Here is a 288,106-nt window from a genome sequence, read left to right as displayed (position 1 = left end):
GTGTGATCAGCAAAACCACCAAACTGACCTCTGATTGGGATTCTCTGGTACCATTAGGTCAAATGAGCAACAGGAAATAATTTGTCCCAGGCTTCTTTCATAAGAAACTAAAACTAATTCAGTTATCCCTAAAATCATTTTCAGAAGAGTTTGTCTCTAAACTGATTATGATAGTGAGAGTTATAGGAACAAACAGGGTTGATATGAAGCTTGAAAACTACTCTGGAGATGTTTATTACAACCGCCAAATATGTTTGTTAGCAGCATATCTATCAAACTTATTTTAACCATATTTTTATAAAATGAGGAAATTAGGCTGTTACCTTGAACTTAAGGTTGAATTAAAAGATTTCTCCACAATGCAAGTTGGGTATTATTTTTTTCTTCCACTGTAAACCTTGATAACTATTAAATAACGACGACGGCTAAAACGATTTGTTACAGGTTAGATAATGGCCCGGATTAACTAAGGTTTTGGTTAGCAAACAGACCAGAAATAGTGCATGAGCTAATGGAGAATTTTAACATAACAGGTTGGCATAGGTTAGCTACAGGTATAGTTACAATTTAACAGCTCTTTGGTTAGGTTAGCTAACCATCCAGTCAATCAGAAATAATTATTCAATTTGGTAACAATTTTTTTTTGTGTTTTGCTTTGAGGCTGGTTAACAATATAGTGTTCAGGTTCAGGTTAGCTAACCTTAGCTAAACCTGGTACAGATTAACTAACAGTCGATTCTAGCAGCTCAAAGATTGTGCAGTTTAGAATCACATCTTAATTGTAGTGGGTTTTTTTTACTGTTCTGTGAGCAGCAAATACGATGGTCAGGTTAATTGAAAAGTTCAGTTTAACAGCCCTAACTGCTCAATTTGTTGGCTGAAAGTTCGATTTAGTCCTTAAAATCCATTGTGATTCAACCATAAAACACAAGGTAGGTTCCCAGCTAAAATGAACTGAGTTACATTGAACTAGCTTCGTGGAATTTAAAGTAAGTCCTTTTTTGTAATGGCACAGTATGTTACGTTTGTTAAAGTCTTACCTTTCAAGTAAGACAGGTCTGGGCTTTTACATTTAATTACATTTATTTACAGTAGTTGGGACAAAAAAATGCAGACAGTAACATATAAAGTGAAAGAAGACATTATACATAGTTTAAAGGATATAAAATCATAATCTAAATATTAAGCATGAAAGGATTTAAAAAATATTCATTCTTTACAGAATCCGAAGTCCAAATGGAAAAGTAACTGTATTCATGCACTGTCAGGATTCGCAGAATGACACCAGGGATCACCAGAGGGATGTGACAATGTGATAGTAAATTATTTTTCACTTCCTCTTATCTTTCATGTTTTTTCTTGTCTGTTCGCCTGTTTTCCAGCTCAGAGTGCTGATCGGAGGCATTTGTTGAGGTTGAGATGGTGACCGGGACTGGGGCCCGAGACCTCTGGCTCTGGCCCCTCTCTCTTGCTCTCTTTACTCTTTGATTCATGTTTTTCTGACTTTTTCATGAGTCAGCTGTGTGTGTGTGTGTGTGTGTGTGTGTGTGTGTGTGTGTGTGTGTGTGTGTGTGTGTGTGTGTGTGTGTGTGTGTGTGTGTGTGTGTGTGTGTGTGTGTGTGTGTGTGTGTGTGTGTGTGTGTGTGTGTGTGTGTGTGTGTGTGTGTGTGTGTGTGTGTGTGTGTGTGTGTGTGTGTGTGTGTGTCATTATGCAACAATTAAAGATAACACATTTGGCGTCCTTCACACAATGTTTTAATGAACTCCTCTTGCATTTAATCAGGCAGTTTCACGGCATCGTAAATGTGTGACCACGTCACAGAAGTCAAAACAAATTATATTAGACAGTCTCAAGCTACTTAATAAACATACTGTACATGTAGGTGATATCATCAGCACGTCAGCCACTCTGTCTCCCTCTTTCAACATCGCACTGGAGTTCTTGGTTAGTTTCAAGATCAGTCACTCAGCAACAGAAAATGCCTTTGCAAATTCAGCGCAAACATTGCTAGCGAGCAGATAATATAATGCTGAAACCGATTGGCTGTGTATGATGTAAATAAACACAGACTGCAAAGAAAAGTAAGCACTTAAATGTGCTCAAAGAAATCTGCATCGCTTTAAGCATTTGAATCACAAGCTTAATATGAACTGTTAATGGTCACCCTCACTGAATTTATTTAATTGTATGTTTTGTCTTTTCAGTGGAAAAAGATAATGGCTGTAAGGTTGCAGGTTGAACTCTCCCACCCGTGAGCAAGGCAGTAAAAACCTCGGATCGTGTCCGTTTCTTGACGGCATGCTTCCTGCTATTGTTCTGTTTGCTGGCAGTTTGACCTTTGACCCTCTCTCTGGTCAGTCTCACCTCTGCCTCTGTCATCTGTTCGTAAAGTCAAAGTAAATAAAAACAGGAAAAGAAACTCAGAGAAGCAGACGAGGACTTGTGTCAGCTGACGAGGAAATCCATCCAAATTGCTCCGCTCCGCTGGGACAACCAGGAGGGGAAATCCGCCCCAAACTTCCTGTCAGGAAGAGAGAGGTTTTCTCACAATCTCTCTCTTTCCCTCTTTCTTCTCAAACAGACCTCATAGTAAGCGGCCAGAATATTCAAATATTACCTGCGATTGCATCTACGCAATACATTTATCCATCAATATGGTGGTGACAAGACAGAAACGGTTGCTAAAACAAACTGAAAATGAATCTCAATTTAGTAGAAACACCACAATGACCTAGCAATTTCAACTTTAAACAAGGGTTATAATAAATCCAAATAATATTTGACAACTCCAATCAAACCCTTCTAGAGTAAGCACAAGAATGCCCAAATAAAAAATGTTTTATTTTACAAAAATGACAACAAACAACAAATCTAGTAGTTTTAGAAACTATTTAAAGTGATACACCAGAGTGATTAGAGTTATTTTAAGACGATGTTTCATCTGGCAGTTTTAGGTTAATTCTCTCAATCAAACATTCTCCGATGTCAATTTGTTTTTTGTTTGTATATTATATTTTGTATCACTATTTAAAGTAAAGTAACTCTACTGTAATGCTGCTGCAAAGCTGAGAGTTTACAGGGTACTTCCATAGTTTTTGTAAAATTGGGGTTAAAACAGCTTTGAATAATTTACTAAAGCTGTAGAGAAACACTTGATGCCTTAAATAATCTGAAAGCAAGGCAATCCTCATTTAACAATAAATGTATTAGTGTTTTATAATGAAGTCAGACTGGAGTAGAATGAGTGTTACTTTTAAAGCAAGTAATATTCTAATACTTGCACTAATACAAATGTAAAAAATAATAATGACTAACATTAGCCAGCAGACATGGATAACAGGCACATCAACAGACAAGAAGCACTCTTCCCCCGGTGAGTAAAACAATATTTCTTTATATTAGCAATTCATTTCATTTTTTTATTTATTGATTTTATTTTACTGCTTTTACTCAGCTAATGTCTAATGGAGCTTTCTAGCTTAGTATAGGTAAAAGCAGGCTTAATAAGCAGTAGAATTCTTTTTACATGTAAGATCTTCTCAAACTGCATGTTTCTAAAGTATCTTAAATTGACTTACTTACTTTTACATGTAATGGAGTATTTTTTCGTCTATGGTATTTTTACTTTTTCTGAAGTAAAGGGTCTTTAACCACGTCTGATCCTCTAAAAGTACTGTAGTCAATGGAGACGGTGTGTGTCCCTACATTTTGCTGCTGTTACTATTGCTGATCTAAAACAAGTGCTACTGTTACTCCTGCTACTTTACCACTACTGTTAATGCTACTTCTAGTAGTAGTACTAAGGCTGGTAGAGGAGATGACCTCTGCTGGGAGGTTCCTACTTTGCCAGTTTCTGTTGTTGTAGGGTTTTTTTCTTTCTCTTCCTGGATTAGAGAGGAAAAGACGTGACGCCGGCCTCTTTTTCTGCCCTCTGCCACACCGGACTCTGAGCAGAGAGTTAACCGTAGTTAGTTGAAACGTGTTTACTTGTTCCTGAATTACAATGATTGTGGCATTCAGACTGATTATCTGATAATGTCAATAGGGGCTGGATCCACCTTTTAGTTTTTTTATTTCACATATTTCAACTGAGTTTTTACATCCATTATCAGCAGGTTGCTTTCAGTTTTCCTACGTGTTAAATTAGAAGTGTATTGTTTTCTAATAGTTTTGTTTTTCCTGCACAGAGGATGTGGTTATCAGTGTGTTTTTCCTGTAGCTTGTAAAGCAGGTTGTGTTTGAGGGTCAGTGTAGATGTAAGAGGGGAGAACTAATGTGAAGATCCAACGTAGCCTGAAAAAGTTCTCTACTTTTTCTACTGATTTTTTTTTACTACGCACTGAGGAGGACGCTGGGTCGGTGGATTTATTTTTCCACCCTGGATTTGACACATTGAGCCATGCTGCTGTTGCTGCTGATGATCTGTCTTCAAACTTCACTGCAACAAGAACCGGTAACACACCTCCAGCTCCGTAACACTGAGACACTGTATCACCTGTTCCTTCTCATTTTTGGTCAGATAATAAATGAAAATGTGTGGACCTTATGGACTCAGCCAAAGCATTTGCATAAGTTACAAATATTAGAGGAACATTTAATAGCACATTACTGCTAATGTCACTCGTACTTTCCTGAAAAAATCGTAACATCAAACAACCTTATAAAGTACTCCAGCTATTCATCATTGTACTCACAAACAGAAAAGTCGTACAAAAAGCTGCAGCAGATCTTCCTTGTTAATATTTTAAACACCTACTGCAGATCTACAGAAAATATAACCTACTCCATTCAAATCCATAAAGTTTTGGGGGAAGAAATTATATATTAATTAAGCCAATCAGTCAGATCTTTGATAAATATCAGACTTTGTGTGATGATTTATTTTAAATAACACACATTTGCATTGATTTGCTGAATATCCCGTGATATTTGATTACATCTTGGCTTCTAATTTGCTTTTTTCTTACATGTTCATAAAAAGAAAGTAACAAAAAAAGCAGCAAAATCTAGAAAGGCCTTTTTCAGCATGCTAAAATGTCACATTGACAATGCTAAAATGCCGATGCTGCTCTGCAGGTAATAATTATCATTGTAGATTATTAGAATCAGACCAGCAGGTATTGGGTCAGAAAACACATTTTTGTATGTAAATCTGTATATGATAGTGGCGCTTAATGAAAAGTCAGAGATTTAGATAGTGTACAACTTTTAACAAAATATATAAATTTCTTCTAATTTGCAAACTATTTTAACCTTACATTTACTGTGTTAGGATGACTTTTTAGACTTCCATGCTTGTTTCATGGCTGCTTTTTCATACACTTTTTACTCATTATTGTCATTTTTCACACTGCGTACCAAACATATTTACACTACAAAAAAGCATTTACATCCCAGGTATGTAAAACTTACACATTACACAAAAAATAATCAAAATGACAACAAAGAAAATACCACATTAAAACAATTAAGAACATTACAAAACAACAAGGAAGAAAAGGAAAGCAAAAAGAGGAGGAAGAAGAACACACATGATGCTATTGTATCACTGCAGGTTGTTCTGTGTTGGGTAGAGGGTCTGGCCAAGCAGGTGTAAAGATGAATCAGCTCTGAATGTACTGCTGGAAAGAAGACAAGGTTGTATTGTAATTTGCAGAGAGTTTTTCCAGCTTTGCATAATCTTTTAAAAGATTGAACCCATCATTGCTTGATATTTGGTTCTGTCTTTGCAGTTTACTAAATTAGTTTTCTTTGCTACAATTGTTGCAAGAAAGGATGGAATTTGTTTTAACAGTTTGTTTTAAACAGTTACTAACCTGTTTACCAGTTTGATTTGATTTGATTATTTTTCTATTGTATTAACCTTGTGTGAATCTGTACTGTTTTTCTTTCTCACTCTGTTAATGCTTACACTACTGAATTTCCCCTCAGGGATTAATAAAAGTATATCTTATCTTATCTAAGATGCTTTTCACGATCTCTCAATTGCAAGACTTTATGTTCAAGTTACAGCTGAATCAATTTATATGCAGTATACATTTTCTAATCACATAGTTATTCAAACATTTTTCCAGTTAGTTGAACCACACCACACTATTTCTAAATATCTTGGTTACTGCAGATGTGCATGTAGGATGCAAGACCCCTTGGTTTGGAATCACTTAAACTCTAAATAAAAACAACCATTTGTATATCTGTAAATCAATTTTGTATTGTCATATACACAAAGCTAGTGTAGTGGTTGGTCCAGGCTCCACCAACAGTGAAACATACGATATATTTTAGACATAAACAGAAAAAGACAAACTGTATATATGGCAAGAGAATGCAGGAATAAGTCAACTATGCACATTTAAAATAGAATAATATATACAGAAAGTAATATTAAATACTTGATGTATGTTCTCTGCTCCCTCAGACGCCTCCTCCTGGGCGCTGTGATGTCTCTCAGAGGGAGGACATCAGCACCTCCTGCACCTCCTGCGCCGCTGTCTCCACCAGCAGCTGCCCCCACGGCTTCAGCAAAGTGGGGACCATAAACTGCAGGTACACACACCACACACACACACACACACACACACACACACACACACACACACACACACACACACACACACACACACACACACACACACACACACACACACACACACACACACACTCACACACACACTCACACACACACCGGTCTTTAGAGCAAGGCAAGAAGGTAACAGTCAGAGGTGGGAGAAATATTCAGATGTTATACTTGTGTAAAAGTACCAGAGTGTAGGAATACTGTTACAAGTAACAGTCCTGCATTCAAAATGTTACTCAAGTACAAAGTAGAAAACTATTAGTATCAAAATATACTTAAAGTACTAAAAGTAAAACTTGGTCCATTTCAGAATAATATCTCTGATATGTTTTATAATTATTGATCATTAAAGTGTTCTCAGAGCTGGTAAAGGTGCAGCTAGTTTGAATGGCTTTGTATACTGCAGGGTAGCTGCTGAATTTACTCCAGGTGAACTAAAGTCTGATTTAAGGGTTAATTATATTTCACATCATTAATCCAAATCTGTAACTAAAGGTATTAAATAAAAATACAACATTTACCTCTGAATTGTAATGTGGTAGAAGTACAAAGTTGCAAATTATTGAAATACTCAAGTAAAGTACAAGTACCTCAAAATTATAGATAAGTACAGTACTTTAGTAAATGTAGTTAACAATACACACACAGACCTTAGTGTCAAAATGACTAAATATTGTCACTTCATTTCATGATTGTTTTGGGGCAAAAGTAGCTTTAAAGGAAGATTATGGACAGAGGCAGCGGTGAGGTAGGTTGGGATATGTCAAAAATATGGTTAAGTAGGTAGGTAAAGTGCAAGAGTAAAATGAATTGATAAAAAATATAGGGGATGAAAATGGAGTTTAGGTGAAACTTAAATTGCCAAGGGATTTGATAAAAACAGAGCCATATTTCATCATTTTCACCTGTCTTACATTCACAACACATTACCATCAATCAAGGGTGGGAGTAACAAATGATAATTAATCAAATAATGATTCATTAATTATTAATGAATAAAAACCCCATTAATTTAATAGTGGGATCACCTTGATGGATTTCAAATGACGTTTCACAAGTCTTCATTACTAAAATCATTTATCTTGAGTTTTTAAACCACTGTTGATGCCTATGTATTCATTGGAGCTGAATTATTGTTTATTACAATTGTAGACCTTTGAGTTTTGTTTACTCAAATGTTTTTATAAATAAAATAGATTATTGAGCCAACTCAAAACCCAACATTTTAATCTGGGTATTTGTTTCATTTTATTTAGTTATTCAGTCCTACGTCTATCAACTTTTGATGGAATTACGTGTCTTCTTTCATCACATGTTGCTGTCTTCGAACTGGGATAGGGATTAGTAATTCCTTTATTTTTGTTTGTGTAGCACTTTTTCTCAAGTGCTAAATAAATAAAGATTGATTGATAGATAGATCGAGTTATAGTTGTAGTAATATTTAGACCTGGTGATCTCTGTGTGCTGCAGTTATGTGGTGGAGATCGGGGGCAGGGAGCGGCTGCTGGATGGATGTCAGCACAACTGTGTGAAAGCATACATGCAGCCACGATGCTGCCCACAGCACTGGGGACCCCTATGTCTATGTAAGACATACACAAACACACACACACACACACACACACACACACACACACACACACACACACACACACACACACACACACACACACACACACACACACACACACACACACTCATAAGAACACCTTTCCGGGAATGTAAAAATGTAACAAAATTAAGTTTCATTGGAAAAGATCTCCGGAGATATTTGATAAAATACAGGCCTACCTGCTTGGAAGTTTATTCTCTGTCACATTAATAGTTTAAATCGTATTAGGTTGTTGAAGACAGGAGTCAAAGGACATTATTTGTAGGGCTGCCCCGATAAGTCGACTATTCGTTATTCGTCGGAAAAAATATTGGTCGACTAATTTAAAAAAAAGAAGAAGAAAGGGTCCATCTACGCGCTGCATGTGCTATGACGCATCAGCCGGAAACCCCCTCAGACTTCATTCAGAGCTGTGCCTGGTCATTAAGTTAATTTGTTGGGCAGGATATCCAAAGTGTGTGATCCTTCTGAGCTAGTAACGCTCAATTTAAGCTTTCATTTCAGGATCAGGGCGTAATGTCAGGAGGGATTTTTGCCGACCAGCATATTTGTCGCTGTATCCATTTCCTGTGCAGTATTTATTGGGTTGTTATATTCAGATATGAATTATAGAAACTAGAACTCAATGCTCAGTGTGTGTGCTCGCTGCTTGCTCACACTCACAGTAAGAATCCTTACCGGAGCTTCTGCTGTTTGTACCGCAGAAGGGCGGACCGCTCCGTCCGTGCGGTGTGCTGGACTCTCATGCGCTTTCTACATGTACTGTTAATTTATATTTCAACGGTTAATTATTATAGTTGTATTTTCTATTTCATCTGAAGCACGACGTACCATCCTGTTATAATAAGGTTCTTTATCAGCCTTTGAAACTGAAACCATTTTGTTTTCATAAGTCATTATCATATTACGTGAGACGATTAGTCGACTAATCGCCTGAATTGACGACTATTAGTCGACTAGAAAAATCTTTAGTCGAGGGCAGCCCAAATAATTTGCATCCAAATTGTAATGGAATATTAATATAAATTAGCATTACACACATTGAAAGCAATTTCTTTGATTTACGCATTACTTTCATTATTGTTTCCCACTTGTTGTGGACAACCTGAGCTTTGACTTGATCAGAGGTTTTTGGATTTCAATTCTGGTTATATATGCATAACTTTATTGTGTCAGTGTCTTCCTCCTTGCTTAAATGCCCTCAAACAAATCAATAGGACAAATGACAACCAAGATATCATCACACATGAGCTGCAAACCGAAGCAAAATGTAGTCTATTAATGGTAATTTCACATGTCTCCCATTCTGTCTTTCGGCCTGTTTGTTTGTCTGTCTCTCTTTCTCTCTCTCTCTCTCTCTCTCTCTCTCTCTCTCTCTCTCTCTCTCTCTCTCTCTCTCTCTCTCTCTCTCTCTCTCTCTCTCTCTCTCTCTCTCTCTCTGTAGCTTGTCCCAGATGGTCGGGGAAGACCTGTAACTACCATGGAACCTGTCTGGACGGAGACGTGGGAAACGGGACATGCGTCTGTGATGTAAGTATCCTGTCTGACTGTTTGTCTGTGTCTATCCTACCTGTTTGTCGATGAGTTTAGAGATCCAATTAATCATGGTCTATCACCATGATTAATTGCACTTTCTTTTGGATAAAAGTGTCAGCTTAATGTAATTAAAAGCCTACATCCAAACAGGAGTTATGGATGATTTTTTTATTTGAAGTGTGTTTTTGTTTATTTTAGATTATTGATTTCTTGGTAATATTATAGAACAATAATTAAAACGTTGTTTCTCTCTTTAGGAAGGCTTCTCTGGTTTTGCCTGCCAAGAGTGTAAGAGTCCAAACTACTATGGAGAAAATTGTGATAAAAGTAAGCTCTCTCACTTCTCTCTCGTAAACAAAAAAACGTAGTCAAAAAAACGGTCAAGCATCTGCAAGAATGTCCCCATTGTTTGAACATCTGTAATCTGTGTGTGTGTGTGTGTGTGTGTGTGTGTGTGTGTGTGTGTGTGTGTGTGTGTGTGTGTGTGTGTGTGTGTGTGTGTGTGTGTGTGTGTACAGAGTGTGACTGTGAACATGGAGTGTGTAATGAAGGTCCAGAGGGTGATGGGCAGTGTTTCTGTCAGCCGCCCTACACTGGGAAGCGCTGCGACCAAGGTAAGAGCATGCCGTGTAGGATTATACTGTATGAGATAACAAACTGCTGCATTTCAAACTTAAAAGAAAACACTTTATGTTAAAATGTTCACTATAATAATGCTAGTCAAAAGAAATGCGGGAAAACTGAAAATCACATTTGTATACATTGGCATAATTACTTACTGATAAATGTTGTTTTTGTTTACTTAAACAATCACTGCCAGGTACTGCCTTACCTCTGATTGTTATCAATCGTGTCCATAAATGAGAGTATGTTTTTTTAATTATTCATTTTTTTGAATTACTTTATTTTGTCTTGATAACAATCAGAAGAGGTTGTTTCCGTTTTCTCTCTTGATCAGCAGGTGTTGCTTTCAGAAAGGGACATACACAGGTTTTTTGATAGTTGAGCAGGACACATACAGAATGTTTTTTTTTAAAGAAAGAAAGAATTATAAGCAATCTTTCAACAACCTTATCCAAAATAAAACCATTATTTAAATCAGGAACTGTCTGGTCAAACATTAGCTAAACAAAATGAGAAGCATTCTAGTCAGTACCAAAATAATATTCAAGTTCTTACCACGTGACAAGTGTCTGATGTTTAATTATTGCCCCCATTGAGCTGCTGTTGTGTTTCCTGTTGTCGCAGTGAGTTCCAGGTGCAGTACTTGCAGTCCGTACTCGTACTGTAAAGGTGAAGGAGACGCCGCCGACTGCGATTGTTTGCCCGGACACAGGAGGATGCTACAGGGAAGATGCGCAAGTAAACACACCATTTTTATTTAAAGCTGTCGTTATTTTGGTCCATAAATCCAATTTCTCGTACTAATATTAGCATGTGTACAGTAAGTGAGAGTTAATTTGAATATTAATATTGAGTATTTAATGTGTGTTTATCTTTGAGAATAGCAAGCTGACTGACTTTTTCACTGAAACCATCCTCAGCACAAATTTTTCCCTATAGTGTTACAGATTTGATAATATTTATCTGTTTATTTGTCATCCATCCAACAATTTATTTTGCTGTTCATTAAACTTCACAGTATCACAGCGATGCTACAGAAGTTACAGACACATTTTAATGTACGGTAGTTAAAATCAGAAAATTCCCCATTTATTTTGGATTCTTTCACAAATGTTTTGTGAATGTTTAAGGTTTGAGAATGATCTGATCTGAGTTCTGATCTTTGTGTCCAGCTATTTGCTCTCTGAGGGACTGTGACGTCAATGCCCAGTGCTCCTCACAGGGGTCAAAGGTCAGCTGCGCCTGTAAGCCGGACTACCTGGGCAATGGCAAGATCTGTGTACCCAGAAACCCTTGCTCCGAGAACAACGGAGGTTGTCCCACCAACTCCACCATCTGTGTCTTCAAAGGACCCAACAAGGTTAGGACGCCTCCAAAGCCAGGACTAGAATCAGAGATTATACCGGTTTCCTCTCCATCACTGGTATCATGTCCAGGCAGGACATTCATTTGTAATACCGTCGTTACAGCGATACACACACACACACACACACACACACACACACACACACACACACACACACACACACACACACACACACACACACACACACACACACACACGTTTTGTTAATCTTTCTTAGAAGCATTACTCGTTAAGCATTACTCGTTGCTGGTTATTCAAAAATAAAATAAAAAACCCAGACCAGGCAGTAACCATGCTCTCTCTTAGTCTGAAATGCAGAAACCTGGTCATAATCAGGCTACCATAGTGAGGCAGGTAGATTTTGTTTGGTTCTAAAACTTTGTGTAAAGTAGTAATCAGATGAAATTAAGGTCCACAAATGCATTTTACGGATAAAAGAAAAAGGACTCACAAATGCTTAATCAATAGTTGTAAATGTTAGAAAGATATTCACTAAATGCTTGTCATGTAATGGTTAATGACTTCAGTGTTTTCACACACATTTTCTTTTTACTTGTGGAATTTGTTATATATTTGCAGATCTTTGCATTTTTTTTGTTTACACACCTTTTTTTTATATTTGTGCAAGGTGATTTACATTTTTCCCACAATTATCTACTCTCTTAAATAATATTCAGTCAAATGTTTCACAGGTGAACAAACTTGAAACAATGAAAAACTAAAAGACTAAAAAATATGTTTCCCCCTTAATTTTTTTTTTCTGCTTGTATTGAGTTTGCTCAGCACTACATTATATCCTACATTCCTGGTCAGCACTGTTGGAAGAAGTGGAACAAATTTAGATACTTGAAATACCGTGAGGATTAGTACAGCAGTATAGTACTGCATAATACTATATTATCATTTCAGCTTACTTACCTAAAATACTAGCCTCTGAAATGTAGCGGAGTAAAAGTATAAATGAGCATTAAACGGAAATATTAAAAAAAGTACAAATGCATTAAAAAGTACAGTACTTGAGTAAATGTACTTAGTTACGTCCCACCACTGCTGGTCAGGTTACTCCTCCCAAAATACATAGGACTAACCTTATTGTCATCCCTTTTTGGAGCCAAAAAACACATGCCTAACATTGCAAAAGGGTTTGTGTTCCCTTTTAATTTTGTAATACCATGATACTATACTGTCACCACAAAAGACAAAATATATAGCGTGAATATTCCCAATCAGTAATGAAACCAGAGCTATATCCTGAAACTCACTCCCTCTGTCTCTCTCTGTCTCTCAGTCCAGCTGTGAGTGTATGTTCGGCATGTCGCCTGTAGGAGGAAACGCTGAGTTTGGTTGTCAGCTGGTCTCTGCCTGCTCAGCCAACACCTGTGACCCCACTGCTGTCTGTCAAACTGAAGTGGATGGACAACCAAAGTAAGACTAAAAACACTTTGTCTGTAGGCCTTTTACTCTGGAGATAGAGCTAGATCAGGGTCCAGACACCACACTAAAATCTCAGCCAGGTTCTTTTCCTGTTTTGGTCCGTCATAATGTTGACATTTGAATTCAAAATCAACATTTGAATGCTGGTTATTATTATTTTTGGCAAGTCTATCAATTCTGTTTCAATTCTGTTGTTTGTAGTTTGAGTTAGAAATTAGGCTTCACCTACATTATTAGTAAACATTTTTTTTGTACAATAGGATTTCGGTTGTTGCTGTGTAGGATTGTTTTTGACTTGTTTAATCTAAACTGTTTTAACTGCTACTGTGTAAAGGGAATACTGCGAGCGTTTGCAAACCAAATGTTATTGCACTTTAGTACTTTTAAAATCAAAGTGCGCAATACACAACTTTTGAATTATTATAACATTAATAACATTATTGTATTTTGCGCATAACAACGCGTTTAAACGCAGAAAATCATGCGATTAATCGCGAGTAAAGATTTTAATCGTTGCCCAGCACTATAAAATACATTTATATAACAACAAGAACAGAAAATCTATTAAGGCTAATAACCCCCTACACTATTACAGTATTTATTATAATTAAGTAAAAGAAAGAAAGATCATATTGTGTTTCTGCATTTACTTGCAGACCATCAAGACGTTTTTACTCCCTCACCAGCAATGACTGTGGGAAGAAGTTGATAAACTGTCAGTTTGGAAGCAACAAAAGTTTATTTAATATCACAAAAAAACCATTAAAATGACGATTCAAATCCAAGATTTTGTAAAAAAAAGAATAAATAAAGACATATTAAAATCTTCATTTGAAACCTCAATTGAATCTCTGAATGTAAAAAAAGCTTGTTGTCAGTTTGTGTGTATTCTTGTGTCATCAATATGTATCCGCCCCATCTTTCCAAGGTGTGTGTGTGATGCGGATCAGATTGGCGACGGAAGGCGTTGCTATGGTAACCTGATGGAGCGACTGATAGAGCTGGACAGGACTGGGAGTCAGAGAGAAAATCTGACCGGAGCTGTCGCCATGTTCGGTAAAGGAAATACAAATTTACTGTAAAAAAAAACATGGCTAACGTCACTAACATAGCTAACGTCGCTAATGTCGCTAATGTAGGTACTTGGATTTCAGACTTATAACAAGTTTGGACTGAGGGCTGGTACTTTGAGAGGTGCCGGTTAAACATGTTTTAGTCGTTCCAATTGTTACTTAAATTGCGTGTGCTTTAATCAGGAGGCTATAATGTGAGACCACAGAATTATATCTTTAACATTATTGCGAAATAATTGCCAGTTTCCCTTCTTGGGTCTACTTGTTGGATTTCTTTCTATGACTATGACCTTTGGTATGTATGTTTGTCTTTTAGAAAAGGGCTGTTCGTCGCAGCTGAGTCACGGTGGACCCTTCACAGCTTTCATCCCACTGCTGAAAACACCTCTGACTGTAGGTCGCCTGTCTCTTTGTCTGTCTTGTCTTTATACCTCTAATTCTAAAAAAATCTAAATCACATAAAATCACCCTTATTTTGCAAGTTTACAATATCTCTTACCAAAACGCAAGGGAATTCAATATGCTCTATATACCAACACAAATAAACAATGAACTTTTCTTTGACCTGTTAAAATCTGTCATTGCTGAACGGCTCATACATCCCCTGTTAGATCGTGTCACAGCTCCATGAGTTGAAACACTCTGTTATCAATGATTTGGTCAAATCCCTCCCACAGTACCTGAAGAAAAAGAAATCAGACACAGGCCTCCTGTTGCCCAAAAAACATGCTGTAGAAGTGACCGAAAAACACACTGAATACAAAGGCTGCAAAGAGAGCCTGCACATGAATCAGAAGGAGTGATTTATAAAGGGGTCTGTCAATTTCTGAGCAACCCATTTCTGATGTTAAAAAACCCACGACTCCCTTTGATGCCGCTTCATGATTTTGTACCTGAGAATCATGGAGGCTTTAGAGGGAAATGCTTTTTGGTTGCATTATTCTAATTTCATTTGGATTGCAGCCTAATTATTACCTCAAACCTTTACACATTGCACATTTGACCGCAATAGCTGGAGAAAAAGATCTACTAATTAATAACAAATGATTGATCTTCGATGTCTCGACAGGGCGTTAACGAGGAGCTGGTGTGTATGAACCACCTGATCCTGGGTCAGCACCTCTACAAGGAGCTGCAGGGATGGGACTTCAACATGTTAAGAGGAGCCAAGCTGAGGAGCAAAGACAACAAGGTAACACTTTCTCATCCAACCGCACACCTGCTATAACAACTTTTCAAACTAAATGTTATTGACAAAACTGCATGTCAATATGGATGGCTGCTTCTGGTTGGTTTGTTGTTGTATGGCATTACTTTAAGGCTATAATGACTTCTAAATTTATTATTTGAACAGATTAAAGGGCCCCTTCTATGCTTTCAGGTTCATATTTGTTTGTTGTGCCTCTATTGACACATGTTTCTGTGCTTTAATGTTGAACAGCTTTTCCTATTTTTGAAAATTAAATTAATAAGCAGGTAATCGTGGTTTGCTTTGAGTCTGTTAACATATAGATTTATATACTGCAAATATCTTTTCATGTTTTCAAATCAAAAATCTTTTTATTGGGTTTCGACAATGCATAGGTGTTATTTAGGAATGGAAAGCACAATATATGCAAATGCAAATGAGTCAGTGGTTTGTGCTGAAACAATAGCCCAAACAAAGGCTTTTCAGCTTCATGTTCATGCCCCCACAACAGTGCATGTACAGTATATATTCTTGTGTAAACATGCCCATTCGTGAAATTGGAGGGTGTCACCCAACGTGTGAATTACATTAAAGACTCATGTTCTTTGGTCCATGGTTTAATAGCCTTTTAATAGTTGCTGGAACTTCAGGAATGTTTTCCGCCTCTCAGTTGTCACCTTTGTTATTCACATATTGTTGACAGCATACGCAGTGATTTTATCCCTGTCTGGTTTATGCAGAAGTTCATCCTGATGGACAACCCCAGCAAACTGTACACCATCATCCAGGAAGACCTGCCAGCAGCCAACGGGATCATACACATCATCGACCAGCCAATCTCTAACACTCTCTCTGACTGGTCCCTTCGTGATGAAAAGGTGAGGTTAAGAATAAAAATAGTCCCTGAAATAAGGAAAAAAAAACACTGAGATTAACCAGAAAATGTTTGAATCAAACAAAGAACAGAAAATTACACAAAAGTAATTTGGGAATTTCTGGCTCTCAGTATTTTTGTTTCATTAAAACGTTATCAATTAACCTGTCCAGTTAATTACAAAGCCGTATATGAAAGTGACTGTCAGTTTTTTGATCTTCCTCTCGTTTCCAGTTTGCTGATAAGACGATCGGAGAGATTTTGACAAAGGATGACAAATACAACCGCTTCCTGTCTCTGGTTGATGTGAGTATTTTGCTCTGGCCAATCACATTACACACATGATTTTATTAAAAACAATCCATCAAACTTTCTAAGTCAGTAGACAAAGTCCTGATTCTCCTTTCCCAAAGAGCGATCGTCCACTTATCTAAAATAACCATAACCTGACAGAGCAGTATTGTAACAAATAAAGATGGTTGTGTGGGATCACTCTGGTAAATCAGCAGTCACTGAGTCATTGGATCAAATGGGATAGGATGTGTTTGTGTTTGTTTTTAGAACTGTGGGTCACCACCACCCTTGCGGGGTCCGGGACCTCTCACCGTGTTCGTCCCTTCAAACGGCGCTGTGGACAAATCCAGAGACGGCAGCATCTTGTACATGCTGAACTCAGTAGGTGTACTTAAGTATTGATTTAGTGTAGTGAAAAACAAACATTGTGCAGACAGAATTCCAATACTTAACTTCCAAAAACCATTGGTGTGATGTAGATCTTAAAGACTGGCTAGGCAATATTTAGTTTAATGTTAAACAGGCTCAGTATTTTCCTAGCATAATGTCAACATCCACCCCAGCTATCAATGGCTCTCCCTTTAGCCATCATTATACTTTATGTGAGGATTATCAGGGAATTTTAATTACATTCTGCTGTTTTTCCAGGCCAAACATAAACTGCAGGAACTTCTCAGGCACCATGTTTTCTCCAGGGCCGGGGTAAGACAAACCCCACCCAACACTTCAGTCCTTTCTGTGTCTGTCCTCCTTTCTGCCTTTCATTTTTGCTTTCCTTTCAAATATGGCCAATAAAGAATGCCTTTTGTTTCAAGGGTTCGGTGTAAAACAAGACATCTTCTTAACAGATCTACACATTTTATTCTTAAAATTAAGAAAAATTGTTCTTTCCTGATAGCAATTCTTAACAGAAAACGAACCCTTTAGATTCAATGTCCACATGATCTCTCCTTTGAACCACCCTCTGGAAAAAAAGCAGCTTCACTCTGCCTAACCCTAACCCTAGGAACAGCTCAATTGTCATTCTTGTTTGTTCTGTCAAGAAAAATAAAATAAATTCAGGTTAAATGATTGTTTTGTCTGTAGCTGACAGTCGACGAGTTGGCTACTCTCCCTCAGATTCAGACGATGGCCAACCAGATTGTCACCATCACTGTGTCGGAAGACGTAAGTTTCTCTGAATGGTTCTAATCAGTCTCTCATAACGTGCATTGATTCCAGACTAATTTCCATTAACACAAGGCCCCCTTTCCCTTTTCCCCCACCAGGGTGCGATCCTTCTGGGTGAGAAGGGCGTCCGTCTAGTGAGCACCAATATCGTGGCGTCCAACGGGATCATCCATTTGATTGACGGGCTTCTCTTCCCTCCCTCCATCCTCCCCATCCTGCCTCACCGCTGTGATGTCACTGAGAACAAGATCACTGTGGTAAGCATCACAACAAAGCAACACTGAGTCTAAAATGTACATTGTATATCCGATGTACGGTGGCCAACAGGTGCAAACGCGCTATACTGGCCCAAACCTTTCCATTAGGAGAAACGCACTGCAGCTCAAGAAACAACACAGAAATGAAAAGAAAACACATGCAAATGAAGAAACCTCTTCACAAACTTAACACATGCACAGTGTTTACTAAAAGACTTGTATCAACTAAACGCTGCAAACACAAAAGGCTGCGAGAAGCTCAAAAACACAACAGAAACGACGACACTAAAAAGTGATGCACATATGCAGCTGGGTCTAATGGGCTTGGGGATTAAAAAGTTGCCCAAGTAACAACAGCTTGTATTTGCAGTGTTTTATTTATGAAGCACTTTCAGTAAACGCTGATTACGTGTTGTCAAGTTGGTGAGAATGTTTCTATATTTGCATGTGTTTTGGCTAATTTTAGTTTTTCATTGTTTGTCAAGCTGCAGCACGTTTCTTCTAATGGAAATGTTTTGGGCTGGTTTGCACCTGTCGGCCATCATAAGTATATGACACTGATCAATGCATCTGTTGGATGGATAAAAAAGAAGAAAGGGACTTTTTTAAATGTGCACAGCTGATTGTAACTCGGTGCGATTACCTTTTCTAGCAGTGAGAAAAGTAAATATGGGCAAAATGACTTGACCAGCATCACCACATTTATAGTGTTCATGCAGAAGGAAAGGCCATGTTGATAGAAAATGAAAGGTGTCAGTAATGCTAACAGTAGAAGCTTTGTATTTATTTTTCTCTGGTTGTGTGTTTCCAGGGTCCATGTGTTCACTGCAGTTACCTCTATGGGACCGACTGTCCAGAAGGCTCTACTGAATTGGTAAAAACACATAATTATTACTCCTCAGAAACCCCTTGTCGCATAATAAAGAGAAAAACTGTTTATGTCAGTTTGTGCAAACTCTTTGTTTAAAAGCATGGTGAGTTTGACAACTATAAGGTGAGAAGTATGGAGGAGCTGTCAGTAAAATTGTGTTGATGTAAACAATTACACTTGTGATGTGACCCTAAACCTTCAGAATGAAAGGGCAGAATGTTAGAAAGTGTTATGCTGATGTTATATGTAATATCTAACCACTGAATGATAGCATTAATTATAATAAGGTCAGAAACGTGTGGACGTGTATGTGTGAGGGTGCTGAGGTGCAAAAAGTAAAGCAACTAAGGTAACGCAGCATACTCAACCAAACCGGGTGCCTGTAGGAAAGAGCAGAAAGAGACAGAGGAGCAGACCCAGGTGCCCTGAATTACTGCTATCAAGGCTGGACACAGCCACACAAATCACTAGAACAGTTCTCTGCAAAACTACCCTTACGCATCAACACAAAATCATCAGGTAATTTAGCTTCTCTAAGCGTGGTGGAAGGCTTCTGCTCGTTTACACAAGTGGCCACACGCTGAGGGATAGCACCTTTAAACTGTTCCAATACAATCAGTTCACAAAGACGTCAAAACTGGCAACCTTTGCTGCCGCGCACCACCACTGAAAATGAGAAGTCAAATCACGGATAAACTCAACATTTGTCTGTTTATCGCCCTTGACCCAACTTCTGACGATATGCTTCAGGAACCAGTTCGTATGATTTTATTCTAGCATAGTCCAAAGCATCTTCGTCACAAATAGCTGAATATGCCCCCTGTGCTCGCCCAGTGAGTACACACTGAAGCAACAGCACTCTGTCTGAATCGGACCAGCTTCTTGCTCAGCTACGCGTTCAAATAGAGTGAAAAATATATCAGGGTCACGCTCATTAAACCTTGCTAATAACCGCAAGTTAGAAATAACATCTCCACTACCTGACGCAGAACCATCAGAACCAGCCCCCACCGTAGAAAGCTGGCCCTCTCCAATCAGCCGTAGTCTAGCTCACCGAGTTCCACCTCCCATTTCATTTTCTCACTGTTATGTCGAATCTTTTCCACCACCACCAAATGCTTCTCTACCTCATGCTGCCAAAACCTCAACTTCTCCTGCTCAAACTGCATGGCCAAAAGCTCTTAAGAAACGTCAAGCCAGCTGTCTGAACCACTACCCGGCATGACCCCTGCTGCACCAGACTCACTCTTCTGCACCCTGCTCAAACAAAGATGACAACTATAATCTCATCTTTCCGCTTGCTCCCTACAACAGCAATATTGTAATACTCAACAAACGCCAACAAGGAAGCCATAATCTATTACCTATAACCCATCAGAAAGCAACGTTTTAAACTGCCAACACGCATGGGCAAAAGACAACCCCAACAGAGTATTTCCCCCTAACTGCCTAACCAAAATCTTACTAATCTCACCCCTAGTTTTCATGTGACTTGCAGCGGTTCATTACACACTGTAACCCAGCAGAGTTGTGGAGCAACCTGCAAGCAGGCAACACCATATCACGAGGACGTGCCCCCGAGACTGCTGTCCGAAAACAGCTGACACTAACTACGCCACAACACTATGAAAACAACAAACAGACGCAACCCAAAGGGGAAACGCCACTTAAGCCTAGTGGGGAAATTCCTGTACAAAAGCGTATTAAATAGCAACACTTCCCTTCTGATTGGCACACAATACCTTACACTGAGGCTTCCTGAAACACCAACAGACATGATGTGTCCCCCAATAGCAGCGCCAAGTCAGCACACAGCCGGGCCACATCAACTAATCAGCTGCTCAACAACACCATGTGCTATGAGGCGCTACACAAACTTTTAACCAGACTTTCCACAAAATAACCCGTAGGACGAGCCCCCATTTGTTATAACAAAGGAGAGACACACCATATCAATGGTTAATAAAGGATGTTTAAGTAACACAAATTAAAGAAGTGCAAAATAACTAAAGCATGAGGTGGACGTCAGTGGTATCAGTAGTGTTAATGCAGGTGAGGGTTGTGTGGGTGTGGATGTGTATGTCTGTGGGTGCTGAGGTGCACAAAGTAAAGCAACTAAGGTAATGCTGCATACTCAACCAATCCGGGTGCCTGTAGGAAAGAGCAGAGAGGCTTTAAGTAGCTGCAGGGCACTGGACCCAGGTGCCCTGAGTTAATGCAATCAAGGCTGGACACAGCACAGCCACACCCTCTCCAGATGAACCCACAGGGGCATCACAGATGTAATACTATAACACCTTTCTCTGAGGAGAGCATACATTAGATAGAAGATAGAATAGATAGAATCGGAGGATGAAACCCTCTCTATTAGTCACATACATGCACACAGCAGAGCACACACAGTGAAATTGGTCCTCTGCATTTAACCCATCCTAGTACTAGGAGCAGTGGGCAGCTATCGTGCAGCGCCCGGGCAGCAATGGGGAGGGGGGGATTGGAGGTGTCCGGTGCCTTGCTCAAGGGCACCACAGCAGGGCCCAGGAGGTGAACTGGGACCTCTCCAAGTAGCAGTCCACTTTCCATATTTCAGAGCAGAGCCATAGCAATACAAAGAGGAAGTAAACCTGTTTGTTTTCAGTGTGTTAAGTACATAACATGGGAATGTAAACTGTTTTCTCACACAATATGTAATTCTGTGCTTTAATTATCCCAACTTTTTATAATTTGATTTACTCGCTTTTGTTCTGATTTCCAGATCCTTATTCCAGAAATGTTACTTAAAATGTCATCAAAATCTTGCCTTTGTTGCAGCAATTTTGCACATATTTATTATAAGAATTCTCAATCTATCGAAACCTGGCTGGTAGAACACCTGGGGGGGATCATAAAACCATCAAATCTGTGTGTCTGTCTCCAGGACTCTCATCAGACCGGCTGTAATTACATCGAGTCTCCCCTCAACCCCAAACTCAATTCAGGATGTGCTAAATACTGCAACGCCACCAAAACGGTCAGTTTTTATTTCCAGCTTTCAATAGCTGATAGATTCAGTAGTTTTGATGAAATGGTGGAATTACCCTTCATCTATGTCTATTGTGTGTGTGTGTGTGTGTGTGTGTGTGTGTGTGTGTGTGTGTGTGTGTGTGTGTGTGTGTGTGTGTGTGTGTGTGTGTGTGTGTGTGTGTGTGTGTGTGTGTGTGTGTGTGTGTGTGTGTGTGTGTGTGTGTGTGTGTGTTTGTTTCATAGGTAGCACAGTGTTGTAAAGGTTTTTATGGCCCGGACTGTAAAGCATGTATTGGAGGATTCGAGCACCCTTGCTATGACAAAGGAACGGTGAGCATTAAACTCTCAGGCAAACTCTGACTCTGGAGCCACGTGTCTCTACTGATGATTCATCATTTTCTTATTTTTTACCACATGCAGTGTTTTGACGGTATCCAAGGCAACGGGTCGTGCAGCTGTCAGTCAGGCTTCAAAGGTGTCGCCTGTCACATCTGTGCAGATCCGTCAAAGCACGGAGATAAATGTGACGAAGGTAACAGCTCCTCCTCACTTTGAGAGAGTTCATATATTCATACACACGTCTATAACTGTAGTTTGCTCATTTTTATCTGCGATATATTATATACTGTATATGTACTGCGAAATGAAGAACATTGAGTACAAATTGTCTCATAATAATTGTATTGCCCTCTAACCCCCTAGCAGGATGATTTTAGGACTTCAGTATTTATTAAATCCTGCAAGGGGCCATGGATGTGGAGTCTTGGTACAAAAATACTTGTTGTATCTTTCAAATGTGGAACATTTCACAGTTGAATTGTTTGCAGAAAGTTCTTGTTTTGTTCTGTTGTGGAATAAGGCCATATAAGGGCACTATTTCATGGAAAAATAAACACCTAGATAACAAGCGGAACAGTAAATATAGTGCACTATTCTATTAATAGGGAGTCTTCAGTTTGGCACTATCTCATTGAAGCCGTTCCTCTTCTGTAACTTTCCAGCTATCCGTCTTCCCTGTGTTTCTCTGCTTAGCATAACCTGAAAGAGAGGCAGGTAGGGGCTATGGATTGCGTAGTAAACTTGCGGGTCTGATTAAAAAATACAAATTCACAATGCAGAAATATGCAGTGGTGTAAAGTAATTAAGTAGATTTACACAAGTACAGTACTTAAGTACACTTTTGAGGGACTTGGTACTCTACAATTTTACCCCTCTACAATTCAGAGGTGAGTGGTGTACGTTTACTCAACTACATTTATTTAATACCGTCAGACTTTTTGCGGAATTGCCTTAATTAATGTGAAATATAAACAACTACTTAAATAAGATTTTGTTTAATTCACAACCCTGCAGTAATTAAAATAAGTTGCACCCTTACCAGCTTTGACCAATCCGCATAATGAGAACTTTTACTTTTGTTACTTTGAGAATATTTTGATGCTAAAACTTCTGTAATTTATCTTGATTAACATTTTGTAAGGCTTGTAACAGTGTATTCCTAAACTGTGGTAGTTCTTCTTTTACCTAAGTACACGATCTGAGTACTTCTTCCACCTCTGAAAATAGGTAGGGAAATATATTCATACCTGCTGGACTGTCTGTGTAAAACACTGTTTAGTGTTTGGTTTCTTAGTTCGTCTTTTGCTGATTGGAATATAACTAGTTTTGCAGATATTGAAATTATAAACCAAAGTATTGTTCAACTAAAATTATGAGCAGGGATGTAGCAGCAGAAGTATCATTTTTTCAGTTGATATGTACCAAAATGAATGGCATTAGATTAATGTTGTGACACATTTCCAGCGGTGGAATGTAACAAAGTACATTGAAGTCTTGTACTTTTTTGACATACTTGCACTTTACCCGAGTATTTCCATTTCGTTCTAAATATAATTTTACTCCACTACATTTTTGAGTTAAATGTTGTAATTTATACTCATTTAACTCAAAGTTACTAGAGCTACTTTTCACATAAATAACACGTGACGTGATGCACGACTGTTATTTATAATATACACAGTATTTAAATAGGTAACACATATCCTCCATTTTTGAACAGCTTTGATGTTAATCTATTGTTTCTAGCGGTGGTGTGTTTTACCTAGAGTGACATCATCCCACTATTAACCCGAAATGATCACACGGTTTGTGTTTTTGCGTGTCCCTAGAGTGTCACTGTGTCCACGGTGCGTGTGATAACCGCCCGGGCAGTGCTGGTGTGTGTCGGAGAGGATCCTGCCTGGAGGGATATTCAGGAGAGAACTGTGACAGGAGGGCCACGCCCTGCAACTCTGACGGCCTGCATGAACACTGCCACATCCACGCATACTGCACACACACGGGACTGCAGACCAAGTGAGATACCAGGGTTCATTTTGGAAACTGATTTTAATTTGTTGTTAAACTCTCAATGAGAAAGTGAGTATCAGTGTGAGTCACATTTAAGTATTTTATTTTTAATCCTCAAAAGGTAAAAATGTTAGTCTCGTCTGTATTTTTGAACCAAAATTGAGATATCTGAACAGCTATAGGCTTGATTGCCATGACATTTTGCAGAGAGAGTCAGCGGAGGCTAGAGGATGAATCCTACTGACCTTTTGTCTAGTGCCACCAAGAGGTTCATATTTTGTTCAACACTTATGTCCTCTAGACGAATATTTAATATAGCGGGAGGGTAAACAAATCTGAGTTCCATTACATTCATCTGTACTTTGTCAAAAAACATTTTACACATCTAGCATTTACATTTTACTGAAAGATGGCAGAAAATCAGATGAATATACTCCTTATATATGCAATATAGTGCAGCTATCAAGCTACAACATGTGGCAGGGGTCAACATCAAACATCATCGAGACAGATATCGCAGTGTGAAGGGCATGCATCATCTCAATGCTTCTCAGTGCAAAGATGCTTGCAGGGAAACGTGTCCATCACAGAGTAAAACAATGGGGTGCTGCTTTCAATTTGAACAGAGAGAGACCTGGGTGTGACTCTGGATGATGAACAGTTGTTCTCACCAATCACGGCAGTAGGAGCTTCCGCAGATTCAGATTTGTATGTGTGTGTGCAACGCCCCACCTGTTGCAGTCATTTGCGATGGGAGTGGGAGATGTGTTTGAGAGGCAAGTTTGCTACATTTCACAAGCTCTCATTACTTTTTCGTCCAATAAATAAAAAAAACGATATCACAAAATGTAAAAAAAAAGGTATATTCTTATACCTATTACTGACCTAAACCAGCTTACATGCCTTGCTAACTCATAGTTAAACACACTTTATTGAAATTGGAAAAAAACTAAATTAAACTCAACAATCATCGACGGTTTGCTCGAAATCTTTTATTTCTCGGAGTTAGATGTAAAATGTGTTGGCCCCACACAGTTTTCACCGCTCTGTCTCACTGTTACTCCTTTGGTGGCAGACTATTAAATGAGCAAATAAAATGACAAATGGAACAAAAGGAACATCTACAGAAACAAACAAGTAGATTCTATAATCAGGCGAACAACCATCGTCCCTCTCCTGTTACTTCAGCAGCTGCTGAGTTTGTCCATCAGTAATCTGTGTGTGTGTGTTGCACCAGGTGTTGGTGTCAGAATGGATATGAGGGTGACGGTCACTCCTGTTCTCCCATCAACCCCTGCCTGCAGAGCACCAGAGGAGGCTGCGACACCAACGTAAGACTTAAGGCCTGTGTGTGTGTGTTGAAATACCTATTTTAACGTCTCTTCTTCTACACCACCGTATCCTAGATAACAAAGTTAGTCTAAAAGAAGTAAAGATGTGTCGCCAGTGCATTTTTTAAATCAAATTAATTGAGCTATTATTTCCACATTCCCTGCGCCAACTTGTACTTTTTGTAGAATAAGGAGTTGAGAGTTCACTGATGAACTCTGGTGAGTGGCCATGAAATATTTGATCATATTTGTAAATGTATAATACAAACACTCCCTCTCCCCATCTCCCTCCTGCTCAACAGGCCGGGTGTGTGTATGCAAGTCCAGGTAATGCATCATGTGTGTGTGCTGAGGGGTGGACGGGTGATGGCAGAGTGTGTGTGGAGATCAACAACTGTCAGCTGGAGAGTCGAGGAGGCTGCAGCCCCAACGCCGACTGCAGCCACATCGGACCTGGACAGGTCAGTTACTAACGGTTACAGACCGATCATAAGCTTCCGGTAATAGGAATTCTTAATTAGAGAGCCTCTTTTTTGTGTGTCTTTGTGGAATTGTTGTGTCTCTTTGAATCATCATTTTAACTGATGCATCAGTGTTTTCTGTAATATCTTAATTTTTTCTCTCACACCTCTACAGACCACTTCAGCCTTATCATTTTCTCCTGTTTTATTATTTATAGACATGTCTTTGAGTTAAATGATTTTATTTTTTTATTTTAATTGTATCCTATAAACTACTGACCATTTTTGGTTGGGAATTTGAAAATTCAACAAACACTGGAATGGCTGCCATACATGGAGAGACAAAGATTTAAGAAAAGTGGTCTCTTAATTTTTCCCGGAGCTGTACTTTATCAAATGTAATGTTCCATGTCATTCATGTATCACTACACTATTGCCCACCTCAAGATTATTATTTTATTGTCACATCGACTATTGTCTGTATGAAGAAGTTAATACAGCTGTTTGACTGTATTTAAGAAGAGTGTCAGGAAGAACTGTCTGTTTTTCTGTCTGCAGAGTGAGTGTGTTTGTAGCACTGGCTACATGGGGAACGGTATCAAGTGTGACCTCATTAACCCGTGCCTCAGGAAAAACGGAGGCTGCCATGACCTGGTAAGGAAGCACACACACACACACACACACACACACACACACACACACACACACACACACACACACACACACACACACACACACACACACACACACACACACACACACACACACGCACACACGCACTGGAATCAGTGTCAGCAGTGAAAAAATAATTGCTTATCCGGTTAGAATTTAAGGAGTAGGTTTTTAAATGTGGGTCATGCGCATTTTTAAAACAAAAATATGAAATCCCAGAAACACGTTAAATCAATATCCCAAATGAAGTGTTATGTGTATTAAATACCTTCAGATTAGCCCTGTAAAAAAAGTTTGTATTTCCTCCTATGCTTCCTCTCGATAACTGGCTCATTTAATTTGTTCACATGTAAACAGCCACCTCGGCCTTTGTGCATCATCCATGTTAACAAAAACAATACCTGTTTATATCTTGCTAAACAAAGCATACACGCCACATATTCATTTGTGCTCATTGTGTTGTTACTGCGGCTTTTCCACTGCACACTGCCAGGCAAAGTGTGAGCTCTCTACAGGGGGAACACACACCTGTACCTGTGTTGATGGATATACTGGAGATGGAACCGTCTGCTACGGGACGATACTGGATGTGAGTATACACACACGTTCCTCTAAATGCTACAAAAAACTCTAAAGGATTTTTATCTGCTGTTTTGTCACTGCTTTTCACTTTTCCATATACACACATACTCATACACTTTTCAAAATCAGATTTCTTTTTTTTTTTTACCTTTAATTATTATTTCATTATTGTCTATTAGTTTTCCATCAGTATTAAATTCATATTATATGTTGTGTATTTGTTTTGCTTTTTTTATACCATTGTAATTTATTTATTTTCACCCACTTTTAAATCTCTCACTATACTAAAGTCACTGGTTGCCCAAAAGAAAGTTTTTAATAAAGAGAAATTTGAAGCCGCTACCGAAATAACTGTGTTTTTGTGTTTGTAGGAGATTGAAATGAACCCAAAGATGTACCGTTTCAACCAACTGATTCAGGTGTGTGCTCTTTAGTTCCTAACTTGTTCAAGTTTTTGTTTTAGAAATTACTACCTTTAACATGCTAAGTATGTATACTATTTTCCCCGTATGGAATTCATAAAGTAATAAAGTGTTGTCTCAATTTAAATGTAGAAACAACCTGCTGACTTGGCAAAGAAATTAACCAAAACCATTAAACCTAGGCAGTATGCTCTTCACCCAATATGCATTTTTGTGTGTGTTATTAGAGATACAGGCACTCCTCTAAGGACCTGAGTGGGAACATCACACTGTTGGTTCCATCCAGGGAAATTTTGGTTAACATGACTTCCGCTCAGACACTTTCCTTGACCAGTCGACACCGCCTGCCTCACTTCATACGGTCAGTTGCTTCACACACTGATCACATACTTGTAACAGATACCCCTTTCCCACCAAAGCGGTTCTAAAACCAATCCGGAGCTAGTAGTCGATTAAGAACCAGTTCTTCCTGTTTCCACTGCAGCGGGGCTGGCTCTCGGTCCTGTGAACCGGTTCGTATTTGGAACCACTGAATTGCTCATCAAGAACCAAGCACCGAATACGCCAGGCTAACGTCGGACCCTGGGGCAATATTAACCTGAGCAATAACAGTTCATGGCGAGTACGGGGAAGAGAATAACGTTGTGACAAGCTGTAGCGCTGAGCAAAGTGACAAGAACGCGACCACACTCTTAAAAACACACATATATGAAGTCAGGCAAAGTGTGATGCTGTTTATTTTTATCCTACTTTTAATGGTCACCTGTTCACTATTACTGACCATTTTCAAGAGCAGCACACTGCTTCAGCGGCAGACCTTTTCCTGTGTGTTTCTTATTACAGCAGCTATCAGGTGGAATCAATGCATGGGCTAAAATCATATCAAAAAATACGATGATTATATGTAACCACGTAGGTGTCAACCACATTAGGTTCACTTTACTGTTTCAATTTCCTGAGTGTGTGGAGGGGCTTATGATGCCTGCCCCTCGGTCTCACTTTTGATAAATAGATCAGAATCGGGAAATGAGCAGAATTCTTGCGATACAATCAAGGTTTGATGTCCAGTAAAAAGACTCAACGGTAGATTGCTGTTGGGGTGTAGAGTTTTTCTCTGATTCCAGTCTTACCTAATAAACGTAACGGCTGTTTAAAAAAGACTCAATCAGCCTGTAGATTGTTTCCCTAAAAGCCTCACTTTACAAAGCATTTCTGTATTCCTTCGGGTCATGATCTCCCTTCACAATAAAAGCCCTAGACATTTACTCTGCATCACTGCTTCCTAGAGCATTTGGCTAAGAGTCACCTCAACCATACAGCGACGTAACACCTTAAAAAAGAGCCTTTGCATATTGCGACGTAGAGAAGCTGTTTCTTCTGAATTGTGATGACCTCCATACTTGATCTGGAACCACCATGAGGAAGAAACTGCGGGTTTTGATCCTGTTCTCAATGTGAATATTTTACCACACTGTATTTTAAGCCACAATCTCCCAGGGGCAGTTCTGTTAATGTTTTATTCTTTTCTCTTTTCTTGATTGCAGGGCCCACATCCTACTTGGGATTTACTCTTTAGAAGATCTGGAAAAACGGGTGGGCAGCAGGCTTCCAACCATGAATCCCCCCACCTTCTGGGAGATCAGCAACAGCAGCGGGGTAAGAATGTGTTTCTGCACGAGCTGAATACAAGCCCCCCAGTACAGCCCCTCGAATGAGACAAAAAGAATGCCCCATATTAAACAGAAATAAATAAAGGGGGAGTGGTTGAAAGGTTGTAGGATGGGAGCGATGAAGGGATGAATATAAGGGACAAGTGGAGGGTGGGTCATGAGATCTGAGACAAACCAAGTCGGATGTGTTGACCAGTATAACTAAGCAGTGATTAGAAGGGTGGTTGAGGTGTGGCCGTTCTCCTGAACCTAAGTTAAGAAATAAACTTAATCAAAAATATAAACAGACATCCAAATATCCTGTTTATTATGTAATGTATAATACACAGAATGATCCACAGTTATCCTCAGTAAATATTTCACATTCTTTGTACTTCTTTATTTAACATGTCAGATAAATGCCTCTTCATAGTTCAGCTTCAATCACACTCGACTCAGCAGATCAGACATTAATTACATACACTTTGAACGTTTCTGGCACTCTGACACATAGCTGAGAGTTAAATAGAAACACATATATTTACACAATATTTGTATGTAACTGTTGCTGTTTTTTCTTCCAGGTGATTACTATTGGAAATGCCTTCATCGTCAAAGCCAACCTGCCTGCAATCAATGGCTACATCCACACCATTAACCAGGTGAGAGTCTTGAGAGCTAGCAGGCCGAGTAGTACATGAGACCAAAACACTTCCATTAGGAGAAACGCGCTGGAGTTAAAAAAAGATGCAAATAAAGCAAACGATAAACGAAATGCTGCAAATTCATAATGCCGCATGAAGCTCAAAACACAACAGAAACAGGGACACAAATGATCATTGTGAAGTACATGCTGATTGCACAATATAGCTATAGAATCAGAATCAAGTTTATTGCCAGGTACGTTTACACATACAAGGAATTTGTCTGGTGTTGGGAACATAAAACATCTTAGAAGCAGGTCTCCTGGGGAGATGAAGGCTTTATCTACAGCTCAAATAATCCCCAGATGACCTCATATGCTTCATTGCGTATTTGCGACTTTATTGCACATGATTTGCTTCCTGGTTGTGTTGGTGGCACCGATAGTAGACTGCCTGCACACGTGGCAAGATGAGAAGGAGGGACCCAGTTTTTGGTGGCAGAATAGCTTTGGGTTATCAGGTTGTATTTGGCACAGTAGCGCCAACAGTAACTCTTAGAAACTCCAGGGGGGAAACGTTTTATAATACCAGTCTCACAGCACCCATCAGGAGGCAAAGGTTGTGTAAGTCAGTAATAAGAAGAAGATCATTTGAGGGTATAATATCCGTGCTTTCATTTCTTAAAAAAATATACAATAAGCAGTTACCTCGTTTTCTTTGTATTTAATTATTTGTTGGATTGTGTTCAGATTCTGGCTCCCAGCCCCTCAGACCTCCCCCCCGAGCCGCCCACCCTGATGGCCTTCCTGAACTCCTCCTCCACTTTCACTCTGTTCAGACAGTATGCTGTGGTAAGGAAAACAAAAACTGTAATTTTTGTTTTTTGTTTTTTAGTGTGTTTTAATATTTGTGTGTGTGTGTGTGTGTGTGTGTGTGTGTGTGTGTGTGTGTGTGTGTGTGTGTGTGTGTTTGTGTGTGTGTGTTTTCTCACAGATGTACAATCTGTCAGAAGAGCTGAGTGAGTTTTCTTTCACCCTCCTGCTGCCCACAGATGATGCCGTCAGGCAGCACCTCAGCGCGACTAACTCCTCGCTCATGGTAGGTCCAGATATTACGAGCCTCCACTATGGTCAAAATAACACAAAAATAGGCGACAGCATAAATATCCTAACATCTATATCTGACCTGTGTCTCCTTTGAGGAAAACTATTTTTTGATTTATGATGGTGAACACTATCTCCTCATCTGAATACATAATGTCAGCAGTTCAACTTGTTTTTTGAGTTGTAGAGTAGCTAGCTGCTAGCTGCAGCCATGTTACCAGAGATATATGAACACTTACATGAATCCTCTTTCTCATATGAAAATCAATATACAGCATTTGTGTTATCACCGTATCTATTGCACAGTTTCTTTGAAAACAAATGCAGTGTTTCTTGTGTTGTTCATAGTTCTGTGATGACAGAAATGGGTCCAACATTAGCACTATAAAAGCACGTAGAAAAACTAATATTTACAATAAGATAAAACTGTGTTAATCCCCGTAGGGAAGTTTAGGTTTCAGAGCAGGAACAGCAATAAATTCACACCAGGAGAATAAGAATAAAATGTAAAAATGTAAGTAACAGATTGGTGGGATCTTCTTTAACTTGTCTTTTCTGTCTCTCTGTTTCTGTATCTCTGTATTTGTCCAGGAATCTGATGTATTTAAGTACCATGTGATTCTCAATGAGCTGCTCTTCCCTGACCATCTGCATGACGGTTTATTAAAAAGTACCCTGATGGGCAGCGACTACCAGGTCCAGTTCCACTTAGACAAGAACAACCAGGTAACAAATGCTTAACGAGAACAAGCATTCATGTGATCAAACTTCCAGAAGCTTTCCTCACACCAGAGGGTCAAAACTAATCTAATAGTATAAAGAACACAGTGCTGCTTTTGCATTCCTGTCAGATTTGAGCTTGGTTTACATCCAAGCAGCGAAATAAATGCTGTTCATTTCTATGAAAATCAAACCATCCATCATACTCAAATGTATTCTCTGCAAATTAATCTCTGCCAGACTGATAGATACCTGGAAAAAATAAAATCAATCTAAAAACTGTGGGATGATAAGTATTTATGATTCATAGTTTATTTCCTAATTAATGCAAACATACATTAGTGTTTTTGTACATCTTAAATCAGCAATCCGACCTTTGTCTTCCAGACGGTTGTGAACGACGTTCCCCTTGATGGAATGTTTAATGAGACGCAGAATGGCATCATCTTCGTCCTCCCTCAGGTCCTCAAAGTCCACCGCAACAGATGCAGCAAGAAGGTCTACCTGCAGAACAACGTAAGACTGAGGGAGTGATGGATGAATGAATTCATGACTGGAAAAGAGAATGGAATGATAGACAGAATGATGGATGTAGGATGAATAAATGAAAGGATGGGTGGGTGGCTGGTTCCATTAAAAAGTGAAAAAAGAGCTGGGTGAAGGTGAATAAAGATCAGAGGCTGAGGTGATAAACCAAAAAGTTGCTCTCATTGCTCTGAAACAGCCAATCACAGTGAAGTAAGGCTCCAAGGCTAACAAAGAATACACTATGAATGAGAGCAACACCAGCCTCGCAAAATTACTTTCCGGTGAAAAAAAGGCGTTAGATTGAAGCGGAAAACAATAGTTTCTTAATGTCTTAAAGCTGCTGAGTCGTTTATTACATCTCCAACAACATATAAATCCTGAGTTACGGTTTCTTTACTTCCTCTAAGAAAAAGAAGAGTAAAAGAAACATCTAATTCAGAAGTCACTCATGTAGCCAAATTCAGGGTTAGCCTGCTGCCTGCCACTCGTCCACTGGCAGCCCCCACCGGACATTTGATCCCCTATTTATTTAAATCAAACCATAAATCTCAATAACATTGTTTAATTGACTGCCTGTCTGAAGGTCTTAATTGGGCTCCTCGTAGATTAAAGAAAAGGGCGTTTTTATGAATAATTTGATGTGATTGCCGAAAACTTCAGAATCTGTACCGCCAGTCAAATAACAGCGAACGTTTTCACCCAAAAGGGGGCGTGGCCTTGCGTAGAGGGAAAGTACCCGGATGCGTTGCTCTCGTTTATCTGCAGGAAATCATAATGTTACAAAAACAGTAGAGCGCTGCAGTTCAAACACTACCACTTCTCTGCAGCCAGAGGGCAGTGTGTGGGACTTTTAGTTGATTTATTAGGAACGATACACAGAAAGAAGCATGGTTAGCCAAGAGGATATTTTTCATCTTTATTCCCTGGGCAGATGTTTCGAGTTATGTTCTGCTGCCTTATAATGGCTGATGGGAAATAATAAGATATATTTAAGTGAAGCTTTGATAATAAAGCAGTTATGGACTACAGATAATGTGCAGTAGTAATCCCCTCTCTCACTTTTTCTTCAGGGAAGATGCACCGACTGTGAAGGACCACCTCGATGCCTCTTCACCTACAAACCAGTAAGAAATACAATACCAATACCATAAACACCTGCAGCTGCAGCTTCATGAAGAAACACAATCAATCTACTTCCTCCAAAAGGCCCTTCCGAGTCTCGTAACGTCATCGCGGGGATGGATTTTCACTACATGATTTTCATGGCAACAATTATTTGGGATAATGATATTACAAAGATATCTTTAGAAAATGAAAAATAGTTATAATAATTTTACTTTCAGTCAGATTATTCTTTAACTTTGTTTATTTAGTGTTTTTATTTTTTTTGTCTTGGCAAATTAATTATACTTAATGTAGAGTAGAGGGTGGTGGAGACACTAATAATAACTGTAAAAAAAGTTTACAAAATCAACAATTAAACAATTGTTAATCGGGAATAGAAATGATCAGCATTCGCTGATTCGCTACTTGGATGTAAATCAAGCTAAAATCTGATAAGAATCCAAAAGCAGCCCTTAATGTAATAGTTTTTATTGTTTGAGGATACCAAGGAAACTATTACCACATTGACAAAACCATGATGAACTAATGCTATTGTGAGTGGATTTTTACTTTTAGTTTTATTTTTTAAATTATTTGTATTAATATAAGTATGCATATTTAATTATTTGTATTATAATAACTTACACCAGTTGCTCTGTGACTTTCAGCTTCTCCCTTCTGGACGGAGGTTTATAGTCCCCAGGTTTTCACCAAAGCCTGATTCCAGCAACTATTTCTTAGATAAACAAGTTTTATCAACATTGCACAGATGCTTAATTGTTTGTCAAGATTATTAATTTATGTACGGTGGCCGACAGGTGTAAACGCACTACAACAGCCTGAAAAACGTATATTATGAGAAACGCCGTGGATGTATTAAGAGAGCTGGATACAGCGTCGGAGGCAGGACCTCGTTCATTCCCAGTTGCTCAGTGGCGCATGAAGACAAAAAGGCCTGTCGCTGTTGAGCGCAAAACTTAACAAAGGACCCGTCATGCCTGCCTGTCCAGAGCAAAAGTACCTGTACGTGCTTTCATAAAGCATGCGCACTGGAGTTTACCTCAAGCTTCCGGACTCCCTCTCTCGGCTCAGTCAGATGAATGGAGAGAAAATAATTCTGGATTCGGTTTTTAGCACATTTTACAACTTTTAGACCCTAAAGATTAAAATAAAGGCTATAATAGTGTTCGTACTGGGTGGTTGATTGAGCTTGAAATTATCTGCTTATTACAGACGTCTCTTTCCCAACGCAAGTCAAAGGGAAAACTTATTTTTTTGGGAACAATGATGTCACGGACTGACACAGAAGTCGTAGTACCACCGTTTTGCCACTACGGAAATCTCAGCACCTACTTCCTGTGGGCTTGAGAAACTTGCTGCAACTTAAAAAACAGTGCAAATATTATAACACAACGGTGCCAAAACAAATGCAAATCAAGAAACATCCTCACCAACTCGACTAAACATGCGCAGCGTTTACTAAAAGCACTGCATAAATGAAACACTGCAAGAAGCTCAAAACACAACGGAAACGGGGATTATAAAAAGGGATGCACTTAGCTGGGACCAGAGTGTTGGTGACGTTCAAGAACTAAAAAGTTGGCGTGTTCCCACCATACTTACAGCAAACCAAGTCTACCCACTGGTACAAAAATAAACCTGAACCTGAAAGCAAGTTTTACATTCTCACATTTACAGAGTGAGGGTTGAGAAGAAATTATGAGGTTTAACCGTGCTGTGTTTTGCAGGTGTAAATGGTATTATTTGCACCACACTGGGGAAGAGAAACATCTGTTTCCTGTGTTTTGTGACAGCTCTCATTTTGTTTTTCAAATTTATTCCACGGCAGATCAAAGAGCAGTTTCCTGTCAACATGCGACCCAACTGTAGATACAGGAAGCGAGTCGGATCCAAGAGGAAGTCGGTGCCAGGCTGTGTCATCAAATGTCTTCGGGCAACCACGGTCTGGTGACACTAGTTTCACAGCTATGACTAATACCAGTATTATTTGCATATTGAGAACTAGCTCTGGTTTTGAAGTCATTGTTATCAACTTCTGCAGACCTCTTATCTGTAGTTCTATTATTGGAACTACATTGTTTTGGTGTGATTTGCCCAGTGGTGGAGATTTCAGCTATAGAGATGTCTGCCTTCTCTTGAAACTATTAGAACTAGATTTTACTCAGCTTGTGATGCATAAAAAAAATCGGAAAAACTCAACAGCAATTTTTCTTTCCAGAAATCATGACCCGGTTACTCCAGATAATCCACATAGCTTATAGTGGGCAGTTTCATGTATAGGAACAACTTTCTATATTCTCAACTACACTTACAGAAAAACAAGAGCCTGTATTTATGATATATTGTTTTACTTTTATATTTTGTTTGGTTATATTTCATTTTAGTTCATTTAAGTTTTTTAGCTTTTACTGACCGCTGCAGATGGTCAAAAGTGTTATTTAACTGAAAATAGACAGCCCTACAGTTGGTTAAATCAAATGTTTAATTTAGTAAGTCTTGAGGGGCAGGGTACTTTTGTAATGCAGTGCTTAAAACTCCTCTTCATTGGTATCATTGTTTTAGAACTTTGTGCTCTTCTCCAGCACTGTTACGGTAAAAAATAAACAACAATAAATAAAATAATAAAATAATATTAATATTGATGGCCTGTCCTGCAGGATCTCTCCTGTTGCCCCGGTTACTACGGCCATGAGTGCTTCAAATGCCCCGGAGGTGTTGGCAGCTGGTGCTCCAATCACGGGGAGTGTCAGGACAGTAACCAGGGCAACGGGGAGTGCCGTTGCTTCGAGGGTTTTCACGGTACCGCGTGCGAGGACTGTGAGCCTGGACGATACGGAGTCAACTGCACCTCCAGTGAGACACACACACACACACACACACACACACACACACACACACACACACACACACACACACACACACACACACACACACACACACACACACACACACAAAACCTAACATAACATGCACCCCTGCAGATAGTCTCGGCATACCTATGATATTGGCACATTTAATATATGCTTAGATTTGACTCTCTGAATTCAAATATAAATAATTTGTGTCAATTTTGTCGAAGCGAATATGGTTGCTGATTTTTTATACATCGTTGACTGATGCCTGTGTGTGTTACAGAATGCATATGTGACCGTGGCAAGTGTGAGGACGGTCTGGCAGGAAGTGGAAGGTGTGTGTGTTATAAAGGTTGGAAAGGTGCTTCCTGCTCTATAGGTAAGACACACAAACCTGCACTCACACACATTTTGAAATTATGATCATAGTCAACATTCTTCCTTACCTGTTATCACCTGAAATCTGTGTGTGTGTGTGTGTGTGTGTGTGTGTGTGTGTGTGTGTGTGTGTGTGTGTGTGTGTGGGTGTGTGTTTGTGTGTGTGTGTCAGAGATCAAGGATGATGCCTGTGGAGGAGTGTGTGACGAGAATGCCAAGTAAGTCCTCTTGTTGGTTTGACTGCAGCTGGTTTGTGTGTGTGTGTGTGTGTGTGTGTGTGTGTGTGTGTGTGTGTGTGTGTGTGTGTGTGTGTGTGTGTGTGTGTGTGTGTGTGTGTGTGTGTGTGTGTGTGTGTGTGTGTGTGTGTGTGTGTGTGTGTGTGTGTGCGTGCGTGTGTGTAATATGTAATATGTATCCAGAACAAATAGGTTTGGAAAGCAGTACATTTATCCAGAATACACCTGGCTGCCTAAGATAATTGACTTTCCACCACATTTTTAGAAAACTCACGCTATAGCTACCACAGAAACTATGCAACATAAAAAGAAGCTCAATCATTGGCTGCTGTGTGATTATTTGACCCTAGTCCACTTTCTTTAAGGCAGGGTAGATAATAAAAAGTAAAAATATAAAAACAAAAACTAGCCAAAACACATTCAAATGAAAAAATGTATTCACCAACTTCACAACTCACGCAAAGCATTTAGAAGACATTCACCAACCTGGCAAAACATGTGCAGGATTTATGAAACAGCATAAATGAAACGCTACAAATAAAAATTGCTGCAAGAAGCTCAAAACTCAACAGAAACGGGGACACTTAAAAGTGTTGCACACAGCTGGGACCGGAGTGCTTGTTGACATTTTGGGATTATAAAATTGGCCATCTGTCGTTGCTGGCAGATTGAGTCTTTTTCATAATTGTAAGCGTTTGGCAGTATATTTGAAAGGACAAGGTTAGCTACATTAGCTAGTTAACAGTAGATCAGTAATCACATCTGATTTGATCTGATCTGAGTTAAGTTAAGTACATTTTAGGTATGTTTCTAGTGACTGTTACAGTTTATAATACAATGCCTTTATAATCCCCAAACGTCAACAAGCACTCCGGGCCCAGCTGTGTGCAACACTTTGTAGTGTCCCTGTTTCTGTTGTGTTTTGAGATCTTGCAGCGATTTTTAATTTGGTCATTGTTTAATTTTGCTTATGCAGTACTTTTAGTAAATGTTGCACATGTTAAGTCAAGTAAGTGAATGTTTTATAAGTGATGCACATGAGGTGTCACGTTGGTGAAGCGTGTTTCTCCAAATGGAAGTGTTTTGGCCCGTTGTAACTACTAATGTCTTTGACTGGAGTCTCAAAGATGGACACACACCCATCATTGACAAAAAAAAACAACAAGCTGTGTGGCATAACTATAATAATAATAATAATAATAAATCTAAAAAAATAATTATTGAACAATGTCCTCTCCTGCAGCTGTATAACAGGTCCACAGGGAACAGCTGCTGCGTGTGTGTGTGTGGCTGGATATGAAGGCAACGGAACTTACTGCAAAGGTAAAGACACACACACACACACACACACACACACACACACACACACACACACACACACACACACACACACACACACACACACACACACACACACAATTTACAAATATCCAATCTAATTACTTTATGTGTGTGTGTGTGTGTGTGTGTGTGTGTGTGTGTGTGTGTGTGTGTGTGTGTGTGTGTGTGTGTGTGTGTGTGTGTGTGTGTGTGTGTGTGTGTGTGTGTGTGTGTGTGTGTGTGTGTCTCAGAGCTGGATTTGTGCAGCAGGTCTAACGGCGGTTGTTCAGAGTTTGCCAGGTGCACGAAGGTCTCCGCAGGAGAGAGGATTTGTTCCTGTAAACAGGGTTACACCGGAGACGGGGTCATCTGCCTGGGTATGTAGTCCTGATGGGTATGTAGGCCTGCACGATTAAGGTCAATAGTGTTGATCATCATAGAGTGGTGCAGTGATGATGATCCTATAAGCAGTGGCATTTCCCCGTTGGATCTCAGAATATTGCAGAAAATAAGCTATGTTGCAAACATACGTTTAAGATATTTACACGTTTCTTCAGCTGGATGATTTCCACATATCAAGACCACTTTGTCATTTTTATCGCAAAAAGCTATCAGCTATAGGCTATGAACAATCTATATCAGGGGTGTCCAAACTACGCCCAGGTGACAAATGCGGCCTGTGGTCCATTTTGAATCGGCCCTCTGAAAGTATAACGGAATATGGCCCGCACATGAAACTTAAATATATATGCAAACAAATATAACACAGCAGTATTCATGTGTTAATGAGCCCACTTTTAAAATAAATTCTATCACTTAAAGTTGAAAAGCTTTTCTTACAAATCTAAATTGAGAAAAAAAAGCCCAATAACTTATTTGCATAACCAGCTTGAAATATACCTTTCATATTTCCCCGTATTATAAGCACTCCGAGGCTTTAGTTTTAAGGCTGCCAACTAAATAAATGAAATGCTATGGAGAGTTCAGATGTAGGGTGTTTTTATTCTTAAAGCATATTCAAGTATAAAGCATAATTTACCTACATTTGATACATTTTGCTAACTTAAAACTTTTTAGATGTATGAGGCAATATTCCTCTGTGAGGGGCCCAGCCCCCCTGTTTTTCTGTATGTGGCCTTCAGTGAAATAAGTTTGGACACCCCTGATCTATATAATAGATTAATGACTGTGTATCAACACCACTAAGCTAAAGGCTGACTAAATGACATTTAGTAGTTTATGTAGTCACTTGTTAGCAAGTAACTGCCATTTTTATGACACATGGAAGCTTTGGACATTCACAGATGGGGTATATCGTAACATATTTTATGTCCAAGAACTAAACATGAAAATCTCTTCAGCTTGTTTTAACCACAGACCTTATTTCAGGCATCTAATGAAAAGTGTGTATGTTGATATCTGAAATAAACAACAGCAATGTTTTCACTTATATGTTGTGCTCCTTTTGTGCAAATGTGGTAATTAGGGCTGCAAGATTTTGGTCAAAAACTGACATTGCACTATAAAAAATGTTGTTACAATAAATTCAAATAAATTAAAAACACCCTGAAATTGGTGGACTCTATTCGTGAATTGAATGTGTCAATTTAATACACTCTAAGAGCAAAATGAAATGGCTAGATACACAACTTTCTCCTTAATATTATTGCCCTAACCTCTGACCCCAGACCCCTCACCTGAATTTCCTGACATCCTAACAAACTGGAAATGGAACTGAAATATTCCCATATATGGAGCCCCCAGAGGGTCACAGTGGGAATTGTTGTTTTTGAACTAATTTTGTATTCCCTCGCAAAAAAAGTTTGATCTGTTTTGTAAATGTCTCCTTAATACTCATTTCCAACGTGGTGTGTGTTCACAGAGATTGACGGCTGTCTGGTCAACAATGGAGGCTGCCACAAGTCAGCAGAGTGCAGCAGAACAGGACCCAACATTGTAAGACAACACTGTACTGCAGGGGGGGGGACAGTCAGACAGTGAATACTTTCCAGCGGCGGCTGCCGTGAGCTAACTGCAGACTAAACGCCGGTGGACGAGCAGCACTGCAGCGGGCGGTAAATGCCGCTGAACCACATAAACAATGAATCACGGCACTCTGGAGAGAAGTATAAAGTTTGAGAAGTAGTTCTTTAATTCAATCTGGCTTCGTATGACAAAAGCAACACGATTATCGACCCGACGCAGTCCCCGACTGTTGTAGTGGAGCACATAAGTGGAACAATCGTTCAAATAGTGATACAAGCACCAAACTTGGTGCAAATACTCCATAGACATTACTCTTTTGAAAAAGTACGCGGGCCACTTGAAATTCAAGATGGCCACCCATTTTCCAAGATGGCCGCCATACAGACATGTAATAGAGCAGCAGATAACTGGAACAATCGTTCAAATAGTGATACAAGCACTAACCTTGTTACACATACTCCTTAGACATTACTCTTTTGAAAAAGTACTTGAAATTCAAGATGGCTGCCCATTTTCCAAGATGGCCACCATGCAGACTTGTAAATTGGGATATTTGACACATAATCTCACCACTTTGATCAACTTGGATGATCTTGGTGTCTAAAAGTATAGGGAATTAGAACTTTTCTTACGATCACACTTGCAGCTACACTTGCAGGTAAGACCATATCGGTAGCATTTGCACCTTCCATGGCATTCTGAATGGCATCCACAGGTGTTGGCAGCTGTTGGCCACTCTCTGCAATAGGTGGAAGTGTTGTCCAGAAGACCTTCCATGTATCTCCACTCTTTGTCCATCCCCAGTCAGCAGGACTCTGTGTCTCTGGTTGGCGCCATATGCAGCCTGCTTGATAGGCAGCATGCTTGACATGCTGAAGTAGTGCTGCACGATTTGGAGGAATGGCTTCATAAGGCCTCTGTTTCCGAGCAAACATTTCCAGTCTGGCATCATCTACACATGCAACTGTACTGGACCTGTCATACATTGTCACCACAAACTTCTCGAGGACCTCCAGATCATCATCACCTACTGTTGGTGGGTACTGTCTTAGCTTGGCAAAGACATCCGATGCCTCAGCACACACATCGCAGGTTTGCCGTGCAGACTTTTTCCCTTTGCTGCGGAAGCCTGAAACAACATCGCAACCAGTGAAGGCATGAAAGAAGAGTATTCCTTTGCTTTTTTCCAGTCCGATAGAGGTGTAAAGGTCATGTATAAGAAACCACCTCAGGTTGCATCCTTGGCCAAAGGACACTCACAACTGCAGCAAACCAATCCGTTGAAGGAGAGGCAGAACACTGATTGCTATGATCAGGACATCCATGTCACTGGCCTTAACCATCAGGACCTCGCTCCCCTCCTCCACTGCATGCCTGGCATGCACAAAGATGCGTGTGTCTGCTTCCTCGTGACTACATGGTGCTATCCCATCCAAGCTGATTGTGTCATTGCAGGCAACATCTTCATCTTTGGTCTCGATGACCAAGTAAGGTGTAAACATATGTGCAATCTTGTCAGCCAGGAACCTGAACAGCTCAGTTTTGTTATCACTGTCTCGTAGGAAGTTCCCCCAGTTTGAAGGGATTTTGCCCTTGCTTGTTACTCTGTGTTTTACCCCACGTCCACGCTTTGACCTGGTTTCAGCCTTGAGACTTGATGACTGGTAGACATCAAACACGATGTCTGCTCTCTTGTACTTGGTGGTGTATGCCTGTACTTTGGGGAGCACATCCAACATTGCATATTCTTCAAAAGTCTTTGAGGTTTGTGGTGGCAGGGTGTTCACCAGTGCTGAACCATCAATGATGATTGCATCAGCCTTTGGTTCCACATCAGGTATTGTAACATGGCTCTCAAGAATAGCTGCAAGCTGGGACTGGCTTCCCACCATTACTCAAGGCAGCAGGGAACTGTTGATTTTCATTGCGAAAGAACTCTTGCAGGTCACTTTCTCTGCTCTGGCATGAGATGAACAGCTTGGAGAAGAGCTGGCAGTCCTCCTTCGGCACTTTATGCTTTGAAGCATCAGCAGAAAGCTGGTTCCTGTCTGAATAAGTGTACCCTGTTTTGTTGATTGGGTCATAGAAGGTGGCCACTTCCTCATTTTGCAGGCCCTCCATGAACTGCTGGAAACAAGTTCTGCCCCTCTCATAATGTGTGCTGAGAAGTGCAGCTCCAGCTCAGGTATTTCAGCCAACAGTATGTCCTTCAGTCTGGTGGCGTTTACATCCGGTGTCTCCATGCCCAGCTGTTCTAGAGGCCTTTTGTACAGGTTGACCATATCTGCAAGTCTGAATATTGCAGGTCTCTCTGAACTTAATTTGGTCTCCACTATGTAGGTTACTAGTTCTGAAAATGCCAGTGGGTGGACATCCCACTGCTGGCTCTCCTCACTCTTTTCAACATTTCTCAGGTAGGCTCTCTCTCTGTACAGGGATGTCAAACATGCAGCATGATACTTGAGCTCCTGTGCTATGACATCTCCACCACTCAGTTCTTTCAGGAGTCTTCCATCATTTAGAGTTTTAGCACAGTCATTGAGCCTTTTGTTAAGCTTCATGGTCATGGCATGTCTCAGTTCTGATGCTGGCCCTTTTTGTTCACAAAAGAAGCACTCAGACCCTCACGGCTGGTTCTTCGAAGTTTGTTTTGCCCTTCTTCTGATTGAGCACTTTGAGGTCAAAGCCTTCTTTCTCTTGCCCTGTCGAGTGTGGTGTTCTTGAAAAGATATCGGCAGCTCTGGTGGTACTGTGTCATGTTCCTCCTCAGTGTTTTTTCTATTCCACCACCCTCATCCAGTCTGGTTGGATCCAGAACAATGGGCATCTCATTGAGGGCATGGAACAGTGGGTTATTGGTCGCAACCATGGTGTAGCCATCTTGTTCAGATGCATTACTTTTAGGTGGGGATTTTAGATCCTCATTATCTTTGTCCTCTTGGCAAATACAACATTTGCCCCAGTCAGTTTTCCATTTAGATGATCCTGGAGCTGAACAACTTGCCATCTTGTTCGGTAATGAATGAATTAATGCAGTAAGGCCGAGGGTTTATCCTTTTACCACCTTTAGAGTCTGAAATACTTAATCACACACGGAGACCCTCACCTGGTTTAACCCGTGAGCCCACATAGTGGATTATATAAGGCCAGAATAAGGCAAAAGATAGCTTTTGAGAGGTTTAAGGGTCCCAGATTTGGATTCTACATGGTAAAAAATGTATATATTGATGTCAGAGTCATCCATATTGGCCAGGTCTGTGCATATTTATTACTGCTTAAGGTGGCCATCTTGAAAATGGGCGGCCATCTTGAATTTCAAGTGGCCCGCGTACTTTTTGAAAACAGTAATGTCTAAGGAGTATCTGTGCCAATTTTGGTGCTTGTATCACCATTTGAACGATTCCTCTGAAAATATGACGTTATCTGCTCCACTATTGTTGTTGTGAGCGGTGTTAGGGAGAAAATCAGTGACGTAAACGGTGATGTCATGACGCAGCACCAGTAATGTAGCTGTCAAAATACAAATGTGTAGGTATAGCCTACATTATGTAAGTGTTGTAAGAGCATTATTACCGGACATTTTGACCTGCAGGTTTTGAATGTACCTGGTACATTTTACCAGCTAAAAAATGGTAATTACCGGCTAACGGAAACACTGGTATACCTATATTTCTAGTCCGATGGGATTTCCCTTACATAAAATGCATCTTGGTAGCTTCTCCTCCTCTTTACTCCATTTCTAGACGTTTTCTTATGTTCCACAAATGACTTTACTTTTAAGAGACTGGTTTGGGACCTTTACATTTTGTAAAGAGCCCAAACCATTGAAGAACCATCTAATATTACGAATAAAATACTTAAGTAGCAAAAGCCAAACACTTAGAGATGAAATGCTTCCTCCTCTATTATTAGATGTGTTGTTGAGCTGACCAACAGATGGTTGAAGTGATTGATTATTTTCATTTACTGATGTTTTTTTCTGTCTTCTTTTTTTCTCCAGACGGCCTGTAACTGCAAGATGGGCTTTCAAGGATCTGGGAGGTTTTGTTACCCTGTCAACCCCTGCAAAACTGTACGTCAGTGTCATGTTGCTGATTCTTCTGCTTTAGTCTGTCCTGTTTAAAGAGGAAATGTTGTGCCTCTACTGTGACCTGTCTCCATGCATTAATGTTCAAAAAGCTCTTTATTTTTCTCATACTCATTCTCATGCTGCAGCACCTTTTTTCCCCCTCTGTCTGAAACCAGAGCCTAGTCTGCTTTGATTGGTTAGCTTGCTGGCTCTGTTGTAATAAGTCGACCTTTTAGAGATCTCCCGCTCATAAGGCAATAACCTACAATGTGTTGGAGAGCTAGCCAATAGAAGCACGAGTGTTACATAGTGAAGTCACCATGTTCAGGAAGTAAACAAAGTATTCCCAATGGAGGCGATTCAGGCAGGGGGGGTAGTGTGTGGAAAAGAAACTCCCTCTGGAGGTAACACAGGGATCTTAGCCTCTGCAGACCAATGACAACGGGAAACCCTAAAAGATGATATGGCGTCTTTAAATCCTGTTTAATTGCATCCAAACAAACCAAACAAAGTGTTGATGGTAAATGTGGTCAATTAACCAGTAAATCAATCAAATTTTATCTATAGCACTTTTCATCCATAAAAGATTGTGCAAGTCAAATGACATCGCTGGGTGCAGGAAGAACAGATTTTGCAGCTGCAAACTTTGCACTCAATTTGACTCGACTGAGGAATAAATTGCTCAAATCAACTAATTTATCATCAACCCTAACTGGATATCGACATACACAGCTGGGTATTTCCATTAATTATTTTAATAATTTATTACTGACAGTGAGTTGCAACCCCTTTAATTATTAAGCAAAATATAAGTGTATTAATGTGTTGTCTACAGACGGTAATAATAGACATGTACAAATTATAATTCCAGATATTATCCCGACTGTTTGAATATAATGGTCTTCATATATAGGTTTGTGCACATCACACATAATTACGGACAGTGCAACTTAAAGGTCTTATCTTGCTTTTGGGTTTTTCCTTCCCTATAGTGTGTTATTTTTGTGCATGTAAATGGTCTGCAAAGGCTAAAATCCCAATGTTCCCTCCAGAGGGAGTTCCTTCCACACAATCCCCCCCTGTCTGAAACGCCTCAGTTGGACTCCTTTGTTTAGTTCTGTTACATAATGACGACATCACGATGTAACATTCATGCTTCTATTGGCTAGCTCTCCAACACATTATACTGTACGTGATACGGGGCGAGACATCTCTAACAGGTTGACCTATCACAACAGAGCCGGCCAGCTAACCAATCAGAGCACACTGGGCTCTGGTTTCAGACAGAGGGTGAAAAGTGGTGCTGCAGCACAGGCAGTATGAGAAAAAATAAAAAGCTTTAGAGCATAAAGTGCAGGTAACAAAGATAGAAACAATACAAGTCCCATATTCCAAACACAATTTAGAAACCAAAAATACATGTATAAACGTGATCTGTGTTCTGCTTTGTCATGGTTAGAGATGGGTCATAAAAGAAAAGCTTGCTCATGCATTAGTTAGCTAAGAGCCAGCAATATGTTAAGATGTTTGCTCCAGATTCAGACAAATCAGAAATATATACAACTCTAGAAAAAAATTAAGAGACATCTTCAGCATTATCAGTTTCTCCGGTTTTATTTTTCATAGGTTCTTTTTTTAGTTAAATGTTGTTTCTTTGTTGTGTTGTATTCTATAAACTGCTGACAACATTTTTCTGTGTTGGAATGCAACAGACACTGGAATGGCTGCCATACTGGTAGAGATCAAGATTTAAGAACAATTTGGACTGGTCTCGTCATTTTTTCTGGGGCTGTATGTTTTTATCTAAAATTGAAATAGTGTCAGGGCAATGAATGTTGGCCTGTATTATCAATTGATGACACATTTTGTGTGTGTGCAGGACAATGGCGGCTGCAGCAGGCATGCTCGCTGTGAGTATTTGGGTCAGGGTCAGAGGAACTGCTCGTGCCTCCGAAGCCACGTGGGTGATGGCTTCGACTGCCGGGGAACCACCAACACTGTGAGTCACATGACCTCTGACTTCCTTCTCACCTCTGACCTACCACCACCTCGCCTTCCCCCTCATATAAATTGTATCTTATCTTTATTGCAGGAGCTGTCCCGACAGTCAGAAAACAACTTCTTCCGCCAAATGTTATTAGTGAGTCATGTTGACATCCACACAGTAAATCAAGCTTTGTCTCCAGCTATTCGTTAGATGCTGTTAACTAAAAACAGATGATTTGTAACATACACTACTGCAGGACACACAGAAGAGGGAACTCCAATAAACTGTATTTTCATGCAGTTAGAGCAACCCTATTTATTAAGACGTGAAAAAGGCTTCTGATTCGTCATCACGTGATTACACTTTGTTTTCTTTTGTCTCTCAGTTATCAGGTGTTCGTGGTCTTTATGGTAATGGCCCATTCACTGTCTTCGTCCCTGCAGAGGAAACCAACAAATACTTCTCTGTGTGTACAACATCTGCTGTTTGCATCTTATCTAATGTTACAACAATAATATTACCAATCTTATTTTTGAGCAATGTTACATTTTTAGCTCCTTTATCCTTCGAAAACAAGTTTATGGAAAATGTATGTTTGTATTTATGTTTTTTATTAAGGTTGCTGCTGCAAGTTATATACGTCATCAATGTGTGTGTGTGTGTGTGTGTGTGTGTGTGTGTGTGTGTGTGTGTGTGTGTGTGTGTGTGTGTGTTTGTGTGCGTGTGTGCGTGTGCGCGTGTGTGCGTGTGCGCACGCGTGTGTATGTGTGTTTGCATGTGTGTAGTTTGAGGAATGGAACCAGTTTGGACGACTCCCTGACCTGGTTCGTTACCACGTCGTTTCCTGTGAGACTTTGACCTTGAGTGACCTGAAAACCAGTAAGCTAGCCGTCTCTACATCGGGACACACACTTTACTTCAGCCTGCAGGAGGTAAAACATACTAACACACACTCACACACTCACACACTCACAAACACATACACACACACACATACTTGACTCTTCTTAGTTTGTACCCGTCTGACTCCTCCGTCTCCACACCTGTCTCTCTCTCCTGCAGGGCTCAGTGATGGTAAACAACAGATCGAGGATCATAAAGAGTGATTACACCACATCGAACGGAGTCATTCACCACATCGACACCGTGTTGACGCCCTACAAGCTGCAGGACAAACCCAGAATCCAGTCTGCTGAGGTGTACTGAGTTTAATTGAAAATAATAAATTATTTATTTATTAGAATCAGGCAGTGACCTCTCTCTTTCTCTCTCTGTTTAGATGAACTTCACCACAGCCGCGGCGTTTTATGGCTACAGACGTTTTTACAAACTTGTGGAGGTGAAAAAAAAGAAAGAATAAAAAACATGCTGCACTCTCTGGTTTGATATCTCCAACACTGCCTCCTCCTCACTCTGAAATCCGCCTCTTAATTTACCCACACGTAACATACACATCTTTATTCTGTTATTAAACTTCTTTACTTCCTTCATCTCTTTCTATCACTACTTATCCTCCTACACAGCATTTCTATCATTATCCCGCCTCGTCAATTCTCAGAATTTCTTTATGACATTTTCCATTTTTTTTCCCAATCTTGCATGGATCAAACCAAATATATTTAAGTCCTTTACTTGGATAGTTTGTGCAAACATATCAACCTATAGCATTGTAATTAATATTTCCAATAGTTTCAATAGAATGCTTAATTAAAAAAAAAATCTTTTTATTGAAAAATCAAGAGTAGTGACAATGACCTATCAGCAAGGTTACATAAGATGTTTCACTCTTTTTTTCTTTTTTAAAACAAACAAAACAAAACACCCCCCTCCCACCCAACCCCGACTGGACCCAAACAACAATAATAATGACAAAAAAAAAGGTTTTAGTAACAGCTATTTATTGATAACTACTCCTAAATAAAGTTAAAATACAAACAAATGAATAGGATCACCATGAGAGAAAGCATGACTTCAGAGCTCTGCATGTCAGGCCAAGTATGTTATAGCGTGGGCCCAAGCCACACGATTCCATTACTGACTACTTATAACTTGGTCAGTCAGTGTGCCGGGGAGTTCTCGAAGATGACAAAAGAGGTTCCCAGACTGACCGAAATTTGTCTGAGCCCCTTATTGCAAATGTTATCTTCAAATGTAAAATAGCATTACATCTTTCAGCCATTGTGCTGCAGTGGGTGGGATATTTGATTTCCAATCAAGTAATATTTGTCTCCGCGTAAGCAAAGAAACGAATGCCGTGATGTAGAGTTGCTTCTTAGTCATGCTTGTGTCTTCATTTGGTACACCAAATAATGCAATCATTGCACAAGGTTGTAAAGTAACTCCAAGGACATTAGACAGTACATCAAATATGGCTGACCAATATCCTGATAGCCTATGGCAAGACCAAAACATATGTGTCAGGTCTGCCACACAGACATGACATCTAGAATGCTTAATTTTTAAGGGTTAGATGGACATCGTAATGAAATCCAACCTACCTCTTAGCATCAAAGTAAAATGTCCTTCATTGGCCCTCACAAACATACTCTTTGTCCCACATGTGGCTTGTTGGCACCTGGTCACCTTAACTCCTCCTTCTAAAACAATTTTTACCTCTACAAACATTTTTCTGCCAGTTTGAGTGCTGATAGTAATCTTTATGGTCCACTCTTTTTGCAGGATGCGGGGTTACTCCCTGTTCTCGAGATGTCCATCCACCAGCCGTACACCATGTTCTGGCCCACAGATGAGGCCCTGAACTCACTGTCAACTGAAAGACAGCACTGGCTCTCCAGCCCCGAACACCAAGAGCAAGTGGCTGCCCTGGTGAAGGCTCACATCATCCGCAACTCCAAGGTAGGAAGAAGGCAGTAGGAGGAAGGCCTTTGCCTGGGGTGTAATAGTGTAGTTGCCTGGGTCTCTAGACCTTTCAAACCATCCACTCTCTCAAGTTGACTGGGAACATATTTAACAAGTCTGTCCAACATAAGGCAAAGGGTGGAGGGAAGCAAATCAAAAACAAAGCATAATTCTTTTTACTGCATATAGCTTTACAGTGTCGTTAGTCCCGCCCTGTGCCTTAAATCATTAAGTCTATAAAATGTCAGGTTTCATTTGAAATCGCATACGTAGTGCATTCCAACAGCACAGCACTGATTTTCAGGTGGAATTTCTGAGCTCTCCACACTCTACAGGCCGACAACACTTTGGCAGCCACGCCCTGAGGCATATGCCACTTCTATTTTACTCAGACCGGGACCATAATTTACAAAGTAAACATCATGCAGAATTATTTAGACAATAAACTCATGTTAGAAATGTATGAGATATTTATTTGAGCGAGAATAGGTCAAATTCTTTCATAGAATTCTATACAACCGGACTTCTTTTTTCAAAGAAGTGAAGTCTTCTCTACTGCTGGATATTGGAGGGAACTCAAATTTCAGGCATGAGCTTCAATTTCCAGACTAGGTAGTTGCCCACTGCTTAAAACATATTTGAAATATTCATCAGATATTAAAATAGTTGAGCTTCTTGAAATGAGAATTGAGGAGCTATGTGACTGTCATTTGGATCTGTACAAACAGATCAATATGAGTTTTCTTTATGTTTGTGTGTGTAGGTGCTGGGTGTCAGTCAGCCGGATACATTCTCTGCATTTCGCACCATGCACGGATCCACAATCAAGTACAACTGTGACAAGTCCCTGGTGGTGAGAAATATTCTATTCTGTTGTTTCTGGCTCTGAGCTGGACTGGTTTTTTTTAAGTTGTTGCTTGTGTGTGTGTGTTCAGGGGGCAGTGTGGATTAATGGGAATGCAGCCAGGGTAGTGGAGCGCTACCTGACCTTCAAAGAGGGCTTGGCCTACGGCATCGACCAGCTACTGGAACCACCGGGTCTGGGAGCGCTCTGCGACAGCATGGAAAACAAAACCACCTATGTTAGTTTCTGATAACCCTTTTAACTAAAATGCTTTTACTGCTTTAAAACTCACAATAAAATTGTTAATTGTGCAGAAATGAAAATGATAACCAATACTAGATCATTTATTTTTAACTTCCCTGAGGAGGTTTTGATTTTCATTGCACTCCTGGGCAATATATCACTATATAAGTGATGACAAAATGTTTTGTTGTTAAACTAAATATAGGCTGGTATATAGTAAAGATGAATTTAGCTGTTCAATAATTCACCCTTATCCACTTATTTGAAATGTCATCACTGATAATTACTTAACCAGAATCCCACTGTGTAAATATTTGGTGAAAACATCAATGGCCGAGCCTACAATATCGTCAAAATATCGATATCAAGCCATTTAGTAAAAATTGTTGTGAATTTTCACACGTTGCCAAGCTTCTAGAGCAGGTACCAAGCCCTAATATGACTGCATAACCATAAGTATTATTACTAGTACTACTGTTTCAAGTATGACTCCTCTAGTGCAGTACTACAATGGTACAAGTTCAAAAGGTTCAAAGGGCTTTATGCACAGCTAAAGTGTAGATATGCAATGAAAAACTGGAGTCACAGGCTCCTCCAACAATGCAACACAAATATATATATATATATATATATATATATATATATATATATATATATATATATATATATATAAGAAATAAAACAAAATAAAAAACTATAATAATTAAAAACAAAAAAGTGCAAGAAAGATGTTGCAAGACAAACATGCAAGTAATGCCAGAGAAGTGAACAACAGGTAGAAGAGAATAAGAGGAGCTAAAAATAGAATGTAAAATGAAATGCTGTACAGTGAAATAAAATACTGCTTATGTAATAATAGATACATATGTGAGATGCAAACAGATGAATGCCTCTGTCCTTGTTTTGGAAGTTGTACTGAACCCTCTTTTGTTTGAAATGTCTCAGGGGCGATGTGGACGCTGCCTCTTCCCTCCAACCTGCCCGTTCAGCCACAAGGAAACAGTAAGACATGCTTGACAATCTGAACCCATAAGCAAGACAAATAAAAAATTGCCTTTCAGTATGTAGCACTTTAAATATCTGGTCTATGGAAAGCGAATGTACTGGGATTCTTGCTGTTTTTATTTTCTATTCAATTTGCAATACCTTAAAGACATGTAATGTAATGTTCTGTTGTACAATACATAAGCTTTGTCGAGATAAATGTTGGTCCTGCCTTCCTCCAGGGAAAAAGGGAACGTTGTACAAACCTGAGAGGTAGCTCAAGGTATGGATACCCACCTTGGTATAACCTGGACAATTCATTCAGTCGCATGGGCTGTAAGAGAGTTTGTGAGGTTTCTTCGTGGGTCCAAAAGTGCTGCAAAAACCACTACAGCCGAGACTGTCAAGGTAGGAAGACTATTTGGGATGATGTTCCTGTAGTGAGACATTTATATTATCCAGCCTTCAGAAGTCTGCAAAAAGTTTTGCGTGCTCTTAAGGCTACAGTATTCACTCTTAGAGGCCATTTGTGGAGCCCCCTTCTAGTTTAGCACTGCAGACATGAAGTCATTCGTAATGTCGTTTTTTATAGCCTAACAAAGGCTTTGTCCTTCACTACATTCATGCTTGGAAATGTGAAGACTCTCCAGCTGAACAATAAGTGTCATAAACGTGTGTTTGCTGCAGAGTTTAATTTCTGCTATAATTAAAAAACCAATTGAACAATCCCAGTGTCTTTATTTTCGAGAATATGCTAACTTCTTGGTCGCCCTACAAAAAAACGTTATCCCCTGCACCACTTTGTTCTGACCTGAAATTGTGATGTGATTGGGTATAGGTCTCAAAATGTCTGCTTTCAGAAACAACACCTCTGGTTGTTGTGGTGTTTTGTTATGAACATCTTCTCTATACATGCAGAATTCCTAATTCTTTAAAGTAACTGTTAAGCAAACATCTCTGATAAAGTGAGGTCTACTATACTTATGCAGAGCACTTTGAATTTAATTATTCAACTAATTAATTATTATTAATTAAATAAACTTACCTGGCCTTACCTTTGTAATATCATGGAATATAAGCAACTTAAGTGAAATGAAAAGACTACCCTGAATTTGAACTTCAGCAAAGTACCAAATTAAAGGAACTAAGTAATTGTCCATCATAGGGTAATCTGGTGTTTGTCAAATCAAAATGTGATCCAAAGGACTTGGCTTTAGGCACATTTTCTATCTGTTGTTTGTCCTCTCTGTGTTTTTTGACTCATTCCCGGTGTGTTTTAGTTTGTCCAGGTGGCCTGGAGGCTCCTTGTGGTAACCATGGTGACTGCGACGATGGTATGCGTGGTTCAGGAAGATGCAAGTGCCATGAAGGTTTTGTTGGAACAGCCTGCGAACTGTGTGTCACCGACCACTATGGCCCCAACTGCACAGGTAGACCAAAAGCAGGAAACAGATTTGATTTAATATTCAAATGTAAGATTAAAATTGTGACTTCTGTTACTTCAGAATAAAGTACAGAAAAGTAAAGAAAAGATATTACATATATTTCATTTTTTAGCATCATGTATTAAAAGGTTGATAAATATATATATATTCTATGAAATTCACAACTTGTCTTTATCCTTTTCCTTTGTGATTAGCAACACCTGAATTTAAATTACTCACATAGACGTTTGTCGTGTTTATTTTCTGTTGTTTTCACCAGTGAAAATGACAAATATAACCAGCTGCAGATTGTATCATCAGTAAACATGTTTTCTATAACTGGAGGATCTTTAAGGCGACTTAAATTTCAACAAGTTTAACAACTGAATATTAGACTACCGCTGTGTATTAGGGGAAACTGCTTTGCAAGATGACCGTTCCTAAAAAGGAGTAAATAACCTTTTCGCTGATCTCTAATTATAGTTCTGGTGGTGTTCTAACGTACCTTCTTTTCCGTCATATCCTGATGGGTAGTTACCCTTTTTGGGAGATGAGTGTTAACTACAATGTAGCTATGGTGTAGCTTTTTTATTAATGCAACACTGTGGAGATCGTATTGAAACGCAGGAGACGTTCATTACAGTTGAGCACACGAATGCGTGTCTCGTTTAATCACACAGTAAAAGTTAACAAAACAAGATGGCGCTGTCCTGTAAACCAACAAGCATGGGGCTCCACGTCATCGTAAACACAGATTAATTAAAGGGACCACGATCCCTTTTTACAGTCGTACTTTCAAGCATAAACCAACGGTCATACTTACAGGCATGAAACAACAGTGTGTAGAACCACCCTTAAGAAGGAGGTGAATTCTGTATATTACATTCACTACACACGTCCCCCCAGAATTCACCATATAAGAAGAAAAACAAAAAAACAGTCATCGGTGAGTGCCGTACAGGAGGCAGAGGAGGCACTACTGCGGCAGGTGTCTCACCATGACACGGGTGTGGGGCATGCAGTGTGGGGGTTTTGGGAGGGAGGGGAGCAGGGGGTGGGGGCAGACCTGGAGGTCGCCCGCGTCTTGGAGGCTTGGCCAATTCAATGGGCCTAGCCACATCCAAATGAGCGGGTTTGAGGCGGTCAACAGAGAGTCGCTCCGGTTTGCCACCCATGTCCACCACAAAATGTTTATCCCCTGTCTCCAACACACGGAATGGACCTTCGTAGGGCGGGCGTAGCGGTCCCCTGTGGGCATCGTGGCGAATGAAAACATAATCAGCCGTCTGAGCACCATGTATGTTGAGTTGTTGGAGGAGCACGCGACATAAGATTTTCATTGCCAACATATACGTTGTATATGCTGTGCATATGACCAATAAAGCCTTGAAACCTTGAAACCTTGAAACCTTGAAGGCCAGCGGGGATGTGTGACTGAGGGAGGCCGTGACGGGAAGTAGGGATAGGAGCGAAAAGCCTCGCATTGTCCAGTAGCGTGGCTCGCTGGAGAGTTGCAGACCAAGGGGCAGTGGTGCTAGGGACAAAACCCCCTGGAACCCGCAGCGGCTGGCCATAAACAAGCTCTGCGGATGAGGACTGTAGGTCCTCCTTTGGTGCAGTTCTGATGCCCAGCATTACCCACGGGAGTTTGTCGACCCAGTTGCAGTCTTTGAGGCTGGCACGAAGAGCAGCCTTCATCGACCTATGAAATCGCTCACAGAGTCCGTTCGCCTGCGGGTGATATGCAGTAGTGCGGTGGAGTTTCACTCCTAGGCTCTGGGCAACAGCGTTCCACAGCTCAGACGTAAACTGCGCGCCCCGGTCAGAGGATATGTCTGATGGAGTGCCGAAACGGGCAACCCAGGTGCCGATAAATGCACGTGTCATCTCAACAGATGCCAGCGATGTCAGTGGCACAGCCTCAGGCCAACGGGTGGTCCTGTCAACCATGGTCAACAGGTAGGTGAAACCCTGAGAGGAGGGCAGAGGGCCGACCAGATCAATGTTAACATGGTCAAACCGTCTCTCTGGCACTGGGAACAACTCTAACGGAGCTTTAGTGTGGCGGTGTACTTTGGCCCGTTGGCACTCAACACAGGTGTTAGCCCAGTCCCGAACGTCCTTCTTGAGGCCGTGCCAAACAAATTTTGCCGCAACCAGCCTCTGTGACGCTTTAGAACCAGGGTGGGAGAGACCATGGACGGCATCAAAAACTTGTCGTCGCCAAGCCATGGGAATGATTGGCCGAGGGGAGCCTGTGGAGACGTCACACAGGAGCGTGGTGCTGGTATCGCCAAAAACCACATCCTCCATCATCAGCCCAGTAGTTGAGCTCTTAAGGTGTTGCACGTCTGGGTCTGTGGTCTGGTCCGCTGCCATTCGGCTGTAATCCAAACCAAGATGGACTGCCCCTGCCACAGCCCGTGACAGGCAGTCAGCCACCTGGTTGTCCTTACCTGCAACGTGCTGTAAATCCGTGGTGAACTCGGAAATGTAGCACAGATGACGTTGCTGGCGGGCGGACCACGGCTCAGCCACCTTGGCCATGGCGAAAGTCAGCGGCTTGTGGTCGACAAAAGCGGTGAAGTGTCGCCCTTCCAGCAGGGAACGAAAGTGTCTGATGGCGAGGTAGAGGCCAAGCAGCTCCCGGTCGAAGGTGCTGTACTTCCGTTCACTGGGGCGCAACTGACGGCTGAAGAAAGCAAGCGGCTGCCAGGCCCCGCCTACCCACTGCTCGTAGACGGCACCGACAGCGTAGTCTGAGGCATCCGAGGTGATGGCGATGGAGGCTGAGGGAGAAGGATGTGCCAGCATGGCGGCGTTCGCCAGGGCTGTCTTTGCGTCAGCAAAAGCTTTGACCCTGCTATCAGTCCAGTCTACACCGTGCTTGGGCTTACCTTTCAAGGCCTCGTGCAAGGGCCGCATGAACTGGGCGGCTCGAGGAATGAACCGGTGGTAAAAATTCACCATGCCCAGGAACTCCTGCAGGGCCTTGACAGTGAGCGGGCGTGGAAACTGTGTCACCGCCTCCACCTTTGATGGGAGAGGGACTGCACCATCCTTGGTGACTCTGTGTCCCAGGAAATCGATGGTGGAGAGACCGAATTGGCACTTGGCGGGGTTAACAATTAGCCCATGTTGGCTGAGGCGCTCAAAACGTGTTCTGAGGTGCGCCAGATGCTGAGCTTTGGATGTGCTTGCTACCAGGATGTCGTCCAAGTACACAAAAAGAAAAGGCAGGTCTCGTAGGACAGAGTCCATGAGGCGTTGAAAAGATTGAGCAGCATTTTTAAGGCCGAACGGCATTCTCAAAAACTCAAACAGGCCAAATGGCGTGATAACTGCTGTTTTGGGAATGTCCAGTGAGTGTACCGGCACCTGATGATAACCCCGGACGAGGTCAACCTTGGAAAAAATCACCATACCAGCCAGGTGTGATGAAAAATCCTGTATGTTCGGGACTGGGTATCGGTCAGGTGTCGTTGCCTCATTAAGCCGCCGGTAGTTGCCACACGGGCGCCAGCCGCCACCGGGTTTGGGGACGATGTGGAGGGGTGACGCCCACGGGCTGTCGGATCGGCGGACTATGCCCAGGCGCTCCATGTTAGCAAACTCAGCCTTTGCAACGGCAAGCTTGGTCGGGTTGAGGCGCCGAGCACGGGCGTAAACGGGTGGACCAGTAGTGGCGAGATGGTGCTCCACACCATGCTTCACGGCAGACGCCGAGAAAGTGGGCTGAGTGAGGACCGGGAAACCAGCCAGTAGACGTTGGAAGTCATCTGAGGATGAGAGCATGCTAGACAGTTGTATGGAGTCAGCCCCGCTGAGCGTGCACGTATATGAACAAAACGTGACAGCGTCAATCAAACGGCGGTTCTTGACATCCACTAACAGTCCGTGTGCACACATAAAATCGGCACCAAGGAGGGGAAAAGCAATGTTGGCTGTAACAAAATCCCAGCCAAACCGATGCCCTCCGAAACACAACTCAACATATCTCTTTCCATATGTGCGGATGGGGGTCCCATTAGCAGCTTCCATAGGGGGGCCATGGCTGTCGGTCGCAATGTCCAAACGGGATGCAGGCAGGACGCTCCTCTGTGCTCCCGTGTTGCATAGGAAACGTCGTCCGGAGATGCTGTCACGGATGAAAAGCAGCCTGCCTACACGGCCAACGCTCATGGCCACTACTGAGCGCCGGCCCTGGCGTTTCCCGACCCGCCGACGAGAAGATGTTGCAGTAATAGGTGCGGAATTCTCCTGTGGCACAGGAACGACGTGCGCAGGAAGGAGCGCCGCCATGACACAGTGCCCTTGACTCGCCAGGAAAAATTCATCAGCCTCTTCAGCCAGTCTCCGACAATCAGTGATTGTGGTGTTTGCTAATGCAGCTCTGACTTGGGAAGGCAGCTGACGCAGAAAAAGTTGCATGAAAAGAAAATCGGGTCTGTGCTCACCTAGGAGATCCAGCATACGGTCCATGAGCTCAGACGGTTTGCTGTCACCCAGTCCCTGAAGGGAGAAAAGCCTGCTGGCTCTCTCAGCATCTGACAGTTCAAAAGTTTTCAACAGGTGGGCTTTAAGTGTTGCATACTTTTCAGCTGCGGGAGGATTTTTAAGGAGGCTCACCACTCTGGATGCTGTTGAATTTCCAAGAGCTGAGACAACGTAGTAGTAACGTGTAGTATCAACGGTGATTTCACGCAACGCGAACTGCGCTTCAGTCTGGGCAAACCATGCTGACGCAGATGATTCCCAGATTTCGGGGAGTTTGAGGGTAACAGCGTTCACCGTCATTTTCGTGTCGTGTCGTTTTGTGTCTCTGGATACGTCCAGCAAACAAACGTCGGGGTCACCAGTGTGGAGATCGTATTGAAACGCAGGAGACGTTCATTACAGTTGAGCACACGAATGCGTGTCTCGTTTAATCACACAGTAAAAGTTATAACAAAACAAGATGGCGCTGTCCTGTAAACCAACAAGCATGGGGCTCCACGTCATCGTAAACACAGATTAATTAAAGGGACCACGATCCCTTTTTACAGTCGTACTTTCAAGCATAAACCAACTGTCATACTTACAGGCATGAAACAACAGTGTGTAGAACCACACTTAAGAAGGAGGTGAATTCTGTATATTACATTCACTACAACACTTTTATTAAGCGCTGCGCATGTTTTGTCAAGTTGGTGCATGTTTTCTAAATGCTGCGCATGAGTGATCAAGTCGACGAAGATATTTCTTCATTTTCATTTTGTAAGATTTGTGTTTTTATATTTAAATGTAATTTATATTTCGTTTTTGAAACTGCAGCGCGTCTCTCCGAATGGTAATATTTTGGGCTGTTGTAGCGCGTTTGCACCTTTCGGCCACTGTACGTAAGCCTTCCATTGAGTTGCATCAGGTCCGTCGTGGGGATGAGCCTGCCTCTCTCTCTGCAACCGGATTTGATTTCACCTCGCTACAAAATCGACTTTTAAAAATATATTTTCCATTTACAATCTGTGAGTAAAATCCAGTGAGGTAGGCAAAGTTGACCTCTGAGTCCTCGACTATAGAGCAAGTTGCCCTCATGGCATGGGTCTAATCAATCAATATCCATGACCTGTCCTTCCCTCGCCCACTGCAGAGGAGATTCGTTATATGCTGGATCAAATAGCTAACCACCTCATGGGAACTTTAACACTCCATTATTAATACAGCTTTAGGACCACAATGAGCAACTTTTCTTTGTCCTCATTTAATGTGTTTTGTTTGCCTCAATCCCTCCCGCCACCCCCCAAAGAAAATTACCTTCCCCCCCATCAGTGCTTCTTCCGTCTATCACCATAGTAACACTCACACAGCTGGAAGTGCTTCCTGCAGCTCGGCTGTTTTCACTCAGCAGGAAACAGATGCGGATCATCTTCTGTTTTAAAGATTTTCTTTTCATGATCTCTTCAATGTTGATCATCACAGGAAAAGAGCCGGTCAGAGCTGTGGTGAACTCAAAGTGCTTCGATGCTGCAAGTGAGGAACTAAACCTGTTGCTGAATTAAACCCAATCTGATCCAGAATGAGAACGCATTTGTACTGCTGAATGTTTCATGAAGTTTAAGCTCATCACAAGGCTAGGTGCACTACATAGGAGTTACAAATCTTAACTAATTTCTAAAAAGTCCACACACACAACAGATTTAACAGCTGTTTTATATTTCAGTCATAAGTACATATAAACAACTACTACATTTAAGAAATACAAAGAAATCATACAATCAAGTGCAATAAAATGAACTATTGTGATCAAAGGTTACTTCAGAAAACATGGAGTCGCACTGTATGGTCAACTGGTTGAACTCGTGTTCTGTGTTTTGCACCTAGGAAAAGAACACCTGTATGGGAGCGCTGTCAGTTTGCTCTCATAGGCTATCAGGGGTTTCTGCCCAGAATTATTCATCGCTGTTTCTTCTCAGTACATCTCAAATGATGCATTCACCATCTGTGAACGTTTGCTAGGTTCTCACAGACTTAAATTTCATAATCAGAGGGCATGGTATATGTGTGGAAAACTGCGTACAGGCAAGTTATGTCACAAGTAGAAGCGAAGCGATGTAATGGGCCAGTGGGGAACGCATCCTCCATGTGGGGAGTATAAACACAAATACTAAGTGTGTTTATACGAGTGGTCCTGACAATATAACCGAGGCGCACAAGATTTATATTGCAGTCTCCCTGATATTTTATCATAAATTGGGTTAGATTTTTTCTATTTTTCTAACCCTTGTATTATGTTGAAAAAAAATTACATTGATTATGTTGCGGGTCATTTTGACCCATACTGTGTAAATGCACTCAAAACAGTGAAGAAAACAGGTTAAACCAATAACAACTTTATTTTAGATTACATAAACATTTAGAAAAGTGACATACAATACATTTTTAATTCCAACACTATATTTAAGAACTATTTAGTCTAATCCTCTTGTCCTCCTCCCGGCTCAAAATGATAATTCTTCCCTCCTTCTTTCCTCCTGCCATGCTCTCTCCTTCCTTCTTCTCATCCTGTTTTCCTTCTCTCTGTTCATCCTCCTCTATTCCCTTCTTTTCTCCCTTCCTTCCTCCCTTCATTCTTTCCTCCTTCCTTCCTTCTTCTCTTCCTTCCTTGCTTTCTCCATTCTTTCCTTCCTACCTTCTTTCCTTCCTCCCTTCCTCCTTCCTTGACCAAAGAAAGCACAAGGGCTACGTTTTTCCCTCTTCATGAACACATTTCTTTTTAACTTTGACTTCAACTTTAACTTCATCCCAGCGAACTTCAACTTTTCAATGTTCTCCACATTTTTCTTCAACATTTTCAATGTTCTCCACATGATGGACAGAATGTTACTGTGTGCTTTCTGCAGATGTAATTCTTGCATTTCACACAAGAGGTACTTGTTTTACTGTCCTCTCGGGAGGGACAGACCTGGCATCTTTTCCTTTTCTTTCCACCTGTGTCCACTGGATGTTGGTTGGGTGAGGTTGGGTTGGGTGAGGCTGCAGGTTGGTCGGGTGACCTGAGCTTGACCTTTTCAATGACAGCTGCAGCTGCTGGGGATCGAGCTGGCCTGGCTCGCGTCTGGATCTTGGGAGTGATAAGTGCTTTGCCGAGTTCTTCCAGGAAAAGCCGACGTCTGTACAATTTGCCGGCATTCCATTTCTGGTTGATTGCAGTCCACAGGACATAGGCATTGTAAGCAGACACGTCCACAATGTTGTAGAAAATCACCAAAGGCCAACGGGCTGTCTTGCGCTGGCAGCTGTATGTTGCTGTGACTTTGTCCAGATTGTCAACTCCTCCTTTGGTGGAGTTATAATCCAGGATCATTTGTGGCTTCATGTCTTCTCTTGTGCTCAGAGATGCATCTGTGTGCATTGTACTCATTACAAGAACATTCTTGTTTCTCTTTGGGCAGTATGAAACAACTGTTGCTTTCTCAGTGAAAGCAAATATTGAGGAATGCAGAGGTCTGCCCTGCATCTTCAGAATTTCAGTGGGAAGTTCTGGCTTATTTCTTCTGACTGTTCCAAACATGGTCAGCTTTCTCTTCTGAAGTTCATCTCCAAGGCGGTAGGATGTAAAGAAGTTGTCACATGTGATGTTATGACCTTGCAGCCCTTCACTCATTTCCAGCACCACACGCATCCCCTGATTCTTCTCAGATGTTCCTCCAGGTAGCTTTCCAGTGTATACTTGCATATTCCATGCATAGCTGGATTTTGCATCACAGGCTGCCCATATTTTGATGCCATACTTGGCGGGCTTGTTGGGCATGTACTGTCGGAAAGGACAGCACCCCCTGAATGGAACAAGGCGCTCATCTACAGTAACATGGGGACCAGGATTGTACAACAAAGGTAAAATTTCAACCCATTTATCCCACACATCTCTGATCGCAGCTAGTTTGTCTCTTTCACGTCGACCAGCTCTGGTGTCGTGGTTGTCAAAGCGGATCACACGAGATATCATGTGGAATGTCTCCAGAGACATTGTTGCACGAAAGATTGGCCTTCCATTCTCTTCATTCCATAGACTTGCAGTTGCTTCTCCCTTTGACCTGTACACTCCAGCTAATAACAGAACTCCAATGTAAGCATGCAAGTCAGTCTGATCCAGTGGCTTCCATTTCTCTTGAAACACACGTCTCCCCTCCAAGTTGGTCATTTCCAGTATAATCCTCTCTATTGAGGATATGAAGAGCTGAAATGCTGATTGAATCTCATCAACTCGTGTGACAGCAAATCTTGTAGGACCGGGAGTCATTTTGATCACATTGGAAGATGACAGTCTGCCTCGGCTTGGGTGTGGTGATGTTGACCATTTTATATTACCGTCCTTAGATGCCCATGTCCCCTCTGTGGATGATGATTGCTGCATTCCTTGGTTTTCATCTGTTGGAGGAACAACGGCAGACTCGTCCTCTGAATCCTCCTCATCGTAGGAAAATTGACAATCTGGATCAGCAATAACATTGTCCTCTGTCTCTGAAAGATCCTCTGGTTCTGAAATATCTTCCTCTACATCACTATCCCAGTTCAAAATCTGTGATAAAGCCTCCTCAGCTGCCGTCCTTCTGGAGCTCATTTTTGGTGAGTTTGTCAAAAAGATGACATGAGAACAGTGACAAGGACAAGTGTGAGAAAGTTCCCTCTCTTCACACACCTGGCTCTGGGTCTCAGAGGCAATCAAAATACAAACAATTGTACATCAAAGTAAAAAGTACATCAAAGAGACATGTTTATTTTGGATCTGAACAGCTATTTACCCACATTAAAGGGTCTGGGTCAAAATGACCCGCAACATCATCTTTGTATACAAACTCTGCACAGACATTCCACTACACATCAGAGTGTCCAGATTTTACACACCAGTTCATGACCCTAGATGATGAAAAGTCACCAAATTTCATCAAGAAAAAGAAAGGATAACCAGTACTTTGGTCAACACAAAAACTGAAATGGGTCAAATTGACCCTTAACATAATACAAGGGCTAATTGGAATGACTGGTTTAGATTACATCTGTAAACCTCTTATTTATAGGACCATTTTAGCAGATCATCTTTTCAAACTAGCCTCAACACAGCACCGCTAATCAGTCCTAAATCTGCCCATGGATCCTCTAGTGTGGGGTTTAGCAGAGAGTTGTCTGAAATGATCAGGCGGGTCGAGTCATGTCTGTCCTCTCTTTCAGCCTGCAGCTGCGGGCTGCAGGGACGGTGTGATGCAGGCATTCAGGGGTCTGGACAGTGCGTCTGTAACCCGGGCTGGAAGGGGGATCACTGCGAGATCAATATTGGTGAGTTTCCTTAAAGAATGTGAGGGCTTTTATGCCATTAAATAAAGGGAGTCCAGGATGTTTAAAGCTAAGTCTTCTGGTTTAAAAAATATTGTCTTACTATCAAAACGACCACGAAAAAAACTAACTAACAGGTCTGTCTCTGAATACTTTAAAAACTTCCCAAGTCTTCAAATGACCCTTTAACTTCTTTAGTAATACAACGTTTTTTGTTTGAAACCCATCCAAAATATTAATTTTAAGACTTTTTTTAAGTTTAGGTGTAGTGCAACTTTTTTTTGACACTCTCTTCAACTTTTAGTTGTGAAATAAACTGCCATCCTTTTTTCAAAATCTGACAGCATCTCGCACACAGGTGACGTCACAGCAACTGGATACCTTCTTTAAGGTTTACCTCCCCCAATTTCATCTTTTATATTTAAGTTTAATCAGCCAACTAGTTTGCGTGTATTGTGATTGAGATATACATGCAAATTTAATATTTTAATATAGGAGTAGGATGTGAATATTTGCACTATCCAGGTGTTGCTTATTATTTAGGTACATTGCTTTTTTTTGTTGCAAATTTCACAATAATTTCAATATTATTGATATAGCCCAATTACCCCAAATTACACATTTGTCTCAAGGGCTTTTCAGTGTGTATAGCATACAGCAGGCTTTTTCATTAACCCTTTGCAGCATACAAGGAAAAACTCCCACATAATTCTTAAAAATGAACGGGGTAAAACGAGTAGAAACATCAGAGAGAACAGAGTTGGATGGACAGATGTGCAATAGATATTGTGTGTTCGGATTAAAAATGAAATACAACAAAGACATTCTAAATGATAAAAGGTTTATGTGAATGTATCTAAAAATGAATATCAAGGAGGAAGCCAATAGTCTTCCAGAATCTGCCATACAAATATTACCATTGGCATCAGGCAGGACTGTGCCGGTATACATTTTAATTTCCTTCTCTGATGAATTTCTGTGTCCAGGCTCCATCCCAGAAGAGTGCCTGCAGTGCCACGCTCAGGCTGACTGTGTGTCAGGTGTTGGTTGTCAGTGTAAATCCGGGTTTCAAGGGAACGGCACCGTCTGCGATCCAGAGCCACGTGAGTGTACTGCAGCTGGACTTTTTTACAGCCAGCTTTTTGTCAGCATGATGAAAGTATTTTTAGTGGCAACAAAATAAGATATATCAATCTATCCAGAGCATGGTGATGGTGTCATACCATACAGATTACAAATCTCTTTGAAGCCTCCAAAGAAACTGAAAACAGAGCTCTGACCTTCAAGACTTGAAAACATTTCTTCATTGTTGGCTGAAGGTTTGCTGCAGGATGTTAGATCACCGTGACCCAGCTGGGACTCAAACAACTTGAGACTTTTTTCTCAATCAGAGGAAAAGTATCTGTCATTATGGAGTTACAGTGATTACTTTCAGCTTTAATTGGAGGGTGTTTACATCCACCTTGTATCAACTGTGTAATTTATCTTTATCATACACAGTACATTTTAGGGGAACAAGAGTGGTGGTCAAGCTTGAAGTGGTAACGGACAAATTTACATCTCCCTGCCCATAACATTTCCAAATTCTATAATTGTTATATGTCGCATAATTGTTAAATCTGCTTCTAGCAACAAATGTGACTGCTTATTCTGACAACCGTCGAAAAAGTGAGAAATACATTCAAAAATATGACATTGGATAAGTGTGTCGCCAGGTCGTTGTGTCCCTGGGCAATACACATCACCCCAAATTGCTCCTGTAGGGATTGTCCACAGTAATGCGTGTCTGTAAGGTGCTTTGGATGAAAGCGTCTAACAAGTAACATGTACATAGTAATTCATTCCTGATGCTACAGTCCACGGCTTATCTGCCAACAGCACAGGGCCTCTTGCTCAGCTACTGGGGATAATAACAGCAAAGAGTGCATAGATACTGTTACTGTCCCGGGTAACTGGGGATAGCAACCGGGGGAAACAAAAGACCCAACCCCTCTTGTTTTTGGTTGCGCAATGGTTGACGCATTTCTTTTGAGCATCGATTGCAGACAAAATTGCAGTATATAATTGTTGCATAAATCCATAGCCATTACATTTTGGAATCAACATTTACTACATGATACGTAGTAAGCAAAAAACTAACTTCTATTTTAAATATATAAATACAATTAACACTTGAAATGATGAAGACACTTGCATATATATGACTAATTCACTCAAACAACTCATGTGTTCATTAATATGTTTATTAGAAGCAGTATATAGATTGAGTTTGGCGTGTAGGCTCGGGCTTCATCACTCCACAGGTTTACATAGAACATTGAGTGATGATTAGATAACTATCCCCCAAGCCTACAGGTGGAAGCTGGGGAAGAAGCTGGGGTGGTGGTGGGGCAGACGAGCATCGTCAAAGTGAACGCAGCAGCTGCAGCAGCAGCAGCTGCAGCAGCGAGGTGAACGCATTAGCAGCGTGGAAACAGCAGCAGCAGCAGCAGCAGCAGCTGCAGCAGCGAGGTGAACGCATTAGCAGCGTGGAAACAGCAGTAGTAGTAGCAGCAGCAGCAGCAGCAGCAGCAGCGAGGTGAACGCATTAGCAGCGTGGAAGCAGCAGCAGCAGCAGCAGCAGCAGCAGCAGCAGCTGCAGCGAGGTGAAGGCATTAGCAGTGTGGAAGCAGCAGCTGCAGCAGCGAGGTGAACGCATTAGCAGTGTGGAAACAGCAGCAGCAGCAGCAGCAGCAGCAGCAGTAGCAGCAGCAGCAGCTGCAGCAGCGAGGTGAAGGCATTAGCAGTGTGGAAGCAGCAGCTGCAGCAGCGAGGTGAACGCATTAGCAGCGTGGAAACAGCAGCAGCAGCGAGGTGAACGCATTAGCAGTGTGGAAGCAGCAGTAGCAGCAGCAGCTGCAGCAGCGAGGTGAACGCATTAGCAGTGTGGAAGCAGCAGTAGCAGCAGCAGTGAGGTGAACGCATTAGCAGCGTGGAAGCAGCAGCAGTAGCAGCAGCAGCTGCATTACTGAGGCAGAGGTAGGCAGATCCAACAGCTTAAATAGAGCGCCAGATTCAGAGACTATGTTTGGTTGGTTGCAAGAGTGACAAGGGGCGTTATGTGCGAATGTATCATTGGTGCTGAAGTTGACTGAACTAGCTCACATGTTTCGTCCCATTTAGTACAACATGTAAACTATGCCGTGCTTTTTTCCCCTTTGCACAACCTTTGCATAATTTCTTTCCTTTTTTTTAACAAAATAACTGACAGACAGGAAGATCGTGGTCGGAAAATGACAAGAATAGATTTAAAACTAAGTGAAAATCCCACCTTTTCATAAAATGTATTCAGCTTTGAATTGAAATCAAACATCAAATCTGATATGAAAATATCTTTAAAAACCTATATACGTCTGTCTCTTTCTTTCATCTATATTGTGCCTCACCTAATTATGAAATGTAAAGAAATACATGGCAAAATATATATCCATTTTAATTGTGTACCTGATGGATGTATGCTCTCATTGTGTGAAGGAGAGAGCTGTGTAAATAACATCCTTTATTCCGACATGGATCCATATTTTTAAAAATCACTCCTCAGCTCCAAACCTCTGTGCTGAGTACAACGGAGGCTGTCACCAGAGCGCCGACTGTAACCAGACAGGGCTGATTGTCAATTGCACCTGCAACAGCGGTTACCAAGGAGACGGCTACTCCTGTGAGCCCATCAACAGGTGGGTGTGGCCCATCATCTCCTCCTAATCAAATGCGTCTTTCTCCTCTTCCTTAGCAAAGGAGACTTTGTATACTGTGACACAGCTAGAGAGGGGACATCATGCAGCGGTCTGTTTGTATTTCAGGTGTATTGAAGAGAACGGAGGCTGCAGTGACTTTGCCTCCTGCAAGTTCACTGGTCCAGTGAGTTCATTTTTCTTTTTTTTTCCCAACACACAAAACTTTATTTATCTTCCTAACCCAACCTACCTTGATCCGAATACTTAAATGGCCATAAGCACTTGGGGTGTCCTGTCATAGTGAATTATTTGACAATTCAATCAAAGGAACAAATATCAGAGTTGAAAAAATGTGGTTCTGAAACAAAGGATCACTTCTAGTTGGCTGAATGGGGGGGAAATTAGTGTCTACCTTTACATAGAATTGCTTGATTTTTCCAAATAACACATAATGTATAGCCTTTTTTGATAAAAACAATAGCCTATTGGTAATACTGTTTTTGAATCCTCTCAGTGTGCCTGATCCAAATGTACGTGTGCAAACTAGTTGGAAATCTTACGAGCACATTTGTTTATTCAACGTGCTGACTCAGTAATCTGGTTCCTTCAGATCGAGCGTCAGTGCGAGTGCCTGCCAGGGTACGTGGGTAATGGAGTCCAGTGTTTAGAGAAGGTGGTGTCCCCTGTTGACCGCTGCCTGGAAGAAAACGGTGACTGCGACCCCGTGGCCACCTGCAAGGACCTGCATTACCATGGTAACACATCTTTACTGAGATTACAGTGATTACTACTGTTATGACACACATTTACTGATTGCTATTAGAATTATTAATGCTAACCGACTATTATCACAATAGTAGCATATCTGTATTAACTTATGTTGTGGCAAAAATGCACTTTTCTTTTTTTTGCAATGGTCCATAATGCTTTTTTATTACTATGGTAACACATCTATAATGGTTATTATTACAATTTATTTATAGGTTTATTCGACACAATGATTATTAAAAATGGTAACACATCTAGGCTTAGTTTTATTATAACTTAACTTATCCGTTATAAATATAGATAATTTACATTTAATAATACAAAAGTAATGTAAGCATTTTGTGAAACCCTGCAAGTTCTTGGTAACATCATTACTGACCTCAGTAACCATAGTTACACATCAGTCACGCTGATTTTGTTACACGTCCATAACACTGTAATACCAAAGTGTTGTGTGACCATGGTAACACGTCTGAAATTAGCCAGTAGCTGTTATAATGCCTTCACTGAGCATCAGCCATGTTGGCCTCACAGTCCTACTCCATTACAGTTGCCATGGTAACTGTTTATTCTGCAGCAGCTGACCTTGAATTAGCTCGTCAATGCTGTGAGCTTGTAAGGGCTTGTTAAGGTCATGAGCTCGTTACAGCGTGCTAAACATAAGCCGTTATTACCCCAGGACAATCCTTCCAGGGTGTGGTTCTGATGCTGCATTCTCAAGTACATACAGTGGTATGCAAAAGTTTGGGCACCCCTCTGAGATTTCATGACAATTTGCTTTTCCTTTATAATAGAAGATCACAGCAACAACATTTGTTTTCCTACAAAGATGTAGACGTTTTAGTGTTTTCCAGACCAAAATTCTTAGGGTAGCATTACATAGTTTTATTATAATAAAATAAAATGCAAAAAATGGGATGTGCAAAAGTTTGGGCACCCTTATAAATAGCATTCATTTCAACACCTGTACGGATTTATAGCTGACAGGTTGCTGCACAAAATTGCTTTGATTAGCTCATTAGACCTTCAATTACAAAGACAGGTGGAACCAATCATGAAAAAGGCTATTTAACATAGGTAATAGCTGGCTGTGCCTGGCCTAGGTTCTTTCTTAGGGAGTGGCAAGATGGGGACCTCAAAACAACTCTCCACTGACCTGAAAGCTAAGATAATCCAACATTATAAATTAGGAGAAGGGTACAAAAAATTATCTGACAGGTTTAAACTGTCTGTCTCCACAGTCAGAAACGTAGTTGTGAAATGGAAGGCCACAGGAACAGTCCGTGTGAAGGAAAGATGTGGTAGGCCGACAAAAATAGGGGAAAGGCACAGGCGAAGGATGGTGAAAATGGTCACAGAGAAGCCACAGACCACCTCCAGAGAACTACAACAACATCTGGCTGCTGATGGTGTAGTTGTTCACCGTTCCACAATCCAGCGTACTTTGCACCAGGAAGAGCTCATTGGAAGGGTGATGTGCAAAAAGCCTTTCCTGAGTGTTAATCACAAGAAGAGTCGCATGAGGTATGCAAAAGCACATCTGGACAAGCCAGAAGCATTTTGGAACAAAATACTGTGGTCAGATGAGACCAAGATTGAGTTATTTGGTCATAACATGAACAGGTATGCATGGCGAAAAAAACACACTGCATTCAATGAAAAGAACTTGTTGCCCACTGTAAAATTTGGTGGAGGATCTATCATGTTATGGGGCTGTGTGGCTAGCACAGGTACTGGAAAACTTGTTAAAGTTGAGGGCCACATGAATTCCTTACAGTACCAGGAGATTCTTGACAAGAATGTTCTAGAGTCAGTCACAAAGTTGAAGCTACGCCGGGGTTGGATTTTTCAGCAGGACAATGATCCTAAGCACCGATCAAAATCCACCAAGGAATTCATGCAGAAGCACAGGTACAATGTTCTGGAATGGCCATCCCAGTCCCCAGACCTTAACATCATTGAAAATGTATGGATTTATTTGAAGAAGGCTGTCCATGCACGGAGGCCAAGAAACCTGACTGAACTGGAGACGTTTTGTGTGGAAGAATGGGCCAAAATACCACCTGCCAGGCTTAAGGGACTTGTCTGTGGCTACAGGAGGCGTCTACAGGCCGTTATTGCAGCAAAAGGAGGCAATACTAAATATTAATGGAATTATTTCTTAGGGGTGCCCAAATTTATGCACATGCCTATTTTTGTTTGAATGCACATAAACATGTTTCTGTTTGACCAATAAAAGTTATTTCACTACTGAGATGTTTCTGTTACCATAAGGTATAACATATGTTAAAATGAAGTTGCTGCTTCAAAAGCTCAGCAAGTGACAAACTGATGCAGTGGTTTTCCTAAGGGGTGCCCAAACTTTTGCATACCACTGTACATATGGCAGTTTGGTGCTAGCTTCTTAACACAAAGCTAACTGACAGCCAATCACAGAGGAGGTTTAACCTTAGCTCTGGATTTCACTACAGACTTTGTAATTGTCTGTAATTTATCTAATTACTAATATTTAAGATCAGTCAGTGCAGAAACGTTTTTATTTACTTTTTAACATTTGACAGAAAATGTGCTTGATTTCCGCCTCGATTGGATGTTCATTTTTCATTAAATATTCACAAGAACAGGCAACACTGTTGTTGTCTGAGGCAAAGGTAAAGGCAGCACGGCTATTGTTTTTCAGCCAACACAGCCGGAGTGTTCCACCTGCGCTCTCCAGACGGGAAGTACAAGATGAACTTCAGTCAGGCCGACGCCGCATGCAGGGCCGAGGCAGCCGTGCTGGCCAGCTTCAAACAGCTGGGAGACGCACAGCAGGTAAACCCACCTACTAAAGGCGTTTCCATGGAGACACCAGGCCCATCAATATACCATGTATAAACATACAGTAGATTTGTAAGGACAATTGTTTCAGATAAGGACCGCTGTGCAGTTTCTCTTTCCTAAATAGCTGTATGAATGCAAATACCATCTTACTAGAAGAAACCTTACTCAATGTTCAGCTGTTTTAAGGACATTTTTGTTAATTGCTGTTGTCCCGATGAACAACAGTTTTATTATTATATTAGCATTAACTGATTTTTGCAGAAGTTTCAATCATATGGATATATTAAAATAACCTCTTCTATTTTTTTCACTGAAACTTAATTCATTTTAGGACTTTTAACCACACAGAATAATAATAATAATAATAACCAATAACTAATCAAATTTTAACAAATGCTCGTAAATGTGAGGACGGAAAAAAGAAGGACATTTTTTTTAAAAACAGATCAATATGAAAAAAGTGTTTGAAAAGCAGCAGCATTCCTGAAAGTTGAATATTTTAATTTGCTAAAGAAATCCATATTTAGATACGTGTTTTTGTTTTTGCAAGACATGTTACAGTCTCCTTCAACCAGAAGGTCGCAGAGGGCATTTGATATTTCTCAAAAAGAAAGTTCAGAGCAATTCATATCCTGGCCTGAGAAGTCGAAACTTAACTAGCATTGACTGCAGAGACAACGGATACTCTGGGTGTATACCTAGTAGCTTTGCTTGGAGAGGAAGTTCTCTACTCCATATTTCTCTTTTTACTGTATATACAGTAGTTACTATTTAAAAGCCTCTTTGATCAGCTGTGAAATGCATGATCACAAGCTGAAAAGAGGGCTGTTTTTTTTAGGAACACTTGACTCTTTAGAGATGCAGTGAGCGGTTCTCACTGGACAGCAACACAAACAAACATACCATATAATAAACACAACACCAATATCCCATTGAAGTGGCATACTAGCCCACCTCCTGTTAGATATGTTATCGTAGATGTTGCTTTAACTTTCAGCAGTGCATGCCGGTACTTGTGATGCACCATTTATCCCGCAGTTGTCGTTCTTCTTCTCTGACAGCTGGGGATGCATCTGTGTGTGGCCGGCTGGATGGAGGGGGCGAAGGTGGGATACCCGACCCGATTCCCCTCGGTCAGGTGTGGAGACAACCACGTGGGCCTGGTTATCTATAAAGAACCTGTGGACCAGTCTAGCATGTACGACGCCTACTGCTATAGGCTCAAAGGTACTGTGGCAGCACAGTCTCTGCGTTCAGAGGCAGATGTTCTTTTAATCACCCCAGATTTCAGCTTCTGAACAGCGTATGCATTTTTAATTTGTTTTTGTTTACTCACAAAACTCCCTGTGGATATTGGTGATGACTCAGACACAAACTTATAATTCAGGAGGAATATTTTCATTATTTATCTTATCTTTATACGACTGATCTTACTCTTTGTCTTTAAGGGTTGTATGTGAAAAGAAAGTAATATTCAGATAAATACATGGTTAGATTTGGTTGATTTACTTTATTTTAATATAATTATAAAATGCAACATCTCTGATATTGCAGGGTCACAGGAATAATATCCATCATTTCATGAAATAAGAACTATAAACTCTAATGTAAGCAGAATTAAATCATGAAACAGAAACAAAATGTGCAAATCGTCACACTGGAGAATTTGGAACCACAAAATGTTTTTGGTTTAGAATTGTTGCTTATTAATAAGTCTCTGTGCCTTAACAAATGGATAGGTTGACTAATAGTTTCAGCACCAATTGCAATCATTTAAAATGTAAGGCTTCCTCTGCTGAAATACAAGTGTGTGTGTGTGTGTGTGTGTGTGTGTGTGTGTGTGTGTGTGTGTGTGTGTGTGTGTGTGTGTGTGTGTGTGTGTGTGTGTGTGTGTGTGTGTGTGTGTGTGTGTGTGTGTGTGTGTGTGTGTGTGTGTGTGTGTGTGTGTGTGTGTGTGTGTGTGTGTGTGTGTGTGTGTGTGTGTGTGTGTGTGTGTGTGTGTGTGTGTGTGTGTGTGTGTGTTTCACCAGATGTTTCGTGTGTGTGTCCCGCCGGCTACATTGGAAACGGAGACTTCTGTAACGGCGTCCTGACCAGCGTGCTGGCCTCCTACAGCAACTTCTCCATCTTTTACAAGGTAAGTGTGAGCGTAAAAAGATAATTCTGCTCTATTTAAACTTCAGTGTTTCAGTGTTATGCTTGCATGATCGGCAGCCTCATTCATATCTCACCATCAGTGATTCATGCGCCAGCTGTTTAGAGCTTTCAAGCTGACTGAAAACATCCCATCATATTCAGGCAGGTGTGTTTTAGTGATGCTACTGTAGCGGCCTCTATGAGCATCATTCACCATGATCTGTGGTCAAAATCCAAACTCTCATCTCTGTGGTCCTTGTTGGTCCAGTAGTGTTGTATGGAGCAAAAACACATTATCATCTAAATGCATACAAGTACAGTTTGACGTGTTTTCACAGTTTGTTCATTTTATGAATGATTGAATGGATTTAAAGTTTTGACAACAAATAACTTCACTTTCCTCTCTTTCTTACTCTCTGTGTAGTTGTTGTTGGACTATAGCGGCTGGTCTACGAAGGGCAAACAGCTCGTTGACTTTATGTCCCACAGGAAGTCGGAGGTCACGCTGTTCGTACCTCATAATGCTGGCTTTGCCCCAAACCAGGTGATGTACCCTTCACTAATTAATTTATATCTAACTGTGTATCAAAATGTAATGATGGATACAAATTAACATTGGATCAAGAGAGCACAGTCGTTTTTAAAAATGTGTTTGTGTATGTGTAGACTCTTTCTGGTAGAGATCTTGAGTATCACATCTCAGCCAATCACAGCAGACGACCATTTAAGGATCTGAAGCCCCAAGAAGTCATTCTGTCCAGGCTTGGGTTCAATCTGAATCTTACCTATGGAAAAAATGAGGTGAGAAACACACACACATGCACACACACACACACACACACACACACACACACACACAACACACACACACACACACAGTCAATGATTATCGATGTCATTTTCTTTTACTTAGTACTGCAGAAATAATTCACATAACAACACAATATGATAATAAGATAATAGAGCTTCACAAAAAATATATATAAGAAGCAAATAACATTGTGATTCATGACAGGTTGAACGTAATACAGTTCAATATTATCCCTCTAAACATTAGAGCACTTTTGATGTTTGTCAATGTTTTTTCCAAAAGAAACTGGCTCCACAATGTATTTTAATAATACATTGTGGAGCCAGTTTCTTTGGTTCTGCTTAGTTTTGGATTGAGCTTTAAATGTATATTGTTCCCAGAGATGTTTTATTAACAGCTGTTTATTCATTTGTCTCTGGTTTTATAATGATTTCCCCTCAGAGCTTTAAGCTGGTGAACAAGCGGCTGCTGTTGGACTGGGACATTCTTGCTGTAAATGGGATAATCCACGTCATCGAGGCCCCATTGACAGCGCCCCCTGCACCTGTAAGTTAAAATGGTTTATCCCAAAGCTGTCAATTCTGCAGCAAGGATTTTTATTGGCGTAGATTCACCAGGGTAAATAATAAAAATGAGTCATAAAACGGACAACAAACAAAGCTTCATTGAAATGTCTCCCCCTGCCAACAAGAAGATAAAATGTTCAAAACTAAAATGAATGAAGTAACTATTTAATAAAATAATAAGAGTTGGAGAAAAAAAGGTGTGAAGAACAGTACGTAAAGTGCTGTAGTGGCCAATTACGCATATACAAATGTTCAAAGGCCCCTTAGTCCGTGGATGAATTAGAGTATTGACTTGCATGCAAGGAAAAAACCCAGATACCTTCATCGCTCCATTTAAGTGCTTTATTCCTTGGTTTTCAATGAATCCTTTTGTCCACCCACTGCCGACTTGGGACTTTTGCACAGCACAAAGAAAATTGATAGAAACTAAAATACAACTGGGGATGCGTGCGGTCAAACACTTTTTCACTTGCACCTTCCAAACTTACATTCATACTTCTTTCCATACTTTTTGATCTGTCACGCTGGCAACGCCATTTATAACTGAGACTGCCGAGCATGCGCACTACGGTCTGCTATGATTAGTTACTATAAATAACAAAAACATAAACTTAGGGCAGTCCATAAACAAAGCAAAACGTTACTAAAACTGTATAATTTAATTAGGTTTATTAAAGTTAACTTAAAGGAATATGCGATGTGTTCATCAAGTCATAAATAATTACAATAAATAAACTGCCCAAATGGTTCGAACAAGAAAATTGTTGTGAGCGTGGCCTCCAGAAGATGCCATGACAACCAACCGTTCCTCATGCTAATAGAATTTTCCGCTTGTTGTTGCTAGGAAACAGCTTACAGCTGTGGGAAGAGAGCAGATGGCTGTGTTTGGTTTTCAGGAAATGAAGATTTGATCACCTGAGTTGCAATTAACACCTCAACTGGGTGGGAATCATCAAGATGATGAAGACTCAATCCCAAAAGGACTGAAGCTATAATCCAAATATTGATGTTGTTCTCCCAAAGTGACTTAATGTTCAGAGCTCATCTCCTTCACACACTTACTTTGACAAGTTCCATAGAGTGGTACATAGATGGTGTACTGTGTTCGGCCAACTGGAAAGTTAGCCACGGCAGGGTTCCCTCCACAAAAATCTATTGGAATTTTTGTATTCCATTTCAGATTAGAGCTGAAATTATCTAATATTACTGACATGTTTAGAATCAGGTTAATCTCCACATATAAACACCACTCAAGCCTAATAGGGCCTCTCTAATGCAGCCAAAATCACAATAAGGTTTCATTCATTCTCTTTCTTCTGTTTCTGTTGTTGGACAGGGAGAAAGTTAGGAATACACTTTTCTTTTGCTACGGCTCATAAATACTATGTGTACAGTCAAATCTGTATTTATACCACAACAGGTTTGTTTCATAAAAACTCAATTGTTGTGTGAACTGCCTGAACTACTAACTTGCAAACTGTCAGACTTTGACTGCGGTTGAATTGTCAGTTTAGCTTAGGAAGGTTTCTAACGGAGTGGAATGAGCCGGAAGTATCCAAGTGGCAGCCATGATAAGAGCTGTTGGAATTCTCTAGATGATAGGAAAGGAGCTGTGAAACGTCCGCTGGTGCCTCATAAAGATCTGGGATAATGTAAGTGCAGAGGAATTCTCAAAGCAACGCAGTCTCTTTTCCTTCGTCCTTTTGAATTCTCGTAACCACTATTCGTTAACCCCGTGATGTTTCAGATGTCAGGGAATAGTGGTGAGGAAAAGACGATAGGAGCTGATTTTTGTACAATTGCGGTCGCAACCTTTGTCTGACATGTGAAGTGTTGGTGGCCATATTTCTTTCATGCACATCCTGTCAACATATTCTTCTTCCTGTGATACAAAAACAAAATGGCGGCCAGGAAAATGTGCATTGTTGAAGAATAAAACTTTATTTAGTAACACTTGTAATGTGTGTGTTTATCACATCTGTCTTCTCCAGATTTCCCCCCGAGGCCACACCCACTCGAGTGGTACTGTGTCGGCCATCTTGGTGTCGTTGTTGCTGATGTGTGTGTTGGCTGGACTCGGTTACTACGTCTTCAAACACAAGACGGACGCTTTCCGCTTCCACTACTTCCGAGTGAGACACACACACACACACACACACACACACACACATTAGTGTTTTAGAATTCTTGACACAATTCTAAGAATATTTTATGTTTTTTTCATGTAAGATCTTTGCATAATTTTTTTCTATTTCTTTTTATTTTGAAGCACATTCACTTTAAGCTTGTGAAATGTGCTATTTCAATAAACCTGATGTACTGTTCAAAGCTTTCAGAAGTTACAGAAAACATCAAATGGTTACGAAAAAATCATTATGAATTGTTAGGATTTTAATCCAAGAATCGTTTCAACGAGAAATATTTTAGAAGGCCATGTGGCACTGATTTTTGTGCAACACACAAACAGGAGAGAATGTTTAAAAATAAGGAACAACACTTCACCACCTTTAACTTGGTTACTGTAAATATGTTTACATATAAATACTGTATGAATGCAGCAGATCAGATTATGATGTTTCAGAACTCCTGCATGGGAAAATATTCTGTAAGTGGACTTCTTGGTATTTTACTTGATTACGCAACTATAGTATATCCTACAAAATTCATGAATGTCATAGCATAGTATGTGATAAAATGCACATTAAGGCATTAAAATGTTTCTAAAAAGTCATAAAAAACATCAAAAGGCCATGGTACATCGAAAAATGTAAAAAGGAAAAAATTCTGTAAACATTAAAATCAATCAGATATTTGCTGCGTAAAGCTGACAGTCGTTTGTTTCCTCTGCGACAGAACGAGGATGAGGACGGTGCTCCAGGCGGCAGGATGAAGCCCACGCTAGTCTCGATCCCGAACCCACTGTACAGCGGCTCCAGAGCTTTCAGCGAGCCGTTCGGGGTGAGTCTACAAAACAGAAACTCAGTAACTTAGTAAGCACTTGGTCATTTGACAGAGGGAGGGGTTCTCCAGGATACAGTACAGCTTTCTCTTTCGTCCTCCCCTGCGACACCTCCTCCCGATTGTCCAGTTTTACTCCAACAACAGAGCTTGCCTTCCTCACAAGCTTCAGCGGCATCCCTTTTGTTGGTTATTCCCCCCCCTGGCCACTACAGACTGGTAGAACATCTGCAGCAGCCTCGTGCACACGTTGAAGGACCTGAGCCTCCACAGCTTGCTCTGTCCCTTCCTGAAGAGAGCATCAGTGTTGTCACTCGAGTCCAGTTTACTGTGGAGGTGCCCTCCCAGGGACTTTCGACTCACGGGCTGCCAGCTAGAGAGCTTTAGAGAGATGAATGCGCTTCAATGGCCTGAAACATTTCCATGCACCTGTTGTCAAGTTGCTGAGGATGTTTATTCTTTTGCGTGTGTTTCGGCACATTTGTGTTTTTATATTTGCATATTTTTTAAACTGCAGCGCGTTTCTCATAATGGAAGTTATTTGGGCCGTTGTAGCGCATTTGCCCCTGTCGACCACCATATCAAACGTGATGAGAATCAATAAATGTAGACCACTTTTCTGACCTCTACTGAATACTCGGCTATAAATATTAACTTAACCACCAGAAACAGGACAGCCCATGATTTTCGTGATGTTTCTGGTTCGATGATTTTCTCTTCCTTCATGCAGGACGCCGGACAGTCGGAGCCAGCAGAACTTGAAGAACCTCCACAGATTTTGGACCTGGACTCATAAAAGTAGAGTTATCTGTTTACAAATCGCACATAACCTGTTGCCTTTATCAAGCTTTTCCTCGAATCATCTGTATCCAAATAAGAAATAAAAGATCTCTGTTTACTTTATCCAGATACTCTTTCTTTTTTTATTAGCAATGGATCGAGTGATTCTCTGTACCGTAAACGTTTTTGGTAAACTGTTCCAAATTCTGCAGTTCAATGGCACGTTTTAGCTCCTTTTAGCTTCAGTTTTATATTTTCTTTAGGGATCAGATAAACCAAATGTGCAGTACCTTTTCAGCACCACACAACAGACAGAAGTTAGAGCAGGGGTCTCCAACCTTTTCCCCTCTGAGAGCTACCTCTAAAGAAAAAAAATTACGGAGAGCTACTTATGTTTTATATCATGTGTAACATTTATTCACATGTATCTAAATCCCTAAATAAGGTTTCGTTTGGCACAAGCATATACGGAACATACATCCAACACTCACTATTTGTGTAAGAACATTAATACTCAAATTAAACTCAAAGTATGCATGTCAAAACATTTCTTTCTCTTTTCAACAACATGTTTTTTTTGCATGAACATTTTCAAAATATTGGCAGCCAATACTCACACTCAAAATACAGAAATGTAACTAAATATGTATCAGTATGCATGTCTATGCATTTCTTTCTTTTCAGCTATCACTGATAAACTCACATTTTTTGCATAACATTTACAAAACACTGACCTCTAATGCTCACACTTTGTGTGAAACATAGCCCAAATTGAACTCATCAGCATATGCATTTCTTTATCTGTGCAAACTATAAAACACATTAAACTCACATTTTTTGCATAACATTTACAAAACACTGACACTTTGTCAAAACATAACTCACACCTTTGAAATCACATAGGCTACTATTGATGTTGAACAATTATAACTTCTTAACTTTGTCCACATCACACTTTCAGTCATTTATTCACTAGCCTACATATTCAGTCAAGCACCTTTAGTAAGTGAGATACCTAACACTGCATGGGGCCAACAAGAGAGCTGTATGCTGGAATATACCCACTTAGGTCCACTCTTATGGGGTCTTTCAAATGTTCATCTGTCAGTCTTGTTCTGAACTTAGATTTGATGACATTCATGTCAGAAAAAGAAGATTCACAGAGGTATGTAGACCCAAACAAAGCAGCTGTCTTCAGAGCTGCTTGACACAGATTCTTATAGTTTTCTGGCTCAACCAAGCTCCAGAAATGTTCAGCATGCTGTTGAGATTTCAGCTGTATGTCGTTTTGGAGGTTTAAAAGTTCCATTTCCATTTCCACAGGATCGATACAGAAAAGGTCTGCCATCTGCCCAGAAATCTGACTAATGTCCACATTCATGAATGGGTTGGCAATTAATGTCACACAGGGCTCAAGTCTCTCAAAGTCTCTGAACCTGTCTGCAAACTCCTGGCCAAGCTTGATCAAGAGGTCACAGTACTTCTCTGTGTTCAAAGCATCAGCTACCCCTGCATGGGTTTCCAAAACCTTTGTGACAGAGGGGAAATGCTGGAATCTTTTGGCCTTCAACTGCTGGATGAAAAAGGCCAGTTTTGCGCTGAACGCGTTAACAGCACTGATCATGTTGCAGACGTCTTTCTCTTTACCTTGCAACTGTACGTTCAAGTTATTCATTTTCTCAGTTACATCTGTCAAAAACGCAAGATCAAGGACCCACACTGCATCAGATAACAAGGTGGTGTCCTCCCCCCTCTCTTCCAAGAAAATCTTGATTTCACCCAGCAAGGAAAAGAAACGTTGCAGTACTTTACCCTTACTGAGCCATCTGATGTCAGTGTGGAGCAGGAGATCTCCATAGGCCACAGTGCATTCCTCCAGGAATTGCTTGAAGGTCCTGTGTTGCTTAGCCTTTGCTCTGATGGAGTTGGGCTCCATGACATGTTCAAATCCCGTGACCTTCGCGCATCAAGCCTGTTGGTGAATTATGCAATGGTAGACCAGAAATGGCGGAAACTCCGGGTCTGCTTTGCATCGGGCAATAAATCCAGAGTGACGACCTGTCATCGCTGGTGCTCCGTCAGTGGTTATTGACACCAGCTTTTCAATAGGGATCTTCTGTTCCGTGAAGTAGTTCTTCACAGCATTGTAAATATCGACTCCCCTTGTTGTAGTTTTCAATGAAAGTAAAGTCAAAAACTCTTCATGCGCAGTGAAATCATCAAAAACCATGCGGATGAAAACAGCCAGCTGGGCTGTATCGCTCGCGTCAACAGATTCATCCAGCTGAATAGAAAACCATTTACACCTGTTAATGTCAGTTTCCAACTGTCTTCCCGCATCCACAGCCAGTGCAGACACTCTCCTTGCCATTGTATTTGCACCAAGTTGTACATCAGCAAAAGCAGACAATATTTCTGTCTTACATTTATGGTCCTTGAATAACGTTTCAGCCACCGCGTTCATGGCCTCCTTTACAACACTGCCCTCAGTGAAGGCCTTTTTGCGTTTTGTCAGGATGTGCGCCACTTTAAACGAAGCCTCCGTACAAGCAGTAGCCTTCTGTGCTGGTCTGGTAAAAACAGACTGCTGTCGTTGTAGCTGTATTTTCAGGTCCTTTATCTTTTCTTTTCGTAGATTGCTACCAGCGGGAAAGTTCCGTGAGAAGGGGCTGTGGACTGTGGTGAAATGGCGCTCCACATTGCATTTTTTACCGACCGCCACGCTTACTCCGCAGATCAAACAAACACACTTGTCCTTTACACTTGTGAAACAAAAGTCTATTTCCCAATTCTCGTGAAAAAAGTATGTTTTCCGCCTCTTGTTGCATTCAGCAGCCATGGTCAAGCTAATGCCGCGTTCGGTGTTTGCCGTGTTTACATCGGAGGTCGGAGGTCTGAGGTCGGAACTGGGAGTGACGTCACATTCGAGGTCGGAAAGTCGGAAAAGATGGACGCGCCTTGTTTACAGATTTAGCAATTACCTCGGGTTAGCACTTGTTAGCAATACCGGTTGATAACAGCGCTCTGTGTCATATTTTGTGAAAACAAATATCGTAGCAACATATCTTCAGATAGAAGATGAGCGGTACTTTATGTACAGGTGACAAATGAAATTGGCATATTATGAAAATGTGTGTTTAAATCTTATATATACAGTCTATGGTTTAAATGTAAACTATTTGGCGAGCTACTTTGAAGGGGGCGGCGAGCGACTGGTAGCTCGCGAGCGACGTGTTGGAGACAGCTGAGTTAGAGGCTACCTGGTGAAAACTCAAGTAGCTTAAAGACGAAGTATAGTATGACAAAAAAATTAATTAAGAGACAGTTTAGTGAATCATAGTATGCCACATAATATACGAAACTATTTTATTTATGCCATACAAAGGTAAAATAAAAAGTCTTATTAAGTGATGTCATTAAAAAAGTGATAAAACAAGTCATGAGGTTTTGGTTTAGTATGACATAATAAAAGCCAATAAATGGCTAACTAACTTGTATTTATACAGCTTTTTTGTAGTCTACTTCAAATCTACATTTGCATGTGCAACATTATTGTTTTTATATATGCATCGTTTTTGAAACTGCAGTGCGTTTCTCTGAATGGAAATGTTTAAGCCATTGTAACGCATTTTCACATTTCAGCCACCAGATTCAGACCACCTTAAAGATTAAAATAAAAATATAAAATAAAAACATTTAAAAAATAACCATGCAGTGACCAGATGTTTTAGTCTTTTTTGTAAAACTTCAATATATTTCATGATCAGTATTTACAGACTTGCATCTTTATTTGTTTCAAAAAACATTTAATTAATCCCTTATCTTTGATCTTGAACAAACACAGTTAAAACTAAAATTGCTTCACCCACACATCACACCTACAGGAGCTTTTATTACATCCCATTCCAAATTCTTAGGCCTTAATATGGACCACCCCAGCCATAACAGCTTCCTCTCAGGCTGGGAAGGATTTCTGCAAGATGTTGAAATGTGTCTGTGGGAGTCTTTGCCAGTTCATCCAGAAGAGCATTTGTTAGGTCAGACCCTGATGTTGGACGAGAGAGCCTGACTCCCACTCTCCGTTGTAGTTTATCACAAATGTGTTCAATGGGGTTAAGGTCAGGACTGGAAAAGTACTACCTAATTCAGCCCATTTACAATTTATCATCTACAGTTTAAATGTTCATGTTCGAATATGCGAGTGCTTCAAGCCCCATCTTTGTTTTAAGAAGAAATAAGTTTAGATCTATTTATTGTTGTCGTTATTTCTTGTGTGTTAAATATTTTGGGAGGATAACGCTTAATGGATTGTCGATTAAAGATTTGTTTTATTGACTCCGCAATTGATACTATCCCTGTGGCAACATGACATGTGAGTGAATGACCATTATGTTTCTAGACTATGGTAGTAACACTTAGTTCTGGTTCCACTGGGGATTGAACCCAGGACCTTCTGCGTATAAAGCAGATGTGATTACTATTACACTATGGAACCACTGTGACATTTCATGTCTAATCTGATCCCGACATATATGTGGTTCATTTGTAAAAAAATATTCAACAGTTTCAGGGTTTGATTACAAAATCCTTTTTATTTAGCAAAAGTTGTTTGCTGCTGCATCAATATTCTCCAATTCGAATTGACTTCAAGGGAGGGACTGGGTAAGGACAAGAACATGGTTTTCCTATGTTTCTGGCACAATCCTGAATTATTTTACAAAAATAAGTCCTCAGCCAGGTAAAAATAATACATGATTTTGTAGTAATATCCCTGAAACTGACTGTGGGGATAACATAGAACTTTGGTTCCACTGGGGATTGAACCCAGGACCTTCTGCGTGTAAAGCAGACGTGATGACTACTACACTATGGAACCTCTGTGGCTCATGTATTTCTAATATACGATGTAGTTCAGGAGATAAAACAGTCCTGCATTTGTTGCTTTCATGGAGTATTGGCTCATGCTTGTTTTTAGAAAGTGTTATGGGTTTCAGCAAAGTTCAGCAAAAGAACACCATCCCAGAAGCAGAACTAGGTTTAAGTTGGTGGAAAGGGGGCAACAGTGAATCAGAAGAAAGCAACAATCAACTCTTTGAGTGTGTGACAGACTGTGAGCAAAGATACAGCGCTATGGAGGAGAAGATAGAAGTTTCAGAGCATCAACACAAGCAGCAGCTTGACAATAAAGTGGCATGGTATGAGGCAGAGAAAGGAAAGCTCTCAGACGAGAGGAATCAGGCGACATCTGACAGCCAGAACACTGATAGTCCCCTGCAGTGTGACGCAGAGCCCACAAAACCGATGATGAGAAAAGGGGAGACCATGAAAGTGCTGATGAGAAAACGGGAAGAACTCCTTCAGTGCGTGACAGTGTTGAAGAATAAAAGCAGTAGAAAATGGAAGCTGCAGAGCGTCAACACAAGCAGCAGATGGACGACACAATGGCACACCAGCAGGAGTTCTCAGACCAGAACAACCAGGCCAACCTGGAGACTTTAAACCTGCTGCAGAGAAGAGAGGAAGAACTCCTGAATCCGAGGATAAGTTCACCAAGAACCTGGCCGAGTAACACCACAGCTGGGAGGCCGAGAAAAAACAGATGGAGACGAAACTGAAAGAGGTGTTTCAGGAAAAGAACGACCTGGCCAAGGAAAACCTGAGCTGGGAGACTGAGTTTAAACAGGTGGAGGCTAATCTAAAAGAGGTGGAGAAGGAAAAAATCACAATGGCTGTGAGACGGATGTCAAGCAGCTGAAAGACCAGCTTGGCTGCCCTCACTAGTAGTATTTTAAGGGTAATCATATAAATTCTACGATGTGTGGGAACTTTGATTAGGAAATGTGTTAATGCAGAGCTTCCATAGTGTAGTGGTTATCACGTCTGCTTTACACGCTGAAGGTCCTGGGTTCAATCCACAGTGGTACCAGAAGTCTGTTTTGTTGTTACCTGGCGGAGGTCTTATCTCAAGTAAAAGGAATCAAGATTGTGAATTAAACCTCAAACTCTTGAATATTTGTACAAAAGAAACTGTGGTCAGAACCAAATGTACTGTATCTTATAACTGAAGAAGTTGTGGTGACCACACAGATGCATGCAGGCTTTACAATTAATAGCTTTTATTGATGCATGTTAATGTTTTTCTTATCAGGTTTATAATTCTGTTCTGGATCTGTTAGGGTTATTGTTAATGATCAAAATAAACTAGGAATAAGAGGCGTGCAATAATGTGAAACCGGACGGTCATGCTGTTGAAACCTCATAATCAGAATCAGAATTGGTTTTATTACCAAGTAGGTTTACACATACAAGGAATTTGCTTGAAATGAGAATACATAGCAAAACAAAATAAAACAAAATAGGACAGTTACGACATCTAATTAAAAAAAACAATTTGAAGACTAATACAACAAATTAACAATATTTACATATGACAAATACTATATACTGTATTTAAAGTGGAGAGCTGTGACGATTTAAAAGAGGTAGTGTGGAGAAGAAATGTGCAACGTGAGGTGTGAGATAGGAGCTGTTTGAAAGTGTCATGGGGGTTGGTGTCAGTACTGTCCTCCTGGTCTTCAAAGCGACAGTAATACAGATTCAGCCGGTCAGCCATGCGTCGGTCGGTCATGGAGTGTGAGTTTATGATTTGTATAGTTAGTGACCTTTCTCACTTACAGTCGTTTAACATCTCTTACCGCCTTGCTAACCTGTACTTGGACTCTAACGTTAGAAGTATACCCCACTGAATAAAATATTTCAGAGTGTTTCCTCCCAGCCTCTTCCCTCCACGTGGTGTATTTGAACGATCCTCCATGATGATGATCTCTGGGTCACACGAGGACAGGAGAAAGCATCAAAAAATAGACTGAAGAATAGTTTTTACCCTCTATCTCACACACAGACACACACACAGACACACACACACACACACACACACACACACACACACACACACACACACACACACACACACACACACACACACACACACACACACACACACACACACACACACACACACACACACACACACTCAGCTGTATATCATACCACCCACTTCCCACCTGCTGCTAACTTGCTGTTTTTATGTATCTTTTATTATCTTTTTCTCTTGCGGCTGGTCACTGAAACGTAAATGTGTGTTTTAAGCCAGACATTTATTTAGTTTACAGTTGTTTAGAACATATCTTATCACTACACAATGGAGAGGTATTACAAAGTGATAACTTAACATCCAAGCCAATAACACTTGTTCGATCCAAAAGTCTATCACGTCAGAATGTCCTTAGGCAAGACACTTGGGTTCCATCGCTCCTTTGAAATGTAGGGTATTAAAGTGTATGTAAGTCGCTTTGGAAAAAATCGTCAGATAAATAAGATGTAATGTAATGGTAATACATAAGTATACATTACATAGAATTAATTGTTTATTGTTTAGTTTTTCACAGCGTAATAACATTCATAGAATTTCCCTGGCAATGCTTTCGAAGACTTACTCCGATCAGCCACAACATTATTCCCAGTGAAGAACATTGATTATCTCATTACAATGGCACCTGTCAGTGGGTGGGATATGTTAGGCAGCAAGTGAACACTTTGTCCTCAAAGTTGATGTGTTGGAAGCTGGAAAAATGGGCAAGCGTAAGGATGTGAGTGACTTTGACAAGGGCCAAATTGTGATGTCTAGACGACTCAGTCAGAGCATCTCCAAAACTGCAGCTCTTGTGGGGTGTCCCCGGTCTGCAGAGTTCAGTACCTACCAAAAGTGGTCCAAAGAAGAAAAACTGGTGAACCGGTGACCGGGTAATGGGTAACCAAGGCTCACTGACGCGCATGGGGAGGGAAGGCTGGTCCGTGTTGTCAGATCCAACAGAAAAGCTACTGTAGCTCAACATTTTTAAAACAGTTAATGCTGGTCCTGCCAGAAAGGTGTCAGAACACACAGAGCATCGCAGTTTGTTGCGTATGGGTCTGCATAGCCGCAGACCGGTCAGGGTGCCCATGCTGACCCCTTCATGGAGACGGTATTCCCTAATGGCAGTGGCCTCTTTCAGCCCTGCCACACTGCAGAAATGGTTCAGGAATGGTTTGAGCAACACAAGTTCAAGGTGCTGCTATGGCCAGACACCACAGCACACCTTCAGAGGTCTAGTGGAGTCCATGCCTCGCCGGGGAAGGGCGTTTTTGGCAGCAAAAGAGGGACCTACACAATATTAGGCAGGTGGTCATAATGTTATGGCTGATCGGTGTATTCTTAGTTTTGACATCCCTATTTTACAATAGAAAACTATACCAAAGCTCATGGTAACTGTTGTTGCAACACTTTGCTACGTAAAGATCAACCGCAGCGTGGCACAAAAGAAGGTTACAATATTTCATGAAAATACATCAAACAGCTGTACCGTAAGACTCTACAGAGGGGGGTGAAAACTGCACAGCACATCACCAGGGCGGAGCTGCCATCCGGAGGACCTCTACTCCCAGCTGCTCGGAAGAAAGCCCACAGGATTATACAAGACCCACATCCCCCCAGCAACAAACTCTTTTGTCTGCTGCCGTCTGACAGGCGGTACTGCAGCATCAGGTCTAAAACCACCAGACTCAGGGACAGTTTCATTCCATAGGCCATAAGATTATTAAACACCTGAGCTCTGTAAAGTGCCTCCATAAAGCATTCATCTGTATCTTGCAATTTATTCATCTATCACCATAATAAACAGTGTTTGATTTCATTTTACTGTACAATATTACATTTTAAATTCTGTTCTTGTATATATCACATTCCATTTACGAGAATACAGACTCTTCTCGAACTATTTTTATTTCTATTTGATCTGTATTTACAACATTGTTTTGCAATTTCTTTATTTCTATTCTGTTATATCTTTCACTATTTTATGGTTTCATTTGCTTTATGTTGTATATATATTAATGTTGCATTATTGGAGGAGCCTGGGACTGCAGTTTTTCATTGCCATATCTACACTGGAGCTACTGTGTACATGACAATAAAGCCATGAATAGCTGGTTAGATATTGTAGCCTAAAACAATGTGATGGACCCACTGACACTGAAATCCCTGGAGTTGTGGCTAGAGAGAGATTAATCATCATAATCTTGATTTTTGTTTCCTGTTTTATTTTTTTGAGTCTTGTCTGGGGACACTTAACTGTCTTTGTGTTGTGGTTGTTTGCCCCACCTTGATTCTTCCATCTGCGAGTAATCACCCCAACGACTTTGTGTTTCTACATGCCCTCTCGATTTTTCCTCGTTGTGAAATTCTGGTTTGTTCCTCGTTTAATTCAATTGTTTTATATTAACATGACTGCTCCCCTAAGTTTTGCGTTTGTATGATCTTTACTATAATAAAGCTCAAATGTTTACCATTGTACTGCTTTTGGGTTCTTTACCCCCGACCCTTGACCTTAATTTATTGTCAAAGTAATCATTGGTTTTAGTCCTATGGTCAGGAGCTCGATGGTTGTTAATGATGCTCATCATGGCAGGAAAAGGACAAACTGTTCTCAGGCTAACAGATTATCTGAGACATCTATTCAGACAGCTGTTAAAGGCAAAAACAAATTATAATCTGATCCTGCTGCCACCTCAATAAAACATAACATTGTGTCATGCTTTGTAGGCTTTTCCTTCACGTCGTTGCAGAACAGATTTTTTTGCTTCAATTTTCACTCTGACAGTATTTGATGTGTCATTGTCTCCGCATCTGTTCTTTGCAGCCAGTTGATTATTAAAACACTGATTTCTGTGAAAGCAGCCATGTTGTTTTATGACGGAAGGAGCCAGTTTGTTTGTTCCCCTTCCTTCTCCTGTTTGAATCTCCAGACACAAAGAGATTGTTTTTATTCTGCCGCTGCATCTGCCGCTGGCTCAAAATGAAAAACCCTGAACACTTCCTCTCTCTGTAGACCTTTTCTGCTGCCGACATTTAAGACACTCAAAGACAGCCCTGACCTCCTCCCTCTGCTCTCAGTCACTTTATTGGTTTAGCTCTTCAGCAGAATGCCAGAGCTCACGAGGAACATGAAGCAGTGTGATTATACATTCAAACCATATTGAGATTTTAGCGATGAGGTAACCTTTTCCAAAATGGAGAGCGAGTTGTGGAGGTTGCTCTTCCGGCTGTTTCTCTGCAGAGCTCCCTTCCCTCCCCCAAACACACAAAGAGCTGAGCGGCTGCAGAGCGGAGCAGCTTGGAAATGTTTTCCACAAGAAGCGTCACTGTGGGGGACAAAGGGGGGAGTGTGTGGGGGGAATTGGAGACTCTCCACTCAACTGCTGCTTACCTCAATAAAAAACGATTTGTTGGTTCACCTCCGACATCCTGTCTGATGAAACATCCCCATCAGAACGGATGAAACCCCTAAGAGAAAAAGCACCAGGCTCTAACACCAATAGGTTGTAGTGGCCAAACAGTGGAATTACATTCCATTACTTTACATTTAGCTAACACCTTCACCCAAGCGACTTACATCAACATATACTCAAACAGCATTGGGGTCCATCGGGAGCATTTTGGGGTTCAGTATCTTGCCAAAGGACACTTCGAGGTATTGACAGCAGGGCCTGGACATCGGACCACAGATTATCCGATAGCCATTGCGCCCAAAAGACTTTCATTGGGAAAGCAGGGTTGGTAAATCCGGGGATGATTATTTTTGAAGTAAATCAACTTTCCAGAGCAAGCACTTGAATAGCCCTTGTATTAATCATAAGGTCCCAGAAGTTTTAAGATGCACCAATGGTCAAATTCAGAGTTGTTTCCTCCTTTGTTTATTTGACTTGAGTGTGTGGGAAAGAATCTCCCTCTGGAGGCAACACAGGAATTTAAGCCTTTGAGAACTATTTACATGCACAAAACCCTAGATAACACAAAACAGGAAAGGAAAACCCCCAAAAAGTATAATAGGGCCTCTTTAAAGAATGATAGCTAGTTTCTGTGGAGAGAAAGCGAAATACCCAGTTTACAGTACACCTGGTTTTAAAACAAGCATCTTGGCCAATCGCATGACAAGTTATAATTTTATCACTCAGACCACTTGCCAAGATGGTATATGACTCATTGACCAAACTTAGACCAAAAATGTTTCATCGTGTAAATTCTAATACATCCCGATTGGATTGAGATCTTAAATTCTCAACAAGGCCATAGGGATAAATTATGAGAATTATGATATACATTACATTGCATTTATATCATATTATGAGAGCTCCAAACATCTTTGGTTTGTCTTGAACACACAATGACTTAGGCTCATTCTGTATTGGTTTGGTTTCTTCTTGTCTTTACCAGTATGTTGTAAAACTGCGCCTCTGTTTCACAAAGGAATCAAAAACCAGCAGCATGGTCACAAGGTTGTCTCTTCCCCCTGAGAGAACATTTGCATTAATGGCAAGGTTAAGAAATGTTCCATTTTATGCAAATGCCTGCAAACAGAAAGCACAAAGCATTAACTCTTTGGAGGCACATAGGTAAGCAGCGGTCTTAGTGGAGCCGCATCTTATTTTCTAAACCTCTCCAGGAATGCATTCTGCTAACTCCACTGAAAATTACTCTAACACATATTTCCCTGGTGTGAACTGCCCTGAGGGAACCCATGTATTGATGAACTTACAGTTTGCAGTGCAAACTGTAATAAAAAGTATTTATTGAATACATACTGCATAAGCACAAATAGTCCAAGAAACTTGAGTCAGGAATAAATACCTTGCTTGCAAGGAATTAAAACCTCTTTTAGTATCTTCACTTACATTTTTCACTAGAGGAACCAGGGACTACATTTAGTTCCTTTGCCATTGTTCCTGATTCCTGATGGTTCAGGAACAAACATCCCTTATTAGTCACACACAGACTTTAACAGCTGCTTAAACATGGTACTCATAAGTCTAGGCAATACGATGATATTTAACACCATAACATTACATTTAAAGGTCACCTATTGTGCAAAATCCACTTTTTCATGTGTTTTATACATGCATATGTGTCCCCTCTGACACAAGAGATTTGGAAAGTGTCAGGAAAAACATTCTCTCTCCATTTGTCCTGATCCCTCTAGCTGATTGGATTTAGTTTTGTGATCTCACAATGTTTTTTTGGGTCGTGAAACCATTAGCCAATAACCAACAAAGGTAACACCCGCCCACCTTATCACCTGAGTCTCCTTCTAGAGCGGCATCGTGTTTTTTTAAACCACACATTTGGCGGAGGGGCGTGGACAGCAGCAGCTCATTAGCATTGACACAGAATCAGCACTTTTGTTACAGGGCTGAAACAATCAAAGTCAAAGTCAGCTTTATTGTCAATCCTTCCGTTTGTTTGTACAGACAGAGAGATCGAAATATTGTTGCCCACAATCCTGAGGATTTAAAAATACAAATATATAGTAAATCCGTTTTGTCTCTTTAAAACGGATGTGGATGAATATATTACAGTAAAACATTTGGATTAGTGCAAAAACTGTCCATAGCAGCGTAGAAAGTGTCTGGTGCTGGATGTTTGTGTGTTTTTTAGTCAGGTGGAGCTCGACCACAGGCTGTGGAACTTTCTCCCTGAAGGCAGGAGGATGAAGAGGCAGTTGAAGCGATGGGAGAGGTCACCCACAATGCTGAGTGCTCTGACCAACCACGGTTGAGTTATCTGCAAACTTGACCAGGTGGTTGTAGCTGTAGGTAGGTGTGAAGTTGTGGGTCAGCAGGGTAAAGAGCAGGGGGCTGACTACGCATCCTTGGCCCATACTCAGCATGATTGTGTCCGATGAGGAGTTTATGGCATGCTATAATGCATGATCTGTTTGGTATTTCAGCCAAACACTTCACAGACATGTTTTCTATACATCTGAGACCTATAATATATTGTTGAAAAAGAGTATAATAGGGAACCTTTAAAGGTTTAAAAGCAACGTAATGTCTTTTTTCTGCATCACGACAGAAACTACAGTGGAAATAAAATATGTTCACATCTCTGGGAATTGATTAACCAGCTACAAACAGGCCACAGCATGCGTATAATGAGTGCCATCTGTTGCCAACACCAAGAGAAAGCCGAGGCTCTACCTGAAGCCTGCTCGGTTTGATTCGTCTCCTGACGTGTCACTTCCTTCAGTGGGTTGGAAGGAACCATTCTTTTAAGGATATTGATGAAAAATATGGATCCAGATGAGCAATTTTCCTGTCGTCAAACAAACACAAACTTCACCTTTTTAAGTAGAACTTTAGAGCGTTGAGGAGGGAATAGACTTTGACATGGGCTTTTAGTCTATTATTAGCCCACCGGGCTAATGTATGTCACAGACATTATGCTTGCAACAGACACGCATAAATCAGTGCAGACAATTGGCTCAGTGTCAGAGAAAAATAAAATGTCTTAGTAAATTTAATCTTAAAATAAATGAAAACGAGCTAATAGTGCTCCAGATATTATAACATACCCAGGAAAAAGTGGGTACAAGTTGTACAACTGGTATATAAACTCCTTCGAGGTTACTCTTTCCACTCAAAAATCCAAGATGACAGCAACTTTTCCAGATGGCCCCAATGATAGCTTGTTAATGTCCTGTTTTCAATATAAACACTTTCTCTTGACCTGTATAAATGATCTAGACATTATTAAATTAGACATTTAGATTCAATCACACAAGTAGAAACGGAATTCTGACATCAGGAATTAGATGCTTCTTTTTACCATATCTATTCCATACGATCGAAATAATCTGCCAATGGAAAACTGGGTATCCTAACATGCATGGTAGTGAAGTTGGTGGCGGTACAGAATTCTGGTGTGTAGTGCAGAGGTAGTACTGGTGACATCTTGGTGTTCAGTGTCGGGTAACTCATTTTGCTAATATAGAAGACAATTTTAATTTAAGTGTGATTACGTATGCCAAATGATTTCTAATAGGACCTACATTTTAACATGTGCTTAAAACTACACAAAAATGCTTTAAAGAAGTTACTGAATTGTACATTTTACTTTCCCATAGTGAAAAAACATGTAATTCAATTCCAAAGTCACTAAATTGATCCAGTGTTTGAAATGATGTAGTAAAATTCAGTTTATTCATCTTGAAATGGCAGCCATCCTGGAAAACGGTTGCCATTTTGAAAATTCCAGTGGCCAATGGTTTTTTTTAAACAAATGGCCCCAGAGGGGTGGACATCGAAAGTTTGGAGCTTGTATACACATTTGAGAGATTATTCCAGCTATCTGCAGCCCTATAAAGCTCATGTTAGATAGCAGGACATTTAGCTGAGCAGATGATTTGTTTATTTTGATTTGTTGTGCAGAATCTACGTGACATCATGGACATTTTGACATATCTTCTTATAGTGTCTCTGTCTCGTTAAAAAAACTATAACAGCACTGAATCAAAGGTTGAAATCAGGCAGCTGAACATCTTGATTGGCGTAACATGCTGCTCCCCATCCACACTGAAATGTCACTTATTTCCTCTTTGGCTTTGATATCTCGTTCTACACCTGCTCCACCTCCCACAGCAGACAGATGATGCCAGAAGGCTGAGCCCGGAGCACGGCTCTGACACCACAGCAGCTTTTATTACTATTTCAAATTAATATTACAGGGTCACACAATCCACTAAAGAGAAGTGTGTACTTCTTGTCTAGCGTTGTCATACATTACTTATGAATGAGGAGTCACTTGGTCCAACAACAACTCCTCATTAATTTAGTCACATCAATTTAGACTCCTCATTAAGAGTTGGTCACGTGAAAAATATAAGGCTTTTCAATTAAATATACACATTTTTGTCATTACATTCAGATAAAAAAAATGAAAACAAATCCACTAAAACCTTATTCAAAGAAGTGTGTCTTACTTGTACAATGTAGTAATGCAATGCTGCACTGATTTGGAGTCAATGGGTCACATTACATGGAAAATCTAGTGTGATTCAAATCTTCATTCTGAAAAAAATATACTATCAAAGAGATATGAGACTTTTAAACAATGATACGGAATCCATAAAAAAAACCTGAATCTTCAATAAAAAAAGCTGAGTATTCCATAAATCAGATAAAACCCACTAAAATCCAATTGAAAAGAGGTGTCTTACTCCTACAGTGTAGTTATATAATTCATTAAGTTGAAGATATTGAGTCACATAACATGGAAGCAGTTTAAAATAATTTTGCTTTTCAATGGAAAATAAACTTAATTTTAAGATGAGATAGTCTTGATAAAGCCCTAAAATTCAATTAAAATATATTTGTTTAATTTTGTTTTTATACCTGGTATGCATTGGGAGTCAATGTGTCAAAGGTCTTTAAGCTATCAAAAAGAAATCAAATGATTTTAGTAAATCAATCCCTGACCTTTCAAAAATGTTGTGCTACATAAGACACATTTATCATGTTTTAGCATGATTTTCCCTTAAATGGACAAGTTAACAAGGAGGTATTCAAAAGAAATTGTTAAGGAACATAAACAATCTGACTACACGCTGATAAGAAAAGTAATTACATTTATTCAATTAAATAACTCAGAAACTGAAAGATAGGCACGGTATGAACAATGTTGTAGTTGGGGGGAAAGAAAACACATTTATTTTCAGATCAGTTTTATTGAATAAAAACAGTTTTCAAAGAGCATGTAAGAAATACATTATGATACAAGTGTTGCACAAACAAGACTAACAGAAAGAAGGGAATTGTCAGTGGGAATGAACAAGACTCGTACGGACATATCGGTGGGGGGAGATGAGAGACTCTTCCAGAACATAATATTTACCAGAAGAGCAGATTGTTAATTTGTGAATAATGCATGAACTTCAAACCAGCAAACTCAGATTTCCAATTTAAACCTGATTGCAACAGTCCACGTGTTCTGACCTGGTACATGTACTTTTGGTGGTTTAAGAATTCAATATTTTATATTTCATCTTCTTTTTTTTAAAGAAATAGGAATTGACATTACAAATCCTAAATCAATGTCTCCTGGCTGGCTTCTTCCAGAACTTTAATTCATAGTAAATGAATGGTCTTAAGATAAAGGCTAGTGATTGGAGTAAGATTACAGTTGTCTGTATGGTAACGTTCCCAATTCTCATGGTGTGTGGTAAAGTCCAAGCATTGGAAAGACATATTTTTAGGAGACTTCACAGGAGTTTTTCACAAATGTTTACATGAAAATGGATGGTTTGGCATGCTTGTCCCAACCTGCAGGGGGCAGCAGTGCCATCAGCTCCTTAATGAATACTTCACAGGAAGTCACTGCTCCTAATTGCTCCAATTATAACCACAAAAACAGAAACATGAGGACATTCTTGTGCCTGTCATTTAACTCAGCACCAATGTTGCGAAGTTAGCACCTGTAGAGAAAACCAGTGTGGGTGTTCTCGCCATCGACTCACACGGATGAGTTATGATGAGTTTTGAAAACCAAAGTGCAGCTCAAGTTGACAGATATCACCACACTCATATTTTATTGGGCAAAACAAATGTCTTTCATCAGGGCTCCAAAATGTGTTGCCTTTGAAATAAAGACATTTATTCAGATAATGCAATCAAACTTATGGAGGGGGGCTTGGCCACACCATGGAATGTTGGAGGGAAAAAGCTAAGTAAATATTATTTGTACTTTTTTTTTAATAAAACATGGAATTCAGAGGTCCAGCCCAATAAAGAGAACACTTTTGCAATTAAAGAATCATTAAACAGAATAGCTTTAAATGTTTTGGTAATTCAAATATTTAACGAGGCCAATGTCCTTTTCCATGTTCCTGTAATCAAATCACCAAACAGTTTAAAATACTTAACCAAAAAGGAACACTTTGTGAAGGACTGAAGTTCAAACAAATCATTCAGCTATCAATCTCTGTATGGGTCGCAGGTTTGATTCCCTGCTGTACTCGCTCTCAGAGCCTCCTGATTTCCAGTGGAGACAACAAAAATACAAAAAAGGAAGACAAACTAAACGGTTTTTCCCCTCCTTTAGTTCAGTTGTTTTGCTGTGACCAACCAACCACCACGTCTGCTCATCTGAAGACTTTTGAGTCCCGCCCTGCTCATACACCAGTTCATCCTGGCGTCCAATAAAATTTAGACAGCACTGTTTTAGGTGCTACAAGTAAAAAATACTTCCCAACAAACGGCACTATACATGAAACAGTTATAAATACTCTTCAAAACAACTTCTAGCACCCAATGCCCTTTTAAAGGGCGGAAAATTCACTTTTGACCTTATAGTCACAGTGGATGCTGCATCCCAAAAATAACATCGACAACATTGGAGCGCAGGTGGTCAACTCAAAGCAGAGTGATGGTTGGTTGAAATAGGTTAGCGTAAACTAAAGTAGACCATAAATATGTACCAGCATTCGGTCAACAGTAACTTCCCAGCATGCTGAGAAATCATTACCTAACTTCAAATGCTTTGTAATCCCAAGTGTCACTGTCAGGAACCAGGGTTTCAACAGACAGACTGATTTCTCTACCTCCAAAAACTCAGCAGAGACAACAAAAACGCATGTAAGACGTCTGCTATGAACACTGAGGCTCAGCCAGGTACAGGCTAATGCTGTAATACACTAACATCTGCTAAAGAAAACAATGTTTGTTGATTTGGGGTGAATTGTCATTTATTCTGGTATCTGAAGTCTCTTAGCACATGGTTGAGTGGTTGGATTTGAATCACAGGAGATAAGTTGACCTGTAGGAGCTTCTGTGCTTTTCTGCGGGCATCAGCCACAGAGCGAGATTCATCCACCTTTATCACTTTCCACCTCAAACTGTTTTTGTTCTTCCAACCGTTTCTCTGACGGGTCGGATGGTTTAGTTCCTTGGGGCCACGACCATCTTGATGGAAGCCATTGCTCCTCCATCCATTGCTGGTCATCGCTGTGTGAGTCTCTGGGAATGCCCGTCCGTTTGTGTAGAAGACCGGTGCAGAATCTCCAATAAGGGCACCATCCAATCGGATTGGGCAGGACAGGCTCTTCTGGCTGAACAAGGCCACAGCTTTGGTGGGAGCCCCACCACCATTCTGTGAAGGCTGCAAAGGTATTCCTGAAAGCGCTGGAAGGGACTGTTGCTGTAAAAAAGCAACAGAGGGTGCCTCAGAGGATGAGTCCCAGGAAGTGTGTATCTGGAGTCTCGCTGTATGAAAGTGAGACAGGCCCTCAATGTTGGTCAATCTCAGACAGGGTCGCATCTGCAGCTCCTGCGATATCTCTACAGTCCGACTGGATGTCCTGCTACAGATGATGGCCCGATGGTCCACTCGCAGATCTGGAGGACGAACCCCTTGAATCTTGGGGTTGTCAGAGATGTTCCATGAAGGGTGCACCTCTCTCTTCTTGGCAACAGGCTTTTTTCCTCGTCTCTTGGCGGTGGGTCTGATATTTCGGTTGGATGTTTTTAACATTTCTTGAGTCAGGGGTTGGTTTGTGCTGGAGCGGTAGCCGTATACGTCCTTGCTACGAAGCACAGTGGGCTTATGGCCCTCCTCAGCAAGCTCCTGCAGGAAGGTTACCAGCTCCTCACTGCTTGAGAGGTCACGGGACATCGGACTGAGGATCTTCAGAGCATCCAATAGGACATTGTGCCCAGCTGAAGAGATTCTGGTCCAGGAATGAACCGCCCTCCGTTCTTCATTGGCAAATGCCAATGGCCTGCCAACGGCGGGACCTCGGGCCGCGTCAGCCATGTGTCTATTCCTGCCAGAAGTACAATAAGAATTTGGTTAAACGGACTCAAAAAAAGGAAAAGCAAGAAGGTCTTGGTGTTTTCTACAGTATGGAAAAGGCTTCCAACCCTACATTCTCCCAGGTTTGGCTAGCCGGGGGGAAAGGTCTGAACTGATTCTACCTATGACAGAGATATAAATTGGTGCCTTAACAAATAAGCCACCTCAGCATCCCAGGAGCACTTTTCTGAATGAAGTGAATCAAGGGCAGAAACACGGTCCATGAAAGTTCACTTTAAACTATCCAGGATAAATTCTACATGTTGTTAGGTTTTTTAAATTGTGTCAAATGATAATTGTAAGGCACATGAGACATAGTTGGAGTTTTGCCATTGCTGCGCTTTAACATTCAGAAATAGAACGTTGACTTTTGCTTGGGTTACCTTAAACTCAGAACAACCATAGCTGCCCAGTTTGACAAAGCTCTTGCTAACAAGCCGGTATGCATTCTTTTGCATTTAAGAAACTTCAACGCCTCTCTGTTCAGACACATCCTATTCAATTTTCTTTTTGTCTTCCTTTCTAAAAAAAAAAAGGGCTACACGGTCCTCCAGAGACAACATGTACGAGCAACAGAAAACATTTACTAATCCGGTTGTTGTTTGCATGTATTCTGAGAGCCTTATCTTCATATCCAAACTATTTATGGTTCGACTGCTGTGACCTTCTAACCTCTGACTAAGCACTTGATACATTTGGTCAAGAAACTGAAGTGGGTTCTGCCGCTAAGTTCACCGCAAGATGTTAATGATACGCGTCACATGATTTTTTTTATTCAACATGAACGTATACTGTGGGCGTGAACCAAAAGGCTAGGGATTTTGTTGTTGTTGCTCGATTAGTGCTCGGGTGGAAGCTGCGTTAAGGAGACACATTACAAAGCCAGCAAATATAAAGAAAAAGCAACGGTCCAAATCTTCTGAGAGAACGACCCCGGCTGGCTTGTTACCAGTGGGACCATCTCCCACTTCATACACTTTATCTAAACAAGCCTCGTTAGCAACCATGGCAAACAGTACCTCTGGGACAGGACAAATAACACCCTAAGATCCTATTTGGAAATGAAAAAGAGGAAGAAATCCTTAACATGGTAGTTGAACGAGTCTCTAGGCATAGAAAATTGCCAAATATTATTTTAAAAAATGTGAAGCACCAAAATAACACAATAGACTAGGGGTGTATTGATTCTGAACAAGGCTGAAATTGTCCCCAAAAAAATCCGGTCAAGTGTTCTGTGCGGTCCCAAATGACCAAATATTCCACACAAAAAAACTGCGGCAAAAGTCAGCCAAAGTCCAAGACAAAAAACACTATATACTAGGGGTGTAACGGGATACGTATTCGTACCTAAAATATTCGGTATGGGCCCTTTGGTTAGGTACACGCGTGTACCGAAGTGTACCGAACGAATAATGGCCCGCTCAATCGAAATCAGTCGGAAGTCGCAACGGCTCATTTCCAGATAGACGTCGATTTGTGAAAAAAACTTGGGTTCAGGTGTTTTTTCTGATTTCAAATAAACAAAATCTTGGCTTTCAGAATATGAAACTTTTATTGCCAAATTCCCACAATAAATACATTTTTGAAGCTTGAAAGGGAAGATGACAAGCACCTTTCAACTAGCACTCTGCTGCTACTAAGTGCCGCTATAACTTGCTGCTACACCCCGTTACCAAGCAACACTTATTGTTTAAGTGATCAGGATCAGCTGCTGCTGACGGAGAACACGCAGCTGTGCCCGATCAGCTCCGCCGCTGTACGGACCGGTGAGGGTAGCAAAACACACACTTCAAGTTAGACCATATGTAGCTATTTTATCTACCTGTCCAACAAAATGAACTAGTTATGAATTTATTCTCTGTTGTCTGTCGGGTCACTCATTACTGGATTAGTGAGCTGCATGACCGAGAGTTATTTAACAGTAACGGTGCACTACATTACACCCGACTGCCACTGGAACATGCAAAGCCACGTGCTGCAAACTCCCCCCATTTACGAACAGCACCCAAGCATACAACTGGCAGAGGTACTGAAGGAGGTAGTGTTAACTTTTCAAAAAACAAATATGAAAATACAATGAATGTACAAGCTTACAAGCAAGTCCTAATGTCAAGCTGCTTATGTGAATAGCACAGTACAGTTCATTTTTGAAATGCTGCACCTTAATTTTACTATATTTTGTATTTATTTGAGAGAATTTTCAGTTTAATAATAAAATAAAATTGAAACCCAAAAAAGTATGTGTGTATCATTTTTTCTGCTGTACCGAAAACGTACCGAACCGTGACCGAAAAACCGAGGTACGTACCGAACCGAAATGTTTGTGAACTGTTACACCTCTACTATATACACTCCTCTTATTCTTATTTCTGGACAACCAGTACCTTTATTGGAGTGACAGCTATCAAATGGGGAGATAAGGGGGAGGACACGCAGCGAATGGTCCGAGGCTGATCCGAACCTGGGTCCTCCGCTTGGGGACCTAGACCAGTACACACAGCTCTACCAACTGAGCTATACGGTGGCCCAATATGTACTCCTCTTTTGAGTAATATTTTCCAATAACTGCAATGCTCAAATGTTTCAGGGAAGTTAGTGAGCCATGTATACTTACAGGTCAAACAAACTAGTCCCTTGTCGTGTGGATAAATACCAGAAAGCCATCAACATATTTGTAAAAGAGACCTACAATCTATCTTGATTCTCCCATTAATTAACAAGTGAGCCCAGGGGAGCTAATTAGCTTCCTGTTAGAAAAAGACAAACGGTTTCACAATTTTGGTACTTCTGCAGTTTGCAAATATTATTTTGCATAAGTACGTTAATTTTTTTACACTGTGAGGTTTGGCATAGATCCTTGCGGTGAAAAGAGCTAGTTGGATGACGTTGTCTATGGTTACCCCCCGTGCTAGCTTGCATCACTTCATACAGCTGTCATCAGTTAAACAAGGTCAAAGTTCAAATCATTTTGAGATTGACAGTTTGAGCAGTGTGTGATGCTAAGCAAAGCTCTTTCCATAGAAACACAACGGCAGCGTAACCCTCAAAGATCCACATCTTGGCTACATGGCAGAATGGGAAGAACCTGGAGATGTTGCCCTGGTGAACACCACAATATAAAAATGTAAATCAACTACAATCTCACTGTTGTGGAAGACATTAATGATGAGGGACAGCTAGCTAACAAACATATTTTTCCCAAAAGCATAGTTCGATTTGCGACATATGTCAAAAATGTAAGCACTAGTTACATGAGTAAGTACATACTGTATGAAGTGTACAAAAATTGAAATCTAGACACGCAAGAGTCTGCAGCTACATGGCCACAGCATTGGTCTGCAGCTGTCTGTAATAGCTGTTTTTATAATTTTCCAACACACACACATGATATAATAACATAAGTTGTGTTCTGTTTACCTTTAATTAAAACTGCAGAGAAGGAATGAGATCGTATCCCATCAGGTAAAAAACAGCTCAGTGGAACCCCCAAAAACATCAAAGTATTTGTTTATTAATTTTATAGATCAAATAGCGCATAAGACAGCATGGCCCGCATAAAGAACGCAGGCCAAGGAGATCTATGGCGAGTCTGCAGTTGAAAATGCCCAATAACAGCCCATGAATCAGAGGCAGCAACGCACAAAGTATCTTTGCTTCTGCTACAGATACAGACAGACTGCTTATCTGCAGACAGACGAGGGATAACACTGTTTTGTAATGATACATTTCAAGGACATTCTAGCAAATTATTTGAAAACTATGGCCTAAGAATGGACATAGATAATCTAATATATTAGTCTAGCCCAGCTCAGTACTGTACAAAGAATCTCACCGCTAATGGGCTTTCACGAGACGTTATTTCTCCCGAGATGAAATATTTCTCCTGTAAATTGAAAGATATCAAATAATTCTGTGTCACTCGATATTCATGTCTTTAGATTGACTTTACCTGTAAAAGTGATGCGCGATAATTTCGCTTTGCGTCCAGTGTGAACACATTTTTATAAATTGATAGTAGAATTTTAAGTTCAGGTACCACCCAGGAGTAAGGGAAGACAATTCTGTCAAGGTTAAACTTCTCTGCATACTACCAAACTCAAGACTTTTTCCATTACCTTCTTTCTTAATCATTAAATTGTACAAAATTAAAGTTGAACTTGATTATTAAAAATAAATAGAATCACAGTTTTAACTGTTTACAGGGGTAGGGTTGGATGGATATGCGGGATACGGAGCTAGCCATGTCGCATTTCACTTATTTTTTCAGCCACTACTACACCTGTTTGTGCTGTGTATACTGCGTTGGTTTTTAGTGCTTTCCGTTTCATCTTTCCCTCAATGATATAGTGGGCTGTCACTGTTAGATAATGGTGTGGGGATAAACTGAAAAATGTTTGGTTTAGGGCATTGGTTATCCCCCTGCAAATAAAGATTTGACATAATAACAGTGACAGTAACTGTATGTAACCTCATCAAATATGTTTTACTTTGTCAAACTGTTTTTGTACAATGCATACCTAAATGAAGGGGATTCAAGAGCTGACCAATGCTGTTACCGCTTTGTGACATTCCTCACTTTTGTCTTTGTTCAGATTCCCCTTCATTGCCAAGGAGAACGGTGTGTCGCAAGCCTCACGGCTAGGTTTACCTGCTTTTTCTAGCGGTTGTAGCGGGGGGCTACCGGTGCTGCTGCTGACACTAGGGCTCGGAAAGCTCAAGATGTCAAACACTTTACAGTCATTCAGATCGATGCTGTGTTGCCTTAAATATTTGCTAAGATCGGATGCGCAACCACCCGTGCAGTAAATTAGCTTTATACATTTATTGCATTTTGCGTTGTCGCCATTCTCTTTACTGATGTGTAGCCATACTTCGATCTTTGACTAAGCTCCATTTTTCAAGCTGACATAGCATGCACTGTCACTATCTCGCACCTAAACAACTGGACACCCTATTACATTGATGCCTGCACTAAAGGACCTTTCACATGAGCAGCTGCTTACAGGCACTGTTAGGGCAACTTGGATGGTTGCCTTCAGAGAGGGAAACATGTCTGAATCAAGAAGGTTGTGCACAGACAATATATCTTCAGGTGAATATCCAGCCTCTGTTTACCGGGTAAGAAAGTTTCTGGCCACAAGAACCTCCTCTGTTTTCAGGTCAATGCTGTAGTGTTTTGCAAGTTCATTCAAGTGTGATTCACACAAGAAGGTCTCACATTTAGGACTGCATGCCTGGATGCCTTTTAGAAGCCCTGCATCTACACTGCAAAATCTTTGCTCAAGCTCGCCAACCATCCTATCCACACACGGAAAAGTAACTCTCTTTTCAATGTGTCTGAGTTGTTCAGTTCAGTGCGTGAACCTGCAGTTGCCTCCAGCACAAAATCCTCCATTCTCCTGTTTATGCCTTGTCTTAGCACCTGGTTCTGGGATACTGTGGGTGTGACACAGGGCTTTGGTTCTCTCATATAGCTCTGTGGCAAATGCATCTGTGCGTTTGCCCTTAAGTGTGTCACACACTGCTTGTTTGCAGATCAAAGCTTCTGCCAGGTCTAAAGTCCCTTTCTGAAGGAGCTTGTGAAGTCATTCGGTTACAGACAGTGTGACCGAAACATCAGTAGTGCGTAGACTGCTGAGAACTTATAGAGCTTTGCTCTGAGACCAACAGCGATGGGGGATCGAATGGCAGAAAGGCACTCCAAAATGGCAGGCAATGTCTCAGATCAAGAACTGCATTGATCGATCGCAACTGACATGCCCAGCGAGTGTTTGAAAGTTGCACAAGCTCAGTTGTTGTCAACCCAAGCCTTGTCAGAGCCTCCATGAGCGTATGATGATTCACTAGGGAGGTGCTGAAGAAAGAGTACACACACTCCAACAAGCCGAAAAGCTCCGCAGCCTCTGGGATGTCCTTGCAAGTATGGCACAACACCAGGTTAAGTTCATGAGCGTAACAATGCACATAAATAGCTTCAGGATGGAGCCTTCTAAAATGTGCTTGTACACCTCCAGTGGACCCACTCATGACGGCTGCACCATCATATGTTTGTGCTACACACTTAAGCTCTGCAAGACCATTGTTTTGGATCTGCTGCTGCAGCTCCTTTGCAATGGACTGGGCATCAAATGATTTTATGTCTGCAAGTGCTAGGAAACGTTCTTTCACTGCCCCGCCGTCTGACACATACCTGACACAAACAGCTAACTGCTCTGATTTTTCATCCCTTGCCTCATCTGCCATGATGGCATAGATTTTGGACTTTGTCGTTTCAGACACAATGACACTAGTAACTTCCTGGGCACAACAATCAATCATCTCATTCTGGGAGGTTGCTGAGGTTGCTGAGGTATACTGAGCATTTGATGGGGGATTATGTTTTTGAAGAAAAGGATCAAATTCCTTCAAAAGCTCCATGCACGCAAGAAAATTCCCTCGGTTTGTGCTGTCTTTTCCTTCATCATGGCCACGAAATGCGAGTCCCTGTCTCCCTAACTTAGAAGTGACTGCAACAATTTACTTGAGATACTATCTCACTCACATTTGCAGATGCTATCATCTGTGCAACGTTCCATGCAACAACACTGTCCTTATGTGTTTGTGCCATTTCATGCTTGCCAAAGATGACTAAAACGTTCTTCCAGTTCTTCCACTACTGACCAAACTATCATGTTTGATGTTTTTGCCAAACACTCTACATGGGAAGCAGAGAGCGGTATTCTGGTTGACTAAATATTCTAACCAGTTGTGCTTTTCAAACCAGCTGTGGTGAAATGCTCGCTTCTGCGTACCAAAACGATCTTGTGGGTAGCTCTTCAGCTTTACCTGTCTGGGCCCTGTGTCTTTGTCAGCTAAATCAAACCCTGTAGTGGAGTGAGTTGCTGCAGCTGCTTCATCATCTTCTCTCTCTTGATCTGGTTGCTCTCCTCTTCTCTCTGTAGTAACCTGATCTTCCTCTGCCTCTGGATCCCGTTGCTCTCGCTGACTTGACCTTGCCTGTTGATCATTTTCTCCCTCAGCATCTCCTTCTGCCTGAACCTTCAAGATACACAATGAATTTAATTAATAACAAGGGTTGGTTCGGTTGGTTTTATCCGATACTGGTGCCTACTCGGCATTTTTGAAATGGTTCCGGTGCCGAAACGGTTCTCGAACCGGTACTTGAAAAAACAAAAACGCACACATGTTGTCAAAAAACAATACCCTTTTATTTCCAGGGCCAAATTGAACACAGCATTAACTTAAATCTTTAACAATATAAATACAAGTAACATATAGTAATAAATAAACCAATATAGAGAGTAGGGATGGGCATTCGATTAATTTGTCTTAATCGATCGTCGGGAGAATTAACGATCGATTTTCGATTAATCATTCATATTTTTATATTAAAATTCACTATTTATAGGCTATATTAAAAATGCAGTGAACACACCAAAAACACAGCGTGTTTTCCTCATTGATAGATGTATTACAAGATGGACAACTCTTGTCGCAGTTCAACCGGATCCGTTCAATGGTTGAACTTGAAAATATGCGCTGCTGTGCTCTTGAGCAGCGGAGCTTGCAGCTAGAAGCCGGTGCTCATTAACACAACTGACCCTTGTTTTCCCCAAAAATAATAATATAAAAACCCAATCATGTTAAACAATAACTTAACCAAAAATATATTATACTTTTAGTCTGACAGGTTTTGCAAAATTGTAACTCAAAACTATCCAAAAACTGTGTTGAGAAAGAGGGTGAGAGAGAGATTAGCCAACCTAACAATGAATTAGGCTAATTAACAAAGCTTCATAAAAATAACCAGTAACTCACATACAACTTCAGCACCAGTCTACTGATTTTTGTTGAGCCGACCTGGCAGGCTTTCTGTGAGCAGGACCGAGTTCATTTGCCAGTCATCACTGATGTAGTGGCAGGTGATCGTGATGTAGCACTCAGCTGTTAAAGTGGTCCAGCAGTCTGTGGTTAGAGCAACTCTTTCAGCTGTGCTCAGTTCTTCTAACAGCTCCTGCTTCCGTTCTTCGTGGTGAGTTTCTATCAGTCTGGTGATGGTACGTCGTGACGGAATGTGATATGCTGGTTCTAATAAGTTTATCAGTTTTCGAAAACCTTCGCCCTCAACAATACTTAAGTGCAGCATATCCATCTCAATGAACTTGCAGATCCCTTGGGTAATTTTCTCTGCTCGTTGTGCATCGCAGCTCCTCCGTGCTAACATGGAGTTGATGCTAGGTTGAGACCGAGAGCAGGATGCACCGCCACTAACCAGGGTCGGATGCGCGTTTTTCAAGTGGTACATCATTTGAGTCGTGGACGAGTTGTTCTTATACACAGCTTCGCAGTGTTGGCTGTGAGTCATTTTTTAAATCAAAATGGTCCCACGCCACACTTCGCCGTGACCTCTCCATGATTACTGTCAGTGCCCGATCCGTTCTCCTCCGACTGCACATGCGCGTAATGACGTACGCGGAAACTCAACGTTTTCCTGCCCGATTTGTACCACGCATGTCTACATTTTACGGTACGTGACGGCAGCCAGTTAGTTTACCTAACTGGAAATAGCTGGTAGTTTACAGAAACTGTCTGTAGAGTTTATTGCTTGATATTGGCGATCGGAAACAGTTTGTTATTTTCGCGCATGTGCAGCCGGGGGGAACAGATCGGGCACTGACAATTACTTTTGAAATACACGGAAACTCGCAGGTATCTGAGGAGGCCTGTGGCGTTTTTTTTCAAACATTGCCCTCGTGTGGTAAACGTTTGATTGCTGCCACATAGCGAATTCATTGCATTCCTTCAAGACTCACACTATGCAACAGAACCTGCATTAATTTTATCGACAACAAATGAATGCCATCGACAAAATTCTTAATGATCAATTAATCGATCGTCGATTAATCATGCCCATCTCTAATAGAGAGTCCCAGCCTGGGACTCTCTATTTGTCCGACACTGGCTGCTGCCGTTGAAGTGCTTGGCCTTTCGTCACGTAATTTATCAAACACGGTGCATTGATCGGCTTTTAAATAAACTCCATGCACCGTCAGATGTTTCATTACATTAGAAGTGATACCTCCCTTGCATGCTATTGCTTTAAAACATGTGTTGCATGTCGCAGAATCTGCATCCTTGGATGTGAAATGAAGCCAAACCTTGGAGCGTTTTACTTTCGGCATCTTTATTGATCCTCTCACTCAGTTCTGATCAACAAGTGTGCTGAGTAGCGGCACTGACGTCAGGTTCAACAACCTCAAGTTGACGCCGGAACACCAGGGGGCAGTATAAAAAAGAAGTCTGGCACCGAAATGTTCGGTCTTATTCGGTCTCGTTACTACCATTTATGTCGGAACCGGTGCCCTATTGGCACCGCGTTTCGGTGCCCAACCCTATTAATAACTGATCACCATAGAGGCTAATGCCATGACTTTCACTCAGAACAGAATAATAGTTTGCTCCCAAATATTTTGAAGTCGCATAGATTACGTTTTGGGCACATATGTGATATATATAATTGTGTGTCTGTGTGTATATAACTTAGCTTTCTCCACTTTCTAATCATTACTCTCAAATAAAAGCTCAAGTTAAATCAGTCTTATATGGTGTACCTTGACGGAAATATTTCATATTCAAATTGAGTTCCATAAAATTCCAAGACTGTCTGCATCACAATGACTATTCTGTGAAATCCTTTAAGACTCTGTAGTTTGTAAGCCAGGTTTTTATTTGTCAAGTTTGGAGCATTTCATTAATTATGTGGGACTTTCTGCTGTTAGCTGGGGGCTGGAGCTAACTATTTGTTACTACCAGCAGTGATGAATACTTACTTTCCTGAAAAACGTTATGTCCATTCTTCAGCCATCCATTCATGCTATTCTCCTAGCTGTGTTCTATTCGGCTCTGTGTGCAAGTTAATGGCTGCTGCTGGTACGAGCGCAAGCAAGGTCGCAGGGAAAACGTGGACTGGATTTTCAGTAATGTGGCCGTTCTGAACAAGTGGAATGGATTGGATAACAGCGCACGAAAGGGGCTCTCTACTGTAGACTACGAAGTGAAGGGAAACTGAAAGATTTATGATCACATTTAAGTCCTTAGTGAGAGGTTATATGATTATGTATTTAAACTGATATGCTGGCCGCTTTATATTGAATTTGTCAGCATTTTTTTTATAATTCAACACCAAACTATTTAGGGGGGGCTCAAGAATATTTTAGGGGGGCTTCAGCCCCCCTAAAACAGGCCTAACGACGCCACTGATATATCATATGAATAATCATTATATATCATAAACGTGCAGCGATTAGTCGGCTAGTCGCCTGAATTGATGACTAATAGTCGACTACAAAAATCTTTAATGGAGGGCAGCCATGGTAAATAATAAAGCAATCAATACAATCTGGATTATTTGTAAACTGCCTCCTTTTGATCCCATTGTAGTAGCCAACATCGGATGAATTCAGACCCATGAAGTAACGCAAATAAAACACAAGTCATCCCACGGTCAAGCCCGGGTAATAAAGGCCCAAATTCATTTAGCGGTTGGCATGGCTAGCCAGGAAGACACAAAACGTATTTCACAGTTTAATGTACTGAACCAATGTTATACCTAAGACTAGCTAGCTAGCCAACTGACCAAGATGACATCCGCTGCTTTATTTTACCCTGGCTCTTTGTTTACTCAATAAGATCTTTGAAATTACAGGTCAATAAAGCTAACCTACACACAAACCCCTATATTTTACTGTCACTACATTTTGAAAAATATATATAAAAACTGCTAAATAGTAACAGACTAGCCAATAATAGGGCTAGCTGGAATAATTGCGTTAACCTACGTAGTTAGCTCTTGAGCTCCCCCTACACGCGCCAATAACACTCAAGTTGAATACACACCAGAACACTTGAAATGGAAGACGCTCTTTTGCAACTTCAGTGGTTTGATAAAAGACGTCGCCATTTTTCACAAGGACTTGTGAACTGGAAGCGACAACCCTTGCTCAATAAACACTCTCCCTGTAATCTTTCCTGTGTCTAGGCAGCTAGTTGTGGAGGCTCTCTCTCACCCCTCTGGCCACTGCCCCTCAACTCGCAGGATATTATCCGTCTCATATACGGGAACGGAAACATGAAGGATACCTATGTTCATGAAAGTAATGAATAAAATAGCGGAATTACCTTTTAACTGCGCTTTTTCGGCATCCTCCTGTCTCTGCTGTGCCGTCTCTCCACGGTAAAATGGCTGCAACAACAGCGGTGTGGATGTTAGACCAGGGAAGAGAGGCGGAGGCAGCCGGGGAGAGAGGCGAGGGGGGCGGGCTCTGTTAACCCCCTCGAGGAAATGGACACAAGTGACTGAACATTTTCTTTTTTCTTTAACTGAGAATAAATTATATCTGAGACAAAATCCACAGAAAAATCCAATACAAGTGTGAACATTCGTTTTTTCCATATCAAAGTGTTCTTGAAAGTACCCATTGGGTCCTAGAAAACCTAACGTAATACGTGACGTCATCTATTCGCATCTGCAACAAACCTAGCAACCCAGTTTCCTTTATTATTACCAGTAATGGAATGTAAATACGTACATTAGTAATTAAATACATTTGTATGTAGAATTTTGTATGCCTCTTTATACCTTTACTCCACACTTTTTACTCCTTTTATTTAAAAATATTCATTACCAAGTGTACTTAGGTTACTTTGTTGATTGAAATTATTAATACGCAATATAAATCAACTAAAGGGAATTTGCATATGAAATTATGCAGCATAAAGTCTACTCAACAACAGCGTTGCAATATTATTTGGGCTACAGAGATACAGTATTTGCACATCATGAGGCATACTTTGAAATTATTTTTTTATTTAGTTTTAGTGCATTGCAGTTTTGTTTTATGGGTGTGAAAAAGCACTTCGTGTTTAACTAGCAAATGCAGCATATTACTTAACTACAACGCTACAAAATTCGACACCCTTACGTCTGTGTTGGGATCCCTACTGGAAAATTGGGTGTCACTTTGTCACCTTGTTAGAAAGCCATTTTAATGCATTTTTATTAGTATAACTAAAGATGCTCTTTAGCTAAATGTGTCGCATTTCAAGTGATGTCAATGGTGTGATATGGTAGACACTTCCTGTTTCCAAAGTAGGCTTGGTCTAATGTAATTTTACATCTTATTAATTTTGCTAACATTTGATATTTACACAGTTAAGAAAAATACTAAATTTCAGGGAAACCTGTTATATACAGTGGTATGCAAAAGTTTGGGCACCCCTCTGAGATTTCATGACAATTTGCTTTTCCTTTAGAAGATCACAGCAACAACATTTGTTTTCCTACAAAGATGTAGACGTTTTAGTGTTTTCCAGACCAAAATTCTTAGGGTAGCATTACATAGTTTTATTATAATAAAATAAAATGCAAAAAATGGGATGTGCCAAAGTTTGGGCACCCTTATAAATAGCATTCATTTCAACACCTGTACGGATTTATAGCTGACAGGTTGCTGCACAAAATTGCTTTGATTAGCTCATTAGACCTTCAATTACAAAGACAGGTGGAACCAATCATGAAAAAGGCTATTTAACATAGGTAATAGCTGGCTGTGCCTGGCCTAGGTTCTTTCTTAGGGAGTGGCAAGATGGGAACCTCAAAACAACTCTCCACTGACCTGAAAGCTAAGATAATCCAACATTATAAATTAGGAGAAGGGTACAAAAAATTATCTGACAGGTTTAAACTGTCTGTCTCCACAGTCAGAAACGTAGTTGTGAAATGGAAGGCCACAGGAACAGTCCGTGTGAAGGAAAGATGTGGTAGGCCGACAAAAATAGGGGAAAGGCACAGGCGAAGGATGGTGAAAATGGTCACAGAGAAGCCACAGACCACCTCCAGAGAACTACAACAACATCTGGCTGCTGATGGTGTAGTTGTTCACCGTTCCACAATCCAGCGTACTTTGCACCAGGAAGAGCTCATTGGAAGGGTGATGTGCAAAAAGCCTTTCCTGAGTGTTAATCACAAGAAGAGTCGCATGAGGTATGCAAAAGCACATCTGGACAAGCCAGAAGCATTTTGGAACAAAATACTGTGGTCAGATGAGACCAAGATTGAGTTATTTGGTCATAACATGAACAGGTATGCATGGCGAAAAAAACACACTGCATTCAATGAAAAGAACTTGTTGCCCACTGTAAAATTTGGTGGAGGATCTATCATGTTATGGGGCTGTGTGGCTAGCACAGGTACTGGAAAACTTGTTAAAGTTGAGGGCCACATGAATTCCTTACAGTACCAGGAGATTCTTGACAAGAATGTTCTAGAGTCAGTCACAAAGTTGAAGCTACGCCGGGGTTGGATTTTTCAGCAGGACAATGATCCTAAGCACCGATCAAAATCCACCAAGGAATTCATGCAGAAGCACAGGTACAATGTTCTGGAATGGCCATCCCAGTCCCCAGACCTTAACATCATTGAAAATGTATGGATTTATTTGAAGAAGGCTGTCCATGCACGGAGGCCAAGAAACCTGACTGAACTGGAGACGTTTTGTGTGGAAGAATGGGCCAAAATACCACCTGCCAGGCTTAAGGGACTTGTCTGTGGCTACAGGAGGCGTCTACAGGCCGTTATTGCAGCAAAAGGAGGCAATACTAAATATTAATGGAATTATTTCTTAGGGGTGCCCAAATTTATGCACATGCCTATTTTTGTTTGAATGCACATAAACATGTTTCTGTTTGACCAATAAAAGTTATTTCACTACTGAGATGTTTCTGTTACCATAAGGTATAACATATGTTAAAATGAAGTTGCTGCTTCAAAAGCTCAGCAAGTGACAAACTGATGCAGTGGTTTTCCTAAGGGGTGCCCAAACTTTTGCATACCACTGTATGGCAATCACAAAATGACTAATGACTTTAATTCATTTAGAGGTCATATTTAGCCATTTGTTAGCGACCATCTTTTTAAGTAACATAAAGAATTCAGAAGTTCCTAAAGGGGTACTGATGTGTTTTATGTGGTTTCATGTTTTTATACCAAAAATTGAAATCTCTTAAGCTTGAGAGAGACAATAAAAGAAAATCAACCTCTTCTTTATTTTGGTTTAAAATTGGACCATTTCACAAAAGGAGAACTGAGGATGTGTAAATAACATTAAAAAAATTCCATATATCTTTTTTTTTTTTTGTAGTTGCAATTAATATGAATTCATTGTAATGGAGGTACAAACGATTTGTGATAATGCTAACTTGCCAGATATATGTTGGCAAAAGTATGTATACGTGATTGAACCTCAAAATCGCAGGTATTACGCGGCTTAGTTGAATACTCAGATCTGATTGGTCAAAAGTCAGTTTAAGGACTTGTTAATGGAAAAGAAACTGTGAACAGACTTCGATAGTTACACTAAACATTGGTGAGTGCAGCCGTTCATTTTAAATTAAGTTGTTGTTTCTGCAGTTCCAGCCGTTGGTACTCCGTGTAATAAAATCATTTCAATTAATATCGGGAGTCAAGTCATCAGTTTGTGTAGTATGTGGCCTTGTAATAAGCTGGATAATGTGCAGCGAGGCGGTCACCCCAACAGGGTGATCACGGAGCCCGACGCAAAGCTTAACAATCAAAAAATGATAATGTACCACATCGGATTTCTTTGATTGACTTTTCTTAACTGACTTCACTTTCCATAGAATGTATGCATTATGATAAAAAAACACATCATAAATAAGATTAATACATAACAACAAAGCCAACACAGACTTTCTTTCTTCATTTTCCTCCAGTCATTGAGTACATCCATCAGTCCATTTGTCAGTATTCGCCTTTGCGAGCTCGTCTGCAGAACGTCCAGTGATGTTCTACTGTGTTCTCATTAGCCCGTTCACTCATGTGATGAACACGTGTGTTGCGTATTGTGAAACCCTGGAAAATATTAAGGCAGGCAAACTGAGTCATATCACTGCAATTATCAATTAGTCATTATTTAAGAAAATACTATGGTTTAAACCTTCTTGTTTTTCATAAACAAACTATAATCTTGGCCACTAAACTTAAAAAAAACTTGATCCAATTTATCGGTGTCAATGTCAGTAGTTAATGTGGACCTGACTTTTCTAGCAGGCAGACGCATGACACATGAAAGAAAATATATAAGCCTCTTACAGCTTTGGAGATGAAGTCGAGCAGGTGGACACGCAGGCTGACTTCCTGTTGGTGGTCACATGGTCCGAAGGTGAAGGACACTTGGTAGTCTCTGGTATCCATCATGTGTTTGTTCCACTTTGTGAAACTGCATGAGATAGACTCTAACATTGCATGGACCTAATAATAAAAGAGGGACATACTTTAAATTCTTTTATATATACTTATCATTATATTGAAACCCTAATTAATTCAATTTGAATATGTTGAAATACATATTTATTTTCTTTGAAGTATTGTTGTGCAGTATTTTTTAACCATGTCAATTAGGCAGTGAAATATCAGAACTCATTACCATAGGATTTGCCAAAAATGGCAATAATAAGTATTTGCATACCACTTTAAGAACATTCAATAATAACGGAAACTAAACAAAACATCATTTTAGTTTCTCATTAAGCAAAACCATGCCAAAATACTGTACTTCACTTTTTATACAGTGAGATACAAATCAACTAGTTTAGAAAATATTATTTTGTTTCACAATATAAATACATTTTCGCAGTACATACTGTATTTTGGGGAACAAAATCAAGTATCAATCAAATCAAGTATCTACTGCCAAAATAAAAATTACAGGAAGTACTACAGTAGGTAACATTTGAGTGAAACATTGTCAATAGAAACATTTGAACAGAGGGCAAGAGATGTACATTTTCACTAACCCCCCCTGTTTCCACTGACCTTGGTGGTGGTGGTGAGCTGCGTGATGATGACTGCGACCGGGTTGGAATACTTGGACAGCTTTTTGGTGCTGGAAAGCTCCACAACCTCCTCGAAGGTGTCTGTGGGGTAGGGAAGCAGGGGTTTGGGGTCTCCCACGCATTGGATCAGGGGCTCGATCTGATAGAAGTCAGCCTCCTTCCTGAGCAGATCGGTCTCCTTGAAGTCGCACGGCAGCGTCAGCTCTGACGTCCGCAGGAAGTTGAGGATATAGCTGAAGCAGCAGAAACATACGGATATGTGTACAATGCTGAGCTGGAGGGAGAGCTGCTGTACGCCCCAAGAGCAAGGGGAAACCTCCTGGAAATGACTTAGCATTTTACCACTTCAGGTCCCCTCGAATCGAAGTCAATGTTTTTTTGTTATCTGTTAGTGTGTTAGAAGCCTAGAATAAAGCTTAACAGCTGCGCACCCCCCCCCCCCCCCCTTTACATCACTGCTAATAAGTGACTAAATAAACGACTAAACATTCATCATAACATGCATTTTTACTAATGGCCAGCAGGGGGCAACTCCATTGGTTCCAAAAAAGATTCTGGTTGCATAGAAGTCTGAGAAAATGAACCTACTTCTTACTTTATTGAATACCTAATTAAACATTTTCAAAGCAAGATTATCGTTGCAGTCACTAGTTTAACGTGTTTTTCAATACAGCGTGATGTTTATTTCGTAAAATATGGTCCAATTCAGAGTAGTGATGAGACTATTTTATTACTGGACTCTAGTTTAGCGTAGGATTAAGATGTGTTCCCCAGGAGTATTAGATGTATGTTTATATAGCAAATGCCTGATTTAAGGTTAAAGGAGAAATTAATAGAGGATTACTCAATTCTGAGTGAATTCCTTAACAACTGATTGATGATTGATGGCTCGTTACCACGATCATAACATAGTTTGTCTAATACATAACACGTTTGCATTATTACTGCAAGTGAAAATGTGATTCATTTCATGAGCTATCTGCAGATTTTACTGTTCAAAAAATAAAATTCCACCCCAAACATGTTAATTAACACAAACTCACACTCACCGAAACAGCGGGCCGTCACGGTCGATGAAGTAGTTTCCCCGTACATCCCTTACCGTGGGGAGGTCTCCTCCGAACATGGCTCCCAGCGTGGAGTCTGGGTAGCGCTGTAGCGTTGACAGTGACGTGCTGTACAAGCAACCGCCCACATTCAGAGTCACTGGCTCCCCCATCTGGACAAAGCAGGGACAGCAGTCACTGACAATGTTTGAAGATACACCAAGAACATATTTGTGCTGTAGGGAGTTTAAACTTGGCTAAACGGAGCCTCAGCCCCTGTGAGAGGAAGGACTCGGGAGAAAATTCCCCAAAATATTGCATTGAGCCCATCTCAATGCTGGGCGTTTGTTCAAGTGGGTGAACCTTTTTTTTATTTGTATCATTTTTGAAACTGCAGCCTGTGTTTTTGACCATTACAACACTTGCACCTGGCTGCCACTGTACTGACGGCTACCTTAACAATTAACATTAACAAAATCAGAGCCGTTAAAACAGAAAAATCCAATAACAAATCACTAAATGGGTATTTTGAATTAGAGTTAAGTGGCCTGCTGTTAACACATCTTTACCCAATATCAGCACATTATATGGTTGGTATGGATACAGAAATTGTTATCTGCACATCCCTAATTTCAAATAAATCTAAACCCAATTTTTACTTTAAAATCAAGTTTAAACTATTTGAAGGTCCATTGCTTAACTGGTCGCAAGCACGTGCGTGCACACACACACACACACACACACACACACACACACACACACACACACACACACACACACACACACACACACACACACACACACACACACACACACACACACACACACACACACACACACACACAATGTGACCCAGGTCTCCATTCTCCATCTGCAGCCCTGTGCTGGCTGACTGTTGTTTTTCTTCCAGGTCAGAATTTTGATAAGATCAGTTCCAGCAACACCTGTAACAAAGAGGACCACAACATCGTTGCCATGGAGATATACGATCAGCTGATTCTGTGTTGCCACAGTCCAAACCTCATCTGAATGCGTCTGGTGTTTCCAGAAACCCCTCAGTGAGGTAGGAGCTCTGGACTGTGCTTCTTAATTCAAACCCAGATGTATAAACAGTTGATTTAAGGTTTCCCTTTTCCTGTAGTGTGTTGTATAGGTTTTGTGCATGTTAATGGTCTGCAAAGACTGAACTCCCAAAGTTCCCTCCAGAAGGAGTTTCTCTCCCATACATATACTATATATATATAAATATTTATTATTATTGAAAGTAAATATAATTGTGTATGGATCTTTGAAAAAGCGGGGCAGAATAGCATTGCAATTAACCGACATTGGAATGCATTACTGGCAGGGGATTGTATGAGATAGTATAAACAATGCACCTGTGTTAAAGTGCTGTAGTTAATACATTTTGAGGAACTTGTACTCTATTAATATTTCCATTTCATGCTATATTTGACTTTTACTTATTTATATGATAATGTTTTATTTTATCATCTCTATCTTCACTTTTGCTGTAAAAATGTAAATTTCCCCTCTGTGGGACGAATTAAGGTATTCTGATACTGATTAAGATAAGGATAAGATAAGATAAACTTAATTGATCCGAAATTGAGAAATGTATTTGTTATAGCAGCACAGAAAACAAGGCATTGCACATAATTAGAAATGAAAAAGAGTAGAAAATAAATAATTATAAAATATTAACATCTGAAAATGGAAATAAAACAGAACTAAAAAGTAGAAAATATTTAAGTTGATCGTGAAGATAAAAACCTGTAAACTATCTGACAAGTTAAACACTATTGAAGGGCCCATGTGCAGCTAAGATGATATAAAAGAGCATTATTTACATGAAGTGTGCAAAGAATTACTTATATATTAATTATAAACGTACAATGTACAGTGTGAAGTTATCCAAGTCCAGGTAACAAAAGGAAACTATGGAGCTGTTAAGCTGTGGGTGGAGCCGGACATATAATATTAATAAAAGCTCTTCCTTTACCAGCTTTACCAGAGGTGTTGGGGCCTTTTGCAGGATTCTGGCCCGTTCATGATCCGCCCATGCTCATCAGTACCACAATATTATGTTTTCAATGTGTTCAGTTTCCAGGAAGTAACGTTGGTTTGGTGCTGCTGCGTACTGCATCATACTGTAAATCTCACTACTTTCCCACACATTAAGTAAAAACATAAAGGAGCATATTAAAAACATTTTAAAGTGTTGATTTCCTGCTGTGTGTTATTATTATCCTAACACTCTCTCTCCGTTTGATTGAAGCTGCCGTTACCGTTAAATACCGTTAGCTCGCTTGCTAATTAGCTTCATTTGTATATATAAAAAAATTACATTGTGGTCTTACCGATAACTGCGCCATCTCTGCTTTAATGCGACACACAGTTAGAGGTAAAATCCCTCATCCATCAGTCACCCACGAGCTACAGGTTTGTCCAGTTAGACACCGAAAGTGTGAGTTCTTCCGGTAAGATCTATCAAAATAAGACCTTGGAAAATAAGAGTCATTACTAAACACATTTTCGTATTTACAAAGCCATACTTCATAAACAACTATTGTATTTACCATCGTTTTTAAGAACAAGGATTATACTGTAGGCTAGGTAGAAAAATGGTAGCCTATACATAATATGTCAATCCATATGCAGGTGGAATAAGCTACAGCACTGCATTCAACTAGACAGATTTTTAAAGCATTATTGAATATGTAGGCTAACTTTAGGGCACCATGATGAGAAAGCTTGAATCTCAATACGTTTCCCTGATTAAATAAAAGGTTATCTGTCATGTCTATCTATAAAGATCGTAATAGGCCCATACTAGCCCCCTGATACTTTATTCTCTACTATAGTTTTTTCAACATATATTGTACACTGAGAAATCAATACTTTTGTTAATAATTTAGTTAAAGTTTGCATGCAATGATTTAACTTGCAAAAGAGTATTTTAATGTCTATTGCTGCTTTTGGTCAGTGCATATATTGAAAGATTTAGAAAGGATTTTATGAGATCAAGTCTGTCCATCTATGACGCTATCACTTGTAGTAAATACCTCCCACCACACGAGGTCACAATCGGTGTGTCGGTCAACAGAAACACGGAAACTAGTTCAATGTTTATCAACGGCTACATCCTGTTGGCCATAGCTTGTTTTCCATCTGATCTGCAGCTGTTCATGGTTTAAAACGATCTTTATTTTATCCCCACAGTTTTGTAGATTTACTCTCATTTTGCTGTACATGTCGCCCTGACAGTTCGGGAGAGTTTTACTCTGAAACATCTGTGGGTTGTTCTGGCGGGCTCCAGAGTTAGACAGTAACCGTTGGCCTGCTGCGAACAGCGATGACCGCAGACAGAGTTTCTCTTCCTGCGTGTTTCCACAGTTGACTCAAACCGGAGTGTGTGTTTTCAGAATGGCGAGTGAAACCAACGAAACCAACGCAGTGAATGGAGAGGAGACTGTTCCCTCTTCCGAGACAAACGAGCATGACTATGCTCACGACTCTGCTGACGGTAACCTAACTTCGACGGAGGCGCCCTCCTCAGGTGCACCAGCGGGTAACGAGGGAGTAAGTGCAGAGGAGAGCTTCACGACAGCAGCCGAACCCGAGTCTAGCTCCCTTGGGCAACATACTCTGCCGATGGAGCTCCCCGAACCGGCTGTTGGTGCGGAGGTTGACTGCCCCGGTGGAAATGTTGTGGAGGCGTTTCCTCCAGCGAACACCGAAGAGGTGCCCCATAAGACAGACCCATGTCTACTGGCTTCTACCGCACCCCCCTCTATTCGAGTCGGCCGCAGGAGACCAAAGAGGCCGGAGGACAAGGACTGCTCCGCCTGCCATTCTGAGTTCGAGCGGCAGGGCCGCAGCTTCAACCGAAGGGCGGTGTACACCTTCTCCACCCCGGAGACTGTGCAGTGGGCATTTCCGGGTGCCTCTGTGCACGAAAAGTCCTTCGTGTGTGAGACCTGCGCCCAGGTCATCAGGAGCAGTTGTAAACGCAGGCAGAGTGGGAAGCGGACTCTGTGGGTGAAGCCGCCTCAGACAAAACAGGTATGGTTCTAATAATATCTGGTCATACTGATAACAGCGGTATCTCCCATCATACATTCTGCAATGCATTGAGACGAAGCCCCTCCCACTTCGGAAGTCCACCTTTAAATGTATATGGCAGTCAACAGTAAATAATGTTCTTGTGTGAATTATGCCATTAATACCACATTTGCAGTTTAACATTCAAAAGCCAATTTTGTAAGTCTAGAATGTTGCAGTTTGTCGTTGGCCCCATACGTGTGTGAGAAACAACTTGTAAACCATTGATGAGGTCTTGTCCATACATATGAGGACATGAGTATGAATTTTTGATGTTTGGTGTTTTCTTTTTTGCTCCTTGGTGTTGGTCACTGCAGTCAGAGGTGAGGGACAAGAAGAAGAAAGGCCGCAGGATGGGTAAGAAGAGCAAAGCGGCGCTACTGGTGAGCAAGTCCTGCTACAAGGCTGCCTTCAAAATGCTCTGGTCTGCCAAAGGTGCCCGGAAGCCAATGATGGATTTCTGGAGCAAACAGCTGAAAGACGAGGTGAGGAGTGGGACTACTAAAACCGTCCATTAGAACAAACATATTCTGCTTTAGCTCTCCAGAAGAAAAATACATAATCATGTCATGATGTGTTTCCTGGTGGCGGTGCAGATGAAGGCGCTGACACGGCAGACGGATAATCCTTTCCATCAAAAAGTGACGAGCAGGAAGCCACTGTCATCCTTCCCTTGGCGGCGTTGTCTGAACTGGGCCCAGGAAAAGGCTCCCCTCGTCACCTCCTGCCTGACCTCACTGTTTCCGGACATCAACAGCCTCTCCAAGAGCAGCAAGTAAGTCTAAGAAGTGACACGCTGATTCATAACAGTACAAATATATGTATTAAAATCTCATTGTTTGGACAGCGATCTAATGAACACTTGTTCTGTTTGTTTGTCTGACAGCCAGATGTCGGAGGAACAGGCCCAGACACTGCTGGAGCGACGGACTGTGGTGGCACTCTCCCTCCCACTCTTCACCAGGAACATCTGGAAGAACAACTACATGCAGGCGGCTCTGGGGGCCGAGCTCCGCCTGCAGGGCTGCTCCGGCTCCGCTCTTGATGCCCTGAACATGATGGGACTATGTCAGAACAAAGACACCGTCAGGTTACTGCTGCACCGGCTCCGAAACGGCAAGAAATCGGTGAGTGTTATGGTGATTGTTGCACAAACTCTTATTCCATGTCACAATCAATTAAATAAATAAATAAATAAATAAGGGAGCAACAAGAAACCCACGTGTCTCATGTTAAAGGGGCCCTATTTTGCTTTTGGGGGTTTTCCCTTTCCTCTTGTGTGTCATATAGGTTTTTATGCATGTAAACGGTCTGCAAAGGCTAAAAACCCAAAGTTCCCTTCCGAAGGAGTTACAACCGATTGTACGTGATAGGCTAAGGGGCGGGACAGACCAATAATCATATCTCTGTTAGGCTGAAAGGCAATACATGACCCATCCATTGCAAAAATGAGATTTCAGACGGGTTCTATTTATAGGTCAGTGTCCGAGTGAATTGTAATATATTTTAAAAGATGTGTATATTATTTATTTTTAAAATCTTTTTGCAATCAATTACTTCTGGTAAAAAATGTAAATAAAAGCTTGCATTAAGATTATTTTTTGTTGGGAAGTACTGGAGTTATTTTTTTAACTTTGTGCTGTGTTCCTGTCAGCCAACACAGAACGGACGACAGAGGATAAAGACGAAACTAGAGCAGATAAAGGGAGAACATATGATGGATGAGGAGGAGGAAGATGACATTGAGGAGGAGGAGGAGGAAGAAGAAGAGGAGGAGAATGAGGAAGAAGAAGAAGACGACGAGGAAGATGATGATGATGATGATGACGAGGAGGAGGAGGAACAAGAGGAAGAAATAGAGATGGCGGTTCAGGAAGTGGAAGTTGAAGAAGTGCAAGTGGGAGTCCAAGAGGATGAAGAAGAGGAGGAGCAAGCAGTGGAGGAAAAGGTAGAGTTGGAAAAGAAGCGGAGGAAGAAGAAGGCGAAGAAGCAGAGAAAGGAGGAGAAGAGGAAGGAGAGGGGGAAACGTAGGGGGAAAGACAGGGAAATGGAGGAAGAGTCGGATGATGAAGAGTCGGAGCAGAAGAAGAGGAGGGTGGTGGTGGTGAGGCTCGGTTTGCTGAAGGGACACTCAGAAGTCGGACGATCCGACCTATCAGCTCCCTGAGACTCTGCAGGCTGCGCCCAATAACTAAAAAGGCTCCACCTCTAAGCAGAGAGCAGGACAGAAAAGTCCCTCCCTCTCCTCTGGGGGGGTTTTGAAAGGAATTATAGGAGGGCCGAAACTATGGAGAGAAACGAGTGAGAGCTTTACTTTATATTGTTATTTTGATGTTAAATCAATTTAAAGCATAAAGGAGTTCATTTGATCTCAGAAAAGCCCCTGAAAAAAAAAAACTGCTCCACTGAAAATAAGCAGAGCCCCAGCTGATTGATCGCAAGATAATCTGCTGCTGGTTTAATGTCTCGGGTTAGCTGGATCTGAAAATCAACAGACTTTCTAATTATCATGGTAGCGAAACTCCAAAACACAATTCCTCGTTAACATTTTGCGCTCCTGGTCTCCTAATTTACTAGAAAATAAATGTTTCATTTTTCATTTTCAAATCTTGGAAAGGTTTCTGGACAGAGCTACACAATTTGGCACTAAATGTTGGGACATATGACGAATTACTAGGTCCACTGGGTAACAACTGGAAAAACTTACAAGAAGATTTCATAATTTCAGAAGAAACAGCCTCATAAAATGAAACCACAATTCAAAACAATAATAGGGCTGCAACTAACAATTATTTTTCTAGACCAATCATTATCCTAAACTTAAATGTCTTGTCCTGCCCTGAATCCAAAGATATTTACTTTGAAATGAAATAAAATAAGGAAGAATATCCATATTTGAGATGCTGAAAAAAGCATGTTTGCCTTGTTTGAAGCACGCTCAGGCTCATGTTCATTAGATCTCACAATCAAAGATAGTTGTATGATTACAGAGGCTGCCACGAAAGATTACTTTTTATTACACATTTATTCTGCTGGTGGTTTTCTAGATTAATAATTTTTTGAAGTCCAAGGTTGTTGGATGTCTTGTTTTGTGATTTCAAAACCCAATTTACTTTAATATGACATAAAACAGCAACAGGAAATCTGACATATTTCCTGGAAAATGTGCTCAATTGCTGATCAGAAGAAGGTGGCTATTATGTTTCTGTTATATTACCATAAAAACAGCGCTGGCTAACAAATGGTGTCCGGTTAATAGATGAGCACAGAACGACTTAAAAATGATGTTAATAAAAAACAAAGGGTTAGGGTTAGACATTTGTCAGGAATTAAATAACTAACATTTTCCTTTTACACTTCATATTATAGCCTTTAATTTTCGCATAATTGTAAAGAAAGGACTGTAATTAGGTTATAGTTAAATTAAAAACTGGGGAATTTCAAATTAATTTCCAGGGAATCGTAATGAATTAAGGGACCCGTAAAGTTAAATATATGGTTTTCTGCAGAGTTCCCTGAATAATTCCACCTTTAATGAAAAAGGCGCAGCTGGACTTTTTTCTCCTGGTTAAAATCTGATTGAATTAAAGTTTCTGTAACTCGAGACACTGTTTTATAGTTTGATTTTAAACAAAGGGGTTTGGTTTTTGAGTTTCTTAGAGCTTCTAAAAAACATGTATTGTTTATGTTTGAGTTGAAGAGGACTGATGAATGTGTTTTCTGACTGTTCAGTGAGTCTGATGGAGGACTTCTTGTAAGTTTGTTAATAAAAAATGATAAAGGCTTCGCTTGTCTTGTCCCTCTGAATTGTTGCTGCATTTTCGCTGCTTTCATTAAAAAGATATTATTTTATTTATTTTATTATTTAATTAGTATTATTTGTGTGTGTGTGTGTGTGTGTGTGTGTGTGTGTGTGTGTGTGTGTGTGTGTGTGTGTGTGTGTGTGTGTGTGTGTGTGTGTGTGTGTGTGTGTGTGTGTGTGTGTGTGTGTGTCGGTAACATTGCTTGGAGAAAACATGGTTATAATGTATATTATTACTGTTTATTTTTATTTATAATTTAAAAAATCCCAATTTGGGATCAATAAGTTATATCTGATCTAAACTTATCTAATCCAATAATTATTTATATAAATAGGAGAAGCACTGATTTGGAGTCATCAAAACGAAAGTCTGAATGAGTTCATTCCACTTTTGAGTCTTATTTTCTGTATTTTTTATCATGTCAGTTATAACAAATGTGTGCATAGTAAATGCATGACATCTGTGAACAATGTGACGTTGCTAAAAATAAACTCTATCGAAAATGCTTTGTTAGCTTAAAGATGAATGCATTAAAAACAGAAAGAGTGAAGCAGCATGAGGGGTTCAAAGGTTTTTAATTCTGTAACAGATTTACAGCAACAAAAACATCCAGCTGCTTCAGCTACAATAAATATTCCTCCTCCAGCACTGAGGCTGGCTCATTCCTCACTTGTATTTTTTAGAGACAAACTTGAGTCAGTGTGAAGAAGTTCACTTAATAGACTGACTGTGACAGGTTCTGGTGGTTAGAACTATAATGGAGTTTAATAACAACAGAACTACAAGTGAAGAACGTTTTCATCAGTCTGCAAGTCTACATTTTGAAAGCTTGCAGGATCAAATTCAGCAGTTTTGTTGTTACAAAACTTCCTCTGAAACACAGAAAACCCTTACAGGATATAGCAACTTTTATTCTGAAGGAGAGGAAGTGGAGAGAGCAGCCAGAGCCACACAGAGGTCAGTCAAATGGTCGTCTGTTAGTCGCTCACTAATTTGACTGACTTCTGTGTGTCCGCTGCAGGTGCAGATAGAGAATTGTGCGCTTCATTGACCAACATCTGGCGAAAAAAAAACAAACAATCTGGAGCATTTTTAAAAGGGGACCGTTTGGTTGTATTTACACATGGTTCAAACGATTTACCAGGGGATGTTCCCATCGCCTGTGTGAACAAGACAAAGAGGGTTCAGGTGGGTTTGTCTTCTGTGTGTGCTTCAGACATTGAGGGTCTTTTTGACAGAGAAGATGATGTCTTTGATCTGCGGCAGGCTGTTGTCCTCCAGGATCTTGGCGTACGGCATGGGGATGTCAACGCCCGTCACCCTGGTGGCTGGAGAGTCCAGGAAGTTGAAGGCGGGACCTAAAACACACATAGGAGGTTAAAATATTTATTTTATCCTATGCCCTTAAATGTTCTCCATTCTCACTGTTGATGTTTCACATCATCAGGGGAGGGCGCTGTAGGATTAAAAAAATGTGTGTCCTCAGCATCATTTGAAAAAGGACTTGCTGCCACATTTTAACAGCTCACACTATGCTGTGTTGTTACCTTAACAATTAAGAAGACAAAAAAACAGATGGGGAATCGCAAATCCTGCTTTGGATCTCAATCTTTTTTCAATTTAGTATTAAATTATGAGACATCTAACATACTTAAAATATTTAAAGGGCTAGGATAAATACATTTCATCTATCCATCTGTTACCTTCCATGATCCTGGCGCAGATCTCAGCCCCGACCCCGAACTGAGGCCAGCCTCCCTCCACCGTCACTAGGTGGTTAGTCTTCATCACGCTGGTCTCGATACACTCCACATCCAGAGGGCGGATTGACCGCAGGTTGATCACCTGACACAAAGACAGACAGGAAATAGTTATCAGGCCACTGCGCAAAGCTCACCTGTGTCAGATAACAGATGTGTTTCCTTCTTTTACCTCACACTCGATTCCCTCCTTGGCGAGGACGGCAGCAGCATCCAGGCAGTGACTGACATACCGAGAGTGAGTGACCAGAGTGATACTAGTGCCTGGAACACAGAAAGAACGAGAACAAGAGTGAGGATTTAGAAACACAGCCGTGACAGATCTCTCACGACCAGCTCACATCTAACTTACTTATAAATGTGTTTTATAAATCAGTATCTTTACATTTTTAAGCAACCATCATATGATATTGATGATGAAGTCTTCAGGCAAAGAAAAGAAGGCTCATGCCAATTGTCGTTAAAAAGAGAACACTAAAGATTGGGTCAACATTTTCAAACCTTGAAGTGACCATAGAGTAGTATAGTATTTAAACATGTTGTGAACAATCTAAAACAAATGTATTCAACATTTGGAATAAAAAAACTATTTTAGGGAAATGTGAAAGTGCAGGGTAGATAAACAAAAAAAAGGACATTTAGGCAAGGATTAATGTTTATCAAGAACTTAAACTTTGGTATAGAGAACTTTAACATAATCAAATTAGCTATTGTGGAATTATCATTGATTTATAACTTTGCATTAGTTTGAAGGATTAACTTTGTTACCAACACTGAATGCTAATCCATGATCTGAGAGTGTTTATGTTACCAAAGTGTGTTTTACTATGTGTGTCGTCCCAAGGAACAACACCTCATGCTAAAGCTAATGGTGATCCTAATAAAGAGACATTGATTCTGATCTACGAGCTGGAGATATTTGTTATATGTGCAGTGAATGCATCGAGCTTCCTGTCTTCACAGTGAGGTTGCCAGGTTTGGTTTACCACCGTGTGTGCACCGAGTCTCACCCTGTCTCTCAACCTTCGCTTTGCCGATAGGAATGGTGAAATCTTTGGACTGCGACTCCTCTGACATCTCGAAGGGAACGCCGTACATCAGCTCATTCTCCAAGAACACAACTGCACCACACACACACACACACACATTGAGTTCAGTAAAAAATGAACCCCCGTTACATACTTCAAATCAGTGGCTCTGTTTTCTCACCAGGGTTGTCGTCTCTGATGGCAGACTTCAGGAGGCCTTTGGCATCTTCTGCGCTCCAGGGACTCACCACCTTCAGACCTGGACAGTGGCCATACCTGCAGGACGATAAAAACAACCACACTGACTACTAGTTCGAAGATGAATTCCTAATCTACACATTTGAATGCTAAATACAAATTTGAACGCTCCCTGCCTTTTTTCAAATTCCCACGTCAATTAATTCAGTTTGAAGCTGGTATTTCTGGACGGTTGCAGTAAAGGATCTGGCTTCAACATCAATATTAGTATTAATTACGCTATATTTGAACAATATATTATAGGGCCATATCTATACTTAGGAACAATACTTAAGTAAATGTACTTTGTTATATTTCAGTACTGGGTGTAAGTGAACGCACCATGCAGCAAAGCACTGCGAGTGCTGTGCAGCAACGCCGGCTGACGCTCCGTTGGGTCCTCTGAAGACAATGGGCACCGACTGCAGGCCGGCTGACATGTAGTACGTCTTGGCCGCGGAGTTGATGACCTGGTCGATGGCTTGCATCGAGAAGTTGAAGGTCATGAACTCACAGATTGGTCTCAGGCCAGCCTGCAGGGAGGTTAAATATCAGTAAAGAAAACAAAAAGTAGAAATAGTTAAATAACAAGGTGTGTCATTTCAAGAGTTCCTGAAGATAATCAGGCATGTTGTTGTTGGTTACCTTTTATTAAAATGTACACTATTTCAAATGTAATCATTTATCATATTTTGCATTTCATTGGTTTTATGAAGTATTTATCTCTTGCTGTGATCATAAAATTATCTACTACAGGTTCACTCCTGAACTGTAAGCAAGCTGATATATATATCTTTTTTAGGCAACTTAAATTTATTTTGCTGCTGTCCTCATTCGCAGCAGTAACATTACTTCACTTTTGTGCTCAGAAAATTCAAGGTCAAAATCTGACCTCTGACTTTGACTATAGATTAGAAGCCCACACATCCCCACTTCCTCTTCCACACTTCTGCTATCACCATTATCTATTTAACAAGGGCAAGTTCACTACGTTCTGCGCATCACAAGACGGTTGTGTTTAGAGTAAAGAAATACAAACCAGCCTGAGAGTTTTATTCCCTACACCAAAATGATAATATGAGGAGCCGGAGCTCTAGTGCTGACACAGCACTGTGGTAGTAGGTGTTCTTTTCCAGACTAAATAGGTAATAACAAGATTTTGGCGTAATGTATTCACAAAACAAGACGTAAAGTAACATTTTGCAGTTGTGAGGTACCATTAAAAGGGTAAGTTAAGTTCTAATTGTTGTAAATACACCTTGTGTTATAATGCTATTGTACTGTCAGGGAGTTGTGTGTGTTAAGTGAAGTGTTTCCATGAATAAAAAACAAAAGGAAACTCACAAAAGCAGCTCCTACTGCGATTCCGGCAAACCCCATCTGCGAGATCGAGAGAGAGAGAGAGGTTAGCCAGCTGAGAAATGTCTCTATGAAAGACTGTTTAATTTACTCCAAAAGCTGAATCAATTTAGTGCCCAACGGAGAACATTTGTGAAGGGTGAATGTTAAAGAGTCTCACCTCTGTGATCGGAGTGTCGATGATACGTTTGTCTCCGTACTTCTTCCACAAACCCCTGCTCACCTACACACACAAACATAGTATTTGCCTTAATCAAAATGATGAACATAAATACAGCAGCAAGATCATAGTTGAAATAAAGATTCATTGTCTGTTAAAGAAAGTCATCTGATATGTCCAAAACATAGTAAAAAATACAAGTTTAAATTAACTTTATTATTAACCTTCAAAACTTTCAAGAGACCTTCTTTATAAAGCTTGTCCGCTTATGATTACTACTGTGCATCCGCTTACCTTGTAGGCTCCGTCATACTGCGCCACCTCCTCACCCAACAGGAACACTCGCTCGTCCCTCTCCAGCTCCTCGTCCATCGCCTGGTTCAGCGCATCACGGACCATCATCTGAAATCAAATAAACAACAACAGCGCCATCAGCCAGAGGACTGCGTTTATTCTTGTGTTTCTCAAATGCCAAGACATCCTGTAAGTGAGACCTGTGCTGTTTTTCAAATATGCAATATTTATTTACACATTTCTACAAGATGCATTTAATCCCTCTGAAAAGAAAATTATTTAGAAATGCAAGAAAAGTAGTAGATGCTACCTCCAATTTTGTCTTTTAAACCACTACTGCAACACTTGTTGTTTTTATATTACATTTTAAGTGTATAGTTTTTATAAAGAAAATTGATAAGAGCTTAACAACTTGCCTCAGACAGAAATAGTATTATTTTTATTATAAAGCTACACAAATGTGAGGAATTGCAGGTATTTTTCATTTTCATATCACTGTGAGCTGCACATACAGTGGGGCAAAAAAGTATTTAGTCAGCCACCAATTGTGCAAGTTCTCCCATTTAAAAAGATGAGAGAGGCCTGTAATTTTTATCTTAGGTATACCTCAACTATGAGAGACAAAATGAGAAAAGAAAATCCAGGAAATCACATTGTAGGATTTTTAATGAATTAATTGGTAAATTCCTCGGTAAAATAAGTATTTGGTCACCTACAAACAAGCAAGATTTCTGGCTCTCACTGACCTGTAACTTCTTCTTTAAGAGGCTCCTCTGTCCTCCACTCGTTACCTGTATTAATGGCACCTTTTTGAACTCGTTATCAGTATAAAAGACACCTGTCCACAACCTCAAACAGTCATACTCCAAACTCCACTATGGCCAAGACCAAAGAGCTGCCAAAGGAGACCAGAGACAAAATTGTAGACCTGCACCAGGCTGGGAAAACTGAATCTGCAATAGGTAAGCAGCTTGGTGTGAAGAAATCAACTGTGGGAGCAATTATTAGAAAATGGAAGACATACAAGACCACTGCTAATCTCTCTCGATCTGGGGCTCCACGCAAGATCTCACCCCGTGGGGTCAAAATGATCACAAGAACGGTGAGCAAAAATCCCAGAACCACACGGGGGGACCTAGTGAATGACCTGCAGAGAGCTGGGACCAAAGTAACAGAGGCTACCATCAGTAACACACTACGCCGCCAGGGACTTAAATCCTGCAGTTCCAGACGTGTCCCCCTGCTTAAGCCAGTACATGTCCAGGCCCGTCTGAAGTTTGCTAGAGGGCATTTGATGATCCAGAAGAGGATTGGGAGAATGTCATATGGTCAGATGAAACCAAAATAGAACTTTTTGGTAAAAACTCAACTCGTCGTGTTTGGAGGAGAAAGAATGCAGAGTTGCATCCAAAGAACACCATACCTACTGTGAAGCATGGGGGTGGAAACATCATGCTTTGGGGCTGTTTTTCTGCAAAGGGACCAGGACGACTGATCCGTGTAAAGGAAAGAATGAATGGGGCCATGTATCGTGAGATTTTGAGTGAAAACCTCCTTCCATCAGCAAGGGCACTGAAGATGAAGCGTGGCTGGGTCTTTCAGCATGACAATGATCCCAAACACACCGCCAGGGCAACGAAGGAGTGGCTTCGTAAGAAGCATTTCAAGGTCCTGGAGTGGTCTAGTCAGCCTCCAGATCTCAACCCCATAGAAAATCTTTGGAGGGAGTTGAAAGTCCGTGTTGCCCAGCGACAGCCCCAAAACATCACTGCTTTAGAGGAGATCTGCATGGAGGAATGGGCCAAAATACCAGCAACAGTGTGTGAAAACCTTGTGAAGACTTACAGAAAACGTTTGAACTCTGTCATTGCCAACAAAGGGTATATAACAAAGTATTGAGATGAACTTTTGTTATTGACCAAATACTTATTTTCCACAATAATGTGAAATTAATTCATTAAAAATCCTACAATGTGACTTTCTGGATTTTTTTTCTCCTTTTGTCTCTCATAGTTGAGGTATACCTATGATGAAAATTACAGGCCTCTCTCATCTTTTTAAATGGGAGAACTAGCACAATTGGTGGCTGACTGATAAGGAATATTTATTCTTTTGTAGTGTGTACCCTCATGTTGAAACCAAATTTAACACATTACAATTACAACATAAATTAAAACCATCAAAAAGACTCTAAAGTTTATGATTTCCAGAGTTACTTAAGATAAAACTTTATTGATCACCATAAGACAAACATATTTGTTGCCGCAGCAGCACAATGACACATTTAAAGATGAACAGGGAGAGTAAAAGAAAGAAATAAGGAGAGAATTAAATTAGTATAAGAATGTTGTAAAAAAATATATTATATTAAAAGAGCCTATGGATAAAAAATTGCAAGGTCAAAGTCTGTAAACTAGATTTATATTTAATTTATGATACTTCATGTTTTTCTGTATTTAGATAGATGTAAGATATCTAGAATAGGGTGCAAAGTCAGAACCTATTTACATATTATAAAACTGTGAATGATTCTAGTTTTGGATATGATGTGCTGTATAGATTAAGGTGAGAAGTAGCGATATAATATAAGATATAGCATATTACAGCAATATGACATAAGATAGGAAATACAAAAGTTTAAAATAGGAAAACAACATTATATGGGTAAACTATAGTCAAATGTAGTATAAAACAATATAGTTTTGATGGGTATATTTTATATCAAATATTTTAAAATTATATTGCGTATAGATGATGAATTCATGTTGAAAGCTACATTTTAACCTTACTGTTAACATTTATCTTTTAATAAACTGATGGAAACATGTTTGACATGATGTGACATCTCAGCTCAGTGACCGGACAACGGCAGAAACCATTAACATTGATGGAGAGGTGGAACATGGTCCGACTTTGTTACCACTGACAATGACAACAGTCAGCTGTGATTTGTCATTAAGATTCTGCCTTTAAAACAAATGAAAACTGACAACAGCTGGGGTATTAGCTGTAGCTACAGTTAGCATGCTAGCTGCTAACACTGACCTGTACAGCGGCCGGGGCGCTTTTGTGGAACCCCCGCTGCCCCAGAGCCAAAACTGCATTCTGGAGAAGAGAAAACAAAGAGATGCCATTACTTACACAAACTAATAACATACGCAGAACAGTATTTGCGTAGTTATTTCATACCTTTCCTGAGCGGAGAAAGCACCTCACTGAAGCCGCCATGTTGAACCTGTCCTCTGTCGGAGACAAGGCGGGGACTCTACGTAGGTCAGGAGGTTTTGGCCAATCAGAACTGCAGGTTACGTGTTGGGAGGGATTTGCAATAACAAGAATCCAATCACAGCGGGTAAGCAGAGAAGGAGGCGGGGGAATCTTCGAGAGTCGAAAAAAAAACAAAAAACATCCAAGGACACGGTGCTGTCATGATGTATGGAAGACCAATCGTGATACAATAATAATTTAAAAAAAGATATTCAGCTTTGGAAAAAATTGAACGACCAATGCAGAACTGGCACATGCACAGTCCCTAGTGTGTTTTTTTTTTACAGATAAATACATTTATGTTTGCACACAATATTGATATATTGAGAATCAAAATATTAGGTCAGAGATTGAGGCCTCCGGCAAGGCCCTGTACGATTATCCTCCCTCTCACCTGGTTATTTGCTGCAGCGGAAACATCTAAAGCCTTGGAGAAAGAACATACAATTGCACACATACAGAGTTATGAGCTATTTTCAGGCATAAAGACATTAGATAGACTCAGGGCCGGCCTGTGTCATAGGCAGTATAGGGTAAGTGCACATTCATCCATGGTGGGCGCACCAAAAAAGGGGGAAGAAAACTTTATTAAAAATAACTGTTTATTATTTTTACATAAATGTTTTTACTAGTACTATTAATAATAATTAGATAACAACAACAGCACTAGGCATACAGTACATTGCATACAGTGCCCCCCCCCCTTTGCTTTTTCTGTGAGTGTGTGTGTTCCTGTGAGTGTGTGTGTGTGTGTGTGTGTGTGTGTGTGTGTGTGTGTGTGTGTGTGTGTGTGTGTGTGTGTGTGTGTGTGTGTCAAGAGCGCATTTTGTGTGAGTGGTCGAGAGGAAGGTGGAGAAAGAGTTCTCCCCTGTCAGACTGAGAGGCTCTGACAACCAGTAGCGTGTTGTGGGGAACATTTTTGAGCATAACCAGCCGCTTAATGCACAGTGCAGATTCGGTAATGAATAAAAAATAAGTATTCATTCACAAACTAAATCAGGAGACCTATAAAGTTTTACGTTCACCTCAAAGTATCCGTAGGCTATGTGTATGAAACACATGACTTCAAAAACAGTGATGTGCAGAGACATTGCATGCGATAGTCCACCTTCTCTTCCCTTCCCGTCCCTCTCTACACACACGGCAAGTGCAGCTGCAGTCCTCATCTCTGTAAATAGCTCAGTCAATAGTCCAAAAGTAAAAAAGTATTGAAAAAAGATAAACAATCTCATCTATTCAGGTGTTCGGGCCCTATATGGTTGCTATCTGCGGTGCTGATTTTCTGTGTGTAAACAACTGCAATAAAACCACTACTTCAGACTGACGAAAACCTGTAGCTAAATCCAGGCAAGCAATGCACAATAACCAACAGAACCATATCAAAAATTTCACACATAGCTACACGGGCAGGTCAGGCAACAGTTATGCCACAGAGAGAGAAGGGGGAGAGCATTTCACTCACCCTGATTGAAGAGGAAGGCCATTCTCATGTCTTTCATGGTGGCGAGGTAGTCAATAATAATGTAAGAACTTCCCAGCGGCCTTTAGGTCCTCCACAACAACAGAGACAATTGATATGTTGGCTAGGTTGACAAATCTTTCCTGTCCACACTGTTAGGGAATATTTTGTGTGAGCTTGTAACTTTTTGCTCAGGCCTGTGACCTCTTCACACACGTGACCATTGGTCTCCTCACAGCTGCTTGTTTACTGCTTGTTTTCAAGTTAGCCAGTTGTGTCCTTCCTCTCTGTCCTGCTCTTCTTAGATTGGTTTATTGTTTGGAGCTGTGCCCAGATGCTTCATTAGACACCTTATGTGTGACCGGGATGTCAGGTTAAGTTTTGACGTATTGTCCTAGATTGTTTAGTCTGCTGCTCTGAGAATATTTATTACCCATTTGGAACTAGTTAAAACCCTCTTCCTATCCCTGAGACCTTCAGAATTGGTTTGGGAACCGCTGTGGCAACTTGTGTCTACAGTAAATGTCTTGTCAATTCTCCGGCCGCAACTCTGAATAAATCCAACAGTGTTTTGCCATCAAGTTCCTGCTCTCCCGCATCTCTCTGAGTTTCGTCTCCATTGCTTCAGAAGTTTCCACCACAAATTGGCATTGTCGGCAGGATACCAACACATCATCAGAGCTGGTAAGTGTGATTTCAAACTCTTGCTTTTGAATATTGCCTTGCCAGTATCTGTGATTGACGGTATCCTAAAATTACCTGTATAGAATTGCTTTGTTTGATTTTGGCTACTAGACATTTGAGGCTTTCTAACGCCTAGGAGGTCGGTGTTTGGGGACTCTGTCCTGGCCGAGTTCCTCTGGGTGTGCTGCGGGGGGCACACGTGCCTTTCACACACAAACAGCTCCTGTTCAAATAAACCTTAATAAACAGAATAAGATTAAGAGAAACTTCTGGTTGCAAAGACAGTTTATTAAATTAATGTTTATAAATCCCAAATGATCATGGTTTCAGCGGTCAGCACAAACAGTTTATGAGAAACAGCTTGAGATATCCACATATATCGCCTCGCTAGACACTGCTCCAACTTTCAATTACGGAGGTGTGGGCAGACACTGTACCGACTCTGAAATACCTGGAAAGTGTCAATGCGAGGGAGTGCACAGCCTGGGCCCAAACTCTTACTCACTCCACCACCCCTGTGGCAGAGGGGTCTAAAGGCACAGCCTGACTGTTTCCCGGCTCCTACTTGCTGGAGGGTCAGGCAGCTTGGGAGTGCAGCAATAAAATTATAGGGTAATTGGTTATTGGTGTGAGGTGGCATGCAAGTTTCTGAAATCAGGTGTGCTTCATCGTTGATTATGAACTTGATCACTATTGGATAGAGCTGGTCCGAGGAACAATATTACTAACTGTGTGGTGCTGGATAGAAAGAGGACTGTGGGGTGGTAAAAGTCTGCCTCTCCTGATCAGGGGGATATAGCACTCATTGGCGTGTAGGTTAATATGGGTCGCAAGAGGATAAGCTAGTTATTGCTCTTGGACGCTCTTCTGGGACCGATCTTACTTGTATACAAGGAGTGTGAACAATTGGTGGTTTCGCACTTGGAGACCATCCCTGCCCCCTCTGAAACCCCTTACATTTGAAATTGAGCTGAGTGAACTTGCTGACGCTCTGTGGTTTATTGAGAGTTCATGTTGTTTGTCTGATTGTTTGTATTGGGGGTCTATGTTGGTTTGTCTAACCGCCGTCTCGTGCATGACTTTTAACCATTAATAATAAATCACTCCAGATGTAAGAAGAAAATAAGATTATATTGCTCTTAGAATCAGTTTTAAGATGTTAGGGTTGACTTTAAGGCCTTGTGAGGCCTCATCCTAAGTTGTGTTTGTGACCTTTTGTAAAGCCCTATGCCCCGTCCTGCACCCTGAGGACCTCAGAGACATCAGTGCTGGTTGTGGTACGACCTGCCTGAGGAGACCAGGGTTGCAAAATCTGTCATATGTCCTAGATCAATTTTATATTGTTTTATTTTTCATTTGTTCTTAGTCTATATATTGTATGGTAATAATGATAGACTTTATGTATTGAACACATTCCAAATCAAAGCTGATAAGACAGAACTAGATTCTTTCAGAATAGGAATCAGTGTAGAAACATTTTGTCCTGTTGCTGCAAAATGAAAACTTTGTTGATTATCTGTTCCAACTGGCCACTGGAATCAGATAATTAATATTAGTTAAAGTTCAATTAGTTTAATTTTTAGTTGCTGCTGTATCGAAATTTTAGTAAAATGATGTGTTACTAAATACTACTGCACTTGCTAATGTTGCTACTTGCTAACGGCGGTGATGACTGTACGAAGTTGATGCGATTTGATTGGTGTGAAGCCAAAGGGCTGGTGGCTTCCCTTGGCATGGCCCAGAGCTATATAGATACTAAGACAGGGCTATTCAACTTCATTAGCAAGTGGGCCAAATAGGAAAATCACAGGGGGTTTGTGGGCCACACAATACTTTGTCAAGTAACTCTTGCTTACAGTAGTGTTAATAGATACTAATACATTAAATTTACTACAACACGTGCATCCCTTTTTTTCACTTTAATTGTATCACCATAAATCATTGCAGAAAGCAACCAGTCTATAAAAAAGAAGTAGGAAAGCTATGGTTACAAGGCTCAACACAAAAGTGCACAATGTTGCATCTTTACAACTAAGGAGACATGAGGTTCCATGTCCACTAATGCAGTGTTTCCCAACCACTGTGCCGCGGCACACTAGTGTGCCGTGACAAATCATCAGGTGTGCCGTGGAAAATTATCCAATTTCACCTGATTGGTTCTAAGTGAGCGGCATGTAGTGACAGCAAAACAATTCGATGCTCTTCCAATAGAGGGCAGTGTATCAGAGCGATATGTCGTGACGGTAATGCTAGTTGTTGCTGGTTTGGTTGCCAACGGTCTTAAAAAATACAAAGAAGAAGAGTGATATGTCCCGCAGCAGCCGGAAGTTCATAGCCATGCTTCGAGTGAGACAGTGCAGGTGATAACTATGGATAAATATTTGAAAAGAAAAAGTACTCAATCTGACCTGGGTCCTGAAGAAAATTCCGACCCAGATGAAAGCCCTAGCACGAATACTGGTCAGAAGAAAACAAAAAAGGTGAGCCCAAGACAGTACAGTGAAAGTTATCTTGCCTTTGGATTTACCTTTACCGGGGAACCAAGTGCTCCAACTCTGCTATGCCTGGTGTGCGGGGAAAAGTTGTCCAACAGTGCCATGGTTCCAAGTAAACTCAAACGCCATTTAGAGACAAAACACCCGTCACTTCAAAACAAGAATACAGACTATTTTGTTAAACTGCGTGAACAGACTGGGAAACAGGCAGCGTTATTGAGGAAAACCACCAAGACGGGTGAAAAAGCTCTTAAAGCTAGCTACCAAGTTGCTGAACTCATCGCCAAATCAAAACAACCACACACCGTGGCAGAGACATTAATAATGCCTGCATGCAAAATTATCTTGCAAGAGATGCTCGGCCCTGGCGCCGTTAAAGAATTAGCCCAAGTCCCTCTTTCAAATAATACAATTTCCAGACGTATTCAAGACATGTCTGCAGACATTGAAAAGATAGTTTTGGAAAAGTTGCGCATCAGTGCTAAATTTGCATTACAACTTGATGAATCTACGGATATCAGTGGACATGCGCAACTTATGGCAAATGTGCGCTTTGTAGACGGAGACACCATCAGAGAACAGTTTCTGTTTTGCAAGGAATTGCCAGAAAGAACAACAGGAGAAGAAATTTTTCGAGTTGTGTCAGAGTACATTGAACAAGGAGGACTGAAGTGGCAAGACTGCGTAAGTGTGTGCACCGATGGAGCAGCTGCCATGGTCGGGCGCACCAAAGGATTTGTTAACAGGGTGAAAGAACAACATCCAGATGTCATCGCGACGCATTGTTTTCTGCACCGGGAAGCACTCGTTGCCAAAACATTGCCAGAAGACCTAGTTCCTGTACTGGGAGATGTTGTGCGCATGATAAATTTTGTGAAAATGAGACCTGTGAAAAGCCGCATGTTCGCATCATTGTGTGAGGAAATGGGAGCGGAGCATAAAGTGTTATTGCTGCACACGGAGGTCCGGTGGCTGTCCCGTGGCAAAATTTTAGCTCGTGTGTATGAGCTGCGGGAGGAACTTAAAGTGTTTTTGACAAATGAGAAGTATGATGACGCTAAGTTGCTCTCAAGTGATGAGTGGTGTGCAAGACTAGCATATCTGGCAGATATATTTCAACATCTGAATGACCTGAACACACGAATGCAAGGCCGAAATGAAAACCTGCTCACAAGTACAGATAAAATACAGGGATTTCGTTCAAAGGTGCTGCTCTGGAAACAACATGTGGAAAGTGCCAATCTTGAAATGTTCCAAAACACACAGAAATGGCAACAGTGCTGCACTGTGTGAGACAATAGGTAAACATCTGGAAAGTCTTGAGCAGAGGTTGTCATTTTATTTCCCTTCACTTTCCACTGATTGCCTTGACTGGGTGAGGAACCCATATAGCTCAACTGCAGTTGGAAGGGACATGACATTGCAGGAGCAGGAAGAAATAACTGAACTGAGACAGAATCGTGGTCTAAAGCTGAGCTTTGCTGATCTACCTTTGGACAGTTTTTGGCTGACTGCTGCCAAGGAGTTTCCTATTCTGGGAAACAAAGCAATTTCAGCTCTTCTCCCTTTCTCCACCACCTATCTGTGTGAGCTGGGCTTTTCAAGCATGACTACTTTAAAGACGAAGAAAAGAGAGAGACTCAGAGCTGTTGAGGAAGATCTTCGTGTTTGCCTTTCTTCAATTCCTGCAAGAATATCAGATTTGTGTTCAACTAAACAAGCCCAGGTTTCACATTGAGTAAGTAAAATGAGACTACATTTTCATTATATTTCATTATATAAACTTTTTGTGACATTTTTATTTGGTGGTGTGCCGTGGGATTTTTCTAACGTGAAATATGTGCCATGGCTCAAAAAAGGTTGGGAAACACTGCACTAATGTACAAAACCAGATGAACATAATCAAACGGTATTCATCACATTAACAGTAAGTAGCCCTGTTTATAATATCCTCAACACTTCCAAGCATACATAAGGTGCTTTGAAAACAACACAAATCCATAAAATGTAATGCTGAATGCAAATAGAACATAGGAAAACAATAGCCATCAGACTCACACTAACATTCACGTCTTGGAAACATTTTTACAGTTTGCAAAACAGTGAGTAGGCTTGTTTGAAGGACCACAACATGAATGACCATAAAAACAGATCTGCATACCGCAGACTTCTGTCATGTTTAGCCTGTTTGAGTCAGTGAGAGAAATTACACTGCCTTGATTTAGCTATTTCAGCATAGTTTGGCTCATAAGTGGTAAGAGCAATCCTGAGACAATCATGCAACTTCTCATTGGTCATGGAGCAACGTGCTCTTGTTTTGATGGCATTCATTTGAGAAAAGCTAGACTCACAAGTATAGGTAGATCCAAACATTGTCAGTATAAACAAGGCCACCTTCCTCATTGTGGGGTACTGATACTGGCTAACATGGTTTGACCAAAAGTCTACCACACCCTCAGACTGCAGGAGCTGTTTTAAAGCAAAGGAAGACTGCACATCAACCAGCTCCATCTGAAAGAGGCTCTCATCAATGCAAGACAGTACCTCTTTTACTTTTACACAAAAAGTTATGTTGGTTGTTACAACCAATTTGCAAGCATTGCCCGCTAGTTAACTTGCGCGACTTCGCCAGCTGTGAGGGTAAGAGTTCGGTAATGAATCGTTAGCGACTTTTATATTAATTATGCTGTGTAACTGACAAGCAGGATTTGGATTGATTATCGGGGGGATTTACTATTTGTACTGTTCTGTGATAACTTGAACGGTGAAGTTAGGGAAAGGGATTTCAACTCATGAACGAAGCGTGTATATACAGGGTGCGATTTGTAGGGGGGGATGGTGAGGATTTCCCCCCCTCTGGTTTTCCTATCCCTACCTCTGCTAAATTATTTTTATCTCCGGTGGGGACAAGGATTTCCCCCCCTTGATAGCGATGAATGCAACTTAACTGCTAGACTACTTAAACTCTTGAAATCTAACGATCTTCAGTGTCTTTACATCAGAGTAGGCTATTCAGCAGCCTTCTGGCAGACTGCGCATATTTCGGAACGTCATCGAAAACAAAAACATTGTAACATTTTAGTGCGGGAACTTTGCAGGAAAAACAGCGCTGATGCAAACATGAAACGCGTTCAGAGCAGCATATCGTCCTACTTTACGGGACCAAATAATAAAACAACGAAATTAACACCTGAGAGTGATAGCGCAAGAAATTCGCTGGAGGTTGGCGTTCATGTAGGCCTGCAGGACGATTCCCAGCCACTTGATGAAAGAAACGCCGATGTTGCTAGCGACTCTGAAACGCATGTGGTAGGAGGGTGTATTGAGCCGGGGCGCTTTGCTAAATGGAGAGAGGGTCGTGAGTGGCTAGCTGTCAGCACAGACGGGTCAGTCAAGTGCCAAGCTTGTTCCGACGTCAGGGATTTAGGCCCACACACACAGGAAAGGCTTCATATAGACTCTGCCTTCATTAAAGGCATAAAAGCCAAAACGGCAAAAAAATTAAATGACAAAATCAGCAAGCACGGAAAATGTCAAAGCCATATCAAATGTATTGAAATTGTACAAAAAAGACAAGACGCCGCAATTGAAAAGGCAAATGAGAACAGTGCAGCTCTGTGGCGAAAGCATCATGAGCATAGTTTAAAAACCACAGAGTACTGCATTCGCACAGCTTACATGATCTGCTACACTGACCTGTCATTCAAAATGCAGCCTCACCTGGTTGAACTGCAACAACTCAACGATGTTAACCTCGCTAACATGCTGCATTCTGACAAGGCATGTCGGAATATGCTGATGTTTATTGCAGAGAAAATGACAGTGCGTCTGGTGGACTTCCTTAAAAGCTCACCCGACAAGTTCAGCATTCTCATTGATGAGAGCACAACAGTTTCAAATAAAACATGTCTGATCATTTACATTAGAATTCCATTTGAAGGGGAGTGTTGCAATTTCTTCTTCCAACTTGCTGAGTTGCAGTCGTGCACTGGATCGGCGATCCGTGACACTGTGCTTCAGTGCCTTGAGAAGCAGGGTATCTCAAAAGACATGTTGCGCTCCCGACTAATTGGGTTTGCGACGGATGGGGCCGCCGCTATGTTGGGCCGATACAAGGGGGTCGCCACACTCCTACGTGAGGAGATTAACCCCAACCTGATTGTCATTCACTGCATGAATCACAAACTAGAACTTGCCGTCCATGACACTGTCAAACAAATTACAGATGCAAGTCATTTCCAGATGTTCACTGACTCCCTGTACGCTTTCTTCTCTCAAAGTCCAAAGAACATGCGAGAGCTAGAGCTTGTCGCTTCCAATTTGGAGATGCAAGCTCGCAGGATAGGAAGGGTGTTTGACGTGCGCTGGCTATCCTCGTCTTGCACATCTGTGACGGCTCTTTGGCAAAGCTATCCAGCCCTGGTCAAACTCTTCGCGTCACTGGCCGAAGACACATCACGATCAACCAAAGACAGGGCCAAATGTAAGGGAATGCATGCTAAGATGACTCAGTGGCTTTTCGTGGTGGAGATGGCATTCGTAAAAGACGCGCTCGAAACGATGCAGGCCCTGTCCCTCTTTCTTCAGAGACGAGATGCCACAGCAATCACCGCTACTGCTGAGGTGGGCGTTGCCGTGCGGACACTGAGGGCTATGAGGAATGCCGATGGAGTGAACATACGATGTCTGAAGGAGGAATTGGGCAGTAAGCAAACATTTAAGGGGGTTAATGTGTCTCAGCCGAGTGACGGAGAACAGCGGAAGGCAGAGACCTTTCGTGAGCGTTTTTTCATCTCCTTGGCCGATAACATCCAGAGCAGGCTCGATGACAACGGCATTTTTTCTGCGGCGGCTGCGCTGAACCCCTCAAATTGGCCCTCCGATGAAGATGAACGGTTGCTTTATGGGGATGACAAACTTCTGACCATTCATAAAAGCCTTGCTATAGCAGACACAAATATGCCCACACTCCTCAAAGAATTTCATGAACTGAAATGCAATGGTGTCACTGGGGAGACTTTGAAAAAAGTGCTCATCGCTGTCTCCACGCTCCCTGTGTCAACGGCTGAGTGCGAGCGTGGCTTTAGTGCGATGAACCACATCCTCACGGAAGAACGAAACAGAATGCACGTCTCCACTTTGAATGGCCTACTGTTCATTGGTGTCAATGGTCCAGAGGTGGCATCCTTTCCTGCGCACACATTTGCAGAATTGTGGATAAAAGAGGGCCGAAATGCTGCAGACAATGCCCCGACAGGAAAACCGAAAAAGCCACCACAAATTCGTCACCAGAGCCGACTGTTTACCTAGTCTAGTTTTCCAGACCTGTCCCTGAATTGTTGACAGCACGTTTTGCTATTTTAGTGAATTATTTAGTGAATTTAGTGTTTTTTCTCCCTATGCAAGTTAAAAGTCCAATGTTCTTGTCTATGAATAAAAAATAAAAAACATCCCCCCCTCTGTTTTTTTGTCAAATCGCACCCTGACTATATGCATTTTTTTAGGCAAAAAAAACAAAGCAATATCCTTTCAGATGGCCATGCTTGTCTATTGTCCGTAACACATGGCTTTTGCATTCGTTTTTGAGGCTTGCGTTGGCAGCGTCTGCCTGTGTCATATTGTGAATATCACCAGTTAACATGGGTGGGGTTTATTTCATCCATGTTAAACGGTGATTTGTAAACAGCTGCTGACAAGAGCTGACAAGAGTTATATCATTCAAGCAGAGCATTGTTTGAGCCGGTCGGTGGCGTAATGAGTGACATTCATGGCTGCGATATAGATTTTCAGATTTACGGGTTCAAATCCCGTCGGTGGAGTTGGAATATTGTATATATATTTTCAGTTTCTTGGCCAGCATACTTTGTCTTGTTGTCTGTAGGTGATCTCCACATGCACATTTACATGAAGTGATGCTTACGTTTTTTCGCCGAGTTTTTAAAAAATATTGTCTGGTCACACTTCAGACCCACAAGTAAGGTGAAAATAACGAAACCTGGCAACCACATATGATTCGGCTCGTATAGCGTCATTTGACGCTCAAGGAGTGGAAAACGTAAACAAACGCCACCAGTTGAACCGGAATCCAGTTAAACTGAAACACCGGCCCTGGATAGAATACTAAGAAACAAGGAAATACATTTAGTAATTTATTGGTATTTTAGGAGGAAGGGAAGGAGGGAAGGGAAAAATTTGTTCTTGTTCAGTTATCAAACCATTTTTCACTTGTTTTACACAACCTGTTTGGGTAGTTGTGGCAGTGTTTGAGTGAAAATAATGAAAAATGTCCATCATAGTTTCAAAAAGTCCAAAGATACATCTCTAAATGTCTTATATTTCAATCCTAAAAACAGTGTATAAAAAGTATATGTATATGTAGGATATTGATTGTTTAATCTGCACAAAACACAAATGATTGCATTCTGCAGGTTTTGTCCAATATTGTGGGTTTATTTTCTTTTTCTGTTTTTTTGATGTGTTCTATTTTGTTTTTTTGTGGAACTGTGTCATGCACATCAGAGCCATCACAGTGAAGTGCAACCCTCTCTGTAGCTCTCTCCACGACGACACAGACACAGGTCGGTTCTTTGGAACGGGCGTTTATTGTTTTTGCTTCCACCTTTGGTCCCGCCACTCATGCCTTGTTAACGCCGTGAGAATTATACAGTACTATTCTGCCCCCGTTATAAGTGACTTTACAACTCCGCAGATAGCTAAACAGGTCTGAATACTGAATAAAAGTCGGAACCAAAGATGTGCAGTCTCCAGTGTTTTACTTCCATCCAGCAATCAGATTTACTTTGTGAAACTGTAATACAGGAAATACAATTCTAAATATATGTCTTAAACATGTACAAAATACAAACTTCGATGTATAAATCTAGCATGTAGCTGCTAACTGAGAAGATGAATGTACAGTAGCTAACCTGTCAAGGCATTTACATGAAGCTAAAGTAAATATTTCCTAAAACGTTTTTCTATTAACCATCTAACTAACATAAAGTACATTATTACTTACAGATGATGGTTTCTTGGACATTCAGAACAGGTAAGTATGGAAAGAGAAACTTGTGGTAACAAAGCAGAGTAAAATGTCTTCCTTTCACGACGTGTGGTTTTCTCCAACTAATCTGAACTCAAAATGGCGTAACCGCGACAACCCTGGGCAGAACACATCTCTTGAATGGCCACTAGATGGCGCTGTTTACACAGACAAAGATAGGACTACTAGCTCAGCATGACACTCCCCGTCTGGTATTACTAAATACCACTATTAATAACTCATAATCAAACACATTATGCATAACTGAACACTCCAATTTACTGCTCCGAAGACATGAGGAGGATGACTTCAGAGATGGGCCTCAAGAAAGTCCTGATGTTTCCATGTTTAAGCGATCAGGAGGGAGGTCAGCCATCTTCTGCTCAGTGGCCTTCCCTCGAAGCTTCTGGCAGGTGATGCATTTGCGGATGACCTTGTTGATGCACCTTTTTGCGCCGATGATCCAGTACCCAGCACTCCTGATCGAACCTTCCGTGAACATACGGCCCTGATGTTTGACACGTTCGTGGAAGTGTCTCACAAGCAAGACGGCGACATGACTTTTCCCGTGGTAACAAAGCAGAGTAAAATGTCTTCCTTTCACGACGTGTGGTTTTCTCCAACTAATCTGAACTCAAAATGGCGTAACCACGACAACCCTGGGCAGAACACATCTCTTGAATGGCCACTAGATGGCGCTGTTTACACAGACAAAGATAGGGCTACTAGCTCAGACATGACAAGCTCTCCATTTCTCGTGCAATGTGCTGAGAATATGTGACAAAACCAGTTGGGGAAACCTGTTAAACATTGAGAAGTCTGCAAACTACATCAGATGCACACAGCTGTAAGACAGACCAGAGCTCAGAGACAAACATAACATTTAAATGAGAGTTTATCATCAGACTTCATATTCCTAAAGGTAAGACAACCATCTCTTTCTGCATATTTTTATTATTCCTCTGCCTCGTAAAACAATCAGCAGGGCTTTTGAAGGAAAACTTAAAAACAACCTAAAGAGACCTACTTTTTTGAAAAATAAGACACACATCACTGATTCTTGGGAATTTGGATAAAACAGGTTTTAATTTTGAAAATAAACAGTTAGTTAAATTACAAAATCTAAAGGTATATCATTATAGACCAAGGTCTTAGCTCTTCAGCAATGTACCGGTGCAACCTCCTCATTTTGTATTTTTTTTTTAAAATAGGCGTTTTTCCAATTATTACTTTGCTTTTGTCAACACCGTCAGACACAATAAAAAGCTATTTTGTATTTATTTATTTGGTCTAATATGTATTTAGAGTTTTTAAAATCATTATCTGGTAATGTGTTTAGTACACATATATGCTGTTAAATGTGAATATTCAGTTTTGTTAATTTTCTATACTGTTTCACATGTACTCCTCTAAAAGATCAACATCATACAACGTTTACTTTAAGCCTTAATAGGAAAAATAATGTGTTTTCATTAAACAAACATATTGTTGTATTAAACAAGACTATTACTTTAATAACTCACCAGCACTGAAGAAATATATCGTAAGCATATTCATTTAAAACAAATAAATCTCCCTCTGACGGTGGTGACCTTAGAACTGACGGTGGTGACACTAATCTGACGGTGGTGACAGTGGCCTCATTACAACATATTATTCCAAAATGTATTACACTCAAGTCAATAGATTCTTGCTTAACACATTTATTTAACTATTAGGTCCATAAAGTAACAATCCTGAGAACTGTGATAAACATTTTTCCAGGAATATAAGGTAGGCTTCAATTAAACCAATATCTTTTTTAAAAGTACCCCATCCCCATATCATCAAATATCAAATCATCATAGTAAAATCATTTATCATCATTTAGATGATTTAGTAATAGGCTATCATTAATAAAAGTTCCCCTTAATAATCATCATAAATAAAAAAGAATCATTACCAGTGGCAATAAGATAGAAAGCATCACTGACCTCATATTTAACTGTCAGGCAGTGCCCCCAACTCATAAAATAATATAGATCATATTCTTCTGTAAACTAAACTATAAACTATTTGATGTGAAGAACAGATACATTAATAACTACATGTTATAGTCTCTTTTCCATAAACTGAGATGTTTGAAAATACAGAAATACTACAGAACACATCTGGCACAAAAATAACAATAATTCATTTGTGAACTCCTGTGAGAATTCCCTGACTATTTTACAGTCACTCCACCTCTCATTTAGCTTTAGGAACTATACATTTTATATGTTTCTCCTCTATGAAGTCCATGACTTCAGCAGAAAGGTTGTATAACTCCCTCGTCCTGCTTGCACGACCTGGTGATGATGGTTCCACAAGTTTGACCAGAATATGGTCATATGGTATGAAGCACTTATCCGCTCCGCCTCCTTTTGGATGGAACTGTGTGTTGGGCCCATGAGGGTGGAGAAACTCCACTTCCACATCTTGATGATGAGCGTCCACAGTGACAGCCTTTGCCAACCACCAATTCTGGTCATAAATGACCGCAAGCCAATCTCCGCAATGAACTACATCAGCAGATTGATCTGTCACAGTCCCCTCAGGACCACTCTTGGTCAGTGGTTCTTGCTCCATTTCCTCCTGCTCACTTTCCCCCCATTCCATTTCCTCCATCAACATGGCCAAAGGACCTTTTCTCTTTCGCATTGGTACAGGACCATCATCCTCAACCTGTACCCTGGATGTGTTGTCGGTCAGCTGGAATAGTGTTGGGCTGAAACACTCACACATCTGTGGCTCAGTGCAGAAACAGGACAGTGATCTGCAATGGATCTCAGAGTTTCGGTGTGTTGGTGTGACCTGATGGAGTTTCCTTGTTCCAGGTACAGGTTTTAGTGGTTGAGAAAGGAGTGCATCGTATGGCTGCACGTCAGCTTCAGCAATTAAGTAGAGCTTAGTGCTGCAAAGACTTCTGCCAACCATCTCATGAAAGAAATTCCCATTGACAATGTCATGCCCCCGCAGTATAAGGCTGTCTGCAGTCCGTTTCACAGTTCCTCCAATGCCGTCTGGGGCTCCCTTCCCATGTGAGGTGGGGAAGAAGTTCCAGGTTTGTCTCTTGAAACCTAGAGTTGGAGGGACACTGCAGAGGAGAGAAAAGTTCTTTTTGTTTTTGTACTGCTTGCTGGGGCCATCTGACCAAAAGTGAATGGTGTCAACCTTTGGAAACTTTAAACGAACATCTTTTAGGACTGGTTCCATGTGAGCCCAAATGGCAGACGCATCTTGTCGCTTTGATTCTGATACTGTGCAAAAGCCTGTTTTCTGTTCTTTTGTGTAGTACATGCCAGTGTGCAGGTTGAGCTGTGGGAGGTTCTGACCAAAATGGCATGACTGTACCTCAGAACTATACTTGCATTTCCATGCCTCAGAAAAGTCCACATGCACAATTACTGTGCTCTCATTGCACTTCTCAATCATGCTCCTGTACTCTCTGGTCTGGTTCTGAACTGAGCAGACGTGTGTTGTTGTTTCTGTCTTCAGTTTGTCTTCATAAAGTTGGATAAGCTCTCCCAGCGTGCCATTGTGCATCACAAGTCTTGTGTTGAAGTGGAGCCCATCTGCTGTCTGATCTTTAACTCTTTCCCATTGCTGCCATTCAACATTGGTCTGGTCTTGCTGTTGTGTGGGAAGAGTATGTTTGTGGAGACACCGGGTGCAGGAGCGCCGAAGACATGCCTCACTTATCTGTGAACAGCAGACAAGTTCAAAACTATCCTCCAGTTTCCTAGAATTGACAACACCATTTTCTCTTAGGACTTCAAGCATCAGCTTAGCATTTTCATGGAACTGACATTGGCATGTCTTACGATCCGATGGTCTTGGTGCTGTGACATAGAATGGACGTAAGGCACAGAAGGATGAATAGCTGAGCTTCACTCCTGGTTCCTTCTTGGTGAACTCCTTGTGGAGGTTCAATACTGTATCCGTCAAGATCATTCTCTGATGCTTTATTTTTTTGCGTGTGATTGTGTCCTGTTTGTCAGTTGTCATTCGTGCTGCATTATGGAAGAAATCCTGAACCTTCTGAGTAATTGTTTGAATGTATGCAGGTTTTTTGTCAGTAAGCCTCCTCTGCCGCAGTGTGTTATATGTTACGCCGAATTGCCTTGTCTGGTGAATTAGTCGATATTTTTTCAGAACCTTGCCTGACAGAGTCAAGTTATTTTTCTTGTGGGCAGACTTGTTTTGTTTCAATTCATGAATGAGTGCGTTGTGGAACAGAAGAGTTTTCTTGATGGCAGGGTTTTTGAGTTGGCTTCCCCGCAGCAGCTGCTCTGTTTTCTTTCTTGGTGATTCTTGTGTTTTTTTATTCTTAGCTTGTTCTCGTACCCAACGCTTTCTAATTTTGTTCCTATCCTTTGTTACCTCCTGAAGTTTATTTCTCATAGCTTTCAGCTCTCTAGAGTATCTTGCTCTTGTTTTCTTTCTTTCCCTTTCTCCTGCTATAGCCTGCCTACACCGAGCTGGCTCGTGTATGGCCTGATCCACTGGACTGTCTGGGGGAGTTTCTGGGTGATCTGAGCCCTTTCTCTTACGTTCTCCTGATACTTGTTGTCTACGTTTCCAAGCCTTTCTCTGACTTCTCTTTTCCCTTTCATTCAATTCATTGATATTTTTGAGCTTCCCTTCCACAACCCTCTTCTTCCATCTTTGCCTTTCCGTTCTGAGGTATTCATCCTTTAACTCTGCCTCACTGTGTATTTTTTCTCTCCGCTTCTTCTGATATTCCCTGTTTCTTCTCCTTCTCTCCTCAACTGATAGCTGCTGTCTAGCCATAACTTCCTAAAATACAAAGTCAAAGTTGAGAGTAATGACTATGAAATTGTAGGGAATTACAGTGCATGTTAGATTTGGTTAAATGTTGTCATGCCATGACATAGTAGTCATTGGAGGTGCATAGCCTACAAGGGGAATTGTATACTATATGCTATGTAGGTAGGTAGTAGGTGCACTATGTGCACCCTAAATGATGTAAGCAAAATAAACATGGCATAATAGTGAATTGAGAGAGATGGAAGGCACACTTCATCCCCTAGGGTCGGACAATAGGCTGACGGTATAGTTCATCAATTGTACTAGCATGCAGTGTAGGCTTGTATGGAAGAAATATTGGTGGTATTACAGAAATAATGGAAGTAATGAAACATTACAGGTCATATTGGTATTTATTGTGATCAACAATTATATTCTAGCCTCCTTTGAGGACCATTTGGGGGATTTTGTCACCACCGTCAGACTATATGTCACCACCGTCAGACAGAAAATCTGACGGTGGTGACATCTGACGGTGGTGACAAAAACCTACTCTTTCACATGATATGCCTGAGTTGTTCACATTAGCCATCTTGTTTACCCTCTATTGCTAGCTATCTCAGACCCCTTCTTGAAAAGTATACATTCATGTCATAATCTAATATAATATTATTCATAAAAAAGAAACGGTGGTGACATGTTATGGTTGTGACAGTAGCAGTGTCAAAAAATATGAACAAGTTTAAGAGAAAATGATAAACTTACAGGAGCTTGGGTGATCTTGGAGCATGCAGTAGAGGTCAAGGTTTGACAATGGGGTCCTCAGAAATGTAGTTGACCTTGTAGTTGCCAGATTTTATTGCTTTATATAAATATCTGACGTGACGAATATGTGGGACACATTTTGAGCTACCACAAAATAATAGTAAATATTGTTCTAAACTCACTGTTTGTAGTTTTTTATAGATATTACAATGTACTCTTTCATGTGGTAAAGATATTATTCAATTCAATTATTACTTTTATTTTTTTTAATCAAGTTGAAATTATTATCTCCTATCCGAGGACAACTGATTTTGTAGGCAATGCGCCAGCATACAATCTTTAAATTAATACAAATTAAATACAAACCTATGAAAGAACCTTACAAATGTGCAAAGGGCCCCCTGATTATAACCTTGATTCTTTCTATTCATGAAAATGTTATTAATTTTCAACAGAATTAGCACCTTTCCTAGTGGGACATGTTTTTGCCAAAGTTTCAAGAATCAGTGACATACATGTAAAAAGCTGTGTTATGTGTTATTCTCATTCTGTAGAAAAGGCTATGGACTTTTAGGTTTACAAGTGGTTTTCCCTGTTTATTTAATGCACTTCCTGAGTTCAGCCTTATGACTGTTATTTTGACATGGTAGTTTCAGGATGTGACATCACGTATTCCTGTATCATTGTTAGTGCAGATGACATGATTCAGAGTTACCTGACTTCAGAAAGTTTCCTTCATCCAAAGTAATCCTGGTGTTTGTGTGCATAAATGACCAACGTAAGTGACCAAATATTGCAGTTTTGGTTGAGTCAAGTGAATATTGATGCATATTTTGGTGTATTTTGTATTATCCTGTAGTTATTTGTAGGGCTGAAACGATTACTCGAGTAACTCGAATAACTCGATTACTAAAATTCCTCGAGGCAAATTCTCTGCCTCGAGGCTTCGTTTCCATATAACTAGCTCAATATAACGGCGGCGCTCTGTTTCTCTAGGACAGTGTTTCTCAAACTTTTTCAGACCAACGACCACTTAACCAATAAAAAAATACTCACGGACCACCTAACTCCCCCAATATACCAAAACAAGATTCAAGATTCAAGAAGCTTTATTAATCCCGAGGGAAATTGAGGTGCAACAGTTCAATACAAAGAAGGAAGGATAAATATACACTCAATATACACCAAATATAATTAAATATAAACTAGAATAAATACAATAGGCCTGCTTACTACTCCAACAGTATATTACAAATTACAGCCTAATAATAACAGCTTTATGTGACCTTCTCTATATCGCTCGTTCACACATTAAATCAACAATACAAATACAACTACGGATTCTACAAGCATTTCGTTCACATGCGATTTAAACGGTAAATGCTGATAGATTTTACACATCATATGAAACATAGACTACATTTATTACTGAGTTTATGTCCGAGCGAACAGAGAGATTCGCAAAATGCACCGCATTTAGTACGACACAAACTTCTGCTGTGTATTTTCAAAAATAAAATACAGTAAAACTATGGTTGCAGGCCCAAGTTTAACAAGAATTTAACAATAAACACAAGGTAATTATTTACACTGTTACATTTACAAATAGCATTATTTACTCACTCATACACTGCGTGTCTCTGTTGCTACCTAATGGGAGGAATGGTGCTGCTTGTGCTGAGACATCAGTGAAACAATGTCTGGATCCAAACTGGAGAGTTTGAGTCTCATATCACAGTCCACATTGATCCTGTTACGCTGCTTTGTTTTCAGACCAACAAGTATAGAAAAACCAACTTCACAGTTGTAGGTGGTTGGAAACGGCATCAACAGTTTCAGAGCAGCATCAGCCAGCTCTGGGTGCTCAGGCTGGACGTGGACCCAAAAGTCCGTCAAGCTTTTCTCTCTGAAAGTCGTCCTCAGTGTCCCATCAGATGCGATGTCCACAAGGCTGTCAACCTGTCTTGATCGGAGCTTGGAACTGACGTGTTCGATGTGCGTTTTGTCCCCAAATGGATTCCTGATCCACTCATAGCCTGCATCTAGTTCTGGGAAATATCTTCCCAGCTGAAAGTGAAGGCCTTGCAAATGTTCCTTGAAGGCTGCAACTGTGCCGCCGTCCAGCTCTTCATCTGCAGCGAGGAGAAAATCCACAAGCGTGGGAAAACAGTCAAACTCCTGGCGATCCAGACGGACACACCACAATTCCATCTTGAGACGTGCGGCTTTAATTTTGTCCTGCACATTGAAGGCGGTGACGGCTTTTCCCTGCAGCGCTAAGTTCAAAGCATTGAGTGCGCTAAAGACATCGGCCAGGTATGCCAATTTTGAGAGCCACTGGAAATCATGCAGTTTGTCATACAGTTCATCAGTATGATGCAAGAATAACATCACCTCATCGCGCAGTTCAAATAGACGGGTGAGAACTTTCCCACGCGACAGCCAGCGAACTTCAGTATGGAAAAGCAGTTTTGTGTGTTCACTTCCCATTTCATCACAAAGAGCTTTAAAAAGACCTGTGTTCAGTGCTTTGGTTTTTATTGTATTAACAATTTTCACAGACTCGTCCAGTACTGATTTGAGGCATGATGGCATTTTTTTCACAGCCAGCTGTTCTCTGTGAATGCAACAGTGTGTTGCTGTGGCGCAAGGTGCAACTGCGCGTACGCGCGCTGCCAGTCCCTTGTGTTTCCCAGTCATTGCAGTTGCACCATCTGTGCAAATACCAACACATCGTGTCCAGTCGATATTATTCTGCAGGATGAAATCGTTGACTGAGTCAAAAATGGCTTCCCCTGTGGTGTTGGTCGGCAGGGAACGACAAAACAGAAATTCATCCTGCACACCGCCATCATAAATGTACCTTACAAAACACAGCAGATTTGCCTCATTCACGATATCAGTTGACTCGTCCAGTTGCAGTGTGAAAAACTGGCTTTGGCGTAAACGTGTGATCAGCTGATCTTTCACATTTTCGGCCATGGCTGTTATTCGCCGCTGGACAGTATCATTGGAGAGGGGGACCCTGTTAATTTCGTCGCTTGCTTTCTCCCCAAACAATACATTAGCCATAACCTTGGCAGCTGGTTTGACTAAATTCTCACCTATCGAATGAGGTTTCCCTGTTTTTGCGATGAGAAAGGATACCCTGTATGATGCCTCTGTAGCCTTCGCATTTTCCCCCGTCGCAAAAAAATGTGAGGGCGCCTTCGTCATGTGTTTTTTAAGTTCATCAGGTTTTCTCTCAAACAATGCTAAAGGTTTCCCGATGTAATCCTTGTGTTTGCTCTCAAAATGACGCTTGAGCTTGGCGGGTTTCATAGCCTCGTTAGCCAACGACTCGTAGCACAAAACACAGTGTGGATTGGGATCCTCTTCATCTCCAGTCCAGAAAAATCCGAATTTTATGTAGTCGCTGTGATATTTTCTCTTCACTTTAGCGCTGGACTTTCCGCGATCAAGCCGAGTTTCACAGCTTTCAGCCGGGTGGTGGTTGGACGGCGAACCGCTCTCCTGGGACTCAGTAACGCACACAAAATCACTTGTCGCTGCGGCTGAACCACTTGTAGTTGCTGTAACAATAGGATTGTTTAATTAAGTACAGTTGTACGGGGGACGGATTTCTATGTGACACCGCACTCGCGGACCAGTTCAGTAATGTACAAGGCGGAGTCAGCGGTAAAGACAGCCAAGCACCTGATGCTGAAGGCTGCAGCAGCAAGACAGGATCCGTATTTGGCCATGTTAGATCATCGCAACACACCGAGCCAGGGCCTCAACACAAGCCCGGCACAGAGACTCCTGAGCAGGAGGACCAGGACCCTGCTTCCAACAAAGGACACTCTGCTGAAGCCAGAGGTAACACACAACGAACAGGGACTGAAACACAACAGACAGAGACAGGAAAAGTACTACAACCGCACAGCAAAAGACATGGACGCTCTGAAAAGAGGGGACAGTGTGAGAGTACAGCCAGGTGACACACACAGGAGCTGGAGACCAGCGAGAGTGGTCCAGCAGATGAGCCATAGATCATATGAGGTGCAGTTAGAGTCAGGAGGGGTTGTGAGACGAAATCGTCGTCACCTCAGACATAATCACACCGTGCTCACACCAACACGAAACGCACCCACACCAACAGTGACTGAGGCGGCCGTACGGCCAGATGGCCCAGTACAGAACCAAGACAAGTTCACCAGGTCAGGTCGACAAGTTGTCATGCCACACTACCTGACGGACTATGTTCAGTGATTGGAGTATGGACAATGAAGAAAAAAAAGAAAAAAAAAAAAAAGAAATGAAAATGATGTTTTGAACTGATACCTTAGGAAAGAGACTAACTTTAAAAAAGAAAAAGAAAGATGTAACAATAGGATTGTTTAATTAAGTACAGTTGTACGGGGGACGGATTTCTATGTGACACCGCACTCGCGGACCAGTTCAGTAATGTACAAGGCAGAGAGTGGATGCCTGGATGTAATAAAGTTCAAGTAAGCAAGACTGCTTTAATCGTCCATTATGTATAGTCCGGTAGAGGCAGAACATAAATGAAACAGTTGCTGGATCTCCTGCATCAGGACGATGCACCTTGACTGTCACGTCAGATTTGTCATTTAATTTTCTTTTAACTGACCCTGTCTTTAGCCATCGATCCATCTTGTCAGTTGACAGCTCAAATTGAGCAAATCATTTATGACGTAAGATCGTAACCTACGTAGCTACGTAGGTTACGATCTTATGTAGCTACGCTACATCTACGCTACATTCTATACTAGTCATTTTAAGACAGTTTGAGAAACACTTTAAACTTTTAATATATTAATTTCAAATGTGACATTTTACCAAAATACTCACGGACCACTAGGGGTCGCTCACTGACCACCAGTGTTCCGCGGACCGATCTTTGAGAAACCCTAATCCTAACCCTACCCTACGATTTACGTAAGATTAACGTCTTACGTAAATCGTTAAAATCTTACGTCATAAATTATTTGCGCGGTCAATTTGAGCTGTCAACTGACAAGATGGATCGATGGCTAAAGACAGGGTCAGTTAAAAGAAAATTAAATGACAAATCTGACGTGACAGTCAATGTGCATCGTCCTGATGCAGGAGATCCAGCAACTACAAGTGGTTCAGCCGCAGCGACAAGTGATTTTGTGTGCGTTACTGAGTCCCAGGAGAGCGGTTCGCCGTCCAACCACCACCCGGCTGAAAGCTGTGAAACTCGGCTTGATCGCGGAAAGTCCAGCACTAAAGTGAAGAGAAAATATCACAGCGACTACATAAAATTCGGATTTTTCTGGACTGGAGATGAAGAGGATCCCAATCCACACTGTGTTTTGTGCTACGAGTTGTTGGCTAACGAGGCTATGAAACCCGCCAAGCTCAAGCGTCATTTTGAGAGCAAACACAAGGATTACATCGGGAAACCTTTAGCATTGTTTGAGAGAAAACCTGATGAACTTAAAAAACACATGACGAAGGCGCCCTCACATTTTTTTGCGACGGGGGAAAATGCGAAGGCTACAGAGGCATCATACAGGGTATCCCTTCTCATCGCAAAAACAGGGAAACCTCATTCGATAACAATGTTCAGGTTTTTGTGTGTGATGATGGACAAAATGACATGGAATTCACATACAGCACACGTACACACAACTACTGTATATAACAATCTAAATGAATATTGCAGTTTTGAGCAAACAATAAATGTGTTATGTTGTGTTAGTCCCTGTCCTATTATCATAAACAGTATATTGTATTATCAGAGTATATGTACTGATGAATTATGTGTAAGCAGTATTATCACATCAATATAAAGCTTGATTTACACAGTTTTTAAAACAATAATCTGATACTCATAAGAACATTGTAATAATGTCCTTTTCAAACGTGCTATTAAAACACCAAAAAAATGTTGACTATAAAAGTAATTCTAATTTATTTTCCAGCTCTGTGACTGTCCTACTCCAAAATGCTTCGCCTGCTGCTCCACCTGACTGCTGTCCTCCACCTTTGTAGCTTTGGCTCCGCAGAGCTTTGCCAGGGAAACACTCGGTAAATATATTTGCTTCATATTCAGAAGAAAATGTGATGAAAAACTTTAAATAAGTAAGTTAAATCATTTCCCCCCATGACCAAAGCAAAGAAAGAACGATTTGTTTGAATGAATTCACTTGACATTTCACCATTTAGTACACATTTCTCTGTCTGGGAAAGGGTTAAATTCCCTCAGCAGAACTAAAGACTGTGCCCTGTTATTATTTGAATGTTTATTTGAAGTGTTAATTCACCCCTCAGGATAATTGAACATCTTTGAAGGTCATCATGCCATGGTATTTGTCCTGGATGCCTATGAATGTATAAGCACGGATTATACAGTGGAGGAAATAAGTATTTTATCCCCTGCCAATTTAGTTACTTTACCCACGTACAAAGAAATGAACAGTCTGTCATTTTTATGGTAGGTTTATTTTCACAGTGAGAGACAGAATATAAAAAAAACAAAATCCAGAAATGTACATTAAAAAAAAGATATAAATTAATCTGCATTTAATCGGGGGAAATAAGTATTTGATCCCCTTGCAAAACATGCCTTAGTTCTTGGTGGAGAAAGCCTTGTTGGACAGCACAGAGGGCAGATGTTTCTTGTAGTTGGTCACCAGGTTTGCTCACATCTCAGGAGGGATTTTGGTCCTTTGCTCTCTGCAGATTCTCTCAAAATCTTAACGTTTGGAGGCTGATGCTTGGCCACTGGAAGCTTCAGCTCCCTCCACAGATTTTCTATGGGATGGAGGTCGGCAGACTGGGTAGGCCCCTCCATCAGCTTAATGGGCTTCTTCTTAAGCCACTCCTGCCTTGGCCGTATGTTTTGGGTCATTGTCGTGCTGGAAGACCTATTCATGTCCCATTTTCAGTGTCCTGGCTGAGGGAAGGAGGTTATTAGCCCACATTTTTATGGTACATGGCCCCCTCCATCATCCCCTCGATGCGGTGAATCGCCCTATCACCTTAGCAGAGAAAACCCCCAAAGCATAATGTTTCCACCTCCATGCTTGATGCTGGGGATGGTGTTCTTGGGGTCATAGGCAGCATTTCTCTTCCTCCAAACACGACATGTCGAGTTGATGCCAAAGATCTTGATTTTGGTGTCATCTGACCACACCACCTTCTCATAAGACTTCTCTGAATCATTCAGAGGATCACTGGCAGACTTCAGACGGCCTGAACATGTGCCTTCTTGAGCAGGAACGCTGCAGGATTTTAATCCATTAACTGCGTTACCAATAGTTTTCTTGGTGACTGTGGTCCAAGCTGCCTTCAGATCATTAAAGGGGTCATATCCTGCTACTTTTTCAGGTTCATATGTGACCCGCTCTATCGAAATCGGTCAGAAGTCGCAACGGCTCATTTCCAGATGGACGTGGATTTGTGAAAAAAACTTGTTTTCAGGGTTCAGGTGTTTTGTCTTGTTGAGATATGTGCATTATGTACTCAGTTCTATATGTGATGTAATGCTGTACGTAGTATATATATATATGTGTATGCCACATGGTGGCGCTAAGATACAGACTATAAAAGGGTGAACTGCGTTATGCTAGTTCAGTAGTTGGTGAAGTAGCTCTGACCGTGAGACTGATGTGTCAGAGCAGCCTGAATAAATACGCCAAGAACGGCTAAAGATAATTCACTCTCCGTGTGTGCATTTCTCCGAATGCAACGTTAGCTGTGCAACAGTAGTGCACCACAGCTCAACATGTCTGATTTTAAATAAATAAAGTATTGGCTTTCAGAATATGAAACTTTTATTGCCAAATTCACATAATACATTTTTGAAACTTGTAAAGGGAAGATGACAAGCACCTGTCAACTCGCACTCTGCTACTAGCCTACACAGCGCCGCTATAACTTGCTGCTACACCCCGTTGCCAAGTAACGCTTATTGTTTAGGTGTCCTTTGATAAGCAGGCAGCCATACCATTAGCCAGGGGCGGTTTGTGTATTCGAGGGATTTGGGCGACGCACTACCAACGGGAAAAAGAGGGAATCTTTTTTCTAACACAGCAGCAGTCGTAATCAGTGTGCTAGACGTTAGATCTGTCAAAAACGTCATTGTCCAATCAGACTAAAGTCGTGCTTCACGTGGTCCCGCCCCTTTAGGGGCGATTTCAGTCAGGTTGAAAATCGCCTTTATCATTATCAGGAAAATGATTAAGGCGAGATTTTTTTCAGGAGCTGCCACTGCAATTAGCTATAAATACCTAGATCATATCGATATGGACATGAACGCAGTGAAGTATAATCTGACACGAGAGAGAGGGATCACTGATCAGGATCAGCTGCTGCTGACGGAGAACACGCAACTCCGCCCGATCACCTGCAGCTCCGCCGCGGTACGGACCAGTGAGCGGAGCAAACCACACACTTCAAGTTAGACCATATACATGTAGCTATTTTATCTACCTCTGCAACAAAATGAACTTGTTATGAATACATTTATTTACGGACGGGCTGTAAATACCTCAAAATTGACTGCAAACTTTGAAGGCCTTTTTCTCAAAATCATGACTCTGTGTCAGTCATTATATAATGTGACATCTTTTGCTTAATATTTGGAGTAAAAAAAACAATCCGGATATCATTAGAAAGCTATGAATTTCCTCTTTCTAACAGTGTATATAACTCAAAATATGTTTTCTTTGCAAAAGCGCATTCCGCTCTGATTGGTTAGCTGGCGACTCTGCTGTGATTGGTCAACTGTTTAGAGATGTGTCAAAAATGTCCCACCCCTGAAAAAGAATGTGAAAAAATGTGATTGCTTGTTGTGCAGTACCAGTTTATTACAAATAAATAATGATGGATTATCAGTAATTATTTCAAGACATTGGATTCACCTTCTTTTGCGTTTTTATGACCTTGAACACAACTTTTGATCACAAACAGCAAATACTGTTTATAGCTATGGCTCTGTAAAGTGAAGCAGTTTTCTTGCTCTTTCTTGGCTGCTAGTTCAGTGAGTTTTGGTCGAACAGTGATGAGAATCTCTGTGGAATCTCAGGCTTCATATGATATGTGGTTTGTGCAGATAGCATGAAGTAAATAAATCGCCATAGCTTACTATGCCATGTAGTGTTAGCTCTTTTTCGTTCAGTGCTGATTTAGACGCTTGGTGTTGGAATTATGCTTCGTTTTGGTAAAAATGGTTAATATGGTCTGTTAGCTGAGGTTCTTCCCGTTAGGTGGGTATGCTACATTAATAGGTTGTTAAATGTTAACATGCCCTGAGACAATGTTTCTTACAAGTTGCTGCGTCAGGGCTTAAGAGGTTAACGTGTTGTGAAAAACCGTCGCTGTATTTCTGCTCAATTTAGGTAAAGTTAGTGGCCATACAGCCTGAAAGCTTGGTAGTGTAGCGTTGATAGCGTTAGCTTGCACTTGCAGGCTAGCAGTGTGCTTGTGGCTCAACTCCCACAACAGCTCCTCAATTCAGTGAAATGTCAAGAACACAACCATAACTTGGGTTTTCGCTCCGGGGGAACGGTGGTAAAAAATAAATGCAAGCCACTTGTTCTTCACATTTTCTTCCTTAGGTATTACAAAGAAAGTTTTGGTTCGCAGCTTCTTCTCCTCATGGTTCCTCCGCTCGGGTGGGCTTTACCTTAGTGGTGTTAAAGCTCTAGCAACTCGCGCTGCTATTAGCTAGAGTTCAGTTCCGTATCTCGTTGACGTCAGTGTGATACGCAACTGACCCAGGAAGTTAAGAAAGTAATCCCATCAAGGCATTTAAGGCAGGGGGGGGGCTTATGGGAGAGAATCTCCATGTAGACTGAACTTTGGCATTTTTGCTTTTGCAGACCTATTACATTCACTCAAACATAAATAACAAACTACAGGAAAGGGAAACCTCAAAAAACATAATATGGCCCTTTTAACAAGCCCCTCCTGTGTAGTTTTTGGCTGACCCCTCACCTTTCTCATGATCATTGATGCCCCAAGAGGTGAGATCTCAGATGGTGGAGCCCCAGATTGAGGGCGATTGAGGGTCATTTTGTGCTTCTTCCATCTTCTAATAATCAAACCAGTTGTCTCTTTCTCACCAAGCTGCCTGCTGCTGGTCTTGTCTTCTATTCCAGCCTTGTGCTGGTCTACAGTCTTGTCCCTGATGTCCTTAGACATTAGTTCCACCATGATCACAAGATGTCTTTGGTTTTCCCATTGTGGGCAGAGCGGTTGTAATCTGATGTATTGACTGTGGACAGTTGTCTTTTATCCAGGTGGTAACAAGTTGACATCAGAAGTACTTTCTTAAAGCGAGAGGACTTATTTAACCGGTCCTTGGGAGCCAGAATTCTTGTTGGTTGCAAGGGGATCAAAAACGTATTTCCCCCAATTAAATGCAAATCAATTTATATATATTTTTTAATGTACATTTCTGGATTTATTTTTTTAATATTCTGTCTCTCACTGTTAAAATAAACCTACCATAAAAATGACAGATTATTCATTTCTTTGTAAGTGGGTAAACTAACTTAACTGGAAGAGGATCAAATACTTGTTTCCTCCACTGTATGTGTTTATGCTGACAATGCTATTTTATTCTCATTTGTCTGTCCTTACCTTCTCCAGATGCCACCTGTGCACTGTGACTGGCCCCACTGTCGTCGACATCCAGGGCCGAGTGGATTCTGTCCAGGATCTGTGTGCTTACTCTCTGATGGAGTCCGAGACAAACCCAGGTGTCCAGGTTCAGGCATCTTTCCATGAGCGACGCCGTAGAGACGTTAGCTTTTTGAACCGTGTGATCCTGTATGTGCAAGATCCAGGTGTTCATATTTATCTGGAACAAGGCGGGGAAGTGAAGGTGAAACATAGTAAAGGTTTCACTTTGAGTTCTGGATAATGGAAACCACATTTATCACTGTTTTGACTGTTTTAAAAAAGCCAAACCATGCGTCAATAATTGTCATAGTGAAGATAATGAGTTGACATCCTAGACAAGATAGTGAGTTGCACCTAAACCAACTACAAGATAAAAATCTTAATTTAATATTCATGCATGAGTAATAATATTGAAATGGCTAATATAGTAGAATAGTCAGATGAGAAATGTTCTCTTTGAATGATTCTTTAAGTACATTTTACTGATTATATATATTTAGCTGAAGTTTGAAAAAAATGCAGGACTTTTACTTGTATCACAGTATTTTTACAATGTGATAATCCAGTTAATATAGTCTATATACAACAACTCCTGCCTTCCTGCAGACAAAAAGTGGGCCTGTACTGATAAGTCCCGTGCAATATATCAATATAACAATGATATTTGTATAGATATACAAGATACTTATTGCTATTGAAATAACAATAAGGTCGTCTCTTCCTGCTTTTGAAGGCTGCATTACATTAAAGGAATGTCATTTTCGGAATGTAGAAAACCATTCCAGCTGATTTACTATTTACATTACATCGGCTTAGTCACTAAAAAACCATTAATGATAATATGTATGTCACTTTGTAAAGGAAATTTGGTAAAAAAGTTGTGGTATGTAATTTTCTTCATATTGTCTAGCCATTGTGCTGATAGATTGATTCATGGTTGAAGTAACCGCTCCTTCTGTCGCAGCTGAACAAGCAAACACTGACACTGGATGCCACGGCTACAGTGGTTCACGGCATGGAGCTCTCTAAGGATGAGAGTGGGGTGACCGCCAAGACGTCCCACCTGAACCACAACTTGACCGTCTTCTTTGATGGCTACACTGCACTAATGCACATTGAAGGTAGAGAACCATGCCTCCTGTCAATAACCTTTAATCAGCATAAAAAAACAAGTTTGTTCACATTTTCACACAGCTAATTTGCACGTACAACCTTTCATGGATGTGATAATACGAGTTCTTCACTTTGTGAACATTCATGGGGGTGACATTTAAAACAGCAAAATCAGGTTCTGGCTCTAAAGTCTCTGCTTGCAACAACCAGTTTGAATTCTAGAAACAATGAATGAAACAAGTTCACGAGGAAAATCTGTTCAATGCTTTTTTCCACATGCTGCACTAATCGACTTTCTTTGGGTTAAAAATGATAAGAACTATTTGGAACAATGTAAGTAGTATGCCTCAACAATACATATATTATTATTAAGTCAAAAAGTATTTTTGGGCCAAAATGACATCACTGACTGACACCGAAGTTGTGGTACCACTGATTGGTCACTATGAACATTTGCTTCAATGGCCGGGGCACTTCCTGGGGGCTTGGTAACAATACATTTTAAAATTTAAAAAAAGACACCTCCTAGGACCTGGCGTACACATACGTGGACATCACATTTTTGGTCATATGACCACAGTCGTTAATTCTGCTGAACTGTCGCCTCATGGCCAAGTATGTGGACACTTACACTGTCATCTGGTGGTGTCAGAAGAGTACAACACACTACGGTAAGAATTAAAAATGGCGGCAAACACAAGGGATAATTCAAGTGGCAGCTCCAAACACAAACCTCGACAAGGTAAGAAGTCCTATCATATTTCAAGGCTTTTTCTGATTTAGATATTTATCAAAGCATTGTACGTTTGTCATGACATGCAAATTTGACAAAAAATGTGTGAAAATAACAATTTGGTATGCTGCTAAACATGATGTACACGTATGTGTACATTGGGACTTAGGTTGGTCAAAAATGCTAATATGTTAGCAAAAATGTGCACGAGTAAAATAGCTTATAGCTAACTCTGGTGCAGCTAAAAAGCTGTACATTGTCCCAATGAAATAAATAACAATTAAATAACTAAATACATACATAAATACATAAATTAGTTGGGTTAAAAATGTTAATATGCTAGTAAAAATGTGCCTTGCTATAGCTAATAGCTAGAGTTGTTTATAGCTATCTCTGGTGCAGTTGAAAAGCTGTCCCAGTGAAATAAATAACAAAGAAATACATACATATATAAATGACATTGGTTTGTATTTGATTTTTTCATGTTTTTATTTCCAGAGCGTTTTTCTGTGCAAACAGCATTGGAGCAATTTTGGCTAAATGATGGAGACAACTCAGATTTGGAAGACTTGTCTGACAACGATGATCCCATCCTGGATGCCAATTACCAACCCCGAACACAGGAGCGAAGCAGCAGTGAGGATGAGGATGACAGTAGTGATGATGAGGACCCCATTCCTCAGCCCACTGAGCACAGCAGAGGACGTAAACGTCTCCGTGGTGCAAATAATGGTTAGCCAAGACCCAGTGGATATTTGTTTATTTTAGGCAGGGCCTAAGGGCTAGGTGAAGGATAGGAAGCAAAATGCTTATTTACAACACTTGTTGACAGGTTCAGGGACAGGGACAGATACAGGTTCATCCCTGCAAGTCTCAGAATCGACCTGAATGCGCATCTATTGATGAGCAGATGATTCCTTTCACAGGAGCCTGTCCATGCAGACAATATCTGCCAATGAAGCCAAACCCAGTTGGCATCAAGAACTTCGTTTGTGCTACAGCAGATGGCATTGTGCTGGACTTTGATCTGTATCAAGGTACAGGTGCACTGCTTGAGCAGGTCGAAGAAGAGGTGGGCCTGGGGTTGGGAGGCTTAGTCTTGGCTCGTCTGTGTCAAACTCTGCATCGTGGCACAAAAGTGTATTGTGACCGGTTCTTCACAAGCATCCGAGGTGTGGAACAAATGATGAAGAAGGAGATGTACATTACTGGTACAATAATGAAGAACAGACTCGCTGGCGCGAAGGAGAAGCTACCCTCTGACAAAACCATGAAAAACACAGGAAGAGGTACCTCATCAGAACTTTCCACTGAAGACGGAAAGTTGTGTGTAGTGAAGTGGTATGACAACAAACCAGTATTGATGATGTCTGGTGTTCATGGCACAGAGCCTGAAGACACCTGCCAGCGCTGGGACAAGAAATTGAAACAGTATGTGACTGTCTCGCGACCAAGCATTGTCCGTGAGTACAACCTCAGGATGAGGGGAGTTGATTTGAGCGATAGAATGAGTAGTTACTATCGCATGAGCGCCCGTACTAAGAAGTGGACGATGCGGATGCTAATGCACTTCACAGATCTGGCTTTAGGTAACAGCTGGCTACTCTACCGCAAAGACCTCGCAATATGTGCTGCACCAAAGAAGAGCATCATGCAGTTCCTTGAGTTCCGTACAGAAATTGCTACGACCCTCTTGGCCCAGCATCACGGTCAAGGAAGCCATGCAGACCTCTCTGAACAGTCAGAGGAAGAAGACAACTCAAATCAAGGGAACAAACGTCCTGTGACGGCAGTGCCCCATGTCTCGGTCCGCAGGAGGGCGAATGCCCATCTCCCAGAGATGATCAGCCTGAAGAATGCGGCGCGCTGCAGGGTAGCAGGCTGCACTGGAAGAACCCGAGTGCGTTGTGTGACCTGCAAAGTGTTCTTGTGCTTGCAAGGCGATCGCAACTGTTACACAGCCTTTCACACATAGACACACATACACTGCAGCACAACACACACACACACACACACACACACACACACACACACACACACACACACACACACACACACACACACACACACACACACACACACACACACACACACACACACACACACACACACACACACACACACACACACACACACACACACACACACACACACACACACACACACACTGCTGCAATGCAAAATTTCACATAACACATACTGTAACTGTGACTCTCCAAAGGGGGCAAAAATGTTTTGTTTTTCTTCATTTTGTTGTGTTTTTTCACAATGATGTTCAAAACACAAACAATAGTTGAAAGTTGAAAAAACTGCTGTGTTCAAGGTTGAAATAAAATAGTTTTTCACTCTATTACAAAAAGGTGACTTTAATGTGTTTTATGGAAATTCAGACCCAGTGTCCACATATGTGGACATCATTTTTCTCTAAAAGTACATCATGTCAAAAGATGATACTTAGTTTTTATACTTATCAGGTTCCAATAAGCCCAAATAGCAAAGAGAAATAAAAAATGCATATAAAAAAACAGCTCGGGTCTTAGGAGGTTAACTAGCACAAGCATACACACACTTTTTAAAAAACATTTTTTTAAATGCAGCAGGTGGACACCTGGTTTATTAATACTGTCTATGCTTTTAATTCAGTTATAAAATAAAAACATCTGTAAACTATACTATTCTGTAGGCCTATCATACTGTAATATTGTATAAAGAACTAGTCATATCAATGGGATACATTTTGAAAATAACCCTCCTAACCTTGCTCACATGTACCCTCAAAAGAGTGCATGTATTAGCGAGGAATGCTTTTCTTTAGTGTGCTTTAATTATATCTTTATCTTGAAACTAATCAGGGCCGACTGGATCTTCTAGAATTGTGACGGGATTATGTGGCAACTCCAGCAGTTTCAGGATATCGGAGCTCACTGATATCAGTGAAACCAAGTAAGGCCTGCTACTGCTGGTGTCAAATTTCCCATTTAATGTGGGTTCCTTGTATAAAACGTCAGCGTGTTTTTTCTGTTTGTCACCCTCCTAGCTGTGATGCGAAGTACGAAGACACCGCTGACAGCACGTTCAACCGCATCGCAATGACTGAACAGTGAGCAAGACTAACACACACACTGATGAAACTCTTCTGTCATAAACAGAAGTCTGTGACTCACAAGGAGTGGTTGTCCACTATATATACAGTGGGGCAAAAAAGTATTTAGTCAGCCACCAATTGTGCAAGTTCTCCCATTTAAAAAGATGAGTGGCCTGTAATTTTTATCATAGGTATACCTCAACTATGAGAGACAAAATGAGAAAAAAAATCCAGAAAGTCACATTGTAGGATTTTTAAAGAATTTATTTTCAATTATTGTGGAAAATAAGTATTTGGTCAATAACAAAAGTTCATCTCAATACTTTGTTATATACCCTTTGTTGGCAATGACAGAGGTCAAACGTTTTCTGTAAGTCTTCACAAGGTTTCCACACACTGTTGCTGGTATTTTGGCCCATTCCTCCATGCAGATCTCCTCTAAAGCAGTGATGTTTTGGGGCTGTCGCTGGGCAACACGGACTTTCAACTCCCTCCAAAGATTTTCTATGGGGTTGAGATCTGGAGACTGGCTAGGCCACTCCAGGACCTTGAAATGCTTCTTACAAAGCCACTCCTTCGTTGCCCTGGCGGTGTGTTTGGGATCATTGTCATGCTGAAAGACCCAGCCACGCTTCATCTTCAGTGCCCTTGCTGATGGAAGGAGGTTTTCACTCAAAATCTCACCATACATGGCCCCATTCATTCTTTCCTTTCCACGGATCAGTCGTCCTGGTCCCTTTGCAGAAAAACAGCCCCAAAGCATGATGTTTCCACCCCCTGCTTCACAGTAGGTATGGTGTTCTTTGGATGCAACTCTGCATTCTTTCTCCTCCAAACACGACGAGTTGAGTTTTTACCAAAAAGTTCTATTTTGGTTTCATCTGACCATATGACATTCTCCCAATCCTCTTCTGGATCATCCAAATGCCCTCTAGCAAACTTCAGACGGGCCTGGACATGTACTGGCTTAAGCAGGGGGACACGTCTGGAACTGCAGGATTTAAGTCCCTGGCAGCGTAGTGTGTTACTGATGGTAGCCTCTGTTACTTTGGTCCCAGCTCTCTGCAGGTCATTCACTAGGTCCCCCCGTGTGGTTCTGGGATTTTTGCTCACCGTTCTTGTGATCATTTTGACCCCACGGGGTGAGATCTTGCGTGGAGCCCCAGATCGAGGGAGATTAGCAGTGGTCTTGTATGTCTTCCATTTTCTAATAATTGCTCCCACAGTTGATTTCTTCACACCAAGCTGCTTACCTATTGCAGATTCAGTTTTCCCAGCCTGGTGCAGGTCTACAATTGTGTCTCTGGTCTCCTTTGACAGCTCTTTGGTCTTGGCCATAGAGGAGTTTGGAGTATGACTGTTTGAGGTTGTGGACAGGTGTCTTTTATACTGATAACGAGTTCAAAAATGTGCCATTAATACAGGTAACGAGTGGAGAACAGAGGAGCCTCTTAAAGAAGAAGTTACAGGTCTGTGAGAGCCAGAAATCTTGCTTGTTTGTAGGTGACCAAATACTTATTTTACCGAGGAATTTACCAATTAATTCATTAAAAATCCTACAATGTGATTTCCTGGATTTTATTTCTCATTCTGTCTCTCATAGTTGAGGTATACCTATGATAAAATTACAGGCCTCTCATCTTTTTAAATGGGAGAACTTGCACAATTGGTGGCTGACTAAATACTTTTTTGCCCCACTACACACACACACACACACACACACACACACACACACACACACACACACACACACACACACACACACACACACACACACACACACACACACACACACACACACACACACTATCTGAAGTTGAGAAAAGGGGGCCCAGATCCTAAGCAGAAAGTATTTACGATATATATTACTCACATTTCCAGAATTGGAGAATATTCATACAATACATTAAAAGCTACACCTATAACACCTGGCACTAACCAAATACCCTTAAAATAATCTAACCATAAACAGTGGTCCCAAAACCTTAATTTAATCAGTTAAAATAGGTAAGATATAATAAGAAGACACTTTACAAGGTAAAATAACAGCACAAATGAAATGCATTATGTAAAGACGCTTTGAGGGGTTGCCAAGACTGGAAAAGTGCTATATAATTGTACATGCCTGATGTTAAAGGTCCCCTATTATGCAAAATGCACTTTTTGCTGTCTTTTATACATAAATATGTGTCCCCTGTGTGAAAGGAGACTCAAAAAGTGTCAGAAAATACAACCCTCTCTCTTTTCCTCCTCACACACATCTCTTAAAACGGAGGTACAAACGAGCTGATCCAGATTTGCTGCCGATATGATGTCATAACGGAAATGTGGGCTGGCTTTACATTGAACTCAAATTTAAAGCGACAGTCACAGAATCAGCACTTCAGGAACAGGGCTGAAATAGAGGAGGATGAGGCATGCTACAATGGGTGATCTGTTTGCTATTTTGAGCAAAACACTTCACAGAGAAGTTTTGTATAGATATTGCCCTACAATATATTGTTAAAATATAGCATAATAGGAAACTTTTAAGGTCAAAGTTAAAAGCTCAATATACAAAGATTTAGCTAATCTACCTTTTTTTAAAGACATTAAATTAACACAAATCCAACAATAACATTTAAAAAAAAGTGCTGGGCAGCAAGCCATGATCATGTGGCACTGGCACCCAGTACATATTTCTTTCAAAAGGAAAAGCTGTAAAACAATGAATACATGTTTATGAGCGTCACTAAAATGATTACTCTTAGTTTAATCTTAATTTGATCCTATGAAGTCCAATAAAATGTAAAAACTCCGGAGAAGCTGATACTAAGTATATGATGATGATTATTATTATTACTTTTATTATTATAATATGTTTTATCCGTTTATTGTTTGTGTTATTATTCAGTTGCCAGTAGAAAATTAATTGACTCAATCAGAACACTATGTGACTGCGTAACACGTTTTAAATTACATTTCCTTACATTTAGCTAATGCTTTTATTTAAAGCCACTTACAGAGAGCAAAATCCAGAAACAATCCTGCAAGCAAGCCGAACCATTTAAAGAGCTTCATATCGAATGAGAAGGTTTCTGTATGACATTGCATACATTTCAGTACCGTAGACATACTTACAGGAGCAATTTGGGGTTAAGTATCTTGCCATTGACCCTCGCACATGTTGAATGCACTAAACATTTTCCCTGCTGACTGGTCTCTATTTTCCCTCCCCCTCTCACTGCAACAGCTGTAATCTCCTGAAGGAGGCGCCCTTCAGGGAATGCCACAGCCACGTCGACCCAGAGCCCTACTTCACCGCCTGCAACGACACTTTGAGCAAATATCCCGCTGGAGACGGCCTCAACTGTCAGTTCTTTGAGGCCTACGCCAAAGCCTGCAGCCTGTACAGCAAAGATGCTATCGATGGCTGGAGGTCAAACGTCAACTGCTGTAAGAGGGTCTTTACATTTACTTTTTTAATTGAGAGAGCAGGAAGGGAATGGAGCAAAGGTCCGTCGACTATTCAAACCTGGGCCCCAAATATCCTCAGTGTTAGTGTCATGGGCTATGTTTCCATTCAGTTTAAACACTCCCAAAAACCCCAGGACACAGATGATTCGTTTCCATGAAGTTTACTGGGAATCTTGTGAAACTGTAAACACAGAACAATGAGATACGATCAAGCTAACCAAACAGCAAGCAACGGTAAACTAACTTAGTCTAGCAACACAATTAGCGTCTTAGCCGTCTGAATATACTCGCAAACTCAAAATACTTGACGACGTAATGTTATAACAGGCATTAATACTTACAGACTTTGCCTTAGCAAAGAGAGAGAAAGAATAGCCTTTAACTGAGGAGCTGATGGCTGGATGTGCTCATGCAACTGTATCTGATCGCGGCATGGCAAATGTACTTCCTGTCTCCCAGCATGCACTGCTTATATATTGCCATGGTTGCAAAATAAACACATCGCATTAAACTATGATAGCAGAGTAACAAACACATTTCTAAAGGCATAACAGTTATGCAAAGTTAGCTGATTAAAAGCTCAGGTTGTAAACAGCGGGTCTGCAGAGTTACTGTACGGGGTCCCCAACTCATTTGAGGTATTGTTTTTTATATTTTTTTGACAATTAAATATCTTTCCCAGCTGCAAAAATAGTTAAAGCGAGCAAATTAAAATATTCATTCATTAGATCACGCCCACTCAAAACAGGAAGATCATTTCTTACCATTGGCGATGCTTTTCGCCGTCGTCTTTTGAGCCTTTTTGTTTTGGGTATGTTGGTTAATTTCTGTGATCTTAGTGAAATCATCAACGAAAAGCAAAATGTATAATAAAACAAATATATTTGTTAGCTGTTTAAATACTAATGTTGGTACACTGGAAAAACTGAAACATTGACTTTAACTAAATGTATTATGTCAACAAATGTCTCATAATCGTATTAGGTTAGCTGAAAGAAGTCATATTAAATCAAACCAAATATTGTTTATTTAAACTTAGTATTATCGCTTTCATCTAACCTAATACAGTTAATCTAACGTGTTAACCATTTCATATTATTATTATTATTCATTGTCATTAGAGATCTAGTATTTTTGTGTTTGGCACGTTCATTTCTGTAACGCTGAAACACTAATTCATTTGCTCCTATTTATATTGTTTTTATCACTGTCAATTTGTACATGATCTGAAAAAAACCCATGAATCTTTTCCAATCACGCAAGGTAGCTCACCTGTGCCAAATCACTGTGTGCCATGTGATTATCTTTATTGCAACGTATTATGTGCACCATTTGAAGATATCTTTATATATGACACTTTAGTCCACTTAAAATCGATCTAAGAATGAAAAGTCTGAATTGATTTGTGACGGGGTTCTCTATTATCCCTCCACAAACATTGGCGTAGTCGAAAACTTGAGCTCAAATGATTTATTTACAAAGTTAAAAATATATATATACTGGTTTGAAAACAATGTTGAAAAATAATAAATCTGAGTTGTCTAAAATGGCCTCCATAACCTGGAGCTGTGGCCTTCTCTGAGGCAAAATCAGGCTCCTCATTCAGTGCCAAGACAGTCCCTTATATACACATAGCCCCTCCAGCAGGCTTGTAACTCAATTAGTCAACAATTACTACTGAACAGTGCATTATCTGCTTGTTGACTTCCTTATAAATCATAAAATATATGCCATATTTTCCTACTCTAACCTCCTAAATAAACAGGTTAATTATCACTGAGATTCACAATCAAACATCATTATTAAACTGAAAAGAAAGGATAATTGCATACATCGGTAAATCATATTTAAAAAACGGAAGTGATGCTCCATCTTTTCAGAATAGTCCCTCATTGGGGAGACGGCGAAAACTGCTGTTCGCTTCCTGTCTTTGTAAGTATAGCGTAACATAGTGTGAATGTATGTCTATATAACTGTTGACGAACAAGCGTGCACTCATGGTCCCGCTACAGAAACGGGATGTTTAGTGGAGTTGTAGACATGATTTACTGATTAACGAAAGGGAGCAGGAAAGGTTTGGTGTGTGTGTGTGTGTGTGTGTGTGTGTGTGTGTGTGTGTGTGTGTGTGTGTGTGTGTGTGTGTGTGTGTGTGTGTGTGTGTGTGTGTGTGTGTGTGTGTGTGTGTGTGTGTGTGTGTGTGTGTGTGTGTGTGTGTGAGAAAAAAGAGCTATTACATCTACCTAACAAATCCAAAATCTATGCAATGCACTATAATCATTCAAAAAGTAGGCATACTGTATAAATAGGGGCTTCATTTAAAACAACAAGTCCATATCAAAACTCCAAAGTTCAAAGGTTGTCTGGTTAGCTTCTGTCCCCAGACACAAAAATGGACAGCACTCTGTTTGTTTTAAAAACCACCAGAAAACTGCACCTGCAACTCTTTCTCTTTTAAAAGGTCTTCTATTATGCTATATCTTAACAATATATTGTAGGGCCATATCCATACAAAACATGTCTGTGAAGTGCTCAAAATACCAAATAGATCACCTATTGTAGCGTGCCTCATACAACCTCTATTTCAGCCCTGTTCCTGAATGGGACATTGCCAGGAGTTCATTGTAAAGCCAGCCCACATTTCCGATATGACTTCATAACCGAAACAAATCTAGATCAGCTCATTTGTAGAAATGTGTGTGAGGAGAAAAAAGAGAGAGGGTTGTATTTTCGGACACTTTGTGATTCTACTTACACACCGGGGACACACATTTATGTATAAAAGACAGAAAAAAGTGCATTTTGCAAAATAGGGGACCTTTAAATCAAGGTTGAAGACTTCTCTTTCAGTCGCTGCCTATTTAACTTTTATTGTTTTTTTTGTGAAGCACTTTAATTGCCTTGCTGTTGAAATGCGCTCTCCTTGCCCTTTGTGTTTCTTTTCAGCCGCAGAGCCTCAGGCCTTCTGTCAGGGCCGGTTCTGTAGCTCTCATGAGTTCTGCGGAGAAACAAGCAGTGGAACCCGTTGCTTCTGCCGTGCAGTATTTGCCTCAACAGTCACATCAGAAAAACCTTTCGGTGAGAAGGCTCTTACAAACAACCTCACAATAATCCTCTATGCTGTGTCCTACCGAAGCAAAGTATGTTCATAGATGACTTAAAAGGAGACATTTCCTCTGAGTCAAATGTTTCCCCATTGCCCAGCCTGTTAGTGGCAGGTCCTTCGTCTTTTGCAAACAACTTTTCTAAGACCCAATGTAAAACATCATGGGGCAGAGTACAGGTGTGAAGGAGAGTTCATAAAGTCTTACGACAGAGAGTGCGGTGCCTAGAGAATCTGAACGCGCTTATACTTTGTGGCGTAAATATGGGCCAACGGGATGTTATTGCAGGAGAACAACTATAATCATCCACAGAATTCTGAACAGTCACCATCAGATGATTTATGAAAAACAACTGTAATTTTAAGGATTTTTTTCCGATTAATTTTTTCCTTTTCTTTCTGAATGGATGGTCAAGTGTATCCTATGCTAAATGAAAATAACTAAGGAAGCATTGAAGCACCTTTCCTTTCATCTAGAGAATCCAAACAGCTGTTATCATGGCTAACACCTAGTTACTTCAAATCATTTCACTCATTTAGCATCCTAAACAACAAACACAATTTCAACGCATACCTTTAATGGGAAAAGTACAGTGTCTCAAAAAAGTGAGTACACCCCTCACATTTTTGTAAATATTGTATTATATCTTTTAATGGAACAACACTGAAGATATGACACTTTGATACAATGTAAAGTAGTCAGTGTACAGCTTGTATAACAGTGTACCTTTGCTGTGCCCTCAAAATAACTCAACACACAGCCATTAATGTCTAAACCGCTGGCAACAAAAGTGAGTACACCCCAAAGTGAAAATGGCCAAATTGTGCCCAAAGTGTCGATATTTTGTGTGGCCACCATTATTTTCCAGAACTGCCTTAACTCTCTTGGGCATAGAGTTCACTAGAGCTTCACAAGCTGCCACTGGAATCCTCTTCCACTCTTCCATGACGACATCACGGAGCTTGTGGATGTTAGAGACCTTGCGCTCCTCCAGCTTCCGTTTGAGGATACCCCACAGATGCCCCACAGACTGACCCCCCACCCCTTTAACCTCTGCAGCAATGCTGGCAGCAGTCATACGTCTATTTTCAAGAGACACCCTCTGGATATGACGCTGAGCACGTGCACTCAACTTCTTTGGTCGACCATGGCGCGGTCTGTTCTGAGTGGAGCCTGTCCTGTTAAACCGCTGTATGGTCTTAGCCACCGTGCTGCAGCTCAGTTTCAGGGTGTTGGCCATCTTCTTATAGCCTAGGCCAGGGGTGCCCAACCAGTCGATCGCGGGCTACCAGTCGATCGCGGGCTGAGTTCCATTCGATCGCGAGAAAATGTTGTGTGTAGGCTATCCTCCTACTGTTGTGTAAAATAGGCCTACATTAAAACTTCCAACTTAAAACATCTTAAATAGGCACAATGAACTGCTGATCGCGTGAAGCAGTGTGTAGATTTGTACAGCTGTAGTAAGATAGATCAGGCATAATCAAAGAAAAAATCTCACGCGCTTCTTTCTATCTGCGCGCGCATGGTATGGTTGCTAGGTTCTAACTAAGGACTCAAAAGGGCACGAGAAACTTGACTAGAGCGAGTGGATACTACCATGGCAGCAGAAGCTAAAAAATCTGTGGGGTGGGAGGAGGATTATTTTTTCGTGTGTTCGAATGCCAAGTCCATCTGTCTTATCTGCAATGCAAATGTGGCTTTACCAAAGAAAGGGAATTTGGAGCTGCATTTCAAGACGGTCCACAAGAGCTACGATACAAACTTCCCAGCTAAATCACCACTGCACGCCCGAAAAGTCAAGGAATTGAAAAGTCAGCGAGCAGCACAACAGTCCATTTGTACCAGGCCCAATACCACGAGTAAGGCTGCAACCATAGCTTCTTATCGTGTCTGTCGTGTTCTAGCAAACGGAAAGAAATCTTTCAAGGATGGTGAGATTGTGAAAGAAGCGTTCATGGAAGCCGCCGATGCGCTTTTTGCCGATTTTAAAAATCGAAAGGAGATTGTGTCTGCTATTCAGGATGTGCAGCTATCAAGAAATTCTGTTACACGGCGATGCAAGGGAATGATGGAGGATGTTGAACAGCAATTGAGAAATTATATTGACACATGTAAGTGTTTTTCTCTGCATTTCGATGAATCCACTGATGCTGTGGATGTGGCTCAGCTATGTGTGTTCATTAGAATGGTTTTCGACAATATGAGTGTAAAAGAAGAGCTGCTGACCACTTTGCCTTTGAAAGGGCACACAAGAGGCACACATATTTTTTTCCGGTTTTTATGGAATTTGTTAGTAAGAGCAAGTTGCCCCTCTTCAAACTCATCTCCATTACAACTGATGGGGCTCCAGCAATGATTGGACGTACTGCTGGGTTCATTGGATTGTGCAAACAGTCTGAATCTTTCCTGGATTTCCTGAATTACCATTGTATAATTCACCAGCAAGGGTTGTGCGGGAAACTTTTAAATATGAAAGACGTGATGGATGTGGCTATCAAGATTGCGTGTTCTGTTCGGGCCAGGAGTCTGCAGAGGCGATTATTCCGTGCGCAACTGGAGGAGACCGGTGCAGAACACACAGATCTGCTGCTGCACACAGACGTAAGGTGGCTCAGCAGAGGTACATTTCTGGAACGGTTTTCTGAATTGTTGCCCGAAATTAAAGAATTTCTGAAACGTTCAAACCATGCTGAACATGCACAGCTAGAAGACAGTCAGTGGCTCTTGGATTTAGCCTTTCTTACTGATCTGACTGACAAGCTCAATAACTTGAATCTAGAGCTGCAGGGTAAGAACAAACACATCATCAACATGATCAGCTCTATCAAGCAGGTTGCAACAGTGTGATCTGCGGAACTTTCCACACATGGACACAGAACTTAAGCGTCAGGGCAAAGACTGTGCGGAGCTTGAGAGTGCACGTTATGATGATCAAGTGCAAAGCATCTTGTCAGAATTTGACAGGAGCTTTACTGACTTTGCATCCATTGAGCCTGTTGTCAGTTTTCTCAGTTTTCCATTTGGGGAAAATATAGATGTGGATTGTATAACGTCCAAAGTGGCATCACTCTTCAACCTGGATAGCGGTGCTATTGAGAATGAGATCCTCACACTAAATAATGACATTGAGCTCAAATCAAGAGCTACACCTGACACAAATGTCCAACTCTGGAATCTAATGCAGAAAGAGAGGTACCCCAACCTCAGACAAACTGCAAAGAATTTGACTGCACTTTTTGGATCAACATTTTTGTGTGAGTCTGCCTTTTCACATATGAAAATCATTAAGTCAAAATACAGATCCACCAGGACTGATGACCACCTTGTTACGACTACCAACTTGAATTAGGCATTGTATTAATTGGGTTGTATGTTGTTGTGTTGTTACGGGCCAGTCCTAGGCCTACTTGTGCTTATTCTTTGCACGACGTACATTTACTTCAATAAATGTATTATTATTGTTAAAACTTGATCTTTGTGTCAGAACATTGTGTTATTATATAGGTGCACAATTAATTGTGGCTACGCTATGGCTTTCGATATGGCTTGGTAGATCTCGACACACCATCAACTTTAAAAATAGATCTTGGTTCAATAAAGGTTGGGCACCCCTGGTCTAGGCCATCTTTATGTAGAGCATCACTTCTTTTTTTCAGATCCTCAGAGAGTTCTTTGCCATGGGGTGCCATGTTGAACTTCCAGTGAGCAGTATGAGAGAGTGTGAGAGCGATAACACCAAAGTTAACACACCTGTTCCCCATTCACACCTGAGACCTTGTAACACTAACGAGTCACATGACACCAGGGAGGGAAAATGGCTAATTGGGCAAAATTTGGCCATTTTCACTTTGGGGTGTACTCACTTTTGTTGCCAGCGGTTTAGACATTAATGGCTGTGTGTAGAGTTATTTTGAGGGCACAGTACATTTACACTGTTATACAAGCTGTACACTGACTACTTTACATTGTATCAAAGTGTCATATCTTCAGTGTTGTCCCATGAAAAGATATAATAAAATATTTACAAAAATGTGAGGGGTTTACTCACTTTTGTGAGATACTGTAAATATACAGTATATGCAGATTTTTACCCGTCTTCAGCCCCTTATTGACCAACGTAAGTGTCCGAAACAAAAAAACATACCCTTTTAAGGTTCTGACAGTATCATTACATTTTTACAGAATTACTTGATTAATTGAAAGCGTTAAGACAGCAAAGATAGAGGTCACATAAAAAGCTGATTCTACATTTTGAACACAGTGTGTTTTAAATGCTAACCTGTTTCACGTTGTTCAGGTGAGGCGGTAACCTGCAATGGGTCTTCTCGGGTGGCCACTCTGTATGGTTGTCTCCTAGAGGACAAGGGCATCAGCTACTCAGACCTGCACCTCTTTGACACGACCTGCATAAGTGAAATGGACCATTTGACCCACGTGGTATCCTTATCCCTGGACACGAACACCAAACCCTGTGGGTCAATTATCAAGGTGGGTGCCTCTCTTCCGAGTTTTTACTCTCAACAAGCAGCCAGCTGTCCTCTGTAGGTTTTATTCATTCCTTAGTGGTGGCTCTGACTAATTTTAGATTCAGAGATTTAAAGGCTTAGTCATATGCAAAATAACTACAGCATAGTTTGGCTTCTCCAACGGTGCAACAACAACATACTTAAAGAGGCCCTATTATGCTGTTTGGGTTTTTGTCTTTCCTGTAGTGTGTTATATACAGTAGGATTGTGTGCATCTAAATGGTCTGCAAAGGCTAAAATCTCAAAGTTCCCTCCAGAGTTAGACCAGCCTACTACTAAAAAAAAACATGAAAATACAATACTACATACATCATATAAGTGTGCAGAACAGTTGCTAAAACCCTTCAGGGAAAACATTTTTTTGACCATAACAGAATAAAATCTTTATATGATTTTTTTTAAAAGCCGTTTTAGGAAGGGGACATTTGTCCTCCAAGGTATGGAGTAGGAGTTTTACTTTTTCATTTCACTCATCCAAATCAATAATCAAAATAATATATAACCAAATTAAAAATGTCTCTCTTACATTTGCTATACAGAAAACAATTGTATTAAATGAAATGAATATATTTGTTAGTTATGATTAAGATAAAGTTGCTTAAAATATTAATAATATAACATTTTTGGCAGTTTTTTGACAAGGACAATCTTTATTACAAGTGAGGCACAAGAGGTAAAAACGTCATATACTGTATAAGAAACAAGAGCTGAAGATTGAAACTCGTATGGACAGTAACACTCTCTCTGACGCTGCAGATGAACAACGAAAGCGAGATTATCAACAAGAATGGCGTCATGCTGGAAACCAACGGCATGGAGCTTGTTGACTTCACCTGCCCCTTCACTTTTCCAGACATAGACATCGATTTTTCAGTGATCTTCCAAGTGAAGAGTGGCTTCAGCAAGTATGTTCCACAATGCACCTTGCACAATCAAATGATCACAACTATTTCCTAAAATAAAACATCAAATATATTTTATTGATATGGATAAGTAATATAAAGAAAATAATGTTAGACCATTCAACAACTTTGGGTCAATTGTTTAATACTGTTACTGTGTTAGCAGGGATGTACGATTAGTCAGTGGTGGAAGAAATACTCAAATCTTGTACTAAAGTAAAAATAGAAATACCACAGTTTCTAAATACTCTGAAAGGTCAAAGTCTTACATACAACATTTGTAGTAAGTAAATGTAAAGAAGCATTATCATCAAACTGTACCTGAAGGGCCAAAAGTAAAAGTAGTTATTTTTCACATTTGAGTAGCATATTGTTAGCTTGTAATTATTGATGTGTGTTTATGTGCTTAGTAACTGTTTAACATCTTCAGAATGAGAAAAGCTTTGGTATATAATAGTGCTAACATAAATACAGTAAGAGAAATTCAAATGGGAAAATAAGAGCAAATATATATACAAATAATTTGAATAAATAGAAAACGTGTACATAAAACATAAATATACAAAACAATAAATAGAATAGGAATATTACAAATTCAGAGTTCTGAAAGTGTTACTGTGCTGCAGATGTGTGCAAAATCTTCAGAGGAATGTGAAAAATGTCACAGGTTCACAGTGTGAGCTTTTATTTGCATACAGTGTTGAAAGGATGACATATTTTTGTAGGCTCCATCGACTGAAGCAATCATTTTTAAAAAACATATATTTATTGTTTTTTTCATGTTAATACAACAACATCCAACAATTTAAACATCCAAAATATATGGCAGTAAAGAAAATAGTAATTAAATGATGAATACAATAAAAATAATAAAAAATAAATAATAATAATAAATAAAAGAGGATTCAAAATGTAGGTTACAGCTTGCACTCCCAACAACACATTAAATCATTTTCATTATCTCACTCCCCCATTGCCTCCTCCATATCCCCCTCCCTCAACAGTTCCAGAAACATCCTCCAAATATCGTAAAATTCAGAAGCCCTCTTTCTAACAATATAGGTCAGTTTCTCAAGAGCCAAACTCGATGTTAAGTTACGTAACCAGTGGATAAAAGAGGGGCGACCAGCATTCTTCCAACATAATGCAATACAGCGTTTGGCCTGCAATAAACAAAGGTCAACCATTTGTCTTTCCTTGCAAGATGAAGAACAGTCATCTGGATAAATACCTAAAATACATACCTTAGGGCATAAAGGTATAGGGGAAGTCGTGATCCGAGAGATATACTTTAACACTGAGCTCCAAAATGTTTGAATCTCTTCACATTTCCATAAACAGTGATATAATGTACCCTGGTGATTGTTGCACTTATAACATAGATTAAGTATATTAGGATCACATTTATTTAATTGTACAGGGGAGATCTATGTTCGCATTATCCAATTAAATTGTATCATTCTCAATCGAGTGTTGATGGATTGAGTGTGTATTTTTAAACATATTTCACTCCATTCAATGAGAGTAATATCTTCTTGTAGGTCTCGTATCCATTGCTGTCTCTTACTATCAGAGTTTTCCTTATGGTTTTCAAACAACATGTTATAAAACAAGGATACCAATCTTTTACCCAAACAGTTTTCTGTAACATCTGTTTCTAAGACGGAGAATGGAGGTCGTTGCACTGAATTGTTTAAGTGTGCCAGAATAAAACTTCTTAAGTTATAGATACTTAAAGAAGTGTTTTTGCGGTACATCAAACTTTGCCTTTATCTCACTGAATGACATTAGAGTATTGTCCTCATATACATCCTGTAGTTTTACTATGCCCTTGTTCAGCCATGCTTTAAAACCCATGTCGTTCTTTGCTGGGGCGAAGTGATCATTACCCCATATTGGGGAGAAACAGGACAACCCTGGGGAGTCCCCTAACAGTTTTTGAACTACATGCCAAACAACAATAGTGTTTTTTACAAAAGGATTAGTAGTACTCTTCTTTAATGTTTTATAGGATGCTGAGTATAGATAGATATTCAATGACAAACCTTTTGAAGATAGTTTTTCAATTTCTATCCAGGGCATGAAAACATCATTAGAAAACCAAAACATTGTGGCTCTCAACTGCGCAGCCCAATAATACCATTCTAGATTTGGCAACTGTAGCCCTCCCCTATCATACGGTAAATATAAATAGAGAGAGTCTGAGTCTTGGCTTCCTATTATTCCAGATGAAATTAGAAAGGAGCTTTCTGGTCCTAGGAAAGAAAGAAGGAGGCGGGGCAAGTGGGATTGACTGAAAAACATATAAAAATGTAGGTAGTATAGTCATCTTTACAATGTTTATTCTTCCCAGTAAAGAAAGCGGTAGTGTTGTCCACCTAGTGATATCTTCCGACACCTCTGCTACCATGGGCTCATAATTGACTGAACTAAGATTACTTATCTTTGGGGTTATTCTGATGCCCAAGTATTTAAATCCCTCTGTGGCGCTCACAAATGGGTGGGATACTACAGGTTTCTTCCTTTCCCTTACATTTAAGGACATAATAGATGACTTTTCTTTGTTCACTTTGAATCCAGAGATAGTACCAAACTGAATAAACAACTCCAAGAGAGATGGTATCGATTCAGTAAGATGTGACAAAAATACAATGGTATCATCAGCGTACATTGCTGTTTTGTGTTCCATGTCCCCAATCTTAATACCATGGATTGAGGGGTGAGATCTAATCGCAATAGCTAATGGTTCCATGGCCATTACAAAAAGTAGAGGCGAAAGTGGTGACCCTTGCCTTGTGCCTCGGAATAGCTCAAAAGGTTGAGAGGTGAGATTATTAGTAGATACCATTGCAGAAGAATCAACAAATAAAATTTCGACCGATCTACGAAAGTAATCACCAAATCCAAAACGCCTAAGCACCTCCAGGAGATAGGGCCATTCGACTCGGTCGAACACCTTTTCCGCGTCGAGTGATAGTACTGCGGTGTCAGGAGACTCTTCACACTCGTGGATTATATTAAGAACTCTCCTCACATTGTGGAACCCCTGACGATTTTGTACAAACCCATTCTGGTCTCCATGTATAATGGCTGGTAGAACCCTCTCTAGTCTCATAGCTAAAGCCTTAGCTAGAATCTTTGCATCAGAATTTAAAAGTGATATGGGCCTGTAAGAACTGCTTTCTGTTGCCGCTTTGCCTGGTTTTAAAATAAGAGTGATCAAAGCGCTACGTAATGAAGCAGGGAGGCCACCTGTTTTAAAAGATTCCAAATAAACATCTAATAATAGGGCTATTAATTTTGCTGTAAATAATTTATATACATCTATCGGAAGCCCGTCTGGACCCGAAGCCTTACCACCTCTCATGTTTGTAATGGCGTTAGAGACATCATTCAAATTTAATTCCCTCTCCAAATCAATTTTTGTACTCTCAGAAATACAGGGAATGGCTAATCCATCCAGGAAACTGTTTTGGTTTACCAGGTCTAGTGGGCATTCAGACTTATAAAGGGTTTTATAATATGAAACAAAGGTGTTATTCATTTCTGTGGGATCTGTAGATAATTCTCCTCGTTCGTTCCTAATTATATTGATGGCTCTGTCAGACTCAAGTTTCTTTATCTGCCAAGCTAGCAATTTCCCCGGATTTTCACCCTGATCATAAAAAGTTTGTTTCAGTCTTATTAGACCATCTTCAGCCTTAAGCAGAGAGAGCTCCTCGTGTTCTGCTTTGAGGGTCAGTAATTCCTGGGTTTTTTTTTGTCGAATCATCTATGATAGCCTCATTCTCTAATTCTTTAATTTTAGAATCTAATTCATTCATTGTCTGTTTGAATTTGTTAAGTTTAGAGCTGGGGAAGCTTATCATTTGCCCTCTAATATATGCTTTAAAAGCTTCCCACCTAATGGTTGCAGTTGTTTGATTCGTATTTATTGAGAAGTAGAGATCAATGTGTTCTCCTACAAATTTTATAAAGTCAGGGTGGTGTAGCCATTTAGGGTGTAAGCGCCAATTAGTTGAGTGTCTCTTCAATTGTTCATCGTTGTAAAATAGTGAGGTTGGGGCATGATCTGACAAAACAATACTATCATATGTACAATTAGTTATACTGGGTAGCAGGGAAGAGGAAATTTAAAAATAATCTATTCGGGAGTGGGTTTTATATACTGCTGAGTAGCATGAGAATTCCCTTTTGTTGGGGTTTTGAATCCTCCACGGATCATAGAGATTCAGGTCTTTCATATATTGTTGAATTTTTTTTCTAGATCGTGAATGGGATGTATCCATCCCTGACGAGCGATCCAGCTCCGGTTCTAGAGCACAATTTAAGTCACCAGCCAATATTATCTTACCAGGGAGGGTGGCCATCAACAGAAATACATTTTCAAAAAATGATGGGTTATCATCATTGGGGCCATAAACATTAATCAAATTGATATTTTCTCTCAGGAGAGTTCCTTGAACCACCAAAAATCTACCAGCTTTATCATAAATAGTGTTGGTTACCTGGAAAGGCACTGAGTTATGAATTAACACCATAACCCCTCTCGAATGAGAAGGGAAACAGGATGCTAGCACTTTGCCTGGCCATCTCCTACGTATTTTCACCAAGTCCTCTTTGAGTAAATGAGTCTCCTGAATAAACACTATTGAAGACTTAAGTTGTTTAAGTCTGGTAATAACCTGTTTTAATTTAGTCAATTTTACCATCCCTCTAACGTTCCAAGAAGTAAATTTAAAGTTCTTATTCGAAGTCAACTAATCTTAATAATACACTAGTTTGTGCAGCATAGCATCATCTTTTAGTTGTTGGAAAACCTGTTGGATATCTCTGTGTTGTATTGGGAGTGCGCCAGCAAAGTGCAACATGTTGTAAACAATACAGAAAAAAAAAAAACACACAAAAAAAACAACAACATAAAACTCAAAATCTGCCTTACAACAATCCCCTTAGCTGTCAACCTGAACAGAACAGCCCCTCGCCCTCCCCCACCCTCCCCCTGACCTTGGGGTGCAGTTAAGAGCACACACTGTTCCAGTGTAACCAAGGGAGCAGCTAATCCAAACCTAACGTTCATGACAGAATTAAACAAAACTAACAAGACATTTGTGTTCCTGGCAAAAGTATATAATCTACACACAAACAGATTGTTCATCATAGATTTTCTTGCAGTTTAGCTCTCATCTAGGAAAGCCGATAGTATAGTGAATACACACTCCTCTAATAAACAAATGAAAGCCTGCTTAAACAGGGCGCATGGCAGTCTCTAGATAAAGTAAATGAAGAACCCATTATATCTGAGGGGACTGAAGAATGATATAGATGAATATACAAATGATATAAACAAAACAGAAAGTTCTCCTCAAAACAACAGAGACAAAATAAAAGAGTGCATTACCATTTCACACGTGTGTTACTGGCTCTTAAAGCCCGCACCATCAAACTATAGATAAGCGGATCCTGAAGGATACAGCAGATCATTCTAATTACTCTACGAGTCCTTTGTGTTTTGTAAACCTTGGATGAAACTTTCAGCATCTGCAGGGGTTTCAAACTCACGTGATTGACCATCAGACGTCACTCGTAGCTTAGCTGGGTAAATTATTCCGTACCGTATGTTCATTGATAACAGTTGTTGTTTTACCCGGTCGAAACCCCTCCTACGTCGGTGGAGCTCCGTAGAAAAATCCGGGAAGAACATGATCTCCTGACCGCCGCAGATGACTTTGCCTTTGGCCCTGGCTGCTCTCATCACCCGAACTTTATCCTGGAAGTTTAAAAACTTCTCGATGAGGACTCTCGGTCTGGTCGATCGATTAGGTTGCGTCCGACCGGGCAACCTGTGTGCTCTTTCGATGAGAGGGTGTCTTGGGAATGCCTCTGGTCCCAGCGCTTCGGGGAGCCACTTCTCCAGGAAAGCCACCGCATCATTTCCTTCCATCTTCTCCGGTACGTTAACTAGTCGCAGGTTGGATCGGCGAGAGCGGTTTTCAAGCTTGTCGAGTTTGTTCGTGAGGAGAGTAACTTGTTTAACCAGCGCATCAGTCTTGCCTTTCTCTGAGTTAACTGTGTCCTCTACGCTGCTGATGCGCACTTCTGCTTCATCCATGCGAGCCGAGAAGTCCTGCAAGTCCCTCTCAACGTCTTGGATTGCTTTCAGGACCATATCAGTCTTTGTGGAAAAGTCATTTCTAATCCCATCGAGTATCTGAATAATGTCCATGTTGTGGGCCCCTCCAGCATCCACGTCTCCGTGACACACGTGGCTAGCTTCACCTGTTGAGTTAGCTAGGCTGTTAGCATCTGAGACCTCCTCTTCTTCACTCGGAGAAAAGTGTGCTCTAGATTTGTTTTGTGCTTTCTTTGTCGGCATATTGTCGCGGGTGTACAAAAATAAGTCGCCGGAAATGATAGTTATCACTGTTCATGCAGTTAAAGGAACATTTACAGGATTTTACAAGAATATCGCAGGAGCTCACAAAAACACGTGTGCTTAGGTCGGTGTCATAACCACGCCCCCTGAAGCAATCATTTTAATTCAGCTGACGCTTTTATCCGAAGCTACTTACACAAAGTTCAATAAACTATAAAGATACAAACTTAGAAAAACTAGAAAGATGCAGATATATTTGCCTCAAATAAGCCATTGTAAGTGCTGATGCATTCGTTTCAAAGGGATTAACTTTTGAATGCCTTATGGAGATCGTATTGAAACGCAGGAGACGTTCATTACAGTTGAGCACACGAATGCGTGTCTCGTTTAATCACACAGTAAAAGCTATAACAAAACAAGATGGCGCTGTCCTGTAAACCAACAAGCATGGGGCTCCACGTCATCGTAAACACACATTAATTAAAGGGACCACGATCCCTTTTTACAGTCGTACTTTCAAGCACAAACCAACGGTCATACTTACAGGCATGAAACAACAGTGTGTAGAACCACACTTAAGAAGGAGGTGAATTATGTATATTACATTCACTACAGCCTTCACAATAATAGCATATTTTAGAGGCAGTTAGATCACAGCCTGCAGTACACAGCCACGTCTGCGACCAACAGCATATTTTAGAAAGAGTAGAAAATCTTCCTATACTCGTTTTGGTAACACTTAACTTGAATGGGTGTTCATAAGACTGACATAACATTGTCATAACCATGACATTACACCTGTCTTAAACATTAATGAATACTTATGACAGTTGTCCTTAAGTGTCATTCGGTAAGTTATGTCACTTTTGATGCAAAGGTGGCCTTGTTTGAGATGTCCTTGTTGTGACAAGTTGACATAAACCAAGACAACAAACCTGTCATAAACATGTCATAGCAGACCTAACTGTCAAACTTAAGAAAAACGTTTAGCTTCATATCTTAGCGCGACATTAAACCGTCATATATGGATGTCTGCTATGACAAGGGCCAACTGGTTTAACCGGCTTGGTTTTGAACACGTACAGTAAAAAGGCACAATAAAATATTACAGTGGTTTTAAAAAGTGAGGGAATGTCACTTAGTATGGACATTAGTGTACATTTAAGCAAGTAATAACAATAGAGTTTTTCCCACTATTCTAATTTAAACTGTTATCCCACTACAATTTGTAGGCAAAAGTTGTACTTTTTTTGTTCCACTACATTTTTTTTGCAGCTTTAACTTCTAGGTACTTTGCAGATTTATGATCATACACCATTTACAGTAACTTATAAATGATAAAGTGTTATTATAAAGTTAACCTTACCAGCTGCAACATTGATGAATACAATAGTTAATCAATGATGATAGAACAATCCTTTTATTAAACATGATTCTGAATAGGCCATACGGAACAATGATGTCATGACCCTTGTTTCGTGTCTGTCATGACTTTGTGTTGTGTTTTAATTTGAAATGTTTTCCCTCTTGTGTCACTCGTTAAGCTTCACTTCCTGTCTGCGTTTCCAGCCTGATTGTGTCATTGTGTTCACCTGTTGCCCCTGTGTTTCTCCTCCCCCTTCCGGCTGTCTCTCATCTTGTGATTACCCATGTGTATTTAGTCCCTGTTTCCCTTTTGTCTGTTGTTCGGTCGTCGTCATTTCTTCCCTGATCTTGTCCATGTTACCTGCCTGTTCCTGTCTCCCTTCATGTCTGAAGCTAAGTGTTTTTTATGTCCTGTGTTCCCCTTGCTTCGTGTTTTTGTCAACAGCTTTTGAATAACGCTCGCTTTTTGTTTGGACCCTTACCTGCTTCCCCTTGATTTACTGCACTTGGGTCCTGTTTCCCCAACTCTGACAAATGACACCTTCTTTGAGGTTCATTTTGCCAATACTTTTGCTTGGGTACGATTTTGAACACAGGAATTTTAGTTATAATTGAGTATTTTTACACTGTAGTATTGCTACTTTTAATTGAATAAATATCTCAGTATTTCTTCCACCTCTGGTTTTAAATATGAAGATGTTGGCTCTTTGAAGACTTTAAAATAACAGGGAATCAGAAGTGCCCAAAGTTTCAGTAGTTTGTGAGGATAAGAGCGCTGAGATGTTGGTGTGTTTTCAGCCCTAACACAGTGGCGTATGTAACATCTGGAATCTGGAACTACACTCTGTCCATGAGGGCTTACATGGACGCCCATCGGGAGTATCCCGTGACTCCAAACACCCAGCTCAAACTGAACCAAAAGGTCTGGCTTGAGCTGCAGGCAGCCGGCGTGGATGAGAAAATAGTTGCTTTGGTGACAGAGAACTGCTATGCAACGAGCGACCCATCACCTCATACCAACTTGAAGTACGACCTCATCACAAACGGGTAAGAGTGGCAAGGACCAGCTGGTTTTATTTGAAGAGCCTTGGAAATAATTTTCTCTGATGCTGTAAACTGGAGGCTAATTTATTCAGAATACTTTATTTATTCCTGGGGAAATATTTGGATTTTGTGCTCAATTTCAAAACAAAATAGAAATTAAAATATTTATATAACAAGATTTTGATTTACTGGAGGAACTGGTTCTATGGGGGGTTATATACTTTATACCTTGGGCGGTTCCACTCGTGAAAGAAAGTTTACAAGAATCTTTGAGGAGATGGCCCTAACCTTTCTTGATTTATTAGGTCGGTAAACAATACAGTTCTCAATTGCTAGTTTTAAAACTTTCTTCATCACAGTATGATGTTTGTTTAGTAAATTATTGTTCCATTAGAGAACAAGAGACAATTTAGCAATGTATGATTCAGGGGCGGGGCTACCTTGTGATTGACACGTTGCTACTTTGTCATTGTGCATGTAACTTTAAACTTTTTTAGAGTTCATTTTAACATGATGATAACTAAATGTGTGTTCAGTATTTAGCAGAATTTAGCCTCTCTCACTATTGGTTAAAAACAATACAGATAACTAAAATGCCAAACTTGAGGCTTCAAGAAAACAATGGGTTTTTGGCTCCTTTCCTTGTATACAGTTCAAATTATACCAAATAGATTTTATTCTCCTGTAAACTTGTCTAACAGACTGCATTATGTAATATTTGGTAGTCAAGGCTCTCAGTAGTTTATCTTTTATCTAGTTAACACGTCACCAAGTGAACAATAAGTTGAGTTCTCACAATTAGTTATTTACACATTTAGTTAAGTGTTGAAATCTGAAAGTATTCCGGCTTCATGGAAGGATTTGATGCTGGATTCAGATTCGATAAAGGCTATGAAACAGCAAATGAACGCTGATGTTTTATGTGTTTCCCTGTTTCTAAACAGCTGTGCAAACCCTGCTGACGACACTGTTGTAATCGAGAGCAATGGAGAGCGCCTAACCGACTACTTCTCCTTCAACATGTTCAAGTTCAATGGGAACTCTAGAGACATGTATTTGCACTGCAGATTGAACCTCTGTCTCAAAAGTGACAATTCCTGCACCAGGGTACGTTAACAAAAATACACGGAAGCTAACCCTTCATCCTGCAAGTACACTAGGACATCTGTGCAACACTGATCCTGGCAGAAGTTTATTGTACAATTTTTTTTTTTGGCATGAAAAAATCCTTTATAAAAGAAAACGTTTTGAGAGTTTATAAAATATGATGTTTTAGTATAAATTAAACAAACCTACAGTTTACACATAAACAGCTTTTTGAAAGATTGAGAGAGCGTTTGTCTTAATCTATAATTACAAACATTTAAGTAATTTACACTTCCAAAAAATGTTTTGGGTGCATTTTCTTATTTATTCATTAGTCTGATCTTTTTCCCTACCTTGCATACTTGCATGTATTACTTGAACCATACTTATTTGATCATGCTTGCAAGTAAAACTTTCAATGCAGGGCTATAAGGATCTCAATAAATCTTGCAACAACAATTTCTATAAAGAGCTTGTTTTGTGCCAGAAGAATGATCATATTGACCAAGCAAGGTTACTTCCCAAATCAGAGGACACTTTTTACTAAAATATCATAGTTTGCTTTTACAGAAAAACAGACCTAGATCCAAACATAGCAGCTTTTCTGCACCATAATTAACATTCATTAAAAATGTCAGATTAAATTGCATCATTTCAAAAAACGGTTTCATTTAAATATCACTACATCATTGTCCCTTATATGTTTTGGGTTGCTGTCCACATATTTTGATCAGTGTTGTTTCTAAAGCCATGATTGATTGAACACTTAAACTTCCTCTTTCACTTTTATCAACAGAGTTGCGGCAAAGGTGCAAGGAGACGCAGATCTTACAAAGAAACCCATGATGAAACCGATTCAATCGTCATCATGGCCTGGGGTATTTAGGTAAGACAAATGTTGTACTAATGAGCACCAGCCAGGATGTAGTCGCCCTAAAAATACCTCCACTAAAAACCTTAAAAACAACAAGGAAACACCACCTTCCTTGACTGGCTTTTATCACTTGTGTTTTGGAGCATAGACTACAAGGGTTTGGCACTACTCTTGTACCAGTTGGTTCAGTAGGCCTTTATCATCCATTCCCCGAACAGGATGCTGCAGGGAGGTTATACATTTTTAGACGGCAATCTCTAGTGGCGATAACTGTTTTGACTTGCGCTTATATGGAAGTCAGGTGTCGTCACAGAGTTAAGGAGAGATGTAGAAAATTCATCAGGACTTTAAGGAGAAGAAAACTCAAAGAATCTGACTGCACTTACACCGGGTAAAATAATCATGATGGAATCTTATGTGTGCATCTTTTACTATCAAACCACATTTTGGATCTCTTTGAAAAATAAATTCTTCATTCAGGTTCATTTGATGTAGTAAACAATATTTCTTTTTGTCTACACGAATCCCAATTAGTATGAATCTATACAAATATTTCGACTAAAGATTAGCTTCATGATATGTGTGTGTATATACAACCAATAATATCATATAAAAATCATGGGGTAGTTGATATATTTGGTCAAATTGCTGACTTAGTAAGAAGTTGTGTAAACAGGGAGATGAGATTGTCTCTGGGACAAGATACGTTTAGGTTTAGAAAGAAACCTGTATGCAAATGCTTTACCTTTTTTACTGCTTACTTTCCAGTTTGTGAGTAGAAGAGAAACGTTTCCCTGCAGTGACAACTTTGGATGTTTCTTCTCAGGTTGGAGACTCAGACCTGTCAACTAGGTGAAGACCTCCAGATGAAGAGTCTGGACACGCATCAATATATTTATGAACATCATCTCCTGAAAAGACTGAGCTCAGTTATGTTGGGCCACATATCACAAAAAATGTTATTACCAAAGCAACATCCTCTTAAATGAGAGCATTACATCAGAAGCTGTAAGAGTGCATCAACATACCTGAGCGCTTCTTTAACGGAGAATAAATAGATACTGTGTGACGGTTACATTCCTGATATGACATACATTTTTTCTTTATTTTACACTCCCTAGGATCTCTCAGTTTTAGTGCCTAAAATATATTAAATATACAGAAGATTCTCTGCATTTTGCACAAACTTTTTTGACCTTTGTACTAAATTGCAAGCTCTCGCACCATTTGTTGACTTATGACAAGATTTCCTGGAGGGACTGATTCTAAAAATCTTATTTTCACTCTACTACTACCACTACTAGAACAAAGAGAAAGCTTTTTATAATTTTCTTAACATCATCACATCAACCATCAGAAATATCTTACCGGCAGAATAGTTTTTCTTTTTAGGAAGACTGACTTAGTTTATCGTAAAGACTGGAAACAGTTTGGCATATAGAAGCAGCCCACAGCATCAGCTGAAGTCCAGCTTTTGTTATTTGGGTAGTGGGGGACCTCCTGCATTAGTCGCAGCTCTCTGCTTCGCTCCACCTGGTGGGACTTGCTCTGTAAGTCTGACTGTGCCGTGCTGCGGTTCCAGATGTTTCTTTTAATTTGACGTAGTGTTTTTGAAGCTAGATAGCACTTTGTCTCCAGCACAGAGAGAACAACAAACCTTAATGTCTCATCTTTAGCTGACTCCAACTCAAAGTAGTGACTGTATTTCCAGCTAGAAAACGCGCATCTCTCTCCTCCCTCCATTGTTGTTTTCGTTTGTGTCGCTGCGTGGTATTACAGGTGAGTTGTCCTCCTGCTGAAAACGTGACTTAATTGTCGCATAGACGTCACTCCCCGAGACACAAGAAGAAAGCAAACGTATATCTTTTTACTAAGGAAAATGACAAAAATAGTAACACAGTGACTTGGATAAGTAACTTTAATCTGAATACTGGTTTGGAAATAGTAACGCGTTAGATTAGTCGTTACTGAAAAAAGTGGTCTGATTAGAGTAACGCGTTACCGACATCACTGTTGAGGACACATGTCCTGGGATAGGAAAAACATCCAGCACATGCCTCGATCTTTCAATTTTCAGTTTGTGAAGAGATAACAAGAAAATACATGTGAAATCGTGAGCTTTGGAGGAATTGATGGGTGTGTTTTTGACAGCCAAGCTAGCTGCTTGCCTCTCCTTAATTGGGTGCTGTTCTGCTGTATCACTTTCATTATGGTGTCCTTTCCTTGCATTAAAAAAAATGGGATAATGGGTAAAAGACAAACATGAGTTTGAGTCCTTGCATTGCTTCATTTGTTCCTGACTTAAAAGAACACAAAGCTTTTGACTGTGGAGTGATACTGCACATGAAATGTAGATTTATAATTAAAGCAACGATATATCCTGCACTGTAAATACAGCTTTAAGTGGCTGAAATCCAAGTTAAAATTACAATATCAAATGTGTCCCACATTTTGCAGAGTCTTTGCCGTGTAAACACACACAGCTGTAATTGATAACATTAATTAGGCGGTTGGTTATGTGCCTACTGTTAAACTGGATTCGGACAGAACGGGAGCATAATGAATTGTATTATTACAGTGCTTGCAATGACATGTGAAAAAAGTGTTGAGCTCATTAGCTGCAACTTTACTGTTTTCCTCTCTTATATGGAGTCACAGGAGAGAATGTTAAAAAACACAAATAATTAAAAGATATAATAATAGTATTCATTAATATTCACATTAATTTCTTTATGTATTTATATATTCAATTGTATTATATTTTCTAGACATTTTTATTTATTTAAAAGTTTAGCCCTTTGTATTTATTCTTTTAACAAACAATAAGCAAGAAGTAATACATTTGAATTCATTTAAAAATTATATAAATATATAAATACAAAAGAAAATTGAACAATCAATTTAAAATGCTGCCAACTTTTTTCTTCTATTTACATTTAAGGATTTATTATATTTGTGTTATTCTTTTACAGATTCTGTCTTATGGCACTCATCCTTTTATGGACTCAATAATTTCAGCAGTCATTCGGAAAAAAACCATTCCATTCTTAATCAGTCTTATAACGCAGGTTTATATACGAGGGACAGGTTGCTCCAACATTGAAACCGAGCTTCAGCACGCTGTCTAAGCTCAAACAATTGTAAATACAAACTTTCATCTTTGTTTTCTTTAAACTTTTTGTAGGTGTGTTTAAAAAAAAACAGTTCATCACAAGTATGTGCAAAAAACGCAACTTGCTCTCAATTTTACTGAACAATTTTTTATTCAAATAGTTTTCATGACAACAGGTTGGCTATGTTGTATTTAAATTGAAATATAGATGAAGAGCGTAGTTTTGCAGATGCATTTAATGTAGAGATATTCCTCATTTTGAAGGAATTAACTGGGCAAAACAGTTGATGCATTTACCTTCTGGAGATTGAAGAGTGGTTTTCATACCATTTTATTAGTAATCCAGGGCAGCTCTGGGACTTTTAATTGTTTAGAAAAAAAAGAATAACACCTCTGTACTTCTGTCTTCCACCCCTCGTGGATAAAGTGCTGCAGACAAACATACTGATGCAATTCAGCATCCATCTGAATGAACATCACATTCGGATTGCACTGAAAAAAGTCAAAGAAAACCCTAAGCTGCAGACAGAACTGTGTACAAACAGATCATCTGGTATAGGATATTGTCACTTATTATATAAAAAAAAAAACATTCCTATTTCCATAGGCACAAGGATCCATATGGCACAATAAAATAATCTCAGCTCTGTGACACACATATTACAAAACTACAGAATACAAACAGATGCAAAAAAAGACTTAACAAGGAATAACAGGAATCAGCACTTTCAGGGTCTGAAATTAAGCCTCAATGGACGTCAAAGGAAGATAAAAGGGTTACAATGCTAGTGTCAACAGTGTTGATTAACAAAAACAGGTTGCACCCACAGTGAAGGTCAGATTATCAAATCTAAAGATAATGAGGACCGATCTCCTTCCTTCAGGTTATTTCTATAAAGAAATAAGGAAACTCCATTTATAGCTTTTAAAACATTCCTTGGTGATGAATTAACAGATAATAATCAAATAAATCGATTCTGATGAACCAATCAAGCTTTTCTTAAATCATCATTTTCCAACCCCAATTATGTCCCATAGCTTGGTTATTTATTTAAAGATCTGTGCATTACATAACAATATGAAACTCAAATCCAAATTCTGCAGAATGAGCAAAGATGCGGCCTAAAGCATCATTTGAAGTCAGGTTATGTTCTTGAATTACTTAACGTCTCTGATGTACATTTGAAAAATGGTAAATGTTCAAAACAATTCATGCAAGCGACTTTCACCACATGACTATGAAGTGATAAAGTTAAGCTAAAGGTGAGTAAATATTGACTATGATGGATTTTCTCTCAGTAACAAGTATCTGCAAGTAGATTTTCAGAAATCAGAAATGTGAAATAGTATGAATTTATTGCCATGCAAAGAAGCAAAAATAACATAAAAATATTACACTTACACCTATTAGCGATCTGGGTGAAGAAAAAGTATTTCAGATTAATTTCAGACCCTAAAAACAATCAGAGCTGTTGAGCCAGGTTTTTCTGACCCGGGACAAAACTAATGTCTGACCTGTATCTCTGTGATTCAGTCTTTCACACCAAAAAGTGCAAAATTGACATTGTGTAGAGCAAAGCCATTATGTCCAATGGAGAGAGCAGCTGCACAAGCACTAGTAGTGGCACACACCACCTCACACTCATTTACCACATTAACTGTCAGACATCTCTTAGTTACATGTGGCAGCAGTTACAGAATGAAGGTGACAATTTCACTGAAGAAGAAAGGAGGAAAAGTTGAATTAGTGCTCTAAATTCCAACAGGTTTGAAATGTTCATGTGCAGCTATGGAAGCCCTGAGAGGCAACAAGGAGGGAAATATTCTGGTGATTTACTTTTTTTCAGTCTGATCTAAAACAGATCCTTCTGTGTTTATGAAGTTGTGCAAGAACCTTTTTGTCTATGTCTCCTTTGGGGGGAAAAGTGTTGCCATGCAGGATCATTTCTCCAAATTACTATTAGTCAGCTTGGCCACAAGAGGCAGGAGTGGACCACTACCACATGTACTTAATCCGGATAAAAGTATTGGTTTTATTTACCTACAAACATTTGTTTCCTGTTTGGCGAGGAGAAAACTGATTTAGGAACTTTTTTCCAAAATGTTTTAAGTCATAAAAACGGGAGAGAAAACTAATAAGAACAGATTTTGATCAGAAAATGGATCACCAGATTTTTGTTTACCTCACTTTCCTCTCAGGGCTTCCATACGAGCCCTACCCTGGACATGAATAAACAAAGCAGAGTGGTTACCACGTAAAAAGATGTGTATTGTTATTTTTTCCATAGCATGAGTGAACTTTCAATCCAAATGTAGCGCAAAAAATTAGCAAAACAAATGCTGATTCATTTGCATTTGCAGCCACTATCAAGATGATTAGGATGCATCAAGATGAAATGTAAGTGGTGCTCAGTTTCATTTAACAAAGGAAGAGGGAGGAATGACGTATGAACAGGCTGACAGTCAAACCTAAAATGGTACAGATCACATGTTTGTTTCTGTAATGGACATTTAAGTTATTTACGTCATTATTTAAATACTTTATTTCCATTGCACATATTGGATGTATTTCACTAGCTTCTTCATTTCAGCGAAGCATCATTTTTGTGAGAAATTTATATTTGCTGCAAACATCCTTTCATCAAGTAATTTCTGTCTGTAACTTGGGTCTTATTTTCCTAGTGAGGTTGAAAAACACCTGGAGGTTCATTTCAAACTTGCTTCCAGTGAAAATCAACTTGTATGTGAATATTTTCAAAGATCAAGTTTGTTTTTTCTAATTTCAAATCGAGCGACCTGCCTTATGAACACAAAAAGCCTAAAATAGAGAAGTTTAATATTTTGCACTCAAGGGTTTTTTCTCCCATTTATTTTAGGAAAATAAGAAATATTTAAGACAGAAATTACATTTTGCCGTGTGCTATACAGACTTCCTGCAGTGAAGGAGCGGTGCCGAATGTTTTGAGATGATTTAAAAAGAGAGAAGGTCTAGATCAACTTTCTGGAGCTCGGACCGGATTCAGGAGCAGTGCAGCGCCAGTGTCAGAGCACTGATTTACAGTTTAGTCTCCAGGGAATTCATGTCATGATCAGCGAGATGAAGCATCCATAGTGGCTCCAAAACGTTCAAATCCCACCACTTTTACCAGCAGAGAATAAGCAGCAGCAAAAACCCAACCACACCCAGTTCCCCAGCGTTTTTATCTGGAGCCCGGTGTTTCCTCATGAGAATGCAGTCAAAGAGGACAAACCTTCAGATGATTGTTCAGTTTCTGAAAGGACAGACTCCCCCCGGCTGTCCTCTACTCTTTCCCACCACAGATTTAAAATGAAAAGCTGAAAAAAGCAGGAGCAGCGATAAAAACTAAAATCTTTTTTTTTTTTTGTGAATCCTTTTCACATCTCAGGGAGCGACGGTCCGGGACCACAGTGCAAAACCAGGGGGTCGGTGGTGTCGTAGTGACGGAGGTTTCCTGGTGGAGGATAGGAGATGGAGGCAGGGGGGGTCACATGATAGGTTTGCTATGGTCGACAGTCTCGGCCTTCTTCAGTTTGCCCTTACTGAAGCCCTGGATGGAGCTCAGCAAGGCCGTACGACCTCCTCGTGCTCCATCAGAGGAAAGAGGAGGAGGACAGGAGGGAGAGTCTAGTGCAGGAGGGGGAGGAGGAGGAGGAGGAGGAGGAGGCGGGGGAGGAGCAGTCAGGGCTCCTGGATAAAGGAGAGAAGGAAGGGAGAGAGCGTGAGAAAACAAAACTATTAGCTTCTGGTGACATTTAGTTTCCCCAGAGGCTGGTTACACAGAGATCAAATAATCTGTTCTGGTTCATCTTTGTTTGGTCTCGGAATCTGAAAAGCCAATGTGTAAGTGGCTTTAACCTGCATTCTCGATAATGTTCAGCTGGGGGTGACTCCGAAAGTTGCAAAAAGAAGTCTGAATGTATACGAAATAATGACCTGACTTCTTATTTGCTTTTTACCTCAGTTCATGGTTTGTGTTTAGCTAACATTAACATTTAACCTGTGGTTGCCTACATTTTTAAAATCCTGACAAGAAAAGTAATGAAACAATGACACATCTGTTGGTTTTCCATACTATAAGAGAGTTTCTGAAACAATTAACTTTGTGAAACCAGCGTCTGCAGATTCCAGGCTGAATTCAATCCACCATCAGTTTCAACCCAACCTTCAGTTCGGGTAATTAAAAGTTTTTTGACACTACAAACACATGTTGCTCAGTTACAAAAGGCCCTGTGGTTCCTGAATTAATTCTTTAAATTATGTTCAACAGAGGGGATGGATGCTTCTCTATGAAGGCTAAATGAAATCCTAGTTTTTCCAATATTCAGATCAAAGACAAACTTTAATTTATCCAACAAGGCTCAACCTCTAACTTCACATCACCATAACCTGCATGGAAGCCCTGAGGCCTTCTAATTGGATGATTCTTTCATCAATGCTTTTTTGGGACTTGTAGTTGTTTCATCTCTAAACTAGTTGTGGCTTTACATATTTTGGTCCTAGGTGCTTCCCCTGTGTTTTCATTCTTTGTCTTGCTTTGTCGAGATCACTTTCATCAACACAGTGCACTGATGGTGAATTTAACCTAGATTTGGTACATCCTCCTACAGTGGGGTCATTTTGCATCCCAAACTGAAATAAAACCCAGGGATTACAGGGAAAAGAAGCAAAACAATGGAGCGCTCCGACATGTAGAGGTGAAGCAGAGGCCTAAAGCTGCGTTTTAAGTCCACAGAGCCCACCTTACTGTTCGACTAAACAGTGAATTATCTGCGGAGTAATGAAAGGACATCTGTCAGTCAGACAGATGCTAACCACACCTGGAGAAGCTCACCACTGCAGGAGACATTAACATGTTGTACGATCATATTTTTTGAGGAATATACGTTTTTTGGCTGTGGTGAAGAGTGAAAACATAACAAATTGGTGAAATATTATAGACCCACTAATGCCTGCAGGGGCGGATTATCTCCAAGCTGACTTTCATTAAATTAAGCAGCAACAGTGACCTTTAGTGTTGTTTTTTCCCATGTAATATTCAGACGATTCTTCTGTTACACTGCCAGTGAGACATCTGTGATCGGATGTGTCAGATCAGAGTCCAGCTGTGTCAACATTTCACAATTCATTTGATTCAATGTGAAACGTGGCCTCAGCTCTGAGATCACATGCTGGCAGAGTTTCAGAAGACTAATACAGGCTGTGTCCTAAGAACACGCCACCGTGAAGGTCTATTAAGTATACAAACATTATCAATTATCTGCATTATGTTTTTAAATGTCTGCAACTTAATCTAAAACCAGAAAAGAAATGCAAGGAAGAAAATCTATCTAAAAACACATGCTTAGGTCCCGTATTTATCAAGTGTCTCTTCAAAAAGTAGTGCAACATCTTTGTGTAAAGGCTTTTGTTTTAAGACAAATGAACCAGTAACCAAGAATGCATATGCAAAATTATATTGCGAAAATAAATTCATACCTTTACACAGTCCCTAACCCAAAATAAATAGATAGAGGAAAGTTGACTGTGAGCTGTGGAACATATTAAGTGTGTATCTTGCAGTATTTCACATACAGTGATAATGTTGGAGGACTTTAAATGTTATTTCTAATCCCTATTTCAACTATATACCTTGTCCCCATATAACAAAGATTGTATAAGTAAGTATAAATCAATAAAACCTCATTGATATGAAATGTTTCTGTCACTGTAAGGGTTACCAACATTAGATTTTGAACTGCTTTTTGCTGCATGTTGGGGTTTTTTTTTACACTGCCAAATGTGTGTCACAAATATTTATACCAAGTTTTTAACCAAACTGTATCTTTTAATAAGTTTACTTTTTCTTCTCCCTCCTACAGAATGAGACGCCTTAACGCCTCCTTGTGGCGACTCCTGGGTTAGGAACTCTCTGAAATATCGGCAGACTTACCAGCCTTCTCCTTTGCTCAAGAAGTTGATAACATGCTTATACTTGTAGTCCTAAAAGTAGGATTTTCACTATTCAGGATTGCTTTCCTATTGTCAGAGACTTGACACTTGATAAATACGGGCACAGATCTCCAAAATGTTCAAGAGTGATGTTAACTATTCACATTGTAATTGATGTGCTAAAAATGAAAACCTACCAGTGTAAAATAAATAACATATTGCAATATAGTCTAGTTAAAGATGTTTTTCGGACATGTATTATCTGAATATTAATCAAAACAAATGGAAATCCGTATAAAAGATTTACTGAGAGTCAACTGCAGAGCAGCTCATTGAGACTGGGAGTCAACCTGCAGCATGGGCGCAAAACAAAAAATGGAAAGCTAATAGCAGCACAAAGAGGTTACCATAACTTAAATACATTTTTGACCAAAAACAAATGTTTCGGACCCGTCTTCACCGTGACATCCCCGTCCCCAACAGACACACGAGCAGACAGAACCAACAGAAACAGAGACAGACAGACGGACATGCTGTAACTGACACATCACAATCTCCAATGAGACCTTCTGACGCAGTGTGTGTCTGTGTGTGAGGTTTGGAGATCATTGCAGATTGTGAAGTTTTTATAAAGATGTGCGTACACCCTGTTCTAGACAAGCATTGACTTATGTATTATTTACTCCTGATCAGGTGTCTTTCTACGGACTGATTCCTGTAAGTCTAGTTTCCTTTAAGGGGCTATTATGCCCTTTTTTAGGTTCATATTAGTGTGTCTCTACTGGGACATGTCCCCATGCTTTAATGTCCAAAAAGCTCTTTATTTTCCTCATACTGTCTGTGCTGCAGCACCTATTTTGACCCTCTGTTCGAAATCAGAGCCCCTCGGCTCTGATTGGTTAGCCGGCCAGCTCTGATGTGATTGGTCAACCGTTAAAAGATGTCCCAGCCGTTAGCCTATCACGTACAGTGTGTTGGAACTCTAGCCAATAAAAGCGCAACATTTACATAGTGATTTAATTTTGTTATGGAAGTAACACACTACAGGAAAGGGAAACCCCTAAAAAGCACAGTAGTGCTTCTTTAAGGAAGCAACGTTACAAATATTTTTTTTAATAGTGACTTTATGTTGGCTGAATTTAAGGCTTTAATAGTTTGAAGCTTCATTTATAACATTTACATTCACCATTTAAATGCTGCGCAGCTTCTCTCTTTTAAGTGCATGTCTTTTGATTCTGCTTTAACCCGGTACATCTGCACAATTCCAGATAAAGGTTAGACTAATGTTATTAGTATTATTGTATTTGTTCTGAGATTGTTTGACTCGTTGTAAAGTCAGGAGATAGATAGATTTTTTATCCAACTATTCTGCTTTTATCCTTATTTTTGGCTGTTTAGCCTTCCAAAAACATTTTATTTTATTTGATCTAAACAGCACATTAAATATGATTGATGCCAAAAACAATCTGAATATTTAGAAACCAAAGGATAAAGATTATATGCTAACGTAATGCTTTTATTAAAAAAAGATATCAGTAATATCAACCTTTATAATGCTATCGGATATATATATATATATATATATATATTAGTACCTGCCACAATACCCAGTATAGGCATTGCTTTACATGTTTTGTGTGATTATAACTGACAGCAAAACCTACAGACACACGTTTTAACACTTCTCCTGACCTTAAATATCCTGGATTTCAGCTTCCTTTAGAAATCTCTTATCTCAACCTGTGGTGCTCACTGCATTAGATCCAAACACTTGTGATCCCGCTGTATCCAAATTCAAATTACATTTAAAGTCTATTTTTACTCTTGAGTCTATTTAACTGGAGATCACAATCATGAGGCAGACCTCTGTGAGCTTGCTGGGAAGCCAGGGTGTACGACGGCTTTAAAAAAACACCAGTGACCTTCATCATATTCATCAGCAGCAGCGACATTTCAAATCTTTTACTTTACCCAACGACACGGTCAGAATGGAGCATGCTCTATGGTGGAGACAGCACAGGAAGAAGAGAGAGGGAGATGACAATTATCTGTTCAGTGAACCAATCAGCATTTACACAGAATCACCAGGACAACGAGGAGAGTAGGAGAGGAAATAAGGAAAGGAGACACTAACATCAGGGTAGGAAACTGATGCAGTATTAAGGTCACTGTTGTGGATTAAATTAAAACGTGACCTTTAAGGTACCTGAGAACAATAATTTAGTTACTTTTTTTAGGGTTCACAGGTGTATATAAATGCTTGCGTGATATTTGAAAATCAAGCAGCATAACAATAAAAACTTATTTTTTATTCTTGACAGTAAAAAGAGGCAGTCCTGTAATTTTGCTCATCTTTCCCTTCGAAAAGCTGACACAGTTTCAAAATAAACTGCAGCGCAATCATCTTACAGTCATGTAACAAGAGTTCTTTCTCATCTTGGTTTAACAATGTCACTACTGTCCTCCATGTTTGCCCAATGTTGTTGTTTGCTGCAGCTGGTTATGCAATATTGCAAAAATCTTGCATAAAGTCCTGCGGTAATAGGTGCAATGATGGAAACCTTTACTGGTGGACACATTTTTACCTGCGGTTTACCTTGTCAGCATGTGCACAGACTTTTGTGACTCGCAACTGTGAAATACTCAGTCAGACAAAACCTTACTGTGGGTACTTGACGGCAAAATGAAGGTCAAGTTCAAGCCGTGATTTAGGCTGCATCATAGCATTCTTTGGCAATCTGAGCCACTTTCTGTCATTGATCTTTACAAGCAAACTGTAAATTAAAGTGATACGTATATAATTCAACCTAATATAGAAGATAAAAGATACCTGTGATTACCAAGAGGAGAGAAGTGGTGAAGAGACAGACAGACAGACAGACAGACAGACAGACAGACAGACAGACAGACAGACAGACAGACAGACAGACAGACAGACAGACAGACAGACAGACAGACAGACAGACAGACAGACAGACAGACAGACAGACAGGTCAACTTCATATTTAAGTACATCTCAGATGAAAATGAATGGAAGGAATTCCAGGGTTAATAATAAAACGTTATTAATCTGAGCAACATGCTGACACATCACAGCAGGTCCTCACCACAAGGGGACATAGTAGTATGTTTAATACTGTTACAGACAGACAGACAGACAGACAGACAGACAGACAGACAGACAGACAGACAGACAGACAGACAGACAGACAGACAGACAGACAGACAGACAGACAGACAGACAGACAGACAGACAGACCTACCTGTGGTGGATGGGGGGGTGGGGGAGGAGGGGCATGTGGGAGGTGAACTGGCTCCAGAACCTAAAGAGAGACAGGACCAAAAAACATCACATTTCAATCCATGACGAGGTTTGTACAGATTGTAAAAAGCAATTATTACAACATTTAGTTGAATACTCTAATCTGATAGGTCAATTTGGACATTCCAGAAGTCTGTTATTTCTAGCTAACAGACGCTGCTAAGGAGGATAAACGGACCATGTGCAGTCATATCAATCCGCAGAAAGAAGTGCAGTCAATTTGCCGTCAGCTGTGGACAGCAAACATTAGTTTTTATCTGGCAGAAAACACTGTGGTATACATTTTGAATATTATTTTTTAAATATTTGTGGAGAGCATGAAACGTTGGATTCATGGCGGCCAGAAGAAAACATTAAAAAAAACTAAAACAACACAAGACTTTTTCAAAAAAATTGCACTGGACGTCAGAGAAATCAGCAGAAGACAGACTAGGGAAACTAACAGGAACTGAGCATGGGCTCTGGCAGTGTTTAAATACTGGTTAATGAAAAAGAAAATGTGAACAGACTTTTGGAAAGTTACAGAAAACCTCGATCAGGAGTCAAGTCCAGCAGTGGCTCAGTCAGTAGGGGCTTGGACTGGGAATCGTAGGGTCGCTGGTTCAAGTCCCCGAACAGACTTGAAATATGGAAAGTGGACTGCTACTTGGAGAGGTCCCAGTTCACCTCCTAGGCCCTGCTGTGGTGCCCTTGAGTAAGGCACCGGACACCTCCAATCCCCCTTCCCATTGCTCACCGGGCGCTGCACGATAGCTGCCCACTGCTCCTAGTACTAGGATGGGTTAAATGCAGAGGACCTGTGTGTGCTCTGCTGTGTGCATGTATGTGACAATAAAGAGGGTTTCATCCTCCGACTCTATCTAAGTGGGATCACCGAGCAAGATGGTCGCCTAGTTGGAAACGTCCTGAGAAACCCAATTCGCTAGTTAATCCGGAGTGGCTGTGTTACCAGTTTTAGGGAAGTGATAATTAAACACAAACTAAATTGATAGCTGAAGATGTATGCACTATGACGAGTAGGGCTAATACTAGCGTAGCCGGCAGGGCTAACGTCAAGCTAGCAGACTCCGCAGGTACTAGCAAAGGAGAGGCTAATGAAGGTAGCGTCCTGTCTGCTATGCAGAAATCACTGGAAAAAGCCAGAGAAGAGATGGGTCAAGTCGGAAGGCTGTTGACAGCTCTGCGAGCAGATATAACATACATTAAGGAGGCCAATGATGGGCTTAGAGCCGATGTGGATGGGATGCTGCTTCGACTAGATCAGGGGTTTTCAAATTGGGTGAATGTGAGCCTCCCCTAGAATAGGAAAGGACACCCGAGGCCCCCCTTCCCCAAAATCCCGTCCGCCTGCCCTAACCCACACACACCTCTGCAGTAAATGCCATCTTTTGTGGGTTGCAGGCAATGACGAGTTTCATTAAAAACTGATCAAATGTAAATATTTTTTTATTTTGTATTTGAAGACATTTTATTTTCACAACTTTTTGAAAAGTGCATTCATAAACGATCTTTGCAACAGCAAATACTTTCAAACTTCATGCAGGCCTAATTGAGGCTACTTTTAAAATCCCTGAACATCAGTAGGCCTATCCACAAGTCAAACAATCGGCACAGTGTGTCTGGGCCTTGAGCGCACATTTGAAGGAGATGCACGTCTCGAACAAAATCAGCACAATTGACAGCTCTCTGATCAATGAACGACAACGCTGGTTCACGGAACACATAACATTTAACAGTCAACTGCATTGAGGGCATGTTATCAGATCGAGCAGATTCACATATTTTCATCACATTTTTTAACGTTTTCAGCCACATAAAGCCTCAGGTTTAACCAACAAACAAAATGACGCCATTCACGTCATTTGCGCTACAAGAGCGAAATCAACCCTATTGCCCAACCAATGTATGCATTCAAGACAACACAACTTTGAGTTTCAATTTAATCGTCCATATCAGTGGAACAATGAGGCCGCGCTTTTGATGCGCAGAGGTGTTCGATGCAGGGCTGCACTGCCGAGAGAAATAAACGCAAGTCGTCCTCCACCTGCAGCCTTGATCTGTATTTGTTTTTAATCAGGGTCAGTGCGGAAAACCCACACTCACACAAGTAGGTGGAGGTGAAGGGGATTAGCTGTTGTGCGGGCGGGTAGAGGAACACAATACAAAAAATCTTCCTGCACCCTGAGCTCTTTGATAAACCGAACATACACCATCAATTGAGCACAGTGTGCGAAGTCAGTGGACTCATCTAGTTGAATAGCGTCAAAGGGGCTTTCACGAACACCGTCCAGGACCTGCTCTTTGACATCACAAGCCATGTCTGATATTCGTCGCTGGATGGTACTGTCAGAGATAGGGATCACGTCAAGTTTAGCAGCAGCTGCTTCTCCCAGTATCACTGAACACATATCTCTAGCTGCAGGGAGTAGCAATGTTTCGCCGATGTTATGGGTTTGCCTGCCTTCGCTATACGTAGCGCGACACGATAAGATGCTTCTGTCGCCTTCATGTAAATAGTGCCAAACGACTGTATTATGCTTTTTTGTGACTGAAAATCAACACGCTTCCTCTCAAAAAACTCAACTGGCTTGTTCACTAAATGTGTGTGCTTAGCTTCAATGTGACGCCGAAGTTTGCATGGTGTCATGCTTTCATTTGCTAGCACCTCCTTGCAGACCACACACTGCGGCAGAGGTGCAGCCTCGGACCCCGGCCAGATGAAACCTAACTTTATATTCAGGATCATATTTCCTACGTTTTTTGCTGGGTCCTGTCTCCTCCCTTACTGCTGACTTCTGTTGACTTGAGACAAGGAAACGATGCATTTTACAGCTAATACACAAACAATTACCGATCTCAATAGAGCTGCATACAGATGTGTACGTTATTTTTTCTTCGCTCGACGCGCCTCCCCTGTGGCTCTTTGGCGCCCCCCAGGGGAGGCACGCCTCACCTATTGAAAACCACTGGGCTAGATGAAGCAGAATCCCGTATCTCTCAGCTAGAAGATGAAAACGTCCAGCTTCGCAACACAGCGGATAAAACTGCAAAGAAGTGTGAGGAACTGCATAAGGCCATTGAAGATGCTGCTAACAGCCAGGCGAGAGAACTTGCGGCTCGTCGGCTTGAGGGAGAAGCTCGAAAATGGTAAACCAACAGAGTGTGCGAGGAAGATCATCTCCGAAGGCTTGGGGGTTGAACTACACGGAACACAGCTTCAGCGGGTGCACCGAGCCCCGATACCAATGCCTGCAGAAGGCCGGCCACCCAGGCCAATTATCATGATGTTTCTACTTTTTCTGGAGCGCGTGTTAGCCGCCGCAAGGGAGAAGTATAGAAACAAGGAAGATATAATCTGGGGAGGCTGCAAGCCATTCTTTCCCGACATGACTAAAGAGACGGCGGAGAAGAGGAGGAAGTTTACTGATGTAAGAAGCCGGCTGCACAATCTTGATGTACGTTTTACCTTCGTGTATCCGGCTGAGATGCGTTTAACATGGAAAGGGAAAAGAATGAAGTTCATGGATCACGGAGAGGCAATGGACTTTCTTAACAAGGAGACAGAGGAGCCGAGTTCACAGCATTCTACTTGAACTTTATCTCGGAAGACGGGCACACTGGCCAGTAAACGACGTTCAGATTTTATACAGATGCATGGAGATCGGCAGCGTGTTCTTCACAGTAAGGTTGACATTCAGTAAACAGGACACCTTTTTTTCTGAACTTTGATCAAGTCCTCTCTTGAATGTCCAGAACACAGTGAGTAACGTTATGGGACTATTTACACCACCTGTTGAACAGGTTGTCGGCATTATGTTTTATTAGGGATGGGGCGATGTGGTCTCACTCTTTACCACTGAAGACTAATTTAGACCTACATAATGTCGGGATAACAAGGAATGAGTACCTATTGTTTTGTTTGTTTTTTGCTTTTATTTATATAGGTTTTGGGGTACCGTCACTTATATTACTGAGTTGTCACCTTTGATATACTGTCAATAGATTGAGCTGGCCAGCACATTTACTGTAACGAAAATAGCTACCACTAGTTAACTTTGCATTGGGTGGTGGGGAGGGGTCCAGATGTTGATCAGGGACCAGGTTTGCGATGGGTCTCTCATGAACGAGAGCAGGGTAATGGGTCGGTATGGAGGGGTTCTATATGGGGATTATTATGTGGGAGTTTTCATCTCAATCTGAGACATACAAAAGTAATCTATGGCTAGTTGTTTAAGAATAGTGTCCTGGAATGTAAACGGGCTACAAAATCCCATAAAGAGAAAGATATGTTTAACATATCTCAAATCACAACAAGCCCATACAGCCTTTGTACAAGAGACTCACCTGATCGATTCAGGGGCTGCTAAATTGAAGAGAGACTGGGTCGGTCATATATAGCCTACCATAGTTCATATTATAGTAAAAAACGTGGAGTAGCAATCTTATTGCATAAGAAGCTGAATGTTGTTGTTATAAAAGAGCAAAAGGACGAGAAAGGAAGAATGGTTTGTTTGGAAGCTAAAATTAACGGAATAAAAGTGAACTTGTCTAACATTTATGCTCCAAATGTGGAAGATCCAGGTTTCTTTCATAAAATAAATAAAGTAATGGGGAGCATAGCTGATGGGCATAATATTATTGCTGGTGATTTCAATCAAGTGTTAGACAGGGTTCTGGATAAAACTAGCTTTTCTAATAACGTACCAAAAGACAGAATACCAATCGAACTATTGGGGAAGGACCTCGGACTAACAGATGTATGGAGACTTGCCAACCCAAGAGAGAGAGAGTATACATTCTATTCTCACAACCATAAATCTGACTCAAGGATCGATTATTTTCTGATCAGCAAAGATTTGGTGGAGAGCGTTTCACACTGCGCGATAGGACCTAAAGCATTGACTGATCATGCTGCAGTGCAACTATGTTTAGTAATTGAACAAGATGGGGTTAAGAAAAACAGATAGAGCAGTGGCGTAACTATCGGTAAACAGGTAATCCATTTACTTACGGGCCCCGGCCAATTAGGGGCCCGGGCCCGTCGCTCCGTTGCAGCTTCACCCACAAAAACTATTTCGTTTTCCCCACCAGGCCCGCTCATACGATTGTCGAGCCGAGATGCTTTTCGATGAATTCCTATAAAGCCATCATGCAATACTGTTGCCATTTGGGTGAACCCATCAGAGTCTCACACACTTCTAATCCATGGTGTCCCTGGAAGTTAACAAGGCATTTGAGAATACTCGGACAAGGAAAGTGAAAGCACATTTTGATGAACTGTGTCAAGATGAACGTTTAGTAGATGCTGAGTCTTACTTTCGTGTGCATGTGTTTAATGCCTGTCTTGATATTGTCATCTCTGAGTTGACCCAGAGATTCAGTGGTTTATGATCAACGGTGGACAATTTCAAAGTCATACAGCCTGAGACACTTTCCACAACAACAGACGTGGAACTGTTTCAGCAAGCAAACTGGCTGGTGAAGATGACATAACTGCTGATTTTCCAATGCAATTGTTGTCATCCTGTGCATGTTTGAAAGGCTGCATTTCACAAATGAAGACAAGAGCTGACAAAGATGCTCATCATTGAGAATAGCTGCATCACTGTGAGTTTTGGGGAAGTGTGCACTGTTCTCATGCTTTTCCTGACAATAGCGGTGAAATATGCAGAGTGCTCGTTTTCCAAATTAAAACTCATAAAAAGCTACCTGAGGAGCTCATTGGGACAGTCTCGTCTCTCTGGACTTGCCATACTTTCAATTGAGAATGCCCGTGCGCGTCACCTGGACATGAAGGATTTAATTAAAAACATTACGCAGAGGAAAGCCTAGAAAATGCAGCTATGATGTAAGTCAGCACCTTTTTATGCATTTAAATGATCGGGTATTGCTTTTGGGTTTTATTGTGTTTTTGGTGTGCAGTTTGGAGTTTGTTCCTTTTGGTGCGCCATCAGCAGTGTTTTTTTATTTATGCTGCGCCGTCACCAGTTTTCTATTTGTTGTGGTGTGGTTACTTTTGCGAGTCCTCTCATTTCTACTATGCTGTAGGCCAAATGACCTAATGGCCTACGTTAGGCTATTGGTGGACATTGAGCCATTACACGTTGTAGCCTATAGGGGGCCCGCTTTGATCACCCTGCTTACGGGCCCGTCGTTGGCTTGTTACGCTACTGATATGGAGGATGAATGTTTCTTTGCTTCAGGACCTGGAATTTAATATTTTAACGGCAGAGGATCTTGAGAGTTTCTTTCTAGTGAAAATCAGGTCAACAGATAACGTAGCGACGGTCTGGGAGGCCTCTAAGGCATATATCTGGGGGGAAATGATAGCCTATTCCAGTAGGAAAAAAAGAGAGCAAACACAAAGGGTGAAAGATTTGGCGTCTCAACTTAATGGGTTAGAAAAAACATTGTCTGGAAAGCACACTGACTTACTTTTGAGACAGATTTGTGATAAAACAAATTTCAAATAAATGAAATATACAACAAGAAAGCTGAATATGCCCTATTCAAACTTAAAAGTAATTTCTATGAGTGTGGGGGAAAATCAGGAAAAGTAGTGGTAAAACTACGGCAAAAGGAGGCTAGCTATGTTATACCAGCTGTTAAAGATGAGAAAGGGGAATTAGTTACAAATATGAGGGACATTAACACGGTGTTTGCAGATTTTTATAACCAACTTTATAGATCAGAGGTTAACCAAAAGGTGGGTGATTATGATGCATTTTTTTCAAATATTAACCTGCCTGAAATGTCACTGGATCAGAAAGAGTTTCTCGACGGTCCAATAACAGCAGGAGAGGTCAAAAGTGCTATTTCATTAATGAAGGCTGGGAAATCGCCTGGTCTAGATGGCTTCCCCTCCGAATATTATAAGAAGTATGTTGACAGACTGGCTCCAATATTGACGACTGTGTATGAAGACATTTTCTCACTGGGGCAAATCCCGGAAACATTAAATGAAGCTCTGATTTCTTTAATTATTAAAAAGGACAAAGACCCCACTGAACCAGGAAGCTATAGACCGGTTAGTTTGATTAATATGGATTGCAAAATTTTGACGAAGTTTTCTCGCTATGAGGTTGGAAACCATATTGCCGCACTTAATACACCCAGACCAGGTAGGATTCATTAAGGGAAGATCATCCACAGATAACGTCAGACGATTATTACATCTTCTGCAGCGTAATCGTGAGGAAAGTACGCCAATAGCTGCCTTCTCCTTGGATGCCCAAAAGGCATTTGATAGGGTGGAGTGGGGCTTTTTGCGGCATGCTTGTCGAACATTTGGATGTGGAGAAGGTTTTACGAAATGGATAACTGTAATTTATTCAGACCCCAGGGCAGCAGTAACGACAAATGGGGTGATATCAAAATTCTTTAAAATTACACGTGGGACCAAACAAGGGGATCCTCTCAGTCCTCTGCTATTTACTTTTCTGGAACCCCCTGGCCACATCAATCCGGGAAGAAATTGGTATAAAAAGGAGTTTTACAGGGGGAAGGGGAACACAACATGTTCCTTTATGCAAACGACATTTTATTACTTATCAAAGATCCTGCTTTGTCAATCCCTAGTGTTCTATCTACAATTGAGTCCTTTTCGAAGATATCAGGGTACAAGATAAATTGGCAAAAATCTGAAATCTGTATGCCCATATCAACAGGATGCAACCAATCAACAGTCTCAACATTCAATTTTAAGTGGATCCCAGTTGGAATGAAGTATCTCGGCATCAAGTTTTGTTCAGGACTAGAAGATACAGTCTCTATTAAACCTCATAAGACCCGAGCAGTTTTTTATATGCATTTTTTTATTTCTCTTTGCTATTTGGGCTTATTGGAACCCAATAAGTATAAAAACTAAGTATCATCTTTTGACATGATGTACTTTTAGAGTAAAATGATGTCCACATATGTGGACACTCGTTCTGAATTTCCATAATACACAATAAAGTCACCTTTGTGTAATAGAGTGAACAATTCTTTATTTCCACCTTATACATAGCAGTTTTTTCCTGGCTGCTTTTGCATGTATTAATAAGTCATACACAAATAATTTTGCATGTTTTGTAACATGTTTTGAACATCTGAGAGTAAAAACAACATGAAAACACTGCATTTTTGCCACAACTACAGTACGGCTCATGTAAAATGCTACAAACAGTTGCAGGAAGACATTATATGCCTGTAACAAAATATAAAACATTCAAAGCATTTTGCATTGTCACTGTTGCATCTAATAATAACACATAGGCTACTATTGTATGTCTTTTGAACATCATTGTGAAAAAACAAAATGAACAGAAAAACCTTTCTGCCCCTTTTGGACAGTTACAGTATGAATTATGTGACATTTTGCATTGGACATGTAAAAAAAAAATAGGAATAGCCCTTTTCTTTAGCAACATGTATACACCTACAGTGGGGAGAACACGCATGTGCTACACTGTCGATTTTGCAGGTTTTCCCACTTACAAAGCATGTAGAAGTCTGTAAGTAATTAATTTGCATTTTAGTGCATGACATAAGTATTTGATACATCAGAAAAACAGAACCTAATATTTGGTACAGAAAACTTTGGTGCAATTACAGAGATCAGATGTTTCCTGTAGATCTTCTCCAGATCCTTCAGGTTTCGGGGCTGTCACTGGGCAATACGGACTTTCAGCTCCCTCCAAAGATTTTCTATTGGGTTCAGGTCTGGAGACTGGCTAGGCCACTCCAGGACCTTGAGATGTTTCTTACGGAGCCACTCCTTAGTGGCCCTGGCTGTGTGTTTTGGGTCGTTGTCATGCTGGGAGACCAAGCCACGACCCATCTTCAATGCTCTTACTGAGGGAGGGAGGTTGTTGGCCAAGATCTCGCGATACATGGCCCCATCTATCCTCCCCTCAATACGGTGCAGTCGTCCTGTCCCCTTTGCAGAAAAGCATCCCCAAAGAATGATGTTTCCACCTCCATGCTTCACGGTTGGGATGGTGTTCTTTGGGTTGTACTCATCCTTCTTCTTACTCCAAACACGGCGAGTGGGGTTTAGACCAAAAAGCTCTATTTTTGTCTCATCAGATCACATGACCTTCTCCCATTCCTCCTCTGGATCATCCAGATGGTCATTGCCAAACTTCAGATGGGCCAGGACATGCGCTGGCTTGAGCAGGGGCGACCTTGCGTGCGCTGCAGGATTTTAATCCATGACGGCGTAGTGTGTTACTAATGGTTTTCTTTGAGACTGTGGTCCCAGCTCTCTTCAGGCCATTGACCAGGTCCTGCCGTGTAGTTCTGGGCTGATCCCTCACCTTCCTCATGATCATTGATGCCCCACGAGGTCAGATCTTGCATGGAGCCCCAGACTGAGGAAGATTGACCGTCATCTTGAACTTCTTCCATTTTCTAATAATTGTGCCAACAGTTGTTGCCTTCTCACCAAGCTGCTTGCCTATTGTCCTGTAGCCCATCCCAGCCTTGTGCAGGTCTACAATTTTATCCCTCATGTCCTTACACAGCTCTCTGGTCTTGGCCATTGTGGAGAGGTTGGAGTCTGTTTGATTGAGTGTGTGGAGAGATCTCTTTTATACAGGTAACGAGTTCAAACAGGCTTCTTAAAGAAACACTAACAGGTCTGTGAGAGCCGGAATTCTTACTGGTTGGTAGGTGATCAAATACTTATGTCATGCAATAAAATGCAAATTAATTATTTAAAAATCATACAATGTGATTTTCTGGATTTTTGTTTTAGATTCCGTCTCTCACAGTTGAAGAGTACCTATGATAAACAGACTTCTACATGCTTTGTAAGTGGGAAAACTGGAAAAATTGGCAGTGTATCAAATACTTGTTCTCCCCACTGTATGTGTGAAAGGCTGTGTAACAGTTGCGATCGCCTTGCAAGCACAAGAACACTTTGCAGGTCACACAACGCATTCGGGTTCTTCCAGTGCAGCCTGCTACCCTGCAGCGAGCTGCGTTCTTCAGGCTGATCATCTCTGGGAGATGGGCTTTAGCCCTTCTGCGGACTGAGACACTGCTCTGCTGCACTGCTGTCACAGGATGTTTCTTCCCTTGATTTGAGTTGTCTTCTTCCTCTGACTGTTCAGAGGCATTGCTTCCTTGACCGTGATGCTGGGCCAAGAGGGTCGTAGCCATTTCGGTACGGAACTCAAGGAACTGCATGATGCTCTTCTTTGGTGCAGCACATATTGCGAGGTCTTTGCGGTAGAGAAGCCAGCTGTTGGCTAAAGCCAGATCCGTGAAGTGCATTAGCATCCGCATTGTCCACTTCTTGGTACGGGCGCTCATGCGATAGTAACTACTCATTCTATCGCTCAAATCAACTCCCCTCATCCTGAGGTTGTACTCACGGACAATGCTTGGTCGCGAGACAGTCACGTATTGTTTCAATTTCTTGTCACAGCGCTGGCAGGGGTCTTCAGGCTGCGTGCCATGAACGATAGACATCATCAATACTGGTTTGTTGTCGTACCACTTCACTACACACAACTTTCCGTCTTCAGTGGAAAGTTCTGATGAGGTACCTCTTCCTGCGTTTTTCATGGTATTGTCAGAGGGTAGCTTCTCCTTCGCACCAGCGAGTCGGTTCTTCATTATTGTATCAGTAATGTACATCTCCTTCTTCATCATTTGTTCCACACCTCGGATGCTAGTGAAGAACCAATCACAATACACTGACGAGCCAAGACTAAGCCTCCCAACCCCAGGCCCTCTGGTTCTTCAACCTGCTCAAGCAGTGCACCTGTACCTTGATACAGATCAAAGTCCAGCACAATGCCAGCTGCTGTAGCACAAATTGGCAGATATTGTCTGCATGGACAAGCTCCTGTGAAAGGAATCATCTGCTCATCAATAGATGCACATTCAGGTCGATTCTGAGACTTGCAGCCTTGCAGAATCTGATCCAGAAAAGGCCTCACCTTCCAGAATTTGTCCCTCTTCCCCAGGTCTTCTGGCACATCATCATCAATTAACACTGTTATTGATCCCCTCAGAAAGCCATCAAATATTGTAGGATTTCTTAACTTGTCGATGTTTGTGTTTGGAGCTGCCACTTGAATTACCCCTTGTGTTCGACGCCATTTAGAATTTTTACCGTAGTGTGTTGTACTCTTCTGACACCACCAGATGGCAGTGTAAGTGACCACACACGTGGCCATAAGGCCCCAGTTCAGCAGAATTAACGACTGTGTTCATATGACCAAAAATGTGATGTCCACGCAGGCCCTAGGACAGACATGGGCAAACTACTTTAGGCTTTTTAATCCGGCCCGCCGAACTTGTCCAGATTATAGTAAAAACTCCTTCATTTTCCACTTTCCCTGCAATGCCCACGTTTCCTCAATAGATGGCGCACTCTAACCACATTAACCATAGACTGTATATATTGATGGACAGAGGTTTGTCCGTTAAAAGTGAAGCAAGCGCTAGTCCAGAGCCCCCTGGTGGCTGGCTGCAGTACAATGCGTAGCTCCGCCCATTCCCATGTATTTTCAATGGGCAAGTAACCAACTTTCTATGTCACTTTTCTCACCTAAAACAAATTTTGCATCCACAACTTTTTATTCGAAAAAATAGCTTTCAAGGTGCTTCACATCACACCATTTTTCTTTTTCCCGAGAAATTATTTTCTTTAATGTTATTTTAATAAATATAAAAGGGGCGTGATTACACTTTGATTGACAGTGCAGCCGCTTGCAACCTCCTTCAACATTTCATTTCATTCAGAGTAGCTGTAGGCTCGGCTGTAGTGGTGTTCTTTTGTCAGGCAACTCATATTTGTTTTATTTGCTGTTATTACTTTACATTTATATATTGACAGTCATGTCGTGTTGTGCTGTTGATTGTACTAACAGGCCATCTCAGGGGAGCTCTGTGCAGTTTTTTCGGTAAGTGAATATTAACTTAATATTAGCTAGCGAACTCATTAAAATGACGGTAGCGATAGCTTAGCCGCTAACGTTAGAAAGTTAACTTAATTTGACAGTAATCTATAGATTTTCGGACATCCTTGAAAGGATTATGGTCATATACCAACGAAAAACAGATAGATTTGTATGTTGAAGACGATGTTGTATAGTTTCAGCCAGTTTAGCCCCAGAGAGTCGGACTCGGCCTGTGTGTGTGGTGGGGAACGGACGGAGAAGGGGGCGTGTTTCACTCGATAAGGGGCGTGTTTCACTCGATGAGTGGGCGGGTCTGATCGCGACCTCCTCTTCACTGCGCATGCTTCAGATTCTACTGCGCAATCGTACTTCGAACTGGCTCCAAATTTTCAAAGATGGCGTCGCCTCGGTTGCTTCAATTCTATAGAACACAGCTGAATGGAGCCACTCTGTCCATCTATATATACAGTCTATGACATTAACCGTTATTGGAGTGGCGAATATTACCGTATTTCCGCACCATAAGGCGCACCGGATTTTAAACCGCTTTATAGTGCGGTAGATACGGCACTCTTTATTTTCACTTGAGCCCTTCTGTGAAAATGAGTGGACCAAAGAAACGGAAAGTGGACAGCGAATGCCGAGTGTTTAATAAGAAGTGGACAACAAAATACTTTTTCACTGAAGTTCGATCAATGGCTGTATGTCTGATATGCCAAGAAACTGTTGCGGTTTTCAAAGAGTACAATATCAGCCGTCACTTTGCCACGAAGCATGCAAACTATGCTAGCAAGCAATCAACACAAGAACGGGTGGCTACTGCTCAGAGGTTGGCAGCTAATTTACTGAGTCAACAGAACTTTTTTCACCAACAAACTGCGATTCAAGAGTCAAGTGCCAAGGCAAGTTATTTGCTGGCATTCAAATTAGCAAAGGCTAGCAAGTCTTTCTCCGAAGGCGAGTTTTTTGAAAGAATGCATGGTAGAGACAGCAGGTCTCTTGTGTCCGGAGAGCAAAGCCAAGTTTGAAAAAATCAGTTTATCACGCAGGACAGTGACTCGCCGCGTGGAACTGATTGACGAAGATATAGTCAGTGAGTTAAACAAAAAGGCGGAGTCTTTTAAGTTATATTCACTAGCGATGGATGAAAGTAACGACATAAAAGACACTGCTCAGCTCCTAATTTTTATCCGAGGGATTAACGACAGTTTTGAGATAACGGAGGAGCTTTTGAGCATGGAATCAGTGAAAGGGAAAACGCAAGGAGAGGACTTATATGAACAGGTGTCTGCTGTCATCGAGAGAATGAAGCTACCTTGGAGTAAACTTGCCAATGTCACCACGGATGGATCGCCAAATTTAACTGGAAAAAACGTTGGGCTGCTGAAAAGAATCCAGGATAAAGTGAAAGAAGAAAACCCTGACCAGGATGTTATTTTTCTTCACTGCATCATTCATCAGGAGTCTTTGTGTAAATCTGTATTGCAGTTTAAATCACGTCGTGGGTCCAGTTGTAAAACTTGTTAACTTGATACGAGCAAGGGGACTTAATCATCGCCAGTTCATTACGTTCCTGGAAGAAACTGATGCGGATCACCAGGACCTACTTTACCACTCTCGCGTCCGCTGGTTAAGTTTGGGGAAAGTGCTTCAACGAGTCTGGGAGCTCAGAGGAGATTCGCTCATTTTTGGAGTTAATGGGGAAATTCGACGAATTCCCCGAACTGAGCGACACAAACTGGCTTTGTGACTTTGCGTTTGCTGTGGACATATTTTCACACATGAATGAACTGAACGTGAAGCTACAGGGGAAAGATCAGTTTGTGCACGACATGCACACAAATGTGAGAGCCTTCAAATCCAAGCTGGTTTTATTCTCCAGGCAAATGTCAAACAAATCTTTCACACATTTTCCCACACTCGCCGTGCAGAAAGAGGCAGCCCGAAATGCGAAGAAATACTGCAAATCACTGGACGACCTGCACAGAGAATTTTGCCGTCGGTTCTGTGATTTTGAAAAAATTGACAAGTCACTTCAACTGGTGTCCTGTCCCCTGTCACAAGACCCCGAAGCAGCACCGCAGGAGCTGCAATTGGAACTGATCGATCTTCAGTCTGACTCCGTCTTAAAGGAGAAGTTCAAGTCTCTTAAACTGAATGACTTTTACGCTTCACTTAACAAGACCACGTTTCCAGGCCTCCGGAGTACTGCACAGAAGATGCTGGTGTTGTTTGGCTCGACCTACGTGTGTGAGCAGACGTTTAGCGTCATGAACATCAACAAAGCCCATCACAGATCCAAGTTAACTGACCAACACCTCAGATCTGTCCTGAGGATTGCCACAACAAAACTAACTCCAGACTTTGATGCACTGGCAAAAAAGGGAGACCAACAACACTGTTCCCACTGAAATTGGTGAGTTTTTCTGCTGTGTTATAAAAAAATGCATATGGAAAGTTTGGAAGTGCGTCTTTTAATTAAGAGCAATGCGCATTTACGCACAGCAGCGGTACAGTAGCTGAATTAACACGCCACACATCGCTCTTAATTTGAATTTTCAGCTGCAGGTAGGATATTTAATACAGCCTGTGTCCGTGTGCTTGTGAACGATATACGTGTACTATTTGCGTATGAAGGTGAGGGCGTCCGTGGCGAGTTAGTAGAGCGCGCAGTCAAGACAATCCATCCATGATTTTGCGGGGTTTAACACAAGTAGATATTGTTGAGCTTGAATATTTCGTTGTGTAATAATATGTTTTGAATGTTGAAAGTGATTCAATTTTATCAATAAATGTTGATTTCTTTAACTTTACACCTTCGATTGAAACTTATTAAAAACAGACGCAATCTTGATAAATCACAGTGTGTATGCTATTTTAATCTATTTACATTTCCTCCTCCCAGTATCGTGCAAAATAGTGTGTAAACGCCATATCTTGCATATTCCTTGAGACAAACTTATTAACTGATAAGGGCTATTTTGCTCATTTGAAAGATAGTTAATAAATTGGGTTATAGTGTTCTTACTGTGCTATAAGGTTTGCACACACTACATATGTAAGTATATCCGACCCAAACACTCCATCCAAATGCTCCTGGCCCGGCCCCTCTGTCAAATTTTAGAACTCATTGTGGCCCGCGAGTCAAAAAGTTTGCCCACCCCTGCCCTAGGAGGATAATATGACTCCTCTAATGAAAAAACTTAAGGCAAATTTGGACAAATGGAAATTGATTAATCTCACTCTATGGGGAAACATTTATATTATCAAGATGGTGGTGGCCCCACAATTTAACTATATTTCTATGATGACACCGATAACCATCTCTGATGGAATTTTCAAACAGTTTAATCAACTGAATGGGGAATTTTTATGGAATGGAAAGAAGCCCAGAATTGGTCTGAAAAAACTCTTTGCCCCAAGAGATAGTGGTGGACTGGGCCTCCCTAATAAGGAATTATATAACATAGCATTTGAAATTAATACAATAGCAAGACACTGGACAAATTATGAGTTTAACCCTGGTTGGGTGATGATGGAGGGGGCTCTTGCAGCTCCGGTTAAGGTTGTTGAACTGTTATCGCAGAAAAAAGCAAAACAGGCAGGGGAAGGGAATTTGATCTTGGAACATTCCCAGTGGGCATGGGCAAGGGCACACAAGATTTTGGGTATCTCACTATACAAACAAAATTACTCATCCATATGGAACAATCCCCTCAATCCGTATAGGGAAACAGGCTTTTTTATGGAATACATGGGTGGCAAAAGGGATACACGTTGTCAATGATCTCTACAGAAACTGCTTGTTTATGTCGTTTGCGGACCTTAACAAGTGGTTTAACTTGACTGATAAAGGAGATTTCTGGAAATATTTACAACTGATGAGCAGCGTTGGCTCAGTATTTGGACTGACAAGGGAAGAGGAAGAAGAGAATAAGATTAAAGAGTTTCTAAACTCTCCCAATACTCTACACTATGCCTCACTATTTTATAGGAAAATGTCAAATATTCAAAAAGATCTTGGTAGTGAGATAGGGGAAGCACTATGGCAGGATATAGTCTCGAATGTAGGTTGGGCTACAAGGGATGCGAGAAGCAAGATTATCCATTATGAAATTGTGCATAGATATTATTTTACAACCCTGAAATTGTTTAGAATGGGCTTGACTCAGGACAATAAATGTTGGAAATATAACAAAGAAGTGGGCACCTTTCTTCATGCTCTATGGGATTGCCCAATGGTACTACCTTTTTGGAAGGTGGTACTGAAAAACCTTGAAGGGTGGCTCAAAAAGCCTCTACTAGAGTCACCACAGCTCTGTTTGTTAGGGGATACATCTCTTGTGCCACCAGGCCTTACTAAAGCAGAATTTGGACTGACTTTAACAGGTTTTATTGTAGCTGCCAGGCTTATTCTGCGCAACTGGAAGATCCACATATGCCAGAGTTTACAGAATGGCTTAAACTCATGACAGAGACGGCTGCCTTTGAGATTATGATCGCCAGGGTAAGGAATGCACAAATCAAAACTAACGGACTATGGCACATCTTCTTGGCCTGTATTAAAGGTGTAACGTCTTAAGGTGGATGTAGGGTGATAGGGGACAGGAAGTTTATCTGCATGCGTATATATACATGGGTATGCTATGTTGTAATTTTGTATTTACATGCTATACGTTTCTGAATATGTGTGTGTGCGCATGTGTATGTAGACATGTGTATGTGAGTATTGGGGTGCCGGGGGGGTGTTTTCTGCTGCCTTTTAATTTGGATGCCTTTTGTTTTAATTATTGTATGTTTGTTCTAAAATATAATAAAAATCTTAATGACAAAAAAAAGAAAACCTCGATCAATGCTGCCGTCCTTTTAAGTTGCCGCAGTTCCAGCGTTTTTCAGTTGATGTTGGAGTTTTTTTTCCATTAATGAAAGCCTCACTGCACATTATCCCCTTCTCAACTGTTTGACCCTTGTGCGGACATTTGTGTCCACTAAAGAACAACCAAGCAGCTTCAAAACCTAAACCTAAATTGAGTATTTGTTGAGTTTAGTAACAGCAGTGACCTACCCGAGTTATTGTTGTTTCTGACAGAGACGTCTTCTTCATTTTCAAAAGCCGACTGTCTCGACTTCTGCAAAAAAATTAAAAAACTATACTAGATTTCACTTTTTCATTACACATCACTCACAAGCACCATTTCCATTCCCCCAAAGTAAAACCACTAAACTCCAACTTGCTTAAAATGTTTGTTCTTCATTTATAAAAAGTTGAATCATGTTCCTGTAGGTTTCTGAAAAAATAAAACAACATATCCCATGGTTCTTGGCCACAGAGTCACTGTTAAAGATTATCTAGTTGTTGTTGTAGTTAAATGCTTTAAAGCCAAGTCATTTGTTTGTGGAGATGGTCAGATGTTATTCTGTTGTGCAGTTGGTGCGGCATTTCGTTGCCTACCTTCCTCGCCAGAATCTTCCTCCTCTTCTTCTCCTCCTCGGAGCCGTGGTGAGACTTCGCTCTGGTCAGCCTTCTGTGTTGATGGCACTTCAAACCAAAATATGACAACATCATTCTCAACACAGCCAGCAATGGTCATATTTACTCTCTGAAAGCAACATATTTGCACCTGCAGTGAAAAGTGCTAGAGTCAGCGCTGAAGAGCAGAATGAAAATGATTTTAGCCCCATAAAAGGCAGCCTATGTATTTGAATTGTGTAAGGGATAAGTGTTGGCAAATAAAATAAATAAATGTAATCAACTAAGATTTGGTATAAAAATGTTTCAACTTTAATTAACGGAATTTATTTACTGTGCTTATTAACACATGAATACTACTGTGTATTATATATGTTTAGATATTAGATATATTTAAGGAATACAATATAAAAAAAGCATACTTTTTGAATTTGCTGAGGCCTTGGCCCCCAGGCCGTAGTTTGGACACCCCTGCTGTAGACAAATATTATTTTAGGAAGTACTGGCCATATTTTGTTTCATAAAAGGAACGTAAAGATGGTCACTATGTTTATATAGTCTACACATTAATTTGGGAACTCAATTAATTCAATATTCTGAAGGAAACGTTGTATATACCTGGAAAAGTTCTGAGGAATTATATCAGTTTATGTTTAGGAGCATGGGTAACGATCCCTATGTGTTTAATCAGAATGTAATTTTACTTTACGTAAAGTCACTTTGTACTTCTACATGTTCCACTTCCTATAACAGGAAGTTCAGCAGAAGTTTTGTTTTTGCAACATGAAAAGGTTGTGGGAAATGATAAAGCAACGTTTTCCACAGTTTTTAACGTCACATGAGCCCTCAAGCATCGTTTCCATCTTATCTTAAAGGTCAGCGATTTAAAATATAGAGATTGAAGGGAAAAATTGAAGATGGAGCCTTGGAAAAGGGACATGAACTCCCAAATATCTCCAGTGAAGCCGCACAGCTGTATAAAAACAGAGGGGAAAAAAACACACAAATAAATTAGGGACTAACCACTCTCTGCTCTTCCTGCAGCCTCCTCTCCAGACTCTCCTTCGCCGTCTTCAGCGCCTCTTTTAGCCTGCTGGGAACCTGCAGGCGAGGAGGAGGAGGGGTCAGAGAACATCTTCATCTGTGTTGTTTAATCACAGCAAAAACAGTTTCTATTTTTTATTTTATTTGCTTGCAACAAACACACATTCAAAAAAAACAAAACAAGATAAGGCAAGAAAACAAGGCTTGCATATTTTAGTAAAAAGGTAAAAACCAACAAATCAGACAATAATTCAATAAAATAAATTAAAATACATACATAAAGAAATATTAATACATCAGAAAACAAAACAAAACAGTAAACATTCTTTCCTAAGGATATAGAACTATTGATAACACGTGCTTAAAAAGGTCCCCTATTATGCAAAATGCACTTTTTGATGTCTTTTATACATAAACATGTGTCCCCGGTGTGTAAGGAGACTCACAAAGTGTCAGACAATACAACCCTCTCTCTTTTCCTCCTTACCCACATCTCTAAAGACGGGGGTACAAACGAGCTGATCCAGATTTGCTTCGGTTATGACGTCATAAGAACAGCATCCCCAGCGTCAAGCATGGAGGTGGAAACATAATGCTTTGGGGGGGTTTCTCTGCTTATGGGACAGGGCGATTCACTGCATCGAGGGGAGGATGGAGGTGGCCATGTATCGTAAAATATTGGCTGATAACATCCTTCCCTTAAGTCATGTTTTGCAAGGGGATCAGATACTTATTTCCCCCAATTACACGCATATTAATTTATATCTTCTTTTTAATGTACATTTCTGGATTCTTTTTGATATTCTGTTAAAATAAAAATGACAGACTGTTCAGTTCTTTGTAAGTGGCTAAACTAACTAAATTAGCAGGGGATCAAATACTTGTTTCCTCCAGTGTACAATGTCACTGATCTAGTGGTAAACACTGAGAAGTGTTTCAGAAATAATGCGTGATGTGGTTTGGAACATAATATGGCATTTAATCACAGCAGCGTTTAGCTGAGTATCTTCTCCCAGTAGAAACTTTCACAGAGAGAGAGCTGCATGACGCTCCAAAGGGGCGTGGCCAGCTTCAGCTCAGCTCAAATTTAAAGAGAACAGAATCAGCACTTCTGGAACAGGGCTGAAATAGAGGGGGATGAGGCATGCTACAATGGGGGATCTGTTCGGTGTTTTGAGCAAAACCCTTCACAGACATGTTTTGTATAGATATTGCCCTACAATATATATATTGTTCAAATATAACATTTCTTATCTACAGACTTTGAAATCTGAAGGAGAGTCGGCCATGTTTCCTTTTATAAAGTTTTATAAAAAAGATGAAGTTGATCGCCATGTTTAGTAATATATGAGTATATTTGGAAATTAAATAAATCCAATATCCTGAAGGAAACCTAGCGTATGCATGGACACACACTCAGAGAGATCAAACTGAGTCTCTCACCTTGATCTGGAGTTTTTCTGAGTGTTGGAGTTGGACTTCACTGAACAGCCTGCAGAACATAAAAACGGTGACTCAAAAGCAACAAAAAGAAAAGGATGTTATGATTCCTTGTCATTTCAATAGACAAATTCCAGATATCGGTTCCAGAGGGAGTTTCTCTGCCACACATTCCCGCCTACCTGAAACGCCTCTATTGGACTGCTTTCTTTTGTAAAGTGTCTTTGGGGGTCTAGAAATGCACGATATAAATGTAATGTATTATTATTACAATTATTATTTATGTTAATGGGAAGCCATTGTGAAGAAAAAGGTTAGCCAGTTAAATCTGTGTGAGGTCGCAGGAAAATGTATTTGGCTTTAAAATTCCACATTCCAATTCTGTCATTTATAGTGGAATTAACTTTTTCATATTTTAATGAGTTTGCCTAGCAAATCTGTAAACATGTAGTTAATTAATCTTAAGACAATAGGCGGACAGACTGTATGTGTATTGTTGCTCAATAAGAAACACAACATGTGTGTAGACTGACAACATATGAACTCACGGTGATTGGATGAGCGCCGCCAGTGTTGGCATCCCGCTCTTACAGGCCTCTGCGGACAAAATGGACTGAAGCACTGACACTGAACGAACACACACACACACACACACACACACACACACACACACACACACACACACACACACACACACACACACACACACACACACACACACACACACACACACACACACACACACACACACACACACACACACACACACACACACACACACACACACACAATAGTCAACAAAGCACAACAGGAATAAATTGCAAACTTTGTTTTTGCATTGAAGTAAACTACAGTATGTTTCCGGTTTAAATGTCATGAGGTACAAAATGACATATGACAGCATCTGTAAGCCTACGTTTTGAACTCTGCGAGTGTGTTTGTGTGTTGAAATATACTAACCCACGGCAGTGTAGGGGACATCGGGGTATTGTTCGACGGGGACACTGTCCGGCGGCCGGCCGTACATCATCTCGTACAGTAAATGTCCAAAGCAGAAGACGTCGATGCTCTCTGTGGTCTGCAGACACACACACACACACACACACACAAGTATTTACAAGATCACTTGGCACATGTCGATTTTTTTACCATGTTGTTCACACAAAAGCAGGCTAATTTCTCAGCATTTCACCTTCAAAGATATATATATTTTTTAATTATTGCGCCCATTTATTCAGACAACAAAAAGCATATAGCAGGTAAGTTTGTGTGTTACTTTGATTAGAAAGGTTCTATGTGTTAATGTAAAACTACAGGAAAAAAAGCAGTGCAGGTTAATTTTTTAAAATATACTCCAGAAATATAGAATACCCTTAAAAAAGCCATTACAGATGAAGTTAAAGCCAGTTTATTTAATTAACATCATTATGCTCTCTACGGTGCTTATTCTCTAATTGTATTTATTTTTTATGCTCGCTGTGTCTATTTTAGTCGTCAACTGTCTCTTCCTTGTGTGATGCTTCTGTCTGTTTAAATGTTTTGCATTTGATTTTTCTTTGTTGAGCACTTCCCCATATTAACATTTTTAGTATTTACTTACATTGATCTTCCTGAGCTGGATGAAGGCCGGTCGCAGCGCTGAGGGAACTCCCAGCATGCCGTTCTCTACATCCATCAGTCGACACACGCCGTCATCCACAATTACGTTGGACGCGTGCAGGTGACCGAAAAAAATGCCGCCATCGTGGAGGAGCCTCAGGCCCTGACACACAAACACAAAGACTTTTCAAGTAACGAAAAACACTTTAAGGTGTGAGGACTAATGTTTTCAGTGTGTGTGTGTGTGTGTGTGTGTGTACCTCGAGGATCTGACGGCCGTACAGTTTGATGTGCTGCAGTTCGAGACCCTGACTCTTCTTAGGGTTGCAGTACTTCTTCAGGTAGCTCTCTCTGGGCTTCACCTGCAGGGGAGAAGGTCAACAGTTCTCATTTTCTACCAAGCAACAGCTACTGTTCAGATTGTTAATAAAAACATAAAGCAACCAATAAATTGTGCAGGACTCAACATTAATGTATTTTTTTTTCTTGGGCAAGTCAGTAAGAAATCTCTTTGGCCAAATTAAATTATTACTTGACCCTTGACAACATGTGTTGTTTTATTTATAGTGGTAATACAATCAAAACAGAGTGATGATAAGGAAGTGAGATAGCTTACTCCATAGTTACTTACAACTTCCACTCTTCTTTTTTTAATCACCTTGTGAGTTGATTTACTTTTAAGTGTTACTTGTGCCAGGACAGCGAGAAGCCTTAATTATGAGCCCTTTTTTAATGGATAAAGCGACTAAGCAGTACTTTAAGTAGTAAAATTATCTCAACCTGCAACATATTCATGGATCATGTAATTACGAAAATGAATATCCAGAAACCTCCAAAACAAATCTGTGACTCGACAGTCAAAACCTTTTCAGACATCCAACAAGCACCTCAGTTGAAGCCTGACGTCTTTAACACACACACACACACACACACACACACACACACACACACACACACACACACACACACACACACACACACAACACACACACACACACACACACACACACACACACACACACACACACACACACACACACACACACACACACACACACACACACACACACACACACACACCAAGCTTACCTTACAGATGTGGTCTCTCAGGGAGCCTCTCTCACTGAACGGCCGGATGAGCAGCGCTGAAGATTCGCTGGTGCTGGAGAAGAGCAGCGGACAGAGGTATGGGACCTGCAGCGGAGGAGAACATTATTTATACCGGATATTTAAGTAGAATCAAATCCGTCAGTGGTTGTCTGACTTCAATAGTATGATTTAAAAGGTATCTTAACCACGCCAAATCATTTGAATACCACTACAGTCAAAAACTGTGTTAGGACTATTAGAACTTTTATTAGCTATGACTCATCATTGTTTCTGTTTTACAAGAATAAACGTTGTCAAATTTGCAGGATGGTGATGTATGTGGAGGACCTTGTATTGTAAATAAATATTGGCTCATTTTTGCTGCAAATTCTGAAACACATTTTACATTTCTATGGCATAATAATGTTTGATTATTATGCCATAGTATAAGTATAAAAGGATGGTCTTCAGTTTTTCAAATGTGAAGTTACTGTGTTTGATTTGAACGTACCGAGAGGCTGGTGAGCAGCTTCATGGCTGACTGCAGGTCTTTGTCCGACAGGAACTTATCAGGACCCAGGTCCACCTAACACACACACACACACACACACACACACACACAAAATCGGTATTCTGTTGAACAAACATTTGCAGTAAAAAAACTAAAGCAGTCAGTTCTAACCAGACTGTTTACAGACTTAATTATATCTGCTGCTTCTGACTGGAGTTATGTATCAGTTAATGACATTTAATTTAGTTTAAATCAACATCAATTCAATCTTCTGGACTGTGGGAAATCTGTCAGTATGTGGAAAGAGGAACAGTCTTCCTCTTGTCTTTCTTTCTTCTTCTAAACACAAGAAAATAAATAGTAAAACTTTCCATGTGTTATTTATTATTTTACTCAATGCTTCAGTAAACACTTTTCTATTACACACGTCCGGGTTTTGCAGACAGACAGACTACAAAATGAAGAAATCATCAGACTTCAAGCAGGAAGAAGTTGGGATTTTATAATACTAGGAGGCATATTCTGGTTCAAAATACAATAAATATCATCAAAATACACAAAACCTAATTTAATATAAAGAATTATGTCATTTGTCTATACACCCAGTGCATAAAGGCATGCATTATGAAATAAATGCTTGTTATTACATGCACATCATGAGTGTTTGGAACAGCAGAAACATTAAAAATATAACTTGGATGATCTTAATTAATTGTTTAAAATCAAAATCTCTGTGTGTTTAACCTGTGAATTCCATCACTGAATATTGAAGTCAAAAGGAGACCAAAGTGTCACATGATTTGATTCCTGTCACTCACCCAGCTCAGCAGATACCGCTCTTTGGGCTGCTCTTTGTTTTTGATTAAAAAGTATTTCTTCCGGATCCTCCAGCCTGAAAAACAATCAGCATGTCACTTAACCCATAAAGTATGAACACAACTCTTCCTCATCTAACCAATACAGCACATAATACAAAATGCAGTGTTGTTATAAACAGGCTTGGAATTTCGTCATTTTAGGGCAAAGCCATTTGGCCTTTTGTGTCACAACATTTTTTTAGGGCACAAAGGCCACATGCCAGGGCACAAAGGCCATTTAGGGAAAAATTAGGATTTGGAGCTTACAAATAAACAACTTAACTTTCTGATAATAAAAACACACGAATGACATGGAAAACAAATCACTTTTTTACTACACTGCGCATTGAATAGAGTAGTTTTTCATTCAATGTGTGCGGCAAAAAACAAATCAGAACTGGAGCAAAGCGCTCGCAGCCCCACTGAAACGTCATCTCATAAGTCAGAGCTGATTGGCTGTAAGTGTGTGTGCGAAAAGTGCAGTTATGCAGAGGAGACGAGAGGGCTTAGACTACATCACCAGCGGTAAATAATACAAACAGAAAATGAAAGAAGTTGACCATCTACTGGAGCTTTGGTGAGTGGAAGTATAGTTTATGTATCGATGGATGATTGCTATTGTAACCACGTGACGAGTGCCTGTGTTTTCGTACAGTCTGATGTGTTCATGCTGAAGCATCACGGTCGTTGTTATTGTTAAGTTTTGCTTTGTGATAGCGCTCTTTACTCCACGTATTAAGGTACAGAAAGCCTTTATATATCTAAGTTGTTCGTGCCCCACCAGTTTTGTACATATAAAAATGCCACTGGGTGAGGAGAAGGGAGGTTCCCACAGAGAGAGAGAGAGACGGGGGAATGCTATGGGAGAGCTAACGGTATATGTGTGTGCAATAATTAACGTACTTCTTTGTTGTTTAGGCGTGGTTCCGGACGACAGTAACCTGTCTCAGAAGTGAATAAACTCACGGACAAAAAGAGACACGAGGCCTCCTTGTATTCTTACAGCGAGACGCTGCAATGATGACTGAATGATGCGATGATGACATGTGAGGTGTGCGGAACCAATCAAGCTACAAGGACTAATGCAGTTCAGAGCCCAGACCACCGCTCTGACACTTTTAAAGCAACTTGGAGATTTTAACAGTATCAGGGCACAACGGCCATGGTGGCCATAGGAGGTACAATTATTTTCGGGGCATCACGGCCAGACCGAGGGGCAATGAAGGCCATCGCCGTCATGGCCGCCGTGAAATTCCCACCCTGGTTATAAACACTTCAAGATATCCTGGGAAACTTTCTGCATTTTTATTTGCTGTATTTCGCTTTTATTTTTATTTCTGGATCCTTGTGTCAGCTCGAGAAACTCATCTTGAATGGAGAGTAGAAACCAGTTCAGTAATTTGATTATAAATCAGTACTGAGAGTGAAATAGTAAATAAAATGACTCTTCTCCTGTATTTAGTCTGTTTTACTGTTAAAATGTGTTTGAAAAAAGGGACAATCCTTGACATAATATACCGGTACATGATGTTAAAATCGACCTGAAACACGTGGCTATTTAAAGTGAACTTAGTATTTTCTGTATACATTTTTTCAATTCAGTCATTTTTCACTATTCTCTACAAGGTCCTATACAATCAATTAATGAAAAACATAATTGTAATAATACAATGATCATTAGTTGCCGCCTTTTTAACGCAAATATGAATACCATGAAGCCAAAGCAAGCATCAGCATGTTGGACTTGCAATAAGCATCAGCACCACAAACACTTTTAATGTTTAAAATATATTTCAGTCAGATTCTTACCATTGTCTTTGAGCGGCTCCAGGACCTCCCACTTTGGGTCCGACCTGAAGAACATGGAGACCTGCTGCAGGGCGATCTCTGAGACACAGAGAGAGAGAGAGAGAGAGATGATAAAGCAGGAAAATAATGCATTTCCTGGTCATTTAGAACAATAACTTGTCAAACTGTCTTTGCCTTGTTATGTCCCTAAAGATAAAATCTTTGGACAAATCACTTATTAGTGTCTGAGACCAGAGGTCGGCGAAGGCCCTATTGTAATCGCAAGCGAAGTGAGCGACAACCCTGCAAAACACACAGAAAACGACGGCAAAAACACCCAAAAAGGGGCCGAAATCAAGACAGTTGGGTAGCCCGCTCTCGTAGAGTGACGTGGGCTTCACTCACGTCAGTCTACTCGAAGCATAATTGATATTGAAAGGATTATGATTATTATTATTATGATTTTTATTTTTCCCTTTTGAACGCAACATACTGTATGTGAAAAGTCACTAAATTTTGCACGCACGTCAGGACTGGTAAAAAATAGACGTGTGAAATGTGTTCCGGAACTTTGTGTAAAAAAATGCGCAAGATACGCCCACTTCCGTTTTTAACGTAAACTCCCCCCCTTTAACTTTCTCGTAAACAAATTAAATTTGGTACGTACATCTAAGACAGGGGTCACCAACATGGTGCCCATGGGCACCAGGTCGCCACCAAGGACCACATGAGTCGCCCGCAGGCCTGTTCTAAAAATAGCACAACTCACTAGTGAGCTGCGTCTAAAATAAAATGTTATTCTGTTGCTATTCTTTTTTAATCACACTTGCATTCATATAGATTTCAAAATGACAATATCTTAAAAATATGTTCATTATACATGAAGTTTAGATAAGTTCAGATGAACTCTGACCTACTCTAGTTCTAAGGTCAGTATTATGCGCGTGATAAGTGGAGAGTAAGCTAGCGGGCGCAGCGAAGATTGGCGCCGAATGCAGTTTCTTACCCCAAAAACATGGCAGAAAAAAGAAAGAAAACGTATCACTTTCACAACAAATGGGAGGAGGAGTTATTTTTTACGACTGTGAAAGACACCTGCGTGTGTCTCATTTGCGGGGCGACTGTGGCGACGGCAAAGCGGCACAAGCTACCATGCTAAATGCCCACCGGGAAGCGCACTACGGGCAGAAATAGCCCACGAGCTAAAGGCAGCTTTGGGTAAGCGACAGTCTTTTTTCACGAGGCCGGTGAAAAAGTCAAAAAAAGCAACCGAAGCGTCGTTTGGAGCTACACATTTTCTGATCAAGAAGAAGAAGGCATTTTCAGACGGAGAAATTGTCAAAGAAGCAATGATTATAATTGCTAACACTGTACTTAAAGACGAGAAAAATGGAACCGATCTAATCTCCACTCTCTCCGACGTCCAACTGGGGGCATCTACGATGGCTAGACGAGTCAGCTATGTCTGGTAACTTGGCCGATCAGCTGGACCGGGATCTGGCGAAGTGCAGCTGGTTTAGCATCCAGTGCGATGAGTCCGTGGACAGCAGCAGTACAGCGCAGCTGTTGGTTTTTATCCGGATGGTGTTTGAAGATTTCTCCACAAGAGAAGAACTCCTGACAATACTGCCCTTAAAGACAACAACGAGGGGAGTTGACATTTATAACACGGTGAAGGAGTTTTTCGTGCAGAAAAGGGTAGCATTGGAAAAGCTGGTAGCAGTGACTACAGACGGGGCTCCTGCTATGATCGGCCGACATACAGGTTTCATCGCTCACTGTAATGGTGACCCAGGCTTCCCAAAATGTCTGCATTACCATTGCATCATTCACCAGCAGGTGTTATGTGCAAAAGTGATTGACTTTGGGCAGGTGATGACTCCCGTTGTGAAAATCATAAACAACATCCGCTCCAAAGCAAAACAGCACAGGATTTTCAAGGTGCTATTGGAGGAGCTGTCAGCTGAATATTGTGACCTGCTGCTACACACAGAAATCCGATGGATCCGAGGACGAGTTTTACTTCGTTTTTTGTCACTTTTGGGTGAAATCAAAGAGTTCATGCAGTCCAAAGGCGAAGACGTTTCACTGCTAGAGGACACAGAGTGGACACTTGACCTTGCATTTTTGAAGGACATTACTGGGAAACTAAACCACTTGAACTGCGAGCTGCAAGGCAAAGGTAAGACTGTTGTTGATATGATAAGTGCTTTGAATGCATTTAAAGCCAAGATGAACATTTTTTCTGTGGATTTACAGAGAAAAAAGGTGCTGCACTTTCCCTCTGTGCAGTCGGTGGTGAAAGACAATGCTTCTGCATCTGAGACATTTGCCAAAGTTGCAGAAAAGTACTGTGAAGCCATAAACAGACTTGGGCAAGAGTTTGAGAATAGGTTTTGTGAGCTTGATCAGCTCGAGCCATGTGTGTCATTCATTTCCGATCCTTTCATGAATGTGGACACAACATGCTTTGCTGAGCAACTAAATGCAACCTTTGACGTGGATGCTGGACAGGTGGAGATTGAAATCATAACACTGTAAAATGACCTCCACCTCAAAGCCTACCCGGCTGCACCCAACTTTTGGTGCCTTGTTGATACACAGAAATACAGTGGTGTATGCACAGCAGCTATGAAGGTTGCCAGCCTGTTTGGTTCCACCTATCTCTGTGAATCAGTGTTTTCTGACATGAACTTCATCAAGAACAAACGCAGAGCGGGCCTCACTGATGCACATCTGAAACACTCCCTCACAGTTGCAGTGTCAAATTACACACCAGATTACAATACACTGGTGAACAGCATGCAATGCCAGTCTTCCCACTAACAAAGAAACAGAGAGCAGATGTTGTCAGTGGCAACATGGCAGTGCCATGGCAAAGTTGAATTCAAATATTGAAGAATTGTGTTCAATTTAAAAGTGTGTTCATGACATGTAACAGTTATCATTTTGTTCAAAATGCTGCAGATTTGGTCATTAGTTCAAAATGTGACAAGATTTATTTAAAAATATGCAAGTAGATTTTTCTTTAACATTACATAATTGATAACTTTTTGAAACATGGTGCAACATAGTTCATGATTTGTTAAAAGGGTTTGTCAGTGGCTAGTGAAAATGGGACATTTTTCCTATAAAATTTTAGTGATGTAAGTGATCATCTGAAAATGTAACAGTTACTGAGATTAATAGAGATAAAGTGCTGAATATTGATATCTGTTTCCCACCGTGTTTTCATTGTTGATGATTATTGTGAGAAATCATTAACGTGATCAGTGTCTTTACATAGATGAGTATCATTAATCATTATTAATAATGTATAACTAAAGGCAAACTGAGCACATGTGTTATTTCAGAAGAGCGTATCAAACTGGTAGCCCTTCGTATGACTCAGTACCCATGAAGTAGCTCTCAGTTTCAAAAAGGTTGGTGATCCCTGATCTAAGGTGTGGAGACGAACCAAAAAGCCTCTTGGAGGGGTGTGAAAAAACGTACAGGAAGTCGGCCATTTTTAATCCGTACTTTGACGAACTCCTCCTAGGGCCCTTATCCGATCGACTCCAAAATGGAAAGTAAGGTCTAGGCCAGGGGTACCCAACCAGTCGATCGCGGTCTACCAGTCGATCGCGGGAAAATGTTGTGTGTAGGCTAAGACTGTGCGGAGCTTGAGAGTGCACGTTATGATGATCAAGTGCAAAGCATCTTGCCAGAATTTGACAGGCGCTTTACTGACTTTGCATCCATTGAGCCTGTTGTCAGTTTTCCATTTGGGGAAAATATAGATGTGAGTTGTATAACGTCCAAAGTGGCATCACTCTTCAACCTGGATAGCGGTGCTATTGAGAATGAGATCCTCACACTAAATAATGACATTGAGCTCAAATCAAGAGCTACACCTGACACAAATGTCCAACTCTGGAATCTAATGCAGAAAGAGAAGTACCCCAACCTCAGACAAACTGCAAAGAATTTGACTGCACTTTTTGGATCAACATTTTTGGGTGAGTCTGCCTTTTCACATATGAAAATCATTAAGTCAAAATACAGATCCACCAGGACTGATGACCACCTTGCGGCCTGCTTACGGCTGGCACTCAGCTCCTACTGTCCGGACTATGAGAGACTAGCTTCCTCCTCTCAGTGCCAGAAGTCCCACTAAGGTAGAGAACCACTTTTCCAACTTGAATTAGGCATTGTATTAATTGGGTTGTATGTTGTTGTGTTGTTACGGGCCAGTCCTAGGCCTACTTGTGCTTATTCTTTGCACGACGTACATTTACTTCAATAAATGTATTATTATGGTTAAAACTTGATCTTTGTGTCAGAACATTGTGTTATTATATAGGTGCACAATTAATTGTGGCTACGCTATGGCTTTCGATATGGCTTGGTAGATCTCGACACACCATCAACTTTAAAAAATAGATCTTGGTTCAAAAAAGGTTGGGCACCCCTGGTCTAGAGACCTGGGCGGTAAAATGATATCCAACAGAATTTCTTTTTATCGCACGGCGTTGTCGTAATGTGGAGCCCATTTTCACGTTCACGCGATGCTAGGTGATCCCTGACCGTGGAACAAGATGATGTCATAACTCCAACTGACATGCTCAGAACAGCCAGAGATTTCAGATGGTGGTTAACACTGCTGCCCTGAACAGCACTCCATCAAATCGGATGTTTAAAAATGTCGCGTTTCCATGGCAATGCATCCCTCGCCACAAAACACGATGTTGCAGTAGCCCTGTGGAAAATGGTCCGATCTCCACCAAACTTCACGTGTACATGATCGGTCCATGCCTCAACAGATCTACGCAAAATCTGAGGTTTCAAAATGTGGCGTTTCCATGGCAACGCATCCCTCGCCATAAAAAACGATGTCGCCGCAACTCCAATGTACATGGTCCGATCGCCCTCAAACTTCACATGTACATCACTGGTCCATGCCTCAACAGCTCTACCTAAAATCCGAGGTGTCATCATCTGCCGTTTCCATGTTTAACACATCCCTCGCTATAAAACCCGATGTCGCCATAACTCCAATATACATTGTCCGATCGCCACCAAACTTCATATGTTTCATAACGATGCAGACCTCAAGAGACCTAGGCCCAGAGGTCGCGTTAACCGACAAATGTCCGTCATTGACGGATATTTTTTAGCTATGACGGAAAAATCTGAAGGCCGTCCGTCATTTTGACAGATTTTTACAATGATCATTACCAATAATAAACACAACAATAAAAATCACAATTGAAATACCAGGCAAGTTGTGACAGTTTTCTTACTCTGCATAAGCTTCATTGCCGACACCAACTTTCAATCTGAGCCGACGTTACGGCTGTTCTGGTGTTCAGTGGGTCGATACATTGTAGCCAGCTGCGCAAGTTCAGCTCCATCGCACTCAAAGCCATGCTCCGATTTAAAACCATTAGCGGTCTGTGCCATTAGCACAGTCTGAGATGTAGCCTATGGCTGCAGTAGTGTAGGCTATCTACCTGTTTCAGTGGGCTGTTTCCCCTTCTCAATCATCTGCAGAAAGCATGTGGGCGTAATTTTGCTATTTAAAAGAGATGCATTGAGTCGTTTGTGTCACTTCGCTGTCTCCTGTACGTGATCAGTGCTGTTATTGTTAAGGACGCCTAGGATCACGGTTGCTCAAATATCTGCGATCATTTTAATGAAAGTACAGGCAAACAAACCAACATGTAGGCCTACATTGTGCAAGGGGTGGACATCTTATCCTACGGCAGAATCCGATGGCCGTCCGTTACTTTGACAGATAGACTAATGAATCGCTACCGGTAGCCTTCACTCCTGACCTGTTGGTGGCGTGCTCGTGCATATTAATGAGCTAATTATTAGCCGTTCATTAGCTGTCATCTCTTTCATCGCTCGTGCATTCGTTGTCTATCCGGATAGAGTATACGGTCAGCATCACAAGTTAAGATCAGCATTACGATCACAGCCCTTTAAAATAAAAATCAGTGTTACGATAAGGTGTAGCAAGATGTCACGGCAGCTTAGTGTAACAGGATTTTTTAAAAAGCCCAGCTCCGGTGGTCTTGAGAGAGGAGAGAAGAGAGGGAGTGATGTACTGGAGGATAATGAAGAAGGGGGACCTGCAGTAACGGCTGTTCTGTCAGCGGCCCCGGGAGCGAAAGCAACAAGCAGCGGGAAGGAGGTCAGGCGGGAGTACAGGGTTCAGTGGGAGAGGGAGTTTACTTGGCTGAGGGCAGAAGGAGGCAAAATGTTTTGCGACATCTGCAGAAGGGCAAAAGCGAACAATGGATTTGTTAAGGGCTGCACGACCATCCAGAAATCGGCCCTCAATGACCACAAAAGCAGCCACAGCCACATCGAATCCTGCGCGGTGGTCAATCAGAGTGTGCAGATGGAGAAGCACGTAGAAAAGTCCCAGGTTGCCTGTAACGAGGCACTAAAAACACAACTTAAGGTTGTGTTACACATGGCAAATACAAGTACACCGAGCCATCAGTACCCAAAACTGATTCATCTCTTACAGTCTGCCGGGTGTCCAAACTTGAACACTGCACACACGTACACACACCATGACACAATATACCAGATGGAGGAAGCGATAGCAGCGACCATAACCTCTGCCATAGATGACCGCATCGCAAGCAGCAGATATGTGGGGGTGATAGTAGACGAAACAACCAACATAACTGTTGAGAAAATGCTCATAACGTACCTATCTCTTCAACAGAATGGGGAGCCTGAAACTGTGTTCATGGGCAACTATGCCATACCCTCTGGCACAGCTGAATGCATCGCAGCAAAAATTAAAGATGTGCTTTCAGGTCGTGGAGTAGCGATGTCTCGGGTTGTTGGGTTGGGCAGTGATGGGGCCAATGTGATGGTGGGACGAAAAAACGGAGTCGCACAACAGCTGCGCCAGAATGACTGTCCCTACCTTGTAAACATACACTGTGGTGCGCACAGGACGGCACTGGCAGCCCGAGACGCATCAAAAGCTGTGCGTGAGATAGATGCTTATGTCACCACAGTCAACAACACCTACACGTATTACAAAAATTCCCCCATCCGAACCCATAGACTGAAGGAACTCCAGAAAGAAATGGATGAACACGACTTGCTGAGTTTGAAGCAGCCATCTGCTACGCGCTGGCTGTCCCTGGAGAGGGCAGTTAAGGGCATGCGGGCAAATTGGGTTGCTCTGGTGCTGGAGCTGGAGGAGGAGGAAGCCGCGAGAGACTGTCCGGTAGCGAAGGGTCTGAGGAGGCAGCTCCAGAAGTCCACATTCCCTGCCCTGACACACCTCCTCACTGACGTCCTGTCTGTGGTCAACAGGATGAACCTCACGTTCCAAAAAGAGGACGTCAACATCTCCTCCATCCAGCCAGTGGTCAACATGACACTTGCCAGCCTGGATGACCTGATAAGTGAGCCAGGGGTGGCGGAGAGAAAGTTCAACGAGGCATCACAGGACGGCAGATTCTGTGGCATCACCCTCACGCAGCCAGATGCTCAGGCCTTCTCCAAGCTGCGCTCTCAATACCTGGCAGAGATCACCAAGTCAGTGAAAAAAAGATTCCCCGAAGAGCATCTGGGAATCATCGCAGATCTCGACACCGTGCTCAACGCCTCGCGCTATCCCACAGCTGACAGCGCGTTGAAGACTCACGGACTAGAGGCATTGGAGCGCGTCTGTGACCAATACGGGTCACCGCGGGGTGCAGCTGCACCACTGGTTGAAAATGACCGCATGCAGAGGGATTTTCTCCCGATGAAGAGAGTGCTGGCAGGGTCGGGAAATCCCTCGTTCAGGGGCTCCTGTCGGCTGCTCATCACTTCGCTAGGGGAAATGTTTCCCGATTTTAGAGCGTTGGCTGAGGTGGCGCTGGTTATCCCAGTGTCTAGTGTTGCAGCTGAGCGGGGGTTCAGCCTTCAAAATAAAATAAAAACCGCCACGAGAAGTCGTCTGTCGGAGGCAAAGGCGCAGCATTTAATGTCAATCGCCTCGGCAGCAGAATCCATTGACACTTTTGATTACAAGCAGGCAAGCGCACTGTTCAAATCCATGCGGCCAAGAAGGAAAGTTTGAGCTGCTTGAGCTGTTTGTATTTTCACTATAATTGACTTCGTTCGGCTAAAATAGCCCATCGTTCTAAGGCACAGCCGCTATGTTTTCACAGCTGAAAAAGTTCTGATCGTCAGAAAGAAATGCATAAATAAATAATTATTATTAAAACACGCTTGTTCTGTGAATTATTTTTTTTATGACAATAAGTCAATAAAAAACAATTGAGGCTATTAAATATAAGCATTATGGCTTAGGCCTAATATAACCATTTAAAAGTTCAAATACAATGACAGATAATAATGGACAATGGCGGATTTTTTACGACCCTGCCCGTCAAAATGACGGACAATGAAAAAGTCTAGCGCAACCTCTGCCTAGGCCTATTATGGGGTGTCACCATATGTCCTTGCCATGACAACACAATGCTCGCCATGGCAACAGATCACTCGTCATATTTATGTTACAGCTGTAACTCCCATGTACATTCTCCGATCGGCCTGAAACTTCCCAAGTTTGCGAACGGCCGAGTCCTCGAGACACCTTTGTGACGCGGTGACGTGCGGACAACAGCGGACCTGCACGGAGCGTTGAAGACCCGTTCATCGCTGCTCGCAGCTTTAATTATTATTTTAGAAGATTTGAATATAAACATACAGATTTCAAGAGGAAATGGGATGTCTGCCACAACGTCTCTTTTCAAATGACCGATAGGGGGAATAAAGGTCAGAAATGTTCATATCCTACACATTTAAATGTTTTGTTTGTTCATAATTTATCCAGGGTCCTACAAAATGAACTGAATAGAGAGAATATTTCAAATGTGGTCCCTTAAATCACTTCTGGGCCTGTGGGAAATAAGTACATTATTTGGTATTTTTCAATTTAAAACAATAAGTTTTAAATGTGAAGTCCAAATCTAAATAAAGCAAGTAAGAAAAATAACCCTAATGAAGAAAATGTATATGGCTAAAAAGTACAACATTACATACAGAAGTAGAATAAAGCAACATCAAAGTACCTGAACTTGTACTTTAGTAAAGTATTTTATGTTACTTTCCACCTGTGAATAAGACAAGGGAACAGACCTGTGTAGTTGGCTGAGTAGTTGTTTGGGTCCAGAAACTTCTTGACAGTCAAGGAGCTGGAAAGCATGGGATGCTGGGTAATTGAGTCCAGAAAGGCCTGCAGTCCTCTCTGCCTCTCTGCTATGAACTCTCTGTCCATGTTTCCAATTAACTTCTTTGGAGGAAGAGGGAGACTGATGCCACAAACCTGCAGATGGAGAGGCCCGTTTTCTTATCACTATTAAATGTCTTTTCTGTTATCCAATGTTGACATTTTGTGTACGTTGAAGCGCACTAACAGGGTTCACACAGTTTGTCTTGTTGACTGAGGATCAGGGTCAGTTGGAGACCCTGAAAGGAAATGAGCAGGAGAAACTTCAGCAGAAAAAACTGCTGCTAACTTCCTGTTATCCAGGAATCCTTTGACCTGAACATTAGACAAGTCACAACCAGGATAATCCGACACACAATATGTGTAGAGCAGACTTTGTTTGTCAGGCTTCTGGGCAATCTATGACACGACAGCAAAGCCTTAAACATGTTGTAACGAACCGCCATGTAGCGTTTCCAAACAGGAAGGAGGTAAGCTAAGATGAAGCTAGTGGTGTGTGTTGCAACGACTCACACCGATATGCGAAATTGACAATGGCATTAGTATCAATAAAATCTTATTTATTCCATTCCCTATGGTTGACTTAAAGAACATATCATGCTCATTTTCAGGTTCATATTTGTATTCTGTGCCTCTACTGTGACATGTTTCCATGCTTTGATATTCAAAAAGGTATTTTCAGCCTCTGTCTGAAACCAGAGCCTAATTTGCTGTTGTGATTGGTCAACCGCTTAGAGATGTCCTGCCCCTCAGCCTATCACGTATAATGTGTTAACCGTCTTCGAGGGAACACAGGGATTTTAGCCTCTGCAGACCATTTACATGCACAAAAACCTATATAACACACTGCAGGAAAGAGGAAACCTAGAAAGCATTATAGGGCCTCTATAAAGATGTTAAACTCACCATCAGGCTGCTGTTAAGAACATCAAAGTCACTGTAGCGCCGGATAACCTGCAAAACACAATCACATATCAGTTACTGACAAATCATCTTTTATTGGTGCATTCATTTTTTTAAAGTGTTATGATTAATCAAGGACATTGTCAAAGGTTAATTTTACTGCCAAACAAATTCCCTTATTGGATTTTCCCGAGTGGTGTTATCACCCCTAGGGGATTGTAAATTGTAATTTACCTGCCAGCTGTTCTCTGCAGACACACCCCTCTGGACCCTGACGATGTACTCCTAAGAGACGAGAGAAAATAAAACATTTGCCACATTTCAAGTGAAAAATGTAATTATTATCAAATAAATTCAGTCCAACAATGAAATTAGTATGGAGTCATAACATTACACATAACAGAAGGAGATGATAAAACATGTAGTTCAGTCAGTGTTAAGGGAAAAGTTAAGTAAGTATGATTTTATACAAAACCTCATGGTATAAAAAATAAAGTGGTAGTTTTATTTAAAAAATGGTCATTTAAATATATATAATTTGAATAAGGCAAATATACAATTACAAGAGAAAGTCATGAATATGTGAGTCTTTTTATCATTATATTAAGGTCATGATTTTATGATAAATAGACTCACAGATCACAGCCAGAGGAAATGCCACGTGGATCAAACAGGTTTTAGATTATGGGTGTGTTCACTTTCTGATTCATTTCCTTATAAATGCTTTACATAACACTGCAGTGGAGAATCTGATGAACAACATTATGAAAAAAGCCACCATGGTATAAACATGGTATTCTTCTTTAATCTGATCCTCAGTCTTTTTACGATACATTTCCTGCTGACAGACTCCAGGCACTGCCGCAACCATAACATGTGAGCAGCTTCACAAATCAGGCTTTGTAGTGTGACTTTAAACAATTATTTAGCATTACAAAAACAGTTTTCCAGCATGACAGTGTCTACTATAGGTCATCAAAACCATTTCTTATCTTTGAATACACTTTTGTTTAACGAGATTAGTCTCACTGAGATCAAGTAACTCTTATAAAAGAGGACTTGGCAAAAAGATAGCAGCAACCATGAGTTTCAACAACAAAAAAATAGCATTAAAATAAAAAAGGATCAGGTTAAACATTGGGTTAGGGTTATTGCATTACTTGTGATATACATCTGCTTTTCTAATGTCACCTTCACAATTGTTAGCTGTAATATTTTCAGTTTTCTGATGTGTTTTATAGTCTTTCATATATCTTCTAATAAATCCCGTAAATAAAAGTTATTTCTTTTTGTCAATGCTTTTTAATAAATTAAATAATGATTAATATCTTATCCTCCACTGCAACTCTTTATTAACTATTTTAGCTTGTTTTATTTGTGTTTTTACCTATGATTGAATGTTGTTTCATAATGCTTCTCTGTTGAACTTTATCTTAATGCTTGTGTTTGTCTGTAAAGCACATTGAATTGCATCATGTTGAAATTTGCTTCATACATAAACGTGCCTCGTCTTGCTGATACTGCCTACAATCCCTTATAACAGCACTTTGAACTGTGTTGTTTTTAAATGCTGCAGTTATAGTAAACCTGCCTTCTTGCCTCATAACTCTCCACTTGTGAGTCTGTAACATTTTGGGCTTGCAGAAGCCGTTAAAAACTAAAATATTAAACATTAGGGATGCTGCAATACGCTGGAACATGATTCAGCATCTGTACTGAGTGACTACAAAAACATTGTGTTTACAAAGCTCAAATTACTTAATCATTTATAAGTATATTTTTACTATGAATCAAAGTGAAATAGGTCCCAAAAATAGTTGGTCTTTCAAATGAATCATGCTAAAACTGAGAAACTAACGCTTTCATACTTTACCCTACACAATTGAAACAATCTGCAAAAGCTTTTTAAATTAGACAAATTAATCCCATTAAACTGATTTTAATCCCTTCTGATTGACAGAGCAGTGTGAAGGCATGGGTTTTTTCATTGAGTTGTTCTTTATGATAATGTACTTGGCCTGTTTGTTGTATAGCATGTTGATGTTTACTGTAACAGTCATGTGCTTCTTTTGTTATTTATGTAGGGTAATGAGTATAAGAGAGTTTGCCCTCAGTGTCCTTTCCCCTGCAACATTCATTCAGTCCTGCCAAACTGCAGACTCAGTTATTAGTTCTACAATAATCCCAGACCTCATGTTATTTAACATGTCCATGATCCCAATGAGTTCCAGTTTGGGAAAATAAGTGCAGTAGTATCAGAAGATTAACTGAGTTGATGTATTACCCTTTCAACAATAATATTATATTTGTAATTGCAATCTAGAAAAAATGGAGTGGACCTAACAACATGGTTATTACCCAGCACTCAAAATTGAGAAGGTAATGTTTTGATAGAAAATAAATACATGAATGTAATTATGACGTCCACCAGCACCAATCGTAAGTCTCTCCTATGAGTTAATGGTTTTATTTTACTCTAAAAATAACACCAACAATGATCAGATCAGATGCCTGACATTAGCACGCTCGGTTAACTGGCTAGCTCAGCTGATCCCTGTCGGACTGACAACAACAAACCCACGGCTCCTGCGTCTGTTATCGGACAGACCACACAAACCCTGCTTAAATACTAACATGGCTGGTCACGTTGTTATAAACGTCTTTTCTTTATTGTTACCGCGAGTTTAAAATACAGATTGCAGTTCGAGTTAATGCTGAACATTGGCTTGCCCCAACATAATTGAATGTTAATGTTGGGAGAAGATGCCAAGCTCCTTTAGTTTAACATTTTTAAAAGGCATGTGGTCTTAATACAATGTTCTGAGAGGGATGTCAACAGAGATAAATAATGTAACAAACCTCTTTTAAATTAAGTATAAGGTGTACAGGATGTTTGCCAAATATTGCAACAGATCATTACACATTCAAAATGACCACAGTTTGGGGTTTAGATAGTGTGAGAATCAATTACTACGCAAAACTTTATATGGATTTATATCAGCCCCTGGTCTTTCATTCAGTCCGTGCTCCAGTCCAAAACCCTTTATATCAGCAGTTTTCTGTGAGCTTCCAGGAAATTGCTTAATCAGTGTCACAGAGCCAGGGTCAGCTGCCTGCCTGTCCGATAATGGATCTATGTTACAACACTGATGCTTAATATTGAACTGTCACCTTGTTCAGGTTGGTCGTTCTGTTTTCCAACTAGTATGTATTGAGTAGTAAAATATGGTTTATGGTTAGTGTGACAATGTACATGAAAGGATACGAAATAAAGCATTCACATCTGTGTCCGAAAATGGAACCGGTGACGCAGCGAGACACTCAAACGCCCACTTGTAACAACTGAGCTATATTTCAAACTAAGCAACAGCCAGACATTAACATCTACCTCCAATGAACCATTTAATAAAGCTGTTACCGTTGAACCTACATGTTGTTAACGGTTACCTGTCGTTTTAGTCACTGTAAACACTCACCGTGTGGGACTGCAGGTTCTGGCTGGCTTCGATCACCGCCGACAGGGGAACGGTGTCGTCCAGTAGCAGCCTGCCGGGGGCCGGCTTCTCCAGGTAAGACATCCCCGGAGGATAAACGGCGAAAGTCTGATGTAAACGTCCGTGGGTCACTGACTGTAAACGCCGGGAAGACACTGAGGCGGGGCCCCGCTGAGCAGAGGAGGAAATAGCCAGAGAAACGCAAACTAGCTGTTAGCTTAGCTTTACCGTAACCAAGAAACGCTGCTACGCAACCGACGCCACTGTGCGTCAGCTCCCCCTGCTGGTCCGGAGGGAAAACGGCTAAGGAAAATACCCACGATGAACAATTGTGAACTTAACACCATAACTTAACAAAATACGGAGTATTTTATTATAAATGTCTTACTGAGTGAGAAAATATTACCTTTTTTTGTATTCACCTGATTTCAATACATTTAATTGAATCCTTATGCATCTATTTATGGTCTACATTGTATTTATCTATATAAAGCAGTATTGAATATATTCAACAACCAAAAATGTGTCAGGTCTCTACCAGAAAAGACAAAGAAAAAATCTCTGAGACACTATAAAAATACTTTACTATCTGATGTCTTTCCTGACTTTCTTGAAACTTTTTAATTCTTTGTTGTGTAGTATATTGTTTGGGTTTATCATTTTTCCACTCTGCCGTAAAAAAGGAATTGTAATTTTATTTAGAATTCCTCAAAAACTCAAAGATAACCTGTAGTTTAAAAAAAAAGACTTAGTTTTTATTCCACACAAAATATCTCACACATTAAACAAAATAAAGAGCAGATTTAACATCTAAAAAAACAAAATCAAGTGACATGCGCCTGTCTTCTAGCTGCTCTATTCAAATGCATTTCCTGTTGTGCGCATGATGAACAAATTAAACATAAATTACAGCACAAAGACAATAGGCAGGAGATTCTGTCATGCGGTAATGCTCCTCCAACCAAAATATTTCAGGAAGTCGAGCTGCACTGTGTGCTGCAGGGGAGATTTTTTGTATTCATTGCATATAACATAATGGTCCTCATCCTCATCCTCCTCTCACTCCTTCCTCTTCTGCTGCTCCTCAGGCATCATCACCATCACCTCCCCTTCCATCACCACCTTGTCCTTCACAGAGCACGTTACTGCGATGAAGGCGAATGACATCTTGATCTTGCTGATCTCGGCCTCGGCCAGCACCTCCTCTCCGATGTAGAGTGGTGCAGGGAAGCGGATCTCCTGGTACAGGAAGATGCAGCCGCGGCCCGGCATCCTGGTTCCGAGCACGGCTGAGATCAGACCGTTGATGAGGACACCGTGGACAATGGGCATCTCGAAGGAGGTGGTGCTGGCATAGACGGGGTCCAGGTGGAGCGGGTTGTTGTCGCCCGTCAGCTCGGCGAACAGCTGCACATCACGGGCAGAGAACGCTTTGGTGAGGGAGGCTCGCTGGCCGACGTGCAGCAGACGACAGAAGGGTAGAGAGAGGCCGAGCCACCGTGGGTTAATACAAGATCTTCTCCATAGGAAACTCATCCTCCATCAGTTAAGCTGCAGCTCGCGACTGTTTCCTGTCAGAGCGAGCAAGAACGGAGACACCTGAAGTCAAAACAAAAGAAATTAGGAGGAGAAATGAGTCCTAAAACGCAAAAATAGTTACTAGTTTCTTTAGAGTTAATGTTCTTTTAATGTGCCGTCATGACATAAGATAAACCTTTATTAATATGTGTCGGGAAATTCAATTGAGAGCAGCAAAAACAACAAGAGTGAAACATATTGAACGACAGGTAAGAGTTGAATCAAAGATAAATAAGACTAAAAAATGTTAGTAAAAGTGTGAATAAAAATAATAACAATAGGGTTAGGTAAAACACAGGAGTAGCTAAATGTACACACATATATACACAGATATGAATAAAGATAATTATGTATTTGAATATATATATATTTCCAAAAAGAAAGAATAAAAGAAAGGCAATCAATCTAATTATTCGCACATTTTCTTTTATCTTCTTAATACTCCGAACTGTGATTTTTTACCCATTCCTAAGACAATTTTGCACATTTCTGAACAATATTAACACTTTTAAACTGCGAAGGTCTTCTATTTTTTATTCAGAAGTATTGTATGCGATATACAGTCATTTGTGATATATTTATCATATTTACATTTTTGTATGTTATATTTCTTGTTCACATTTTTCAATCTTATAATAGTTTATATTTCTATATATTTTCTTATTTTACATTTGAATAACTCTTACTGTGTTTATCGATGCAGCATAATACACCAATCTCAGTGCCTTTCGAATAAAGCTTGCACAAAAAACTGAACAATACATGATAACACATTGTTTTGATTGCATATCATTTGAACATCAAGGTTTGTCCAGAGTAGATTTCAGTGATGAAGAATGTCTCTATATATTACTTTTATGGTTTTGTATAATTGAACATAAATCTACAAGTAAAAAACTAAAAACTTTCCAAGTTTTCTACAAACTTTTCTAACAGAGTATTTCTATTTTAGTATTTTGAATACACAAAAACAAACAGGTGAATCCCAGGCTGCGACCTCTTGTTTTTTTATTTTTTATTTCTTTGTCTGTTTTGCCTTTATTACAGAGAGACTGGTAAATTCTGCATCAGGTCCGCGGATCAGATTTGAACCCTTTTCCGCTGCCATAAAGTATTACTAGCTCACTACTACGAAAGCTTACTGTGCAGTCCTAGATGAATCCTTTTAACTTTGACACAGTTATCTAAGTGTCTCTAAGCAGCTGATACACAACATAAAGATCCTTTTAGCACACTGAGCTGGAGTAAATGTGCTGACCTGCAGAACTCTGAAGGCGCAGGCCTGGTTCTGGTACGAGCCCAGCAGAGTCAGGGAGCTCCACAGCTTCACAAAACCCCTAAAAACACACACACACAAATACAGTTTATATGGATTAAAAAAAAAACATCTTGGGTAGAAGCAGTGAAAATGTGTTTCCCATTGTGCTGCTGCTGAACTCACTTGCTATATACACGCAGAAAGGCAGTGAGGGTTTCTTCATCGTACTTCAACAGGTCAAAGTTCAACGCTGCTCCCACCTGGAACACAAACACAAAAGCTGTGGTGGGATGTCACTAAGTATAGTTTACGCTGCTTTATACTATATTTTGGAAGCCACTATTGCACTTTTAACTACATTTATTTATTGCTTAGGTTACATGTTCCATTATCAATGAAAAATAAATATATCTTTAGCTCCACCTTTACCTGCTACAACATGAAAGTGATACAAATGTATACATATTTCAGACTCTGAAATGGGGCATTCTGCATAATGAGAACTCTTATTATTGCTATTATTTTTTGTAATATAACTTGGGTAATTCAGTTAATGCAGGACTTCTACTGTTATTATAGTATTGTTTTTTACAATGTTTGTACAATGTTTATTACTTGAGTATTTATTCTACGTCTGTACAAGTTCAGATTAAAATAACTTTAATCAGTTGCAAGTTTTGGAGATATTCTTCAAACAAACAAAATAAAAATAAATCATTATTTTAAGATATTAATAATAGTGAAAACACCCATTATAATTTCCTGAGTTGTATTGATAGTCATCACATGATACGAACAAAATAAGAAACAAAGGTTTGTCTGGTGAATTCACAGCGTCAGAGCAGATCACGCTGCTGGAATTGAACCGTCGACCCAGTGTTGGTGAGCTCACCTCTCCATACAGACTGTGCAGACCTGAGATGATGAACTGCTTCAGATCGACTGCACTCAGGCGGGTAGACTCATCCTCCAGAACGCTACAACACCGAAACCACATGTGCATCAAGGTATGTCTTTCATGGGTAAATATGCACTTATGTTATTATGTTTTTGACAACACAATATTAGAACAAAGTGCAATAAATCATAAAGATACAACTGGTAAATTGTAGTATATTGTTTTTATAACTTATATAATATATCTCATATATGTGTTTTGTATTTCCTCTTTATGAACAGATTATTTTTTAAATAAATCTCTTGCAGTATGGCGAGATTGATCCTACCTTGCAATGTATTTTACTGTTTAAATTTGAAACCCTTACTTATTATTTACTACTTTAATCTCAGATAATATTTGAGTTTTCTTCTCTCAAATGTAATCTTGTAAATTGTATATATGATCATTCAAAATGATTTTAAGTAAAAAAGACACACAGAGACTTACAGGCAGACCTTCATGTAGTGGTACGGCGAGGCGTTCTTCAACACGACCCGTTGGTAAACTGCAGGGGTGTCCTTGGTGTCAGCGCAGCTCATTATATTAAAGCATCAGGGACTTGGACTCCAACAGATAACAACCAGCTCCGACTATAAAAGCAAAGAATGAAGATTAACTAAACTCAACATGTTTTTTTTAAAAAGAAACTGATGCATTTAACTTTGTAAACTGTGATGCTTCTGGAAAAACTCACTAGTGGTTGAATCCACTGCTGGAAATAGAAAAAGGTTTTAGTAAAACTACAGTGACAAACTCTTTCAAAGAAATTAAACTGTAATTGCAAGCAAGTTGCACTTTTAAAGTTTGTAATAACTAGTATTTGATCAATACTGGCTGGTTCCTTAAGTTTTGTATTTAAATAAAATAAAATGCAATATTTACTAAACTCATAACTTACATTTTTAGGCAGACTCCACTCATGTTTTGCTCCTTACATAATGCAGCATATTTGCACATATATTAACCTACAATTCCAACTCATTACTTTATATTTGGATATTGTGTATTCATCAATATGCAATATAACTGTTTACTTTGTAGCGTTTACTCCACTGTAATGCATGATGTAACATAATCATTTCCCTATTTAGGATCAATAAGTACATATATGTTTGCAAACCTTTAAAACTTTGTTCGTGCGCTCCAATAGCAACACATTTTTGTTCACACTAGCAAATAATAAACTTAGCTAACAACATCCAAAACGTGCTGTTACATTAAACCTCTGACATATTAATTTACCCTTTAATTTAAAGTCTGACAGAAAATATTTACGTCATGAACATGTCAAAAGCATGAATTCAAGTTTAGACACTTATAAATATGTATAAAGAACAACAACATGAAACTGAAAACTAGCTTACAGGAGGTCAAACAGAAGCTAAACTAGGAAAACTAGATATTTTAAGCTATGCTAGTTTGTAGTTGCTACACTCACAGCTGAAAACACCTAACAGTAAATTAACTGCAGTTTGTTGGTGGATACATTTTATAAAGAGTCCGTTTTTAATGATTTAACTCACCAACTACATCCACATTGAGGTTATAGCGTGTTGTGAAGTGTGGCATAACCCTGGAAATAGCGCATGCGCAGTCATCACAGACGGCTATGTCAAAGAGTACACAGTGGTAAGATGTTTCACTCCGTCATTTATACCAACATCCAGGAATCACAAACGCGGGATATACAATCAAGGTAATAATTATCTGGTCTATTAAGTCAAAGTGCAGATATTTGAAATCATAGTACGATGGCTATTGTTTAAGTTTGTATGTTTTTGTTCCTGTTTTGTGATCCATTTATAATATTTTGAAAGAAAATTAAACATAAAATAAAAGGTTACCTTGGAAAATCCGGCATGATGTTAAATAAATGAATTGTAAAAAACAAAGCATAAATTGAGTTAACAATAGTTTCATAAGACCAAAATATACTCCAAGCAAGCCAAATTAAACCTGCAACATTTTGTATCCTTGAATGATTTTATCTTCATATTTTGGTAGCAAATGTCAAGTCACTTTTGTAATTCTTCTCTGCGATTTATATAATTTGCACAACAAAGTGGGACTGACTTCTGCTGTGGAGTGGTATATCTTCATTTTTTATTTTAAGCAGACACGTGTTGGTAAAGCTGTAACGATGTGTTGCCCCCAAGCGGTCAGTTTGCAAGTTACATGCAAAAACAAAAGAGCAGAAATATTCAGAAATACTTTATTTATCCCGAATTGGGACATTTTTTAAAGCAGAGGGTATCCCAAAAATTCAATAAAACAATATTTATTTCCTGCAGAATATTTATTTCAGTTTTTCATTTATCAAACATAATTCACTTTCAGTGCAATTTTTATTTAGAATTTCAATATGAATGATTTTCATGTGGTTAATTAGGCAGTCAGAGGCACAACACACACAAAAAACGACTTTTCACATGAAACGAGACACTGAGAAAACAATGTTTCTGAAAGAGAAGTGTGCAAAATCCTAAAGTGGAATGTTTTCATTTAATTTAGATCTAAAATGGAGAATACAGCTTGGTGCTGTGTGTCTAAAAACTTCAGGAATAGTTGGAATATTTAAACGTTACAGATGTAAACTCTGTAATAGCTAAACTTTAATATCACACCTAATTCATTACAATCTTCATCTTCCATTCTGAGGTCATACGGTTCAAAAGTTTGCTTCAGGAAAGTTTCTTAGCGTTTCCACCGTTGACTTCCTTCTTAGACAGGAAGTCCATGATGAGATTGGCGGATTTCCTGGGCCGCTCCAACGAAACAGAGTGGCCGCAGTTGTCTATCAACTCCACCTGGCAGTTTGGCAGTGCTGCCTGCAGCACCGCCGCCCCCGACACGTCCACCACCTGATGGAGAGTCAGGCTCATCAGCAACTCATCATGTTTTTAGAGCCATTTAGAGACTGAGATAAAACGAAATCTAATAGATAAAAAATTAAGAAGCAACCGTCACAAACCCCAATTTCCCCAGGGATAAATAAAATATATTACAAATGAACCAAATAACCAAATAACTTAATGAATGAATACATTATTCTGATTCTGAAAGTCTGATATTTTAGAACTGGAAATCTACTCTTTGGAACAACTGACAGGCTTTATATAGACAAGGGAGTGGTTTTGTTTGATTGCATGCCAGAGTATCAACAACTTTCCGATCACATCATTTAACACATTAGATCACTAGTTCAGTTTATTATGGATTTTGATTTATATTTCTGGAAAATCAAGATGATGTTTAAAGTTCTCCTACCAAACATCATCTTCCCACATACTTTTTTGAAATGCGTGCAGGCACCCCTCACCTGACCTCAACTCAGTTGTTTGTTGCATTGTAGGAGGAGCCTGAGACTTAACATTTTCATTGCCATCAACTACTGTGTAGCTATTTTACATAGGACAATAAAGCCTTTAAATCTTTGAATTTTAAAAAGGATCAGTGGGCAGCTAATGCCCTGCAAAGTACCAGAAACTCTGTTCTTAGTCCGTTCTGGGACATGGACCGGAGACCCATTAGTTCCCGAGCCAAATCCCTAAACTATTGCCACCTGGCGTGCTGTATAAATAAAACCTAAAAATACAGCGAAATATTAGAGTGCTTTAGATAAAGGTAAAACAATTAAAAACGTTCACAAGAACAACACATAAGAGATCAAATATGTAGGGATAAGATAAACAAAAATCATCTAAAACAGGACACAGAGGAGAGGCAGTGAGGAGCAGTTACGTTTTAAGATCAAACTCCGAGGATCTAAATCATTCATGTGTACCTGATCCTCCTTCCCCCAGATCACCTGCACAGGGGATGTGATCAGGTGCAAGATTTCCTGCAGCGAGTGACGGGACTTCTCCCCGACGATCTCCATGAACACTGAACCACACACACAATAAATTAAAAAGGAACAAATTACAACACATGATACAACTATTATTAAAGACATACAGTAGGACATAAAATAATCCTGGGTGATTAAATAAAAAACATTTGGTCAATAAAACTCAAATCTTGGTAGTCTTTATTTGGATCCCCATGGAGATGGTTACACTTAAAAGCCTATCAGAAAGGGAAGGATTATTGTCTAGTGCAGCTTTTAATGTGAATCAATCTTTGCAAGAAGTGTCATGATTCATTTTAACAGCAATTAAATGGGAAGAACAATGGTATTAAAAATGTGCTTAAGCAAATCAGAAACAAATGTGTAGTTGTCCTGTGAAAAGAAGGGAATTAAACATTTCCCATGTTGGAATATGGCTCTTTAACACTCTTTTCAATACATGCACTGTTTCATGGGGGAGGAGGGGAGGAGGGGAAAGGTAGTTCAAAGAGGATCAGACTGACCTTCTTTGTAGAAATCATTGTTGGGCACCCTGTTGTCAAGCAGACCTCGCAGGAGCTGTTAAAACACACAATCATAAAGACACACACAGACATCCATTGGTGCACTGTACTAATGTGTTTTGAAGGTTATATGCCTTAAATAAGGTATGTGCTTAACAGAAGCTTAAGGTATGTCCAAGTTTTGTATTTAAAAAAAAAAAAGTGTAAGTCTGTCATCATGCTGAAGACAGAGACACATCTACCTACTTGACAGACTTATTGTGTTTAAAGCATCCCTATTATGTGTTTTCTTTTGGGGGGGGCTCCTTTGCTGTAGTGTGTAATATAGGTTTATGTGCATGTAAATGGTCTGCAAAGGCTAAAATCCCAAACTTTGGGAGCACACTCGCCCTCCATCGGACTCTTTTGTTTTCTTATAGTAACATCACTACGTAACAGTCGCACCTCTATAGGCTAGCGCTCTAACAAATATTACTTTGGCTAAGGGGCACGACATCATTAAGTGGTTGACAATCACAACAGAGCAGACAAGCTAACCAATCAGAGCAGACGGGGCTCTGGTTTCAGACAACAGATAAAAAGAGGTGCTGCAGTACAGGCAGTATGAGAAAAATAAAGACCTTTTTGAACATTAAAGCATGGAGACATGTCACAGTAGAGGCACAAAATACAATTATGAACCTAATAATCTGCATAATAGGGGCCCTTTAAACTTGAGCTCTTGAAAACTTTTCTTACTTAAACTCTCTATTTTTTATATGTATGATACATCTATAAAATGGAGAGTATAAAACATTTATCACACAAAGATGAAAGGCTTTTGTAAAGGAGTAAAGCTAGCAAAATCAAATTAGACTCAGCCTTAAGTTAGGTTTTCACTTCTGCTAATTGCATTTATGCTTCAGAATTCATAAACGTTTTGTTGAAACATATAAGCTGCCAGAATTATAAACATTTGTTTGCCACAGAGTTTTCTTTTCTGCATAATACAAAACTTTAAGATCCAGTCTTTTTTTTTTTTGTCGAGGTGACAGGGTGGAAAAAAAAAAGTTATACACTTTATACTGCAGCAGCAAGCGTAACAGTTGTAGAGTACCCAAATAGCAGCTGCAGAGATACATACTGTAGATACTGTTGCTGTTGTTGTGCAAATCTGGACTGAAGTCCTAGTAGCACAGCTGTCTCTGTACCTGTTTGGGGAGGCTGATGGGGGTGTAGCAGCAGAGTTTCAACATGGACTCCAGCTCCTGAGTAGTAGTGGGGATCAGAGGGATGGACCCTTGCAGCTGAGTCTTCTCCATCTCTCTCAGGCGAACGATGAACTCAGACTCTGTGGGATAAACCAGACCTGCAGGACGCAGTGGAGGAGAACATCTGTCACTCACATACACTGATTATTATGGGTTTTGAATCCTGGAGGGAAACATCACATAGATCAGATGTCTGTTGAGTTTACCTGCTGGACACATCAGGGTGACACCGGACAGGTGAGCAGGGTGATGGGCAGCGTACACTCCAGCAACGTTGCCCCCCATCGACGTCCCAACTAGGTGGAAGGGTCTTTTGTCCAAACCGATACTCTTCACAAACTGCACAGGGAGAGACACAAAGACAGATGGGATAAATATCCGCTCAGTGCCTCAGGCAGCATCTACAGCTAAATAGAGAGTGGATTGCATGGCAACCTCATTATGATACAAAGACAAGACATTACTTTTTACATTTCTGTTGGTGTACTGATTAAATAAGGCCCAATGAGTAGGATTTTACAAAAAAAACATTATGAATTAATTAGTGGACTAAAACAGTGCTAAAGAAGAATACTTTATACCTAATTGTGTTATGGGGAAACACAAAGCGGAAGACCATATTTTAATATGTGTTTACAAACAGCAAATAGTACTCATTGTGCCTCTTAAAAAACCGAGATATAATGTATTTATTAGTGACTTTTAGTGTTGTTAGGTGTGTCTTTTTAACAGTCAGGCTAGCTGATTTCCCACTCTTCTAGTTTTTATGCTAAGCTAACGATGTCCTGACTCCAGCTACGGCACACAAACTAGGGATATCTATCCATTAGTCTCCTTCTCTGAAAGGAAGAGAATATTTTTAAGTCCTGTAAATCTTCCTGTTTTCATCAGTTAATATTGTGCTGATTCCATGTAGTCTGGTCCTGGCGCTAGAAATATGAAAGGGTTTCAGTTCATCACCGTGTATGATATAAGGTGGGTTGTATTTTCCACACACACACACACACACACCTGGTGGACTCTGGCGACCTGGCCCTGAATGCAATAGTCCTCGGCCCCAGTGCGAGTCGTCCCCTCATGTCCGGGCATGTCCACACACACCACATGCTGGCCTCTGGGGAGATGCTAGAAGGGAAAACAAACGCACCCAATTCTTACACATTTGAAAAGACAATACTTGATATACAGAACAAAAGAAATATATTGAGTGCAGACACATGATGTAAATGGGATAAAAAAATGTATGAAATATTTTAAAAATAAAATACAATTGATTTTTTTTAATGAATTACATATAAACAATTCCCCATGTGTATATGTTTTATCAGTGTTTAAAAAGCAAAGATCAGGAAAACATTATGTATCATTTGATCCAACAAAACCAATTCAAATTAAGGTTTAATGATTCAGAAAATGTAATTGTATTTATCACAAAATCACAAAAATTTGATTAATGATGATTACTCACAAATTGAAAATACTAGTGTGTATTTGTTCTATCTCCCTCCCAAATACAAGTGGAGAAACAGGTAAACAAGTGGAGAAATTATGTAATAAAGTAATGCGTGACATTGGAGGAAATGTTTACTTTGTTTTAAAAATGTCTGATTTCTAAATGATTAGCATGAAGTCTAACCATTTTCAGAAACGTAGTTAAAGCGTGTAGAAAAAAGCTGTTATGGAGAGCCTCTGTGATTGCCCTCTGTATAATGTGCTCTTCAAGTATGGTAGTATTCTCCCTGCGCTAGCACCATCTGTCCCTACAGGGGAGACTGTCCACTTTCCTCCACTCCATTTCTACACTAAACAATTTCAACAAACTGCTTTAGGAAAATACATTTCCTCTGTTTTCACCACACCTAAAGCAAACAAGTGCAGAACATTAGTCATGGATCAAGTGTGCCGTTAAGGCGGGATAGTGTTGGTTCTTACTGATCCAGTGGTCTGCAGTCAATGCCATACATGTAGTTTGTGTGGGGGTCAAACTCAGTTATGTGATTCATTTGCGTTTGTTTTTTAATCTGTTAATGTTTCCGGATTGTCAGAGTTTTAAGTAAATAGTAAGTTATCAAAGGAAAGGTGACAAAATGAAATGCAGATTGAGCATATTTTACAGCGTATAAAGATTTGGCGACATCTGTTCTCTTTTAGCATGACACACAGTGAACATTAAGTTTAGTTTAACTTTGTATTTGGAACAGTGAGCAGCAATTATACAGCGCCCAGGGAGTACTGTGAGGGGCCGGTGCCTTGCTCAAAGACACCTCAGCAGTGCTCAGGAGGCAAACTGGCACCTTTAAAAAGACAGTTCTTGGTCCGGTCTGGGACTTGAGCCAGCGACCTTCTGGTTCCTAAGCCTAGTCCCAAAAGACACTGCCGCTGAAAAAAGGGGGGCTTTAGTTTATTACCAAGTGACTAAAATTGCCAAAACATTCATGAAAGATTGTTACACTCAACTTCTGTCAATAGATCCCTTTCAGTACGACATACTGGTCCTTTAATATCTGTGCTTTTGAGAAAGTTGCTCATACTTTTTAAAATTGTGTCAGAGAGAAGAACTAAGTTTGTTCCTGTATTTGTGTATGATACCTTGACGATGGGCAGCCACATGTCCTTGGAGGCAGAAAAGCCATGCAGCAGCAGCAGCGATGGCGTGGCGCCCCCCGGCGTCCCGCGGCTGCTATAACAGAAGCGGTAACTTCCGCTTTTAGAGTAGCGGACCACCAGCCCCAGCCTGCGACGCAAGTACCTGAGGAGGATCACAGGCAGAGGCGGAGCCAGACATTATAAACATTCAGGGCTTGAGACCAAAGCTACCCTAGGAGGTTCGAGGGTGTTAAACTGCATTAAAACACCACTGTCGTTATTTTCTGAAAAGAGATGTATACAAACCCAATGTATAAAGATCTGCATTCTTTGTACAGAAGGACCCCTAGTGGGCCCGCCGCCGTGCCCATTCTGAAATAAAAATGTATACTATATACTATAACTATATACTTCTACAATTATCAATATACAATCAAAGAAACCAAGCCAACAATGTTAGATAGGGATACTTTCCCAGCAATAGAACTTCTGCTCCATTGAGTCGCAAGGTCGAGAAACGGGAAATTACACAAAGTTGACATTACCCTTAATTTAAAAACGTTTAAAAAGCCCAGAAATCATTCGGGGCTTGAGCCCCAGAAGCCACCCACCGCTCCGCCCCTGATCACAGGAAGTTATTATCCTTCTGAATCTGCAGCTACAAAATGGTTTCAAGAATTATGAATCTAAAATTGTCTCAAGTCCCTCCAGCTAGAGACTTAGCATCTCAAGTTCTAGTTCTTAATTTGTCCCTGAGGGGAGATTAGTTCTGCTGATGCAGCATGAAAACAACAACACAAAACAAGACACAAGCTAAAAAGCCACACTAAGATACCACTCAAAACACAAGTGACGGGGAACACATGAAATACAAAGATTTTAGAAAAAGTAAAAATGGGAAAGAAAGAAAGAAAAGAAGTACAGAAAGAAGAAAGAACAGAGGAAAAAGTAACAAGTATACAAAGACATAAAGAAAGTAGTTCAAAAAGAAGAAAAAATGAAAAAAAGAAGTACAGAAAGACGTGCAGGTGCTGAAAGAAGTACCAAAAGAAAGAAAGAAGTGTTGATGAAGACGTAGTGATGTTACTATAAGTACCTAGTATCTCTGATAATACACTTTCATGAAATAGACCTGTCTAACCTATATTTCTTTGTCCATTAAGATCAAGATCCTCTCATTTTCTGCAAGAAAACATTTGGTTCTTCTTCTGAACTTTTCCTCTATCATCTTTTGTTTTTGTTGTTACAAAATGTTAAGCCTTATAAAATGTAATGTGATATTACAGTGTTCTGTAACTGAACATTTTATTCACGTCACAAAAACCCCGATCACATCACTGTGACTCAGCACTGTGTGTGTGTGTGTGTGTGTGTGTGTGTGTGTGTGTGTGTGTGTGTGTGTGTGTGTGTGTGTGTGTGTGTGTGTGTGTGTGTGTGTGTGTGTGTGTGTGTGTGTGTGTGTGTGTGTGTGTGTGTGTGTGTGTGCGCGCGTAACTGGGTGAAAGAGCACTGAGTATCTGCCCAACATGTATTTTTTTCCTTTTTTACAGCTTTGACAAAGTCCAATAGGCCAGGGCACACCAGCATTTCTGCTCTTTCAAAATAAAAGCATATTTCAGAGGCTTCATCAGGATAGCTGCACTCTATTGGCTCCTACTGTATAACATGATATCACAATATAATATTTGAACTTATAATGAAATATAAAATCCAATATGTTGCTAAATGAGAAATGTTAAAATAAACTTAAAAAATATAAATACTTAATAATTGATTAAGAAAATGAAACAAGTTAATAAAGATATTACAAGTTAATAAAGATATTACTTCCATAACCCGTTTTTTTTTTTTCAGGCTAATGGATAAAAAACTATGCACATTAGATTTTGAAATATACACACAATTATTTATTTGACTAACGTTTGTAGATTTTTCTAAAAAATTCAGCAAAAGCTAACATAAGATAATTAGCTTACAGGAAAAAAGTAATAAAATAATAATTCTGAATAGAGGTAATAAAATGGGGCTCTTGTTAACCTGGTTGTTTAATGTTTTTCTGTTATACCCTGTAAAATGTGTTAAGGCCAAACTGTGAGTTGGTATGGTCAGTTTAATAAAGACTCTTTGATTAGTTTTTTATATTGAATGTCTTAGTTAAATGGTTATTGCCTGTGTTGTCACTTTGTTGATGAGAAAGATCGCAGTGAGGAACAGACGGTCTCATAGAAACTATTTTTAAAGTTTTAGACTAAAGAGGACTGATTGAGATTTTGTCACATGGAGGAAAAGCAACCACCTGAAGATTAGACGAGCAGTGGAAGAGCAGGCTTCCTGTCCTTGGGAAAATTCACTTAAGGGGTGATTTTGAAGGAAAAGAAAACTTTTACCTCAGGGATGAGATGTGGTTGACCTATGCTTACACATACAGAACTTGAGGCTCTGTTTTGTTGATAAAAAACTGGACTTTGAGTCATGTTTTTTGTCTGCACTGTTCCTTTGCTGTAACAATGTCAACATCATCGACAAATTAAAGATTTCTGATTCAGGTTTTTTTAATCTATATAATATTATGATGATACAGTGACCTTGCTATTTGACCTTTCACTGCCAAAATCTAATCGGTTTGTCCAGGTGGGTGTTTGTGCAAAATAACCTGAAGGCAATCCTGAGATATTGTGTTCACAAGAATGGAATGGACATCCTGAAAACACAATGCATCACATGATGCACAGAGGTATATATGCTTACTTTTGAAATTTGGAAAAAACATTAAGTTCAAGTTACTTTATTTATACCCAGAGGTAGATTTTGTTTGCAGTAGTAGAGTCCTCATACACACATATGGGAAAGGGATAAAAGATGCACATATCACACATCATTCAAGAGGCACATATCACACATCATCCAAGAGGCACATATCACACATCATTCAAGAGGCACATATCACACATCATTCAAGAGGCACATATCACACATCATTCAAGAGGCACATATCACACATCATTCAAGAGGCACATATCACACATCATTCAAGAGGCACATATCACACATCATTCAAGAGGCACATATCACACATCATTCAAGAGGCACATATCACACATCATTCAAGAGGCACATATCACACATCATTCAAGAGGCACATATCACACATCATTCAAGAGGCACATATCACACATCATTCAAGAGGCACATATCACACATCATTCAAGAGGCACATATCACACATCATTCAACTTACAAATACAATAATAAATAAAAACACCTGTGCAAAATATATCTATGACTTATTCCTCAGTGTAATGGCTGCCACATTAATGGGTGTTACAACTCTTACAAGTGAGGTTGTCAGCCTGGTTAGGTTTTCTTGATTGTTGATTGTTTAACTCAACTGGAACCAAATTATCAAGTGGTTTGCTCTTCTCCAAAACATAAAAAATTGAATTATGTGACTGCAACGTTAGCTCAGCTTATTTCTCTGACAATTAAAGGTCTCCTATTATACTATATTTGAAAAAATTTAACTCTGAGTAAATTATCGATTTGATTCATTTTGGACTGGCTTCACTCACCACGATTGCACGATTCCAGTGGCAGTTCTCCGGTGGGCCTAGCACCTGGCAGAAACAACTCCTACGTCCTCAAGCAAGATGGGAGATGGAACGTTAACAGCCGCACTAGCAGAGACTGATGAGGTAGTGGAAGCTCCCTGTTCTCCGGTGGTCCTAGTACCTGGCAGAACAACTCCTCCGTCGTCTTCAAGCTCAATGGGAATGGGAACGGCTAGGTGCCAGTGGAGCGCAGCTAACATTAACTAAGTTAGGCTAACAGCAGCCACTAGCAAAAAAAAACACTCAGCCTCAACGACGAACAAGCCGTAAAGTTGAGCCGTGTTTGCTAAGATTAGGTCATTCAGCTACACCAGGGGTCGGCAACCCGCGGCTCCCGAGCCGCATGCGGCTGTTTCATCCTTATGCTGCGGCTCTGTGCGGCTTTAAGTGCATTTTATTTTTGTTAGTCCGTTTTTATTGTGGTTCTAAATTTGAACATTATTGTGATCGTGAAATATTAAAATAAAATTATTTTATTGTATTAATATGTTATTGTGGAGATCGTATTGAAACGAAGGAGACGTTCATTACAGTTGAGCACACGAATGCGTGTCTCGTTTAATCACACAGTAAAAGTTAACAAAAACAAGATGGCGCTGTCCTGTAAACCAACAAGCATGGGGCTCCACGTCATCGTAAACACAGATTAATTAAAGGGACCACGATCCCTTTTTACAGTCGTACTTTCAAGCATAAACCAACGGTCATACTTACAGGCATGAAACAACAGTGTGTAGAACCACACTTAAGAAGGAGGTGAATTATGTATATTACATTCACTACATTATTATTATTATTTTTAGTTTTCGTCGCTCAAAATATGCGTCACGCACGGAAGTCGGAAGCCTATTAGCCCGCCCAAACGCTGTGCATCTATCGAGACTTTCAACCCCAGGTAGGCTATGGAGAAATCTAAGAAGAGAAAAATATCTGAAGAAAATAGAATATTTAATGATGCCTGGGCAGATTCATTTGCATTTACCTCAGACGAGAGTGGCTTACCAGTATGCCTAATTTGTGGTGAGAAACTTGCCAACAATAAAAGATCAAATGTCTCAAAACATTTTCAAATTAAACACACTGCCTTTGCTGAAAAATATCCAGAGGGAGAAGAGAGAAAACAAGCTGTTTTGGAACTGAAGCGGAAAGCTGATCTGAGGAAAAATCAATTCAAGAAATGGATGAAGTCTACAAATTCAACTACCTATGCAAGTTTTGTGGCCGCTCAGGAAATAGTCAGGCGTGGGAAGCCATTCACAGATGGCGAATATATGAAAGAGTCATTCATTAAGATTTCAGATCACCTATTTGCGGACTTTGGAAACAAGAGTCAAATTATGCAGAAAATCAGAGAGATGCCTCTCTCTGCGAAGACTGTCAAAGACAGGACCATAAAAATGGCAGAAAATATCACAAAGCAGCAAATTAAAGACATCAATTCAGCTGCAGCGTACTCAATCGCCTGTGATGCGTCCAAAGGCAAAAGTGACATTGAACAAATAGCGCTGTTCTGTCGATATATGAACACCGATGGACCACAGGAAGAAATGGTTGAGTTGATACCACTAAAAGGCAAGACACGGGGGGAGGACATCTGTGAGGCTGTGTTTGACTGTTTAAGAGCCAAAGAAATAAAAACAACCCACCTGGTGTCAGCGGCTACTGATGGCGCGCCGAGTATGACCGGAGCGCACAGGGGCTTTGTGGCCTTACTGCAGAAGTCACTGGACAGAAAGCTGCTGACATTTCACTGCATCCTGCACCTAGAGGCATTGTGTGCCCAAACCTTTCCTCCAGAATGCACAGAGGTCATGAATGTTGTCATTCAGATTGTCAATAAAATAATGGCAAAAGGTTTAAATCACCGTCAGTTCCGATCATTACTGGATGAGGTGGAAAGCACGTACTCTGATCTCCTGCTGCATAATAGTGTCCGATGGCTGTCCAGAGGAGAGGTGCTAAAACGCTTTGCTGCATGTCTGGGAGAGGTGAAAACTTTCATGAGCAGCAAAGGGCTCACCTTTCCTGAACTGGAACAGCCAGAGTGGCTGGAAAAGCTGCACTTCATGGTGGACATGACAGCTAACCTGAACAAGCTAAATACAACTCTTCAGGGGAGAGGAGGCACAGCGCTACACATGCTGGAGGAGGTGTTGGCGTTTGAGCGCAAGCTGACAGTGTTTGCCAGAGATTTACAGAGAGGCACACTGCTTCACTTCCCCTCTTTAAGAGAGTTCAGACAAGCTCACAAGGTGATCAATTCTGAGTATTTGCAGTCTGCAATCACCACAATGCAAGTATCGTTTGGGAAACGATTCTGTGAGTTCAGAGAGGAAAAAAACACATTGTCCTTCCCGGTCACTCCCCTGACCGTCGATCCAACCCTGTTAAATGTGACTGCATTTGCAGGTGTAAGTCAACCTGATCTTGAGCTGGAGCTGGCTGACATAGCTGACAAAGATATATGGGTGTCCAAGTTCAAACGCTTGACAGATGATCTCGAAGATGTTTCCCGTCAGAAGGCCACTCTTGCTCAAAATCACAAATGGAGTGATATTGAGAACCTTCCAAGACCGGACAAACTTGTGTTTGAAACATGGAATAGCCTCCCCGACACCTACATAAACATGAAGAAATATGCGTTTGGAGTCCTGTCCGTCTTCGGATCCACATATGTATGTGAGCAGCTATTTTCCACCATGAACTTTGTTAAAAACAAACACCGCTCACGCCTCACTGATGACAGCTTACAGTCCTGCGTAAAGATGAAAGTGACTTCCTACAGCGCTGATTTGGAGACGCTGTGCGCAGAGGTTCAGGAGCAGAAGTCCCATTAACCAGGTAAAATAAATATTTATGCAGACATTTAGAAAATATTTATTTTTCATGTGAAATAGTTTAATAGTTCATGTTTAAATTCAGGTCAAGGCTCCGATACACGCCCCAAAAGCCCAATGGCGATATGATGACGGCTCACGGCATTTTTTGTTTGTACTATAATATAATGCCATATATGCTGTATTATTTAAGTTCAACCTTTCATTTCATTTGAAAGAGACCCTTAACTTGTTGTGTTTTTTTGTTAGTGTTTAAGAAATCAAAATGTGTTCATTACATGAATACAATTCTTTTTTCTCTGCGGCACTTCATGGATTTCATAAGCAACACACTATACTTGTTTATACAAAGCGGAAAGGTAAAATAATAATAGTAATAATAATTATAATAATAATAACAAACTATATACAGTCTTATCTTCATTTTACATGTCAAAAAGTATTTGCGGCTCTCAGTGTTTTTTTTTCTGTGAAAACCGGGTCCAAGTGGCTCTTTGAGTGTTAAAGGTTGCCGACCCCTGAGCTACACTCACTAACATTACTTCACTAACTCACAATAAAGAAATGTAAGTAATATACAACTATAAAGGTCTGACTCAATCATACCTGCAAACTCAGAAGGGCTGAAAAAGGTGACAAACTAAACCGTTGTAGGGGGGTCTGGGGGCATGCCCCCCAGCCAAATTTTGCTATTTTAACATGTAAATTAAGCATTCTGGTGTACTCCCATAAGAAAATAAAGAGAAAAGACAACATTTTCTTATGGTAACAATGGCACATTTATTGACCCATAAACTGGTCAGTTAAAATCATTTTGAATGGGAAAATGCCTCTTTCGGGACACACTATCGTTCTCCACCACCTCTGCCCTATTACTAGCAGCACTGGTAGATGGCTGGCAGCCAAACTCAACCCTCCTTTCTCTGATTACAAGCTGATTTTCCTGTCGTTGGGCTTTGTCCCTAGTTCCAGCTGCACTAATGTTAGAACACAACCTCCTATCTACCTCCCCAAACTTCAAATCATCCCTTCTGAACATTTCCACCCCAGTCTGGTTCCTGGTCTGCAAAGTGTATTTAACAGTCTGCACAGCACTGAGGGTGAAGATCTTCATTGACGTTGATCATTGATCAATGATGGTCCCCATGACACTGAAGGAAGACTCAACCAGGGCACCATGGAACATTGAGAGGGCAGCCTTGACTGCCTGACACAGTGCAGGGTACTTCCCTGTATTGAAGACGACGGCCCACCACTTGACAACATCCTCTCCATGCTGAAAACTGGGAAGCGCCTGGTCAACATTGAAATGCAGAATTTCTTGGACTGTGTCAGCATCTGGTGGCAGCAGGTGACCCATCATATGTATGAGCTTCCTCAAATATATTCTCTTCATAGCTCTGACCAAAACGGCCTGTACTCTCGCTTTGTACACGTTGCCTAGCAACGCCGCGCATGCGCATTATATCCTGCTCCGCTCCGAGTTATAGTAGTAGGCTATTCATGGGAAACGCATGAATAGCACGTTAAGATCTCGGCCAAGTCGTAATTAAAAGCAGTTCTTCATTATTTAGGTTAAGCGGCGGTAACGCCAGTGTTAAACACGGTGTTAAACACGCAAATGCCGGTTGGTGTGCGTACGGTACTGAGTGTGTATCGGTCCACGGCCGTAATGAACGTGTCGCATTGGTCCATATGTAATGCGCACGTTCTGTTGTTCCCATTGGCATAGAGCTATTGAACATTCATTTTAACAAAGGATACGGATAACATATAGCCCACGGCAGTTTTGTCATTGTATGTATAGCCTATATTTGTATTACGCTATCATCATTCAACATGTAGAATGAACGTGTAATCTATAGAGTCGATTTACATAGATAATTCACAACCATGAACCTAATCTGGATCTTAAACCTGCCAATTGCCAACAATTGTTACTATGTGGATATCGTATTGAAACGCAGGAGACGTTCATTAAAGTTGAGCACACGAATGCGTGTCTCGTTTAATCACACAGTCAAAGTTATAACAAAACAAGATGGCGCTGTCCTGTAAACCAACAAGCATGGGGCTCCACGTCATCGTAATATCGTATATTACATTCACTACACACGTCCCCCCAGAATTCACCATATAAGAAGAAAAACAAAAAAACAGTCATCGGTGAGGTGGTCGTATTAAACGGCCACAACGGCTGTGCCGTACAGGAGGCAGAGGAGGCACTACTGCGGCAGGTGTCTCACCATGACACGGGTGTGGGGCATGCAGTGTGGGGGTTTTGGGAGGGAGGGGAGCAGGGGGTGGGGGCAGACCTGGAGGTCGCCCGCGTCTTGGGGGCTGGGCCAATTCAATGGGCCTAGCCACATCCAAATGAGCGGGTTTGAGGCGGTCAACAGAGAGTCGCTCTGGTTTGCCACCCATGTCCACCACAAAATGTTTATCCCCTGTCTCCAACACACGGAATGGACCTTAGTAGGGCGGGCGTAGCGGTCCCCTGTGGGCATCGTGGCGAATGAAAACATAATCAGCCGTCTGAAGCCCAGCGGGGATGTGCGACTGAGGGAGGCCGTGACGGGAAGTAGGGATAGGAGCGAAAAGCCTCAGCATTGTCCAGTAGCGTGGCTCGCTGGAGAGTTGCAGACCAAGGGGCAGTGGTGCTAGGGACAAAATCCCCTGGAACCTGCAACGGCTGGCCATAAACAAGCTCTGCGGATGAGGACTGTAGGTCCTCCTTTGGTGCAGTTCTGATGCCCAGCATTACCCACGGGAGCTTGTCGACCCAGTTGCAGTCTTTGAGGCTGGCACGAAGAGCAGCCTTCATCGACCTATGAAATCGCTCACAGAGTCCGTTCGCCTGCGGGTGATATGCAGTAGTGCGGTGGAGTTTCACTCCTAGGTTCTGGGCAACAGCGTCCACAGCTCAGACGTAAACTGCGCGCCCCGGTCAGAGGATATGTCTGATGGAGTGCCGAAACGGGCAACCCAGGTGCCGATAAATGCACGTGTCATCTCCACAGATGCCAGCGATGTCAGTGGCACAGCCTCAGGCCAACGGGTGGTCCTGTCAACCATGGTCAACAGGTAGGTGAAACCCTGTGAGGAGGGCAGAGGGCCGACCAGATCAATGTTAACATGGTCAAACCGTCTCTCTGGCACTGGGAACAACTCTAACGGGGCTTTAGTGTGGCGGTGTACTTTGGCCCGTTGGCACTCAACACAGGTGTTAGCCCAGTCCCGAACGTCGTTCTTGAGGCCGTGCCAAACAAATTTTGCCGCAACCAGCCTCTGTGACGCTTTAGAACCAGGGTGGGAGAGACCATGGACGGCATCAAAAACTTGTCGTCGCCAAGCCATGGGAATGATTGGCCGAGGGGAGCCTGTGGAGACGTCACACAGGAGCGTGGTGCTGGTATCGCCAAAAACCACATCCTCCATCATCAGCCCAGTAGTTGAGCTCTTAAGGTGTTGCACGTCTGGGTCTGTGGTCTGGTCCGCTGCCATTCGGCTATAATCCAAACCAAGATGGACTGCCCCTGCCACAGCCCGTGACAGGCAGTCAGCCACCTGGTTGTCCTTACCTGCAACGTGCTGTAAATCCGTGGTGAACTCGGAAATGTAGCACAGATGACGTTGCTGGCGGGCGGACCACGGCTCAGCCACCTTGGCCATGGCGAAAGTCAGCGGCTTGTGGTCGACAAAAGCGGTGAAGTGTCGCCCTTCCAGCAGGGAACGAAAGTGTCTGATGGCGAGGTAGAGGCCAAGCAGCTCCCGGTCGAAGGTGCTGTACTTCCGTTCACTGGGGCGCAACTGACGGCTGAAGAAAGCAAGCGGCTGCCAGGCCCTGCCTACCCACTGCTCGTAGACGGCACCGACAGCGTAGTCTGAGGCGTCCGAGGTGATGGCGATGGAGGCTGAGGGAGAAGGATGTGCCAGCATGGCGGCGTTCGCCAGGGCTGTCTTTGTGTCAGCAAAAGCTTTGACCCTGCTTTCAGTCCAGTCTACACCGTGCTCGGGCTTACCTTTCAAGGCCTCGTGCAAGGGCCACATGAACTGGGCGGCTCGAGGAATGAACCGGTGGTAAAAATTCACCATGCCCAGGAACTCCTGCAGGGCCTTGACAGTGAGCGGGCGTGGAAACTGTGTCACCGCCTCCACCTTTGATGGGAGACGGACTGCACCATCCTTGGTGACTCTGTGTCCCAGGAAATCGATGGTGGAGAGACCGAATTGGCACTTGGCGGGGTTAACAATTAGCCCATGTTGGCTGAGGCGCTCAAAAAGTGTTCTGAGGTGCGCCAGATGCTGAGCTTTGGAAGTGCTTGCTACCAGGATGTCGTCCAAGTACACAAAAAGAAAAGGCAGGTCTCGTAGGACAGAGTCCATGAGGCGTTGAAAAGATGGAGCAGCATTTTTAAGGCGGAACGGCATTCTCAAAAACTCAAACAGGCCAAATGGCGTGATAACTGCTGTTTTGGGAATGTCCAGTGAGTGTACCGGCACCTGATGATAACCCCGGACGAGGTCAACCTTGGAAAAAATCACCATACCAGCCAGGTGTGATGAAAAATCCTGTATGTTCGGGACTGGGTATCGGTCAGGTGTTGTTGCCTCATTAAGCCGCCGGTAGTCGCCACACGGGCGCCAGCCGCCACCGGGTTTGGGGACGATGTGGAGGGGTGACGCCCACGGGCTGTCGGATCGGCAGACTATGCCCAGGCGCTCCATGTTAGCAAACTCAGCCTTTGCAACGGCAAGCTTGGTCGGGTCGAGGCGCCGAGCACGGGCGTAAACGGGAGGACCAGTAGTGGCGAGATGGTGCTCCACACCATGCTTCACGACAGACGCCGAGAAAGTGGGCTGAGTGAGGGCCGGGAAACCAGCCAGTAGACGTTGGAAGTCATCTGAGGATGAGAGCATACTAGACAGTTGTATGGAGTCAGCCCCGCTGAGCGTGCACCTATATGAACAAAACGTGACAGCGTCAATCAAACGGCGGTTCTTGACATCCACTAACAGTCCATGTGCACACAAAAAATCGGCACCAAGGAGGGGAAAGGCAATGTTGGCTGTAACAAAATCCCAGCCAAACCGATGCCCTCCGAAACACAACTCAACATATCTCTTTCCATATGTGCGGATGGGGGTCCCATTAGCAGCTTCCATAGGGGGGCCATGGCTGTCGGTCGCAATGTCCAAACGGGATGCAGGCAGGACGCTCCTCACCCGTGTCGCACAGGAAACGTCGTCCGGAGATGCTGTCACGGATGAAAAGCAGTCTGCCTACGCGGCCAACGCTCATGGCCACTACTGAGCGCCGGCCCTGGCGTTTCCCGACCCGCCGAAACTGCATGGAGGACGGCATTTAAGAGCCTTCGGTCCAAACTTCTCATGGTAAAAACACATACCCGAAAACTGCTGGGGGCCTGAAAACTGCTGCCGACCTGTAGACTGCTGCCGGCCTGAAAACTGCTGCCGACGAGAAGATGTTGCAGCAATGAGTGCGGAATCGTCCTGTGGCACAGGAACGGCGTGCGCGGGAAGGAGCGCCGCCATGACACAGTGCCCGTGACTCGCCAGGAAAAATTTATCAGCCTCTTCAGCCAGTCTCCGACAATCAGTGATTGTGGTGTTTGCTAATGCAGCTCTGACTTGGGAAGGCAGCTGACGCAGAAAAAGTTGCATGAAAAGAAAATCGGGTCTGTGCTCACCTAGGAGATCCAGCATACGGTCCATGAGCTCAGACGGTTTGCTGTCACCCAGTCCCTGAAGAGAGAAAAGCCTGCTGGCTCTCTCAGCATCTGACAGTTCAAAAGTTTTCAACAGGTGGGCTTTAAGTGTTGCATACTTTTCAGCTGCGGGAGGATTTTTAAGGAGGCTCACCACTCTGGATGCTGTTGAATTTCCAAGAGCTGATACAACGTAGTAGTAACGTGTAGTATCAACGGTGATTTCACGCAACGCGAACTGCGCTTCAGTCTGGGCATACCATGCTGACGCAGATGATTCCCAGAATTCGGGGAGTTTGAGGGTAACAGCGTTCACCGTCATTTTCGTGTCGTGTCGTGTTGTGTCTCTGGATACGTCCAGCAAACAAACGTCAGGGTCACCAGTGTGGATATCGTATTGAAACGCAGGAGACGTTCATTAAAGTTGAGCACACGAATGCGTGTCTCGTTTAATCACACAGTCAAAGTTATAACAAAACAAGATGGCGCTGTCCTGTAAACCAACAAGCATGGGGCTCCACGTCATCGTAAACACAGATTAATTAAAGGGACCACGATCCCTTTTTACAGTTGTACTTTTAAGCATAAACCAACGGTCATACTTACAGGCATGAAACAACAGTGTGTAGAACCACACTTAAGAAGGAGGTGAATTCTGTATATTACATTCACTACAACTACATATAAAATATGTTTTCGTTTTTAGATCGCGTGTTTCAAAGGCATCTGCGCCTTGTGTACACAACACAGCGCAATATGAATAATGTCATTTCCAACAGTGACAAGCGTTATATTACGAACACTTTAAACAAACTCTACACACGGTCGCCAGCGTTTGTAGATTTTGTTCGTAACTCCAAACTTTTCGTAGCTACTAAAAAGTTGATGAATGCTAAACCGAAATAATTGATCCGAACGGATCACGGATCAATGATCATCCGTTGCACCACTACTAGCTACTCACTAAACCACACACGGATGTGTATTTGTTCATTACGTGTTCGTTTTCATCCCTCTCAGATCTGACCACAATGACATAGCCCCCAGTAATATCAGGTAACAGGACGGATGCTGTGGAGATCAGCCTTCACAAACAGTATTTTAACATTAACTTATTAACATAACAATGAATTTGTACTTACGACATTGCTTCTAGTGCTAACAACCGATGTATTTGACGTGTATAGATTCTGTCTGTTTACTTTCCACTTTACAGGAAAATGGCAGTTTCTTACCCCAAACTCCACGACAGCTTGTCAAAATAAAAGTCCCTTAAACATTTTGCCTTAATGGCAACACAGGGGCCTTTAAGATAGATGTCACATGAAAAAATCCAAATATCAAGACCTATTAGCAGGAATGTGGCGTAAAACCGTTAAGCGGTTACACTTTTAATCAGTAATTATGTTGCATCAAGCAATATATAACTGTTGTAGACAAAATGGTTTCACACAAATGATTAATGTTTACAATTTTCTTAACTTTTATAATATATTGGATAAATGTTACTTTTTTTTTTTTTACCTCAGATAGTTATTACAATGGTTTAATCTTTAGAGATGCATTATGTCTAAATGTTATCATGGTTTTTTTTGTATGCATAAAGTGCAATTGAGTAAATGTACTTATTTACCTTCCACCACTACATGTCTAGACATTTTAATTATAATGTCTTTAATAAACATATATCTCAGAAGAGAAGAGATTAGTTATGTCAGATTTAGCTGTTAGTTGATTTCCATCTGCAGTCCCTGGTCAGTTACATACATCAATCTACAGACTCTACACCAATCATCAGTGTAACCAGTTTGTGTGAGTGTGTTTACCAGTTGTAGGCTTTAAGGGTGGATCCAGGCCAGAACATGAAGGAGGTGATGAAGGCGAAGACTGGGAGAACCAGAATACATCCTGATATCATAATCAGCTCCATGGCTGCACACCCTTTCAAAATAAAACACAAACATCATCAAGTCATGCATTTGATGAGATCAGTGAAACCAGTACATTAGAAGTTTGAGTCATGAGTCTCTCTCTATAATCATTGCCCAGTATTTGTTATACACCATTGCAGAAAGGGCTGGTCAATATATCCACATTGCATCGATATCGTGTAAAGAGACTGGATATAGTTTGGATTTTTCATCTCCTAACACTGAAATATTGCATATTTGTTGTCTTTTTCTGATTTTTAAAGGCTGCAAACAGAAGGGAGATGTCATTTTATGATTGTTATGTTTTGGTCTGTACCCACTGTATCATAATAAAGATAATTATTTATCAAAAATCTCATTGGGCAAATATTTTGTGAAAGCACTGATGTTCCTAAGATATCTTCGCTGTATTGGTATTAAGTATTTGGCAAAATGTTGTGACATTTGTGACAAAAACTGGACATGTATTTAGACAGTAACATACTCAAAGAAAAAGCTTGAATTTACTTTGTCTTTATTACACAAGAACCATACATAAAAATAGATTCATTTCAAAAAGAAAATGGCTTAATGGTTGTGAGACTGCTCATAATTTCATGTTTTTACTTACGAAAAATGTACTTTTTTATGTTAACCTGGCACTATTCACGTTTTATGTTTATTAACCAATATATCGATTTGTTAGTTTTACTGTATTGGGTATCAACTTAAAATAAAGTCAAACTAAAAAGGAGACGGTATGTAAAGTCTTATTTCTGTCTTTTGTTTCCCAGCGGTATACTGTACAGTAAAGTAGCGGAAGACAGAACTTCCCTTTAACAAAATGAAAGCTGGTTTCCTTTAAGTTTCCTCATACATATTTTTATATTTTATACAAAATATTTAACGGTAGAGCGGAAGCTTGAATTAGCTTTTTGAAGCAGCAGCTGACAAATATCACATTTTAACTGCACACCTCTCCTTGTTATGAGTGTCTTGAAAATCTCATCACAAACAGGTTCACAGCCTGCAGGTTCTACAAAGACACACACTGAATAACACAGCCAGCTGCTGAATATGAAACATTAATATCATTTCAGCATGTTTATACTACAAGATGGGAAGTAGCACCGTACCTATCCGAGTCCTCTTCGGTCTGTCAGTGCCTGATGCCCTCCATGTACTCCGCTCCTCCTCCTCATCTTTCACCCACATTACACAACAACCTTTCATCTCATTTAAAGGGAAAGTCCGGTGCTGCGTTTAGGCACCGTCGGAAATATCAAACATCTAAATTACACCTGTTTTACAACAACTGTTTCATATTAACTGGATATTCTGCTCATTGAATTATAAAAGTATGTGTACATGCATTTCTCTGTTTGTATTTATTGTTTTAACAGTGTTCATACTGTATATATTTATAGTATTTAAACAGCACATATCCATATGTATAGTAGATCAATTTACATTTAGCCTATTTAAAGCCTATATGTATTGCCTGTACAGATGTGATATTAATCCAGCACATTAATAGTACAGAAATATATAATGTGTAGTGCATCCAGAGTTGAAAGTACCTAAATCTGTTCATGAAGTAGAAGTATTATAAGACCACAGTGTAGACGTACTCCTGCTTTCAAAATCTTCCCACCAACAAAAAAAGTATGCATAAAAACAAAAACTAAAATACCATGTGTAAAAGTATTCATTATGCATATTGGCACATTTTAGAATATTATTTATTATTTCATTGATTATAATAATTGATGGATTGATGTGTTCATCACATTAACGTTGGTGCATGTGTTTTACTATTTACTAGGTACTACAATACAGCTGGGAAGCTTGTGAATTCCTCAAATGGATCCATAAAGTTTTTCTTAATGTATAATAAAACCTAAAATATATCTTTTTATTTTATATTATTCAGTATTTTCAAAGATGTCAAAAACACCATGGTTGAAAAATTACAATAATTGCCAGTAAAAAACAATAACTGAGTGCCTCCACGTGAGGGCTCTACCTTCTTAGGTCTGCTTCACATTTACATTTTCAAAGTTGATGCTCCAGTTCATGTTGAAACATTCAGTGGTAATAAACTAACAAAATAAGCAAATTAAGGGGGGGCCTAAAAATAAAAAATACTTTTGTTGAACTGTTTGAAATGTATATATTAAATTAAGCCACAGGAAAAAAAAAAGATTATTTAATTTGAATACATCCTGGAAAGTAGACCAGGTGCACTACAACAACAAGAAAATCAATTCAACAAACTTTTTAAAAAACATGTTGAACCTTCAAATAAACCCATAACCGCATAGAGATAAAAGATGTACTTGTACTCAGTTTGGACGTACTTTTACTTTAATTGTTCAGGCCATAAAGAAATTGAAGATAGACCGAGCTTTCAAGGGTGCACCAATTACAGATACGTAAATGTAGTGTTTTCAAGTGCTTTTACTTGATACTTCAGAATCAGGTGTATGTCAATTGTGTATTTATATAACTTGATTAACAATATATAAAATGATTCAGTAATGAAGGTTGTTTGGTTATAAAAGCAGAGGAAATGATCTCACTCTTACATATCCTCTGATCATGCTGGGTGCTATTAAAGGCCATAAAACTCTGCAGACCAAATAAATTGGTCTCAGTTTGAGACTAAAAATATCCTTTTCTGGGTTTTTATTCATGGTTCAGGAAGTGCTGTCAGACGGTCCACCGGATGATGTAACTGCAGAGGAATGCTGGCCAAGACATACTTCACATTCCTGCCACACACACACACCACACACCACACACCACACACCACACACCACACACACACTTTAAATAAGAGCTCTGCTTCAGGTTTGGGTCACCTGATTAACATTCAAAATGAACTACAGATTTCCAGAAAAAACTCTCTCAACATGTTTTTACAGATAACAGTAAATTCAGGAATTTATGAAATGACTTTTATTCAGCTGTCAAAACATTATCAGACGCCAAAATCACTTCACTTTCTCATCTCTCCTTAAAAAAAAGATGCCATGCAACTATAACCTGGTGTGGGTTATCTTTAATCCCTACAGGTGAAGACATTAATACATCATTTCTGATACAAAGAGGACATATTCTGCTCATTTCCAGGTTCATATTGTATTTTGTGCCTCAACTGTGACATGTCTCCACGTGTTAATGTTCAAAAAGCTCTTTATGTTTCTCATATTGCCTGTGCTACAGCACTTCTTTTCACCCTGGCGACTGTGGCTGCGAGGAAATGTAGTCTTTCAACCAGAAGGTTGTGGGTTCAATCCCAGCCCGTGTAGTCAACATGTCGATGTGTCCTTGGGCAAGATACTTAACCCTGAGTTGCTACCGATGGCCAACAATGTGTGAGTGTGTATGAATGCTAGTTTCCCTAGAGCAAGGGGTACTGCTCTGCATAAATGAGTGGTCAATGGGTGAATGACTTGTAGTATGTAAAGCGAACGGACCTGATAAAGCGCTATATAAGTACAGTCCATTACCCTCTGTCTGAAACCAGAGCTGATTGGTTAGCTTGCCGGCTCTGTTGTGACTGGTCAACCTCTTAGAGATGTCCCGCCCTTAGCCTATCACGTACAATATGTTGGACACTAGCCAAAAGAAACATGATTTTTACATAGTGAAGTCACACTGGGATTCTAGCCTTTGCAGACCATGTACATGAAAAACAACCTATACAACACACTACAGGAAAGGGGAAACCCCAAAAAGCATAATAGGGCCTCTTTAATACAATAACATTTATTTCGTATGTTTGGCATATGAATTAAATATGCGAAACATATGACTGTTATAACTGTGAATTTCAGTTATAAGTGTATTTATGTGATGTAAAAGAACCAAACAAGTGATTGTCCAATACTGTTTACTGACAACAGTTTATCATTTATCTGGGTATTCCTTCATTACATTTTTACACAAAAACGGATTTTCTTCATTTCTGATTTTTAGAAATCCTTGATTGTCATCTAACCCCGCCAAAGTCAATCTCTTGCTCATATAAAACTTGTATTATTTCTTCATTTATTGAGCTAGGCTCAAACTTCCAGTTATTGTGCTAAGCTAGGCTAAACATTTCAAACTGACACACACAATTAAAGATTTAAATATTAAATTCCTTGTTATATTTCATTGTATCATGGTGCAACCCTGTTTCCTAAAAATTACCTTCCCATAAAATGCTTATCTTTATTTTAATTTAACATTGTATTCAACAGTATTTTTGTCTACTTTGCAACATATTTATCTAATAATACTACTAGCTAAAACATTTTTCTTGTTTATAAACAATTGGCATTTTGCTTTTAAGCTCCCCTATAATACTTTTTGTCTTAAATAAATACAAAACATGTCTCTGAAGTGTTTAGCTGAAATACCAAACAGATCATGCATTGTAGCATCCCATAAACCCCTCTGTTTCAAAAGTGCTGATTCTGTGTCTGTAGCTTTAAATGCTAATGAGCTGCTGCTGGCCACGCCCCTCTGCGAGATGATTGGTTTAAAAAACACAAAGGTGCTCTGGAGGAGATTCAGGTGATAAGGTGGTGTTACGTTGATTGGTTAGTGGCTCATGGTTGCACAACCCAAAAAGCAGTGACATCACAAAGTGGCCAAAATCTGATCAGCTAATTTTCAGACTGGTTTTTATAAAGATGGATCAGGACAAAACCTGAAACTTTCCAAATCTCTTAACACAGAGAGGACACATATGTATGTATAAAAATACCTTTAAAAAGTGAAGGATATTAACCGCAAGCAAATGTATCGAAAACAAAGAGAACTAAATAAAGAAAATGCTAAATTAAAAGTAAAATCCATACTTTCTACTTGTATAAGCAAAGGGTAAAAAACAATCAGAAAAATCCAGCACAGTTCTATTAAATGTTCAGCCTTCTCCCTGTCCAGTTCTCTAAGCTTTAAGTCAAATAATTAGATTATTCCTCAAATGAAACACAAATCTGCTTCTGCTTTTTGGATCTGAAACCATCTGGATCCAGTCACTGTCAGTCCTTTAAGTGCTATAATAAATCCACCAAATGCCTCTTTAAGTACTTTAAACACTTTTGTGTCAACTAAACATTTCCTTAAGTACTTAAAATGCCAGTAGGCTCCACTGAGAGTGCTTGAACGTCAGATTAAGTATGTTAAACATTGATACATCATCTGGAGTATTTTAAATGCTTGTCAAATGAAAATAAAATGTAATGACTTTAAGCGTTACTTATTCTGTATTATTGTGTTACTCATTTCATTTAATTGTATATATTACTGGGTTTTATTTAGGTCTTTTTGACCCTAGAATCCTGTTTTGGAGCAAGGCTAAATCTTTAAATCACCATACTGAGTTAACACTGTGTCTCAGTGCTGACAGGGTGTATCCAGGTTTTGTCCGCACTTCCAGCAGCAGTAATGCTGATGGTGCCAAGTTTTTCCATCTTTCCCCGTGTGAAAAGACTGACAGAAGATCAACTGAGGGAGGAGAACAGGAGAAAAAATGTTTATTTTAATATTGAAGAATAAAGATAATGTCAAGATTGTGTTAGAACCCGCCATAAGCAAAAATGAATCTAAAAATATTGGGGGTTTTTCTGGGTGATGATGTTTACTGACACATTTTATGTTGTAGAACAAAACGTGATAATCTCTTTAGCTTGTGTTAGCCACAGAACTTATTTCAGGCATTTAAGAAAAAAGGAAATAAAAAAAATGTTGATTAAGTTGCAGGAAAAGGGAGTCTACGTAAAGTGTCTCACCTCATCACAGCCTGAGCACCGCGGCCACACCGTCTCACAGTAGTGTCGTCCGCAGAGCAGCTTCTGATTGGACCAGAAGTACACCAGGTCCGCCAACCCCTGGCCACACACCGCACACACAAAGCAGGGGGGGTGCCACAGGGCATCATGGTAACCAGCTCGCTCAGCGTATACGGCTGGACTCTCCATGGTAACGTCACCATGGCAACCTGTGCAATGCTGTGAGAAGAGAAGGTGAACCACATTACTGCAAGAAAATAAGATTCAACATAAACTATTTATCTTTTTTAAATTAAAATGTCTAAAACGCAAGATCTATGTAAATATTGTGTTGTTGTTGTTGTTGTTGTCGTCGTGTTGTGTACTTAAACTATCCCCAATGTTTCCAACACATTTGAAACCAAATCAGTTTTTTTGTTATAAAAATCATGGTCCGTTTCCTATTCCCCTTTTTCAAATCCTGGTATTTAAAAAAAAATGTGAACTTTATAAAGGATTATAGTCATTGGACTCCGGAGGTTTTTAAGAGATAGGCTCAGAACAGGTTAGCCTCTCTCCAATGTCACTGACTTTAAAATCTAAACTGCTTAATCCGGTGTTTTTACCTGCTTAACTCACTTGAGTTATTTGATTTAGAGGAGGAGAGCTCTGTGGATAATAGGATCCCAGTAAAAAACACTCCAAAAAGGTACGTCTATCTTAAGCAAATAGCAGTTTGCTCTGTACTTTGTCTACAAAACAGCATTGAAAAACATTGATTTTAACGTGAGATTGCCTAATACATATGTTTAACTGAATTCTCTCTCTGAGAGGAAAAAAAACCTCTGAATATAATTCAGTCTGTGGTTCAGAATCCATATGCTCTGTATCTTAAGTTAGCAAAGAAACAAGCTTAGCACACGTTAACAGTTAGCTCAGTCACAGCCCCTGTATTTCTTAGTTTGCCAAACAGAAAGATTTCTAAGTGAAATTGCTTTATTCTGGGTTTTATACCAGTTTTATTTCATAAACGTAAGACTAAACTTATGTAAATAACTCAGCTCCTAGTAAGAACCAAAACATCCTAACATTAAACACTGAAGGACTTTAAACATGGGAAAAAGCTAACTACAATGATGGTGTTGTAATCAACAATTCCGATGATCCCATCTACTCAAAGATGTTACCAAACCTTGTCTCATCTGATTGTTTTAATTGACAGACACCAACAGAAGAATTGTATACACTCTTGATATGTCATGTTCCTTACATATCCAGTCTTCTTGCTGTCATCTGTTCCGTTAGTGGAGCCGGTATCTGAGATGTTGTTGTTGGTTGAGCCGTGGTCCTGGTGTTTCAGAGCATCCTTCTTGTCACTGTTGCTGCGGTCCTTGACCTCCTTTGCCATCCTCTGAATGGACGCTTCCCGCAGAGCTCCAACATCGCCAGGTAAAGCCACCTCCCCAACTCCCAGCACCTCCTGCTTGTAGCTCTTCACAAACAGCAGCATGGCAGAAATCTGCAGGAGGACATAAGAAATGTAAGAGATCTCAGGTAAAGAAATACCTTTCACCAAGATCTTTGATTTCTGGTCTGCCAGCGCAACCTAGAGGCGGAAATATTGTGTTCAGATAAGCACAAAAGCAACAAGTAAAGCGCTGGTGCCTCTTCACTTTTATTGTTTTTTCATGAAGCTTCCTCACCTCAAGATGATGATTTGATTGTGCAGGACTCAGAGAAGCCAGGATAAAAATGATCCTAAACTGTCTAAACTAAACACCCTAGGGTTCAAGTATTCCTTTAACGTATATTTGTGAGTTAACATACAGTTTAAGAAATAAATAGTGTTTAGAGTAATGTACCTCCTCTTCAGTGGCGAGGCTCAGACACTTCATGGGGTCCTGATCGTAGACGGGGAGCTGACCGAGGAGCTGCCTGCGCCGCTTCAACGCTCCGTCTGTCCCCGAGATGGTACGAAGACTCTCTGGAATGAGCTCCATATACTGCATGGCCTGAAGAGGATCAGGGGCATTTTACTTTGGATTAGTTTTACCAAATCAGAAATACAAGCCTCTTCCTGCTAAGTTGAATTTATTGACTTTTGTAACCAGCGACATTTATTGGAGGGTGGAAAAATACATAACACATGACTGCCTAGCTCTTGCTACTGTAACATTGTTGGATGACTTCATCTTAGAGGAAATGTTCATGAGACTTCCTGAGTCTTTCTGTCGTCAGCACACTGTGCAGGTGTTGTCAGTGACACAGTCTTGGGTTGAGATGACTGCAGCTGAGTAATATAATGACTAACATTCTACAGTTGCACCAAAAGTGGACAAACTATGGACACATTTTTGTTAACAGGGAACTAGAGTGCCTCAGAATTTTACAAAAGTAGCAGTTCTTTGGCCATTTACGTAGTTCCTTACCAGCAGCCTCATCTCAAAGCAAAACATGACATTAAACATTTTGTTTTTAGATGAGGATATTCAGAGATGGATCTGGAGAGCAGTCCCAATGTTGCATCTGGATCTGTCTCTACAAGTTAAACCACAGTCTTGTGACTCCCCCCTCCAGACCACAGCCCTCCGTAACCACTGTCATCCTTATAATGATAGATGTGAAACATGAAACTTCCATCTAATGACAACCAGACGGTAAAGACTGTTCAACACACGCAGAGCTAGAGACTAACCATACTAATGAGTAGAGTGATAAATCCCATTGCTAAACCTCTAGGATGGGAAAAAAGGCCGTTAATGTTTGTTCATGAGCATGTGCATGCACAAGGTAGGATGAAAAAAACTAACATAAAAGACAAACTATGATCAGTAACAGAGAACTGGTCTTAAAATAGTACCAGTTACAGATTAGTCATAACCAGAACACCGATAGAGTGGTGCAGGAATGAGCCCTGAAACCTGAAATGAGTTGGCATTCATACCCCCCGGTTGCTTCGTCTCAAGGAAGTGTTTTTTTTTAACATGTTTTTGGTTAGCACCCTGACACATAATCTATGGTTCAACGAGCTTAAAAGATTTGTAAATTTTGCTCTACGACATGAATTTGTCTGAAATACCCCACTAGTGCCCCACAAATCCTGCAACCATTTTGAAGTTAAGTTAGAGACATTTTACTCCTTGCTATTGCATTTAAAGTTCAACTATCATAACATGTGTGTTCATTTGTGAGACATTATTTCGCTTAATAACATGCAAGTAGTATTAAGGTTTGCCACAGAGTTTATTTTTTACAATAAACCACAATCCAATTGAATATACCATTAGATTTTTGTGAAGGGGCAGACTTCGATGTTTTGTGTTAGAATGAACTCAAAATTAAGTTACTTTTTTGACAATAGAGGGTAAGTAAAATAACGTAATATGAAGCTATGTCACAAAGTCTCATGACGTTATGTCCGTAGCTTAAGTTATTTAAACTCATTTATTTTAAACACAAAGCATTATCGTGCAAAGTCATCAGATCAGTCACATCAGTTATAGAAAATGTAACTTTACAAGCTTTCTCAACTTGAACCGAGCATCCAAATTCCCATACTTCAGACCCTCACCAGTGTTTGGTTGAGGCCGGCTGGCGCCCAGTCGTACGTCGTGGTGTTGAAGGTCGGGTCTTTACGCGACACCACTGGATTGGTCACGATCATGCGGTTCCTCTTGTATATGCGAAGACCGCCGCCTCCTTTAACCTTCGCTGTCAGGTGGGAGCAGGGTGAGTCTGCAAGGAGGCGTCCCATTCGGTGGTCATCTTCAACGTCACTTCCCGGAGCATGGTCCACAGCGCTACAACCACAGGTTATACAGGCTTTTCTGCACATGATAATGAAGAAAAAGGAGAGAAAGATATTCCAGGAAGATGTTACTCCACCGGCTTGCAGAGGGTTGTCTAAGGCCCAAATAAGGCCCAATGTAAGTTTTTGTAAAAAAAAAAAAAACGGGGGTAATTTTCAGAAAAATAAATAGGAAATTCTGAAACAAAAAATAAACTTGTAAACTTTGTGTTTTTGTCAGGGAGCCACATCACATCAATATACGGAAATAAGGATTCTAGCTAAGAAAGTCGTGCTGATAGAGCCAACAGTAAACAAATAAGTGGGACATCATCCCTTATTGTCTTCCCAGCTGTAGAAACTGCCAACTAGTGTTCTGGTGTAAGAAAACAGACTAATTTGAATGATCTTTATTTTGTCCCTGTAGTCTAAGCTTGTGGGTGCAGAACAGCAGACTCCCAACTCATCCTTTCAATGTTTTGCTAAAGGTATGCAAAAACCACTAACCACTTCCTTTAATATCAGAGACTCGTTGAGAGAGTGAAGAGAAACCACAAAGAGTGTGTTCAGTACTTTTGTTTTCTCTCTTGTGGGTTCGCTTTTCTGGCAGAGATAAACATAATAATAGAATAAAAAGTAGTGTACCTCCAGGAATGTGACTGGTATCCAGAACAGCTCCCCTCACATACATGACAGACGGCTGCACCTCCTGCACTCTGCTTCATAGACATCTGAAACCAAAACACCATCATGATAGGCTACCCTTTTTTTCAATCTCTCTTTTAAAAACACTCGCTCAGAATAGCTTTATCTTGAATCTCCTGTATTTACTGTGTTTTATCATACCTTACTTGTCATTATTACTGAATACATTCAATAATGAACACTTATCTCATAATTCAGATGTGTAAAGTGTTTGACTTTTTAAGGTATGAGTCTGGGGATATTCTACTTTCTATAACTGTAGTAAGTGTGTGTATGACAACAGTACTGTACTGCTTTCTATTTGACTTAATCCCAAAAACACCATTATGTCCCAAAACTTCAATAGAGCATCACATGTAGATTAATCCATGCTGAAAATAGTCCCCAATAAATGCTTTGATGCTCTAAAGCAAAACATATATAATAAAATGAGAATGAAGGCCTGATATGCGGCTCAAAGCTGGAAAACACAATGCAGGGCTTCCTGTGCGTTGTTTTCAATTATTTTCCAATTTGAAGTTTTATTTTAGTAATTTAGTGCTTGAATAGATAGCACTTGCTCAACAAGTTGCTTAAAGACAGTGATAGTTCATGGTGTCCTAAATAAGTTGTAGCAAGTAAGGGCCTGCTTTAAGTCATAAAGCCTTAAAACAAAATGCATTGCTTCCTGTGCAGTAGGGTTTGTGTGTCTCAGTTCTTCTGAAGAGTTAATACAAGTTTGTTTATGGAGAAGAGACGATTATTCTGCAGACATGAGAGGACGTCATCAATGGGAACGAAGAAATGTTGTTTTCTGTTGAAAACACCATTTGAGTGTGGGAGGAAAAAAATGGAGTGAACACACACACGTATAGTGGATGATCTCATTGCATCATCCGGTGACATCATCATCGTCATCATCATCATTACAGTACTAACAGTCTTATCAGTTGTCCCCATGCTCAATCTTTTATTTCCTCCCTATCCTCCTCAGTTGCTCTACAATGATAACAGTTAAATGTCTTTCAGCTTTCCCACTATTTAATTATGTTCTCCTCTTCCCTGTAACTCACATTTTCTAAACTTCTTTGAACTTTTATATATACAGTAAAAAGAAAAGCCCTCCATCCTTTTCCAGACTATACTCTTCTACTATAAGCATTACTGAGAACAAACAAATGAAACAATGTATTGTGATCAGTTTGTCCCGAGTTGATGAGTTTAAATAGACAGTATAAAGAAAAAATCGTAAAGCTTGGGTGTTCAACATTTGAGGAATCAGTCAGAGTAAGTAAGATTTTATCAAGTATGCAGACAAAAAACCACCATGACAAAAAACCATGCTGCATACTTGAGATTTTCTCAAGTATGCAGACAAAAACCACCATGACAAAAACCATGCCCTAGCAGCACTAGCTCGAAAAGTCACTCGAACAAAGACTAAAACAGCCCATCCCCTAGGGCGTGTGTCCAAACTACGGCCCGGGAGCAAAATGCTGCCCGTGGGCTATTTTAAATTGGCCCTCAGCTAATTCAAAAGGATAATGTCATATGGCCCACAAATGAAACTTGAGCTTGTCTTATATTGTACTTAAATTTAAGTCAAGCACAAGACGATATGTAAACATATATTAAACTGTTTTCATGAGTTAAAGAGCCCACTTTTCAAATAAATTCAGTCAATTAACATTGAAAAAATGTTCTAACAAATCTAAGTTGATGAAAAAAAGCCCAATAACTAATTTACATAACAAGCTTGTAAGATACCCTTCATATTTCCCCTTATTATAAGCACTCTGTGTGAGCCCTACAGAGAGCTGTGATGTAGGCTGTTTTTTCCTAAAGCATATTTAAGTATTAAGTATAACTTACCTACATTTGGTTGATTTTGCTACTCATAACTTATGAGGCAATATACATCCCCTCTAGTAAGGCGCCCAGACCTTAGTTTATTTTTCTGTATTTGGCCCTCAGTGAAAAAAGTTTGGACACCCCTGCCCTAGGGCATCAAAAAATGATCATAATGAATGTTAACATTTCATATTGGGCAAAAACAATGAACATGGTTTTTATTAGTACTCACCAGACGGGAAAAGTGACGAAGTACATTAACTCAAGTATGGACTTCAGTACATTTTTGAAGTACCTGTACTTTACTTCCCTTAAGTTAATTTGCCTAATAAACTTTTGTACTTTTACTTTAGTAAGATTATAAATGTAATTTAATGGAGTATTTTCACATGATGTATTTACTCAAGTAAAGCATCTGAATACTTATTCCAACACTGGTACTTACAACTTTAAAGCTAGCAGTTTATGGATGACTGGTTATCACTGTACAGGCTAAGCCAACTCTTTAAACCTCTGAGGATCCGCTATCTTGGCGTAATTGACGCACACAAAGTTTGCCAAGTGAATAAAAATCCGATACAAAGTTTCCAGTTAAATATATCCTTCCATCCATCCATCTTCTCCCGCTTATCCGTCAGGGTCGAGGAGGTAACAGCTCCAGCAGAGAGCCCCAAACTTTCCTTTCCCTGGCCACATCAACCAGCTCTGACTGGGGGATTCCAAGGCGCTCCCAGGCCAGCGAAGAGATGTAATCCCTGCACCTGGTCCTAGGTCTACCCCTCGGTCTCTTACCAGCTGGACGTGCCTGGAACACCTCCCTAGGGAGACGCCCAGGTGGCATCCTCACTAGGTGCCCGAACCACCTCAACTGGCTCCTTTCAACGCGAAGGAGCTGCGGTTCTACTCCGAGTCCCTCCCAGATGACTGAACTTCTCACCTTATCCCTAAGGGAGATGCCAGCCACCCTGCGGAGAAATCCCATTTTGGCCGCTTGTGTCCGCGATCTCGTTCTTTCGGTCAGCTAAATACAGTCCATTTATTTCGTCTACCTTTATACCCAGAGTGTTAATTGGCTCCTACAATCACAATGACTTCAGATCAAATTAAATGATTGGAAAACAAATCACAGTCTTTTCTATTTATTTTTTTTCAGAGCATGTGATTTATTGATTGCTGTCAGGACGTAGAGAGTATTTAAAACACATGACACTCTCTTGTGTTAACTCAAAGTCAACTGAACAGTATTTTTTAACTATGTGTGTGTATGCAAGCTAGGAAACAATACTCAGGGACAATGAGTAACTGTTTCAAAATCCTCTGGCAGGAAACCTGATGACTGTTGTGCTAAATCGACCTACTGCTGACAGACCTGTCCATCCATCCATCTGTCATTAGGTAATAACAAGCCCGTCGCTGCTCAGGGACACATTCAGAAACCTAACTATGAATATTCCCTCTATATTTATATATAGAGACACACGCTCCACCACAATAGTGATCCACAATATGAGCTGCTATTTCACTCTAATGACTGTCACTTTGTTTGCCTGCAGCTAACACTATGATGTGACCATGAAACGGAACTAAAATTTGTTTCCTTAACTTAAATCCATTCCTTTGAGATTTTCTTTCATCTTCATCATCATACTCTCACGAGGAAAAACTGACCCAGAACGACAGTAACTGGTGTGGGAGAGGACAGATGAGTGTATTTAGAGGTGTGAGGAGAGTGTTTTTGTAATGTGTGTGTGACACTGAAGAAGAAATTTCATTACATCCCTCAGGAACACACTGAATGACAGAATGGGTTTATGTTCATGTTACTGAGGTCTTAACAGTGCTGGAAAGTAGCAAGTACATTTACTGAAGTACTCTATTCAAGTACAATTTTTGAGATATTTTCTTGAGTAATTACGTTTTACGCAACTTTAAAATACAGGAATTAATCAACTATTGAATTATGAAAGATCACTAATTCGTAAAATAATATAATAGTTATAGATTAAACTACCTAGTAGAATATAAAGTGATTTAAATATGGTCCTTTCTCAGCTGCAACATTTAAGTAATGAATAATTGTCAACAATACTGTAATTACTTCCTTAATTATTTGCCTTAACTTTTCTTTGATATTAAGTTATTTAATTAATGGAGTATCAAATGTTTAAGTAAACATCTGATACTATCCACTGGTACTTTACTTAAAGAGCAGTTTATGGAGGAGGTTTTCACTGTACAGGTGCCAATCTTTATTAGTGTTCTGTGGTAATTGTCAAACAAGTCTGCCAAAGTATAAAATCCAACAAGTTTCCAGTAGAGAAATTCCTCCATCATCCTCTCTCCCGCTACCGTCAGGGTGAGGAGTAACTGAACTCTAGCAAGAGCCAACTATTTAGCCCTGGCCGTAATCACCACCTGACGGGGATCAACCAGGCGAGAGAGTAATCCTGCGACCAGTCCTGTCTACTGTCTCTTTACCAGGGAGTGCTGAACTCCTAGGGAACAGTGGCTCTGCATTAGTTGCCGAACCACTAATTCCCCCGGAGGTCTACTCCGGTCCCAGTGCTGTTCTCGACTTTCCTAGTGAGGAGCCCTGCGTGGAATTTGTGGCGCTTGTAGCCGGCAACCGTTGCAGCTAAACGTCCAATGCTACCTACCAAGTGTTAATTGGCTCTAGCATCACAATACTTCAGTCAATAAATGTGGGACAAATACAGTCCAGTATTTTTTTTCAGAACATGTTAATTTTAAGCCAGGACGAGAATTTAAAAATCACCTCGTGTACTCAAAGGTAAACTGAACATATTTTTAAACTATGTGTGGTACACTAGGAAAACATACTCAGGACAATGATAACTGTTTTACAAAATCCGCGAAACCTATACGTGTGCTAAAATGTATTCTACAGACCATGTGCAGTCCATCCATGTATAGAAATACAAGCCGTACTTTCTATCAGGACAACATCAGAGAACAAAAATATCAGGAAATCCTCTTAGTTTTAAAGAGATCACGTTTCACAATATTGTCACAATATAGTATTGTCAACTACAAATGACTGTCACTTTGTTGCTCACTAACCCTATGTTGGCCATGACAAGGAACAAAGTTTTCTTAACTTAAATTCCATCCTTTGAGATTTTCTCATTTCATCATCATATCTCCACTGAAAACGGCAGTACGGGTTTGGGAGGAGGACAGGAGTTATTAAGTGTGCAAGATGTTTATGTTAGATGTGGAACTGTCTAGGCACTAGAAGAAATTTCTCGAAGCATCCTCGTGCACCTGGCGATGTGTTTGGATCATGTCATGTATGAAGGCGACTTATCAGTGCTGGAAGAGCAAGGTACATTTACTGAAATCTCAGATCAAGTACAATTTTACATTTTTCCTTGACAGATCGTGTTCGCCCTTTAACAGGAAAAATCAGCAATAATATGAGTTCACTATGTTCTAAATAGATATAGTGATTCTTTAGTATGAATTAGTGTTCATATCCTTTCTCAGCTCAACACACGAATGAGTATTTCCAAAAACGTAATAAGTTATTTTGGTTATCTGCATATGTCAATTCATAATTTATATATTAGAATATGACTTTATTTTTAACTTAAGAGGCCATATGTCTTTGGGGGGCCGTTTCCTGTAGGTGTTATTCCTGGGTTGTGTGATGATGTAGGTCTGCAAACTAAATCCCAAGTTCACTGAGAGGATTCTGCCCCTCCCTCGTCGCTGGACTCACCGTGATTACTGGACTGAATTCTACCAAAGCAGTGAGATCTTCCGTAAGCCCCCAGCGAGGAGATTATGCAGAGGTGTAGCTCGCAATTTCTTAATTTGCATACCACAGATGATTTATACACAAGCTGCATTTATTATTGCCGATTAGTTTTCCCGCGGGGGTTAATTTGTTTGGTTCCTTGACATTTGTCCATAGTATTGAGATGACTGTTGTGAGTTAGTGCGCAAGTCCTACGAAAGTTCAAAAACCATTCAATTGAGTAGACAGAGAGCCAAGCATTACAGGCTGTAGGCCAAACTTTTATTGATGTGCAAAATCACGATGGATTTTACAAATTAACCTCTTAAAACCACAATGTAGAACCCGGATTTCTCTTTGTGCTCATGTTAACATTACTAAAATTAATGGCTCCCATCTAACGGGAAGAACCTTGCAACAGGAAGCTATTAAACTTTTTACCAACGAAACAGTAATTCCAACACCAAGCGTCTAAATCAGCACTGAACGAAAAAGAGCTAACACTACATGGCATAGTAAGCTATGGCGATTTTTTTACTTCATGCTATCTGCACAAACCACATATCATATGAAGCCTGAGATTCCACAGAGATTCTCATCACTGTTCGACCCAAACTCACTGAACTAGCAGCCAAGAAAGAGCAAGAAAACTGCTTCACTTTACAGAGCCATAGCTATAAACAGTATTTGCTGTTTGTGATCAAAAATTGTGTTCAAGGTCATAAAAACGCAAAAGAAGGTTAATCTGATGTCTCTGTGTCACTTTGACATGATTACTGATAATCTATCATTATTTCTTTGTAATAAACTGGTACGGCGCAACAAGTGATGCCATTTTTTCAGTTTTATTCAGGTGCGGGACAATCGACAAATCTCTAACTAACTGAAAAGTGGTAATTTATTCACAGGCAGTGTGAGGAAAATAAACGGCTTTTTCAACATTGAAGCATGGAAACCTTTCACAGTAGAGGCACAAAATACAAATATGGGCCCCTTTTACGTGGATTTTGAATGCAGGACCTTATAGTGTATTTCTACAATGTGGTACAAATACTTTTTTATTAAAGTGCTTCTTTCATTGATGGTTAACAGGAAGTCAGAATCAGAATCAGAAATACTGTATCTTCGCTACTTCTCTACTTCATCCCAAATTGGGAAAAATGTTTAAGTTTAAAGAAACCTCCCACTAATAATTTGCTGTTCCTACAGACTGTTTGTATAACTGTGTTTTTGTCAGAGCGTCTGCTCTCACTCTGACACTGGTGGGAGTCACAGTGAGCTCAGACGTGACTCAAGTGTTCCACCAAACTAACAAGAAATAAACCCATTACTCATCCTGCATCACAACACAGCAGACGTCATGCAGGTAATGATGGGCGAGAGTTACATTCACAGATCTCTACAACGTTCCTTTGTGATTCGTAAAGGTTCTAATTTACCTCTGTACACACATCCAAATAAGGGTTTCCAAAGTTTCCTTTTCCTATTTTTTTCTGCATGGGGCATTTTTTGTCTCTTTGTGAAGTTGTATTATCATATTACCATATTGTCCTATCTGTGTTTAACTGACACTTGAGTCAGCATTCTTGGTGAGTAAATGTTATCTATTTAGCTATTATATTTTGGTGTATGACGTGTCTTTTATCTGCAGTAAATAACATTTTGTCCTGCAAGAAACTTTATTTTGTAAACAGAAATAAGCTATTATTAGATTAGATTGAAATAAATTAGATAAAATGTGTGCAGCAGCAAGTTTACAAGGCATTGCAAAATGAATCAAAACTATGATAAAATGCAACCGAAACCCCAAAATAAACAGTGTAAAGATAAATACATATAGAATACATTAAAATACACAGAATAGAATAAGTTTAAATAAACTGCATTGACCAACCTACTGCTAAAACAAAATACATACTATGAACATACATTTTACAGGTGTTGCAGTTCAGCACATTAGTCTGTGTACTTCTCTTTTATTCCTTGTTTAACCATGAAATCTGAACAGTTCAGTATTATTAGCTGCTGAGCGTCTGCCAAATAACGGATGTGAGCCAAACTATGAATGCATTTTTTCAGAAAGAGGGAAACGTGTGTCAGCTCTATATTTAGGAGTGAGATAAGGCGACGCTGAGCAATTTTAAACATGTCTGCTATGTGACGGTTACAGCAGGAAACGCAGTGAGATAAGAGGCTAGAGGTCAAAGAGGTAGAAAGTGACCCTCTTTAATGTCCAGAACTCAGTCTAATGGCATCATGGGTATTTCCTGTACCACATAATGAGCTGAGATTTACAGCTAAAAGCACTTTCACTATTTGAAAGTGTAAACAAAAGATATCAGGGAGAGAAAGATAGGATTGTTTCTTATAAACTTTATCTTAAAACACATTTTTCTTTAAACTCCTCTGTGGAAATGAACCCACTCTCAATGTTTTTGAAAAAGGAATAATACATCTTTCACTTCCATGACCATAAAACCACCAAACTAACATCTACAACTCTAACACAGGTCTTACAGGTTCTCAGTTAACGTTTTTTGTCCCTTTTCATACAACAAATAAATAACGACAAATGTAATTATTAGTTATTTTTGTCCATGTCATGAAAAAGTCCTTTTGGGCCCCATGGCTTCAAGTGAGAGACACCTGAGAGAGAGAGAAAGTGAGAGAGAGAGAGTGAGAGTGTGTGTGTGTGTGTGTGTGTGTGTGTGTGTGTGTGTGTGTGTGTGTGTGTATGTAGGGATATTTCCGTCATGATGATAGCAGTTTTTCCAGCTCCTGTAAAGAGGGATGGGGAGGATCAGACCACTGACAGGTGACACTGATCCTCAGGTTGTCCTCCTCACACCGACCTTTAAACAAATGACCAGAGGACGGATCACAGGACGGATTTAAGCGGCGCCAGAACCGACCCAGTGGGAGGATCAGGTCATTGTGGATTACCTTCACTGACTGAACTACAAATCTCCAGCTGTTTGAGAACAAGCCTTGGAGATTTAGTCAAAGTGACTGAAACATATCGTTCAGAGCCTAATGCAGGTCAGAGAACCAACGAGATGAATACAAATCAGAGGTGGAAGAAATACTGTTACTTAAGCACCACAGTGTAGCAATATCTGTCATAAGGAAAGGCTAATTTTAATATTTAATATACTGATTTCCTGCTATTATCTTATCTTAAAGCACCCCTAGTGTGCTTTTGGGGGTTTCCCTTTCCTGTAGTGTGTTATACAGGTTTTGGTGCTTGTAAAGAGTCTCCAAAGGCTCAAATCCCTGTGTTCCCTCCAGAGGGATTTTTTCTTTCAGACACACATTTCCCCATTATCACTAGGTAACACTTGTGCTTCTATTGGCTAGCGCTAAAACACCTTCTATGTGATAGGCTAAGGGGTGGGACATCTCTAAGCCGTTAACCAATCACAACAGAGCTAATCAATCACAGCAGACTGGGCTCTGGTTTCAGACACAGGGTGAAAAGAGGTGCTGCAAGTTAACAAATGGGTGGAGTTAAAATTACCCCTGAAATTTAAAGGTGTAAATGTATAAGTAGCAGACATTGGAAATACTTGAATAGAGCACAATTACCTTAAAATTGTACTTAAGTACAGCATTTTGAGTAAGTGACTGTCCACCACTAACAATCTGCATTTTGATAAGAGGCAAATTGACATCAATTTCTATTAAAAAATAACTTAAGTAGAGTCTATTATCAAGTTCTTATAATTTATCCAACTACAAATTGCAATTGAGTGATTGGCCTCTGCGTTGGATAGAGCTTGTTATAAAGAGGCAGAAAAAATATGCTGCACAGCCACTCCCCCACCTCTTAAGGACACTAGCAGCAGGTCTGATTTGATTCGCTCCAATGAGAGAGGTGAACGTGGAAAAGTGGTTTTTGACCTTTTCCTTTGCCCCACAATTACCACAGTAAATAAGGGATACATATAGTATCTTAACAATATTCTGATGCTAAAACGGCATATTTCATACGGATAAATCAGAGGATAATTAACTTTATTTAGACAAATGAGTATTTTAACAAAACATTTCATAAAAGAATACTTAGAAGATAGTAAAAATCCTTGTAGTAGATAAAGTTGATGCAGTAAGAGGTGAAGAAGGATCACAAAACTTTGTTGAAATATCTCCAGAAAAAAAAATGCAAGTACATTTTGCTGATAAAAAGCTTATACTTTTTTACCTGTAACAGAGTAATTTAAATCATAGTGTTCAAGTACTTTTTCCACCTCTGATTTTAAAAGTAGCACAAATCCTACCAGTGACAGAGAGAAGGTTTATTGAAGTGTCTCCAGATCTCCATCAACAGAATATCTACACCTCTTAAGCTTGACCTCCTCTCTGTGGCGATGAACATCTGGAAGTATTTTATGAATAAGTCTCAGCTGTACAGATGTAAAGGCTTCTTACCTTCTCCATGGCTGAGCTCACGTCCATGTTGTCCGGAGTGTGTCTGCTCTTTCTGCCTCTGCTCTCCCAGAACAATGGGGCTTTAAATTCCTCCCCTGTCGGCAACACTTCCTCTCTCTCCCCGCCCACACTTGCTTCTGCCGTCGCTACTCTAAACAGCCCCCGGCAATTTAACCGCCTAGACTTTCATCTCCTTCCTGCTGCAAAACATCAGCTTTACTTTTGCCTGTCACTGCAAGGTATTTTTCTGATCACACTTCACTTTATTTCCCTTTTTTTCTACTTTGAATGATACTGAAACACCTTCCTCCTCTTAAGCTGTGGAGTATATTTCCTGTTTTTATTTTTTCCTCCACTCTCCTCTCCTGATTCGTCTTACTCTACTACTCCACCCTCTGCAACATGAACTCAGCAGATTTCTTCATGTCCTGATTTTTCTTTAAGTCCCGATACACTTTCTGCCTTACAGTGAAACAAGAGTCATTCACCTCTGCTTCTCTTTCTCAGGTTTGCTTTGCTAAATATATATATATATATATATATATATATATATATATATATATATATATACACCTGAAGTTGGTAGATAAAATTAGACAGGTAAAACACTGGTATAAAAATGTAAAAGAGTTGTAGTGTAGGTGCTAGTACTTTCCCTTTTAAAGGGTGTGTTCAAATATGGCAGAGCTGATGTTATTGCCGCTGGATTTGGCACCCAATCTGTAACTTTGGTCGGGATGGTTTTCATTTCACCAAAATCACACTGATGTTAGTTATTCCATACTAGTTCAAGCAAACAAAAGCAAATTACTCTGAGCTTTTAAAGTGATAAATTAAAAGGCGTGCTTCTAAGTCTGGCAAGAGCTGCATTATTGCCGGATTTGCCACCCCGTCTGCAATTTCGGCCAGGATGGTCATAATCTCACCAAAATCACACTGGTGTTTGTTTTTTCCCTTTAGATTAACGAAACACAATTATTTACTCATTAGTAGAAATATTAAAGGGGGCTTTCTAAATATTGCAGAACTATAGTGTTATGCATGGGCGGTTTGTGTATTAGGGCGATTTGGGCCACGCACTACCAACGGGGAAAAGAGGGTTTTTTGTTTCGAACACAGCAGCAGTCGTAATCAGTGTTTTAGACGTTAGATCTGTCAAAAACGTCATCAGACTAAAGTCGTGCTTCACGTGGTCCCGCCCCTTTAGGGGCGATTTCAGTCAGGTTGAAAATCGCCCCAGGGGTCTCTCATAGACTCTCGTGGAAAACCAAGGGGCAACCTCCGGTGCTGAGCAATGAAACACATACGGAAGTGCCAAAAACTGCAGTTCATCGAATGGCCGCGTGGCCTGGCTTCAAAACAGAGCAATTTACATAGACCCCCCATGTTAAAATGCCAATTTTTACAGCAGAAATAAACATGTTTACAGCATGGTACAAAATTGCTTTTGGTCTCTATAGCTAATTTACATATTCATGACAACTGTGAGGAGGGTGCATTTCTATATAAATCTCCCGTTTTAATTATAATAAGGCTTAAAGTTATGCATAATTAAGGGCGTGGTCGCTTTGATTGACAGGTTAGAGCCGTCAGTGGGCGCTAGTCGCTAGTTGTCTGATCTGCTAGCTCCGCTAACAGCCTCTGCACTGATAATGCGTCTTGTTTGGTATAATTCCTTAAAGCAGCAATAATAACTATGACTATGCAAGCCAGTATCAATATTACATTTGCCATCACATGTAACTTAGCTTATTAAACGTATTAAAAGTAACGTTGTAATCGAGTGTTCCATAGAAACGACTCATGAACTGAATCATGTGAAAATGTAAATTCTGTTACAAATTACACGTTACCGTTATGCTGATTCACGGTAACACTGGCCACATTTCTGGTCAAAATATAGTCTTGCAAATGACGTCTATATTTGAAACAAGCATTTTTAAAATAGTGCAGTATAATCTCAATAACAGATAGATCTTTATGTCAACTTGTGTTGTATAGTTTCAGGTTAATTTACCTTGAGTAAGACAACCGGCAACCAGGAGCAACGAGACCGCAGGGTGTGCTGTTGACTTTTAGCGGGATAGCGCCGCGAGTAGCATACGGTAGCATGTAGCTTAGCTTGGGAGCCTTCGCTAGCTTGGTAGCTTCGAGCTAGATGGGCGTGTTTCAGTAGCCATGCCCGCTTCTGCTCTAACCCTATGTCCATATTTGGATTAGCCGGAAGTGGGCGGGAGGTAGACTGAGAAGATGTCGACTGTAGGAATCACCCACTGCTTCATTACGGCTCTTCACTCTTCACAACCCTACGACGTCACGGATACTACGGCCATTATTTATACAGTCTATTCTAAAACATGCTACGGTGTTCAGTCAATAAATACTTGACTTAATATGCTGCCCCTGTATTTATGTTGTTTCTGAACATATCGGTTGGCCTGTTTAGCTATTATACATCATACATCATTGGATTCAGGGTGCGATTTGTAGGGGGGGATGGTGAGGATTTCCCCCCCTTGATAGCGATGAATGCAATTTAACTGCTAGCCTACTTAAACTCTTGAAATCTAACGATCTTCAGTGTCTTTACATCAGAGTAGGCTATTCAGCAGCCTTCTGGCAGACGGTGCATATTTCTGAACGTCATCGAACACAAAAACATTGTAACATTTTTGTGCGGGAACTTCGCAGGAAAAACAGCGCTGAACCAAACATGAAACGCGTTCAGAGCAGCATATCATCTTACTTTACAGGACCCATTTGCAGAATTGTGGATAGAAGAGGGCCGAAATGCTGCAGACAATGCCCCGATAGGAAAAACGAAAAAGCCACCACAAATTTGTCACCAGAGCCGACTGTTTACTTTGTCTAGTTTTCCAGACCTGTCCCTGAGTGTTGACAGCACGTTGTGCTATTTAGTGAATTATTTTGAGTGTTTGATTTAAGTTAATTGGAGGGTCTTTTCATGGAGAGCATTGATGCTGTTCTATGGTGCTTTCTGCCTGTTAGTGCGTACGCATGTTTTTGTGACGTTGAATAGAAATCCATGTATGGGTTATTAAAAGTTTTGCCATGTAGTGATGGGGACTAATCCACGGACCCGAAAAAAGGGCCTGTCTACTTTTTGCGTTTTTTTCTCCCTAGTTATGCAAGTTAAAAGTCCAATGTTCTTGTCTATGAATAAATTAAAAAAAACATCCCCCCCTCTGTTTTTTTGTCAAATCGCACCCTGATTGGATTCATGTAAATAACACCATTTCTCCTGGATGCAACTTTCTTCCATAGCTTTCCACCTGTAACTTATGTAGCTAGAGGGGAAATATTTCTGTTGTGCTATCTAGTGGACACATGAGGGATCTCTGTCTGAGTTAATCATCTAACAACAAATTGATATTGTCTTGCTTAATGTACTTATTGAATGGGTCACCTTAACCATTATCAGAAAAAAATTGCCCCCCCTGAGATTTTTTTCAGGAGCTGTTATGGCTGCCAGATTTGGCAACCCCCCGTAATTTTAGGTAGAACGGTCATAATCTCACCAAAATCACACTACAAAATACAAATGAGAACCTGAAAATGAGCATAATATCTCCTCTCCAAGTATATTTTGGTGCCAAAACTCTTCTACTTATAATCAAGTAAGGTTTTAAATGCAGCTATTTCACCTTTTACTGAGTTTTTTTTACAACTTAGTATTGCTGCTTTACTTAAAGATTGGGGAACTCCTCTAGAACTGCAGGTACATTTATTGTTACAGCTGCAGAACATGTATCAACAGACTGACAGTAAAAAGGCAGATTTATGGTATTTAAAATAGCAGCTGAACTTTTCCCTTCGTACACACAACCAGGCTGTTAGATCAGTGTTCAGCAGACTGGAGGAGTACCTGGGGCAGTGAGGCCTGACTGCTCTGTTTGTGTTTTTAATGTGACACAAAGACAGAGGGAGCACTGATGGATTCCCTGCGCATACTCAGCCAGCCAATCAGTGAGCCTTAAAACTCCTCAGGTCAATCAGTGCCAGACAGGGATAAATGTGGCTAATAAGGCTAATAGCACGAGAGGTCAACAAGGCTAAATAGAGGCCCTGTATTTAAACCGGCTTGCTTGAAATCTAGCTTTATTCAAACCCTACTGTTATACCTTTAAACCAGGGGTCGGCAACCCGCGGCTCCCGAGCCGCATGCGGCTCTTTCATCCTTATGCTGCGGCTCTGTGCGGCTTGAAGTGCATTTTATTTTTGTTAGTCCGTTTTTATTGTAGTTCTAAATTTGAACATTATTGTGATCGTGAAATATTAAAATAAAATTATTTTATTGTATTAATATGTTATTGTGGAGATCGTATTGAAACGCAGGAGACGTTCATTACAGTTGAGCACACGAATGCGTGTCTCATTTAATCCCACAGTAAAAATGAACAAAAACAAGATGGCGCTGTCCTGTAAACCAACAAGCATGGGGCTCCACGTCATCGTAAACACAGATTAATTAAAGGGACCACGATCCCTTTTTACAGTCGTACTTTCAAGCATAAACCAACGGTCATACTTACAGGCATGAAACAACAGTGTGTAGAACCACACTTAAGAAGGAGGTGAATTCTGTATATTACATTCACTACATTATTATTATTATTTTTAGTTTTCGTCGCTCAAAATATGCGTCACGCACGGAAGTCGGAAGCCTATTAGCCCGCCCAAACGCTGTGCATCTATCGAGACTTTCAACCCCAGGTAGGCTATGGAGAAATCTAAGAAGAGAAAAATATCTGAAGAAAATAGAATATTTAATGATGCCTGGGCAGATTCATTTGCATTTACCTCAGACGAGAGTGGCTTACCAGTATGCCTAATTTGTGGTGAGAAACTTGCCAACAATAAAAGATCAAATGTCGCAAGACATTTCCAAATTAAACACACTGCCTTTGCTGAAAAATATCCAGAGGGAGAAGAGAGAAAACAAGCTGTTTTGGAACTGAAGCGGAAAGCTGATCTGAGGAAAAATCAATTCAAGAAATGGATGAAGTCTACAAATTCAACTACCTATGCAAGTTTTGTGGCCGCTCAGGAAATAGTCAGGCGTGGGAAGCCATTCACAGATGGCGAATATATGAAAGAGTCATTCATTAAGATTTCAGATCACCTATTTGCGGACTTTGGAAACAAGAGTCAAATTATGCAGAAAATCAGAGAGATGCCTCTCTCTGCGAAGACTGTCAAAGACAGGACCATAAAAATGGCAGAAAATATCACAAAGCAGCAAATTAAAGACATCAATTCAGCTGCAGCGTACTCAATCGCCTGTGATGCGTCCAAAGACAAAAGTGACATTGAACAAATAGCGCTGTTCTGTCGATATATGAACACCGATGGACCAAAGGAAGAAATGGTTGAGTTGATACCACTAAAAGGCCAGACACGGGGGGAGGACATCTGTGAGGCTGTGCTTGACTGTTTAAGAGCCAAAGAAATAAAAACAACCCACCTGGTGTCAGCGGCTACTGATGGCGCGCCGAGTGTGACCGGAGCACACAGGGGCTTTGTGGCCTTACTGCAGAAGTCACTGGAGAGAAAGCTGCTGACATTTCACTGCATCCTGCACCAAGAGGCATTGTGTGCCCAAACCTTTCCTCCAGAATGCACAGAGGTCATGAATGTTGTCATTCAGATTGTCCATAAAATAATGGCAAAAGGTTTAAATCACCGTCAGTTCCGATCATTACTGGATGAGGTGGAAAGCACGTACTCTGATCTCCTGCTGCATAATAGTGTCCGATGGCTGTCCAGAGGAGAGGTGCTAAAACGCTTTG

General features: G+C 40.5%; 11 protein-coding genes and 2 non-coding genes across 29 annotated transcripts; 3 read left to right on the top strand and 10 right to left on the bottom strand.

Annotated features, from left to right (window-relative positions):
• The first annotated feature begins 3,946 nt into the window (after window positions 1-3,946).
• Window positions 3,947-77,137, top strand: stab1 (stabilin 1). Its single transcript, XM_063910552.1, has 70 exons — window positions 3,947-4,454; window positions 6,420-6,547; window positions 8,049-8,164; window positions 9,635-9,720; window positions 9,984-10,053; window positions 10,245-10,340; window positions 10,975-11,088; window positions 11,523-11,710; window positions 13,005-13,141; window positions 14,079-14,206; window positions 14,540-14,616; window positions 15,293-15,415; window positions 16,153-16,290; window positions 16,521-16,592; window positions 16,848-16,961; window positions 17,229-17,282; window positions 17,667-17,747; window positions 17,849-18,007; window positions 18,819-18,881; window positions 21,796-21,888; window positions 22,125-22,211; window positions 22,302-22,413; window positions 24,050-24,236; window positions 25,468-25,561; window positions 25,864-26,022; window positions 26,581-26,676; window positions 27,188-27,283; window positions 27,648-27,695; window positions 27,926-28,059; window positions 29,243-29,354; window positions 29,932-30,009; window positions 30,741-30,842; window positions 30,985-31,089; window positions 31,686-31,820; window positions 32,202-32,330; window positions 33,413-33,466; window positions 35,296-35,409; window positions 36,125-36,320; window positions 36,603-36,698; window positions 36,870-36,915; window positions 38,177-38,256; window positions 38,505-38,630; window positions 40,136-40,209; window positions 44,240-44,311; window positions 46,188-46,307; window positions 46,401-46,448; window positions 46,681-46,761; window positions 47,081-47,227; window positions 47,358-47,492; window positions 47,575-47,634; window positions 48,975-49,151; window positions 49,918-50,007; window positions 50,090-50,236; window positions 51,187-51,243; window positions 51,468-51,633; window positions 52,506-52,655; window positions 62,358-62,462; window positions 63,446-63,562; window positions 66,040-66,172; window positions 66,299-66,356; window positions 66,783-66,927; window positions 69,621-69,754; window positions 70,825-70,990; window positions 71,794-71,900; window positions 72,324-72,443; window positions 72,566-72,700; window positions 73,152-73,256; window positions 75,268-75,408; window positions 76,130-76,234; window positions 76,965-77,137. Exons 1-70 carry the CDS (start codon window positions 4,401-4,403, stop codon window positions 77,028-77,030), a joined length of 7,638 nt encoding a protein of 2,545 aa, XP_063766622.1. The 5' UTR covers window positions 3,947-4,400; the 3' UTR covers window positions 77,031-77,137.
• A 4,299-nt stretch (window positions 77,138-81,436) lies between these two features.
• trnai-uau (transfer RNA isoleucine (anticodon UAU)) lies at window positions 81,437-81,509 on the bottom strand. Its single transcript has one exon. It is a non-coding gene; the product is annotated as a tRNA-Ile (tRNA).
• A 308-nt stretch (window positions 81,510-81,817) lies between these two features.
• Window positions 81,818-81,890, bottom strand: trnav-uac (transfer RNA valine (anticodon UAC)). The gene has a single exon. It is a non-coding gene; the product is annotated as a tRNA-Val (tRNA).
• A 10,700-nt stretch (window positions 81,891-92,590) lies between these two features.
• On the bottom strand, window positions 92,591-107,038 carry ccdc71 (coiled-coil domain containing 71). Of its 3 annotated transcripts, none has more exons than XM_063910489.1 (3): window positions 106,911-107,023; window positions 102,678-102,770; window positions 92,591-95,703 (listed from the first exon to the last, which is right to left on the bottom strand). In XM_063910489.1, exons 2-3 carry the CDS (start codon window positions 102,752-102,754, stop codon window positions 94,623-94,625), a joined length of 1,158 nt encoding a protein of 385 aa, XP_063766559.1. In that variant the 5' UTR covers window positions 102,755-102,770; window positions 106,911-107,023; the 3' UTR covers window positions 92,591-94,622. The 3 variants fall into 3 exon arrangements, with proteins under 3 accessions (XP_063766559.1, XP_063766560.1, XP_063766561.1); XM_063910490.1 differs by having other exon boundaries at window positions 102,558-102,770; window positions 106,911-107,008; XM_063910491.1 differs by lacking the exon at window positions 102,678-102,770 and having other exon boundaries at window positions 106,911-107,038.
• A 2,778-nt stretch (window positions 107,039-109,816) lies between these two features.
• kctd6a (potassium channel tetramerization domain containing 6a) lies at window positions 109,817-116,753 on the bottom strand. Of its 6 annotated transcripts, none has more exons than XM_063910444.1 (7): window positions 115,051-116,753; window positions 114,693-114,855; window positions 113,535-113,634; window positions 112,694-112,863; window positions 111,625-111,877; window positions 110,902-111,060; window positions 109,817-110,661 (listed from the first exon to the last, which is right to left on the bottom strand). In XM_063910444.1, the coding sequence occupies exons 3-7, from the start codon at window positions 113,559-113,561 to the stop codon at window positions 110,551-110,553; spliced, it is 720 nt and encodes a 239-aa protein (XP_063766514.1). In that variant the 5' UTR covers window positions 113,562-113,634; window positions 114,693-114,855; window positions 115,051-116,753; the 3' UTR covers window positions 109,817-110,550. The 6 variants fall into 6 exon arrangements, with proteins under 6 accessions (XP_063766514.1, XP_063766516.1, XP_063766515.1 ...); XM_063910446.1 differs by having other exon boundaries at window positions 114,693-114,852; XM_063910445.1 differs by having other exon boundaries at window positions 114,688-116,753.
• On the top strand, window positions 115,831-120,578 carry LOC134882631 (bromo and FHA domain-containing protein DDB_G0267958-like). 2 transcript variants are annotated; one of them, XM_063910442.1, is made up of 5 exons: window positions 115,831-116,755; window positions 117,112-117,279; window positions 117,391-117,569; window positions 117,681-117,921; window positions 118,458-120,578. In XM_063910442.1, exons 1-5 carry the CDS (start codon window positions 116,117-116,119, stop codon window positions 118,959-118,961), a joined length of 1,731 nt encoding a protein of 576 aa, XP_063766512.1. In that variant the 5' UTR covers window positions 115,831-116,116; the 3' UTR covers window positions 118,962-120,578. The 2 variants fall into 2 exon arrangements, with proteins under 2 accessions (XP_063766512.1, XP_063766511.1); XM_063910441.1 differs by having other exon boundaries at window positions 118,449-120,578.
• A 577-nt stretch (window positions 120,579-121,155) lies between these two features.
• pdhb (pyruvate dehydrogenase E1 subunit beta) lies at window positions 121,156-140,394 on the bottom strand. Its single transcript, XM_063911358.1, has 12 exons — window positions 140,359-140,394; window positions 128,625-128,813; window positions 128,481-128,540; window positions 125,436-125,543; window positions 125,142-125,204; window positions 124,967-125,002; window positions 123,965-124,155; window positions 123,567-123,661; window positions 123,368-123,478; window positions 122,530-122,621; window positions 122,301-122,442; window positions 121,156-121,955 (listed from the first exon to the last, which is right to left on the bottom strand). Exons 1-12 carry the CDS (start codon window positions 140,377-140,379, stop codon window positions 121,810-121,812), a joined length of 1,254 nt encoding a protein of 417 aa, XP_063767428.1. The 5' UTR covers window positions 140,380-140,394; the 3' UTR covers window positions 121,156-121,809.
• A 13,820-nt stretch (window positions 140,395-154,214) lies between these two features.
• LOC134883341 (alpha-tectorin-like) lies at window positions 154,215-186,519 on the top strand. The gene is made up of 14 exons (XM_063911661.1): window positions 154,215-154,341; window positions 155,024-155,033; window positions 156,565-156,799; window positions 157,562-157,718; window positions 161,296-161,386; window positions 161,481-161,543; window positions 164,761-164,963; window positions 167,928-168,059; window positions 172,383-172,573; window positions 173,368-173,516; window positions 182,053-182,301; window positions 183,243-183,405; window positions 184,181-184,270; window positions 185,085-186,519. Exons 1-13 carry the CDS (start codon window positions 154,215-154,217, stop codon window positions 184,268-184,270), a joined length of 1,860 nt encoding a protein of 619 aa, XP_063767731.1. The 3' UTR covers window positions 185,085-186,519.
• A 977-nt stretch (window positions 186,520-187,496) lies between these two features.
• pxk (PX domain containing serine/threonine kinase) lies at window positions 187,497-236,221 on the bottom strand. 4 transcript variants are annotated; one of them, XM_063911467.1, is made up of 19 exons: window positions 235,955-236,221; window positions 232,713-232,763; window positions 232,482-232,529; window positions 231,485-231,671; window positions 222,359-222,436; window positions 220,511-220,584; window positions 219,693-219,767; window positions 219,182-219,286; window positions 218,353-218,454; window positions 218,094-218,255; window positions 217,454-217,571; window positions 217,042-217,120; window positions 216,497-216,545; window positions 215,033-215,110; window positions 213,992-214,078; window positions 213,605-213,665; window positions 196,584-196,643; window positions 195,292-195,320; window positions 190,962-191,079 (listed from the first exon to the last, which is right to left on the bottom strand). In XM_063911467.1, the coding sequence occupies exons 1-18, from the start codon at window positions 236,054-236,056 to the stop codon at window positions 195,304-195,306; spliced, it is 1,533 nt and encodes a 510-aa protein (XP_063767537.1). In that variant the 5' UTR covers window positions 236,057-236,221; the 3' UTR covers window positions 190,962-191,079; window positions 195,292-195,303. The 4 variants fall into 4 exon arrangements, with proteins under 4 accessions (XP_063767535.1, XP_063767534.1, XP_063767537.1 ...); XM_063911466.1 differs by having other exon boundaries at window positions 213,605-213,668; window positions 235,955-236,220; XM_063911465.1 differs by lacking the exon at window positions 195,292-195,320 and having other exon boundaries at window positions 187,497-191,079; window positions 235,955-236,220.
• A 481-nt stretch (window positions 236,222-236,702) lies between these two features.
• Window positions 236,703-237,508, bottom strand: LOC134883203 (hydroxyacyl-thioester dehydratase type 2, mitochondrial-like). The gene has a single exon (XM_063911468.1). The coding sequence runs from the start codon at window positions 237,506-237,508 to the stop codon at window positions 237,032-237,034; it is 477 nt and encodes a 158-aa protein (XP_063767538.1). The 3' UTR covers window positions 236,703-237,031.
• rpp14 (ribonuclease P/MRP 14 subunit) lies at window positions 237,335-241,395 on the bottom strand. 4 transcript variants are annotated; one of them, XM_063911469.1, is made up of 7 exons: window positions 241,272-241,395; window positions 240,443-240,460; window positions 240,196-240,338; window positions 239,701-239,785; window positions 238,992-239,068; window positions 238,809-238,887; window positions 237,335-237,571 (listed from the first exon to the last, which is right to left on the bottom strand). In XM_063911469.1, the coding sequence occupies exons 3-7, from the start codon at window positions 240,285-240,287 to the stop codon at window positions 237,515-237,517; spliced, it is 390 nt and encodes a 129-aa protein (XP_063767539.1). In that variant the 5' UTR covers window positions 240,288-240,338; window positions 240,443-240,460; window positions 241,272-241,395; the 3' UTR covers window positions 237,335-237,514. The 4 variants fall into 4 exon arrangements, with proteins under 4 accessions (XP_063767539.1, XP_063767543.1, XP_063767541.1 ...); XM_063911473.1 differs by having other exon boundaries at window positions 240,443-240,457; window positions 241,272-241,316; XM_063911471.1 differs by lacking the exon at window positions 240,443-240,460 and having other exon boundaries at window positions 241,272-241,389.
• Window positions 241,396-241,946: 551 nt separating this feature from the next.
• On the bottom strand, window positions 241,947-263,222 carry LOC134883407 (monoacylglycerol lipase abhd6-A-like). The gene is made up of 9 exons (XM_063911763.1): window positions 263,158-263,222; window positions 261,938-262,052; window positions 247,941-248,100; window positions 246,363-246,476; window positions 245,558-245,690; window positions 245,292-245,449; window positions 244,102-244,156; window positions 243,533-243,633; window positions 241,947-242,609 (listed from the first exon to the last, which is right to left on the bottom strand). Exons 2-9 carry the CDS (start codon window positions 262,039-262,041, stop codon window positions 242,430-242,432), a joined length of 1,005 nt encoding a protein of 334 aa, XP_063767833.1. The 5' UTR covers window positions 262,042-262,052; window positions 263,158-263,222; the 3' UTR covers window positions 241,947-242,429.
• Window positions 263,223-265,902: 2,680 nt separating this feature from the next.
• On the bottom strand, window positions 265,903-284,445 carry lmcd1 (LIM and cysteine-rich domains 1). Of its 3 annotated transcripts, none has more exons than XM_063912069.1 (7): window positions 284,314-284,445; window positions 272,219-272,304; window positions 271,358-271,613; window positions 269,649-269,798; window positions 269,057-269,305; window positions 267,808-268,026; window positions 265,903-267,523 (listed from the first exon to the last, which is right to left on the bottom strand). In XM_063912069.1, exons 2-7 carry the CDS (start codon window positions 272,302-272,304, stop codon window positions 267,413-267,415), a joined length of 1,071 nt encoding a protein of 356 aa, XP_063768139.1. In that variant the 5' UTR covers window positions 284,314-284,445; the 3' UTR covers window positions 265,903-267,412. The 3 variants fall into 3 exon arrangements, with proteins under 3 accessions (XP_063768139.1, XP_063768140.1, XP_063768138.1); XM_063912070.1 differs by lacking the exon at window positions 284,314-284,445 and adding an exon at window positions 282,297-282,584 and having other exon boundaries at window positions 271,358-271,586; XM_063912068.1 differs by lacking the exon at window positions 284,314-284,445 and adding an exon at window positions 282,297-282,427.
• Between the last annotated feature and the right edge of the window lie 3,661 nt (window positions 284,446-288,106).

This window comes from Eleginops maclovinus, chromosome 20 (assembly GCF_036324505.1).
Source record: "Eleginops maclovinus isolate JMC-PN-2008 ecotype Puerto Natales chromosome 20, JC_Emac_rtc_rv5, whole genome shotgun sequence".
Taxonomy (NCBI): Eukaryota; Metazoa; Chordata; class Actinopteri; order Perciformes; family Eleginopidae; genus Eleginops; species Eleginops maclovinus.
The sequence above is the reverse complement of the archived record's forward strand: the minus strand, read 5'-3'. Positions and strand labels throughout refer to the sequence as shown.

What these genes read in the sequence shown, in the direction of transcription:
- LOC134883341 (XM_063911661.1), top strand. Translation starts at nt 154,215, where the DNA reads ATGGACATGAACGCAGTGAAGTATAATCTGACACGAGAGAGAGGGATC. An exon ending in ACTGATATCAGTGAAACCAA is followed by an intron (nt 161,387 to 161,480) that starts GTAAGGCCTGCT and finishes TCACCCTCCTAG; the next exon opens with CTGTGATGCGAAGTACGAAG. An exon ending in GAGGTCAAACGTCAACTGCT is followed by an intron (nt 164,964 to 167,927) that starts GTAAGAGGGTCT and finishes GTTTCTTTTCAG; the next exon opens with CCGCAGAGCCTCAGGCCTTC.
- LOC134883407 (XM_063911763.1), bottom strand. Translation starts at nt 262,041, where the DNA reads ATGGAGCTGATTATGATATCAGGATGTATTCTGGTTCTCCCAGTCTTC. An exon ending in ACCCTTAAAGCCTACAACTG is followed by an intron (nt 248,101 to 261,937) that starts GTAAACACACTC and finishes GATCCTCCTCAG; the next exon opens with GTACTTGCGTCGCAGGCTGG. An exon ending in TGTGGCTGCCCATCGTCAAG is followed by an intron (nt 246,477 to 247,940) that starts GTATCATACACA and finishes TTTCCCTTCTAG; the next exon opens with CATCTCCCCAGAGGCCAGCA.
- ccdc71 (XM_063910489.1), bottom strand. Translation starts at nt 102,754, where the DNA reads ATGCTGAGGGAGAAAATGATCAACAGGCAAGGTCAAGTCAGCGAGAGC. An exon ending in CAGAGGCAGAGGAAGATCAG is followed by an intron (nt 95,704 to 102,677) that starts GTTACTACAGAG and finishes TACTTCTGGCAG; the next exon opens with GAATAGACACATGGCTGACG.
- pdhb (XM_063911358.1), bottom strand. Translation starts at nt 140,379, where the DNA reads ATGTCCAAGAAACCATCATCT. An exon ending in AGTATGACGGAGCCTACAAG is followed by an intron (nt 125,205 to 125,435) that starts GTAAGCGGATGC and finishes TTGTGTGTGTAG; the next exon opens with GTGAGCAGGGGTTTGTGGAA. An exon ending in CTGCGCCAGGATCATGGAAG is followed by an intron (nt 121,956 to 122,300) that starts GTAACAGATGGA and finishes TGTGTGTTTTAG; the next exon opens with GTCCCGCCTTCAACTTCCTG.
- pxk (XM_063911464.1), bottom strand. Translation starts at nt 236,056, where the DNA reads ATGTCTTACCTGGAGAAGCCGGCCCCCGGCAGGCTGCTACTGGACGAC. An exon ending in CAGAAACAACAATAACTCGG is followed by an intron (nt 196,644 to 213,604) that starts GTAGGTCACTGC and finishes GTCTCTCTTTAG; the next exon opens with GTTCTGGAGCCAGTTCACCT. An exon ending in CACCCCCCCATCCACCACAG is followed by an intron (nt 191,080 to 196,583) that starts GTAGGTCTGTCT and finishes TCCTTTATCCAG; the next exon opens with GAGCCCTGACTGCTCCTCCC.
- lmcd1 (XM_063912068.1), bottom strand. Translation starts at nt 282,323, where the DNA reads ATGGACGTGAGCTCAGCCATGGAGAAG. An exon ending in CCGGCCTCAACCAAACACTG is followed by an intron (nt 269,799 to 271,357) that starts GTGAGGGTCTGA and finishes GATCCTCTTCAG; the next exon opens with GCCATGCAGTATATGGAGCT. An exon ending in GGTGCTCAGGCTGTGATGAG is followed by an intron (nt 267,524 to 267,807) that starts GTGAGACACTTT and finishes CTCCTCCCTCAG; the next exon opens with TTGATCTTCTGTCAGTCTTT.
- rpp14 (XM_063911469.1), bottom strand. Translation starts at nt 240,287, where the DNA reads ATGAGCTGCGCTGACACCAAGGACACCCCTGCAGTTTACCAACGGGTC. An exon ending in CACTACATGAAGGTCTGCCT is followed by an intron (nt 239,786 to 240,195) that starts GTAAGTCTCTGT and finishes TCGGTGTTGTAG; the next exon opens with CGTTCTGGAGGATGAGTCTA. An exon ending in TTTCTGCGTGTATATAGCAA is followed by an intron (nt 238,888 to 238,991) that starts GTGAGTTCAGCA and finishes GTGTGTTTTTAG; the next exon opens with GGGTTTTGTGAAGCTGTGGA.
- stab1 (XM_063910552.1), top strand. Translation starts at nt 4,401, where the DNA reads ATGCTGCTGTTGCTGCTGATGATCTGTCTTCAAACTTCACTGCAACAA. An exon ending in TGGAGAAAATTGTGATAAAA is followed by an intron (nt 10,054 to 10,244) that starts GTAAGCTCTCTC and finishes GTGTGTGTACAG; the next exon opens with AGTGTGACTGTGAACATGGA. An exon ending in CTGGCTTTGCCCCAAACCAG is followed by an intron (nt 72,444 to 72,565) that starts GTGATGTACCCT and finishes GTGTATGTGTAG; the next exon opens with ACTCTTTCTGGTAGAGATCT.
- LOC134882631 (XM_063910441.1), top strand. Translation starts at nt 116,117, where the DNA reads ATGGCGAGTGAAACCAACGAAACCAACGCAGTGAATGGAGAGGAGACT. An exon ending in GCAAACAGCTGAAAGACGAG is followed by an intron (nt 117,280 to 117,390) that starts GTGAGGAGTGGG and finishes GTGGCGGTGCAG; the next exon opens with ATGAAGGCGCTGACACGGCA. An exon ending in AGCCTCTCCAAGAGCAGCAA is followed by an intron (nt 117,570 to 117,680) that starts GTAAGTCTAAGA and finishes TTTGTCTGACAG; the next exon opens with CCAGATGTCGGAGGAACAGG.
- LOC134883203 (XM_063911468.1), bottom strand. Translation starts at nt 237,508, where the DNA reads ATGAGTTTCCTATGGAGAAGATCTTGTATTAACCCACGGTGGCTCGGC.
- kctd6a (XM_063910445.1), bottom strand. Translation starts at nt 113,561, where the DNA reads ATGGAGAATGGAGACCTGGGTCACATT. An exon ending in ATGGAGACCTGGGTCACATT is followed by an intron (nt 112,864 to 113,534) that starts GTGTGTGTGTGT and finishes TGCTTTGTCCAG; the next exon opens with ATGGGGGAGCCAGTGACTCT. An exon ending in TCGACTTCATCTCCAAAGCT is followed by an intron (nt 110,662 to 110,901) that starts GTAAGAGGCTTA and finishes AATATTTTCCAG; the next exon opens with GGTTTCACAATACGCAACAC.